Below are 288,358 nucleotides of genomic sequence, written 5' to 3'. Positions count from 1 at the left end.
CATGCATTATTAACTGCAAACCCGACGCGAAAGTACTTACCCCCGTCAGGCAAACTAGACCGAAGAAGTATGATCGTCTTGGTCTTATTGTTAGCGGGAGACATCCATCTGAATCCGGGCCCGGTGCAGACAAGAAGCCAGTCCTGCAGGCTCGAGCAGCTAGCATCACAATTAGCATCAGAACTAGCATCTCTTCCGCTGCAACAACAACTACGCGACGACAACAGAGACCGTGGAGACAGCGGAGACCAAGGAATAAACGGAGACTTCGAGATTCCCCCGGGGACGCCTCGGCAGACAGACACGCATGAGGCAGTGACGAGAGGAAGAGAACCGAGATCCGAGGGAACAAATATCCGCCATGTTGTTAGCCACCCTGCTAGCATATCAACGGCTAAAGCTACAACGGAGCCTCCCTCCCCACACCACCACCACGACAAGCCGGTTGCTGTAACGGACAAAGACAAATATCTGCAAGCTGACGACATTGTGCATTTAAGCAACAAAAATGGACTACATATTTTTCATCTGAACACTAACAGCCTGAGACACAAACTGGCTGAACTCAGGCAGCTATTCATGAACGGTAAGGCAAGCATATTATGCTTTTCTGAGACCAAATTGGACAATTCCATTACAGATTCAGAGATTGAAATTGAAGATTATCTTGTAGTGAGAAGGGACAGGAACGTGAATGGAGGTGGTGTCTGCATGTACATACATAAAGACACCAATTTCAAAAACCGTACTGACCTGCATCATGAAAATATTGAATCTGTGTGGGTTGAAATTCTTTTTGACAATGCTAAATCTGTAATAGTCGGGACAATCTAGAGACCACCGGAACAGAGTGACTTTTATGATACATTAGATGGGTGTTTGGCTGATGTGGGGGATGTAGAGACAATTATTATTGGAGACTCAGTGTGAGGAAAAGTTTTTAGAGAGTACTTGTCCATGGACAAGTGAGTTTGGAAATGTACTTGTCCGAATACATTTTTCACTTGTCCATATCTATACTTTGTGCATGCATTGCTGCACCTATTTTAAATATGATTACATATCAACATAAAGCACACAAGAATCTAGGTTACTGTAGGAAACATTTTATTGTTTATTTGTTCATATTGTTCACAGTGTCTGGTTTCTGAACTTCTACCATCAAGGCACATCAAATGAATGACAGATATAAAATAATAAGATAAAACAACTAAGTACTAACAATATAATGTTTTCTCCTCTGTGGGACTAGTAGACATGCTAGCAGAAAGGTATGGCTTCAGGCTCAGGGTGGTTGTTCACTGCAGCTGTCTCCCGAACTGTGGGGCAGCACTCCAGTGGTTCTCCTCACACCGAGCTATGGGGCAACAGGCACAGGTAAGTTGCTGTTCACTGCAGCAGGCTTTGGGGGCAGCTTTGACATACCTCTTGGTCTTAGCAGATGTTTTCCATTTCTGGATGGCTGGCTCTGGGTCAAACTCTGCCACTGTGGTGGTGATGTGGCTGACCCTCATGAGTGACCCCAGAGTTTCATTGGTCATCTGGGATTTTCTGGATGTTTTTATGAGGTTCATGAGGGAAAATCCACGCTCCACGGCAGCAGAGGAGGGAGAAAGGGTGACCATCATGTACACCAGAACCAGGACGTCCTTCACATCTGGGTGGTTCTCAGTGAGAAGGTCACTTATGACCTCCTTGGCGGGCTGCCTCTGCCTGTACTTCAGTCTGGCCTTGAGAGCTGGCCACTGTCTAGGGATGTTGGTTACCTCCTCCTCACTGAGAACGGACTCGAAGTGGGTCACCATGTTCATAACCTGAACATCACCATATGTAGCTAGTTGTGCGTCTGATCTTGGGACGTTCCTGGGGTCAAGAACATGGAAATCACTGAAAGGGGTATCCTTCAGGAAGGAAAATCTCTTCTCTAGGAACTTCACACAATTCTCCAAGAAGGAATTCTTCACTGTTTCTGGAATACCTGTTCCTTTCAGTGAAGTGATGTGTCCATTGCTCTTACTGTCAAACTTGCCATCCTTGCAGGTTGCCATGTAGGCAGTGTAGACATCACCTCTATTATGCTTAAGGCCTTCCAACTTGATCCTGGCCTCACACAACTTTACATCAACATCATAAATGAACAGATCATTACTCTGGAATGCCAGACTCACGTTGGCCAACACTTCCAAGACATCTACCATAAAGTGGAGCCCATCAACAAACTTTGCAGACTTCAGTACCTTCAAGTACCCCACACACTTAGCTCCTTCGTCTGTTTTTCTGTTTGAAGCCTCTTCCATGTGTAGGATGACGGAGTTGTAATTTTTTATTACAGCCTTGTATGCCCGGAGTCTTGACGCCATCCACCTAGTGCCACAGGGTGCTGAGAAATAGACAGGATCCTCGTCTATAACGGCTGATATGGCGTTCACCTCCCTCCTACGTTTACCAGATCCATAGTAGAATCTGTAGATGGGGTCCACTCCTTTCTCTACGATGTCAATGAAGTCAGTGGCTTTGGTGGCATCTAGGAGCGACAGCTCCAGCTTATGTGGAGCACACCAAATCGAAATGAGCACATGCCCCAACAATTCCCGCAACTTCACAATAACTCCTCCCTTGGCACCTTGGTTAACGCTGGCACCATCAAATGTGCAGCCTATTATTTTTCTTCTTTATGTCTCCATCTGTTAGGTCGACATGATGTAGTGCCTCGAGGAGAGCTGCCAGAACACCATTAGCATCAGCTGACTTTACAGCCATGATGTCAATGAACTCTGTCGCTGGAAGTCCATCTTTGACATACCTGAAGATAGAAAATAAATAAAGTACATCAATAAAGTGCAATAACATTTTTTTAAATGATTATCTTATATAAACCTTCCCACACCAGTGTTGCCTTCACCTTTTTTTAAGACTAAGAACACTAAAAAGCAACTTCACCTTCATTCGCTTTAAACAATTTATGTATATACTTTACCTGTTAAAAACTTTTAAGTTAACTGAAAATTTAAACTAATAAAATTCATCAATAAAATGATTGTGAATTAATTACTCATAAACAAAAGGCCCTTTTGGAGATAAAATGTAACTTAAATAAGACTTACAAAAGAATTCAAAATAATAATTACCTAACATATACATTCTCCTGTTCTGTCACAGATATATCCGTGGATCCATCTCCCATCAGAGCGAAGAATCTTGAAGCCTTGAGGTCTTCAGAAACTCTGTCCTTCTCGACTTCGGCAATGGCCTGCACAAATGCCTTGCACCCCTTATCGTTCCGGTACTGTGTAGGCATTTTAATGCCATTCTTCTCTTGAAGTTCGATGAGGCCCTCAAATGAACGGAAAGGCAACTTTTGTTTGGCGACATAAAACGCAGTGTTGAACATGGGTTTCAGTTGGTCGTCCATATTTTCTGCCTGCTTCTTGAGAGCCACAAACATTGGCCCTGTGCCTTTCTCTGTGACCTCTTTCCTTTGAATGCAGAGAAGGTGATATTTGCTGGATTCGTGTGACTGAAGTGTCTCAATGCGTTTTGACCCTGTGACACCCTCGTACAGTTTACTGCTGTGGTCAGCAATGGATGGATATTCTCTGCAGACCTCACAGAACATGATGTCGTCCACACATCTTACCCATGGAAACTGGGTTTTCCAAGTCTCAATGAATGTTCTTTTCCTCTTGGGTGTCAGGGCGATGTCACTCTTGGCCTTTTTAGATGGACCAGCCATTGGTGAGATAACGGAACATGGCCTTTTAGCAGAGACTTTCTCGTGACTGGGGGGGCTATCGTTCTGCTCACACTCTGGGACTTTCTGAGGGCTCGTTTCAGCATGTTCAGGCTGTTGTTCAGACTCCTGTTCTTGCAGACAAATTATAGATTTTTGTCAACATGAATGTTAGGTACTCGTAGACTCCCCACAAACCTTTCTGCATTTTTTGGGGTTTTTTTCTGAAATAATTTGATATGCCCCTTTCAAGCCCCTTGGTACATAAAGAGCCCCTTTCAATCCCCCCCTTTTAAAAGAAAAAAGTATTTTACATAGGTCTACCCCTTTTTTATTATTATTTTTATTAATTTCTTATTTAATAGTTTTTCATTATTTTTATTTTTATCTTCGATTTTATTTTTGATTTGATGAACCTGTGTGAATCTGTGCTGTCCTGTTTTTCACCCTTACCCTGTTGCCTACTGAATTTCCCCACAGGGATTGTAAATCGCTTTGGATAAAAGTGTCAGCTAAATGCAATGTATTGTAATGGATTAATAAAAGTCCCCTTTCAAGCACTTAATCCACTATTTTCGGACATAATTTATTTCAATTATTTTCCTTGTTAATGTAACACACCATTTTACAACTGTGAGAATGATGTGTACAAACCTTCTTAGAAAAGAAAGAAATCTTTTGTTGCCCTCTTGGGGCCACTAGAACCTTCTTCTTCGCCATCGTATTTCATTTTCACACAGTTTTACGACACGACGTAAGTGAGTAAAAAAACGTAAAGCGGTTGCAAACAACAACGGCGGACACGGACAATTTGCGAATGAGTTATGCCTTTTGTAAGCTGAATTTATCAATAATTTGTCAATAAATAGCGGCGAAAAATGTCACTTGTCCATTGGACAAGTCAATTTAAAAATCTACTTGTCCAATGTTGTGAATAACCCGTCCCGGACGGTGGGACGTGCACTTTTTCGCACACTGAGACTGGAACACGGATATGCAACGTAAAGACACGTCCGTCTTCGAGTCCTTCAGTAGGATTTGTGATCTGCACGGCTTCAGCCAGCTAATCACCCAACCCACCCGGGTATGTGAAACAACACAAACTACCATTGATCTCATTCTGACCTCTGACAAGTCCAGGATCTCCAGTAAAGGGGTTATAGCATGCGGGTTAAGTGATCATTATATGATATTCTGTACCCGCAAAAAGCTAAAACAAAGGGCCGGCTCTCACAAAACAGTCATATCTAGAGACCTCAAAAACTACTCTAGCGAGGCCTTTAACCTAGAACTGGAGAGCCTGGACTGGTCAGATGAGCTCGGTGGTACACAAGTTGAAGAAACATGGCTTGGTTTCAAAAACAAATTCTCTGCAATACTCAATGATTTGGCCCCCCTAAGAACAACCAGGGTAAAAAATCGCGCTGAGCCGTGGATGGATGCACTCCGGCATACTGACCGCCATGAAAACCAGAGACAAAAAATGCTCTGAGTTTCATAAAAGTCAGTCAATGCTTTCCAAAAGCACGAGCAGTGAACTCCAGGCCCACGTGACTGAACTCAAAATTGAAAGAAACAGACTAAGAAATGACGTAAGCTCCATGATCAAAACTGCCAAAAAGAATTTCATCAATGTCAAAACTGAGGAAAACAAAAATAAACCCTGTGAACTTTGGAAATTACTCAATAACCAGCTTGGCTGCAGTAAAAAACTCAAAACGAGATTTTCTAACTTAAACATAAAGACAGATAACAGGCTCATCACAGACAAACTGGATGTGGCCAAGTACTTGAACATTTTTTTCACAAACATAGCCACAACTCTTGTAAATAAATTACCCTCCCACTCAGGGCTTTTTGGAGTAGATCACATCATGACCTACTACAAAAACCTAGGGGTACGCAAAGATGATTTCAGTCTAGCAAGGGTAACAACAGCAGAGGTACTCATTAAACTGAGCGCCCTCCAACCTAACAAGGCCACTGGCCACGACAATATCCCCTCCAAATTCCTCAGAGACACAGCAACCGCCATCTCACCAGTCATAGCTCACATAATTAACCTCTCCATAAAACAGGGAACAGTACCCAAAGACTTCAAAATTGCAAGAGTAACCCCCCTGCACAAAAAGGGCAGCAAATTGGACCCAGGCAACTACCGCCCTGTTTCTATACTTACCTCCATCTCGAAAGTCATGGAAAAAATAGTATATGAACAGGTCGAAAAGTACCTTGCGGAAAAGAAACTAATCTATGAATTTCAATCTGGCTTTAGAACATCCCACTCCACTGACACATGCCTTCTTTATTTGAGCGACCACATCAAACAAGAGGTGGACGAGGGCAAGTACTGCGGCATGGTGATGCTGGACCTACAAAAGGCTTTCGACACTGTCAATCACCCCATTCTGATTGACAAGCTAAAAGCAATTGGTTTTGATAAACTATCGGTGAGCTGGATGCAATCCTACCTGGAGGGGAGAGAACAGATGGTGGAGGTAAACGGTACTCTGTCCCCCCCCCCTCCCAGTGAGCTGTGGTGTTCCACAAGGAAGCATATTAGGTCCGTTACTGTTCCTAATTTATGTAAATGACATGTCATCAGCATGTGACTGCAACTTGTTCCTGTTCGCGGACGACTCAGCCCTGCTGGTCTCTGACAGGAACAGGTTGCAGGTTGAAAAAACCCTCAGCTCCGAGCTCGGCAGAATCTGCACCTGGCTCGCCGATAATAAATTATCATTACACCTGGGTAAAACAGAGTCCATTCTCTTCGGTTCGAAACATAATCTCAGCAAATCCGACGACTTCTCAGTTGCAGTGGGCGACATTATTGTCACAAGTAAGAAGGAAATTACATACCTAGGATCTATTCTTGAGGCAAACCTCTCCTGTGACAAAATGGCATCCAATGTAATAAAAAAAGTCAATCAAAGAACTAGATTCCTATACCGGATCTCCTCTCTGTAAACAAAAAACACCCTGAAGACTCTGGCAGGAGCACTCATTCAGGGTACTATGACCATGCTTGCACGTCATGGTACCATAGCACCTCCAAGGCGCTAAAAATAAACTTCAAACATCGCAAAATAAACTGGTCAGACTACTGCTTGACCTTTCATCTAGAACCCACCTCCCACTTTCATAAATGTAAGGACTACAAATGGCTATAAACATTCTGGGCTGGTTGGAGTAAACAGGGTTGTATTGCTCTGTGGGGGAGGTGTAGGTATGCAGGCCTTGAGACCTTTTGTTGGAAAGTGAGCCTGTTTGGTTTCCTGCTGCGTTTCCTGCTGCGTTGCGTCTCCCAATGAGATGACCTGAAAAGATGACCAGCTGACCTAACACCAAACCCCTCCTTCTTACTCTGGTATATATCCGGAGGATCCCTGGCGTTCGGCCTCTTCTTCACATGCTGCCCTCGGGTGAAAGTAGCTCTGCAGTATGCGGACCAGGGCAGGAGTAAGCCGGCATTACTCCTTAAGCATTACAATATAACTGTAATATATCATGTTGTATTGTAATGATTGTATTGCATTGTCATATTGCCATTAAAGTAGATTAACTGTTACTTTGTAGATATGGATTCCTTCCTGTATTATAACCAGCTTCATAGGAACGCGCGGAGATTTGAAAAGCGGACCAGATATCCCTCCAAATCCCCAACACCACTTTGACAACCTAGGATGGCTTAGAGTAGACGACAGAGTACAGCTACTTGCAATGGGCCTGGTCTACAAGATCCACTACACCTCTATGGTACCCATGTACATGTCAAAATTCTTCCCAAAGGTCAAGGAATACCATGATCATAACACCAGAGGGAGCTCCACAAATCATGTGAAACCCAGATTTGGCACAAAAAAGGGGGAATACACGTTTCGCAATTATGCCACATCAAGGTGGAACGCTCTTCCCACAACTGTAAAGGAAAGTAAAACTATACTTACCTTCAAAACCTCTCTTAAAGAGCACCTTCGGGGGAGAGCATTGCAAAACTGGCCCCGGTAATGGTACAAATCTCAACCTGTCGTTCAATGGACAGCTTCCCCCCCCCCCCATCTATGTATATACTCGCATTTTAGACTCTGTTACTAACTGTATATCTGTAGACTTGGTATGTCTTAAATGTCCGGTTAGGATGTATTAGAACGAAATCTAAAATGAAAATTGTAAATAAGCCATCTGTATGTCAAATATGTCTTATATGTCTTAAATGATATGATGAATTGGAAATGGGGGACCCTGATGTAAACAAGACGAAAGTCTTTCTCTGGTCTGCATCCCCTTAACAATTGTATGTTTTGAGCTGTACTGTACTGTACCCAATATACAAGCTGTTAATACACTTTTCAATCAATCAATCAAACGTCGGTACGCAAATGCGCTTTGTGACACAAGTGACGGTACGCATTTCAGAGAGATTACGCACATAACCTGCCTACCAGTTATGTGCACCCCTGTACTACAGCAAAAGTATTCTCCGTCGGGACTTCCTGCAACAACACCACGCCGTTATCAAAGATGTTCTATTGAGAAGACGATCACTACGTGATAAAAGTTTTCAAAACCGTGGCTACTGAAATCAATCTTACTAACTGCTGTCTGTGCAATTTACTCCGCGCGAGTTGGCAGACTTTATTTTGCTTACTTTAACATCATTTTTCATGGTGGGGCTTGTGGTGACACGTTATTGGACATAATTCACCTTGCTTATTGTGTTGCCACACGGACCCTTTAGTGGGGAACACCTGTAGCTTTAGCTGCCATTCCTGCTAGCTCATCAGGCAGAGCAGTGCATGTGTTAACCTCTCTGAAAGTAATGGATAATAAAGATTGGAACTCCATTCTTAATACACCGCCTCCGACTCTCTTTTCACGGCACTACACTGGTGACCCTGACTTTTCCGAGAAAGTTTCCGGAAAATTAACGAACATGGCTGAGCGCGATGTTTTCATAAAGCTGCCGGAATTCTGGGAGCACGCCGCGGAGGCACATTTCGCCTGCCGACAGGTCCGTGACGGGGACCTAAAATACTACCATGTGGTAGCAGCGCTGGGGAGCTCCACGTCGTCCAGGTTGGTGGGATTCATCGCAGCCCCCCCACATCATGGCAAATATGAGGCGATTAAGGCCCTTCTCCTTAAGACATTTAGCTTATCTGCTAAGGAGAGGGCCCCCCAGATACTTGACATTCAAGGCCTAGGAGACAGCAAGCCATCCCAGCTAATGGAGAAAATGCTAAATCTGCTAGGGGGGGAAGATCCCCGGATTTTATTCACGGAGATTTTCCTGCGTCACTTGCCTCCCCGGGTACAGACGGCGCTGGCCAACACGCCTGTCACGGAGCCCCGTGCTTTGGCTGAGGAAGCGGATCGTTTTTTCCTGGCTACGCAACAGCCCGGGGCAGAGACGTTAGCCGCGACGCTCAGCGGCCCACCGGCAGTCAAGAAAGCGTGGCGGAGGCCGGACACGGCTGTGGCGAGCCGGCGTGGAGACGCCGGAGAGTGCGTTTACCACGCACGTTTCGGGACAAGGGCGAAGAGATGCATCGCTCCGTGCAGCTACAAACCCCCGGGAAACGGAGGGGCCGGCGCTCAGTAGTGGCTCTGAGCGTCGGTGGCACGTGCAGGCTCCTCTTCGTCAGCGACAGCGTTTCGGGGAGCCTGTTTCTGTGTGACACGGGCGCTCAACGGAGCGTAGTTCCAGCGTCGGGGGGCACGGACCGCGATTGACGACGGCTAACGGCAGTCCCATTCGCACGTACGGCGTGAGGCCTATGTGTTTGTGCATCGGAGGACAGCGTTTCAGCTGGGATTTTGTGACAGCGGACATTTCTTTTCCCCTCCTCGGAGCGGATTTTTTGTGTGCTCATGGACTCTTAGTGGACGTTAAGAATAGGCGTTTGGTTGATGCCTTAAAGTTTTCTTCCCTCGTGTGCACACTTGGCAGCGCAGCGTACGACGGGCTGTCAGGCTCGCTGTCAGGTGCAGACACGTTTCTCAGACTGTTGGCCGAGTTTCCAGACCTGTCGCTACCCACCTTCTCTGCGCTTACCACTAAGCATGGCGTGGAACACCACGTCACTACCGGGGGGCCTCCTGTCTACGCCAGGGCCCGGCGGTTGAACCCTTCTAAGCTGGCTGTAGCGAGGGCGGAGTTCGCAACCATGGTGCGCCTAGGCATTATCTGCCGCTCCGACAGTCCTTGGGCTTCCCCCCTGCACGTCGTTCCCAAATCGAACGGCGGGTTCCGCCAGTGCGGGGATTACCGCCGACTCAACGACGCCACTATGCCTGACCGCTATCCGGTGCCGCACATTCAATACTTTTCGGCGCATCTGGCCGGTACGGGGGTGTTTTCCAAGGTGGACCTGGTGCGTGGATACCACCAGGTGCCCATGCACCCCCTGGACATTCCCAAGACAGCAGTGATAACGCCTTTTGGACTTTTTGAGTTCCTGCGGATGCCTTTTGGACTCAAGAATGCCGCTCAGACGTTCCAGCGCCTGATGGATTCGGTGCTGCGGGACCTGCCGTTTGTGTTTGTTTACCTCGACGACATACTCGTCGCCAGCGATTCAGTGCAGGAGCACCTGTCCCACCTCCGAGCCCTTTTCACATGGCTCAACGAACACGGATTAATCATCAATCCTGCAAAGTGCCAGTTCGGGGTGTCGGACATCGATTTCCTGGGGCACCGCGTCACCAAGGGCGGTGCGACACCTCTGCCAGCGAAGGTGGAGGCTGTTGCGGCGTTTCCTCGCCCGGTCGCTCCGTGAGTTTCTGGGGATGGTGACTTTCTACCACCGTTTCATCGCCCGGGCCGCACACATCATGCGGCCGCTGTATGAAGTGTTGAAAGGCAAGACCCCCGTCCAGGAGATCGACTGGACAGCAGAGGCGGACGGCGCTTTTGCTGAGGTCAAGACCGCGTTGGCTCAGGCGGCTTTGCTGGCACACCCATCATCTACGGCTCCCATCTCCATCACCACGGACGCGTCAGACTACGCGGTCGGCACAGTGCACGAGCAGTGGGTGGAGGGTGCTTGGCAGCCGCTCGCCTTTTTCAGCCGCCAGCTGATGCCTAGAGAACGCAAATACAGCGCCTTTGACCGGGAGCTCCTCGGACTTTATTTGGCCGTGCGGCACTTCCGTTTCATGCTGGAAGGCCGTGAATTTACGGCGTTTGTCGACCACAAGCCGCTCACCTTCGCCATGTCAAAAGTGGCGGAGCCTTGGTCGGCACGTCAGCAGCGGCAGCTGTCCTACATATCGGAGTTCACTACGGACATTAAGCACGTGGCTGGCAAGTCGAACCTGGTTGCTGATTGCCTCTCCAGGGTCGTCATCGGTGCCGTCCAGTTAGGCCTGGACTATACTCGCATGGCGGCAGACCAGGTCACAGATCCCGGCGTCCAGGCCCTGAAGGTGGAGAGCGCGGGGCTGCGCTTGGAGGACGTGGTGTTCGGCGACGCGGGCATTACTCTCCTGTGTGACGTCTCTACGGGCCTGGCGCGGCCTGTCGTCCCTGCCAGCTGGAGGCGTCCTGTGTTCGAGGCTGTGCACGGCCTGTCCCACCCCGGCGTTAAACCTTCGGTGCGTTTGGTAGCGGCGAAGTTCGTTTGGCAAGGACTGAAAAGGGACGTGAGGACTTGGGCCAGGGAGTGCGTGGCTTGTCAACGCGCTAAGGTGCACCGCCACACGAAGGCCCCGTTGGAGCGTTTCCTGGTGCCTGAGAGGAGGTTTGATCACGTCAACATTGACCTGTTTGGTCCATTGCCTTCCTCTCAGGGGTTTTCCTACCTCCTCACCATGGTGGACAGAACGACCCGTTGGCCGGAGGCGGTTCCGCTCGTTTCGACATCACCCGCAGACATTGCCCGGGCCTTTATTGCAACGTGGGTGTGTCGTTTTGGCACCCCGTCAGACATTTCCTCAGACAGGGGCTCTCAGTTCACGTCCGAGCTCTGGAACGCTGTGGCAGGCGGTTTGGGGGTTAAGCTGCACAGGACTACCGCTTACCACCCTCAGGCTAACGGCCTCTGCGAGCGCTTTCATCGCTCCATGAAGGCGGCCCTCAAGGCCGGCCTTACGGACGGTAACTGGGTCGACAAGCTGCCCTGGGTGATGCTGGGCCTGAGGACCGCACCTAAGGAAGATCTGCAGTGTTCTACAGCGGAGATGGTCTACGGTCAGCCGCTGAGAGTTCCGGGGGATTTCCTCCCAAATGCATCGGCTCCCTGGTCGGCGTCGGCCCAGCGGGCTTTCCTGCGTGACGCCGCTGAGGCCTTTGCTCCGATCCCTACTACTCAGCACGGTACTCAGGTGTCCCAGGTTCCCGCAGAGCTCCGCTCGGCGGAGCACGTGTTCATCCGGCACGATGCGCACAGAGGCCCCCTGCAGCCCCCTTATGATGGGCCTTTCCAGGTCTTGGAGCACGGGGACAAGCACCTGGTGGTCGACCTGGGTGGTAAGGCCGAGCACGTCTCGGTGGACCGGGTGAAGGCTGCTCACCTGGACTTGGACCAGCCTGTGGTGCTGGCTCGACCTCCGCGACGGGGCCGCCCCCCGGCCTCGTCCCCTGTCATGGATTTAAGACCTGTTGTTCCGGTCCCTCACCTTCCGGGGGCCGCACAGGCGGGAGTCACTTTTCCGACTCCCGTGCTCAGGAGTCGTGGGGGTCGGCGTGTCGTTCCTCCCCGCCATGCTGATTTTGTTTATGTGTGAATTATGGGGGGGCTTGTGTGGTGACACGTTATTGGACATAATTCACCTTGCTTATTGTGTTGCCACACGGACCCTTTAGTGGGGAACACCTGTAGCTTTAGCTGCCATTCCTGCTAGCTCATCAGGCAGAGCAGTGCATGTGTTAACCTCTCTGAAAGTAATGGATAATAAAGATTGGAACTCCATTCTTAATACACCGCCTCCGACTCTCTTTTCACGGCACTACAGGCTAAGCCATTTCTGGTGTAGCCTACCCCAGCCATACCCTGGCGCTGCCACTGGTGGCACGTATGGGGCGGGCCATTCTGCACATGCGTTAAATATTTTAACGCAATTAATTCAAAAAATTAATTACCGCCGTTAACGCGATAATTTTGACAGCACTAATATATATATATTAGGGCCGGGACTCGATTAAAAAAATTAATCTAATTAATTAGAGGCTTTGTAATTAATGAATCGAAATTAATCGCATTTGTAATCACATATAAATATTTGACCTGAGAACAGTGAGAAGCAATTTTTTTCACATGGATTTTAGTATACCATTAGGCGCATTCACACCGCAGTACTTTTCCCACAAAGGTTCATGAGAACTTAGTTCATGAGAACTCTTTGAACCTGGGGGTGGATTAGGCAAATGAAGCCGCTGACGTCACTTCTTCTTCTTCTGCATTGGATTTACTGGCAGGCAGCAAACCACTTCACGTCGTATACTGCCGCCCAAAGTCCCCGGCCGGAAGTCCCCGGAGTTGGGGACTGGCTTCAGTAGAAGCTGCTGGGAGTCCCAGCAGCCTTCCGAGTAAATCGCCAGAACGCCGACACCTCCTCATCTCCACCGCTCCCATGTTTTATTTTGTGTTGCCATAAGTTAGTCTCTCTGCGTTTCTGCGCTGGGCTAATGCTAATGCGAGGATAATAAAATGGCGGCTTCACAAAACTTTTTGGGAGTTTTACGGGGCGTGGTTTGCAATCCGCCCAGCCAATCAGAAATATAGCTCTTTTCTCACAAGAGAGCCGTACGAAAGTCCCTGCTCTCTAGCAGCTCTCTGCTCTCTAGCAGGGACTTTCGTGGGGGTAAAAAGGTTCTCATGAACTAATTTTAGTACCGTATCTTTTTGGTGTGAACGCGATAAAAGAGGCTAACGTCCACGCTAGCTTCCACGCTAGCTGCTATATGTTTTGCATTGAGGTGATACTTGAGGCTTGATGTGCTGCGGTGATATGCGAATTCCTTTTTGCATAATTTGCACACAACCGTGCTCTTATCGACGCTTCCATCCGTCCGTTTTTTAAAACAACATTTCCCACTGTTGTTCACTGTGGTTTGTTGTTGTCTGACGTCATGAACGTTAGTTGGTGCTCCAGTATAATCCAGTGCTGGAATTGGGCCGGTACTCACCGGTACGCAGTACCGGCACTTCTGGTTCTGACCCATGGAGTACCGGCACTTCTTGCTCAGTACCGGCATGCTGGCGGTACTCCGGTACTCATGCACCGTGCCAGTACTCAACACTCTCCCGCCGTTCTTATTATACATCCATATATATATATACAGCCGCCCGGTACTCAGTAGATGCGTCATGAGGTGCAGAACCGCTGGAGTTTCACAGCGGCTGTCAGCTGTTTACTCCTGTCATTCAAACAGAACGTGCTGGAGAGGGGGCGGGGCTTATCTTCTCCATGTAAATACTGTGGTGGAAACGACTATGTCAAAATTAACCCATTTGACCGTGATTTAATAGTAATACACGTTTCAAAATAATAATAATAATAATAATGCCGAAGTAACAACATACTGAAAACTGTTAGTAAAACCATGTTTTAATGCTTTACAATTGACATACCTAGATGCACGTGTGTTGTGTTTATGCAGTGCAACTCCCACCCAGTGGGTGGCTATGTAGAGTGATAGAACAGAGCAGGCACGCCCCCGAGAGAAGGAAAGCAAGTCACGTCACAAATGAGCATTTATAAAATGTTAGCGTGGATTAATAAAAGTGCAAAAAGACAGCGGTTGTCGCCGGAAGAAACTTCAAATACAGAGAATGCTGTGCCTGTGTTGGAAATTGTGTCTGATGGGGAGCTTTCTTTGGTTGATCCTCCTGCTCCAAGTTCTAGTGCATTAGCATTAGCACTAGCTCCGCCGCCTCCTCCAGAGCCTCTAATGTTAGCTGCTGCTGGCGCAACTGCCACCACCAACACCGGGCAAAGCGATGCACCTGACTGCTGTACAACGGACCAGGTGCAATATTTTTTGCAAGACCAATGCATGGCTCCTTCTTAAAGATAAGAAGCTAGGATGTCGGATATGCAGAGATGTCAAATCTTTGGGAATACACACTGGACAAGGACTGAAACTGTCAACTGAATGGGGTGAGTGTGCAGTGTCTCATTTCGGTGTTGACAAGGGCAAACAACAAGCTAGCCTGAGAAAAAAAATCAAAGAACATAAAGAATCACAAGCCCATGTAAAAGCTGCTGACATCCTTACATCTGCTTCACGTGAAACTATTCAACATCAAGTGCAGTCTATGCATAAATCTGAATTAGACACCACTATCAGAGTTTTTCGAACGGCATATAAAATTGGCAAACATAGCCGGCCATTCACAGACATGCCAATTGATTTGAATGTACAGAAACTGAATGGGCTGAACGTGGGCAGGGTTTTGCACTCCAATAAAACCTGTGGCGAAATCATCGACCACATAGCTCATGAGCTGAAGAAAAAAATGGCAAAAGACATTACAGAAAACCAAAGAAAACTCTGTGTTTTGGTCGATGAATCTACCACTATTAGTGGTAAAACGGTGCTTGTTGTGTGTCTACGCTCAGCATTAGCTGATGCTGAGCCCGAAACGTTTTTTTGGGAGCTGATCGAGTTGGATGGAACAACGGCTGATGACATCACAAAGGCGTTAATGGAGTGTCTTGGAAGAGATTTTAACGAGGACTTTTTAGGTCAGTGTTTCGTTTCTTTTGCATGTGATGGGGCTTCAGTCATGCTAGGGAAGAGAACAGGCGTTGCTACCCAGTTGTGTAGTAAATTCTCAAGCCTGTTTGTGTGGCACTGCTCCAATCATCGTCTAGAGCTGGCAGTTGGGGATGTGGTCAAGGAGGTCTCAGGGCTCAATCATTTCCAGATCTTTTTTGACAAACTCTATTCCTTGTTCCATGCCTCCCCCAAAAATCAGAGGCAGTTAGCGCAGTGTGCGCAAGCAGTCGGACAGCGTCTCCTGGTGATAGGGCGCATTTTGTCCATCCGCTGGGTGGCTTCAAGTGAAAGGAGCGTCAGAGCAGTCTGGGAAAACTACCGAGTGCTTCATGATCACTTCACAAATGCTGCAAACGACACGAGCAGAGATTCCAGAGACAGAGCAAAGTACAAGGGCCTGGATGATGTGCTCACATCTGCAACGTTTGTCAGCAATCTGGGACTGATGTACGATGCGCTCACAGAGCTCAGCGACCTCTCTCGGCAACTCCAAAAAGAGAGATGACACTGCCTACAGCAGATAGGCTCTTAACTCGAGAAATACGAGTTTTTGAATCCATGGTCACCATGCCTGGCCCACACATGACTACAGTTCATACAGCTCTAGCTGAGAAGTCCTTCAAGGGTGTTGCCCTGCGTGAGAATGGCAGGCTTGTACAGATTCATGCAGGTCAGTTTTTCCGCAGTATGGTAGAGAATCTGAGACACAGAATGACTTCCACAACCTCCTCTCATGTCAGCACAAGAGAAATCCCATTACATGGCCGGGAGGCCCGGGACAATCAGCTAATCCAGGACATGAAAGTTATCCATCCTGGAAGTTGGCCTGAAGAGGAGTTAGACGTACAGTATGGGGACGTAGAGGTGCTACGTTTGTGCGAAGTGCTGAAAGTGGACAGAAGAGAGACTGTTCAGGGCTTTCGCGAATACAAGGAAACCAGGGCATCCCGTACACCTGCTGCCATGGAGCCTCTACTGAAAGCAGTCCGAACCATCGCTGTCTTCACTAGTGAGTGTGAGCGGGCATTCAGCTGCATGAACGATATCCTTACTGCAAAAAGGAATGCTCTCTCTGTCAGCCGACTGTCCAGCCTGGTTTTCATTAAATGTAATGGACCATCACTAACCAATCCGGAACAGTATGTGAGGTCCTGGCTGGCAAAGGGAAGGAGAAGTACTGATGAAAGAGCCTGTCCAGCTCCAGCCCCTGATACTGATGTCCCCAAGGCCTTCTGGAGCCTTTTCTAACAATGTGAAGTATATTGCAAAGCAGCTCACCCAGTGAGAAGACTTTTGGCATAATGTGCCAATTTGTACAGATCCTGGAGATAGAAGGACTTCAGACCAACCAGGGAGTTATCTGATCAGCTTGGTGTTCAATGTAACTCTTTACCATGGCTCAGACTTTGTTACTTGCAGTTACAGTTTCTCATTTTAGATTGTGCAAATTTTGCATTTGTTTTTACATGTTCTTTGTTCATGCTCTTTATCATTTTTCTGAGTTGGAAAGTTAGATTGCATCATAGTTTACTTTATACATATTTGTATTCTTCAGTGGTGAAGTATATTGCAAAGCAGCTCAGCCATGTGAGAAGACTTTTGGCACTTTTTCGTTTTTCGTTTTCTGAGTTGGAAAGTTAGATTGCATTCAAAATGTACAGAAATACTTAATTTTGTTAAAGCTTTTTATAAAAAATGCTTCTGACCAGAGCTTTGTTTCCTTGTCATTAATGTTGAACACCACCAGAGGGGCTCTCACCTGAAAGGTCTCTGCTTCATGTGTCTTCAGCAGAAGATCTAGACTTTGATTGCTATATTTTCAGTTAATATTGACCTTACTGTTTAGCCATATCCGCTGCCTATCATAAAAAATGTTAAGTACAGTGAACCTTTCTAAAATATACAGTAGTAAAGAGACAAACCCACCAGCATTATAGTAGCCGAATTCTTGTTTGTGGGCTGTATATATAAAATTGACTTGAAAAAGTTGCTGATTTTAGAGTACTGGCACCTTTTTCATTCCAATTCAAGCACTGGTATAATCGGTACGCCTGAAACTCATCCAGTGAGAAACGTTCCGCGGTGCAAAAATAAGTGCGATTAAAATGCGTTAATTTTTTTAACGCGTTAATTTTTGTGTAATTAATTAATCTTAATTAACGCGTTAAAGTCCCGGCCCTAATATATATATATATACTTATTATAATAATGATTGCACTGTCATTTATATATACAGTGCAATCATTCTTTCATGCTAAATTAAGCTCTGTTGCTTGGATATCACTAGATCCTGTTACAGCGTAATATAAGTACATAACGATTGATGTTTACATTAGCATAATTACTAGCTAGCCGCTAGCTGCTAACTGCCGCCTCGTTAATATAAAATCCATCATAATAACAAATCATTACCATGCTGTCATGAACGTGCGGTGCTGTTACGTGTACGCAAATTGACGTGCTTGATGTGAACGAGCATTTTGGTTAAAGTTGCACATGCGCTATGAGCGCACATACGGGTACTTCTCAGTTATGCTGGGTAATCTGTGACGTTTCACTCTCTCAAAAGTTGGGCCATTTTATCATCATTCGCCAATGAGCAACTCTCATAAGAATGAATGAGGCCCCGCCTCCCACGCTGTATCCAGTTCTTATTATACATCCATGGTCTGCAGGCAGGCTCCCATGGCCGAATCTGGCTTCCCTTGGTGAAAAAAAATGGAGGGATTGACCAATCAGATGAGGCTCACGTGATGCCCCTGCCAACCTGTGATTGGTCAGGGCCATGCCAAGGGAAGCCAGAGGCAGCTGGCTTCCCTTGCCTCACAATCCAATCAAATCGCATCAACTTAGTGTTGCAGTGACGCGCCCTAAAATCCGGAAGTAAGCTGCTCTCGGTTTCCCTCGACAAAAAAGCAATGGGATTTCTCCATAGGATTTAGGAAAATAGCTCGAAATAAGGTCAGTGGAAAACGAACCTGTTAGATAAATGCAAGTTTTGTTCAGTCGGATAATATCCACATGTCTACCCTACTTTTATAGTTTTCGAATCATAAATCTAATCGATAGAAGATAGATAGCGTCATTGCACCACTCTCACCGCCGTTAGAAAGTAGCAAGCAACTGAAGCAAGTGCAATTATGGAGGGTGGAGATTTGGAGTATTTCATCAAAAATAATTGTACTAAACTTCCGCTACAGTAGCAACAACAAATACAATCTGATGACGCCAATGCCCAAACTGGAGCTGTGTACAGCGAGGAAAAAAGGAGCGAATCGGACATAAAACGTTAAAGGTCTCCTGATTTAGTTTGTGAATGAATGCTTATTAGAGTTTCGGCTGGAGAGTGTCGGTTAGATAACGGGCGTGTGTAAGTCCTGCATCTGTATGATACAAATGTGTGTAAAATGATACCGGGTGCTGTAATCACTCATCTGGTTACGTTATTACATTGACCACCACACCCCTGACCCAAAAGAAAGGACGTATTATTGGCTTCCCCTAATTTTTTCCCCACGCCACGCTACTGGTCTCTTCAACTACTGACTCCAATTTTTTAGCAAGGTCGGCTTTTGTTGTCTTTCTCATGCTTCCATCATCATAAAACAAAGAGGGGGGGACAGCAGCAAGTTCATGAGACATCACAGTCTCCATGGATACCTCTCTTTGCTTGGATACAGCAAGTAATCTTCGAAAGAGCATATCTGAGTCCATGTGAACCTTTCTAGTACTGACTCCACCTGATGTTTTCATGTCTTTGAAGGTTGCACACTGTTTTCTTTTCTCAGGATCCCAGAAGCTCTTAGTTTTTTTTTGGATTTTGCCAGGCGTTGTTCAATAAAGATGGCATTCTGCTCAGCACCATCTTGGAGGAAACTTGACAGCTCTTTTGCAACGTTCTCAGATGCAACCTGACCACTTGCAATATTGATCAGTTCCTCAGGGATACTATCAAGGTCAAAGGGGTTCTGCTTCTGCTCCACAGCTTCCATTATCTTTTGTATGTCTCCCTCATCTCTGTCCATTCTAGAGGCTCCATGTTCTTTGTGTGCTTTTGGGCCCTTTGCATCAGTGTCACAAAGGTATTTCATGGCATCCACGTATGCTGTGGTCACATGCCTTGTCATCAACCATCTTGTGAGAGCTGCCTTTCGCAATGTGAAGCCAACAACTCCACCCTGACTCTTGCCTTCTCGGTTAATGGTTTGCTCCAGTGCCTGATCAATCGCCACACAGTTGAAGCTATGATCCTCTGACCGGCGGACAACAAATCCGCCTTCTTGCATGAATGTGTATGCTTCTGGTTGTTCATGTTCAAGAGCTTTAATTTCTGCAACGTAGACCGGCATGTACTTGGCATAATTGGTTCTTCCAGCAGCTCTGAACCAAGGGATGACTTCACGCATGCTATTCAGGTGAAGTTGAAAGTCTGCTTCACGTTCTGAACGAAGGATCCTTAGCAACAGATCAGCACCCTTGAGGAACATTAACCAATATCCAAAAGTTGCTGATTGCTTAGCCCCTTCAACTATGAAAGTCTGGATAATGTTCTGGATCCCAGTAAGTTCCGTCTCCACCTCACCGATAAGCTGTTGAGCAGTGGCCTTGTCATTACCATGAAATGCATACCGTACATCTCGTAGGAGTTGCTCTTGTGCTCCAGTTATTGCACATTTGCCTTTCTTTTCAAGCCATGATTGCATGGCTTTCCAGAAGAGCCTGAACAGAGCCTCAGAGGCTAGCTTTATGCTCCTTATTCCTCTTGCCAGCTGCTTCCCCTGAAGCAACTGTCGGGCTGTGCCCTCTGCATACACGTCTGACTCAGTGAGTATGTCAAACAGTCCGCCATCACCATAGAGCTTTCCAATGCTTGCAAGGTAAGCCATTGTGATATGCATACCTCCTAGTCTCATTGTGATCTTCCCTTTTAAGAGCTCTGGTTTGTTCCACAATATCTGTTGCGCTTTGCTATAAATTGCAAGGTCTGCAGTCACAAGCACATGGTGTTGTCCCAGTTCTTCAGCTAGCTGTACAAGCTGTATCATAGCTGTATAGATGGTGGACAAATCTGAGGGCGATTCTCTTATGAAGGGCATGTATAGTACACTGGCTACTGGACAAGGTGTGTCTGATGTGAAGGCATTGAATGCAGACCACGCAGGAATATGCTGTTGATTCTCGCTCTGGTTTCCGGCCAGCTTCCATACCAGGTCTCTGCCTTCTGCTGCTTTGGAGACTGCTGTGTTTATGTGTAGTATCTAAGGTTTGGGAAGTTCGGGCGGTTCTGGTCGCTTTGGAGGTTTGATATATCTGTAACCAGAAATAATAAGATAAGCTTGTTATCATATGCATTAAATATCAACTCAGAACACTAAACCTCACCAAGTATTCATATTGAACACCCCCACCAATTAATTTCTACTGTGACTATACACATGAAAACAGAATGAATACAAATTCAAATAATCCAAACATATCTGTGAAGTTTCTCTCCATTCAAGTCAGCTGTGTTCAAGGTTGAGAGAGACCTCTCTGGGACTCGTGCTAGACATTCATATGCAGTGGAGACATGGCCTCTTCGGTACACAACAGATGCCATAGCATGAGTTGTTTGCTTCCCGTCCAGAGTATCCTCATTCTGATCAAAGTTATCGATGGCTGCATCAACAATTCCATGTTCAGTGACTCCAGTTGGGATGTAGACACCACTCTCTGTCCTTGATATCTGGTCTGCTGCCACAGATGTGAGGAACTGTCTAACCTCTGTATAGGAAACACAGTGCCCCATTGCACTGAGCTCATTGATGAGTGACTTACTGCCAAATTGATGATGAATCAAAATGGCATGTCCCAGTGTGATTGGCGTATGGATGTGACGGCACTGTGCAATGACATCATGGCAGATTGCAATGACACGCAGATTGTCCTTCAAAGCTGGTTCCTCATCACAGGTCTCGCAATTTCTGTGAGCATTTGAATCAACACACCAGTTCACAAAGTCATAAACATTGTTTGGTACATAGTTGCTGCAATGTAGACGTGATAGTCGATCACTGCTGACATGATTTATGGTCATGGTCAACCTGCTCCATGCTCTTTCTCAATATGTCTGCAGCTCTATGTAGTATTTGCCTGTCAGAGAGACCTTGACTTTGCTGTTGTGTCTCACAGTCTGCTGTAGAAGCTGTTGTCTCTTCTGGCCTGTCTTCGAGTTGTACAGCTCTCATTGCCAATCCCATGGGCACACTTTCAGAGCATACCAAATCAGACTTTCCAGCTCGTTCTACAAATACCAGCCTGTGCTTGTAATGCAGTAAGAGCTTTTCCTTCAGTTTCCAGGAGCTGTATTTAGTGTGTTGGACTGTCTCATCTTCTCATCTTCAATGTGAGCAGAGACACATATTGCCCTCTTGAAGGTCATCCTACGTGAAGAAGACACCTCCAACACCACGTTTGCCCCCGCCGACCTCAAAGACAGCGTCAACTCCACTCTGTATTTTATCGACGGCATGACATGGCCGGAGGTTTTGCGCGTGTACTGCGAGAGCGACCGGGAGTACCATCACGTTCTGCCCTATCAGGAAGTGGATGAGTATCCTTATGGTCCTCTTGAGAGTAAAATCAAGGTGTTGCAGTTTATATGCCTCAACCCCCAGACGGCCAGGCTTTATTTTTAGTTTGGGGTGTATAACTTTATATATCAATTTCACCACTTTTGCAGTAAAATATTTGTATACAACAATCCATTTCATGTATGGGAGGCCTTAGAGATGAGGAAAAAGTAAGTTGTGTTTTGTCCTAACTCCGGGAACGGTATCTCGAAAACTAAAGCCCTTTTTGGCTTGTTTGTCACAGGCCTATAAATGATGTAGGATCAGAACAGAATATGGACCCAACGACTGTCAAAAGTTAATTTTTAATATTGGTTGTCTCAATGAAAATATTGCCTTAGATATATTTATGGTTTTAGCTGAAATGTAAAGATAGAAAACCTATTGTGTGTAAGATAAGAACAAAATCTAATAGGCTATTAGTACATAAGGTAAAAACGTTATCACTTTAGACTTCAACCACAGATTTGACAAGTCCTCCATCCTTAGAGCCCAATGAGTGAAACCGCATTCAGTCACAAGAGGGTGCTGTTTGATCAAGAAGAGAAAATACGTTGAATTCACTGATCTCTCATACATGAGGACAAGTTGTGCTTCAGATAAACCAAAAGAATACATCAAAACACATGCATATTTAAATTATTAAAATACAAAACGGTTAACAAAATAATAAAATATATAATAATCAACTTGTTGTCCTGTTAAATTCTAAAGACTTTTTCTGTTTTTAAGTTATTATGGTCTGTCACTAAACAGCAATTCCATTTGTATGAACACAAGTGCTGGTTTTCATGTGTCTGCATCATGGATGATTTTTGTGCTTGAGAAAAAAAGCAACAAATTGAAAATATACTAAAACTAGCTGTTTTTAAGACTTTAAATTACTTCACTTTGGTATGACTACAAACTTGCTTTATAAATACGTATGCAAAATGAATTATTAACACATTTTATCAAACATTGTTTAATTGCTAGCTTTACTGTAGAAAAACAAAATCATATCTCTAATGTATTTCTTGCATGTTACATTTAGCATACTTCTGTTATAAAACGTTTGAAATATTGTGTTGTGCATCTATATAAACTGCACAGATGTAGTACTGCAGTTATACTCATAGAAGATTATTCATATTGACACAGCTATTATGGAAACATGTTTCTAAATCAAACACAGTCACATTTCTGTAATAATTTAATGAAAATATGTTAGACATCAAATATTTTAATTGTATTAGACATTTAAGCTTTTACTTTAAGGCAATTCCCTGATATTAAAAATATCAATCAAAAGCAAAGCAAAAAAGCACTAAACAAATGAAAATATAATATTTTTGCTAACTAAACAGATCGTCTTATCCAAGAATCGTGTACATTCATGGAAACTTATTTTGGTTTTCTGATAATGAACTTCATGGATAAATTCATTTAAAAATCAACAGTATGTGAAAATCCTTTGACATCATGGTCATGGGAATAGTGTTTGTAGTCGTCCCAGTTTATCTGCTGGAATTACCTGTAAATACAAAATAAAATCAACAGTTTGAAGTCACAGCTCAAACTGAAAATCACAATGCAATTTTACTGACAAAGTCTTAACTTTAAACAGATTAAAAATGACCAATAATAAATAAGATGGATGTGCCAAAACATTTATTTGGATCATGATATGAAAGCTAAATCAGAGAGATCAGTCTAGTGAAACATTTTTGTTCTGAATTTACAGCAAAATTGGTCAGGATATTTAAACTAATCTGAAATGTTAAGAGCTTTGTTATGAAAACTAAATAGTACTCATTAGTTATTAATGATACTTCATACTCGTATAAATTAAAACTGCCTTGTGAAAGAAGATTAATTATGTTCCCACAAAAACCACCATTTTGCTCCAACATGGTTCAGTCCCATGCCAGAAATCATTCCCTTTAACATAATGCTATCAGTGTAAACGGTTAACCTTTTTCTCACCTCAGTGTATTTTTTGCATTTTCTTATTGCCCTGCACCCTTTCCCAGACTGGCGATGTCTTTGTTCTCTAGGATCTCTGTCTTCTGCTCTGGTTGAAGCAACGTGTTAGACGCCATCGCTTTTGCGACCGCTTGGATTGGGATGGACATGGCCGTAGAACAGACGGCGGACACGGCACCGAAGAATTTCCTGGCCAGCCACTCAGCGGGCCGACTCTCCTGCCTGTCTACCAACAAAACCCTGTTGGAGAAAACAATAAAGGTATTGATGATTTAGGGATTCTATTGGCTTGGATCAGGCTATTGGTGACGACCACTTCATTCAGCAGATTTGACATTTAGATTTGTTCTCCATTGGGGCCATTAACAACATTGATTATTAATGACACAGTACAATCAAGCGGAGCTTGAAATGATCATTCATGCTTTCATATCATCCCGGCTGGATTATCATAACCCCATTTTCACGTCTTTCAGCAAGTCATCTCTGAAACGCCTACAAAAAGGTCCAGAAAGCTGCTGTTACCAGGTCCAGCAGTTCCAACTTTGAACACTTGGAGACATGGGTAATTAAGAGCAAAAGCCTAGGTTTTTTTGTGCTCAACGTCCTTTAAAATGATAAACTATCAGTAGCCATCAGATCACATAATCAATCCCCACATTCCAATGCATTTGGGTGCAATTGTCTGTAACGGATTAAGATAATGTTCACATGCATAATAACATTTGCTGCAGCAGAGGATGCATATTTTCAGGATGAGATCCTCAACTGTTTGACTATACTTCTGTTGTAATGTATGTACAAACTCCAATTACAATGAAGTTGGGACATTGTGTAACACATAAAAACAGAATACAATGCTTTTCAAATCCTTTGCAACATATATTCAATTGAATACACTAAACACTCATTTTGAATTTGATGCCTGCAACATGTTCCAAAAAAGCTGGGACAGGGGCAACAAAAGACTGGGAAAGTTGAAGAATGCTCAAAAAACACCTGTTTGGAACATTCCACAGGTGAACAGGTTCATTGGAAACAGGTGAGTTTAAAAACAGCTTTTTTGGAAATGGGGTTTTGTAAAATGTATACATGTATGTATCTTTTTGTTTGTTTGTGGAAAATGTGTCTCGTGGTGAATATGGAAGTTGGTCGAATAAAAGGATTTTAAAAAAATGTAATGAGACTACTCACCCTGGTCTGTAAATGGCAAATCTGTCAAAACCTAGCGCCTCGATTTCTGCCTCCACTTGTCCCTGGAAGAGAATCAATTTCATGTTAATCTTTTCGTGATTATTCAATTTCATTATTTATTGAAACACACAGGAAAGCCTTAGTAGAGAAAAAGAAAAACACTTCAGTATGTGGCTCGCAGAATAGAAAGGAAATAAAGTACCTTGACTTTGAGGTAGAGGAAGTTGCTGTTTTTATCCGCTCCTCTGGAGGACTCCAGGTGGAACTCAGCGCAGCCTCCTGCCTTGGCGAGCTCTGCTGATTTTAGAACATAGTCGTGGTCAACTCGGATGAATCCTTCCTGAAATAAAAGAGAGAATTAAGTGAATAAAATAAAATACAGTATTTTGACAACATTGACAGGTGCTGACACATCCTACCTGTAGCTAACAATTACAAATACATCTTTTTTTAATTAAAATCAGCAAAATATCTAATAAATTGACTTTATATTAATTGATAAGCTAATGTTGGCAGATATATTGGCCTAGGCACTGTTTCAGTCTTAACTACTGGAAATGGTTGCACATGGCAATGAGTCATCTCTACTGAGCAACAACACCTTAAAATCCTCAAATAAACTGTATTTTGTTGTTATTTTGTTATACAGTTATAACAGTTAATTGATTCACTAGTCTTGTTCTTGTGTCTGTCTGATACAATGTTACTTACAGTTCCTGCTTTTGCTTTGGTGGTTCCCAGGCAGCAGTAGCCGACATCATGGCCCTGGAATGACGCAGCATAATCCTCAAGCTTCTCAAAGTCCACCACTTCTTGGACCTGGAGGCAAAGAACAGAGTAAAACACATGTCAATCTCAACTTGATGAACCTCAGACAATTTGGAGTCACATAACATGAATCAAGCCACTAACCAGGTTTTCAATTGCTTTGTCTTCAAAGGTGAGCGTTCTCCTTCCGATCAGGGTGATCTTGGAGAAGATGTTGCGCCCAAGCAGATCTTGAAGCAACATCCTGCCCGTTTCCCCCGAGGCACCGAGGATGAAACAGCTTTTATTTTGCTGCCTGAAATTTTCTTCCAGAGTCTTGGTGTCCTCAGCCATGCTGTGTGCAAAAGCAGATATTTCTCTTAGCAGCATAAATGGGTGCAGGTTATGCTAAAAATTAAACGTAGTAGGCAATGTGTGCAAATGCTAACAATGCTGTGTAAACATTGTTTACTATCTTGGCTAAAGGGAATTTTTCACTATTATTCACGACAATAATAATGCAGTTAGGTAATTCGACTGCCATTGTAAATCATGTTAATAAAAGCCATCCTGTTGAAACAGAAGCTAGTTAGATGTTGGGACTTTCATATCATATCATGTCTATCCTAGAGTCGGTGGGGGCCCTAGGTAAACATTCACTGGGAACCCCTTGAACAAGCTTTTCATCACCGACAACACCCCCCGGAGCGGAGCAAGGTAACAAACCTTAAGATAAGAAGCAGCATTTTACGGCAGGCTATGTATGGAGCCGCCTTGAGGGGATTTCCTGACATGTCGTTGCAGTAAATTAAAGGGTGTTTCATGTTGTCGTTGCTGTGGACCTTCTTAATCTACCTTCATTGGGGGCCCCCTTCTGTTCCGGGGCCCCAAGCAGTTGCCTGCCTTGCCTGTTCGCAAGGTGCGCCCCTGTGTCTATGTTTGGGACCAAGAAAATGCGTTGGACTCACGTCTACCTTGGTAGACAACAGTAATATATTACACACGGGTGTATAGTGCAATGTATGCCGAATTCATGAGAAGATGCATATACTTCATAATCCAGTTCTATTTCTGTTTTACAATGCAGGCATGTTTGTACAACCAGAAAAATAAACTTGAATTGACGGATTGGTGAACGGGATTTGGCTTGACGTTGTGTCGATACTCGTGTTTACACAGGGAGTGACGTTCTTATGTTAAATAAAAACAAATTCACTTGTGGTTCACAGGTCTGGTATCAGAAATTAGCTGAATTCAAACAGTATTTATAGGCTATACGAATTTACCTTAAATTACGTTAAATGTATCTTGTGTTAGCAGCTACAGTAACACTCATGTGCCGAGCTGACCGAGAAACTAACAGAGCTTTCCGCTGTTCTTTACCTGTTGTATTTAACCGGATCAGGGTCGTCGAAATAATTGAAAAGCACTGCAATGAGAACAATTACGACAGTGAAGATCCCGGTCGCGTTTCCTAGGATGGAGTCCAGCAGTTTCATAACAGACATTTCCAGGAGCAATGGCTAAATTGCTGGGACACTTCCTGGTTGCTTCATGTTCACAGACGGTGCTCCCTCTGCTTCGTTGATAGGTTGAGGGGGGGAAACAGTAAAGATCGCCAAACTCAACGATTGACAGCTCGATGTACACCAATGCTGTTATTTGAATGTTTCATTTATTTGGTAGGATTTAGGATACGATAGTGAATCCAACGGAAAGGGACACAAGCTTGTAATTCATTCAACAAGCCTCGATGGTCATCCTCATGTACCACCATACACAGGAAGGAACAGCGCATGCGCGCTTGAAATATAAAATAATCACTACTTTCACAGTTTCTTACTAGAAAATACGTGTTCACCTGTTTTAGTGAATTGCTTACTATGTGTTAACCCTTAGTGAACTTAATTTATATCTAATGCATTAGAGGTGTTATACTAAACATCAATATCTCCCAAAAATAAATGAATGACAATTTTGTATGTGCGTAAACATAATTAATTTGTCTTTTATAATTTATTTAACTATAACTATTAGGAATAAGAAACAGATAGCTTCATGCTATTATTTTCCTGAGGAAAATATTTTTGTTTATTGTGGAAAGATATAAAAATAAAGCCCAACTAATTATTCCCCATCTCCACAACTCTTATTCAACTTACCCCAATAAAAAGTATTCACAGTTCAGACAGTTTAGCGTGTTGCACTTTTAATTAAAATACATGTTGCCAAGTAGAGGAAAGTGTATTCAGAGACTTCATTCAAATAATTGCCACGGTATAGAAATACTCTGTTACAGAACTCTCATTGGATCTTGCATTCTGCACTATGATCTGTAACATTTAATCACTGCAGAAAGCTTGGATCTTCTATTTGAAGGGAACCATTTAACTAAAGTTGTAAGACAAGAGATTCTTATTGCTAACATAAAACCCATACACCAGCTGTCAAACGTTTGTCCTCATCTATTTAGGTTGTTGTCATTTGTAATAACTCCATGAGACCTGACCCTGATAGACCAATGATTGATTTTAACAATAACCAGGTCAAAAAACTATCGTTTTGTATCTGAATATGTAGAAAAGTCATCCAGGATGGCAGCACCTGAGTGTAATTTGTTCAGAACAAAATCGAGACTGGACCCAAAAGAGAACCGAACCTTGACAAACGTATTTGCCTTTTGTCAGACCTTCAGGGGGTTTCATTAGCCAAAACCACTTTACAAAGAAAGCAAGTCCAGTCACATGCAATGAATTCATCAACACCCCATGTTTTTAACACCCCTGCCACTTGGAATACAAGGCATCGACCCAATCTAATAGAATATGATGGAGCCAGGGATGATCCTTTAAAGATGTCAGCAGTAAGAGACAGAAAGAAAAGAGGCTGAGGTTGAGAGAAGAGGTCTTAAACTGGCACTCTGCTGAAATGAAATGTCGCCTCTTTGTTCCTTAGCCGCGGGTGCTAATTGGGCCTACCGGCGGGGAGGAAAACTGCCGCTGGGCTCCTGTCTGTCACACCTGTTGAGTCATTGTCTCTCGCATTGATCAGACAGGAAGTTGGAGTAAGAAGGCTTATGCCTCAGTGGGTGCGTGGCAGAAACATGGTTCAATTTCCTTTCAGAGCTCCGCTGCCGGAGCTGGAAATACCAATGGTGGTCAGTGGTCAATTGCGGTTGACCATTGATTAGCCTGCACTAAAGGACATATGGATCCTGAAGAGTTGGTTTTCATTGGCGTTTCTACATTCTTACCTCACTCAATCACAATCCCTCCCGTATTTCTTCCGCATTGGATAATATGTTTGATGTCGCAGTCACTGCTGTTCTGCCACACTTCACCTGAAGGCCTATTCAGACAGGATTAGCTTTTAGAACAGTGGATGTGGAATAGCTCACACATTACACACCGCTATATATAAAAAACTAGAGCAAAGAAAACTCACGGGGTTGGGATATATAGTTTAATCTCAACTGTGAACCGGATCATCATGTTTTAGTCACAAAAAGGTTAAAAAAAGAATGTGTGAGGATATTAGGTTCAAAAACAATGTTGAATCTGAAATGATAGTAATAATAATGGGTTCCATTTGTAACGCACTTCATATTTGAACTCAAATCTCGTAAGCGCACAGTTCAATGCTATACATATAGCATGTATGGAATGACACATTCATGGTATATGTATCTATGTTGTAATTTGAAACAAACTAAACTGCCAAAAAGTCCTTAAATACTGTTGCTTTCAATAGTATTTTTTTATTGATTTTGAACCTCACTTTTCACATGGGTTTTACTTCAAAATGCCAATGGTATAGCAACTTTAACGTAAACTTAGCCGAGAAATATGAAAGCAAATGTCTGAACCGTGTTGCGTCCCCAAATACTTCGACTGGCCACAAACTTGGATTTTATAACATCTTTACACAAACTGCCGCCGTCTTAGATGTAAGTTTGTTCTTAATTGATGGCATTTAATTGAGCCCTAAGGCATTCAACACATTTTTTTAATCAAGATACATTGTGCGGCATAATATGTTTATATGATTAATTACATTTGTATTTCCTTGAAACACATGCAGAAATCTGTAAAGATGTACTGACACAAATGGGAGTTTAATTGTATTTCCTAATTATATACATGCATGCCTACATATACATAACACACACACACACACACACACACACACACACACACACACACACACACACACACACACACACACACACACACACACACACACACACACACACACACACACACACACAGTACACACACACGGCTTAAGGCTTAGGTTCCCGATTCCACAGACTCTGGAGTGTGATGCTAATGATGGATATTAATGGAGCCTGACAGCACAATCTGCTGCCCATTGTCTCCCAATAAACAGCTTTGCAGTCCACATGAGCCACAGAGGGGACGGGAGCTTTAAGCTGAGACAGTGAGAGCAGGAGACAGGCGGGGTGGAGGGTCAGACCTCAGGGGACAGCGCTGATCCTGAAGTGGGGATTAGCTCAATTAGAGAGGCACTGTCTGATCAAGATGCAGGGTTTCATGGTACATATGATGTATGTGTGTGTGTTATGAGAGGAGTATCCATTATTAGAGACGACTGTTGCCATTATGTGTCTACTGATGCAGCTGGTGTGAACAATAGTCAAGATGATGCCTTTAGCTTTCTGTGACCTTCTGCGGAGATATCCATTTATTGTCATACATATCAATGGTAATTAATCTCCAATGTGTTTTATCGTCCAATTGATAACAGATCTATGAATATTTCAGTGTGCCTTTAGCCAACTTGTTACAGGTCAGTTTTATCTGTATTTTTTATTTTATTTATTTTGCTCAGGGGCATTAATACAGTATTTGGTCACTAATATGATTTCATCTTAAAGTTTGAAGTATGTTAGAGACGATCCACGTTTGTTTTTAGATTTACAGTTTTTTAACAAGGTGTGCTTTAAAGTATGAGCTTAATTGAGCTTCGCTTAAGTGACGGAATTGCCCAGATATAGGTTACACAAAACTCATTGTTTCTCTTAAAATGTGAATTTTCTGTATAAAATTACACTGATTTTTCTTTTCTTGTATCAGTCACTGAAAAATGCATTTGTCCCCCCCTTTAAAAAGATACTCATTGCTGTAGATAACGATAAATAAGAACCCTTTTTCATGATCAGTTTAAAATGTTTTCTGTTGAAAGAAAGAGTCCTTGTAAAAAAACATTCAATAGAAACAACTAGATCAACTGAAAGGGTTTTGTTGCGATTTTAAATACTTACCATGACCTTTCAGATTACATTAAGCAGATTTTTTAACAATTTAAAAATACATACTATAAATGTATAATATTAGTAATATGTATGCAGATTTGTTCTTGGTTGTCCTTTTCGTACACATCACTGCACAATGTATAACCAACTTAAATGGCCTTCTTTAAATGTAAGAAGACACACGCATTGGCTTCAGTTGATATTTAAATGCATTTATCTTAACTATCCCCCTTATTTAAAGCAGTATTTTGTACCCTACTCACCAAATCATGAACTTAGACATTCTGTTCAGATTTATTTCTCTTTCCCCTCTGCAAAAAAATTGATTGGCAGAAGAGCGTTCATTTTCAAAGCCCCAACTGACTGGAATACTTTACCTGCTGCTATTAGATCTCTTGCATCATTGGGTATGTTTAAACATGCATTATCATCTCACTTTCAACTGGTCTGTACTTGTTATTAATGAAACTGATTTCTCGACTGTCTCTCAAATTGTAATGATTGTGTGCATTGCTTGAATTTTACTTAACACGTATGTGGTTTGTCTTGTGTGTCATGTTTTGCATTTTGTCTTTTTGTTTATGTATGTCTGTAAATTGTTGCTATTGTCGGGACCCCCTTGAAAACGAGATGGTGCATCTCAAGGGGTTTATCCCAATGAATAAAAATGTCTATATAATAGTTTGAAAGTATTTTTTGTCTCAATTTTAAGGAACCTCAGGGGAAAACGTAAAAGGAAATGAAAAGTGTGATGGGTTAAAAAGGCCATACCAGCTGCCAGATCCCCTGATCAGTGGGGAAAAAGCGGTACAATAAAGAGAGTCCACAGTGGGACAGAGGCTCAGAATCTTCCTCCGGGCGGGCTTTGTTGCGGGCTCAGACTGGAGGCTCAGACCTTCACAATATGTTTCGAGGCGCAGTATCAGTGGCGCTCAGAGGAGCTTTCCTGCTCAAAGAGCCGCAGCTAAGCAGCAATGAGACCTTCTTTCCCTCCTCTGAGGAACAATGGGCTCATTAAAGGAGCAAACAGATTATCACTGTTTTTCAATAGAGGCTCCTAAAAAGAGTCTGGGGGCCCCAACAGCTCCCAGCAGGTAGAGATAAGAAAACACTTGCACATCTGGCCAACCTGCTGCTAACTGCTACGTCTGTCAGTCTATCTCCCTAACTGCCTATTTCTATCTTTAATGTTATCAATCATTAGTATACAGTAACAATAAATGCTATGAATAGGAAGCCATGGACTTGACAGAAGTTTGTGAGGTGACATGAACAATTTACTTGTGGGGAATTCCAGTGACCAATCAAATCAAAGCATTAGGTTAATTGTGATTTTGTTGTTAATGAGATACAGATTCACCTTTTTTTAAAGTAAGAATTCAAGCTTCTATACATCACCTGACAGAAAATGAGGGAAGGAGAAAAAGAACAACGTTGCCTTGCCTGTGTCACAACATGTTTGAACAGTGCCAGGACAGAAGCCATTGTCATTCTGAGGGGGAAAAAAATCTGTTTTTTATTTTTTATCAAACCAGCTAAACAGTACAAAGCCTAAGGATACTTTCAGCTCCCGCAGAGATGTGTGTGTCCTTGCCAACTAATGTGTGAACACTATACTGTAGGCAGATGCCCTTTGTAGTTTAAACAGAGCCATGTGGACATCCCTGTCAGTGCTTGTGTCTTTTTATATCTGGCCCGCAACAGTATTTAAGCTGCATTTAGATAAGGTGTACTATGAGTAGTTTAACTTTGTACAAGGCTGATATTAACCAACATCATTTAATTGAATGTCATTTAAACAGACAAGTTTGTAGGCCATACCACTCAATGAAAATCACTGACGAAACTGTCTGTCTGTCAGCTTAGTGGCATGGGTGCTTGTGGTTGTTTGTGACAGAGCTGGAAAACAGGAAGGGCAGGATGAAGGAAGCAGAGAAAGAGTTGCAACTAGTAGCTTATTGAAACATGACACATCTGTTAGTCCGACTCACATCAGAGTGGAAGTTACCTGAATAAGAAACCTAAGATGCCCTCTCACCTTAGTGCACCTTTCTATTTCTTGTTAACTTGCCTCTAAAGTTGTATGAAAGAAAAATAGAGAAAACCCCTAAACTTAAGATAGTCCAAATACTTTCAAGATCACAAAATGGCGAGTAAAACCTTAAAAAAAAGGCATAGAAAAATGAGCTTCCAAACCATTTACATAAAATATGTTAAACAAAAGAACCACAAATAGCAGATTGAAGGTAATTCTGCGTAGACAAGACATTCTCTGAGAACTCTCGGACAATTTGCAGACCATCCAACCATCAGGTTTTTTTAGCAGTTCATGCTTTGTTTTCTGTCTGTTCTGTTGTAAATAACGCTTTTTCCTGCAAATGTGCCTTTTGTCTTAGCGACTGAAAGTGTTTTTCCCCTCAGACTTTGCTCTTCTACTGAGATGCAATCCCTTGTCTGTAATGGATGTGTATTGGCCTCATGAGTCCTTTTCATCAGCACGTCTTTGTTAATGTCAGTCAACTAATTGAGAGGAGATTCCTTTTCTCTTGTTGATGGAAGTCATGCTAACATTAGTCAGGGTTTACTAGACCAATATTATTTCATTGTTTGTTTTTTGATTTCACCCAAATATGATTTAACTGCAGAGTTAAAGACCACCAACGACTAATGACATGTCAATATTGATGATCATTTGTCACTAGTATTTCGTTTTTGCATATCATTTATCTCAATAGGTTGCACAAAAAGGACAGATTATCAGTTATGATGAGTTTCCCAGGAGAAAGTTAAACTTGAAACAGTTAGTTCTGTATGGTCTTGAATGGAGTAATAATAGAATACTACACCAAAGCCTCTTAGTGGATATTTGTGTTTGGCTTTGAGTTTTCACTATCAGATCTATTTGCTGTCTTAAATCTCCCCTTTGTGGCGGGACGGGTGAAGCTTAATGACTCCTTTGAACTGCCGACATCCACGGCGGAATGGCTTCGGGAATGTCAACCAACTAACCTTTAGTCTCTTTCCCACATCAAGCAAAAGTGTTGTCCACGTAATACCCATCTTTCAATTCCTGGCCACCACCGGCACCTACGTATATTCATTTTGTCCATCACTAATGCAAACATAGAGCAATTATCGTAATACATGGCAACAGCATAAAACTCATAGAATGGAAACCTGCAGTAGTTTTACTTTCTTGAAGATATCAAAGTCTTTGTTTCTATGAAATACAATATGGATACAATCTCATAATAACTGCTGTGATGATTCTATGTATGTTTATGGTTTGAGAATAGTTTCTGAGCTCATATGTTTTTGAACCCTGCACCGTTTGAATCCCCAAATATTGATATTTTGGAGACACGACTGACTGAAATATAAATAGAGGGAGATAGGGATGTGAGAGTATCTGTAGATTCTGTCATCAGGGTTATTAATTCCAAGCTTATCGTAAGATATTAAAGTGTGTAATTCATGTAACGTGTTGTCAGATATTAAGATTTGAAAGCTGTAATACTTACATCGCATAGCCTACATTTGCCAAATATTGTCCAATATATTATTATCAAATGCTTTACTATGTTTTGTTTGACCAGGGTAAAACTATACCACGAAACGTTTGGTGTTATTTTCATCGGCATGTCTTCCTGTTTTTGTTATCAAATGACAAAATGATATATGAACTGCTAACCGCTAGTCCAAGCTAATTACTTCTTGGTCTGATCAAGACGAATATTCAAATCATGGTTTTATATTCCAACTATAACAGATTAGTATATTAAACATTAATATTCTTCATTACACCTTAGATCTTGTTCAGTCATCCATGCTGATCAGTAATGATAACATTGTACTCACCTGTGATTTGTGAATGTTGTACCTTTGGTAAATAAAGAAACAGAAGAATACAAATGTCAAAACTAGCCGAAAGGCTTGTGCAATAAGACAAACAGGTTTTTAACAAACATCCTTCTAGCCGAACACATTTGGAAAAGAAAACTGAGCAAATGGTAAAATATCTTTCTGTTGAACTTGGATCTTTTTTATATGCTGTAATTGTACATAAACCGTTTTGCTGGGTTATGAGTGGAATAATTACATTTGGCTTGAATTCCAAGTCAAAGTTGGCCTCTTAAAGTTGTATCACATGATTATCAGGTATAGACTGTTATGGATTGTGGTAAATGTTGGCTTAGAGTGGATCGAAGGCCAAAACAAAGTCACACTCATATTTTTAAACTTTATGACAGCCAGTCTCAGTGTGATGCTGCTGGCTCTCCTCAGTTCCAATGTCTGAGCTTCTGGCTTCTTATAAACCAGCTTAGTTAGTCTCTTAGACGGGCCCTGATGTCCAGTGGCCTACAGGGAGAGTGAAAGAAGCAAGAAGGGAGATCATAACGGATCATAACGGACCCACCACAGCACAGAGACCTCCCTGCCGATGAGCAAACAGCACTACAAATGGCAGAGCCGGCAGGACAATCACTGTGTGAATGGAAGCTAATTAGCTGGAGTCTAATGCCAGTTTACTAACACCTGTATTAGCGTGCTCGCTCAGCGGGGAGTCAGGGCTGGCCAACAAGCGCTAATCCCTCATAAGCCTAAAGTACTCCTCCCAAGATCTGGTATTAGCATATTCTGCTTTAGCCAGCTGTTGCCAACCTCAACCTGCAGGATTGGAAAGTGATGTGTTGATGGAGAGGAGGACTTGTATTGGGTTACCTGTGAGATCCCATGTGAGTCAGGTAGTCAGGTTCCCCGTTTGAGAGCATAAAGACTTTTCCAATGACTTCCATACTCTTATTTTGGGAAATGTAAGGACTCAGAGTTGCCATTTTGGGAAGTTACATCATGTTGAGCAAGATTTCTTAAACTTGAAAACAATGATATCAAATCCAAAATATCCGTGAACAAGTTTCATGTTCCGAAACGTGTCCTCGATCCTTTCTTTTATTATTTCTCTCTCATCTCGTAAACCTACAACATTTTCCAGGCCCCTGGGAACCCCGCTATGTGTACGTGTTTACTTTCAGTCTCATTCCTTTGCTCTCCCATCCTCTCCCACTGCCTGGGTGGTGCTGTGATTACCCCGAAGCCGTGCACGCATCAAGGCAAGTGCGAGGCCGATGTGTGTGTGTAAGGGATTAGCAAGCTTTAGCATTAACATCGTGACTGGACTGGCTACATTCCCTCGCTCAGCTAATAATTTGAGGGGAGGAGAAAGCGGCTGGTCCATTAGCTCAGTCTGTTTGCTCAGGAGTTGGCCGACTCTGATCCCCTAATTTCTCTCACCGATTCCAAGAGGATCTCTGGCTTTTGTGACGGCGGGATGGGAAGATAAAAGATGGGACTGAGGGGCACGTTGATTCAGAGATCACCGTCCTTAGGACATTCTGAACACTTACGAAACTAATCAGTATGTGTAAACACAGCGAGACATGTTGAGGGCTAGCGGCTAAAAGGCCGGGGTCTCCGGGGTTGATTAGGAAGAGCTGTTGATGGACCACACTCGGCGTCTGCGCTCTGATCTGCAGTCCACATGCAGACAAACTGAGCAGATTGACTCATGTGTCGCTCTGTTCTGTCTGATTGTAGTTTAGAGAGACGCACATCTGTTGTGGTCTGTGGTGGACTGATACATTTGAACAGATAAATCAGTGTTTACCCCGTCTCAATAATCAACATTACAGGTATGATATGTTAAAGTAGTTTTCAAGAATGCAGGATTAGGAATAAAAAAGCTGTCGGAGAGAATATATTGCATTTGACTATTTCCTGCAGCACTGGATCCATGCAACTTTCCCCACATGTGTATCCATGAAGGTTTGCTATAGATGGATATCTGACTGACAACCAATAAAGGTTCAGTTGTTACAAAGAGAAATAAAATTCTTTACATGCACAGTAGTAACCTAAACTGGCAAATCTGTATATACATTCAGCAGGTCAGCATTAAGATTTCTCACCAATACCTAAATCATTTTGGGATGATGACTTTATAACCTGAATAGTTGGAGCTACAACATTAGGGCACAGGCTGTGTAGTAAGACAGACACAGTCTTTCCTTGAAGCACAAATGTGTAATTTTGTACAATCGTATTTTCAATACAACGATGCGTTGCTGCATGCTGAGCTTTTCATTTATTCCAAAAACAGCAATTACTGTATTTACCACTTTTAGTCTGTCTATTTCTATATATGTAAAAAGCTGATATAAACACATAAACAATAAGTCAGTGTTGTTGTTTACTTTTAAGAAATCAAATTACAGCAGAAAGCTGTCTGAATGCAGGCTCATGTTTTAACCGTCTACAGGGCGGAATATTTTTCTCCTTGTATGAGAACAAAAAAAAGAAATCAGGTTTATGGTCATATTCACATTTGTGTTATTGACATTAAGTAAAACTGACACTGTGGTTTTACCTTTAAAGACCGTATTGTATAATGGATGCTGTTTCCTGATCTGCATTATTATTATAATCTCTTCAATTGATCACTTCTACCAGGAAAGTACCAACAGTGCTTGAATTGAAAAACTGCACTGAAATGGCCTAAATATTTGAGTTTCTAATCCACAGCTTCAGTGACAACACACTCAACCGAGTTACAGGAAATGCCATCTTTACAGTTGTGTGAAAGGAGATATATGTTCATTATCTAATTCTAAAAGGTAAACATCTGTGCATGTTGTATACTCTCAATATTAATAGGACATGGCAATTGTTCAAGTGTGTGCATTTTCAAGATGTTTGGCAACATGAAATGTCCCACATAATAGGTTTTTGTGTGTAATATTAAAAGCATGTACAATGTTCAGATTGTGTCTATATCTGTCAGACTACTGATAATTAAACCAAAACTTGGAAGTTCATTTAATTTTAAAAGGGACATTTTTCACAAAAATATTTGCCTCATTCTCTGAACCAGAAATATCCTCTTTATTACCAATAACAGTTTTATTCATATTTTTATTCGGAGGTTTTTGCAATTTTCTTTTGTATGGCTGTTGACAGATGTTTCTGGTTTATGAAATGATACAAAAGTATCTAAAATGCACTCTGTAAAAAACATTTGACATTGAATAAATGCAAACATTATCCTGGCCCTAGATTTGTGTATTCAAATAAGCAAATATTTAAGAAGAGAAGGCCTCATTAGAATACTCAAACATATAATTGTAATGCTTTAATGTTTAAAAAAATCAACTGGGTAGGTTTTATGGTGATTAATATTAGTTAAAATGTTTACCCTCTTCACCCTTTTAAGAAGAGCTGAAATTAGATTTGTTGCCAATATCTCTATTGTGACAGAATGACAGGTTATCAGAAGTAGGTTCATTTTGAAACATGTGTTTACAGGCCCTGGCTCAATTTTAATTAGATACAACAAACAGGAACACTCAGAATATAAAACTGCGGTTTTCAGATTTCTTTTTTAACTGGACAAAATTGAATAAACTGAAAGTAAAATCAGTGTTGACACAGTGGGCTTGTATTTTAATAAGCCATCAATCATCAGATCCTAAGCTGCATCCTCTGGGGAAACTGCTCTGTCAGCACAATATGACTCAACACTGTCTTCATTTTAAGTGGACATCAGATCAGATGTCGCTTTCAATTCCCTGAAGCCACAACCTCTCATAATACCCCTCAAAGCCAATTAGGGGAAATAATGGCAGCTAACCTTCAATGGCTATGCACAGTAGTTACACATGCTACCCTGCTAGCCACTGTCAATGGGGACAGGGGCTAATGGGCAATCACAGGGGGGCTTATGTTGCAAATCAGCCCCGACCTGCGAGACTCTACTGGGGATTCCTGTCCAGTGCAGCCCCATTCTGGAGCTTATGATCCAGTAATGGGTGCTTTGGTGGAGATCTGAGAGAGGCTCACGGGAATAGGGTGTCAAAGTGGCCGAGGTTTCCTCAGGCTAAAAGGGGCTTTGATAGGCAAAGTAGGTCGGCTGAGAGAACATGGAGGAACAGGTCCCTGCTGATAGGAGGTGTCACTCCTAACTTGTACAGTAGCAGTTGACCCACAGCCTGAACACATGCACTTGGGACCCATTTTTCAGTTAGCAAGTTGTTTTTTTGTGTTAAATGAGAATAAGTCAATGAACATAATTTAACTTGCTCTTCTATACATTTGTACAAACTCAAAATTGACCAGTGCATTTTAAAGAAATAGGTTTTTTGACCGTACCTTTCCTTTTATTATTAACTCAATTGTTGTGAGAAGTGAATGAAAAGTGTGTGTGTGTGGTGTGTGTGTGTGTGTGTGTGTGTGTGTGTGTGTGTGTGTGTGTGTGTGTGTGTGTGTGTGTGTGTGTGTGTGTGGGTGTGTGTGTGTGTGTGTGTCATATTTTCTCTCTGGTCCATTCTTATTGCTGAAACATGATGGAAAGGTCATCCGCTGCCAAATTATCAGATCATCTGATTATGGTACTGATCTGAAAATCTAATATATTGCATTTTAAAATGAGTTTAAAAAGGACAACGGTGAATTCACACGGTGCATTTTCTTACACAAGCAAAACCAATTACAAAAAGCAATGCAAACTTGAAAAAGCCTATTATTTCTTCTATGTATTTATTATTTCATGGAGAAATCACATCGAGATCTCTTTTGCAGCCAACACACACTGACACATGACTCAAATGTTAAAGAACATCGGCAAACAAGTACTTTGAAAAGTCCTCAGTGCATCAAACTTTAACTTAGATAGTTAGGAAGTATTAAAAACAAATAGGTTCAGTAGCTATGAGGGACAAAAAGCTAACTTATTCCGATCTGGTTTTAAGGATATGAAATCTCTTAAGTAAAGACAAAGCTGGAAGCTAAGGCAAGAGTTTTCATGTCGCGCTTTCACTCCCTTGTGAGTAAAGATACAAGTTAAAAACAAGATGTACTATTTGTATGACTCCTACATAGACCTTTAGAGAAGTCACATGTGTCCCTCTGTCTCCACGGAGCACAATATTGACATGATTGAGAAATTGACCGTGATCATCTCTCATTGCTCATTATCGATCGGTATAATCCTATAAAGGGAACACTGCCCTGTCACTTGTGTAGCGAGTGTGTGTGTGAGAGGGGCATTTAGGCTGAGTTACGGGGGTTTATGCCGTCTGTTGGTCCTGTCAGTGGACGGGTGGGTGTATGGTGAAGAATGGTGAAGGCAGGTGGTGTGACTAAAGCAAGGACTGGACCGAATTGGGCGGATGCAGGCTTTAGCCGAGGGAGGAGGAGATGAGCCAGGGGTTTCAGCAGTCGCCGGGGCCGGTCCCAAGCCGCACCACACCCACCCAACTGTTCCTCTTTCAGCACCCTTCTGCCCGTTTCTGCCTCTCTCCTTCTCTCCCTCTCTCTCTGTCTCGCTTTATCTCTCTCCTCTCCTCCTCTTTTCTTTTCAGAATGCATTGTTAACAAAACGGTTTACAAACCCTGGCTGGTACATTATCCACGACCGCCTCCTGTGAGATTGATTTAAGCAAATGGATTCAGAAAGGGAGGGAGGGATGGAGAGGAGGAGGAGGAGGAGAGAGGGGGGGGTTGCATGGAAAGGATGGAAAAAGTGAAAAGAGGTGTGTTCCTGCAGCAGCTTTACAAAACCACCACATGGGCCGCGTTGAATATTCCTCTTTTCTCTTGCATTTTGAGAAGCCATACATTAAACGCTCATTATACAGCCTCTATGTGCCAGAGGAGGCCTGGTCTCTGTGAGGGCAGAGCGGCGCAGGATGCACTATGATCTCTCTCTGCATATGCATGCATGGAGCATCTTTAGAGGCTGACATGATATCATCATGACCGAGGGATTGGACTTTCATAAAGGGAAGGGAGGGTGTGTCTATTGCAAGGCTCATTTTTACGCTGTGAATCAGATTGCGTGTTATGTTTAATAAAGTTAACTTTTCGGGGGCAGCTGGCTTTTCTCCAGAAATAGGAGAAGGAGAATTTGACGAGTCAAAACGGCATTGGGGAGTTTCAGTAAATTGTTAAATGTTTTTAAAAGAGGAGCATAATGAAAGCAAAGCAGTTCAATGATAATAAGAGTTCCTTCTTTTTATTAAGTTTCACCATTTAAAAAGCTGAAAAGAGCAGAAGTTGGACCTCTACCGACTTTTGTTCACACACACTTTCAAAAAGGACACATTTCAGCTGTGGATGAATTTCTTTCACTTCACTTTTAACTTTTCATTTGACATTTTAACTATATCATTTCACTTTCAACTCAGCTTGCACAGTGCTCGTCTTTCTGCCACAATAAGATCTTTTTCTAGGCGTGTGTGTGTGGTGTGTGTGTGTGTGTGTGTGTGTGTGTGTGTGTGTGTGTGTGTGTGTGTGTGTGTGTGTGTGTGTGTGTGTGTGTGTGTGTGTGTGTGTGTGTATGTGTGTATGTGCGTGTGCGTGTGTGTGTGCAGGCGAGAGGGGGGGGCAAAGGTTGAACTGGGCATCCTATCATGATAAATCACTGGTTAATGAGGAGTCTATTGTGTTCCCACACATTGTGTCTCCCTCCTCTCCTGCTCCCCCCTTCTCCTCCTCCTCCCAGTGTCCCTTAGACCGCTACCTTTGGGTTGTTAAGCTGACACAGATAATGAACTGGCCGCTTTGAACTGTCCTCACAATATTGACTGGTTGCACACAGCAGATGTCTCCCTGGCAGAAAGCAACTGGTAAAAGCACATTAGGTTAACAAAGAGAGCTTTGCTTTGCAGGGGTGGGGACGGGAGAGGAGGTGGCAGTGGGGTCTGTGTGGGTGTGTTGTCGGGCGGGGGGGGACGGAGGGACGGGGGAGCAGAGGGCAAGCTTCAGAGTTGACAGATCTGGGGGATTATATCAAAACAACACATTTGTCGATTATATGAAGGAGAGAAGAGGCGACAAAGAGGGGACATGTTTTGAAAGAGAATATCTTCACTGGCTTGCGTCATGTTACCAAAGTGCTTTGCATGATAATCCTTTGAAACTTGGTGTAAACAGTTCATTTCCAAGTGTAAACTGCAACACAAAAAAGTACTTTTAAAAAGTTAAATTAAATCCGGCAACTATTGATTTGCATTTGCAGCAACAGCAAGGGTGTTTGAATGTGTTCTTCAAGTATACCCAAAAGCATATTGTCTCTGAACATTATTGGATGCAGAAAGTTTTATATGTTATCTTTTTTTCCAAAGTGGCCATTGACTTTCATTCATTTCACATCTGTCATTTTGAAGTCCGTGCAATTTTTGTCGAAGTTACACGGTCACTCAATAGAGACTCGGATCTTTTATTTTTTCTATTTAAATTCTAAATTCATTAATAAATGATATTTTCTTTGGAGATTTGCACAGTGTTTTAAGAGTTTTCCCATTGATGTTGATGTCTTATAAACAGACATATAAATAATACAGATACATAAATAAATGGATGCCATGAAGGTTAAAATGGCAGTTAATTATGATGCAAAACATGCAAACCCACTCGCATACTCCTTCAACAATTCAGATAACAATCTGAATCATAGTTTGGCACCAATGAGTTCATTCATTTCGTCCGTAGATAACAAAATGATTAACTTCGTTTTCAGTCTGCCTCTCGTTATTGTTGTTCAGTGAAAGCAGCGCGGCCTGTGAGCCGACTGGTTTCTTTCTGGCAGTGGGACGGGTGTCTAATGGGTCAATAATAAGCCGTGACTAACCGTCTCCCTGAGGAGCAGCTTGGCCAGACACACACTCTCAGAAAGCAGCAGAAAGGTATGAGCCACCAACACTGATTACCATATAATTGCAGCTATTGTATTTGACATGGAGAATTAGTAGCCCGCTAGGTGGCTAACTGGCCTTTTATTCAGCTCCGGACCGGAGAAGAAAATCACACCCAGCAACAGACAGCAACACAACTCATACTGGATGGAATATGCATATATGTGCACATCATTATTTGTGTGGAAACGGTATAAACCCTGCATTGTATCCTCAAATCTCCAATTGTTTTGTTTTTTTCACAAACAAAGATTTTCTTTTGAATATATCAGGTTTTTTAGCTAGTCAGATATATATATATATATCTTAACCCGGAAGATGAAGATAATAATTTTCAGCTGCTAGAAGAGTATTGAATTATTCAACAAAATAATTGTTTTTGCAGTTGTCCCATGACAGTAGTAAAGTTTCGGTAACTGTAATCGAATAAATGAAATGAATATTTTCTCAGCTTCTTGAAAGACTGACTCAGGCCTTTGTAACCTCTCACACACCTGTTTCTGTTGAGTCACTAGAAATGCAGAGAAAACCTCCCTCGGCTCCGTTTTAACCAGTTCAAGGATCAGTGTTCATACACATTGGATAATCTGCTGTGGCCTATTCAAATTCCTCCTTTCCGCTTTGAAAATTACACACGCCGCCAGTTGTGAAGTTGTGAGCTTTTCCCACAAGAAACCACGTCCTCAGACAGAACAATTTGATTTGGTGCTTGGCATACGAGTCAAGAGGGTTAACAAGACCCACCGCCATGGAGTCCCTTCACCCCACGTGTGGCTAAACGATCACTTCCCTGCGCGCCTCACATCGCAAAACAAACCTCTTTTCATGATCACTTTCCACTCTTTCTCTTTCTTGCCTGACTGGGTCTTTTTAAACTGAGAGGGAGAAGGGAGAGAGTCAGGGAGAGAATTTATTTCCCTCTTAAAGGTTTTGTGTGAGGACGGCTGAGTGAGCGTCCATTATAGAAAAGGCCCAGACCACCACTGGATGACCCTGCTAAGAGCGACAAAACCCAATTGGTCACGGCCGCCAGCAGCTAATGGGCCAGAGAGGAATAGCCCTGGGTGGGTAATGACTGTATTCTCTGCTTTATTTCTACGCCCTCTTGGTGCCCTCGTACCCCCCCACCTCACCCCAGTGGCCACCAGCCCTGTTACCTCCTCGTACCCCTGCACCCAACCCATGCGCCCCACCGGCCTTCTCTTCTGGTGTCATTTACACTAACACACACATCTACACAATGTTGTTGGTCACAGTGCCTGTCTGTGTGTTGCACTTGGCAACAGATGCTGCAGACAGATCCGTCAGAGGGAATCAGAGGACCATATGTTTGGATGAGTCATGGTCCTCCTGCCTTTCCCACACAGTTTAGCTGGATGGAGGAGTCTCTATCCAAGGGACATTTGGACTTTTACTACACTGAGTCTGTGCTAAGCAACCGACCTAACTGGTTTATTTGTCGTAAAACGCCAAATATTTTTAGGGTTCCACCAGCAATCCTTAAAAAAATGACATGAAACAAAGGTCCAAGGGTTGGAATTTAACAATATCGCAACAAAAGCTTCCAATAAGTATTTATTTGAAAACTGCTTTGACTGAATATGTGATGTAGTCCGGCAGTATAGACTGTGAGTCTTTTTGAATTGTCATGAATTTCTCAATTCTACAAACATGTTTTTTTTTGTAAAACATTTTTTTTAAATAAACGGTCGAGAGAAAGCATATTCTGGAAAATGGGGCAACAGCTCCAATGATGTCCTGGTAAACCAAGTAGCAAAAACAAATGACTAATTTCTCTCTCTGAATGCTATTTGTGTATTGTAAGTGGATCACATTGTTCTTAAGTCAGACTTTAGCGACTTTGCATCCATTCCTGTAATTAACATTCATAAATGAGACACAGTAACTGCAAACCCCAAAAAGGACTCTGAACAGGAACTTGGCCAAAAGATACTTATCTGAACGTCCCTTATTGAAAATATTTACTGATCTGTTTATGCCGCGTAGAAAAGAGAGCCCTGGTTGGAAGAGATAGTCGCTTGTTTGTGAGAGTGATGTTGAGGATAAGACTCTTATTGGCAGCTCGGCCTGGGATGCTGTGTGGTGGTAATGGCGGAGAGGTTGGCAGCAGATAGAAGGGGTTGACGGAGAAGAGAGATGGGGGTGGTGGTGGGCAGGTCACACTGGCTCTATTCAGGGCCTAAGACAACACCACACAGAATGATAGACTCCTCAGGATTGTTTGTCCCTCACGGGCCATTCTCTCCCCTGTCTCCCTCAATGGCACTCTTAGCCGCACATGAGAGGCTCTCACAGGTACCAGTGTGTGTGTGTGTGTGTGTGTGTGTGTGTGTGTGTGTGTGTGTGTGTGTGTGTGTGTGTGTGTGTGTGTGTGTGTGTGTGTGTGTGTGTGTGTGCGTGTGTGTGTGTGTGTGTGTGTGTGTGTGTGTGTGTGTTTGAAGGGTGGAGCGGGGTGGTGGAGGTGGGGTTGTATTTTAGAGATAAAGCCTCCTAGTCCTATGGTTGATTGCCCCGCTATAGAGACTCACTCAGTGGTTCTGAAAGGCTCCCTCAGACACCAGTGAATAAACTCTTACTCTTACGCTTCCATACATCACCCTACGCCTCCCCTCCACCCTCCTCCTCTGGCAGATCCACCCCCTCCACTTTCTCACTTTGAATTTTCTGGGGATTTGAGCACAACCCCTCAAACCCTCCTCCCTTCCAAAAAGTCTCCACACTTCTCCGGAAAAAAAATCCTTCGCCTTTCTCTCGACCTTTTCATGCTTACAAACGTTCATGACTCACAAAATGGACAGTCAACATTTCCATATTGCCCATTGTCCAACCCAACGTTGCTATTTGGATATTCATGACAAATTTAAACAACATTAGGATTCATTTATCTCTGAATGCTTTTTAGAGCTTTGGAGGATCTTTAGACATGAGTATCAGTCATCGTGGTATTTTGTTAGCTTCCTCTGCATCTTGCCTTTGTATTCTTTACTGACTGCTAACTCACATTGTGCACTCCTTCTTTAAAGTTGGTCAGCTGATCAGGTAAAACAGTGGCAGGAAACAGAAGTGCTGCCCTCTGTCAGTCATCTTCCTTCTGTCAGCCACATGAATGACATGAATGCTGAAATGGCGACGTTATCCAGGCAAGCTAACCATTAGCCTGCATATCTAAAGGCCCTAGTTAGCACTGTCAAGGATCCTGTCAGCAGTTTCCTGACTGCAGGAAGAATCCATCTGACAGAACAGGAAGAGCTGACAAATTCATCCTGATTGATCAGACAATGGAAGTTACTAAATAGACATACTAAGTTACCAAGTACTGTAGGAACACAGTTTTGATGCACTTGTGCTTAACTTTGCATTTTGGGAGACTGTCCACTTCCCTCTATCTCAGCGGATAGTATTAAGCCTGAATGGGATGGATCTATTTGGTAGTTCATTTGCAGATTTAGACTTTTTACTGAACATGGTTCAACTTGTATTACTGTTGCCAGGAATACATCAAGGTAGATATTCTGGAAACCCTACCATGAACAACATTGTTTGTCTGTGCCTTCAAAAGCACATTGGTAGAAATAAAAAAGTAATACGTTTCTCCTTCAGACATGACAACATTAAAGAGATTGTCCAGATGTGTCCGCACATAATGGATTGGTTTAAGCGATGGGAAAATATGTTTGATATGACAAATGTTTGGTTGGGTTTCGATACAAACATGTCTTTCATAGCAAGTTTCATAGCAAGAGATCATTGTTTTGGTTCAAATTACTTACTCAAAAAATCTCAATTTCCTACGGGTTTTATCGTTTAACTTAATTGGATGGATTTTTTGAACTGACTGATTTTCATGAAAGACAACTTTCGAATGAATCAACTAGATAAGGGCATGAATCCCTCATCCAAGAGGAGAACAAACATCCCCAACATGTAAATATGAAGAATGGAGACTTTTACTTTGTAAAACTTTCCGAGCAGAAGCATTTCTCGAACGGTAGATCTTGTTCTGATGCCTGAATGCCTTTAACTAATGTACTTTGTTATACAGCTACATTAATTATTTTTGGCATAGTGGTATTGTACAATTGTCTTTTACAACTACAGCAAAACCACTTTCAGGGATAATGGATACAATAAATACAGAGGAAAATAGTGATCTGCAGAATAAACAGAGGAAAGAGCATAACGGATATTTTGAATGCAGCTCAGCTCCCATGTGGCTTTCTCTCATCAGTGTTCTACTGTGCAGTGAAGATGAACAGAGAGTCAATGCGCCCTCAAAGACCTGGGCGGTGAGACTTTCCACACAGCGGTTTGATTGACACTGTCTGTCGCAGGCAATGAACTCCACTCTGGCACCCTTTTTTTTGCTCTTCTTTCACTCACGGGTTACGTTTAAGGGACATTTTTACAGTTATTCATTAATTACAATTTGTTTAACAGTTAATTAGCCTTCCTCTTTTCCAACAGTGACACTATACAAACTCGCATTTCCATTCTTAAACCCCTGACTTCCCAGTCACTGTCATACATTTACATTTTCTAACCTCTATATGTAAAGCCAAGTGGCAAGAGGAGCTGAATGTTGCCTCCTTATGTTGCAGCCTGGTTTAAGCCATTCAAATTCAGCCTCAGTGTGGAGGTGCAGGGCTTTGCATATTCCTCAGTCCTGGGGGACCTTAGCACAGGCAGGCCCACCTTTGTCTGCACCTCAGCCTGTGGACCTCGGGGAGTTCTTTGCTCTGATCAGGCCTCCATTTAAACAAGTGAAACAAAAACAGCATTTAGAGCAACCAGGTTTCCATCCATCAGAGATTCGTTTCCAAGCTGTTGCCCTTCTGCTCATGGTCCGATTGTAAATGCTAATTCCTCAAATCTTTACATTATTTCCTCCCAATCTGCATATTCAAAAGAAAATCTTCAAGTTTACTTGCTTTCGTAGAATTCTGCATGGCTTATTTGAAAAGGTAAAGAAGTTGCTCTGTTCTCTTCATTGAGGAAAAATAGGCTGACTTATTCTCTTTTTTTCTCCATCTGTTATTTTCTTTTTTAATGACACATTGAGGGACTTCAAAATCTTCTTCGACAATAGATCTAATATAGGCTACCCTCCAGCCCTCTCCATCACCTCTGTTTCAATCATCTCATGCACTTGTGAGGAACCATGGCTTTAAATTAGTCTGCTTAGAAACAGAGAAGTGCCTTAATTAAAACTTCACCATCTCTCCAAATCCCCCTCTCCACTGTGTCCTTCTCTTCTCATCCTCTTTCCTCCGCCGCAGCCGCGTCTCATCCAGCAGACAGAAGGGAGCCATCGTTGACTTGCACTCCAAGGCCTTCACTTGTTCGACGTCCACAATAGAAACTCCCTGTTAGATACAATGACCTTGCAAATTAAAGGAATGACTGTCCAAATTAAATCAAGCAGGGCAGCCCCATGCAGGCAGTGTGAGCTTATTCTGCTCTCTGTCCAGCCCCCCTCATTCCAACCCTTCAGTCTTTCTCATAAGCAAGAGGTGAGCAGAGAGATTGAATGGAGGTTTTCTTTGCCGTCCTCCTTGAGATGCTACTTCTTGCTAATTAACTGGTGCTCTTTGTCATCTCCTCTGTGAGTATGAAGGACCTCGGGGAAATTGAATAGAGCTTTCTCAACTGGCAACCCTTGCCCAACTGTCTCTTGCTCTCATGCACTAGTCATTCTACTCTCTTTGTCAGATGTTGCAATAGCGGATTAATTGATGGTGCTTTCAATAATTAGTTTTTGGGTGCCATTGAAGCCATTATCGTCGCCAACTTTCGCATTTTTCAAGGGAAAATGGCTGATTGTGATCGACACTTTTGTGCTTGCCGGTCATTAAAAATGAATTTTCGTATGAAAGAGGAGTAAAAACATTAACATCAAAGTGTGTGTCTTTGTTTGTGTCTGAGTGTGTGCATGTGTGTGTAGTTGCTTTGCATGTGAATGCAGCCATGATCCCTGGACTCAGGAGACAGCCTATCACGGCCTGTCATCTCTAATCCTCGAAACATTGTCCCAGTTCAATGAATGGTGTAAAATTGGAACATATGTGTCATTATTCTTTAAATGTTTCATTATACCGGGATCCCCTTTTTGTCATCTTATCCTAACCTTCTTTCACACACCATTCCAATGAAGCTGCAAACATAACCACATAACAGTTTTTGCCATTGTCTTTACATTTTAGAATTGTCAGTTTCCCAGATAGCGTGAAAGCTTGCAGATTAACTTCGAGGAGATGCATGAGTAAAGCTATGTGTCTGCCAGTAACAACAAATGGTAGCTATCATTTCCCATGCGTCTGTAGGATTCTTGGAGATTGTCGGAGAGATCTAGCCAGGCAGCGCTGGTTGGACACACGTCGTAAAGCTAATAGGGTTGGACTCCCAGACTGTGACAGTGAGATTTGCTTCTCCCTTGATCAATTTGTCTCCGCTTGTCCCACTGTATCTGCCTCAGTGTAAGAGTGTAAAGATCTATCAAACCATAGACACAAAGGGGAAAACTATGTGAACATTTTAAGGAGAACCATGGCCATGGATAATAGCTGGAATCACACTCAATGTCCCATGAAAACTAGCAAATAAAACCAGTGGAACCAAAGACTCTGTGTGTGGCGCAGCAAACAATAGGTCACTCAAGTTTTCTCATCTATCATATTAAAAAAAACAGAAGGCAAGATGTAAGAACAGGTTGAGCTCCTTCCATCCTTACTCTGGCTCATATCTTACCACATGAAAGGAGAATGTCTCTTCTCCAAGCTTTACCGCAAGTGATTTTCTGAAGCCAAGTGAAAGTTTCAAATTCCTTGTCGTCTTTGGAGTGGACTCTCTCTTAGGCCATTGTGCTCTCCTTGACCTTAAGTGTCTTATCATTTGGTCCTGCGGAGCAGAGGTCACGCTGCAATAGGTGACCCTTCCCCCTGCTAGCTCCATTCGGCTTTTGTACGAGTACAAGAGGTCTCTAGGAAGACTGTCTAGCTAAAGATAATATACAAAGTACTCTGCAGTAGATCCCAATAAGGCTATGAATGATCTGGAATGGAAGATGAATAGAAAAGCTGAAAAATAATTAGATTCAGAGCAAGCTATACAGACTGTAACAGTCTTCTATAAAGTTTATTTATGCTTTAAGAAAAGAGATGTGTTGTTTCTGGTGGACTGGATTAACTCAACATCCTGGTCATTAGTTCATCATGAGAGGCCAACTGCCATCACGGTGTCTTTGTTCGCTCAGATGATAGTCAAGAGAAAGAAACATAAAAGTACTCTTGCATTTTATGTCTCTGATCTGGAAAAACGGTGTCATTTCTCACTCTTTAATCTGAAACGGCTCTGAGCTCAACATGGCTGCTAAACCTGAGGAGAGAGTAGGCGTGAAGCAGAAGAAGAAAGGGGAAATGGACTGCAGAAGATGCTGAAAAGGATAGATGAGTGATGGTTTGTAGAACTGACAAGCAGAAAAGGGGAGTTAGAGACCTGGTGGTGCGGAGGTCACCTTACCTAGGGCCTATAGGATCCCCCATAATGCAATGATGGGATCAATTACAGGCCCACTGGGAATGAGAACTAGCACAGGCCAATGGCTCCCAATGGCTGAATGTGACTTTGAGATGCAAGACTTTGACTGCTCCAGGATCAGACCTGGGGGGTCTGCTATGTGGTAAATCAGTCAGACCACATTACTGCTGTGTTTTTCACCAAATGCCCTGACCGTCCTGATCATCATGCCTCACAGATTTTCAACGGGGTAAATCGACCATCTGATGGTCCACATCCGGGTCGAAGAGAACTGCAGCGGCCCTGTGAGCTTCAGCTGCTGGCACAAAGCAAGCGACCTCAAACTGAGGAGTCCCAAACCATGTAGCTGATGTCATGGCTTTGTCAAGGGAGGTTTGATTTACCGTCATCGGGTTTGAAATATTGACTGTACACCATAGTTGGTAAGTGGGAGGGCACTTTGAGAGCGCAGACCTCTGCCAAGGCCGTTTTCCTGAGTAACAGATAATGCTTGTAGCTCCCTTACGATTTGGATCAACTCAACAATTTAATGAGTTCTTCAATGAAAACAAGATAAACCCTTCATCAAGTTTCCTGAACATCAGACCAGTAGTTTTTCCATAATTCTGAAGAAAAACACCAACAAACAAGCAAACCGAACCACCATTACCTTGTTTGCAGAGGTAATTACTATCCACCATAGAATAGGAGGGATGAAACCCTCTTTAATGGTCACATGCAGAGCACACAGCACACACAGTGACATTTGGCCTCGGCATTTAACGCATTCTAGTACCAGGAGTCTAGCACTAGGAGCAGTGGGCAGCTATTGTACAGCGCCCGGGGAGCAATTGGAGTGGGGGGGGGCAAGGGGGTTGTCCGGTGCCTTGCTCAAGGACACCACGGCAGGGCCTAGGAGGTGACCTGGGACCTCTCCAAGTAGCAGTCCACACTCCATATTTAGGTCTGTTCTGGGACTTGAACCGGCGACCCTACGGCTCACAGTCCAAGCCCCTACTGACTTAGCCACTGCCGGACAGTTGCATCAACCCCTGCATTTTATGTGACAAAAAAAGCAATCTGACAAGATGACATTAGCAAAATAAAGCGATTTAAGTCTTGTCCCGACAAAATGACATAATAGTGTTATTGTGGTGAGAATATTAACCAACCTCAAATAAAAGCAAAGATTCAGCACTGTAATGTTCAAATTACATTTCCTGGAGGACACGGACAAAATACATCAACATGTGTTGTTGTCTTAGTTTCTGAATGCACTGTTCAAAATTATAAAAGTAATTGAGCTTGTGAATCTAAAGAGGGTTCATACATTTAGTTTTGAAGAACGTTGTAATGCATCAATTGTTTCACGTCTTGGAGGATTCATTTATTCCTTTCAATGCAATCCAAGAACCTCAGCTCAGGTGTGACAAATGGCACTGGTACAGAATCTGAAAAAACTCCTCATATTGACTGTCCTTGAAACTTTTCAAATGAAATTGCAGAATATGAAGATCAGCAGTTTTTTTCTTTGCTCATGTTCATTCATGACAACATAAACACTGAACTCTTGCACCCGGCTCTGTCTTTTTTTTCTTAAACGTGAAAGAAGATATGTGAAAAAAGCTAAATGTTCTGTCTGTCGTTTTGTTGTTGATCTTCGATTAATCATGAGAGGCCAAGTGCAGGAACCGTGTCCAGCCTTGTTTATGCAGGGTTTAGCTAGGTCCCTTTCAAATACACACACACAGTAGCACACACATCTACACACACACACAGTAGCACACACATCTACACACACACAACAACACACACCACACACACAACACACACACACACACACACACACACACACACACACACACACACACACACACACACACACACACACACACACACACACACACACACACACACACACACACACACACAGTGGGCACATGCAACACACACTTGTTCAGCAGGAGCTGCAGCAGCACTGAAAAGATCACTGGTTTCCTCCTGTTATGCAAATGCATCAAAACGCTTGAGTGAGAATTATATATGAATCCAATGAGGCTTTTTTTCTCTTTTAGAAATGCTTAGCCACAAGTACTGAGAGCCCTCAATGGCAAGCGTCCGCTTCACTCCCTGGCCATGCGTATTATTCAGCTTGACGAGACGCAAACTGACATAAGCACCCAGGCTCACTTTCACCCACTGGCAATCCGATTATATGGCCAACACGGCATCAATGCTGCAGGGCCAACAGGCAGTGAAGTCCGTCAAGCATCCCCTCCTCCACCCAAGCCCCTTCTTTCCCCATTCATACCTTCTTCTTCTTCTTCAACTACTCTGCACAGCTACCCCTCCCGCGTACATACACACTTCTTCAAGCTTCCAGCCCCAGTAAACAACAAACCTCCTGGCCAGTCTTCAAATAGCAAACTTTAGACAAACTTTTTGCAAAGATTAAGGATTGTGAAGTAACAATTTGTAACTGCTCCTCCTTGTTACGGATGTATTTTCCACTTAGCATGAATAAAAGAGGCAGTATTTTCTAATTTCACTCAAACTCTTGTGGTGCACATACAAAAATCCTGCAAACAAGCATTTTATTCCAGTTTTTCCTCTGTCCAAAGCGTGTCCTTGCCGGCTTTGCAGCCCTGCAGAGCACAAAGACAGTATTAGGCAGCTGCATGTGGTGGCCTACTGAACTCTGTCTAGTGCCTGTTCATTCCTTAATACTCAGATATTAGCGGCTATATCTATATCAAACAAGTGCTGTAGGTCGGTCCGACCAGGAGAATCACCACTAGTGTCACCACGGGACTCCTAAGCTAAACCGGTATTGACAACCACGCAGCCTGGCCTTCTTTTCCGTGCTGCGCGGTGACGCTTGGGTCCTCAGACAGGGCACCCGTTGAAGCAATGGGTGTTTACATGACGCTACCCGAAAGACTGCCAGGTGCTCGGGGGGAGGTTGGAGTGGAGGCTCCTCTTGCAAATCGGCGTGCATCCGTGAAACTAATGTAGAGATGAGATTAAACTCGCAGAGAGATACATTTGCAATTGATTAACGCTGAGCCACTGTGACGAATTGTATATACTATTGAGGGAGTGTGTGCAAGTCTTTGTGTGTGTGTCTTTGTGTGTGTGTGTGTGTGTGTGTGTGTGTGTGTGTGTGTATGTATGTGTGTGTGTGTGTGTCTTAAATAATTGTTAAAGCTAAATAGGTTGGTTTTTACTTACACATCTGATTCAAGTATTTTTGAGCACCAGATATGCTTTTGTCACAAACCCAAATTAAATATTTAGATTTTGAATAAGTTCTAATTATTTCAGGTAGAGTATAATGAGTCAGTGGAGGATAATTCACCTGCCAACCTGCCCCTTTCAAAACAAGGCTTTAGAGGACTACGGTGTTTCCTCTGCACCCCTCTGTTTTGTCTGGTATTAATGAGCAATTAACTTTGCATACAAGGTCACAGACAATGGTATTGGTTGTCAGATTATGCTAATGCTGTTGGCTGTGGCTGCACTGAATGAGGAGAGGGAATCCCTGTGAATAGAGAGGGTTGTGGCTTTTCTCCGAGATGAGAAAATGATATGCAAACTGTACCAACATGCACTTTAAGAGGATTAGGACACCACTCGACATCCATACTGACAACTGCTAATAAATGAACAGCAAAAAGGGGAGGCAAGTGTCCCGATCTATACAAGAAAGAGCAGTTCTGCTTTAAAATGTTTTCTACATTTTGAAGTTGAACTTGTGTTGTTAAAGTTAAGACAGATTCTAAAAATGTAAATGTAAAATGCATGTTTTTCATGTTTTGACTTGATGGGTTGTAGACGTGGGAGGCTAAGATGAGATCAAAAATGATGACAAAAGCACAACTGAAAGAATTCATTGTGGGGTGAAGCAGAAGAAAGAAAGAGCCTGGGGTGAAACTAAGAAGTTGAACTATCATGGCCAAGAGAGGGGGAACAGGTGCAGCCAGAGTTCATACAGAGCGCTTTGTGCAGTGATATGGCTTCAGTCCATTTGGGGAAGAGGGAGGGGCCCATGTTTAATACAAAGTTAATATCGATGTAATGCTTGTCACTGCTCTTCTGAATCTTTTGGCATTGCTAATTCGCTCAGTGTTGAGCAGAGCCCTTACACCGCCTGCGCCAGATGCTGCAGGAACCTTTAGTGCTGCCGGCACCAGAGGTGAAGCCGCGGCCAAAACGCTCCGAGTGGGAGCCACTGCTGAGGTGAAGACCGGTCACAAACTGAATCCACTAAAATAGATGTTTGGTTAACTCCACATGGCGAGAGCAAAGATGCATGATAAGAACTGTGACATTTCCATGCATGATGGACTCAAGTTTAATAAATGGTAAATGCAACCCCTCAAAGCGGGAGACTAATTGTTGGCCATGATGTTAGAAGCAATTTGGGATAGGACTCTTGCCCAGGGACACATCAACATGGTTACTGTAAAGCCAGCCCATATACAATGTGCATGGTTTCGGAAGTATTTACGAAGAATCCCCTCCAGTCAAAACTCTTATGTAAAATGTCTGACTTTGATTTAACTGATAGTACATGGGCCAAGATTGTTGGCATACAGGTGTTTTCACATTCCTCTATTGAAGGGAGAGATTACTACAAAATTAGATTCAAAAGTCCCCATGCAACTAGATTAGATAGCCAATAGCTGTCAAAAATGCAAATTACGTAAGTCTTGCACAACACACAACACTGGCATAGGAACCGAAAACCTCCAGCTAAGCTAACTAAGCTATTTCATTAGCAAACTAAACTTTGATAGCAAACATGGTTGAGTGTGCACTTTTTTAGATACACTCCCTGGAGCTTTCTTTTACATCCGCAAAAAAGTCCCACTAGATATGATTGTGTGTTACACAAACACTAATGTCAGCCATTGCAAGTATACAAGCTAACAAGCTAATAAACAAAACAAATAAAATATATCTAACTACACTTACCATTCTGATGACCTTAGGGGAATTCATCCACAAAAAACACACTGGACGCTGCACTAGGTCAGAAACCAGAGGAGACTGTGAAGTCCACCATAGACGGACCACTTTTGGACAAAATGTCCTCTCCATTAAAGGCAGCTCATTGTGGAATCGCCTGAGATACGGGATTGTCCCACTCTCAATAGTTTTAAAGGACAACTTAACGAATGGTTGAGAAACAAACAGACGTGTAATCACCGCTAAATGCACTTGTATACAGAGGTATCTCCTCTTGCACTTTATGTAGCACTTTTATCTTATCTTGCACTTTATATACCATAGCTGCTACATTGTACTGCCATGTGGTAAATGCTTGTATGCTGCTCATGCTCTTTCTGCATATCATGTATTTATTTTTGCTATGTATATAAATGTCATGTTCTTGTATGTTGTATGTGACGGGACTGCGGATGGAAATGAGCTTAAAGCTCAAATCCGGCTCATTTACGCTTGTAAGCATTGTTTTGTTTTAAAGTGTTCATCGATGTGCACTGTCCCGGTTCAAATAAACGATTAAATTAAATGAAAAATGTATTCTGTTTTCTATTTTGATGCACAACTGACTCCTCATCTGAATCAAACACATATGGCTGAATCTGTCCCACGTTTCCCCCAAAGAAAATAAAACAAATATCAAAAATGTCCCTGTGAAGCTCCACCACTCTCGCGACCGCCATGTTGCACAGGTAACCGCGCGCGAGCAGTGGTGGGCGGGGCGAAAGAAGGTGTGCTCCAAGCTTCAATTCTTTTTTTTATTTGTATTTGTATGTCTGAAAACCATGTCAAACTAAATATTAACCTTGGGAGAGTATTATAACATACTTTAAATACACTTAACATGTTTCGGCGGGGGGGGGGATACAATAATACAATGGAAACATTAATGAATTAGCTTACAAGAAGGTCTTAGGCCTATACACTCAACATTTTTATTTTACATTGTGGACAAACTGTATATATAATAAGCAACATTAAGTATAGCAAAGTAGAAGGGCTCCTCTCTGAATGTTTTAGTTGTTGTTGTTGTTGTTATTTGTTCCATGTTGTACAGGCTTTACAAGCAGTATTTTAATATAGCTATAAACTAAAGAAATTAGGTTCAGAAAGTTAAGTAGCCTAAGTATAGGCCTGTACATTTATATAGAATAAAAAAACGTCTGACACAATTACAGTATAATATATGTATATCTGCATTACCGCATCCTACATAGAAGACTCTAGATATTATTATGTAAACTGACTCACATCACATGAGATATTATGAGTTTGGAAATTCAAATTAGATTGCTTGCTGCTCATTTGGCAAGTAGGCTATGTAGTGCAACAGAAAATGGTTAAATGTGTCAGGACTCAGGAGGGATGTGTTAAGTGAAATAAATGGTTGAATTAACCAAACCCTGATGGAGTTGGAGAGGACTGAATGGCTGCAGGCCTGAGATGGATGGACTGGTGACCGCTGTCATACACGAGGCTGCAACCAGTCAGCACAATCTGTTCATCCCCGGTTGAGTGAAAGGATAGGGAGTTCCCGTTCCTCGGTGCGTCCACGTCACCGATAAATAATGAGGGAATAATAAACAGTTAACCACCTGTCGGACCCGCGGCACAATGGGACGGCCCATAGAGAGCCTCTCATGCATGAGTAACATATTTACTCAGCCCCTTTCACTTAACGAAGCAGAAAGAGACCCAAAACAATGGTTAAGTTCATCTATTTGGTAAACTCGCATTGCCCTGTTGAAAAAGGACAACAATCCAAAAATATTTGGATATAATGTACAATATGTTGTCTATATTGTAGCCTACATTGTGTAGAACATACTTGAAATATATATATATATATATATATTTTATTATATATATAGCCTACCTATATAATATGAATTCATTTAGGAATTTGTGTTTAAAATGCAAGCTACTGGTAATCCCTAATAATTGGATAAAATGTCATTCTTCTTGTATAGGGATACCATAAGAGATCAAATCAGTAATCCCATATGGGGATAGGCCTATCATAAGTGACCATAAACATATTGGTGTTAGTATGAATATTAATAAAACGTTGAATATTGGAATATAATCATGATCCGATAAAATAGTTAAATGTGAAGCAAGACACCACCAACTTTTGAATGATAATGATATTAATAATAATAATTAGCATTGAATATAGTTTTCGATAGGCTATGTGATGATGGGCTACAAAATACTACAAATTATACCATAATGCCATAGCCTATATTTTAAAATGGGTGAATCCAATGATGATTATGATAAAGTGACGAGACTTTAGTGGTTGCTAACAAGGGGGACGGGCTGTTTTTGGTGGTAATATTTTAGAGATGTGCTTTTAATGGCCTTAATTCAGCCGCAGCCAGCTGTTTTTACTCGGCCTGGTAAAGGAGCGGGGACGTGGCAAGCTTGCAAAGCTCGTAGAAATTAGTCTCGGTCAGCCTGAGCAGCCTATGTTTTCTGCTAACCATCTGCTATACGGCTCACAAAAGGAGGATTTCGGAAAGCCAAGTAAAGGAATACGGGCTCATAAAAAAGCTTTGAAGGTCTCGTTACTCAGTGGAGGTGTAGCTAGTGACGGAGCGCTGTGTTAACGCCTGTTTGCGCGTCCTGCGCCCATAAAGCAGACGCACCTCTGATAAGCGTCGACCATCTCCAAAGGATCATTTCACGGAGGCGTTCCCTTTTAATTAGCGGATTGTGGCCACTTTATATTAGATTGATGTCGAACCACTTATCGTTATTTGAGCTGATCCCAAATGATGCAAACTGGCTGGGTGCTTAGCTTAAGACTGACATCTCCCTGTGTGAATACAACTGATGGTGGAAAGTGGATAAACCGTGTGCCTTTAATCAATTATTTAAACATAAGTAAAAGTGTACTTACACACATTTAAAATGAAAAATAAGTGTTTCTTTAGATTTGTTTTATCAACTGGTATTTAAAACACATTTAAATGGCTCAAATACAAATATACAAACAAATATCATAACTTATTTGATTTGGAAGCCTATACGAGCAGCCAATAATAACTACACACACATATATACAAATATATATATAAATCCTTAATTTATAATATAGGGATATTGTGGTGTTTTTTCGTTAAGTGGAAAAAGAGCATAAAATGAAAATATGATAAAGTATATACTTGTATTTATTTTAGTTAAAAGAACAAGCTTGTTGACCGTATTTAAAAAATATTAACCCAAAACCTTTGTTAAAGGGCAACAAAATACATACAAAGTAAAAAACATTTAAATAAAAATATTAGGCCCTAAATTATAATTTTTCGTTTCTTAAATTAATGTTTATCTAAATCAAACTTTTGTTTGATTGTGTTTCTTTTTTAAATGTGGTTTCTAACTGGCGTTTTTTCCCCTCTGGGTCTGCAATGCATTTCGCCTGATTGCTTTGCTTTAACGGGTTTTCAGGGCAAAGCTGACAGAACACGACTATCAGGCTCCAAGTCGCTTTAATAAGAGTTTTATATGGGGTCTCAGTGTCCGCTCATATGAATGCATTTTAAATCAAATCACAGATGCACTTTTATTCAGCCGGTTAAAATAGCAGAACAAAACCGTCTTTAGAAATAAAGCTTTTTCTATTCCTCTGGGCTTTTTCTGAAGCGGGGAGAGAAAGGCCGAGGGGCGCCTCCTCCGCAGCTGAGGGTGACAGTTAGTTCATGGTTAACAGGATCAGGAGCGCACGGCTCAGGCCGCACACTTCTCCTGCACTGAGCTGCGGCTCTGCGCACTGAATGAAGCCCATGCAAAAAGAGTGATATTTAACACATCTGTTAAAGCGTTTTGATAGCAGAAATCCGTTTAAGACATTATTCCATGACGAGGGCCAGATTGAGTGTTGAGAATCCTATGAAACCCTAAACCTGATTTACATCTGAGATGCTGCGCAGCGTCTGCAACTGTAGCCTAGATAATGTAGATTTAACAATGCAGTTAAATCGCTTATTCTATTAATAGTATTACATTGTTTAAAGCGTACTCTTAGCAGCCTAGGTGTGTATTCCTGCTGCACTGAAAAAAGGAATAAAAGAATAATTTAACATTTTAACGAGGAGGCTATATTTTTGATATCCTGCACAACAGAAAGAGAGCCTGAATGGACAATAATAAAGTATCCTCTTTATACTCATTAAAAGTCCCCATATAATGACTGGATCTGTAAAGATTGCTCTTTAATTAGGCAGCTTGCCTCTGCCAAACAAAACAAATTGAAAGGAAAGTGGTCAACATGCAAAATTGATGACTGAGCCTCTTTTGTGGGGGGGGGGGGACTTTGTGTGTTGCTTGCTTATGAAGTCTAATGCAATCATAAATTGCGTCCCTGGGCCAATCAGCGGGCCGGGGGATGCGGCATGAAAGCGACCCATGTGGAGGACTTTGTTGAGCCCCATTGTTGAGGCTGTCAGCCCTGAGCAGAGGGCCGGGGGGGGGGGGGGGGGAGGCTATAAAACTCCTCTCCCCAGAGTGAGGAACCAGAGGAGTTAGCAGCCATTCACACGACTGATTCTCTCCCAGCTGACCTAAGGAGTATCTCTGATTCCACCCAGTGATTTTTTAAACCGGGACCATGATGATCCCAAGCGTCCTCGCGCCTCCAGCCTTCTACCCGGGTCTGTACCGGCCGGCTCTGCCGCTGCACCACGCGCTGCCCTCCGGCTTCCCCACCCACTCCAGCTTTCTAGTGGAGGACCTGTTGCGGATAAGCCGCCCCACAGCCTTCGTTAACCGGACTGTCCCGTCAATGTGCGCCTCCCTGCCCACAGCCACCACCACCCTGTCCTTCAGCAGCGCGCATGCAGAGCGCGCATTGGCCACGACCGCGTTGACGCGCGAATCGTGCTCGCCGAAAATGTCGAGTAGCAAGGACCCAACTTTTCTCAAGTTTGGCGTGAGCGCCATCCTCGCACCTTCACCAAAGACAGGTGAGAACCCAGACTTCCTGCTTTCAGTTCGTATTGATGTGTTTAACTTTTGGATGGATTTCTGTCATTCAGGAATGATTGTGTAACATGTGTGACGTTCCTCCACAGTGTCCTCACATCCTGCATTCCACAGCCAGCACTCCAAGAGCTTCCCCTTCCCCTACTTTGATGGGACATTTCACCCCATATTCAGGACTCCTTATTTACCAGGTAGGCACAACTTTTACGACCCATCCCTTTTCAGCCTTCGGGAATCTGTCTGAGCTAATTGCATTTAGATGTAAAACACTCTGGCACCCTGTCAAATATTTTTTTACCAGAGAAGAAGAAATCACTGTCTTATTAATGGGGACCGTTGGCCTCTGCCAGGACCCTGCACCCACCCCCTAATTAACCAATTATCCCAAATCGTCACGCTCTAAATTTGAGGCGGGGTGGCGAGTTAGAGTCCCCCCTGCTTCCCATTGGGGGCGTTTTGGCATTTCCCTAGCCCCGCGTTTTCCCACAGAGCCCGGGAGGCCACCGGGCCGCTGTTGCGGGCAACAATGCCTTCAGCACCATGACCAATTTGGTCAGCTCCCACCGGCCGAACCACCCACACACCCCGGAGAGTGACTTTTACCAGGGGGGCCAAAGGCGTGAAACAGTCATGCACTAATTTCCCTATTAGGCGCTATTGACTGTGTTCAATATTCTCACAAGACCACATAGCGCGTCGTTGTTCCTGATTCTGCTGCGGCCACAGGGCATACTGTCAGGGAGACGTCCAGTTAGCAGCGTGCACACAGGAACAGTGTCTCGCACCGTGGGAGTTAAAGTAAAGTTTCTAACTGCATCTGTAATGTCCCAGCCGGGGAAGGTCTGTCCCTGCAGGCCCATAGGATAGGTTACCACTGACCTCCATCCTCTCTGTCTCAGTGCCCTAAACGTTTATTCTCCATGCGGGCCAATCAACGAGTTGAGATAAAGAATAATCTCTTAGAAAAGTCTATAAAGTCGCTAGTCCGTGCTTTCATTCAGGCACATCATAATGGTGATGGAGTCTTTTCATGGGCTCAGCTGAATGCCCCAACAATACAACTCCAGCGTCCTGAATAGCTTTTCGTGTTCATTTAATGAAAATTATTTGAAGGCAAGGAAGAGAAAAAAAAACCCCGCCATTCCCCCCGGGCATCAGTATTCTGGTATGCAGTTGTGTTTAGTTTGAAAGTGTAAATCTCCTTTTGTTGCGATAATATATGGCCTTCGCCGCCTGTCCCGAGTCTTTTCTGCGTTAGTTCATTACTACACAATTACCGTTCACGGTTTATTAACTCCTCTATCCGCCCTCACAGGGTTCCTTAAAGGATATGCTACCTCTTTACCATACCAATGCGGTTGGGGTCCGGCCAATGTGCTAATTAGTCACCTCGTGCCATTTCACTCAAAACGGAGACGTATTGCATAGTTCCAAAGAAAAAAAAAAAAACTTCCAATAATAACCAGTTGAGAAGTATAGCTTTAAGGGACATACTTTTTTTATTTAGATGCCTGAGATTTTGAGTTTAGATTTAAAAGGGTAATTTGAGGCAGAAAAGTGTTTTTTTTCTTCTTTTTTCTGCGAACTTTTTTCTCTCTAAGATGTTGCAAATATATATATATTTTTCTAACATATTTTATTGTCTTTGTTTGTATTGCAGTATCTTCATCCGTTATTCCCATTCCCGGGACCTTTTCGTGGCCCCTGGCCGCCAGAGGTAAACCCCGGAGGGGAATGCTGAGGAGGGCGGTCTTCTCCGATGTGCAGCGCAAAGCTTTGGAGAAAATGTTCCAGAAACAGAAATACATCAGCAAGCCGGACAGGAAGAAGCTGGCATCGAAGCTGGGCCTGAAAGACTCACAGGTAAACATCACAAATGTCCAACATCTCGTGCGTAATTTCCACGTAAAGACGCTGTTGTGTGATCCACTGCACCTGACGCAGAACTCTTTAACTCACAATCTCCTCCTCATCCACAGGTGAAAATCTGGTTCCAGAACCGGCGTATGAAATGGAGGAACTCCAAGGAGAGAGAGCTGCTGTCCTCCGGGGGCTGTCGCGAGCAGACCCTGCCCACCAAAGCCAACCCGCACCCGGACCTTAGTGATGTGGGCAAGAAGTCCTCTGCCGAGGAAGATGAAGAAGAAGAGTTTGCAAGAGAGAGAACGATTGCAGGGTCCAGCATCTCCTCTCCATCTTTTTCCAGCAAGCACTCGGACTTCTCAATGTCAGACGACGAAGAAATAACAGTATCTTAATTTATTTTAAATATAGAGAATATAACCCCTGTTTTGTTTTCATATGAGACTGTGACCACATCTGTAAGAAGCTGCCGGCCTTGAAGGGGACCCCATAAATGTCATTGTTAAAAAAACAAAAAACACTGGTGTTTGTTGCTTCAGGTGCAGGATCCACTTCTTAGACACAATTTGCTGTTTTGCACAGCTTTGTTCAATTGTACAGTATTTTGTACAATTTTGTATGGACATTTTATGCCAAGAACATTGAGTTCCTTTTATCTTGACCTTGAATAGAGTTGTTTATTAAAAATGTAGCTATTTCGTTAATAATTTATATGAATTTGTTTAATAAGTATGTTGTATTATGTGCTGTATATATGTTTATTTCACACGTTTTGTACAAATACCAAATAAAATTGTGAACATTTCAAAGTCAAGACTATGTGTGTATGTATTTTTATTAAAAAACCGTTTGACAACATTCAATCATAAATAATCATTACTTTTATTAAATCACAATAACTTAAGACTAGTACAGTGAGCCCTGGACAGACCAGCGATGACAAACGGCATCTATCTGCTCTGGTGTAAAGACACTGTACACAAAATACTCCTTTTCAAGTACTGTAACAAATCAGCTAGAAAAAAGTCATCAAAATGCTGCGAGATAATCATCTATTTACAAACTTATGTTACATATAAAAAAATGTACATAGCAAAGAAGGCTAAACATTCATTGAGTTTGTGAGTAATAAACTGACAGACTGGTCAAATGCTTGGACAACATCCACACTCCTCAGGCTCTACTGAAGACAGACAGAGAATCTCTTTGTGCTTACAAGGACCATAACAGAGTGTGTCTAAAGCTACACAGACACACCCGCACAAGAACATGGGACACAAATCTGAAAAAATCCTCACAAATATAGTTCCATGCTGTATGTCTCAGCAGTGCTGAAAAAGTAGGGATCTAGCGCATCAGATTTGGGCTTCCATTGGGAGTTCAGAATGAGTGTTGCATAGGATCTGTGACAAAAACACTGAACGCGATGGAAGCCGCGCTACACGACGTGACCCCGGATTTAATCGTATGCCTGCCCTTCCCAGAAGGCAGTCAGGGGGGTTTAAAGCAAATAAAAAGGACAATATTCTTTATATTCTAAGCCACATGGCAAACTGTTTTAACATTACCATCCAACCACAAGTACCTTTATACTTCAGATTAATTATATCACTATAAACAAAGCAGCATACACTAGTTTTCACTTAATTAGTTCAACATGTTTGTCAGTTTTATCATCACAAATCACATAAAACAGACTGCACAGTCAAAGGATGGGGATGAGGTATAAAATCAACAGGTCTTAAACGTCCCTTCCCCAAACAACCTGCAACACGTTCTGATTTGGAGCACCATAACACATCTATATATTTTTTCTTTCTCGCTAGTGGTCCAAATATTTACACCAGCTTCACAGCACTGGGTCACACATGCATACGACTTCTTTTGAAACCCAAAGTACTGCCTCTCATTCACGCCTTAATCGCATGGCATCGGTGTCTGATATGATGAGAGGTCGAGGAGAGTCGACTCGGAGCCCTGTGAGTTTACAGCCATTTAGACAAATAAAGGATCGGCTAATGCTCGTAGTCTGTTAGAAAAGAGTAAGGCATTGTTTGTTAGGATTCAGTCCAGCACCAAGAAAAGAGACTTTGTGCTACAGCAGCCTGTTTGAGCCAATGTGCATGGAGATCTCAGAGGATTATAAGGTGATCCAAGCAAGGACTTATAGTAGAGATATTGTTTGTGAAGTTACACAGAAAGATACAAAACAGATCGAAACGGGTCAATCTAACCATGGTGAATTTTATTTTCCCAATTAGTGCCCTTACCTCCTGAAAGTCTTGTAAAGGGAATTTATAAATTAGATCTTGTCCTTGACTTTAAATGTCGGAGTTAGTAGTATTTTAGTGTTTAGGCCAAATAAAATGATGCATTTAATATGTATGTTGTTCTGCACTATTTCAAAGGCACTGCTTTCTGGTAGAACAACAGTGTCTCGGCTATCAGGCTGAACATCAGAATTAGAATACCTTTACTAGTCCCACAGAGGGGACATTTGCAACATGCGAACAAACCAAAGGATTGTGGTGAGTATTGTTGATTAAATTGTCTGAGCTTGTCTTTTTAATTTTGAAGATGTTTCCACATTCTTCGCTCTGGTGGTGAAGCAGTATTTGCAAAACGTCCTTGTCACGTTGTTTGTATCATCATAAAAACACATAATTTAAGTCCACACAGGCCTTTGTAGATTTAACTCAAAAACCTTCAGATGTACCTGTAATTAGTGTTCTCTAATAGCCTTTCATCTTATCTTAATGGGCTATTACTATTTATTTAAACTCAAATGTGGCTGTGATAAATGAAGGATGTAATTAAATATCTCTCTGAGTGAGGACTAACATTCACTTTGCCTCGATTTATCCTCCAACTATAACACAGTCATAGAGGAAGAGGAGGAAGCTGCTGGCTGTTCCTCCATCCCAGCGGGCCTCCTCTGTGTTCTCAGCAGCTGGTCGCTCAGAAACAAGGGTCTGTGTCGCCCCCATCAGGCCGCGGAGGAGCACTGCGGCTGGGCAGCGTCTCCGCCTGAAGACCTGCTGCTGTGGCTCAGAGAGGGTTAAAGGACTCCTGATGGCTGATGACGGTGATGATGACGCCTCACAAACAGTGGCAGGCTGTGTGCTTTTTATTCTGTCTTTCTGAAGTAGATCTCAGGCTCCTGACAGAGGAGCCCCGGGCCACAGCGGTGAAACAAATACAAATACAAATAACAGCGCAGTGCAGCAGGAATGTTCATTGCCCGTTTTCTGAAATGCAAACCTTTTTCTTCTCTTCTTTTCTAATTGGGTTACCTGCACCCAAATTAAGGTGGCTGGATTTCTGCGGCATGAAATTAGATATATACGTTTTCACAGTTCTTATAAAAAAGTTCCTCCTGAAAGCCAGTGTTGCATCACAAGGTGGACTCCAGCGACGTGTCCAGGATGTCGTCCTGGTGGCTGTTGCTGTTGGAGTCGCTGTCGTAGCTCTGCGGGCTCGATGACGTCGCCGCCTCCTTCAGACGCATCAGCATGTTCATCTGTGGACAGAAACACAGCTTTACAACTCAGTTCCCTTAAAGAAATACATTCAAGGTCCAAATGCTAGCTTTAGATCTCTGTAGCGAGCCAGGAACAGTAAAGTTTCACATTGTAACTTCTTATGTAATTTATAAAAAGAACACAGTGTGTTCTTCATGTCTGTTTCTGCTCACCAGGGGGTCTGCGTCGCTGTCGCTCTGCGGCGGCTCCTTCCGGACCCCTTCTCTCGGGGCAGAGTATCCATCGAAGCCCACGTCCTCTGGGCGGAGCTGCAGCAGCGGGGGCCAATCAGCCGGGGTGGACGAAGCTAACCAGGGGTAGCTGTCAATCACAAACACAGCCGGGTCCTCCCACGCTGCCCTGCGGCCGTACAGCTACGGAGAGACACGCAATGTTACATTAAACATACTGGTCTGTCATAATAGATGGCACAGTGAAGTATGTGATTGAAAAATGGTGATAGTACATTATAAAAAATTAATGGTATAGTATGTCATAAAATATAATAAAATAAATAAAATATTTCTGTAACATATCATACAAAATTACAGTATAGTATATCATCAAGACATTTCATAAAATAGTCACAGTGTAAAGTATGTCCTTAAACTGTCATATAATGTCAAATGGATTTGTATCAGATTCCTGCTAGTTCTTTTTCAAACTTGCTTTGCTCACAGTGCAGAACCATGCATTCACTTTTATTTAGCCTTGCTGATAACTAATGGTTATTTCTAAATACAAATGTTAAGTGTTTGAGGTGGAGATTAAATGCAGCCGACTTTACAGTTTCTGATCTGAGCGTGTTAGGAAAGCGTTTACTGAACTCAGCCTTTGAGCTCTCTTCCCTTCTACTCTGCTCCGGTTATTAGCTGCTGCATAATTCAATCAGATGCTAATTACATGCAGATTAAGAGAACAAATTAAATCCATTTAACTTTGATGAACATAAATCTGTCCTCTGAGAGGGCAAATCTGAACGTTTGTATCCATCTCAGACTCATTACACTTCCATTGTATTCATTTGTATTCGTTAGACATGCCTGCCGGTTGTCAAATAAAGTCTGTTTAGTAATTATTTTTGCTGTAAAATTATTCTGTAATTTTCCATGTGTGTCTGTGTGTATTAGTGTGTGTGTGTGTGTGTGTGTTACCTGCAGTCCCTCTCGTACGGCCTCCAGCATGTACGGGATGATGGAGTAGTTCCAGAGGTCAGTGAACCAAACCCTCGATCCCTCCACGTCCATGGGACAGGACAGGAAGAGACGAGGTCCTGCACGCCGCGGGGCAGAGAGTTAAGACACTAATGTTTTCACACATTGATATTATTTGAAAGGCTCTCCTGTGAATTGTGCATCTTCCTCTTACCGATGGTGACGTCAGAGGAGCTGTGCGTCTCTAGGAAGCGGTTCAGGTGGTGCCACACCCGCGGGATCCAGTCGATGATCCTCACCAGCTCCATGTTGCGCGTCCGGCTGCCGATCTCCGTCTCGATCAGCTTCCGCCTCAGGAAGCGGCCGAGGAAGCCTTTCACCGGCTCCACGTGGTTAGCGCACAGCACCCACCTGATCAGACACATGTGTATCATGAAGGACAGTTTCCACCACGTTGAAATGTATTTTAAGAAAATGTCCAATATCCAGCTGCTCTTTAGGTGCCGGGTATCATCATCAGTTTACCTGAAGTTGTGGTGAAGCTGCAGGTTGGGGGCGGAGGATGTAGCCTGGCTCATGGTGCCAATAATGTAGGGGCTGAAAAGATAGAAAATCAGAGGTTACATGAGTCCATTGCATATGCACATTAAAATAAATAGTAATTAAGTGACTTTTAAGACCTTTTTAATAACTCTTTAAGAGAAGAAATACTACTACTGCAAAAAAAAAATAAACAAACTAACCCAAACGATTTTATTGGTAAAATAAAATCTAAAAATAACCCCTCCCCATCTACATTGTAAGACATTTTTACTTTTAATATCAAAAACAACATTTAGGATGGTTCAGGACTTTTTAAGGATCAGCATCTTTTCAGCCCTTTCTCAGCAGTTGATTAATGGTTGTGTATCCAAATGTTGCTGCTGAATGTGAGTGTGAGTGTGCGTATGTGTGTGTGTGTGTGTGTGTGTGTGTGTGTGTGTGTGTGTGTGTGTGTGTGTGTGTGTGTGTGTGTGAACTGACCAGTGCTGGAAGTTGCAGTTGAAGACTCCGTTGAAGATCTCTCCCAGTGAGCTGACGTGGTGCAGGTTGTCCAGGATGACCACCAGAGGGCCTTCCGCACCCCCCACACCGCTGCACTGCTCGGCCAAACCAGACAGGTACTGACGCAGCTCCTGAAGAATGGATGTTTCAATACAAGAGTCCAGGGAAAAAACCAAAACCCTTTGTGGCTGACAAATCCAAATACTCTCTCCAAAACATAGCTGTGCTCTATTTGCCATAAAGATGCAAGCACAGAGAATACTGAATGTGCATTTACCTTGCTGGACTTGTGGTCCACGTTGAAAGTGACGACAGCGTGCGGGGTCAGGGGTCGGCCCTCCAGCAGCAGCAGGTGTCGAGACAGCTGATTGGCCAGGTAGGTCTTCCCTGTTCCGCTGGGGCCCGATAGGATGACGCGCCGGTGCTCCTTCAGCAGGGAGACGTATCGCTGCAGCATGGGCTTCGGGATCAGAGTGTCGAACACCAGCGAGTCCACACCCTCACTCCTCACACCTGCAACAAAATATATTAAAACATTTTTTATTCAATTTCATTTTCTCTTCTTACTGCAGTCTTTTATTTGTATTCAAATGTGTATCCCCACCTGGGATAAATAAAGTATTTTGTTAACTATGTCTCTGTAAGAAGTTTTCATACGGGAAAGCAGAGAATAATATTTTGGGCTATATGAGGTGCTGGTACCTCTGAGCTGGATGTTGATGGTGTTGCTGTCCCCCACCAGGTATCCGCAGGGCAGCAGCTCGGGGGTGTGTGCAGCGCGGGCCAGGCTGGGCCGGTGGATCTCTCCGATGTTGTACCCCTCCACGCTGTCAGAGCTCAGGCCCAGCTGGCTCAACGGGTCCACATGGGTGATGTACTCCTGGAGGACAAAAAGTTTCCAAAGAGGACAAACCTTGAAATGTTTTTGCTGAACATAAACATATTTCAGAATGTAATTAAGAAAGAAAGATGCTTTTAAACAACTCAACAGGAACCCTGACAAGAAGTAAAAGACCTAAAAGTGTTTCAAACACTGTCTACTCTGGTTTGATATTGCTTTTATCCCTGTGTTATTCCTTATGTTTACCTTGAAAAGCCGTCGGACCACTCCATCCAGGACGTCCCACTTGGTTTTACCACTCACACCGATGCAGCCGATCAGAAAATGGCGAAGCGGGCCCTCCTGCGATACAAAGGCATGTTTGGTTTTAGATGCGTAAAAATCCTTCAGGTACAATAATAATCCTACCCAACAACAAGTCGTTTTCTCACCTGCTCGTCCAGGCTGACCACCATCTTCACGTGCCGCCCCTCCTTCCTCGACCCCCCCTCTCCGCAGGTGTCGTCCAGCAGCATGTCTGACAGGAAGCAGAGCAAAGTTAGACAAGGTTGGGACATTTTCAATGGAAAAGGCAAGTGTTCATCTGTGATTTGAAACACTCAAATGTTATCCATCTACGGAATCCCGTCACTGCAAAAAGACACTACACTAACAGATTTTCAAAAAACATTCAAGTTTAATTTGACTTGATGTCCCATGTGTTATCCTTGACATGGGCTTGAGGAATCGTCAGTATCTCAGATTGATGTAGCAGGAGTGTTACCCAGGCTGGTGGACTCGCTGGTGGTGAGGTTGAGGCTGTGCTGGGGGAGGCCCGGCCCCCCTCCCTGGGCCTGGCTATGTTTGTGAGAGGGAGGGGAGGAAGAGATGGAGGCCTGGGAGCCCATTCTGCTGCCCTTATTCTCCACCTTCAGACGGTCATTCTCCACCTTCAGCTTCTCGATCTGCAGCTGCACACACACACACACACACACACACACACACACACACACACACACACACACACACACACACACACACACACACACACACACACACACACACACACACACACACACACACACACACACACACACACACACACACACACACACACACACACACACACACACACACACACACACACACACACACACACACACACACACACACACACACACACACACACAGGAAATTGTAATAAATTCTGAACTTAGTATAACACCAATTTATGTTAATTTAAGTCAGTTTAGTGGTTAAACGTGTTATTTCCAATTTCTGGAAATGACACGTTAATAAAATCAAACTCTAACCGTGGGCACTGTCAAAATAAACACAAACAATTTAGTGGGTTGCAAACTAAGAGAAGCAAATGAGCTTTTACTTTTACATTGCACATTAATACTTTAGAGGGAGACTCTAAAGTGAAGAATAGTAATTGCTGCAACATGACTGTTCAGCAATGACTTTGTGTGCTCTGTGATTCAGTTCTGATTAATCCTTTAATGGGAAGTTCCTTAACTAATAGTTTTTATATCTGTATGTGTGCAGACCTGCATGCGGTTCATGGCCTCTCGGAGCTGGTCCAGCTGATGTGCGGAGCTGAGAGCCTCCAGGCGGATATCCGTCAGCTTCATCTCCTTCTCCCTGAGCTCGCTGCGCAGCTGCATCACCGTCTCTGCCTCGCTGTCCAAACACTCCGACAATCTGTGCACACACACATAAACAAACGCAGGATACCATGTTTAGTGTCAAGAGATATTGTGATTTAAGAAGAATTTTAAAGTTGTTCACGGACATGACTTCATGTATAAGCCCAGTATGTCTACATACAGCGAGTTGGAGTGTGTGTTCCTGAGCATGTGGCCGGAGGCTGTGCTGCCGTTGCGGGGCAGCTTGGGGGAGGAGGGCAGCGACGAGTCCGTCATCTCCTCGATGTCGGAGTGGGAAGAGGCCGACTTGGGAGATTTCTTCTTGCTGAACGCTTGTTTGAAGGAGCTTCGAAGCTGCAGGAAGAAAACAGAGGAGAACAGAGAAACAGTGAGCAGGGGAGGGTCACACACACACACCCAGAAACACACTGCAGTGAGGAAGAGGAGGATTGTGCTGGGGAGAGTGGAGGAAAAAAGCTGTGAAAAAGGAAGTGAGTCACAGGGAGAAAAGGAATTATGGGTAGACTGTCTTATCACTTGAGCTACAGCTCTATGCAAAGGTGGAGCATTGTTTTTTTTTGTCAATTAAAACTTTTTAACTATAATTGTTTGGAATATTGTGAAACTGATAAAACCAGGTTAAATAAACTGGATACAAAATTGGATATAAGTTGAATTTTTGTCTGAGTCAATAAGAAATATTAATTTAGAATAAGGACATATTTAAAAAATGTTCAGCATGATTAATTAATTTAGTTATTTGCTGGCTTTTTTTAATTTGTGCTAAGCGGACAAGTCTTTGATTTTTTTGTGACATCTTTAAACATCTTTGTAGCTTTACTGACAGGCTCTCAACATTATGTCACATCAAAACCCTGTTTCTGGCAGTGTTAAACTATTTTCTGATTAATATGTCCTTTCAAAAGCTGGCTCAAGTTTCATAAGAGCAGTTTTCAGGGAGGAGCAGTGTTGGGGAGGAGAGGACAGGCACTACGTTGGCAGCAGAGGACAGGAGGAAACAGGAAAAGAGGTTAGTAACCTAGAGAGAGTGCGGGGGTTACGCAGCTCAGATTTCACACAGCGTACCATTCTTACCTCATAGACCTGCCACATGAAGCGAAGCAAAGGAAGACAGAGACAAAACAGCACGTGTTCATATGGGTGTGTTAATGCGTTATGGAGGGACAGAGATTTTAATTTGACCTGTAGGCAGCTGCACGGAGACGCTACTTCACCACCACCGTGACACAGGGTCTTTCATGATCCATTATATACTCTAAAACATACACTGCCCCTATACACTCCACACCATACTCTGCACCTGTATGGAGCCTCCTGTGGGGTCTCCTCCACAGACTGACAGCTGGAGGCACATCCACACACAGGAGGGGTGTTTAATATCACTGTGACCTAAAGCAGGAAACTCTACACGGCTCCTAACAGCTACCACAATGCACGGCAACATCAGGATCAGATAGAGACCACAGGCGGTTAACACAACATTGCTTCAGTCTACGGGGATGACAGAGAGGGAAAAGAAAGTGGCATACGTCTTCATCGCCATCCCTGATTTGTCCTCCGGTGCACAAAAGAGTCTTTCCACAACAAAAAGGAAAAGTTTGTGAGTATGTTAAATGTATTTAGTATGATCAAGAATGAGCTGACACTAGAGCTAGACACTAGTAGGGTTGCCAACTTCCAGAAATGGAGAAACACCACACAGATTTTCGGGCGGATTTAGTTACTTTTTTTTGTTACTTTATTTCGGTTTTAGGGTTAGGGTCAGGTTAGGGTTATGTTATTTAATTCTTTTGGGGGAGCCAGCCCCTAGGGTTCGAAAATGTTTTTGGGGGTCAAACCCCCCAAAACCCTCAAAATGCATAGAAAACTATGCATACCTATAACACAATACAAACACAATGGTCTTACACCTGCATTAGGCTACTACATCACATTGTACATAAGCATGTTCAAATCGGATAGGTGGGCACTAGGGACATCTGGGCACCTCGATGTACAATTGGCTATTTTGTCCAAAATGTTAAAAAATAAATATTTGAAAAATGGTATTAAGTAATGCAAAGTATACATGATGTGAACATGCACGGTACATCATTATTAGACTTAATGTTATCCTTCAACCAACCATTTTCCCATCAATCAGCACACACACACACACACACACACACACACACACACACACACACACACACACACACACAACACACACACACACACACACACAACACACACAGCACACACCACACACACACACACACACACACACACACCACACACACACACACACACACACACACACACACACACACCACACACACACACACACACACCACACACACACAACACACACACACACACACACACACACACCACACACACACACACACACACACACACAAGACCCGAGACAGATCCACTCACGGGCTTTACCCAACTGTGTTTTTCTTCCCACTGTTTGTTGTAAGACACAAGTCTTTTCTTTTTAGAAGGGCCAGGGCCCAGAACCACATCCTCTCTCTCTTCTCCTCTTTCATTATCACCTCCTCCACCGGCAGCGCTCATTTTCCAACACGACTGAACAGGCTGACATGCCACACAAACAATGATGCCGCGACCGCGGCCCACCGGAGAAAATCTCACACACACACTGAAGATTATTATCATCTGATATTTAAGAAGTGTGTTACATTTGAAATGGCAGAAAGTCTTGTTGCAAATTCCAGATAGATATTAAAAGAGGTCCCTTGGGTTTCTCTGGTGGTTATCAATAGTAGCAGTTAAGTGAATACTGTTCAAACAATACCTGTGTTTGTGTTTTATATTGATTTCTCTGTTTTATCCTTTCATAAATGTAAGGACTAAAAATGGCTATAAACATTCTGGGCTGGTTGGAGTAAACAGGGTTTTATTGCTCTGTGGGGGAGGTGTAGGTATGCAGGACAGGGGGGCTAGGTGGATGAGAGTATATTCTGCTTAAGATCTCTAGCATGTCATGTTTCAGGGAAGTCTACATGTCTTGAATAGTATATGTGTGGGTTTAATTAATAAGCAGTCTGTGTAACCAGAAGTTGGAGATATGAGGGATGAAATCTTTGTGTTATCTTTGTGAGAGAAATGTATGTGCGTTCATTTCAGAACTCCTAAAGGAGCAGGAGAATTGAGTCACACACAATTAGAGAGACAATGGTCCTTCTCATTCTGGGTGAGCTGATTATGGGTGAATGGAAGTTCAGAGATGGCCTGGGGCTATGGAGACAGTTAGGCGTTGTTGGTGAGCTGGTCCTGAGGATGCCATGAGATGATGACTGTTACATTTCCAACAAGTATGGCTTTCATAAAGAAACACATGACTTAGGTGATAAGATGTGTTTTGTTGCAAAGTGAGCCTGTTTGGTTTTCTGCTGGCTAGCGCTGAGTCACTGTGATACAGCATATTTTGCGTCTCCCAATGAGATGACCTGAAAAGATGACCAGCTGACCTAACCCCTCCTTCTTATTATGGTATATCTCCTGTTGAGCCCTGGAGTTCGGCCTGTCTTCCCATGCTGTCAAGGACCGAAAGGATCTCCGCAGCACGCGAACCAGGGCAGGAGTGGGCCGGCATATCCTTACATTACAATATAATTGTAGTATATTATATTGTATTGTAATGTATTATATTGCATTAAATTATTACCTTTGATAATTAAAACAGATTATTGTTTCAACTGGTATCTGGGTGTTCTCTGATTTCCTTCCTGTTATGATTTTAAGCAGGACTCGTCAAAACGACACGCGGAGCAGAGTGGGGTTGTAAAAACCTCAAAACTCCTACAACACGTGCAAGCATTGTGCCTGCCCTGTCAACTGAGCGGTCCTAGTGCCCTTCGCATACAGCACACAAACACACAGGCACGCAGCCAGACACACTGCATTGCGCGCAAACAGAAAAATATTTTTTACGTTTCCCTTTACACCGGAGTCCGGGACAAACAAAGTCCCGTACGGGACACGCCCCTTTTGGCTCAAATACGGGGCGTCCCGGCTAATACGGGACGGTTGGCAACCCTAGATACTAGCCAGTAAACATTGATTTGGTCATTTGCAGGTCTAGAGGACAGTATTACAACTACATTTAGTCAATTGTAAATGATGTTTTTTGACCTGCAAATCACCAGATCAATCACTACATTTTATTCAACAGGACTGTATTTAAATCCGTAGTGTATTCACCTTATCCCCAGAGAAAGCTCCCTAAATAGATAGATGGATAAATGTGAGAACAAGTGGCACAGACACACATCAAATTACACAAAGAGACAAAACCACCGTGAGTCCAGCAGGTTGCTTATTAGTAGCTAATCACACACAGAAAGCTATTCGATTTTTAAGGTGACGTTTTTTTTATTCCCAGCATCTTACCCAGTTCTTCTTGTTCTTCTTCTTGTTTATTGCGTCTGTGTCCAGGTTGGAGCCCACGCTGGAGTGGCTGGTGGCGCTGGCTACGCTGCTGACGCTGTCCGAGGAGTGCTGCCTCCTGATGCGGAGGTCCGGCTGCTGCTGCTGATGCTGCTGGGGGGAGCCGCCGGTACCGCCCGCTGAGGAGGCACAGGGGGGGGATGTGTGTTTGTCAAATATTAGGAAATGAAAAATGTATTTGATTAACTTTCAAATATCAACTAGTCAGAGTTGTCCCCTTCTGATATGAGGTTTTCTTGGACTACAGAAAACAGGCTGTGTGCCTTTCTCCTGCAGGGGAACATATAAACACTGTCTTAAGCTCAAAACTACAGCAAGTTATTGATGAATTGGGAACCTTGACACATTTACATTAAGTATGTGACCATCTATGTTTCATGTTTCCTGTAGATATTGAATTGCTCTTTTTACTGCAATCTTAGTGTACAGCTTTATTATTATGCTGCTGTGTTGATTGAATTTGTGTAACTCTGGCACAACAATTTCCTTCGGGATAAATAAAGTAGGCCTATTATCTTATCTTATTAAAATGTCTGTTTAGCAATACAATATTGTTGTTGTTGCTGCTGCTGCTTTTGGTTCAGAGAGAATGTGGGATATTCTTTGTGAAATGTTCCCTATAACCAGGGGTGCACATAACTGGTACGCAGGTACACATGCGCGGCAAACATCTGAATTGCGTAACGTCACTTGTGTCACTACGCGCCTTTGCGTACCTCAAAACATCTAAACAAAACACATATTTCGTCTACACGTGTTTCTTGTCAACAGTCAATGGAGTAAACTACGAGACATGTAAAAAAAACAAAGACATTAAGCAGCTACGTTGCCGTTTCGCTCCCTGCAAAAACTCTTCGGACTTTCTATGACTGACTGAACTGGAGCTGGCCGAGCCGCGCAGGACATAACCCACGGACCTGTGAAGCTTACAGGAGGCAGAGGCTTAGATCACCGGACAACAGAGTTGGTCGCCGTGTGCACAGGCAGGGTTAACGTCGGTATGAACAACAGAATTGTGCCAAAACTCCTCCAACTGGCTGCAGTGGGAGACTCCCCTGAGCACACTCTGTGCCCCGCGCATACACTGGATAACTGCGCAAAATCAGCTGATCACAACGTTCACGCTCTGTGGTCAAGCTGCTGCAGTTTTATTTACAATAATTCAAAATATTACTCAAGTCAAATTAGAAAAGTATTATCATCAAAATATAGTTAAAGTACCAAAAGTAAAAGTAGTCATTGTGCAGATTGGTCCATTTCAGAATAATATATATGATATGTTTTGTAATGATTGATCATTAAAGTGTTCTCAAAGCTGGTAAAGGTGCAGCTACTTTTACAAATTAGATCAAAGTCAAGTAAAGTACAAATATCTCAAAATTGTACTTAAGTAGAGTACTTGAAGAAGTGTACTTCGTAACTTCCCACATCTGAAATCAGATATGACTTCAAGTCATGTGATAATTTCTTAGTATTTGATCCTTTAACTTGGCCTCAGGAAATGCTAGGACTTCACAGTTTTGGAAAAAGCAGATCGGAGGCTTAAAAAGAGACAGGGAGGTGCATCTTCATCATCTTCATCATCTAGCATGCAAGAAGTGTAAATAGAGGACAGTGAAGGAGACACTGAGGAGGACCACGCTTCGTGTGGGGTGAGTACCAAACGCTGTCTCCTGGTACTCTGAGTTACTCACTCAAAAAGTGATGTGCACCCCTGCCTATAATGGCCTTTCTCATAGACCTGTCACAAAAGTGCACAAGGATATTTTGAGCACATTCTGAAGAGTAATATAATAAAGAAAACATCAAATATAAATGTCTTCACATTTCCATAAACAATGTCTAAAATAAGATCCCTTTTTGGCGCAGTGTCTCCGTACCTGTCCTGTCCCCTCTGTGTGTGAGTTCAGGTGTGTTGATGACTCCGTTGATGGCGGCCTGAGCCACAGCATTCTGTTTCTTCAGCAGCTCGATGGTCTTCTTCAACTCGTTCAGCTCAGAGTCCTATGCAGAGGAGATAGCAAGAGGATGAAAGCAACATCTCCGTGACTTTAAATGTGCACCATGATAAGTGTAAAGCCCAGTCTGTTATGAAAGAAGAGGAGCTGTGTTTACCTTCTGCTCTGCTGTTAAGGTGAGACTCTTCAGTCTGATGGTCATATTCCCAAGACTCTGTTCAAACGCTGCCACCAGGTGAGCCTGCAGGAGGAACAAAACCAAATATAAACCAGGTTAATGTTTGACATTCGTGAAAAGCTCACATGTACCCAACACTCAATGTTCAATAATATAGAATTCCCAACTCGAATATATACAACAGCATACGGTTTATTCAAAAACACAATTCCTCTAATCCCAGAACTTAATCAGCTGTCCAAAAAAGAATCCGTCAGGCACACTTCAGCCAAATATAACATTACTATCTCTGATATTTGGCTGACAAACACTGACACTTCTGACTTTAAAAGACAGAATTAAAACAATCAAAACAAATTGGTCTCCAAAAGTCTTTGTCTGATGAAGGTATATGAAAGGAAAGAAGACGTCTCCACTGAGCTGCGATAACCAGCAGAGACTTTGAGTTCAGAAAATCTGACTTAACAGTCGACATACAGCATCAGAAGAAAAAGTGAGAGCTGTCAACATAAAAGCTACAACCTGGGGCTAAAACCCCAAATATGACGTCAGTTTAAACTAAATGAAAACATAACCATTTACAAATAGTTGTGAAAAAATAATAGCCCCCTATGATAAATGATTATCCCCTGTGGGACCGCTTTGGACAGTTTCCCACACTACCAACCCTGACATCATCTTAACCATAATCAGTCATTGGAGAGAGACCTATTCATTCATGCTCATGATGACATAGTCATCTTTTGGTAAACCACTATTCACTACAGTTTCATTATCTGCCCTAACTTGATTTGGCATATTTCTGGCTCACATAGTGTGCAGGTAGTGTTAGAATGAATTGCCTTCGTGACAAAACCATACAAAAAAAACTGAAAGACTTTGTGGTGAGTACAAACAAGCAGATTCAAAGGGAATGTACATGATAAATAATTACTCTCACACTAATAATACATTATTTTGCGTGCTACATTGCTTTGGTTGTTAAAAACAAACACGGAACATAGGGGTGAATGAGTTCATCCATTAGTATATTGTAATAGGCTTTAGAGGAATATGAACGATGAGCTGCTGCCTGCAGAGAGTGTGTGAGTAGAGTATTGACTGATGTGTGTTTAAAGACTTCTTGCTGCAGAGGATGCTCTTAGATTCAGGGCCTCGGGGCTTTGAGGCGTGTTCAGATCATTCATCATCCGTCTGAGGCCCGCGTGTAATCAAATATTTGAACAGATAAAGCTCCTCCCTCGCATCTCATGACCCCCCACTGCTAACCCTTCTGTCTGTGTTTTTCTTTCAACACCACGCCTTCATGTATCCAGGCGTCGTTAGCTGTAAATCTTCTGTCAGCATCTGCCACTGTCCCTCCGCAGTGTGCTGAGACTTGACTCGACTGTAATCTAACACCTTCCCTCCATATCTCTAATCCACGGTTTAACCACCAGCGTGCTCAGGTGGAGATTACAAGCAGAGCGTGGTGAGACTTGTGCAACACAGAAGGTAGGGTGGCAGGAGGGATCGTGTCTGGAGACGCTTTAAGAGATGTTCTGATGGTTCTGCCAGATGTGAAAGTACAGCTTCTGGGAGTAAAGTGCTCGGCTGTGTTTGGGAATTGTTTGGGTGCTGGAGAGAGATAGAGTGTCACCATTCACAGGTTGTTTTTTCAGCCTGCTTCATATTTTCTGAAATTATTAAAATAAATAAATAATATCATTTTCATTTGCGACATAACGTTGAAATGTATACTTCTAACAGATTCCTTTTCATAGATAAAAACAGAGCATTATTTTAATGATCATTTTTTTTCATTTTGTATTTCATAGCTTCATAAAAAGGCAACCTTGTATGACAACTTTTATGACAATTTTGATCGACACAATTATTTAAAATGTAATATAAACCTCAACGATAAAGTGATATCAAATAATATAAAACCACATATTTTGGGCAAATTTCACAGCTTTTGTATATTTGGTTGATTAAATTAATTGCACGGTAAACACTGGAAGGAACCAATGTTCATTTAACTTTTTTAGGAGTGTCTGTGTGTGTGTGTGTGTGTGTGTGTCACTCACGTTGGCGCTGAGCTGCGTCGTCAGGGCGGAAACCTTATCCTGGGAGGCGTCCAGCTCCCGACGCAATTTGCGGATCTGAGAACACAAAACAAGCAAGACTTCAAAAAACACGAGACAAAAGCATCCATACCTGTTCCATAAGAACATGCAACGCCAAATGCACACATACACATGCATCCAGACACACAATGAAAGAAAAAACTGTGGCAACAAATGAGGGAGGCTCCAAGATTGAATCTCTGATTATGTTCAGGTTAAGAGATGAAACATAAAGGATCGTAGATGAATGCAGGAGCACATACAGGTGTAGGAACAAGAGCCTGTTCCAGGGTCAGTCACAATACAGTTACACGTGTAACTAGATACACATGTGAAGACGCCCCCATGTTCCAACAAGTCCTGCCACTGCACATAGAAAATGAAAGAGCTGAGGAAACATGCGATAGAAGTGAGGGGGGCGGGCTGAAGCTTACCTCCGACTGAGACTTCTCCTCATTCTGTAAAAACAAACATCAGAAGAAAGAAAATCATTAGAGGAGGTACTGATGGAATTGTGACATGCTTTAATGAAAAGGAAGAGCAGTTGAAGCTGCCGCAGGTCAGACCGCACCGCGCACATGTCCTGACTCCTCTGTGATTTATTAGCTACATGGAGACCAGCTGTATAAACCGTGGAGGAGATTGTCTGGTGTAATGTGTCTGGAAAGCAGAGATATCCTCCTGAAGGCATTTCACTCATGTGTGTGTGTGTGTGTGTGTGTGTGTGTGTGTGTGTGGGTGTGTGTGTGTGTGTGTGTGTGTGTGTGTGTGTGTGTGTGTGTGTGTGTGTGTGTGTGTGTGTGTGTGTGTGTGTGTGTGTGTGTGAGTTTGTGAGAGAGAATCCCATTGTCTGCATACGCTGCACGCAGAACAATAGAAAGAAAAACAGGTAGCCAAACGCATACGGAGTGAGAGCAGGCAAAACAAACGCTCACACGAACACAACACACCCTGCTGATGAAAACAGAGAAACATACAACACCCACATTTACATATAAACAAGCTGCAACGGGCGCTAAAACGCCATCTGGAAGTGTTTTTCTCGTAATCTAACTGGAGGTGTTTTTACAGCTTTTCTTTATAGTGTGTGGTCAGTTTGTTGGTTTCATTTAAACACACAAATCAGTTTATTTGGAGCTCACGTTATATGTCAGTTTAACGCTTTTAATGTTGCTATTTTAAAATGTCTTACTGTGGTGCCATCCAGTGTTTGTGTCAATGATTGTCTGCATAACACCAAAGACATTGGTACTGTTTGTTTGTTAATTAGCAGGATATATATTCTTAAAGTTGTCTAAATGATTTCAACCAAACTTGGAGAAATGTGTCAAGTGTTAAGATTTTGCTAAACTAAATGATAAAGGAGTTTTCTTAAGGATTTTAAAAATCCTGCATTTGCATCACAACATATGGGGCACATGTATCCCACTATATTTGTCCACTTAATGCATTCTGTAGAAAGGTCCCTTGACATTTGTGTCACAATAAAATAACCAGTTAATAAAACGTTTTTAGCTGAATCTATAATCACCATTTTAAGGCTTGTGGAAGCGCTGAATGGAGCGACTGTGAAAGATGCAATGAAGCAGCTCATCTGATGATAAATGATTTTACCTGTGGCTCCACCAACCACGTAAACAGGTTTAATCAGCCTGATGTGTCTGTGCATGGATTGCTGTGTGTAAAATACATGGCGTAGTACTGCACACCCAAACAGAGCTGTCAATCACACACACAGGACAAGTTGATCCTAGATACACAGAGCAGCCTGTCTGTCTTGGAAACGCAGACATAACACAGAGATCTCACTCTGATGCAAAAGCCTGGACCGGACTTTACAAATACAAAACAATCCAGTGAGTTATCAACATGAAGAACACATGGGATTTACAAAGAAAACAAACAGAGGAATTAGAGGTAAAGTAAAAAAATCAAAACAAATTAAATAATTAGATTGGCTTTTAAGATATAAGGGTTTTTAAAGCACATGAATCCACAGCCTCAGTCACACCTTTTACCTTAGTTTATGGATAAAGAAACAGAAACATGGGATTATATCTTCCATGTAATTTAATGTTTTCACTACAGCCGTTTCTTACTCCAACAGAGCAAAAATAAATATCAGAATGAGGTATTCTAAAATCGCCCTCCTTCCTACCGTTAGTTGCCAGGGCGTGACGGTGCCCGTCAGGGATAACGTCGCCATCATATTTGCGTCCACCCTCTCCCCCCCTTCTTACTTAAAAAATGTGACTCTCTGGCTCAAAGGAGCAGCCAGTCCCGGGGAGAGATTCAAAGTCTGAGAGTGTTTCTGCTACACCTGCCGAGGTGAGTAGCCCGGCCCACAGAAGGGGGGGGGGGGCCTATGCTGTTAACACCGGGCTCTGATTAGCTACTGTGTGTACATGTGGGCTGTCCCAAGTGTTTGAGTCAGATATCTGGTTGGATTAGAGTGTAAATGTGTAACAGCTTACTTGCCAGCTCAAATACTCAATATTTCATAATTCCATAGGCAAACACAGAAACAGGTTGCACTGGACTCTTCATGAACTGTGGGGACATCAGAAGCGATGTGATTTTGCTTTGCTTTCTCAAACAAGGCGGTTCAATCATTTTACAGATCTGTGTTTATTTTTATTTCTCTCTTGTTTGCCTTTTTCAGTGCTATTTGACAATAACAGTTTTTGCTAAAGAAGGAGATTGTTAGATGTTGAGAACTAGGGCATGATATGAAGCAAAGATTTTGCTCGGAATTGAACCGGGGACCTTGTGGTCAGATGGGAAGTGCCCTGAGAAACAAACACAATGGAACCCTCCAAATGCGGTATTGAAGGGTTGTGACTTTAACATTTCCGGAGCGGGATATTTAAAGTGGAAAAATAAACTTAGCAGACCTCACTATGGGACAAACACTACCCAAAAAGTAATGTTATCTAAAATAAAAACTTCTAAACATGATCAGCATTGAAGGTATACATTGCACAAGGATTCAAAAATAATTCACACAAGACTGATTAACTTAAAATGGACCTGTTGTGTACTCACTGTAGAGTAAATGGAGGAAGTGCTGGAGACCAGAGACAGGGATGATCCATGAACTATAGAGACAAAAACCACAAGCAAAAGTGGGGATTAGAAAGTACATCTATACACACAACAGCACCATGATTATCATCAACCCCCCCCACACAAACCACCCACTCCGCTCCAATCCTTCCCAGCCAACACATATCCTCTCAGTGTTTCCACTTCCCACCTCCTTTCTGAACGTAATGACTGCAGCTCTGCGCTCATAAAGATAAAAGCCCCACACGTTACAGTCGGACTGTGGCACAGCTAACGACAGCCTGAGCATTACTCTGTTAATGACTCATTCACTAATCACACATCAGAGGCCGGGACACAGCGCAGCACTGTTTCCTGCCTGGGAGCAGATCAGAAAGGATCAGCAGCGGCGTGATGTCACCAACCACACGGAGAGTCCGGGCTGATCCCAGCCGATGTATTCATTCATTCACCTCACACATTGGTTTGCTCACTTTTATCTTAACATTGGTCTAGACAGCTGTGTGCTGGGAGCCACATGAAAAGGGGAATATTTATTTAGGTTCACTTCTCTCTGGTTTTAACTTTACTCAACGATTGTTTGAGACTTTTGACAGAAAATAAAGGAAAAGTATTCTGAAAATGATGAATGTTTCTTCTTATTTCATTTGTTTCCAATGGCATTTCCTTGGCCATGTTTCTATGACATGAGGATAGCTGCTCTTCTTTGTTATATATGACAGTAAACTGAATGTTATTGGGTTTTAGATTGTTGGTCAAATACATGTCAAGAGGTTTTTGTCAACAAAAAGATCCTAAAGATTTCAGAAAATAATATGCTGTTTTTTTAAAGTGACTCACATTTCTTCCTGGGTAGTTTGGACAATACTCATTATGGTATTGTATTGCAAAAATGTTTTTCTGGGATCTTGTGAGATGTTATCATCAAACTGGTACAAACACGTTTGCCAGTCATGTTTTCATCAAACATGCTTTGGTGCTTTTTGGAATTATAGGGTAATTGTTTTATTATTTGTGGAAATGTCCTAGTCTTGCTTTTTTCTGACAAACATTTGATCTCTAAATTGTTCTGATTTCCAGGTTGTGCTGGTACATGTTTACTTGTTGAGTTACAACAGCAACATGACAATTGTACATAATTGATTTGTTATTATTATTGAAAAAAATATACAGATTTGGTTTCCATCTGCGATTATGTAAATATTACTATTTGTTGCACACAATTGTTCCACAGTAAGGAAATAGGAACATAAAGTTATTGCTAAATACAAACACCATACATCTCAGTTTGATCATCTATCTCTATGGGATAAGAACATCCCCTGTAAATATTGTAAAACATGGTTTCTACAGACTTAAGGGGAAGGTGAGCATATATAAAGGGGAGTGGGAGGGTGCGGGCGGAGGGGATGAAGTGACAGGCCTGACAAAGTGTTGGTGGATGATGTGACTTCTGTCCGGTCAATCTAACAACGGTTGTGTAACTCTACCCCTTAGAAACATACACATATACACACAAACTGCAGACCAACACACATTAAACAAAGAGAGAAAGTTGTGTTGTGTGTCATCACATCTCTCTCACTGTGATCCCTGTAATTACCTCCTCCTCTGAAAGGGAACAGAGTCACGGAGCTGGAAAAAGAGTTAGATATGCTTGTAGGGGGCGCAGTAATAATACGTCTGCGTGTCTGTGTTATTGTGCATGTACACATTAGGTGTTGCTACCTGTGCTTTTATCTAATAGCTTCACAATATCAGGTGAGGCTCAGGCGTGTCTTTTAAAGATGAGTACAATAGATGAGTGACAGCCCATATACATGATTACACAAAACAGTGACCCTCCATACACGTAATGCTTTATTTAAAGGAACATCTAGACATACAAACTCAACAGTGAGGAATAATTGATGTTGAATGCCTTTCTTGGTTATAACTAAACTTGTTGTCAACCACAGTTTATGCAGAGAATATAGAAACGTTTAAATATTATTCTGGGAGCTTTTAAGTTGGTCCCTGGATTTACCATGTTCTTAAAAAACATGCAAACAGCTGACCTCCTGAGGCACATTTATAAAACCAGTGTCACAGGATTTGCTCTTCAACTCTTTGACCGTCTGTAATGTTGCTCTTCCCTCAGTTTTTATTCATATCCCTTAAATCTGCAGGACACGATACGTCTTCGGTTAGTCTGTGTATGTTTAACTGCACTTATGTATTAACTACATTTCCCAAAAATAATCTATTGACAACCTTGAAAGAAAGTACACTTTTGTGATTGACCTGTTTATCACAGTTGTGTTATTATGATTTATTTCCCAATAATTGTAAAGAAAGTCTTGTAATAATAATAATAATAATAATGGGTTTAATTTATAACGCACTTCATATCTGAGTTCAGAACCCGAAGTGCAAAATTACTTGGTGTTAATTGTATACATTGTCATTTATTGTGGATATTGCATTTTATTTAAATACAAGTCCTGCAACGTCAGCTGTTTAACATTATTTAGGGTGTCAGGCTGTATTCTTCTATTGACAATATGTTGTTTGTACACAATAATACAACTTACCCCCCCCCCCACACCTAATCATAGTGTGCAACAGTGCTGTGTTTCTATAGGCCAGAGGATTGAGCAGACGGCAGCGGAGCACCCTCTCCTGAGCGGGGAGTCTGCCTGCTTCTGAGAAAACCACGGCAGGGTACTTTTCGCAATAACCAAGCTTACTAAAACAAAGCAGCAGCAAAGCTGATTATGGATTTCTAAAGGGATTAGGAGCGGTTGTAATCCGTCCTAATGTTCTCCAAACAAATGGAATAAGTATTATTTTGGCACAGGGATGTGGAATAAAGCAGGGGAGGCTTCAGAGTCATAGAGAGACAGGGGTATGCAGGTATTGGTAAATAATTACACTGTAATCACGATTTACATCAAGAATCTGAGGGCCAGGTCCAGGACTCAGAGTCAGTGAATATTCAATTCACTTGTCTTATATTAATCCATCCTTTGCTCGTCTCCTCTTACCTTCCTCGAAGCCGTCCCTGAAGGAGCCCGATCTGCTCATGGTACGCGTCTTCTCGTCAAGAGACATGCACGAGTTCCTCAGGCGGTTATCGCTGCTGGGGTCAAAGGAGACTTCATGATTGGTCAGGCTGTTGTTGCGCAGACTGGCGAGGTTTATCTGAGCTGCTGAGGTGGGGCTGGATGCTGTGAGAATGAAATGTGAAATTATTTATATGTTTATTTTTTTCAATATTTACACATTTTACTTGTTGATTATTCTATAAAATGTCAGAAGTGTGTGAAAAACGGAATTTCCAATATTCCAAGGTAACATCTTGGAAACTCCTGATTTTGTCTGACCAAAGCCAAAAGATATTCAGTTTAAGGCAGTATGAAACAGAAACAAAACAAAAACCCTCACATTTAAAGATGCTAAATCGAGAGAATGTTTGCTTTATTAATGTCTTATGTCATTAATCGATCAATTTTCTGTGGATCTACTGATAATATTCCATATAATGATAAGCCAAGCTGTAAAAAAAATGCCACCTGCTAATTGTCAACCTCTTGATGGCAATGCAGTTTGAATAAACACTGAGTTTAGAAATTGTTTCCTAGCTTTACATTTTCTCTGCTAACGGAGAAGAAGTGAACTTTGTGTGATCGAAGTGAAAACACAAGGAGTGCTGGGTTTGGATGGAGTGTGTGTGGCGTACCGAGCTGTCCGAAGTTGAAGCGAGTGCCGGAGGGGGAGGTGAGGCTGGAGCTGGGGGAGAACGGGGAGTTGCCGACTGATTCCTGCAGCCCGCTGGTGGAGTGGGAGCGCAGCCAATCACGGGCCTCCTCGTGGCTTCGCAGCTGCGTGGATGGGCCATACCTACAGGAAGTTAAAGACAAGGTTGAAGTGGAAGCGAGGACACAACACAGAACAAGTGCAGTGTGGATTTTTGTGTTCTGACAGGACAAGATGATTCAGATTTGTCAGTCTTTTTGCAATCAGTGAGGTGGATTTTCTTCTCTTAAAACAGACTGATTAGTAGCCGGGATCTAACATGATGAATCAGGACACCGACACAAGGAATTACAACAGTGGGAACATTGATTGATTCTCATTTGTGAGCAACACAAACTGGGGAAAAAAGCAGAAAGGAAGCCAAAGAAATATTTGAGCCACCAAATCAGGCTCGCTACAACACAACACAGTGACAGCTCTGTACCACCACAAAGTGACATGCCTCGTCACAGAAGCACAACACAACAACAACATGTGCCAAGTGCCAAACAAAAACATCAAAAGCATTTTTTTAAAGCATGAGCACAATCCCAGAAGAGTGAATGTATACGCAGAAAAATACAATCTTAAGACAGAAGACAATTTGGTGAACCAGTGTGTGACAGCACAACATTTCCAGCGGGAAGTGAGGTCAGTACCTGAGTCCTTTCTTAGGCAGAGTGTTTCTACCACAGTGTGTCCCGCTGTGGGAGAGAAACACTTCAGAGGAGGAATGCAAAGGAGACAAGGAAACATGTGGCTGTATCTCTCAATAACTAACTAAAGTCATATTTTTTTTGGAAATCTTTCTTATCCACATTATACATCCCAACATGTACACTGCAAAAAAATCTCAACCTTGCCAATTCTTGAAATAAAGCATACTAAGGAAGATGGATACACTGACATAAAGAGAAGTTACCACAGACAATTCTGAAACAGTTACATTTGAATTTTGTGTTAATATTTTTATATGCTTTTTCAAAAAATAAGAAATTCCTTAAGATTGAGATTTTTGCCGTGTAAAATCAATAACATCCTATTCTCATGCTATTGGTTAAATCTGCTCATACAAACGCTACCACAAGGTGGCAGTATGTGAACACGGAGCACTAAACAAAAACAGCGAAGCTGCCAGCATCCACACAAACAACCTCACATTTACTGTGTCATTAATCCCCATTCATACAGGAGCTAGAGGTCCTAAAAATAACCACAAACTACCACACAGAGCATAAAAGAAAGAATACACATAAAACACAAGCAGCTACCACACACAGCGTCTCTCTGAGCTTCTGTGGGATGCTCTCTGTGTGGCAGCAGGTGGTGGTTTAGTAGGAACCTCCACAGCTGTCTCACCAGAAGCCTAACACTGCACACAGGTACATTTACCTGTCCTGCCTCCGAGGGAGCGTGTTTCGGCTGAATAAAGGGCTAGCGGAGGGGGAGGACAGGGGGCTGATGGAAGACAGGGAGGAAAACGCACAACACACAGAGAAAGAGAGTTTTAGAGAATAAAGTCAACTGCGAGACTCTTCACCAATGAAGCTAATAAGAAAACTCAGAGAGCAGGGTGAAGTCATAGCCTCAAAGCTTAAACTGCAGATGCTATTAAGTTTCCTCTGAGGCATTCCTGTCACATTACACAGGCAACCTGTCAGGATGGAATCTGCTACAATGACCATAATTACTGTGTAATCGTCTGAGGATGCCACGGGATTTTGTTTCTCAGCTCGAGCGTGGACAGAACGGCTAACAAGAAGAGACACCTCGCCACGACGGATGCTTTGTGCATCATCTCCACTCTGGATTCTTTAAAAGGGACTTCATGTCTGAACTGGGCAGGATTTTAACATGGTCAGCGACTATAGACTTGTTTAGATCCTTCAGTGACAGTATTAATGTCAACATTTAAAAAAAGTCCTTTACAAGTAAAGGTTGTGCATTCAATAAGTATGAAAAGTGAAATAACTCATTATGCAGATTGACCATTTTCATAGCGTTACATTATACATAGAGTAAATACTTGTACTGGATTATCATTTGTACAGATGCATGCAACATGATAGCTCATGACCAACTATTTCTTTTTTAAATAAAGTATTACATATTAAAAACAGTTTAGCTGGATTGAAAACCATTTTTTTTTATCCTGCGAGTTCAATTACATCATGAACTCTGAAATGCAATGAAATAGGAGAAACACTATTTAACCTTTGAGAAAGAAATGAAGCATTCAATGTTTTACATTAATTATAAAGTTGAACGCAAGAAAAGGCAGCTTTGCTCAGTTAAACAAACCAACATGATTTACTGTCACAATCTTACTGGGTCTGGCTAACTTATAGTGGCTAATGTTGCTAAGAGAGTGTATGTAGGAAATCTTGAAACAACCTCAAATGTGGTATTGGACAAAAACAAAATGTTACACTGAAGATCAGATGACAGAGTTTACATTTGATGTTGTTTCCAGGAAAAGGAAAACAAGGAAAGAAAAGAATAACCCCAAAATGCCCCTTTCTTGTATCCTCACCTCTCAGACATGGCGGTCTTGACGCTGCTGGTGCGGCCCAGCGCGGACAGCGTGTCCTCCCTGTGGGTCCCGTGGCTGGCGCTGCCCAGGCTCATGTCGATAGACTCGCTGCTGGTGTGCATGCTGCTGACGGAGGGGTATCCCATGCTACTGGCCCCCCCGTGTCCCCCCAGCGTGCTCTCCCTGCTCTGGGCGGAGGAGCTGCTGAAGGTGGTGCCCCACGTTAGGCTGTTTGAGGGGCCGGTGGAGGAGTAAACTGAGCCAGGGCTGGAGGCCTGTGTAGAGGCAGAAGGGATGTTAAAGTGTTTAGAAATCAGTGGCCTTCTGTGTATTATAGTGTTGTAAAAATGTGTCAATAATATCTATAATAATATATAATTTATTTAAGTAATTAATTAAGTCAGGCAAAAAGGCTTTTAGATTGGCTTGTTTTCTCCGGTAATTGTTTTATTGGATGGCCTATTTAGTACTTAAACCTTTGAACCTATACTGTTTGTAAAAACATAACTTGTACTTAAAAAGTAGTGAGTCATTTAATGACTGAGACATGATCTGATACATTTCTGAATCATGTGAGAAGGTGATGGTGACTTCATGACTGAGCATGCTTATATTTTGCTGCTCTGCTGCAATATGTAGCTTTCAGTCATTGAAGCAAGTTCCTACACACATTAGTGGTGGAGGAATTCAGTGGGTTTGTGCTATTGGTCAGGTGAAAACAAAATCACCTCTAATCTCAAAGGTATAGTCATGTAGTCTAATCATAAAAACACACATAACTTTCCAGTTTGACAGTTTGCTCATAAACCGTATAGCTAACTTGGGACATTAGCTCTTAAAACACATACTTGTGTGATATATAACACCTTCCAAAGTTAGCAACTATTAGGCACAGTGGTTCTTCGAGCTAAATGCTAACATTAAAAGCTATCATTCAGCTGTTTAGCAGGTTATGTTTACCATGTTTATGATATTAGCTAAGTGTGTTATTTAGCTAATTAGCACTCAACAGAAAGTATTTAAGTTTAAATTGAAAGTCATACAGTCGGAAGAAAAGCATTAAAGGAAGTAGACATTAGCTTAAAGTTAATACAACTTTAATGCAGAGCAGGTACTGGAATATATGTTAGGTACTCTTAACAGTCCTGCTGTCTTTTTAGAGCTTTGTTGGTTGAAACAGCAGAGGCACCAAACAGGACTGAGATTAGTGAGGGGAGCAAAAAAAGTAAAGCTGTGAGGCGACAGCTAAACAATGAGCCGAAACTAACTTTTAACTCTCTATCCAGCCTGAAGGGGGATGCATATTCAGTATCTTTAGGTTTGAAATAATTTACTATAACAAGTTTAAAGAATGAATCAAGTCATTACGAACCTTCACGAGAACGATATGATATATTTACAAACTTTCATGGCAATGCCTCCAATAGCTGGTGAGATATTGCAGTACTGAAAAAGTGGTGGACCACTAGCATGGCTACAAATTACTCAAAAGCAGCTCTAAAATAAACTAAAAAGAAAAAAGGCTTTCCCTCTGCTTATGGTTAGTAATGGATGGGGGGCAGTTGGAAAATCTGTATACGGCTGAAAATAGCAGCGTCACTAATGAATAAGTAGCTGCCCCCGTGACTCAGTGTTAGAGATAAACAAGGCTACTTCAGTTGTTTTAAAAGGAGCCATACTTGGCTTAAAAGACTTATAAAACTTGAATTGAAAGTACACCTTTTCCATATTGTGTAATCTGAAGCTTTAATAGAACAATAGCGGTCACTCAGTTGAGTGTTGGTTGGTTACCAAGGAGAGTCACAGCCAGTAATCCTCCAGAGCTCATGGATGATTTTCTTATTTACACTCTCACGATTCACAGAGTGAGTTGACAGACAGAACGGTATTTGTTGATATGTTCTCACTCACCTGCTCGCTGCCCAGCGTCCCCATCCCTATCCCATGCAGTCTGCCTCCAAACATGGGGCTGCTGGTCTCGCTGTCCACGCCTCCCAGCCCTCCGTCGGGGGACTCCAGCACCGTGCCCACGTGGTTCATGGTGGCGTGGGGGTTGGAGATAACAGTGGAGTTCTTCATGTTTTCAGTCGTGGTGACCGGAGACTTGTTGCTGGGCTTCGCACCAAACAATCTGTGGGAAATAAGGGAGCGTTAGAAAACTACTAAAAGAACAGAAATAAGGCAAATTATCTCATTTCCTAATCAAATGATCAATTACTTGAGGAATCTTTATAGAGAACGATGCTTTCAGTGACCTTAAAAAATATGAACTTATGAAGTAAGTTGTTTAACTAGTGTCTCCATCTATATGTTTCACATTCTGTACATAATAACAACTTTTAACACTTCATTATTATTCATTGCTTTTAAATAACTACGTTTGCAGGAATTGAAGTAGCTTGAAGCCTTTATCCTGTGTACATGTTATTTTAAAACTGATGCTGCTGCAAGTAGAAAGGTCATGGGGTAATATAAATCATCAGGATTTGTCCTCCAGGGGATTATGAATATTAACAGCAAATTAAACAACACATTTAACATAATTATTCATGGCTGTTCTGGATCAAAGAAGCAGGCTGGCTGATTTCCATCCTTAAGGACCTGAAGCTCACAGGACAAAAACACATGTTACACACACACACAACTCTCTCCTGGTTCTCCGCTAATCCTGGGTTAGAGTTAAATGGCAGGCTGCGATGACTGGAGCCGCGGTGGGCAATAATGTCAGCACACAGCCTCTTTGAAAAGTTATCACTCCCTCACATTAATGAGGGCAGAGCGCTGAGGTAAGACTCAGCTCCCATTACCCAGCACCACACCCTCCCTTCTCCACCCTCCCCCTGCACCACCAAGGCTGAGGCTTGGCAGCAGATCAGCACAGCTCAAAGCCTTTCACAATGGCCTGATTTTACCTCGATGAGCCTGTGTGTGTGTGTGTGTGTGTGTGTGTGTGTGTGTGTGTGTGTGTGTGTGTGTGTGTGTGTGTGTGAGAAACAGGCCCACACGTGTAATTCTTACTCACCCCTGTTTATCATCTACTGTGACTGCATTATTACTTATTGTAATGGTCTTCTCTTTGTGTGTTTGAGTGTGTGCTGTATGAAGGTGCATTCAAGCTGATACAAGAGAAGAACCCACTCATTATGGCTCATCAGTCTGTCGTCATTATGTCTGCGGGGTCACTGACAATACCAATGATGTTCTGTTATGCTCACCTGCGCAGTGTAGGTGAGGAAACCTGCTGTCTTCCTGTCAGAGGAACAGTCGCTGCTCCTCCACTCTGCATCACGACTCCGCTCCTCAGGTTGTCAATCTCCGACACGCCCTTCTCCCGGTCCGTCTGATTGGCCAGCAGGCCTCCTGTGCCGTTGGCCTTTGTCAGGCCCATTGAGTTTTTCCCATGAGTCGTAACTGACAGCACGGCGGCCTCAATGCTGCTTGTGGAGGAGCGGTTTCCGTTGCGCGCTGTGGCTCCAGAGCGGCTGGGTCTCGGCAGGCTTCGGTACTGAAGTGTAGAGCGGGCACTCATGGGGAGGAAACCGTCGTCGTGGTGACCCAACACAGACCCGCCATCGTGCCCACCGACCTTCAACCCTCCTGCGAGTGAGCGTGCTCCAGATTTGGGCATCTTCCCAAGGGTAGCCGAGCCACTTGTGATGGTGGCGCCGCTGGCAGTAACGATGGTTACCATCCCGTGGCCCTGCTTCTTGAAGCCGAAGGTGCTGGTAGGGGTGCGCGAGGTGTGGGCATGTGTGTGGGAGTGGGGGTCTGAAACAGTGTGTGTGAGGGCGTTTGACGTGGACGTGCGGCTGGTGGGGATGGATTGTTTCTTTGCCTCATCGCCGCTGCTGCGCCCTGCGTCTGAGGGCGAGCGGTGTAGGCCGTTGGGACGAGGAGAGAGGCGACCCTTTTCTGACACCTTCACGTCATCTGTCTTTGCTGCAAACAGAACGAGACATTAGAGGGGCGTGTGGGTGCTACTTCTTGATTTCACACCAACTCTGAGATAACTCTAAGACACCTAAAGTAAATTGAAAGTTGAAATGTTTATTTACTCTATTCTATAATGTATTCATTTCTATTGATATATACTATAATGGATGTCTGTGTTACCTGAACTGTGGGTCTTGAGGCCACCCGAGCTTGTGGAGCCTGTGCTACTGTTGCTTTTAGTCCGGGGGGACGTCACCCCCACCTGAGTGCTCATGCCTCTCCTCCAGGAGCCTGTGTGAGACACAGAGGGGGTCTTCCTCCCCGAGCTGCCCTTGTCCGACTCGTCTGAGATGTCGGACGGGTTCCGGCGGCTCCACTTGGAGCCCGGCTCCATCCTGACCCCGCTGTCTGACCCGCCGTCTGGCCTCTTCACCTCGTCTCCTGACCAGGCCGGGTGCACCGCTGTGGAGGCAGAGTGCTTCTCTGCATCTGTCACAGGCTGGGAACACACACACACGTCAGATTTATTACTGCTGAAGAAAGCGTCTTTTATGAGACACTGCCAAGTGCCTCTAAAAAGCACTCCATTTTATGACCACAGCCATCATGCTGTGTAATCCTGCCAGCATCCACACCACCATCACCTGAGCAGTTAGTCAGGAAGCTGTTTGACCGCAGCACGGCCCGGGCACAGTTGTCCACTTTACTTTGAAATGTGACAAATGCAATATTCTTGAACTAAGAGCCATGGCTTTAGCCCTTCGGAAGAGGTTTGAAGTCATAAAACAAGACAAGAAAGTGCAAGTCTTTCAGGTCTTTCAATGGTTAGCGTAAGTGAGATGACATTTGATACTTTCTTTTAAAATTCAGGGTTATCTTTAGTGTTTTTTAAGGTGGACCAAATCCTTCAAAGGAACAGACTAATAAAGCAGCTTGTATTGTGCCATCTTACATTTGTTGTACCTTGATCAGAGACTCAACCTGCTAAAGATTGAGGCTTTATTATTGTTACTTAAGGTCTCGAGTCTCACAGCAGAGACTTCCACTTGAGTCTATTTCTCAAAGTCTCATCTAATAAATCTGATTTACAATGTCCGATCATTACCCAGAATATCACAATTTATTTGTTTTTGTTTAAAATCTAAAACATACTGAAGTCTAGATAGTGCTGAACTAGAATTTTATATTAGCCAGTTCCCCATCGCCTTTATTTCGCTAACAGTAATTTACAGCTGTTTATTGTCTATTCTGCACTTGCCAAGGCAACACTACAAAAATGCAGTTCGCTGCTTCGCTCACAGAATTTGAAACAGACTTAATGAACCTGCACTGTGTAAGGCTGCTTTACTAAGAGAAAGGCACCTTTGTGCACTCCTTTGTTTTTCTTCAGCACCTCAACCTTTGCAGCCGTAACGGACACACGTCACGTGATGAGCGGCTCAACATCAGCCACGACACTGAGTGTGCCGATACACGGGAGTCAGCTGACAATATTATCGTCTGAGCGATCACTTTCCTGAAGCATAGCAGCTCTTAATCAGTGTTTAATGACTTGAGGCCAGAGTCAACATCAGCATTAGCTTTGTGAGTCCACAGCTGTACTCTCTCATTCTTCTCTGAATGCAGAGGAATGCTGAGAAAGGCTGGCTTTAGGCCAAGTGGAAATATTCGGTTGCATCAGTTTACCACTTAAAAAATCTAGTTTATGTTTCTTCCAGACAATATCGCAATGTGGTAGGAAATTAGGCTACTGAACTAATGTGGATGTTTCATTAAAATCCTTTTAGAGACCTTATGTGGAATTTACTGCACTGGAAAACTCACGCTGTCTTCAAATTAAACTCGAGGTCATACAGGGAACTTATACATCATGTTTCATTTTCAATGGTGGAATCTTTTTTGCAGCTTAATGTATGGGTCCATAGGATTCAACAATTCAAATGCCTTCGTAGAGCACAGCTTTTGAACTTTATAAAAAAACGTCCAAAAAGTTGCTAATAAACAGAGCATTTCTCAAAGGTACTGAAATAAACCATTAATGTAGAAGTGCAGAACCGATTCTAAGACCGTAAACCAGCAGAATAAATCTGAGAATAATGCATTTTTTCCATCTACATGGAAACTCTACCCTTGATATCTCTAACAGTCCTGACAGAAGAGATGAACAACTTTTATCTGATGGAATTTCATCAATGAATGATTTTGCTATCCCAGCCTGTGGCGCAATCATTAAAAAAAAGTTGTATATTCGTCTTTAATATGGCTGTGTGTGAGAGATTGTGTGTGAAGTCTTACCTTGGTGTTGAGGCCCTTGCGTTTCGCAGCGGGTGTGTTTGCGTAGGAGGAGATGGAGGAGCTGGTGTTGATGTCATCTGTGTCGATGTTGTCGCTGATGCCACTGCTCACCGAGCTGCTGTCATCCCAGCTGGACACGGAGAGAGAAAGAAGTTCACTTTATACTCCATAAACAATACATCTTTCACAGTGGAACGGATGGGGTCAATTTAGCAGAAAGCAGAGAAACACGTGTTGTTCCCCTTTGAAGAGACAGACATTAAATAACTGAGCAGACAGTCAGCAGAGACACAGCAGTGTGGTGTGATGCTTGTTATACCATTAACACAACACTATACAGTCAGATGACCTGAAGTCAGATTTAAGAGTTTGCAGATTAATCAAAAAAGTTGTTAGATTTATCCCTTTTTTCATTATTAAATGTACAGTAAATGTGTGGTTGTTTCATAGTGATCTTGGCTTTGAATGGAAACTGAATAAGTCTACATGTGAAAACAATATTATGTAAACAGTTTAGTACTTTATTAAACAGGAGAGAAATTGTGATGATTTCAGTTTTTCATAAATGCATGCCTTTGTTTGGAAAGAAAAGAATACAGAGTCAAATGGAAATTAAAATAAATGTCAAAGATGGATCCGGCTTCTCAGACTGCCTGGAGATTCCCTTTCCTTTATTCTCCGTCTGTACTGACTTCAGCTAGGGTACAAACATGCACACACACCAACAGGCTGAATGGGGTTGTCTATCATATGAACAAAGGCTTGTTGGAGGGGTGACATCACAGCAGTGCGTCTCTGTGTGAGCGTGTGTGTGTCTGAGTTGTTCAAACAAACCCATCTGAACAGAGCAAACACGCTGGAAGTTAATGCTGGAAATGTGTTAATACGTGTGTGTGTGTGTGTGTGTGTGTGTGTGTGTGTGTGTGTGTGTGTGTGTGTGTGTGTGTGTGTGCATCCGCCAGGAGTCTGTGGGGGACAGGAAGCTTGGCCAGTTGGCAAACATCAGTCTGAAAGGACCAGAGGGAGGCTGATGGCCATAGCCAATGCAGGGTTGGCTGAACCACACACACACACACACACACACACACACACACACACACACACACACACACACACACACACACACACACACACACACACACACACACACACACACACACACACACACACACACACCACACACAACACACACACACACACACACACACACACACACACACACACACACCACACACACACACACACACACACACACACACACACACACACACACACACACACACACACACACACACACACACACACACACACACACACACACACACACACACGGCTGGTGTTGTCAGACTGTATTTTCACAGTCTCCGAGGGTCCACTAATGATACATAACAACTGTAAATAAAGTCTTTGTAATAAAACTGGGAAATAATAATCATCGACGATGACACACAAATAAATGCACACACACTCTCATGTATCACACCAACTAGGACTGCGATTACATATTACTTTTATCATTGATACAGTTGTTTGATTTTAATAAAACCAGATTACCCAAACAATACTTTTTTTCAACCCTAGCTTGAGTTAGTTGTAAACATGTCTTTCTACTAAATGAGGTTTTAATAAGGCAGCCAAACAAAGACTCTCTGCCTAGTATAAAACTAGAACATTTCCCTTAAAACAGGTTTGATACCAAACAGTTGTTTATACTTTAAAAAAGCACTGAAGTTCACTACCCAGCGCTTCATATGACAGTGCCATTCATCATTTTGTCAGGTATCATTTTTAGATGGGCAAAAAATAAAGTCAAAGCTGTGTTGTTGAGCAGCCAACTTGGAAGCCCTGCTTGCTTCCCACCAACACGTAAACACAACATCATAATTATAGCTTTCAGAAAAAGAACTAAACAAAAAACAAAGAATCGCAAATGGCTGAAAACCAAGATTCAGATGACCTTTGAATTCAATCAACTGCTCCAAGTACATGCTGTGTTTTGAACAATCTTGCTAACAACCTGAAAAACAGGGGGGGAAACATGACTTCCTTTTGGATATACTGGCATTATAAATCAAAGAGCAGCAGAGCGGAGAGTTTCAGAGTTGAAAGCATCCGTGGAGCAGACAGAGAGAGGTGCTGAGAGATTCAGAGTGACCACAAGCGTCTCAGCTCATCCATACAGCCACATGGGGAAAGTCCCACACACACACACACAAGATATATGGACAACCATGCAGAAACAGACATGGATACAAACTAACAAAAATCTCAGATCTTCCCGAACACAGAATAATGAAAACGTATAAGTAGAAAGTTCACACACACACACACACACACACACACACACACACACACACACACACACACACACACACACACACAACAACAGCACACACACACACACACACACACACACACACACACACACACACACACACACACACACACACACACACACACACACACACACACAGCACCACACACACACACACACACACACACACACACACACACACACACACACACACACACACACACCACACACACACACACACACACACACACCACACACACCACACACACACCAAACACCACACACACACCACACACCCTACCTGGTCAGTGCCTCTGGGTTGCCGTGGGAAACCAGGGCTCTGCGGGTAAATGCGAAGCTGTACCGAGAGCTTCATGACTTCATGCCGCTGAGAGTTCACACAGCCAAATGTCTCCCCCACTCCCTCTCTCTCCTTCTCTCTAAGCTCCTTCTATGTCCTCTCACCCTGGCAGGGTTCCTAGATTGAGCTCCTTGTCGCTGGTTGCACTGATGGTTCATCCCTCGGGCACTGTTGGTCTCTCTCTGGGACTAACAGAGAGAGAACTGGGGGGGGGTGAGAGAGGGAAGGAGTTGCCCTGCCGTTGGTAACATGAGCCTCCCCCGGGACTGTTAACCACTTCACTGCTGCAGCCACGCCACTAATAGAGCACACAAACACACCCCAAGCCCTAAATAAGCCACTTCAGCCCAACAGGAATCAAACGGCAACACAAGTCATAGCCACATGATCACAGACAGACTGAAGGACAATCCTCGTCCCGACGTTGCCCTCCTGTGTGATTCCCAGCGATGGTTTGTGAGTCTGTGTGTGCAAGACTGCAATTTCCCAGACAGATCCACCCTGACTGACTGACAAGCCAGTGCTAATTAGAGATCAGGCTAAGCGGCGTGGCCCAGCCCACAGCCTTTTGCTTGGCAAAGCAACCCGCCAGTTAACCACCGCCGAGCCCTTTACAGCCAATCAGAGTGGACGGAAACTACTGGCTGGCGGTGCCAAACACAAACTGACGGCTAAAGACCATCGATTTGAGAGGAAGAGGTGAAGGGCTTCTTACTGTCAGGCTCACTTCACCCAATAAAACCTCTTACAGTACCTAGTCATTGGGATCCCTTTTAGGACGTTTGCCTTCGCCATAATGCAAAAGGGTTGAATGGGATTTGTTTCTTTGTTTTTGAGTGGTGGAAAGCAGTTGGATTTTGGGTGAACTGACCCTTTAAATCAGCTGGGCAGTTAAAACGTTCTGAGCAAACAGAGACTCACTTCTATCACTCACCAAAGAGAGTGAAAGGCTTGTAAAGCAGTCAGAGAGGACAGTAGTGGAGAAGGAAAAGTGACCCAAATCAAGACATTCCAGAGACGAACCTCGCCTCTTGCCGGGTCCCGATAGGGAGCTTTCTGCTTTCCCAAAGGGGTCAAAGGTCAGGGGTCAAACCTCCAAAGAGAAGAGCAAAGTTGGGGGAGGCATACGGGACCAATAGAGGGGGTAGAAAAGGCTTTCCATGTGGATCGGCCAATAGCAGTGTCTATAAGTGTCCTGAGAAAAAAGGCCATGGTTGTGTTTGTTTAACTTTTCTTGTGCACGTCTCTTGGGACTGCGGTCGGTCGGTGTCTTGTGCACGTCTCTTGGGACTGCGGTCGGTCGGTGTCTTGTGCACGTCTCTTGGGACTGCGGTCGGTCGGTGTCTTGTGCACGTCTCTTGGGACTTGCGGTTGGTCGGTGGGTTGGTTGTCCCGGCAGTACTGTAACCCCCCCCCCCCCCTCCTGAAAAACCCATCCAACGCTGGCACAGGCACACAGGATCTGCGCCGCAGAAATATACACACAGACGTGCGGCCACAACAGGGCTGTGAAGCAGAAGTAAGGGGATTTCCTGTGTCTGAGGGGCGACTACTGGTCCTCCCACTGCAGATAGATCAAATAATCCCACATCTCTGAATCTTTCCACATAAAGAGACAGACAGGCCGAAAGACAGAAAGACAGGCAAACAGAACACTTAGACTTATCTGACTGTACAGCCCCCAGGGTTAGGTGGGAGGGGTCCCAGATGACAGGTGAGGTGTGTGTATGCCGTAGAGACACAACACATCAGGACTGAGGAGCTGTTGTTGTGACTTTATCCAAACTTTATCAGCATGATCAGGAACATGCAAAACATGTTTTTCCTATGGCTATACATATTTGGTTTGCATAATGGCATGTAAAGTGAAAAACACGTTTCTAATGAGGCTAGGCCCTGATACGACATTATTATTATTTATCTGTTCTCAGTGGAATCATATCAATTATTTTAGCTTTATATCGTTTGAAACATTAAGATTGATCACATCAGCATGTGTACTTTGCCTTAGGGTTCAGAAAACTGCTTTGATATATGCAAGCTGTTGGTTATTTAGATTTTAAGATAGGATCACAGGCGTCTTTATTACCTGTACTGGATGAATTATTTCCATCAAGTGTTCATTTTCCACAACAGAATATAGGAAAATGTAGACGCTAGCACTTGGAATTATTTTCGCTAGAGTAACAACTCAAATCTTACTACATTAAGGGTTCATGTTACTTTTAAAAAAGACAATAGAAAGAAAGAAGTGGACACAGTGTGAGGATGAGGTATGCGGTGAAGGGGCCGCTGGGACTGGACCTGACACATAGCAGACTAGACAGAGGGGCTGTGTGGTTTGAAAATGACACAGCTGTCCCTGCAAGCAAGAGAAATGACAGAACTGGACAGGACTGGACCACACACTCAGGAATGTCCCCCCCCCCCCCTCTCTCATTCTTTCTCTTTTCTCTTTCCCCTCTGTCTGGTCCCATTGTCTCCCGTCTATCTGCATTCAGAGACTTTATCAAAGCATTGAGATTCCACCGACTGCCTCTCTTTCACACACGTTTCCTCTGACTCGACTCTTTCTCCCTCTGTTTGATGTGTAAACAAACACTCCCTTAGATTCGACGGAGTGACCCGGATCCACGGTTTGGAAAAACTCTTCACACATGTGACACGCATCGCTGGACCCTGAACTGCATGAACACAGGCACGCGACTCCACCATGCTGCATCTGGTCACGCAACGGAAAGCTATGTTTAAAGGGCTGCCGAGACAAACATGTGGAATTTCTCACATGTGCGCAGACACACTACTTAAACACACTCTGCACACAAACCAGCCCATTGTCGCCTGAGTGATAGAATGAAACACAAGGATGTGACTCCTGACTCTACACCTGCATCATGAGATCTCTGGGCGCAAAATAATAAAATGGTAGCCATTATAATAAGGTGCATGTAAAATATAAAGACACACTTTGCCCAGAATTTGTCCTCTTTTGCTCAACTGGTTTGACATTTTCAGATAACAGACGAGGAATCACTTTGAGAAAATAAGAGTTTCTTTCTCTTGATGTTTTTCCCTCATTGCCCTTTGGTTCTGTTTATTCACAGATGCCCTGAGTTGCCATCCACACAGTCCATAAATGTGCATTATATTAAACTTTATATTTGTCGATGTTAAAATAACCAGTAATGAAAATAATAGGAAACTCTTTAACATTATAAAACTGCATGATTTTAAGTATGGAAACAAAAAAAAAACCACGACTGATTTCAAATTATTAATAACAAATGTGATTTAAGGTGAATTTTAGCTCTTTTTTTTTCCCACCACAAACATAGTTCAAACCTAGACAATTAATTCAACTCCAATAAGCAAATACAGAATAGTTATATGACTTTCCCAACCTTGAAACCACTTGAAATGAGACTGAAAAGGTTTTAAACGGAAATTTGAAACAGTCCCAAGTGAATGATACCACTTGTGGCTGACAGCACATAATCTTACCAATATGTCGGTTCTGTAGCCTGTTACCCTCTCTTGCATGCAGACCTTTGTCCCCTAGCTTTTCCTGCAGCCGAAACGTGGATAATCAACTTCATCCAGTGACTTTAAAGCTGCAACCTGCAACGAAGCTGCTTGACTCCCAGATTTCCCACCCTTAACTAACCTCACAGAAAATATCAGTCAGGGGAAGTATGGAGGATTACAACTTACCTGTGCTGAGGACTTCACAAACCACGCACTGACTGGAGATGAATTAAAGTCCACCATGCTCTTCTTTCTTCATCTACTGTTTACTCCTGGGGGCCTGGTTTAGATTCCAGACTGGACCAGACGTTAGGCCTCTAAACTCTGTGTTTCCCTTAAAACAAAAAACTGCGCTCTGTGGCTACTACATATACTTTGCAATCAAGACGTCCTGGTTTCTGAATCCTGCCCGCAAAAACCATGTCAAGCTTTTTTCTTTCCGTTGGTCATTATTTCATCTCACTGATTCAAACTGAGAAACACAGCAAACACACTGGAGAAAAAGAGGGTAACACAAACAAGCTTAAACAAATACAGAGCAGTGAGTACAAAGATCAGCAGAGAGCTGTGGATGTTGATCATTCAGTGTTCGGCCAAAGAAAGAAAATGTGTGGGAGAAAAACCCTTATTTACCTGAGAGAGAGCCCCACCCTCATTAGTGTGTGTGTGTGTGTTTTCCCTAGGGTGAGGCAGGTGTGATTGTTGAAAGCCCAGAGGACGGGAAGATGGTCTACATACAGTATCCATGGTAACTGAAACATCATTTCTCCTATCCTGTCTCGGTTTCTTTCTTCTCATTAAAACCCTCTAAGTTTTCATCGATTCTTTCTCCTTTTCTCTCCACGGGAATCATGATTGTTTTCCATGCCAAAAATGTACATGGGATGCACATTTAGTGTATACTTGGTTACACTAAAAACTAAATATACATTTTTACCAACAAAAAAGTCAAAAAAAAAACAAATCTCCCGGTGCAGTTAGATTATTCCAATCTTGTACCATCCAACACAAATGAATTTATTTACAAAATGTTTAAGAAGTGTTCTTAATCAAGACTCCCTCAAGCTATATATCCTCAGGACATCATTTGATTCCATACACAGTTACTGAAGGAGCTTGCCAACTCTCAATCCTTTTTTAATATAGCGAGCCCTTCGCTCTGTTAACAAACCAATTGCAAACTAACCCCTATTTGTGAAAAAGTGAATAGAGAATGGCTAAATAAAAATGTATGTGGCAAAGTTCTATACATTTTGCCATTTTGGACTTTCTAGCTCGCTGTTCTGTCAAGTTGTCTGACAGAACACGATTTGAGCCCCCAGTATTAATCTATTGAGCATTGCAATTCCTTTGATATTAAATCATATTTTTAAAACTTAAAGAGCCCTGCCCTTAAGGCTGAGTATTCCACATGCAGAAAAATCCTGTTGATTTATATTGAAAACAACATTTTTACCCCCACAAAAGACTTCACTATGTGAGAGTGTGTGGGAGCATCCGTTAACTCTGGAACACATTTGACCTTATATCTTAAAACTGCTGCAGACTGTGGGTCAGACTGCTCCAGTGTGCCCCAGAACGCCTCTTCATTAGAAAAACACACACACACACACACACACACACACACACACACACACACACACACACACACACACACACACACACACACACACACACACACACACACACACATCACACACACACACACACACACACACACACATCACACACACACACACACACACACACACACACACACACACACACACACACACACACACACACACACACACACACACACACACACACACACACACACACACAGCTTTCAGTATGAAAACATGTCTGGGGGGGCTTTACAGTATTTAGTATTCTAGGGGAGTCAAAGGCTGTGTGAGAGTCTGGATATGTGTGGAGAAGTATTTGTTGCATAAAACGTAAGTGTAGAAAATAAAAGGGAGAGCAGACAAAGGAGAGGTTTGGCTGTTGGAAATCTCAGACCAAATGTTAAGCACATTCTCTTCTCAGTGAGAGTGATGTTGAAGTATGTTTAGACCAGGGGTGGGGAACCTTTTTCCTCTCAAGGGCCATTTCAATTTTTTCAACATCCTCCGAGGGCTGTACAAATTATTGACCTCTGCTTAAAAATCACAGCACTTTCTTTCATGCTGTGCAAAGAAAAAGCAACCTCTTAATCCAGATATCTTGCCATGACTCGCGTATGCATGCACGTGCACGGTTGTGGCATGACCACCAAACAGAAAGATATGGACACAAGTTGTGTGCAAATGTATTTAGTTTCCTGTCCATGTGGACATGATTTAAGTGTGGGGGGGGGGGGGCCTAACCTCCTCTAGGGGGGTCCGGGGGCATGCTCCCCCGGGAAGATTTTTTTTAAATATTGAAGTTGAAAGCATCAATCTGGTGCACTTTGAGAGCAACATTAAGAGATCTTTGGAAACATCTCTCAACACCCAGATGAAACAGAACTGTAAGCATATTTACTTTTTCTTTATGGATATTTTACAAATCACTCCCCTTTCAAACTGTATTCTTGTTTATTAATAACAACTTTTTTTTACTGTAATATAGTATTTTATACCTGTTTACTTTATTCTCTTATTTTTGTATAACTATGATGATCATATAAAGATGTGCCTTTACCTCACTGGTTGGAGAAAAAGCTTCTTATATTCGTTAGCATAGCTAGCTAACAAGATGCTAATAGCAACAAAGTTATTGACTGTATGATCAGTATGACAGATGAACAGATCGTCACTGGGCTTACAACTAAAGACACAGCCACGCAAAAACTGCAGCATGTGTACGGACCATAGACTGTATATGGTACGGACCCTATGGTACGGACTTATGAGTAGGCCTACTGCAATTTTTTGAAGTCCCGGAGCCGCGTTCTGGTGCTCTCCGTCAGCACTGCACCCCTGTCAGACGAGACATATACCACGTGATGACACGTTAGGCTCGTGTTGTGTTCAAGGACCATGACCGTTGCCAGGAAAAACAGGCACTCGCTTGTTTAATTATTTTGCGGTCTAGATTTCTTTAATTTTTTTCTTTTTTGCGTGTGTTTAGAAATTACCTCGAGGGCCATACCAAATGGTCTCGCGGGCCGTATACGGCCCGGGGGCCGGAGGTTCCCCACCCCTGGTTTAGACCAAATCCTGAGATCTACTGTGTCAGTTTGCATCACTTCTAATCACCAACAGCACACTGTTAGCTCCTTTAGAACTGGAGTTCATTTTTAATATGAGAGGCTTTCTTAAACCAACCTGTGCTACAAATCCCTATGTCGTACAGTGTCGAGTTTGATATCACCGAGAGACAATTTCAGTCCTGTTGTCTCCAGCCCATTACTACCAAGCTATAAGCAGTGTTTGTTTAATTTTAAAAGGATACAATTTTCTCATTAAACAGGGAAATACATTTAAGATTTCAGATAACCTAGTTTACAATGAATCCAGAGTTATTATTATATGTGTATTTGATAAAAAAAAACGAGTGACATGTTAACCCTTTAAAAGGTCTCAGGACTATAGGGCTACTCTGGAATTTGATTTATTTTTTGGTCCATTTCTTACGTGTTGCAATCATTATAGAAAAACATCAGGAGAAAATCAGGCAAACTGCACTGTCTGACAACCACAGATGGTTCAGGTTGAATCATCATTTTCTCTGGTGCCACTGGTCTCGGTAACCCAACACTGACTCAACCCGCTCCCCTCTGCCATCATTAACCACACACTGCTGTGGAGCCGAGAGAACCAACACACACCAGACTGGCACCCGCACGCTGTGGGGTTAGTGTTGCAGCGAATTCTTGAAACAGCAGCTGTGATCAGCACTGACAGGTTGATGTTGTCTCCAGGCAGGAAAGGACTGGGTAAAACGACTGGAGGGTGGGGGGTAAAAGTGCAGATGAAGCCGTGTTCCTATCATTATCATACAAATAGACTCCTGGTTCTTAGGGGAACAAGATCGCTGGCTCATGAAATGACAGGAACATGGGGAGGTGAGTGCTTATTATTACTGCTGAAGCCGGGGGCAAACCACAACATTCACTCTGTTTACCTAGGGGAGCAGGTGGAGGGGTAGCAGAGAGACAGACAGGTTGAGGGTGAGACAGGTGGACTGCCAGGTGTTGTTGGTAGCTGGGGAGAAGAAGCTCCCTATTCCTGCTTTTGAGGCCTTCAGGGAACCGGCTCAAGTTCAGACAGGAGAGGTAACATTTTGTGGCTCGGGGCATGTGTGTGTTACAGCAGGTTGCCTCTAATATATATGTGTGTGTGTGTGTGTGTGTGTGTGTGTGTGTGTGTGGTGTGTGTGTGTGTGTGTGTGTGTGTGTGTGTGTGTGTGTGTGTGTGTGTGTGTGTGTGTGTGTGTGTGTGTGTGTGTGTGTGTGTGTGTGTGATCTAAACAACCCAAAGCTCTGTTGCAGGTGGGATTAGAGCCCAGCTGAGAGAAACTGGAAGTCATCGAAGTGTGTTTGAAGTTTTATCGTAATGCCATCCACAAAATGGGGGCAGACAAAATAATCGGAACATGTGTCATAATAATGTAAACAATTAAGGAAGTCAAGTTAAGGTTTAAATAATGATGGTTGTAGTAATTTCTTGTTGAAGCAATTTCAAGAGTGAATTTACTGATAATACATTTTAACCAGGAAAGTTGATTTCAGTAAAATAACTCAGTTTGAGTTTATTCCAAGCTATAAGACTGTAAAAAGTGGTATTGTACAAATTCTGCAAAGTTATCACTGTAGAATTACACAATTCACATTACAAAGTTATTTATCAATATTTGGGTTTGCATTGTTGTCGAATGACGTCACATTGCGGTAAAAGTTGACAGATTCTTCTGCCAGAGCATCATTGAAATAATTAGACTGGGTTATTATATGCTGAGCTAATAGACTTAAATGACTACTCTTTAAAAGGCCTAAAACCACAAAGGCAAGGCAAGGCAAGTTTACTCAGGTGTATTTGTACAGTGCCTTTGAAAAACACCAAGGCAACTTAAAGTGAAATCTACAATTAAAAGATATTGAGAAGGTGATTGAAGGGTATTAGAATGATTGTCAGCGGTCTGATTGTTTAACAGGAACCTGCTGATGAAGGTGTATCTGTCAGCAGAACAACAGTGTCCTGATGTTTATACTGTAAGTAGCATCACATGATGCCTGTAGAACGGCAGTTTAGTATTTCAGTGCTGCTCCGTGTGTCTGTCTTTGGCATACTCTGGGTTCATGAAATTCATTATTTCTGCTTTTTTTTGCTCTTTGATATGTAGAAGCGATAACTTCATGTCCAGGTGCTTTTTGCCAGAACACTTGATAACGATGGGAATTGGCCTTTACCTGACATGACCCTTCTTTGTAACAGTTATTGTACTTGTAAATTCAAGTACTTTTTTATCAAGCACTGATTTGGTCACCTTAAGCTGGTGTGTTCATTATCTCCGCCATGGAGACCATTGCATTTTTGAAGCCTATCACAGGGCAGATGTACTAATTATGTTTCACTTTTGTGAAACATAAAGATATGGCATTTTTGTTGTATTAATTTGGTGTAATAATTTGTTCGTGACAGGAAAATCTAAGAGAAAACACTCTCAAAACGGGATTACAAGTCAGAGACAGCTTTCAACTTGTTTTTTAAACACTGAGTAATAAAATACAACATATCTTCTCAACAACAAATTAGGAAGAACACCTCCCAAATTGAGGAATTGGACAAGGAGCACATGAATGCCCCCTTGACGTTTGCTCACTAAGAGCACCAATTTAGTTGTTTTAGTAATCTCTTTGGTTTGTATTTTGCCATGCATCACATACATGTTCATCCCCATGTTCAAGTATCCGTTCTCCCAACCTTTTCTTATAACGTCCTAATAATTTATAGGATGTAGATAAAGCATTTGCACACGTGTACAATATTAGTAGGAACCTTTATCACCATACCATCTTCTTTTTTGTAAGCATCAGCCTAAAACTCACTGATTTATGTGTTGCTCTCCTTTTTTCTTTTGTCACATTATCATTTGGGGAAGAGAAATTATATCTTCAATGCCTCAGAAAGAGAGGAAAAAGGGGGGTCTCTCCAACACTCACCGCTACAGCGGTTTCACACCCCAGAGACATCTCCTTTGTCTGCTTTAACAAAGAGAATTCAAATCTGAAGACAGGCGGTTATAGATTGCTTCCTCTTTCTCCTGCCACAAAGATAAATGATAGGGATAAGCATGCTCACACGCTCACACGTTCACACACACACATGTTCACACACACACACACACACACACACACACACACACACACACACACACACACACACACACACACACACACACACACACACACACACACACACACACACACACACACACACACACACACACACACACACACACACACACACACCACACACACACACACACACACACACACACACACACACACACACACACACACACACACACACACATCCTATCTACTTTGCCTCGCAGGCCCTATTGTCCAGTGTGATTTGCATACATTTGACAGTTGGTAAAACTAGTTTTTGCACTTCCTACAGCAGGGGTGGGGAACCTCCGGCCCCTGGGCCGTATACGGCCCGCGAGACCATTTGGTACGGCCCTCGAGGTAATTTCTAAACACACGCAAAAAAGAAAAAAATTAAAGAAATCTAGACCGCAAAATAATTAAACAAGCGAGTGCCTGTTTTTCCTGGCAACGGTCATGGTCCTTGAACACAACACGAGCCTAACGTGTCATCACGTGGTATATGTCTCGTCTGACAGGGGTGCAGTGCTGACGGAGAGCACCAGAACGCGGCTCCGGGACTTCAAAAAATTGCAGTAGGCCTACTCATAAGTCCGTACCATAGGGTCCGTACCATATACAGTCTATGGTCCGTACACATGCTGCAGTTTTTGCGTGGCTGTGTCTTTAGTTGTAAGCCCAGTGACGATCTGTTCATCTGTCATACTGATCATACAGTCAATAACTTTGTTGCTATTAGCATCTTGTTAGCTAGCTATGCTAACGAATATAAGAAGCTTTTTCTCCAACCAGTGCGGTAAAGGCACATCTTTACATGATCATTATAGTTATCAAAAAACAAGAGAATAAAGTAAACAGGTATAAAATACTATATGACAGTAAAAAAAGTTGTTATTAATAAACAAGAATACAGTTTGAAAGGAGAGTGATTTGTAAAATATCCATAAAGAAAAAGTAAATCTGCTTACAGTTCTGTTTCATCTGGGTGTTGAGAGATGTATCCATAGACCTCCTAATGTTGCTCTCAAAGTACACCAGATTGATGCTTTCAACTTCAATATTTAAAAAAAAATCTTCGTTATGCCCCCCCCACTTAAATCATGTTCACATGGATAGGAAACTAAATACATTTGCACACAACTTGTGTCCATATCTTTCTGTTTGGTGGTCATGCCACAACCGTGCACGTGCATGCATACGCGAGTCATGGCAAGATATCTGGATTAAGAGGTTGCTTTTTCTTTGCACAGCATGAAAGAAAGTGCTGTGATTTTTAAGCAGAGGTCAATAATTTATACGGCCCTCGGAGGATGTTGAAAAAATTGAAATGGCCCTTGAGAGGAAAAAGGTTCCCCACCCCTGTCCTACAGGAACTGCAAATCAGCAGCAAAGATCAGTTAAAGCTGTCTCCAACTCAGCTGATGAGATGATATGTACATTAATTAGTTTCTTGTTATCTGCTGTTCAATGCTTTATTTTCCTTTTTCCAGCCGTCACGCTCCTCATTAGTGCAGCTCTGGTCAGATCTGAAGGCTTTTAGCGTGAAAGCCTAACGGTTTAAGGAACGCTCCTAACTGTGAACCTCAACCCTTTGAAGCTCATGACCTCTTCATACAGGGGTCACAAGGTTTTTGCCCTAATGCCACGGTGACACCAAACACCTTTCCCCCACTTCACCACCGGCTCTGCATCACAAACCAGAGGACGTAAAAAAGGTATTTAAACCACAACAGGTTTATAGATGGCTCACACACCCAGTGAGCAAATACAGGCTGCACACACCTCTGGGCTCAGATCTTCTCCTGTGACGTTTACAAAGCACTAAATGTTGGAAACACATGCAGGGAAAAGGTGCTAACCCTCCTCCACCTGCCTAAAGTGCACCCTTAACCCCCCTCTCATGGGGTAAATTAGCCTCATCTTTTACAACAGAAACCAGTCACCCTTCTTTACCCTCTAGCTTGTTATGCTAATGATTTGTATTTGCCGCTTCCTCTGCTCCTAATTAATCCCAAATTAAAAGCAGTAAGCACATTTATCAGACATTCCTTCAGGGGGGAGGAGGTGTGTTAGGGAGCAGGGGAGTCACCTTATCCCTTCTTCATTTTAAAACTCCTTCCTTGCACTTCTCTCTAATCTTATGAAAGAAATAATGAAAGGAAGCTGATTGAAGATCATGGAAGAGAAAATGGGAAGTTTCTGAAGAAGCATAACCTCTGCCTACATGGTCAATTAAACCTTACAGAGAGAGTTGAAAGCACAAAATCAAACGGAAAAATAGAGAAATCCCCTTACTTCTATCATTGTTGAGTGTCTTTCACTTGCTACACTCTGTAATCATACAAAAGCAAAAGGAACCCTGCGTGGTTAGGAAAGGTAGAAAGGAGGTGAGAGAGGAAAAGTGAGGAGGGGGACAGTGTGTGTTAAGCCCCACCTAAGGGCTCGGAGAGTTTATTGTGAAGGAATGAGTGTGTGTGCATGCGGGGTAAAAGGCAGTGAGAGGGCAAAGGTCAAAAGTCTGGGGGACAGGAAATTAGCCACACCTGAGGATTTAAGGAAAAGGCCGCTTGAAGCACTTAAGAGAACACACCAGCATGTCTGTCTGGACTAGCAGAGAAGACTATAAAGCTTTTCTTTTAAATGTCAAACATTGATAGTCCTAAAACACACAGCTGGTTTATTTATTTAAAAAAAATGGAAGATACTGATGATAGGAGGATAGAAATGAATGATTCCTTTGTTGTAATGTGTTCTTCAATCCAACATCCATCCATTCTACAGTCCATCTTCATATCCAGCGTATTCCCTCCCCCTACTCTCTTTCCTCCCCCAATCCCTGTCTTGCAACATGGCGGGGCTGCGCTTGGCCTTCATCCATTTCCATCTGTCAATTAGCCAGGAACTAAATCCCTCTCCATCTCTGCGACAGGACAAAGACGGCGGCATTGCACCGACTCCCTCACGCTGACATGGGATGCTGTGGAAAGTCCAATGGATACGCATGTACTCAATCTACTCACTTTACTACATGCTGTGTCCAATTGATCCTGATATCACCAGCAGGAACACATGTGTCTCACTGCTCTTCAACATTAAGGCTGTCAGGAGTTAATTGTACTAAACAAAGCTCAGTTATAACACGTCATGTGTATACGTACTGAGCAAAACCCCTACAATAAGAAATCATATTAGGCAATATATGGTGTTTAACCTGTTTCTATTTTTCCCATTTGTTTTTAGACAATCCCAAACTGAAGCAATGAACACAAGATGCTGCATTTTTTTTGTTTTAGATCCATATTATTATTAATATTATTATATTTATATTTATATTATATTATTTGAACATTATTCAAATCTGTAAGCTTTTTTAATGCCATGCATCAACACCATTGTAAAGCCCCCAGAGAGTACATTTCACTGTTCAAAGCTATTTCAACCAAGGCCGGGGACAAAAAATAATGGTCTGACTGGACCAGGAATCTAAAGAGGAAGCAATACAACCAACAGAAATGCCTTCAGATTCATTGGTTCATTGAATGTGTTTGCCCAAACTCTCACACTGGTTTTAACTGAACAAACACTTGGAGATCAGCATGTTTAATATAATATCTGATGGCATGAAAGGAAATGTAGGTAATCAGAAGATAATAATGAAGATTCCCAAGCTCACCTGTTTACCTGATGCATTACAAATGTCAGAAACGCCAATGTGTGCATGTTTGTGTTCCGCATTGCAAAATGCAATAGCAAATGTGAATCAATTGGAATAAGTAGAGGAAGGTGCTTACACTAGATAGGAAAATAACTCCTGAAATGAACTGAACATAGGGACCAAAGTGTCAAATAATCACTGGGTGTTTGAGACTCACCTGTCGGCATCTCCCTGTCCTGACGACGTGTTTCGATGCAGTGTCTCTCTGACGGCGGCCATGCTGTCGGGCAGACGGTTCAGGCGCCGCGTGTACATACCCAAACCTCCGTCAGTCATGTAGCTGCAGAACACAAGAAAGCACGTTAGATATCATCAACACATCGCAGTTCTAAGTCTCAGAATGAAAGGGCTCAGAGAGGATGATTAGACGTTATGCAGAACCACTTTTTGTCAAAGCATTGGGTTAACACTCTTATTTTCTCAGAGCTGCTTTTGTTGCATGAAGATCAGGAGGAGACGCAGTCGCCTTGCTGTTAATCAAGGCCAAACGGTTGGCAGTTAGTTTCCACACACACACTGAAGACTAACACATTTCTCTCATGTGACCGGTGGTAAGCAACAGAGGTCCGTAAAAGAAGGGGGAGCCCAGTAGACGGAGGATGATCTTTTTTCCCACAAAGAGGATATTGCATTCATCAAAGACTCCATCACCAACTCTGTGCTGGGGTATTATGATTGACTGTGTAGCTGAACATTCAAAGAGGCTAAAAAAATACACTTTACATGTCCGTGCAGTCCACAGTTAGTAGGCCATTCACTTAATTTCATATCGGAACATTTCATTTGAATGGTCTTGATTTATTGGTTGTTGGAGGCTGACCGTTAGCAGCAGTTACAGTTTGACGCTGAGGCCCCGAACACTTATACAAACATTCCCATTCAAACTAAAACAACACCAACTAATCCCCCAAATATTTACCCGTGGAGGAGATTCCCAATGGAACTAAATATTGACTCATTTGACCCAGGTGCAATTCAATGAAATGTTTGCTGATTTTAAAGTTGAGGCTGTTGAAATGGTGAATGCTTTCTGTGTGGGACTGTGATGACTCGTCGTAAAAAAAATAAGCAGCAGCAAGAGTTCGAAACCACTGAAACACTTTGTGTGTTATCTCTGTGAAAATCTAAGCATGAGGCAACCAAGCACACACACAAAACACATCTACATGTATATACAGTATACACAGAGTACAGTGTATCCTAAAGACAGATCTCCTTTGTGTAGCCTTTCAAACTGAATCAGCCTCTGAGCTGCCAGTCAGAAACGCAACGGAGATCAAGCAGAGAGTGTTCAGAAGCTGGACAAACTGTAGACTTTATGATTCCTACATCTGCATCTATGATTATAAATGAATCATTTGTAACGTTGCAATCATTTTGGGTTGTTTATTTGTCCACCTGAGGGCACAACAAGCTAAAAAGGCGGCTGGTTGTTTAATTTCTTCACCAGATAGTTTTTCATTTGATCTGTCAGTGGGTTTTTCAACACAGCTACAGGAGGTGGATGACACCTGAGTCTTCTCCCTGGAGAGCCAGAACAATGAGCTAAAGGAGGCTAAACATTTTCTAGAGCTGAGGGAGGAGAACTGTGCTGATATAAAACAGATATATAGCAGAATGGTTCTGATTTGTTGTACCGAACAGCATGTGAATTTTGTTTTGGCAGCAGATGTTCTACTTTCTTACCCAATCATGAATGCTGTGGAAAAGCTGTGGCTACTCTCTCAGGTCATCTGGTGACCGTCTGCTAATCATTACCCATTCCAAACAGGGAGATTGGGCATTTTGTTTGCATGCACCAAAAAGCTAGACGAAACAAGACATTTCTGACTTCCACTTTATTTACATTCACTAATAACCTCCCTGGTCGTCAGTAATTGCAAACATTGTTTCCGTCATTTATAATTTTGTGTTAATTAGTTATGCTGTTTTTTTTTTTTAATGATTTTGGATATATGGTGGTAAGACGAGAAAAATATTAAGATGCATTATGTTACAGAGTTGTAATCATAAATCCCATAAAAGTTAATCAAATGACAAACCAATACGTTTTAAGGAATCACCCAATCGATCAGACCGATAAAGGAATGAAGAAGTCACTTCCTTGGCTTATTTGAAAGTTGTTTTGAGTAGATCATCACAATAAGAGAGACAATGAAGTCAGATGAAGAATGGTAGGCTTTGAGGATCCACTCTGGGGGGGGTTAGCTGTCCTTTAAGGGAAGCATCCATCACCCAAAAGCAAAGTCACCTTGAAGATGGCCGGGCAGTCGCTCACACATATTAATCCGTCACACTAATGAGTGACCGAGGCACCCTGTCCTCCCGTTTCAGATGACTGTTAACCTGTAACCTCCTGCAGCAGGACAAACGTGTTCAAACAAGACACTTTATGAGCTGAAACTGAGCAGCCAGGGAGAGTTTTTACAGCCATGTTGCTAACAGAAGCAAAAGTTATCTTGGGTTGAATTAAGCTGCAAAGATATTGGACTGTGGTACTGACAAGAGGAAATTCACAAAACGCCCGGGATAGAACAAAAACAAACTATCTCCTCTTTAGCATCTGATTTGATCGTGTAAAACACTGTGACGTACCTTTCTGCCCTGAACATGGTAACACAGTTGGTCCAAAGGAAAATAAACAAGTCCAGGTGAGGGTTGATCCTCGCTGATACAAATCTCCGAAGCAAAGGTGTCCGTTATCAACCGTCTGGCTACTATCTGTTATCAGGTCTGAACCTGTGCTGCTGTGTGAATAATATCAGCAGGTGAGAGCGTGTTGGATCATGGTGGTATCAGAAGAAGTGATCTGCAAACTCCCCACGTATAGATTATGTGTCAATGTGCGTGAGTGTGTGTCGCTCTGTGGGAGCTCAGTGTCGGTATGCAGCCTCTCTCCTGCGCTCCACATGCTTTTACCTCCTGGCTGGAGGTTGGGTCTGTCTGCGAAAGGTGGAGGAGGGAAGGGAGGGGGGGGTGGGGGGGGGGGGGATCGGGAAACATACCCCGAGCTGAGGAGGTGGAGGGGGGTCTTGTCTCGAAGGGCCGGAGAAGCCGAAAGGAAAAACAGAGGAGGGGGTTGGAGGCTGAAGCCGATGTAGATACTAAACGTGGTGTCATCAGTCATGCTGTCTCTGTTGCAGGACTCAGAGATTACTAAATGAATTACTACTCAAGACGGATAGATGAGCTCAGCCTTCAGTTGATTATAGATGTCTAAATATTGTTTCTTGCCCATTCATCTCTCAGAAGGTGCTTTTTGTGTTATTAAATAATCACTTTATAAATAGGGAGAAATTAGCAACATTTCCAGAGTTGTGGCACAAATACAATTCTGCTCACTTTCATATTTTTAAGGTGAGAGCATACATAAAAAAAAGAGAGATGTATCTCAAAACTTGGACAAATAAAACAGATCTGCCCACAAAAATGTAGTTTTCTTGTGATCTGATCCTTTAGTTGACATTTAACTGGAGGAATCCATTAGAGTGTGGGGCTGTTTTGAAATGGCAGCTCCTCCTCTTTCAGTGAACGTTTGGAAGAACCAGTTAGTGGATCCCAACAGGCCTGTGATGGAGTTAACGGCTAGACGGCCTGAGGATGTGGAGAATGGTGGGGGGAGGACATCAGTCTGTGTCTGTTTCACATGGTTACCCATTGTGACTGGCTTTTAAAACGATTTAATACATTTTATAGACTAAATAATGTATTATTCAATTAAAAAATGAAAGCGTGATCAGAATAATAATCTATAATTGCAGCTTGATCACTATCAGATCATCAACAGGATCTTTCTTTAAATCTTCACAGGTCCGACCAAGCCTGGATATCACGTTTTTTTTAGGATGAGTAAATTTGCTGTGCTCTCCCGCTCACATCACTCACCTGTCCAGGTGTGGCTGTGGCTCAGCCTTTGTCAGCCGAGCCACAGATTCAGATATATCAAGTACTTCAAGAGCACTTGGCTGCCTCCACTTGAACAGCTGCCTGAGGGCTGTGAATCACAGGGAGCCCATGGGGGCCAGAGGAAGTTATTCTCTCTCCAGTTGTTATCTCCTGGCTTCCCTGAGCTTTTGCATTCATTTGAACTACAATTATTCCCTGCAGCCAGACCCCGGTCTCCTCGCTTGGCTGTAAGAATGCCAGGCGAGTTGGCACCTTTTTATATCTCTATAAGATGATCATGATGACAGCGAAGGTTTAAATTGCACAGTGTGAGGGCCGAGGTATGCAGGGAGCCTGTTACAACATGGACACTTGCTTTGAGTGAGCAAATAAACAGGTTATCAGCATTACAGAGTCTGCAGACAGAGAGATGGGATACTTGTGTGATCTGATCTGTACAGAATAATGTTGCTTTTGCTACTGAGGATCAACAGGAAAACACTAGCGCCCTCTTCTGGCAAGCTCATACAACTCACAAAAATGTCCTGTGTGTTTCATGTGACCAACATGTTCTATTTGTATTGTTTCTTGTTGAACAAGCAACCGTCTATCTGTTGTGAATGATCGGAAAGAATGTTATGATCAACCATTAGTTTATGTTAGTAGAGTTGAAGATTCTCTCTTTTTTTCTCACTCGCCTATGCCAAAGCAATAGGTCTAGATAACGATCATGCTTATTAGAAATATATATATTGATCCTTTTGTTCCGACCACAAGATCTGAAAGCATTGGAAAATATTATGAAAGCCCAAGGGGACATCTCCGATTGTCCTACTGTACGTCACCAAGTCAAAAATACAAAACGCATTCCATTTATAACGATAAACGCTGTGAGAAGCAGATCCTCACATGGGAGAAGATGGACCCTGCCTATAATTGGCAATTAAAAACAAACTAAAATGATGATTTAAAAACTGTCTACAGGATTAAAAAAGTCTGTAATCCACTCACCCGCTGGCGACATCGTCAGTGCGTGCCGCGTTCTTGGTCAGCACGTCTCCATCGCTCATGTACCCAGTGACGTCCACGGCGATGCTGTCCAGGTCCGTGTCCTCTCCGGCTCTGTCCCCGAGCTCCACGCTGTGAATGGCCCCTCCCCTTCCTGCCAGCTGCCGCCTGAGGTTTCCTGGGTAAAGGTAGCGTCCTCCCTGGCTCCCAGCCACCCGGCCGCCACCGTAACTGTTCCCCAAAGAAGGGGCGTCGCCCGCCTGCAGACGAGGGCTTGACTGGCCCAGGCGCCATGACGACAGAGAGGGACGGGAAGAAGTGATGCTGAGGATGCTCCGACTCCCTGCTCCGTTGTTGTTGCTGACGGCGCTGCCCCCTCCGCTGCTGCTGCTGCTGCTGATGTCTGTGGTGACGCTGCCGTCAAAGGTGGTTTCCAAGGTGCTGAGAGGAAACAAATGGAGGTTCAATCTCAGATCTACATGTAAACAAAAGGGAAGCCCCATGACATGTATTTAAGGGGGCATTTTCATTTATTCGGATGAGTTTATTTTCCAACATCGTTCATTTTCAGTTGTAGAAAAAGCCATGACACTGCTAAGAGAATAAACTGAGCCGACTAAGAGGCACACAAAATGTTTCAAGCTGATTTAAGGACATCAATCGATGGCTTTTGACTCCACGGTGTCTCTAAAAAAAATATATATCTTGGCTAAAGGCCTATTTGTCCACCCAATTACACATTCATCTGTTAAAAGATAGACAAACAGTCAAACTAGTAGTGGCAAGCTGAAGAATAATCCTAGGTAGATAGATGAATAGAATGTGAGAGGGTTAAGTAAAGATAAGAGCTCCTTTGACAGCGTCTAAAACAGGAAATCAGGGCATTACATCGGAGCCTAAACTAAATGGAGAAAGCTGGGTCAGCAGTGAGACGCCAGGCCAGAGCAGGTCAGAAGTCAGTGGGAGGGAACGTGATTAGAGCTAAACCTGAATCAAAGGCGACATGAAAGACATGCCCTGCGATCAAAGCGCAACATCCCTCAAAAGGAGGATGAGACAGCAACAAAAAAGAAAGGCCGAGGTAATACCTGTAAACCTAGACAGACACAGTCTGCTGACCACGAGGCAGTTCTCCCTGACTCAAATCCCCAGCAGTTATCCTGAGTTGCCCCGCTTACCACTCAGCCGTGGCAGCCGTTGTAAGGCGCTACACTTTGATGATCCCCAAACAGAGGGGTTTTTGTTTTCCACCACAACACATTTGATATACTTCTCTTTGAGCAGTGCTGAAGTAGCAATGTGAACATAAAATGAATTTAAGACCTAAAAAATACAGAATAATAGCAATTTTATTGTCACATTCTTGACAAATGATCCAGCATAATGATATAGATATTTCTGTTACCTTAAATGTTCTGTTTATATTCTGAGACAGTGGGATGGATGCTTGGAAAATGAAAGTTAAAAATACATCTTTACCTGTGTGAGACCTGAGTTCCTCGTAAGCTGGACATGGTCTCCTCCAGGTTTTGCCGCAGGTCGGCGATGTTCTTGACTGTACGCAACCGTCTCGTCTCTGGGTCTTCACCTGAGTGGGGCAACATAGGAAAAGAGTTTAGGGATATTTACCAGCACAACAAGCCAAACACAGACCCTTCACCGTCAGCGATCACACACCTGAAAGGTCCTCGATGGACAGCTGGCTGCTCTTGGTGAAGGAAACGTCTCCTCCTCTTCCTCCTGAGCCGCTCTCAGTGTCCTCCGTATCCAAGCCGTCTGTTTGCGATCTGGGAAAAACAATAGGTCGACAGATCAGAAGGGGGGTGTCATTGATTCTGAATTATTGTGCCTTTAGTGGGAAACTAATTATTAGGCAAATTGTCACAAAAGAGGGATAAACCTGATTAGGAATGTTTCAAGTCTTGTGACCAGAGTCCAAAATGAACGCCTGCTTAGCCCCGAATGCCGGTTGTCTTTGAAGGATAAATCGATACAGTTCCCCCGCTGCACTGGCTGGTGCATTTAGAGACGATGACGTTTGAATGCCTTGGTTATTCCCAGCCTTTGGTCTTTGCCTGATCCCAGACTTTGTCCCTGTCGACTAATGCGCACTCTGAGTGTTAGCCACTCAAAACCAAGGACTGCCTCTTACTCTGCTCCACAATAAAACGCTTGTAAAGTTTTCTAGTTGAGACTTGAAGTTATATTATTGCACTGACATTTTTCCTTGCAGGAAATTAAAACAGGTTGATTTATTTGTAGTTTACCAGTCCTTGACAAGGGAGGGAAAAAGCAATGATTGATTTTGCATTTCTTATTTTCCGTCAAACATACTCTTTCTGACGGGCGGAGGTGACATAATCCTGCTGGTAATGGTACCTGACAGGTAAACAGCAACAGGAAAAATACTGAGGATGGGAGTGCTGTGTAAAGGTGGGTCAGTTAGCTACAGGTCAGGATGTACAGAGGGAGAAAGGGCAGTGGGGCAGGAAGTGTCATGAGGCTAATGAGCGGCTGTGGGGAGAATCTGTGGAGAACCAGAGGGACCGGCTTCCTTATCACACTGGGACCGGGACCAGAGGTCAGAGGCACACAACATCCACACATATTTGCCAAGATACAAGTGCACACACATGCAGACAATACACTATGCGTACACACAGAGGAACAGACACAGATGTGGCATTCCTAGTTAACAGTTCACAGATGGTAACATTCAGTCTTTGTTATTTAAGATGCTAACAGAGAATAAAATGTCAGATATTTGATGACTTCTCGCACTCGGACTTGTATGATCCTAGATACAGGGTTATACACAAATATTGTGGTTATTTACAAGCTTGGAAAGGCAAGAACAGCTTATCCAGAACTGTTACCACATATACGACTGAACAAATATACACCAGTAAATATTTGCCAACTTCAAATAGTCCCTGAAGAATTCAACCTAACCACTTCTGGAAAATGTGCAGCGTGTAGGATGTGCAATGTGCAACAGTTTATGACTTTGTTTTATCAGTGAAGCTTGATCTCACTGTTGTGTCCAGCTATTTATAGTATGTATCAATAAAGTTATACCAAGGGGCACAAACTAAAGGTGAGCAGGGTAAAAACATACCTAATATATACAACTGTTACATTTCCCTATATGAGGTTCTACCATTAGGACCATCTTTGGGGAATATTATGTCTACATATGCAAATGCATGGGCTTTATCTAAAGCTAACTTATGGTTGGTTAAGGATAATTCGACAAACGAAAACAGTGTGTAAAATTAAGAGCTAAATGGGGACTAGTTTGAAAGAAATCATGCTATAAAAAGTGAAATCTCAATTTTAAATGTTTTGCAATAAAAACGATGGTGTGCGTCTCTAAGCATAACGCATGAAAGACGACCACCCATTTAAGGTTTTCCTACAATAAACATTTTATAGTCATAAATACATGTGACAGAACCAGAGATATCATATTTACTGTTATTTCTCCTTGTCTGCTAACCTCACATTCCACTACCACAGAATTGGCTAATTGTCCATGTTTTCTTGAGTCCCAATACACAATGTTTATCAGATTTTCCACAACAGGCTTAATACAAGTTTTTCACACGCAGTAGCCTTACCCAAAGCATGTAAATAGATATGTAACATAGGTGGTGTTTCCCTTTAACGTTACTCATCACCCTCTCCTGCTCTAGGATCCTTCAAAAATATATATCTTTTAAGGTTAGAGATGCATGAACACTTGTGATTTATCTTATTTTGTACTAATATCTGTATGGAACCAATGTCAGTGTGCCTTCTCACCTGTACATGAAAGGTGCGACGGTGGCCGTGTTGGGGTGGCTGTGGTGCTGTTGAGTCTGAGGTAGCTGCACGCTGATGGTGTTGCTGGCTGTGCTCTGTGTGGAGCCTCCCCCCGCCCCAGAGGAGGCGCAGGCCTTCCCCTCTGTGGAGGCCAGGCTGGAGGTAGAGCTGGAGTGTCTGCTGTCCCTGTCCAGGGGCCCTCGGTGCATGGCGAGGCCCCCTCCTAACCGCATGCTCCGGGGCCTCTCCCCCGCCTCCTTCACTGAGGAGGCTTTCCCCCCGACTCCCGGGGCTTTGCCTCCTGGCTTTGGTATTCCGCTGTGTGCAGGGGTGGAACTTTCCTTTTTGGACACTTTACCCCCCTTGGGTATGAAGCTGGTGATTTTAGAGGTCCTTTTGTTTGAGCCGTCTGTGTCTGCAGTTACAGGTGCTGCTTCCTCCTTAAGCTCGTCTCCCCTGAGCTCCGTCCTGTCGGGGGCTGAGATGTGTTTCCCCACCTCCTTCCCCTTCTCCTTCTCCTTCCCTTTGTCTTTGTCCTTCTCTGTGCTTTTGACAGAGCTCTTCTTGGCAGTCAGAGCTCTGCTGAAAGTGCGCTGGGCGATGCCCCTCAGGGCCATTTTGGGGCTGCTGGCGGTTGTGGAGACAGTTGGAGCTGCTGATGGAGCTGCTCCGTAGGCCGTCCCGTTGCTGGTCCCGTTCATTCCTGGCCGGACGTTGCCATCGACTTCCTCCAGGGGGTCGGTGTTGGAGCCGGTTTCTGACCTCTCCAACTGCGCCGCTGCTCCATTGGAGGAGGAGGCGGAGGATTTGGAGCTTCCTTTACTGTTGAAAAGCTTTAGCTTCTCCAGCATTGACTTCTGAGCGACAACTTTAGGAGGAGCATCGGCCTTACAGGAGGAGTCCTTGTCCTGTTTGGCAGACTGCATGGCAGATGCGGCGGTGCTGATGGAGGATGAAGAATTGGAGATGTGCTTGGAGCTCACTGACTTGCTCCTCCAGGGTTTGCTATTGCTGTTGGGCTGGGGAATGGCCGTGGAGGAGGACGACGACGAGGAAGAAGATGGGGGAGGAATCTGGGCGGAGGTAGCAGCGGGGATGCTGGTTGAGGAGCTGATGGTCACTGCAGATGACGGAGCATGCTCAGTCATAACCGAAGGCTGTGAGGTCATGCCCTCTGAGGAGTCTGCAGCAAAAAAGAGAGGTTTCATTAACAATGAGATATGAAGGTAAAGATGGAGAGGAAAATCTAGCCCAGGGGGAGAGAAGGGAAACCAGATGCTGAGTCTTCTCTGACCCCACACACGGTGGCCTTATAAGGGCCTGGAGGTGGCCTGCCTGATGCAGCCAAACCTGCCATTACTTTCCTTCGGGCTGGCCACCAAAACTGTTAAAAACCCCTTAGCACTAACAATGAGAGAAGCCTATCACAAACTGTTTATAAAAACAATGAGGAGCAGACTCAAGTGCTTTAAAGTCTTTCCAAGCAGGCCGAGTCGAGGAGCGGTGCTGCTGCACTTATAAGGCTTGGACTTATATGGAGTGCTTTTGGTCAGCTTCCCTCTGCTTTACAAAGAACCACTGTGTGAAAACATGGACTCAGTCCTGTGTCAAATAGATTCATAAACGGTATAAAAACACAGGCTAACATGGACATGAACAGAAAGCCTTTTTTTGCAGTGTAAACATGCTCCTGTAAAACTTTGTTACGATTTTTCACCTAAAAATAAGTTACCTGGCTCGGCAGCATCTCAACTAGCACACTTACCAAGAGCTGAAGAGTGAGCGTAGACCTGGATCCCTGGTGTAAGTCTCTGCTCTTACTGAGACGCTAGAGTGTGCTGAGAGCTGCTGAGGTTGTCTGTGTGTGTGTGTGTGTGTGTGTGTGTGTGTGTGTGTGTGTGTGTGTGTGTGTGTGTGTGTGTGTGTGTGTGTGTGTGTGTGTGTGTGTGTGTGTGTGTGTGTGTGTGTGTGTGTGTGTGTGTGTGTGTGTGTGTGTGTGTGTGTGTGTGTGTGTGTGCAGGGTGGTGCAGCACTGAGTTCAGACCAGTAACATTTGAATATTCAAACACCAATGGCCAGTGAGAGAGACAGACTGTGCAGGGAGCACTGGGGGGAATACATCATATTTTCCGTTGCAACATACCCCCACACACACAGTCTTTTATGTATTCCAGGTCACTGCTGTGGAGTTGTGCCTAGGCCTCGGTAATCATCTTAGACTTATGGGAGTTTATGTTTAAAACACTGCATAATTGTGTGCTTTATTGACACGAGACAAAACACATTTCCAACTTGTTTCCAATACTGTATGTTTCACCTTGACTATTTACTTTTACATGTATACGTTCCCAGTGATGTTGATTGAATTAATTTTAATAGTAAAAGTTGATTTGGAAAGGATAACAAATTATCTTACTTTATTGGATAGTGTTACAAATAAAAACAAGACATTTGCTGCTTAACCATATATACAAATACTAAATATGGATCTTTCCCTGTGATTTGTCTGGGGACAATTTATTTTTTTAAATGTCATTTAGCCTTTAATAATAATAAATGCAATGCACATATTACTCTCACAGTGCTCATTTGGTTATGAGTAAAGTTTCCTTTAATGTATGCCAGCAACATTAACTACATATTCATATGTTTCCATGTGATCTCATTAAGTCAAAAATGTAAGCATATTATTAAACACTCATCCTGCTTGTTTACCCATTTTTCATCTGGCTCTCCATTTTATTTCACTTTTACTGCACCTTTCATGTCCTAATTGGAAATAGGCACTCGTTGCCGCCTCTCTTTTTCTCCACCTGTTTAGCATTTAGTGTGAGCAGCCTGAAACAATGCAGCTATTAGGAAGTGATTAGAGCCCAATTAGCCGTGCTAGCAGTTAGCAATCGAAAAAGTGGGTCAGGTTGCTAATAGCTGGCGTCCTATTGGAGGAGGCTGAATGAGCAGGGGAACCTGCTGTGGGACTGGCCCTGCAGGTTTGGGATAAGTGCAGCTTTGATATGGCCCAGCAGGATGGTCAGTGCTGTCCATGAATGGGGTCAGCTTGGATTTTCGGGCCAGAAAGGAACAGAGGAAGAAAGGCAGGACATGGAGAGGCCCCTGGACACTGGGGACAGCTGCTCGTTGTCAGGACCGGACCCAGTGACCGGGGCTGACACGCTCCGGTTAGGTTGGTAAGTGAGAAGGAAAGTAGCCAAACTTCAATGTATGGGGTCAGAAGTCAGACTCCAGAGGTGGACTTGGACACTGTTGCGTCATAAACCTAAGCAAACATTCCAGGCAAAGATCAAAACATAAGTCTGTTTTAAAGAAAAAAATATATACTAACATCAAATTCAAGTGTGGTTACACTTTTCTGCCAAAACGTTGGGTAGATTTCATTAAGGGAAAAAACTGCATGCATATTTAGTCAAGTACAGCCGTGTGCTTCGTCAAGCTACAACAAGTTCCTGTTCAATAACATAATAAATACACAGCGTTTTTTAGTGTTGGTGTCTATTTTCTGGTTTGTTATGAATTAAGTGTAGGTCATTGTGTTGTATCACGTTATGTTTGGTGAACATAAAATATACAGAGAATTACAATTTATGACCATAAACAGGTAGATACAGATCTGGTACAAAAATCTCTAGTAAATATACTGATCACAAATTCTCAACAAAACGGCTGCGTTTCAAGAAACCATCTTTTAATTATCTGCACAAAATACACTTGAGGAAACACTTTTCCCTTAAAAATAAACACAGAAGAGTCTAAACATGCCCACAGAATGGGTGACTGACCTAATGACCCACCCAGTGCAGCCTTGGGCGAGCCCCTGGAACTGAACCGCACATTCAGAGCGCTGGGTGAGCGATGTGCTTGAGGAAACATGTTGAAAGAATTTCAGTGTTTACGACTCAACCTGCTCAATTATAGCAGTCATTAGAGAATAAAATCAAGAGCAGAAAATGACAGCAGTGGAGCGCCAAAAGGAAAAAGGACAACAGACCACCACTGCATTTCCTGTCTGCCATTAAAAAACCTGTCTCACTCTCTTGGAGCCTACTGATACCATCAAGGCATTTTAGGAAATTAGTGGAAGTGCATCCAAGGCTCTTTTCATGGATGGCCACACTCACGTGTCTGTGCGTGCGCTCTTTGTGTTAATGCCTGTCTTCAGCCGAGGAAAACCGTGTAATTCCACACAAGTGTCAACAATCCTTTGAGTGTGTGTGTGTGTGTGTGTGTGTGTGTGTGTGTGTGTGTGTGTGTGTGTGTGTGTGTGTGTGTGTGTGTGTGTGTGTGTGTGTGTGTGTGTGTGTACATGTCCGTGCATGCATGTAAAGTTTAAGAGAGAAGGGGATGTTTGTTCTGCTCTGCGACTTCAAACGCTTTCACCAGCAGGACTGGTGACCACAGCAGATATACTGCAGTGTGACCAATCGCACACATTGAGTTTAGCAGTAAATGCATTAGAAGTAGCGTCCGCTGACACTATTTAGACATCACAAGCCCTCAAACCCATCTCATGGTCACACTGGTCACAGGACTTCTAAGTCAGTTAGCGACAACATTGCTGACCTGAGAGTGCTCTTGTTTTTAAGTTACAGTTCACAGAAGATTTAAAGGTGAGAGCAATGTAAGAACACCATTTGATTGGCTTTGTTTCATTTCATCATATCTACATGGACAATTCGTTTTGGAATCTTCAAATGATATCGGAATACCGACTAATATCCGACTGGAACACAGTTTGAGGCTGCAGGTATTTGCTTACTCATCACGTTCTGATTTCAGAAGCCTGCGCTCTCTCGCTCACTCTCCCTCCTCAGTCATTGTGCTCCAAAAAGTGAGAGGGACAGCCGGTCTTTTGTGTGGCCACTGAAACTTTTAAAAGTTTCTCCACATGAATACACTCAAACAGTGACGCTACAGCTCATCAGAAGCCTATTCATTCAGCCAGGGCACCGGCCATACACACACAGAAATACATCAGAGACATGCACAACACACAAATACAGAACCACAGGTGCCCCTGCTCTCTCGGCCTCTCTGCTCCGTGTCACTCGGTGAACACCCAGATGCTGTCACCTTGTGTTAGCACAGCACTGCAGAGGAGACTCAGGTCCTCTGCCTCACTGTACAGCCGTGCAGCAACCATTCTGGTGTCAGAGCCATTGACACAGACCTGGTTTCACAATAGAAGCTGCAGGTGCCTCTAACCATCTAAACCTGCAGCAACAGCGTGCACAACAAGCATGGACACTAGATGTGTAGCACCAAGGTACAAACATGCACTTTTGAGGCAGAAACTACATTTTAATGACCTCTTGAAGAAACAAGTTTGACACCAATAGAGCAAGACACAAGCTAGTTAGTTTACCAATAATCCCTAAACCCCTTTACTCTTATAAATTAAGTTACTCACATAAAGGTTCAGGACAACTGACTTGACATCTTACAGCAAAACAACCTCCCTGCTCTCTGTAGCATCACAATGCACATATTTCTTAGAACTGCAACAACAAACCAGTAAAAGTGACAACATCTGCTACCATACTTTCAAAGTTTCAATGCCAACCCAAAGTTCTACATCTGAAACGTTATACTGTAGTCCTAGCTCTAAGCGATCTACAGAGCAAGCTGACAAACCTCATAGGTGCTGCAGACGTCCAGGAGGAAGAAGGAAAGAAGGAGAGGACAGGAGGAGATAGACAGGAGAGGAGGGAAGAGTTCCAAACCATGGCCAGCCATCCAGAGAGTGCAGGAGGGAGAGGAGGAGGAGGGTATGGCAGGGGGAGGGGCTTGGCAGCATGTTAACAACATGGCCAAAGAGGGGGGTTGACAATTGGATTCTCATAGTCCTGCTGCCAATGGCCTGCTGATCCCAAAACATATACACAAACACTTTCTGCAAGCCAGAATGGTTCTTATTCTATTTTTTAACTATGTACTTTAGATCTGATTTCTAGATGAGCTTTGATCCATTTTGGGGAAACCTTGCTGACCACATGGTGATAATTTCAATTGATACTTCAAACACTAATCCTACTGCAAACACTTCCTTTTCTTCTAAAGAGCACTTCTTTGGGGGAAATTCACCGAATCAATTTAAAGCCTGGACTTTGAGATCCCCCCTCTTATGTATGTGCTTTACATTTGAAACTACAGCCATTTAGCTTAGTTTAGCACAAAGTCATCTCAAGGTGACCAACCTTAGGAGGTTGCTGACCGAGCGAAGAAATAGTCCGCCACATAACCTTCTTTTAAAATCACCTGTAAACTTTGGTTTTTGCAAGGAATAAACAGAAAATAAATAACTTGTTTCCAGTTTATATGCTAGGTTTAGTGGCTAGCACACAGAGATGAGAGTCTAATTTCCCAACTTAAATTGGTCTGGAAAGCATACTTCTCAAAATGTCGTACTGTTCCTTTAACCCTACCACTGTCCCACTTAGCAAAACAAATAAATAAACAGTCCAAAACGAGACACTCTGCAATGGAAACCTCACATCAGAGTAAGTGCTTCCCAGTGCTTCTGATAGTGTTGGTCCCAGTTAATTTGTCACTTTAAACACTGACAACAGATTTTCTCTCTAATACACACGGGCATGCACACTGACACAAACACACACACAGTTGTCTCTCTCGCTCTCTGGGCGGTCAGAATTCCCTGTCTAATGCAGGGTAATGAGTTTAGACTGCGAACACTAACAGTCTATATAAAGCCTTGGCCCGCTGAGTTGTGACGGAAGCTGTTTCAACACAGCTCTCACTAAATATACTGCCAAACACACTCGCAAGTTTGTTTGCTGGAGAACTCAAACAGTGAGCAGCACAAGCTGAACTGGGTCAGGGGATGGGATTAAACATGTGAGAGTACATTTCTGTCTACAAATGAAAATAAAACTTTCATGGCTGAATCATCACCGTGAAAAATGAACAACTGGTTCACTTATTAAAAGTCAAAAGTACAAGTCTCCTGGGTGGTGTAGAAGAATACCAAACTGAATGGAAAACGCAACCTTTCTCAGGATCAAAGTTCAAGAAGGAACAATACTGCTAGATTGTTTGATTGAAACAAACAGGCAGAGGGCAGTGCCTATCCAAAAAAGTAAATAGAAGACAATAGACAGAAACATTCATTGATCCTCCCGAGTAAAGCACAAAGAATACAATGAAACCGGGAAGAATCTTTTACATTGTTCATTGTTTGTTTATCTTCAGAAAGAAAGAGAATGTTCACCTGACCTTACTTACTGTAAAGAACAGTCCTGAGGCTGCAGTCAGAGAGTGCGTTTACTTCAACATCCAACAACTGAATGTTTGTTATAGAAAGTGAGGATAAACAATCTCTCCTATATCATGATTTTCTGCTCATGTACAGGTTGTTGATTTCCCTTGAAAAGAGACAGTTGTTTCAGAGCAGCACTGCATGCTGGGGGCTACTCATAATTATCTGGCATGGTCTCTAATACTTTTTCTGGGTCTCCAAGCAACAGAGTAAACTTGCAATTTCACCTACGATAACAAAAATCCCCCAGAGGATTACATCCATAATTCACCATACACTTTTCCTAAACACTGCAAACATAAACATTTGAAGAGCTGCTAAGTTTCAATTCGTAAAGGGCATCTCAGTTAAATTATTAAGTTACTTCAACTCTCAAGTGTGTGTGTGTGTGTGTTTGTTTGTGCGTGAGGCCTACCTTTGTTCAGGTTGGCTTTGGTCTTGTCGCTGAAGCCCTGGCTGCGTCTGTTCCCAGCAGCACTGACCGAGCCTCTGGTGGGGATGTCACCGCCAGCAGTGGACACCCGCGCTGAGGGGCCAGGAAGTCTAACGGAGAGAGAGAGAGGGAAGTGGCGGAAATAAAAAGGAAGGAAGAAAGAACATATTCAACATATAAAGCCTTCATCCTACACGCATTGAAGGAACACATTAATGCAGGTTTACAACACATTCTGCTGGAACACATCCAGCTTTCTAAACTCAAACAGGAGGGATCACTTAGTGAGGGCTGAGAGAACAGGGAGCATGCAGATTTATTACAGCAAGAGCTTTATGTGGCAGGAAAGAGCAGCACTAGGTTGTTTTTTCATGTTACCGTATAGCTAATCGGTCACAACATGTACAACACGATGCTAGCATCTGATCACTGATGAGAAATGGCATAAAGAGAGACATTTTCTGTCTAGTCTAGACCAATGATACACACAACTTATTTAATATGTATGATCTTTTTAAAAGGATATGAGCCTGCCAAATATGATGGACAGATTGTATCATCCCACATAAGCATCACTCTGGCATTGTGATCGATATTGTTTTTTACCTTGTGACCTCAATCGAAGCAAAAGAAAGTTGACTGAATTCACTACAAACTTTTGACGTTCTTTATTGATTTCCGAGGTTAGGAGTTCTCTTGCCCTTTTGTTGGTCTGCAAGGTTGGGTATACTTCTAATCGATACCTTAACTAACCAATCAGTCATCCTGCTGTTTAGGTTTTTGCTGACTTTCTTCATGCTTTACACTACCCTTAAGATACATCGGGCTCTTCCTCATGTATTTGGATAGGTAATAAGATACATGTAAACTCAGCTATGCTTGCAGCTCTGTTTGCACCTACAGTCATCTAATGGAGAGGGATGAGCTCTCAGCAGTGTGACGTCTTAGTGTGTGTGTGTGTGTGTGTGTGTGTGTGTGTGTGTGTGTGTGTGTGTGTGTGTGTGTGTGTGTGTGTGTGTGTGTGTGTGTGTGTGTGTGTGTGTGTGTGTGTGTGTGTGTGACAGGCTGACAGAGTGCAGGTCCCAGTGAGGTGTGAGCTCAACAGCCTCGGATCACATGTCCTGCTCCTTTATTTCCCACATGGCTTACACAGGATATACTGGCCATGGATAAGCCTTGGTGACATTTTTGACACCTTGATTTCATATAGTAAGTCGTTCCCGTTTGTCTTCGGTTAGGTCTGTGAGCCGAGCTGTAATCTGACCAGTCCGCGGCACACACACCGCTAATGAAATGCTAATTCACAGGCAGTGATATGATCATCATCATCATCCTGGGACTGTGAGGCGGATGCTGATAAGCAGATTACAGCGCTCTCTCTCTCTCAGCTCTTGTATACATTATAGAAAGTCTAATTTCCAGCATGCCATTCACTTTGGCGGGCCTTTATTCATCTGGCCATTGATGGATAATAGGTATTACCACATTATTTACTCAACAGCAGCCTAAGATCATTTGGCTTTCAGTTATGGCAGGGCAAGTCAGTGTGCTGCCTTCCCCTTTGGACTGGCTGTGTGGAGAAGAGAGATTCTACATTTTAAAAAATGTACATCAAAATGTAAAAATAGGATGCAATGCCCCAAAGCTAATATGGCTGTATTCATTCTTAAAAATAAAATACAGGCCAAATACATTTTAGGGGCAAAACAATTGTTTTTAAAATGCAGTTACATTTGAAGAAATATGTTAACTTCTTTGTCTGGGTCTTTATAAAAGAACGTGTTAGAAGGTTTTTTTTTCAAGTGGATATCAACAGGAGCATCTCAACTCTTCCCCTTGTAGTTAAGCATGATGGACAGAGGGTGGGGCTGTTACATTGCTTTTGGAAGGAGCTGGTGTGGGGCAGGTGCAATGCATACTGAATTTGGGATGGGCACAGCATGCAAAACCACATCCTGAATCCAATTTCAAGGTGCATCATCACACAATACATTATTGCATGCTTAAATAATATTCAAATGTGAACGCACAAGGACTCTAGAGCATCACAGTTAACGCAAACGGCAGCTACATTTGAACAACGCATATTATAGACTCACATTCCAGCCACTACTGTGTTAATTATTAATGTCACATTATACGGGGGATGTGCTTGTCGGGGGAACCTGCACACACACATACACACACCATTACTTAAGGGTTATCTAAAGGTCTTTCACAGCCCATTTAGCAGGCTTGCCAAATGAGGCGCGCTGCCAGACAGACAGGGGACAGGGCTGTCCGAAGATGGAGCCTGGAGCTTTAGTTTCTATTTGCTAAACACTAGCACTCATGCATATTTGATAGTGCTTGTAGTAGAGGTTGCCCTTAATCTCAGACAAAGAAAAACAACATGAAACTCTTTATAGTACAAAAGAACGGCTATCTTTGATTAGGGGCAATCTCTACCTTCCTATTTCAAGGAAGGGGGCGGGACTAGGGGAGGAGCACGAAAAACAGAAAGGCAGAAGACGCTGACCTAGAGGTCTTTTTCTGACCAAGGGAAAACTTGAGCAGTTTAGAGCCATCCCTAGAGGAGGAGAAAAGAGAAGAGAGATATGGAAGAGGACAGAGACAGAGAGGTCAGGTTTACAGTTATAAATGACACGAGGCGTGAACAGGAAGATAGAGGTGACATCATGATGGAATAGAACAGCAGAAACAGCAGGAAAAGTGACAGACATAAACACCTTCACCCAGTCTCAAGGTTACGGCTCCTATATTTCCTCACCTGGACTGCATCTCGGCCTGTGCTGCTTTCTGGGCTGCGAGGGCAGCAGTCCCATGCGTAGAGTGGCTGAGCTGGGCCGGGGCGCTGCTCTGCTGGCTCAGGGGGGGGTGGGCGCCCTGGGGCTGGGCGGTGGGGGGATAGGAGGGCTGCGGGTTCTGCCTCTGGGCCTGCTGCTGCTGCTGTTTGTAGCGGGACAAGCTGAAGAAGAGGCCGAGGATGGCTTTCAGATTACCATTCCGAATCTCTGTGGGTCAGGCAGAAGGATAATGTGGATTAGTAACAAAGTAAAAGGAAGGACAAGTGAAGAAGAGAAAAGTCAATAGATGAAACGTGAGGATGAGAAAATAATTTGACACTTGAAGCATGATGGACTATTCTTAGATAACAAACTGTTCTTGTTGCAATGCATTGTTCAGCATCAACCTGAATATTATTTGCTATTATTTGCTGTCAAACAATATGTGAGATACATTGGAGAGGTATAGCCATTACTAATGGCTATACCTCTCCAATGTATCTAGTTTTACTGCAAAAGAAAGGTCTCCATAGAGCAGTGGTTCCCAACCTGGGGGGGGGGGGGGGCGCCAAAGATCGCAGGGGGGCGCCAGGCCTCAGATGATTTGAGGCCAAATATCATCTTTAGACATTTTTTTTTTTTTTCATATAATTGTAAGGCAATACATGATTGCCACTAACAGCCTTGTCTCTACATTACAATGACATATACAAAATAATTGCTTAATTAATTTTAATAAAAATTCAAGTTAGTATTAAAGGCAGAAAAAGACAAATGTATAATTCTTTCTATAGAAATGTTTCTTCTGCCCGTAAAGTGTCCAAACCGGGCTTGTCTGGATAAGCGCATTTTTAAAACATAGTCATTGTCCATGCCGGTTTCAGTTGGATTATTTGTCACAGTTGCTCCGATCAGATCTGTCTCCTCCATTTTGTAGATATTTACGACTTTTGAATCCAACAAAATACTTCACATTCATCCAGTTTGTGACAGTAGTTGTAGCATTTTTGAGACTTTTAAACTTTAATTACCACTGTTGCCCCCCCCCCCCCCCCCCCCCGTGTGTGTGTGTGAGGGGGGGGGGCGCAACTTCCAACAGGAGTCATTTGGGAGGGCTCTTGGGAAAAAAGGTTGGGAACCCCTGCCATAGAGAACTTGGAGATCACTGAACCAAGGACTGACCCATTGCCCGGATGATGTCATTATTATTACTAGTAATCAATTTGATGTAAACCCCCAATACAATAATTGTTTGCAGCAGGCTACATTTAAATACTGCATTAGGCACCGAGGTGTATGGTACATTAGTTCTATATGTGCTCTAATCAGCGCCTGCTGAGCCCTCATGTGTTGTGTACTGTCTGGCATTAATGTAGTGTGTCCAGGCAAACGAGCTTGCCAATAAAAATGCATTCATGTTTTAAGTTGCCATTTATCTTTTGTTTCCATAGCAGGAAGGGCATTTGTTTATTAGCCCAGGTTGGTGTCTGACTGTTCTTCCGGTGAAAGTCCTGCTTACCCTCTGAAGACAGACCCTGGATGTTGACTCCTTTGGCTGCCAGGAAACTGAGGCAGGCATCGATGTTCTCAATCTGGACAGAGAGACACAGCTGTAAGACACGGCACCCTGCACATTTCCATTCAAATTTGCATATTGGTATAATGTGAGTAAGCGTGCTGGTCTATCGTCTGCACGCTTCTCCTGAGAGCGTAATGGCAACTACAAGTCTGCTTTTAAAGGAAAGCTGACGGCACAAAATATTCTAATGCATTTACATTTTCAAAAAAGATGTGCTGAAAATTAAATACAGATCAATACATGTTTCAATATCGAGTAATTTATTATTATTTTAATAATACAAAATGCTTGATCTGCATGAAAATGCACATAACAGACAATCGTGATTGACGGATAGTTGCCATAGTTTGTGGAGAATGTATAATTCTCGGTTAGGAATATTTGTAAAAGGATGAGCTGAAGTGAGTCAGACTTATGACAAATGAAATGTATCATGTTGTTGTAACAGATTCAGAAGATGTCTCAAATAGTTGGCAGCTATAGCCTGTTACAAATGGTATGTGATATATGTTATGAGATGTGTAGAGAAATACGTTTTTTTTTATCAAACTAAATCAACATTTGTTAACTAGTTTTCAAGAAATCAGACTGTGGAACAAACAATGATACCCAAAACATACCCTTTCTGACAGACATAAACTGACATGCCACTGCTGGAGAGGTGTATGAAAGTGTTACACTGTAGTGACTGACTATTCATATTGTGTTTTGGAAAGCTCAAAATGCAATATTGACCACATGGTGACATATTCAAAACACAGGCAGTTTTATCAGCAGTGCAGCAAGAGAGGCAAACCATCAATACCGACACAGTTGCTATGACAGCAGCCTTGGCAACCTGAGCCCAGACTGCTGAGCTGTCACTGCAGTGCGAGAGGATTTGATAGGCAGACAGGCCTTGTTTAGAGCCCATGTGAACTTTTATACAGCGAGTGTGCACACAAAGTATAGCACATAAAACAAGTAATCAGGCAGAGTCACTGCAGATTAATGATGGTGCGATCAAAGTTTACCAACTGTTGTTTCCAATGAGCAAACACAGCAGGTACAGCGCAAAATATATCAATATGGCACTGCCATGTCTTTAAATGTTAGCTGGTGCTCTTGGCAAGTCAATTTACTGAAGAATTGACTGCGAAATTGATTTTAAAGCATTTTACAATATGCACAAAGGTTAAAGAGGTGTTAAATCTCGTTTAGCATGACATTTATTACCAGTGAGAGTGGGTTTATAACACACAGAGGCCAATCTACCTCCATGTAATATACTTACAACACACCTGTTGTGAAAGTACAATATAATCTCCCAGCCAAGGGAGTACAGATATAGAACAGTGATACTGCAGGTAAACTTAAATATATATGAACTGTGTGCTTTGTCAATGAGGCTGGGTGTGGGCTGCAACCGGGAGGGTCCCGCTCACTTAAGATTAATGACATGATTACACTTAATATGCACCGACTAAATATAGCCTGACCTACAGCTCCCTCTGTAGTATCCGACTGTGAGGTGAGCAGCGGAAGTAAAAAGCTCCTTCACATCCCCTCTATTCAAATACGGGATACATCGAATATCCATACTGATGATAAACATACTTTTATTCATTTCAATTGACTTCCACAGACTAGCATGTCACAGTTAGTAACATCGACAACCATAACACACAGAGCTGTCACAATATCAGATTTTCACTGCACGATTATCACAGCCAAAAAACTCTACTAACTATTGCCACATTGATATAAAACCTGTAAGAAAGAAAAATAATATTCTGCTATCGGTCAAATGTATCTTTAACTTTGTTATTGTGGGTTTTGGTTATTTCTTGGCAAATGAATTAAACTTGCACTAAGAGAATAGAGAGTCGAAGAGGGAGTGTAAAATCATAACTGTAGAAGGGTATAAGAAAGAACATACATCTATTATTAACACCCTGTACCACTATATAATAAGACTGCAGTTACTATTGGTTACAGCTAACATATCTTTATCAGCATCAATCTGCTCCACGTATTACTATTAGCAGTGGTGGAAAGTATTACCATTTAATGATACTTTATACCTTTACTTGAGGTGAAACTCGTGCTTTTTACTCCACTACATTTATTTTAACACTCAAAGTTACCAGTTACTTTGTACACATGATTACACTTATATGCTGATATGGTTTGATGCAGTAAGCTACACATTTATATTCCTCCCCTAGTATTTGACCAACCACAATACAAAAATGCTCTTAGATATATAAAAATAGGATAATATTATAACCATCATAATTAAATACTGTGAAGATAACAATTCTGCATAACAAGGACGTGTACTTTTCATACTTGAACTACATTTAGGCGACATTACTTTTGTAATCTATATTGTTCTGAACACGGATCATTGAGCTGCATGAGTACTTTTACTTTTTGTACTTCAAGTATATTTTCATGTTAATATTTTTTTATATTTAGGTAGAATTTAGAAATTACAACTTATACTTGTAATGGAGTATTTTAAGACCATAGTATTTGTACATTTACAGGATCTGAGCACTTCTTCCAACACTGCAATTAGTTACACTCACAACCACAATAAAACCGACCAACTACCACAACTCTATTATCCACATTTACGACTCAAATGCTGTTACTTCTATCCATTACCACAACACGAACACATAGCGCAGGGATCACCAACTACATTTGTCCAAGGGCCAAAATGTATCCAATAGACACAATCGCGGGCCAGTGATTTTGATATAGTCCACAATGCTTGCTAGTGGAGCACGCTCAGGTACTGCAGCGGACCTTTAATTTATTATCTGAAATGATGTAATAACTTTTAAAACTTGTTCCAGTCACTTGCCCCATGCATTCAGCAGCAGCAGGCCATTCACTTTGATTTGATAGTTATGAAATGTCATAATTTCGACAATAAAGAAATGCTACATAAACGTTATCTTGCACATTTTATCTAACCATCTCCGTTTCTAACTTCAATATATTTTAAAAGAGATCTCTCTCTCACTGCGTGCGGGGGCGGGGCCTCAGACAAGCTGCACCTCTCTCTCGCTCACAGACATGCTGCAGCGCTGTGCAGTGTGCACACAGTTCTGCCGGTAATGAATATTACATTTTGTGAGGAAACTTTTCCACCAATAATTCCAATAAGTATTCCAAAATGTATTCACTTCAGGTTTACGAAAGTAACTGTAATCAGATTACTCGTTTTTGAAATGTAACGCCAGCTGAATACAGTTAGCCTACTTGATTTTTATATTCTGCGTAACGCCGTTACATGTATTCCGTTACAACCAGTCTATGGTTACAACCCAACCCTGCTTCTAGGCTACTGTCCCGCAGCTCCTGCCTCTGTTGGACTCCGTCGCAGCGAGGCTACTGTTGCGGAGCGCACAAAGCAGACTCTTCACAACGAAGGGTCACTTCTTCTTGAAGGCAGGGAAGGTTTCGCAGTACGCAGTCTACTGTCCCGCAGCTGCTGCCTCTCTGTTGGACTCCGGTACTGCACCTTACTCACGACGTTCTAAAAAATAAAAATGGGTGGGAGGCGAACGCAGTAACCACTCAGCCAACGCCACAGTCACCCCCGTCGTGCGGGCCGGATGAGAATGTCTGGCGGGCCGGATGTGGCCCGCGGGCCGCCAGTTGGTGGTCACTGGGCTACACCCTTTACCATATCAATAATGGTTGTACTGTATATTATGTTGCTAACCAGTTGCTAATCCACCATCTCATCCCTAAATTCTGTCATACTGCAGTTTCATCAACACCCTGAACCACCATTACCACTTCTTGTATTTGCCTAATGTTGCTTAGTTACTACGTGTTGCATTATCTATGGGGGTTACTATTGTACCACATTGTTATTAATCAATACAATCCCGATTACTTCTCCTCCTGGTTTAAACTCAATGTCTCTCTGAGTTAGTGTGTGAAGAGAATTGTGCGTATTTAGCTGATACCGCAGTGCTGGCCCTGCTGTCATTTCCGTGACCTCTGACCCCAGAAACAGCTGTGAGAGGGGCTGACATATGCTGCCCTTGGAGGTGATGCAGCAGAAAACATAGTAACAGTAGGAATGCAAACCATCGTCCTCTCTGAATACCACAGACTCTTTAAAAATAAACCTCGCCGAAATACCCCACTAACCCCATCGGCATACCCAGAGACTCTCTGAAATACCACAGGCTTAAACTTTATTTAAGAGACTGAACCGCTCCCCAACTGTGCCAAATTCCCCGGTAAAGTTAGAGTGTAAATAGCAGCAGAAAATACACATCATTAAGATCCCCCATCACAAATGCCAGGCCCATCCTGCTGAGATGCTCCCAAGCCTCTCCGGGGGTATCCATACTGAAACGTCCCGCTATTTAAAATCTGCAGAGCCTAGAGAAGCCAGATTAACTATATCAGGAGACGAATCCCTTCATCTACAATGGGATCATAAATAAGTCCTCCCTTGATTATTCTTTCATTGCTGTGTACCAGTGATCAGTCTGTGATGTTCAATACCTTCCATAGCATTTATTAAAGGTCACATTTCTGTAGGGAGTCAGTCTGGACTGTAGATTTCAAATGCTTTACAATTAATTGCGACATCCCCAGTATGAATCCAAATCAGACCTTTAATGTATGTCAACCCCTTATATCCATTCGTTTCATGTCACTTCTAAATGCTAAAAGGCCAACACCGCCATTGTTATACTTATCAAGCCATACCTGATCAACAGAAAATGTATTAACGATCATACAGCAAATTGGCTTGATATTCTACAAAGTCATTAACAAGTAAAAATGAGAATGATTTGCCATTTAAATGTCTTAAATGCAAGTATATTATTTCTTACTAACTAAAAAGATGCTAGTTAAACATGTCAGTTTGGGTCCCAGTATTATGTGATGGGCTTGTTAGCATTATTTACAACATATCTTTGGATTTATCTTTAAGCCCTTAGTCATTACGTCTAAGCTAATTATTGAAACAACACTTACTAATAAACTGATACAAATAATCAACAATGATAGAGATTGTCAGTCGCAGAGTTACTGAACATAACCCAGAAGATTTTGTTTCTAATGTCCCATTTTTGGACTCATTCGTCTTCTGTTCTCCACAAACTTAATCAAAAGGCTGATGTATAACTGAAAACATACTCAAGTTATGTTATACAATATGCTCAAAACGACCCACTCTAGCACACACACATGCAGTAAAAACTACCAAATCAAGATAACACTAAAGACGATATCATTCTCTGCTCAAACCCTTCTGATAATCAGAACAAAAATACATCTAAAGAATCCCGGAGAGAAACCCTCAACACACCCTCTGAATCGCTGAAAGACACCGCCGGCAGCGCCTACCTGCCTGGCTGAGAGATGTGTTCCTGCAGTGTGACGCTCCGCCCGGCCTCACACCTCCACCCAGGCCACCTTCACCTCCTGCTCTGCTCCGGCAGCGGCTCGGAGGTGGCCAGACGACAGCCCTCTGAACAAACACTTCTCCCCAGCACAGGGATGCTAACGTTGAGTGTGTGTGTGAGAGACGGAGAGGCAGGGGGAGGGAGTGTGTGTGAGAGTGTGACGTGTCTGAAGCAGGATTTGACTGTTAGGTTCTTTTGAAGGCTGATACTGAAGCCGGTATTGATGAACCAAAGTTGTGGATCCTAAGCAAATTATTGTATACATTAAATTACACAAACATTTAGCTTGATAGACTGACAAAGCCCCAGAGGCAGCATTAGGAGAATCAAGGGAAGGAAAGTCTCAACATAAACCAAAACAAGGTTTTCTGTGGTAGGTCAAAAACTCTGAATTTGACTGTAAGTGTTAAGCCGTTTTTGAACCACACCAACACAAATGTTCAATACGCACCGGGACTCATATGCCTTTAAATGGTATTACTGGTTTATACCTTGCAATTTTCACATGACGACAGCAGCTACATAGCCGAAAGCGCTCGAGCATTTGTCTGTCTGACTGTTGGATTCTGATCCTGTAACATGTCAGTGAGACAGCGTGTTGTCAGTATGTGTTCATGTGTGTGTATGACAGTGCGGTTATATCGGTACCTGCCCACACATAGTTTTGCCGTCAGGAGGTTTCACACATTACAGCTCCCAGCTCACCTGCTAAACTTTGACATCTGCCTCAATAATTCTCTGTCTTGACTTTAAAAAATGTATGCAGAGGTTTTAACACCTCAGGGAAGTGTTGGCTTTCACAGCTTATTGATAAAAAGTGAGGCAGCAGCTACAGTATGAGGCACACATCGTGATGCAAAGTCACACACTTCACGTCAGGCAGCATTTTCAGTCTTTTGCTTCTGGAAATGGTTATAGACTTGCTGTTGTGCTTATTCATGTCTGTAATCACACTGTGCTCTCCCATTTAATTAAGCATATTTAAAAATGTGTCTTTTTGTTATCTTCTCATAAGATTTATTATCACTTTTAAGCTGTTGATTCCTCATTACCCTCAGGCTGACACTATCTGCGTTAACAAATACAAACAAAAAAGTCCTCTGGCTACATCAACATGTCCCTGCTGTACTGTGAGCAGAATAATTAAAGCATAGCTGATTTAATTAGTTGTTTTCATGTTTCAAGTTTTAGGTTTCTGGATTACTGTCTTGTATATCTTACAGACTCTTGTGTGATATCATCAATGATTGGACTTACTGTTGTCGCAACACGTGCATTAACTTATGCAACACAGTATGTCTGTGGGTTTACAAGGGCGGATAAAAACAAAAACGTTTTTGTGCAACATGTGATTATAGTCTAGTGAAAAAAATGAAGACATGCTTCACAGCGGTAGCTTCTGTTGCAGGGCTGTTTTATTAGTTCATGAGTGTTTGTGATATTTTGTCCACCTAATGTATGTCTTTCTTGCCCGAGGGTACAGCAGCCTTAATGAGGAAAACAAACGTCTTGTACTGTATGTGCAAATAAAAGTCTGCGCCCTCCGACATTAAGATTGAGGGTTTGGTATATTTGGTTGCTTAGAAACAGTTACTGTGATTGCTCTGTTGTTTGCAGTTGGTCATGTGATCACTGAGCTGACCAGCTGACACAGTTGGGGACTTTTCTCTTTGACACATACACACAGAAAAGTACCACTCCCTCTGATCAAACATTTACCAGACCGCTGAATAATTAATAAATGATTGTCCCGCTTACCTGCATTAATCTCCTCATCTACAAAACCACTAAAATGATTCTGCATCGAAGAAGCAACCGTGTTCAAACCGGTCTGAAGCTGTGTCTCTAAAACGACTACTTAACGAAACTAAAAAGATTGAATACTGAGTTTCAATCGGGTTGAAACTGTGTGGCACAGCGCCAAAAGGTGAAAGAACATAATGAACTGTAAAGGAAAGCTCTATTGTCAGGCCAGTTCAACACACAAACACGAAATAAGAGAAGATAGAGCCTGACATGAAGTGAAAGAGCTGTTTGCTTATTTATAATCCACTGTGGCTAATGATGATTTCTTAAGCCTGTTTTTCATCAAGCCCATTACACACCTGGTCCTGCTGGTTTCTACCTGTGTGGCGATCTATCAATCCAGCACATTCACCTCACCACTTTTTCTTTGCAACAGCAGTAGAAACATTGGAAAATAAACCAATCCAGCAAACAAAATATGAATAGAGCAATAAGTGAGCTTGAATAAGTATATCTCTTTCTTCCTCAATATCCATAAGTGTAGTACGGTATAGCCTAAAGCAGGGGTGTCAAACTCAAATACACAGTGGGCCAAAATAAAAAAAATGGGTACTAGTCGAGGGCCGGACTGGTTCAATGTTTATTGCAAAACTTATTGAAATGAACTTATTGCACATTAAACCTGGAACTAACAAAGCTTAAATGATATAAAAACAACATTAAATAATCAGTTGCATTCATTTCTTATGGCTCTATCTGCAGCTTTTCCTCAGTCATTTCGTATGATTACATTTTTCCACAGGCCAACAACAGCTTCAAAAAAACAATTTCCCTCAAAGAAAAAACCAAACATGCCCTGTTGTCGTGAGAGAAAAAGTGCAAAAGAAAACATCCATTGAAACTCAGTTTGCTGCTCTGTGATGCTAGTTCAAGCAGATACTTGGCATCTCATCGTGGATACAAGTTCATCAATGTTTGGGGAAATCCTCAGGATTGAGTGAAGGTGTGCGTGCAATATACCGGCGGGCCAGATCTAATAGTAATTAGAAATTATCCTGCGGGCCGAAACTAAATCCACCACGGGCCTGATTTGGCCCCCAAGCCTTGAGTTTGACACATGTGGCCTAAAGCATGGCTTATTCATGAATATGTACATATATGCAGTATGTGTACATCACAAGTGTCCAAAATGTAATCTGGGCTAAATGCGATGGTGAGTACCTTTCAAATCAACATACATGAACCTAACATAACATTTTGTCTTTAACTTTTTGAAGTTACATGTGCCTTCAATCCTCATGCAATGGAGGTATATCATTTGTGGTGATGACAGTGTTGGTAAATCCAATTAAAAGAAAAATCAACTTTTGAGGGAATAGGTTCCTGGCACAATATGTGCCAATAGCTTTGGATAATGAACTAGTCACTGTACATTCTACTCAAAGATGGTCCATCGTGTCTGAAGTAAATTAATTACATGAATCTCTCACCAGAATGTTAAAAGCCCTGAATGAAATGAGAGTGATGAAATGTTTGGCTGATAAATCCATTCCTTGTTTAGCTTTGTTTTATTTCCCAGCTCGTAGCAGGTGAAATCTAGTCAATTCCAGAAGCTGTAGCTTTAAGATGGGATGCTTGGATGAGACACCGTGTGTGTTTGTCTGTGTGCCTTGTTGTGTGCGTGGCATCCTGTGTGGTTTAACAGCTCAGTGTCAGATCAACACCCTCGCTCTGGTCTCTACCAACACTCGCACAGACACACAAACAAACACAGAGGCCGACTGGGTGGCAGAGGAACGACCCGACGACCGGGGTCCGTTTAACGACGATGTGACAGTTGTAAAAACAGCTTCTCTTTCAGGCTTAGATAGCCAGCATGCTAATCAGCTAGCGTGAGAGCGAGGTGAGAGTGCTACAGTTTATTCCACTGACGGGCTTATTACCATGTTTATTCGTTTAGAGAAGGAGGTTAAGTTAAGTGGCGGTAATTGGCAGCAGCTTTGGAAGCTTTTTGGGTTTCAATGCAATGAAATCAAGTGCAGTATAAGTGGGCTCTCATACTCCTCCACCCTAGCTGCCAAGTAAACTCTCAGGACCTGTGTGTGTGTGTTTGTGTTGACATTACAACAACACACACAGCAGACATTTGCATAATGACTGCGGTTGCACCTGCCCTTCGCACTGCTTGAGTGCGTCAGAGTTTGCTTTAAAGCTGACAAACCTTCAGAGATTATACGCAGTGATCCAAAAATACTCACACACACACACGGCAACATCTGAGTTTATCCAAGCAAAAAGAAAAGCAGATTTGACAGCCACTCAATTGCTTGAATGCAGACTTTTAAAATGTTTTTGTTTCTGTCTTGACTGACACACCAACTATAAACACTGGGAACACAATCACAGACAGAGATGATATATTTAGACCCACTTTGATTTGTCTCAGAGGTATCCTACAATTTTCCTGTCTTTAAAATAAAGCTGCTGTGTTTGCAGATGACAGCAGGCGGGATGTGAGAGAGGGTTCACAGGATGTTCATTATGGCACAACAAAACCACAGAGACGCCCCGACCACTGAGACCAAAGAGTGCAAAACGCTCAATTACATGACGACTGGGGGGCACAATCAGCACTAATGGGAGAGGCCTAATTGATAGTGAGTGGGACAGGAAGTTGAGAGGGAGCTATTTTCAAATGTGACTTACTGCATGAATCTCTATAGTGAATTTGAATCTAACTCAGGTTTTCTGGTATCACAAAGCTTGCTACTGACCAATTAACTCACTGGAAAGGCTGAGCCATCACAAACAAAGGATCCTGATATGGACAAATGTGCTGAATTAACAATAAAGTGACAAGAAATTAGGAGCGATATATAATAGTATAGGTCAGTAGTATCAGATTCCGACTTTCTGGGACAGTTTTAGACCCTTAAAAATAACAATGGCAATAAAAAACTGCATTTCAATCGAGCCAATTTTCCTTTATTCCTATTAATATAAGACTGTTGTCTTTTAACAGAAAGATTAACCACATTCTGTTTATTAGCTCCCTTTAAGTTATATATTTGAATAAACCATATGAAGTATTAGCTAATGTTCTCCTCCTCTCTTCTCTGCTTGGAAGAAACAGTCTAGTGCTTAACTATGTATACTATTCTATTAATAACCTGCGAAAAAAGCTAAACATATGCACTCTACAAACCACCTATAGTATTTGATAATTCCTCTATTTATTGTTTAGTCTTGGCCTTATTTTCTTAACCATTTAAGGTTTTGGTTTTGCTATAACCAAATGTTTCCATGGATATCTTATATCCCAATAAGTACTTCAATTATGTTTCTGATGATGCACTTTAGCATTTCAAAACGCTAGCTCTTTCATGTTAATGCACTGGTAGCCAGACGGGAAAACACAGAGTTAACCGGCCCAGTTTATAACCAGCTTTATGATACCAGTCATCCTGGATCACCAATGTTATGCTAATATATTATCACCTATCTCTACTGACTGCCAGACTTGGTGCTTTGTAGTAGCCACTCCAGCTCTATATGGATAGTATGTTGGATTTTAGATCTTGGCTGATGTACTTTTCAGTAGCTCAGTAAGACATAATTAAATCCACATCACAATTTAATAAGTGGCAGAACAAAGAGACATACCAACATCAAAACATTAAGAAATACAGTAATATGTTTCTATCTCTGCAATGAAGGGGAAATGATCAGCTGTGCTTCCACCTCCTCCTCAGTTGTTAACTGTGTGTGTGTGTGTGTGTGTGTGTGTGTGTGTGTGTGTGTGTGTGTGTGTGTGTGTGTGTGTGTGTGTGTGTGTGTGTGTGTGGTGTGTGTGTGTGTGTGTGTGTGTGTGTGTGTGTGTGTTTCTCTCTCTCTCTCTGGTGCTTTGGGAGGCTTCAGTAGTCTGGCTGGAGGCCAAAAATAGCCCCCTCAGCTGGCACATTGGCCCAATTTACGACCCTTCACATTCAGGGGAGGGCAGCCCTGCCCTGGGCTCATTTCCCACAGAGAACACAAAACTGTAAAAAAATACCTGAATGCCACCAGCAGCGTTACAAAGGGAATCCCACTTAGATATTTGCCTAAATGTCTGAGGACAGAACCCCATCATACCTGGCTGTAAACATCCTCTCTGTCACCAGCGCTGATGCTCCCTGCCTCCTTTCACTCCTGGAGATGAGAGGAAAGCTCTCTCCTTTGCAAGTGTAATAAGATGAGGCAAAACTGGCCCCGAAGCCAAAGCCTGCGTCTCTTTCAACTGAGAGCCAACTGCCAGAAGTCTGAGCCAGAGGTTTCACGGACGGCAGCCCGCAAGACCACAAAAGTAAAAATAAATGGACTAACTATTCACCGGTGGCTTTAGCACAGCGGCTCCCAGCGAGAGCCACATGGGCCGGTGAGATGGGACATCAAAGACGTGTTAACACACAGAAAGTCACACAGAGGTACATTTCACAACTTTCTGCCAAAACATTAAAAAAAGGTCACTTACCATCTGAGTCCGGCTCTTGGGACAGCCATTGATATCGCCAATCTTCTCATTGGCTGAGGAGAGACAGAGGAGGCAGAGACAGAGATAGAAGAAAGGGAGAATGAAAACAGTTTTCAGGCGTTGATTTAATCCTCTCTTTATTTCCAGTGGAAATCCCTGAGTGTGTGTACCAGACAGTTACTGGCTGAGTGAGGAGAGCAGAGGTGTTCCTTTCCCTCCCGCAGAGACATGAAACACTATCTGGTCACAGCAAATGGGAACAGGGCCACTGGGGGCCCGACCGAGATGTGTGCTGTGCTGCTTCCTTTCAGAGGGGGGCGTGTGCGTGTGCGTGTGCGTGTTGTCAGGGATTCCTCCCATCTATTAGAGGCCCAGCCCACAGCAGCTGAGACACCATCATCAGCTCACAGCTGACAACTGTGCCAGCAGCACAGTGGGGCCCACAGTGCAGCTCCTCCTCAGGACCTGTACTGCACCACCTTACTCCTGGGGAAAATACTCCTGTTTGTGTCTGGTGAATAAATATGGGTCTTTTAATGTGTTCTGCTGACACTGGACTCAATGGACACTCACAACCAGGCTTTGGCAGTGGTTCTAAAACTACTTGGATTGTGACCCCTTTGAACTAAGCTACAGCTCTGGAATAAATTAAGAGACCACTGTAGCATTATCAGTTTCTCTGGTTTAATTTTGTATAGGTTTGTGTTTTAGGAGAATGTTGTAGTTTTATTCTATAAACTACTGACAACATGTCTCTGTTGGAATTCAACAGATACTGGAATGGAATGGCTGCCATACATGTAGAGATTGAGATTTAAGGGGTTTCTTAAATGTTCCGTTGATCATGTTGATTTATATTAATCATTTATTTAGGTTTAATAATGGTTGAAGGCGTAGGATATAAAAACAATACAGTCAAAAGATCTTTAAAAAACTTTTCGTTGGAAAATTACAGGCCAGAAACACTGGTCATTGCCATTACTATATTTGTAAAATCAAATGTCCTACAAATATAAATGTGTAAATACATAACATGATCATTAATTAAACAATACTGATGTTGAGAATATTTGTCTGCTTCCTGATGAATTGCACATTGTCCCAAGGGATAGCTCCTGTGTGATTTTGAGACACAAATGATGCCAACATAAATGTTAAACACAATAACAATAACATGTTGGCTGGTTGACTAATGCAAAGCCAGCAGCCACACCATATAAAGGCTTCTTTGAAAAGATAGAAAAAGTATCCCAATCTTAAATATCTTTAAAGGTCACAAATCTGATCGGTTCCCTCAAGGAGGGCTCAACAAACTGCACTGATCTCCTTGATCTGAAGGTGTTCCTTTTCCAAAGTCCTGACCTTGGATGTAAGTTGGTCCAATAGCTACTGTGGTGCCATATCCGGTCCCAGTATGGCTTTTCCACAGCAGCAGCCAGCTCCTGTTTCACCGGCGCTTATGTGGTGTGAGCTTTTCTCCGAATGGAGAGGAGGCAGCAGGAGGAACAGGGGAATGGATGCCTCTGGCTTGTGTTGTTTTCAATTAAGAGCAGGGCAGGAGCAGCGATGATCAGCTGTCCAAGAGTACAGTATATACTCAGTGTTTCCCCTACCATTGTCTTGGAGGGGCGCTGCGCCCCGCCAACGGAGCCCCGCGCCCCCCCTGAAATGCAAGGTGTTTTAAAAAAAGAAACAATTATAATTTTTTATTTTTTATTAATTGTTTTTTCAATATGTATATATAGCACCAAATTGCAACTAATCTGATATATCTACTGTCACTTTTCACATTGAACATGTGCTCTTTTATTAAATAAACTAAACACTTTCATTTTAAGTTGTGAGTTTAGTGTTTTTGACCCTAAGAAACACTGATGCATTAATCAGCCCCCCGCTCAGGACAGGCAGCACCCCCCCAAAGCAGTAAACCTAGGGGAAACACTGTATACTGTATGTAAGCTTGATATTGTGAGAATACAACAAGTACTGAATGGAGGGGATGATGTTGTGACACTTTCGGACACCGGGAACTTTTTTTTAGTTCATTAGTTCATTTTCTAGAAATACAGAAACATTTGACAGGTACTCAGGAAGTGTACTTTCATTTAAACTTATGAAACTGAATTACAGTTTTAATGAAGTCTCTTCTCAGGAGGAAGAACTGTTTTGAGGTGAAAGAAGAATCAGGGTCACTGTAAAAAGGCCTCTATAAAGTTAAAAAATAACCACAACTAAATCTACTTTTAGTTTGTGGGTCTAGTCACTGGGAGTATTTAGAGCCTGTATTCCACTACAACAAGCTCGGTTACTCTAAAGCAGGGGTGTCGAATCAAGGCCCGCGACTTCATTCGATGTGGCCCGCAAGAGCTTGCAAAGAATATAATACGTTTATTATTGGTTACATCGCCCACAATGCATCTCATTTTGTAATGTGGCCTGCGATTACATTTAGTTTGACAAAGACAACCTCCATGTGTGCAGGATTGACTGTTAGTGTTGTTAAAGAATAATCTGAATTATTTAAGTTTCCATCATGAGGATAAAAAGCTGGAGCCAGTATGAACGTTGCGGTATGAGAAAGAGAGGCTGTCAAGCTTCATTCAACTCTCCAAATAGAATCACATGCAACAGCTACAGTATGACAGTGAGATTTCTCTCTGTGCACCATGAAGCCATACAGGGCATAGGAAGTAGAAATGTGGGTCAGAGTGAAGGGTTAGAGCTGAGAGCAGACAGTCAGTGACATGCTGAGTAACCGGTCAGCTGGTGTCAGGATGCTTCAGCCTCAAAGCTGTCGGCACATGAAATGACAGGCTGAGGACGGCCAGACAAAATGACAGGACCGATGATGAGACAGACGAGGGTCAAAAAGACGGAGGAACAGCCCACTATTACAACCAAACCAGGTCATCCTAGTTCACATGAGTCTTTAAAAACACAAGGATGTAACAATGATAATGATTTTATTTGGTTTTGAGAAATGTGATTAATATGTGTGAACAAATAAGAGAGGAACTGTGATTAATACGTATACGGGAAACACCTTACAGGTTACTAAATGTGCTTTTTTAGGTATACTTTCATGGGCTTCATGGGGCAGTTTTGTCTTGTTCTTATATTTAGAAATGATGTCCTGTTTGCAGTTGTTTTCTTCTCACACATTAATGTTAGGCGAAGTGAGTTTTTCTTTGCTTAATTTAATAGATAACAACATTTTGGGAGCTAAAGAAAATTCTACTTCCTCTACTTCAAACCTGAAAAATATTGATTTGAGTGTTTTGTCCAAACTTTATCAATGCTGGATGAAAGTAAAATATTGAATGGTGCAGGATGAAATGTACTCTTGACATGATTCAAACTGACATTATTACATCATATAATACATAATAAAGTGATTCACCTTGCTGGTTATTGGATGGTGATGCCCCTTGTTTTGGAAGAGATTAAGCTATTTGTTTGGTTAAGGTCAGTCAAAGCTCTAAAAGTAGCTGACAGCATGTTTGACTTTTTTCTTTAGCAAGCACGTGATCGGAGCTTATTTTCCTTTTTGCAGATTGTGCGATCAGAAGTGTGTTTTCCTTACCTACGACCTGGATGATCTCAGCCAGCAGCACTCCATCTGCGACGTCTGTTTGCAGGTCCTTGATCAGACGCTTGTTTCCTGACTTGGCAAGGTAGTGGTTGGCCCAGTCCGTGTAGATCTGCGTTGAGACACAAACACAACCACGCCGTTCAGTTATCAGCCAACAAACATAAAATCCAGTCCAAAATCGGGGGCGACCCTGTCAGCTCATCCACGTGTTTCAAACTCCATAAACACTTGAAAACTACAAAAGGTATAAATGGTTGAAGCAAGTTTACGACTCTAATAAAATAACAACATGGTTGAATGGGAGCAGAGTAGCCCTCTTTCTTTTGTTGGGGCTCCGATCTGGCATATATCCGCGTGGTATTCAAATTGGGGCCATTGTGCTCAGCCAGGGCATTCATCTCGCAGCCACGGCGGCTGTTTTCAATGGGCCATGCTGACATCACTCTCTGGGGACAGAAAAGACCCTTCACTGCCTGGGGGGAGGAGAGGCGGGGGGGCAGAGCAAGCATCTGAATAATCTGAATAGCTGCCTTGATAATTAGTCGCCAAACTCTCTCTTTTTTACTCTCTCTCCTCAAGAGAAGTGAGTCTCTATTTCTGGTGAGCTAAAAATAAGAGGCATAGAAAAGTTGATGTCAAGTTGCACAGAACATTATTCCTAATAAAAAGTTGTTTATTTTTGAGAAACTGAATTTTTTTGGCACAATAAAAGCATTGGTGTACCGTCCTGATTTGCAATACTGTCAGGCTTGTCTGTAAATGGCATAGTCTGTTAAACAGGAGTAACTTCAGAACACTTCCCCCCCCCCAGGGATCTGAAACATGTCTGACAGCTCGGCTATATTAAGACATCTCTCTCTCTACAGTAGGTCTTACTCTGGGTTTCACACAAACCCAAAAGCTGTGTTGCCAGTCAGGTGAAAAAGATGACAGAGAAGAGACACTCAAGTATGTTTCAAGGCAAGGCAAGGCAAGTTTATTTATATAGCACTTTTCTGTACGCGACAATTGAAAGTGCTTTACAAAACAAATTAAAAGACTTTTTAGGAATAAATACAGTAAAAACACATTATATATGTTTCAGATTATTTCTGTTCTGTAGTAGTCTACTGCTTCAAATGTTCAAGCTAAATGTCACCCTTTTTACAAGCATTGAACCATCTGTATTGGGGGAATGTATCGCTTCTACCGTCTACAGCAGTGGTCAGGCCTCGGGACCCACTTTTTACTTGGTCAATACATCGCGACCCAACATTTTGAAGCACTGAAATCTATTCAACAAAAAATCGTGTTGTAATATATACGCTTTTCAGCATACAATATTAATTCAAGTGAAGTACAGTGCATATATCCCTTATATCCCTTCACAGAACTAAAGTATGCTTTTAAAAAAGGTTTAATGAGATGATGGAATCAAAGCTGAACTATATAAAAAGGCACACATGCTTTTTAGAAAGGAGATTTTTAGATTTACTAACATAAACTATGCATTCTGCTACACTCTGAGAAGAAAATAAATAAATGTATTACTACCCGACATATTAATAATATTTTATGCCATTGTTTGTTTTTTACTTTGTTCTGACATCTTGTTGCGAGAAGAGTAAAGAGGAGATAGTCTGTGTGACTTACTTCAAATTGTGGGTAAGGGTAGATAGCTCCCATTGTTCTGTGACCTGTCAATCATCAAACCGGGGGTCATATTTCATTATGTGTTCATTTTTATCTGAAGTTGTACCCATGGATGTATAAAGAAGAGTTCTCCCGCAAAGTTATTCTCCGTGGGGACTTCCGGCAACAATCTTGATTCTGATTGGCCAGAAGACTTGAAAAAAACATCAGAAAATATATTTTATTGAGAAGATGATCACTACGTGACAGAAGTTTTCAAAACCGTTTATGGTCCGTGGTACTTCCAGTCCAACGCCGACTGCATGCACAGCATTAGAAAATCGGACCTTCAAAATAAAAGTTAGATTTTTTCGCAAAAAAAGAAAGAAAATTCCAAAAAAAATCCCAATTTTTTTTTCTTCACTCACACATCCGCGACCCACTCGAAACGGGTCCGTGACCCACTTTTGGGTCGCGACCCACCAGTTGAGAACCACTGGTCTCCAGTACCTCCTGGGTCTGAAAAATGTAAGAGCCTTAAATCTGCATTATTTCTAAAAGCTAAAGCACTGGTTGTCACTAAATCTTTTACCTCCATTCATATTTCACTGACGAGTTTAATCAAATCAAATCAAGTTTTATTTATATAGCACATTTATAAACGATTTTTGGTCTCAATGACTAGTTTGAAGTCTAACACAATACAGCATGTTCTACATGTTTTAGATAATGTGCCCATTTAGAGTACAATAGACAATAAAGCAGCACATGCTTTAGGGCGGAGCTTCTTTTGATTGATAGGTCACTGCCACAAAATGTTGTCCAGTTTACAATATTAACCCTTTTAGATTGTGTTTTCAATTCATGAGAGTTAAATCTAGTAGAAAAAAAAACACAGAGGGTTTCAAATCAAATTCCACAGTCCAGACGGTGGCATCAAGGAGACTTATTGTATACAGTTGATGATAGTGATGCATTCGTATGGTGGAAATATTCAGCAGCAGAGTTAAACGGAACAGTACAATCTGTTTGAATTTAAAACGTCTAATTCTAAGATTATTGCCCATTAAGGCTGAAACATAACTACATTATTTACTTACAATATAAATAAGGTTGAGGGTGGGGGAAAAATCATGATTATTGACCTGCTGCATACAGAGCACATTTTAAATCAGGTTATCAGGTTGCAAATACACTTTATACCTAATTACTCTTAAGAACCTGGTTTCAAGAGTGCATATAAACTTACTGGGAAATTCGAGAGCACTGGTTATTACTGAATGAGTGCACGGCATTGTTAAGGTCAAACCTTAGCACAAACTTGGACACACTGCGTGCATGGAGAGGTGTGTGACACGGCCGTGACCCCTTGTTTCTTTGTGTTTGCACTGTAAACAGACCCGGAACTTTTCTGCCATGCTACTCATCGGATGAATCACTGCTTTCATGATGGCTTACAACAGGTGTGCGCACTTCAAAGCCGCACGCACACATATGTACTCCTCTGTACACACAAGCTTAAATGCAAAAGGTTTATGAGAGTACACGACCACACATTAGACTCAAAGAGCCTCGGAGCGATGTTTAAATCGCACTGGCTGCATACCAAAACATAAATGAACAGTTATAAAAATCCTCTTGAGTGAGACGTAGGGCTTAAAGGCCTTCAAGCAACAGGATTAGGATCGATTCACACTCCTAGTTGGTCACAGAGAAGAAGGTGCTGAAGTGCTGTGTTCAGGGCCTTTTGTGTGTATTCTTTCTTTGAAGTAGTTTCGGCAGGTAAATTGAGGGGTTGGAGTGTAATTAAAATCAAGGTGAAATGGGTAGATGTCAGTCAGAGATAGACACCAGAGGGGGGCGAACAGCCTGAGGTCATGCAGGGGGGGGGGGCAATTTTAGGTTGTAAATGGAATAAGGAAAAAGGGGAAGTGGGCAAGTCACAACAGAATTAAACTTTTCAAAACACATTTTGTGTATCTGGAAGGAGACACATTTTCTCAGGACTTGGTTGAGACTTGAACAGATATAAAAGGAAAGTGAACATTGGTTTTTCTAATGGCAAGTTTACCAGAAGCTCACCACTGTTACTTCTTGATGTGTCTTCTTGAAGGCAACTGTTAGCGACCACGTTAGCCACAGCAGCTGTATAAGGCCTAATGTGTCAGAGCTGTGTGTCGAGTTCTTCTGCCCTCTTGTCTTTCCAAAAACATAAATGATCGAACAGCCAACCTTAATCTATCCTTATTTAACTTGATTTGTTTATAATAATAATATAACAAAAATGTAAATGGGGCAAACTCAAGCCACAGGAAGAAGCCTCATAAGTGAAAAAAAAATGAATGTGACTATAACTAATGTTACCATCCCCAATGATACATAACACCGACGTCCATTCAACTGTAAACACAAGTGCAACAATATCTTTCCAATCTCTGTAAATCAAGGACCTTGGCGATTAGTTAAACCTAAAAAAAAGACACCATGCATTAATCCGAATCATGTGTGCTTAAGCGCACCTTTATTAAAGCTTCTGTGATCTGAAAATTGCTTGCAAGGCCACAGAAAGAGAGAAGGATAAGGTGCAGGCTGATGAGAAGCAGGCTGATCTGAGAGGCGTTTTAATAAGCTGCATGGTTAGTGAAGAGGAGCTTTGACTCAATATCTATCAGACAATAATTAGGTGACAATAACTCCAGCCTCTACAACACAGGGAGGCACTGATTAATCAATATTCTAATGATGTGACCATTAAAATAATTGAGTGGAGGGTGGTGTTCAGATCAACTAGTCAATGTATTATCCCACAACACAGTGCATGATAAGTAGAAAGGGGCCAAATGAAACACGTATGGAGCACCAAGTATCAAAGCGTGTCAAATATCACAAGTTCACATTGAACAAAATGTCGGATTCAATCATAGCTTATTCTGCGATTATACGTTTCCTTATATATTACAGGACTCATTGCTAAGTCTAGATTGTTTTTTCTCTATGCTCAAATCTTCAATGGCTGCCTGTGTAAAGGCAACTGTTTGAAATGCCACAACGGCCTAAAGTTGGCTAATTTTGATAAATGGAAAAGATATCTTTCAGGTAGCTAGCAAAAGTGTTCCTGTCTGATGGCGGCCGGCTGTTGCCTGTATCTCGCTGAATATGTTTCGGAAAGATGGCGATTCCACCATTGAAACGGGCAACATTTCCTCTGTGATGTATGCTGCAACAAGCCTGTTTATCTCTGCCATGCAACTATGCCATTTTACTCCGTCTCCTTTTCCATGAACCTGCGAGTGTAGCGCAAGCGAAAAGGGTCGTTTGATTTATTTGACTGTCCTCCCATTGCAAATAGTTGAAGAGCTTATAGTAACTCAAGTCACAAAATCATTTTGCGCTTAGTAACTGTAATGTATTTACTGCTGAACTAACAGTAACCGGTGAAATACTGCTTTACAGACAAATGCAATCCCATTACTGTAACGTGGTACTTTGTGGTGCGTTTCCCCGACTACTGCTCAAAATACAAAATTGAAGTACCAAAGTACCAGGTCTGAGGACTGGATTGCCGTTCCTCTCTGTCTAATAGTAAGCCCTCAACCACAACCTGTCAAGAGTGTTTCCTGCATTTGCCTCAATGTATTCTGAGATTGGTTTCAGTCACTGATTGATTACCCGTAACAGTGCCTTACAGAATGCCAAAATCCCCTATCAACAACTCGGATGTTCAAAAGATACATTTTCGAGGAGGGAAAATCCCTCCATTACCAGAAACTCCCAGAAACTCCCAGTAATCCCTCTCCTCTCCTCTCCTCTCAGGATTTAGGGTCTTTTTTAGGAGCTGTAAATTCATGTCAGGGACATTACTGTCACCAGAGAAAGAAACATGACACTGACTCATTCACACTGTCAGGGCCTTATGGAAAATGTCAGTTGTGGCCGATCTGGTCTATTGACCTCCATACTGTGTAATTTATTACCTTCACAAACTAAATCTGGGAATTTTTTGTTTTAACAAAGACTAATAATAGTGTGGTCTGAAAGTATTTGAACATTTGCACAATTTCTATATGTTCAGAACTCCAAGACATTTGAAATGAAAGCATGACAATAAGATAAAAAGCAGATGCTGTTCACACCCATCAAAATAAACTAATAAAGAATAGCCTGCATAACCACTCTGACCCCGTCACATGTTACAGTACAGAAAATAACATCATGACTTTCCACTGAACTCAGATTAGCAACTACCGAAAACGAAGACTTGTAAACAACCAACCATGCTCTGTCACTAATGTATGAAAGCATGTGTCCATGTGCATGTTTCACATAATCACATCCAATTTAAACCTTCTGAAATGATACAGAGTCAGCTCTTCAAAGCGTGTGACAAGCAGCGATGAGTCACCGGTTCAGACAGCTGCGTCTTTTTCTCTCGCACAATAACACACAAATCTGCCTCACATCCAGCATCCCCGCTGCCTCTGCTTGCTGAGTCACCGAGCTGGTGTGCGATGCCTACAGAAGGGAATGACGCATAGAGGCCATCCCCGCAGAGCTGGGTCAGCTGGGCGGGGGGAGGCAGAGGGCAGCAAGGGCATCACACTGAGAGAGTGTCCTTGACTTTCTGTTTTTGGCCCGATGGCTCAACTGCAGAGTCGTGAGTTAAGTCACGATGTACCATGATGAAGGAGGAGGAGGAGGGAAGCAGATGTGGTTTTGTGTTTCTTGTGGCCATGTTTGTATGAGTAACTTTCACTGTGTCTCGCAGGTTTTACTTCACTCTTTCATCTCTGAAGTTGTTTGCACTGACACTTACTTGTTCAATGCTTGCTAAGCAAACACTGCTGTGATGTTGGCATGGACGTACACAAGGGAGTTGTTGGTGGAAATTGAAAATGCCCTTTAGGTTTTAGAATCCCTTCACTCTGTAAATATTGCCCTTTTATAAAAAGATGGTAAAATGTAAGAATGCTTGCTTAACTTCATCACAATTGAGTCTGTTTGGAATACAATTAAGACTATGAGATCCTAGAGGAACTGAAAGTATTTGCAACCTGATGACCACTTAAGCAGTGAATGTAGGTGAATTAATTAAAATTACAAAAACATAAATGAATAACATAAATGATAATGGGGTGCATTTAAAATTCACCCCGCGGGTTTTGAAAGTGTTTCATAACTTAGAGAATGACTTTGTCTCAACCTCTCGACCATTAAATCTTCCCTCTGAACTTCAAGAATGAAAATCACAAACCAAGCAGCAACACGTTTTAACATGACAAGAGTAACACACTACACCTCAGGTCCGTCCATTGAAGCACAGTTCTCACATTACGTTGACGACACACAGCCTTCCAGAAACAATTATGTTGATAACTTCAGGACTATTAGCCGCATTACTTTCAGGGTTCAGTAGGCAACCTGAAAAGCGCTGCACTTAACACGCCATTATGAACTAATCTGCCGACATGAGCTAGAACTATAAAGGGAACACAGCAGGACCTGAGCCGCTATCTCTCACGAGAAACATTCAGGACCTAAAACAGCTCTCGTTATAACTCAGGTAATGGCACTGAACCGAGTGCTGAGTCTTCAGAAGACACGCTCTGATGGCAGTGCTTTCTTCTACCATTCCAAGGGGATATCTACTTTTGAACAAAGTGTAGAGCCACGTCCGCTGACCATGTTTCATTCATCCAGGACTTTATGAGACCAAATCCTAACAGAAGGCTTTCTTTAATGTGTTGAAAGTCACAGTGTCTTTCACTGTGACTTTCTCTCTTTTTGAGGGCTTCTAAAATAAATCCCGGCTGCTCCTGGAGATCTGGCTAACCCTGACGTTTCTATTTCAGGCTGACCCAGCTTCCTCTTTAGTCTCTTTCTCTCATAACACCCCCCTCAGTTCAAATCTGTGGTGGACACAGACACTTTCATCTCCACTGTGATTGGTTTACTTCATGTTTTGTCCAATGACTTCAGGGATGCTTCAAAACCAAGTACTGCAAAGGAAAACCCTAATGAAGACACCCTGACAGTTGATGAACACTTACAAAGCGAAATACGTGTTCCCCTCTCTTCCTCATTAGTTTCTTACCAATTTGAATTTCTTGCAGGAGAAGCGGCTGTAGCTCCTGGCTGGCACCCTGAGGCCTCCATACTCATCCATGAAGGCCGGTCACCTTTTAAAAAGAGCGCTAACCAGGCAAAGCAAACAACTAGACATCCACAAACTTCCAGCAGACCCGAGACGAGAGGGCAAATATAGCCAGGCTGTTTGATGACTTCTCCTCATCTCACATGTCTGGTACAGCTCTGTGTGTCTGTCTGGCTTGTTGACTGTATGAACAGGGCATGCTTTTCTCCTCTCTATAAGTACCTCTCTCACCCCCCTTCACACTGAAGCTTCAGACACTCTGACACTTCTGAACTCCTCTTTCCCTCTCTGGGTGTCATCCACTCTGAGTCAGACACCCTGACTGAATCCCTCTTCTTTATACTGGTAGAAAGATAAACCACCCACACAAAAATGCTTTGTTTTCGGGCACTTGAGTAAAGATCCCTTAAATGTCCTCCACATATCTGTATAGTTGTAACTAAGCATGTGAAGCAGATACAGAACGTATGTCATCATGGTATGATTCAGAAAATGTTCAGCCATCATCATAGTGCTTAAAGAGAAATCAACTTCTACGGCAATAAAGACCATTAGTCATTTCTCAGATGTAGGAATGATATAATGTATAGCTGCTTGGTCAGTGATGATTCACACACACTCCTAACTATTACATTGAATGTTTCTGTTCATTCTTGCCTGTCCTGCTCTACAGTGAAAGATACTGCTCGACGAAAACAGATTTGATCAGCAATATTGTCGATTTGCTAGGTAACACAGCCAAATTAATAATCTCAATAAAGCTATCTCAACATTATATGTGGTCATCAAGGCAACTTCAAAGGAAGTTAAGTCGCCTCCTGTAATGGAGACAGGTGGTGTAAATGTGATGGATGTCTCTACTTGATGTGACAGAGTTCCCTACGGTGACTGACAGAACACTTCAGTGTCTTCTTCCTCTGATACACCTGGTGCTGTACATTACAGGGCGCACACTGACATGAAACATAGGTCAACATGGGAGGTCTCAGATCTCCTCCCAAAGGGTTGTACTACTGTTTGAATCCAGCCATTGTTCAATGTCTTGAGCTGTTTTAACTTAAACAGGCAGAGTAATGTGCTGAGCTGACATCAGCACTGCCTCCATATTAATACACAGTCATAAACTCACACCTAAAAGCTGCCCAGTGCAACCACACACTTCCCCTGCTGGCCTCAGAGCAGCTCCAGAGAAAGAAAAACGTATACACTGTAACACACTGGTGGAGTTGCTCAAGGACACACATCTGTGCTTCTGTGCTAAAACTTCAGAAATATGAAAGCAGGTGTGGTAACTATTCACAACTCCACCACACTTTTTCCCCCTGCCGCCTAAAGCTGGACTCTGACAAGCAGTGCCGTACAGATTACCTTTAAGGTAATGGAAATACAAAATGCTTTTATTGAGGGGGTTAAGAACATTTACTTTGGTTGAGAGATCATAATAAAGTAGAACTTGAGCAAATCAAAGAGGCATGTAGAAAACAAAAAGCATAATGGTGTCTCATTGGTGCTCAGACATAATGCTGCTTAAATAAATGTTTAAAAAGAGTAACACAAACAACGGCTAACAAGGCCTGCAATAATCCTCTTTCATGAAGGCATGCTTGCCAAACTTTAACACACACAGCAGCCAAGTATACAAAGGGCTTGTAACAAAGGATTTGGATGATTAAAAAAATATTTTTGTGTTAAAAAAAGAAGGACTTTAGCTATTGGTGTAATGCCAATTCTTCATGCATTGCCTCCCCACTGTGTTATATCTCATAGTCAGCGCTTGATCTTTTCCTCAGATTTCTTATGCAAAACAAATACTTTGAAACCTCTATTATCTCAGCCATGTTTAAGGCTTGTCCCCCAGGTGAAGGGTGACCCCTTTATCTACACACTACTGTTAAGTGCAGTCAACTTTGGCGAAACATATTCTTGTCGGAGACCCCTCCTGCTGCCTGAGTCATCGATAAAGGCTCTCTGCAGGCGGAGGGCGACATGTGGCGACACATCCCCTCTGACCCAGTCAGTGCCTGCTAGCAGATGGCTGGTGGGAAAATGATGGATACACTTGCTCAACGATCTAACAGAAGGGAGGAGAGGGAGTGGAGGAGAGATGCAGGTGAAAGTCTCCCACGTATAGTCCATGTTACTTTCTGTTTCACACCTAACATTAAGAGTGACCAGAGACACACCCAGCTTAAATAAGTCAACACTGGGCGAGGGGAATTGTTGTCTGCTTGGCTCTCAGTGAACACTAGCAGACACAGACAGATGGCTTCTGGGAAATCAGGGTCCCTGGTCCGTATGATATGACAGAGGACTGCAGTCTGCTCTGCCAGCTGCTGTGATGCTTTATACAGGACACAATGACTCCAGCAGCCCTGTGCTTAACACTGACACTCACTGTGCTTGACCACAAGGTGCTGGTTGCATGTTATCCTGCCTCTCTTCTAATATTTCCAACATAAATGTCTGATAGGTACTGATATCAATTTAGTTTGATTCTAAAGTCAATATGGAATTTTATATTTAGGGCTGCTATTGTTTAAACCACAACTTTCTATTTAGTTTGCTGCATGATGCAAGACAAACTAAAGACAATGGAGGACTGCTTCATTCAGGTTCAGTGAGATAAGACAAGAAATATGAAATAAAGAAAATATACCAAGAAAGATTCATCTTATGATTTTTAAGAATTGTAAAATATTGAACAGTTGAGCAAAACGGAGCCCAGTGAGTCAAACCACCTTGGTGTAGTTTAGTGAAAACACAAGCAGATCTTGTGACAACCATATCTACAAATGATATTATGTTACGTCCCTGTAGTGACGATCAGATGTCAGTGTCTGTCCCGTTGGTAAGGGACAGGAAGACACAGGGAATAAACATAAACTGAGACATAGGAAGATAGGGGTGATTGAAAAAACTGAAAAAGTGACAGTGTGAGAAAGTCATGCAGACATCTGCCTTCGCCCCTACTCTCCCTTCTCCATCACCACTGACTGCATCTGGAGTTTCTTCTTCTCAGATCCAAGCACGATGCACCATGCATGTTTTTTTTAGTCTGTGGGTCCCCTGGCAGCTCCTTCACCCCCCTCCGCTCCCTGTTGTACTCACACGGGACTCTCAAGTGGCTTTTGCCCACAGAAAGCTGTAGCAGGCCGCTCAAAACGAGCCCTCATGTATCTGCTTGCTCTCTGTCTGACACTTGAAAGACATGTGGCTTTGTGAGGCATAGAGGCCACACCATGTACATGGTAGACAAAAATGAATTGGCAAGATCTCCGCAGTTTGGGAAACAGAGTCGACTCATCCATCAGAAAGCCAAGCGACGAAGTGGGCTTGTGAGGTCATCTGTACATGGGATACATAAACTGGTTAGGAAATAACTGCTGGTGGGTGGATAACATCTACCCTCACATCGCAAGAGTTTGCCCTGCAGCCAATACAAAAGTTTCAAGAAGGCTTGTGTACACCATTTACCCTCACCATCCGACAATGCCAAAATATTCAGAAGTTAATCCAAACTATGATACTATTGAATAATGAATATAGGGACTTTAACCCCTGTAAATTGGTGCTTTGGCTGCTGCAGTGGAAATGGCACAGCAGTGTTTTGAACAAATCCTGAGACATGCACATGATGCACATGAGGGCACAGCAGCCTAGCAAGTGTTGTTAAAGAGGGCTTAGCTTGTTAGTAGGACTGTATGAATGAGCAAACCATGTGCAATGACAGAACTGATATCTCTGCAGAGACAGCTGCCTCCTGGTCCTTAAGCAACACATCCTCAATCTGCAGTTGTGGTATGGTAGCACTAAAGGCCTGCACACTATAATGTGACTTCAGTTCAGGGGCCTCATTTATAACGCCGTGCGTAGGATTCACGTGGGAAGGTTGCTTACATAGTAGAAATCCGAAAAATAGGTCCATACATTTTCCGCCACTTCCTGATTCACCAAACATTGCGCACCGGCGAGGAAAGTGCGTACAGCACTTCCTACGCCGGTTTCCCTTTATAAATCACAACCGACTCGAAATGCGGTGCAGCTTTTGCGGGCTTCACGTAACGCCCATATTTACCTATAAATAGTCAAAGAAACGCCCATTCATTCATTCATTTTGACTGACTTTATGAAGAAGATCGCAGGAAATGACGACAGAACGGCTAAAAAAGACATCTCACACCGTGTCAGATTTTGGTTATTTTGGGGAGGTCGAGATAAATCATATTGTTTGGTGGATACAGTTTGAACAGAGTAGCAGCATGGAGGTCAGATCGTCACCAAAATAAATAAATAAGTGGTCCGAAAAAGGTTAATGACAAAAACAATACACATCCTTCCTCAGGCAGTGTGTTTGTACCGGGGACAGGAGACACCCCCTTGATGAGAAACTGTAAGAAGTGAACGGGGAATCCCCCCGGTGTGGAGTCATGACGACTGGATCTGAATTATTTGTTTGTATTAGTATTTGGTGGTTTGTGTCCCAGCTGTCGATCAGCTGTGCGCAGCATCTCCACTGCAGCCTGTGCATCTCACACCCCCCCCCCCCCCCCCAGCAACCCTATATCCACCAGTTAAAGGAAATACAACTAATGTGTTGTGTTATATTAGCTGTACAATGTACCACATATGGTGTTCTTAGTTTCCATACCTCCTGTGTTTTACGAGCGACTTATCAAGTCTTGGCAAACGGCATAAAACACGATTAAACATGATAGTATATAAAACCATGCTCGTATCTACAACCTATAGAAATGCAACACGGCGTCAGTTTAGACGTAATTCTGTCCTCCTGCTTACCGCATCATTTATGAGAAAACATTTCATAACATTAACACAACATATTCGAGGTGGTTTTAAATAACATATCCGTATTTATTTATTTCTCCAAGTTATGTTTTTGTGTGCACTGAGGAGTCGCAAACAGGCGTTTGTTTAATCATTTTAAGATTGGCTTTAATCAATGTTTGAAAATGAATTCTTCATATATGATAAATGAGAGGTAACATTTTATTTATGGTATTATTTCCACACATTTCTCTCCATTCTTCCTTCTGCCAACGCGGTGTCGCAGTTTCTCGTCTCTCCCGTTTTTGTGCTTAGTGCGTACGCATTGGTTAGAGTTTGCGTGGAGGACCGCACGTTTTCCCGTCAAGTTAGTATTTTATAAATCGCAAACTTTGCGTAGAAACTGGCGTACGCCATTTTTTGAGCGTATATCGCTTAAAAATAAAGCGATAAATGAGGCCCCAGAGCTTCAAAACTCAACAACATCAATGCTTTTGGAGGTGACTCAACTGTGTTTGAAAAGGCTTTTATTAACCTTTTTATTGCATGACCTCCCATTGAATATTTCAAATAAATATGTCATCCATTTGGCCGGTTTCAAGTAAACTAAGGCTAATGTGCATTACCCGGCAGTGGCTCAGTCAGTAGGGGCTTGCACTGGGGGCTGTAGGGTTGCCGGTTCAAGTCCCCGACCAGACCTATATATGGAGTGTGGACTGCTACTTGGAGAGGTCCCAGTTCACCTCCTGCCCTTGAGCAAGGCACCGGACACCCCCCTCCCACTCCCATTGCTCCTGGGCGCTGTACAATAGCTGCCCACTGCTCCTAGTACTAGGATGGGTTAAAAGCAGAGAACACATTTCACTGTGTGTGCTCTGCATGTGTGACCATTAAAAGAGGGTTTCATCCCTCCCAATTATAATTATAATGACCTGTGAAATCCCGGGTTCAACTAAAACTCACAATATTGACTGCATGTTAACTTTGAGCATTTGTTTTGTATTCATTGATTTTATTTTCATTTGTTTATATTTTAGAGTGTACTTATTGTGTCTTTTTACATTGTTTTGTACGGGAATGATAGTGGCAACACATTTTATCCTCGTCTTTGACATTTTACAGCACGGTTTACATTTTACAAAACCAAATATAAATGTTTACTAAGAGATTCCCAAACTCTAGGCTGAATAGGAGTGGTAAAATCCCACTTTCAGCTTTGATGATCCCGCTTGGGGGTTTGAGGTAAACCTTTACAAACAGAAACATTTTGCTCAGTGCATAATGAGCCGTTGCATACATGATGTGGCAAGTGAGAGTCTGTGAAGGCTACACACAGTATTACACATAGAGTACCACAATGAATCACATGACAACTTCTATTTAATACCTTAACTAAAAAAACAATTACGGTCCGTTCAGTTTTTTCCTCCTGTGAGAATAGAGGCATGTATATGATCAGTATTAAACTCATGAATCATGCATTATGATTTAAGCTGCACAGGTCATATGGTGACATGAGGACCATGACAATAAAATAATCAATAAAGCTGTATTAGAACAGAGAGGGTCACGGACATCGACTACACTTCATAATAAAAAAGAAGGTCATTTTAATTTCTAGGAGTGTGTGCACATGTTCAAGTGTGCCTGTCTGTAATCCCTTACACACACACACACACACACACACACACACACACACACACACACACACACACACACACACACACACACACACACACACACACACACACACACACACACACACACACACACACACACACACACACACACACACACACACACACACACACACACATCACACACACACACACACACACCACACACACACACACACACACACACACACACACACACACACACACACACACACACACACACACACACACACACACACACACACACACACACACACACACACACACACACACAGTGGCCCACCGGCATCCCGTCAGTCATGCTGTGTGGAGGTTAGCGGTGTGTAATTAAACTAGCCTTCTTATCGGCTCATCTCTGGACTCTGGTAATAACCTCTGCTTCCATCTCCCCTTCCTCTGTGGGCTCGGCAGATCCAGATAAGGACCATGGCAGAAAGAAAGGGAGCGACCGGGAGAAGAAGGAAGATATGAAAGAAAATAGATAGAGTGCCATTCGCCTGGGCTGTGTGTAAACTCAACAGGGTGCTGATTATATAAACGGATTTTAATTACATCTTCTGCTTCCTACTTTTATCAAACATATAGACCATTACAAACATCCTACTTTTCTCATTTGTTTGCACCACATGACCTATCTGCACCTGACCAGACCTGTTTTTATCACAGTGTCCCAGACCCTGTTGACTATTTACCATCTCTGTGGCATTGTACGTATAACTGACCAAACAGCAGGCAACAAAGCAGGACAAAAGACCGTTCTTTTCTCATAAATGCTTGAAAGAGATTGCATTCACACATGGCTGTTTTGCAAAACTCTATTTTAAGTTTCCATGCGGACATCAAAGTGGAGCTGGTGTCAGGTAAGGGGAAAACTGGGATACACGCCTTCAGCACTTTCCTATGATATAAAAATGGCCGTCACTAATCCATTGCGTGCCTGCAATCCAACACCACGGCTACTGTAAGGCTTTGGGCTGATGAGACAAGCCTTTTCTTTGATATATAAACCCACAGTGGATTAAAAAAATCTAAGAGAGAGAGACATGTCCTGAAGCTGCAGCGCCAGGGAAGAAAGGCAGGATAAAGTTGTGAACACTGCATAGATAAAAGGACTGTCAACAACAGTAACAAGCTGATGGTGCTGTGATTTTATATGCAGGGAAATGCAGTACATTCTTTAACTGCTCCCCTGGTGTTTGACCTTTGTGATGACCTGGAAGTGTGCAGCCTACCAGTTTCATGGTGAAATTGTTCTGATCCCAGCGGCAAAACATCAAACTCATATTCCTCTCTGCAGCCTTCTTCTTCAGAGACACCTGCCTCACACTGAAGAGGAGTGTTGGCAGACTGGCCAGGCCCAAAGATTTGCCATCAGAACCACTGGACGCCACAGAGCTGCTTCAAAACAATCCTCAGAATAAACCAGAAAGGAGGTTGCAGGTTTTTAGAAAGATGTCCTGAGCGAAAGCACCATGTATATCCAGAGGAAATAGAGGAGCTGCTGCCTGTTCGAGCCCCAGCAGGTCTCTGTAAGCCTGGGGGGGTAGAGCTGAGTGCCTGCAGCTTCTCTCCTCCCACTCTGGGACACGGAGGAGGGAAAAATAAACGCAGGAGACGAAAGGCAAGAGGAATTCCACGGCCTCTGCTGCCGCTATCAGAGCCGGCCAAACCAAACGCACCAAAGGAGGAGGAGGAGTGGACCCCACCACTTCCCCTCCTCCCCTGCCCACGGCAACACATTGTGCTTTTCAACGGACCATCGGTCATTTGCAGAGGAGAAATAAAGAGAAAGGGACAGACCTCTTAACCTTCTTACACCCTTCCCCCGATGAGTTTACCCCCTTCATGACAAAAAAGGCATGATCAGTGCACCCTTGATAACAGTAGACTGAATAGTGGGAAAGACTTTAGAGCCAAACCACGCAGAAGTCAACGCTAACCGTCACTTTTTCTTATTTATTATTTCTTTAACCAGCTCCTCTGCTGTCTGTTCAAAAAAGCCAAGTTTGACTTTTCCCGAGCAGAGACGGAGCGGTCAGGTCTCTGATCAGCCGGCACCCACATCACATCGCAGCAGCTGCATGTGTGTATTTATGTTCATGTGTACAAAATTCACGTATGTGTGTGTAAGAGAGTCCAAAGCACAGGCTGCCCTCCGTTTGAGCCAGCTCCAACCCCCTGTGCACACACACCCCACCACTGACCACAAATTACAAGCCGAATTTGAATTTTGGGAAAGGCCCAAGATTTACAATAAGTTCCCACAGTAGGGGGATGCATGATCACTTCCAGCAGGCTGCACCAAAAAGGCTTTAAGCTTCAAGAAAGAACAATAATACTACAGCCATGTAGACAGTAGAAAGTAATGAGCTATGATGTTTTCACAGGAATACATGTCTGTTTTGTTACTACACTGTCAAGCACTAAAGCACCCAGCGACATAAAGCTGGTTCCTGAACGTTTTTACACTTATCTTCTCGTGGGAAATTATGCATTTTATTAAGAAATATAAACATACCTTAGACATTCAAAGTGTTTAACTGTAAATGGATTTTACCTGCATTTCACAGACTGGAAAGTCCTCTTTGCATTGCATGTTTATTTTTCAAATACGTTTTGTGTTGCTGTTTGCAGTGTGCTTCAGTTGCAAAGTTGGTAATCCAGCGACAATACTAACGACAGACCAACCAAAAATGAAAAAAATATCACTTTATCTACAGAGTACTCTTAGATGAGGACGTCACGTTGAAACCTACACGTATTGATAGAAGCAGTAAGAGGCTACAGGTGCATAGAGAGGCGAAGTCCCTCCCCTTCCGGTGGACCCCCATGGGACCTTATTTTGGAAAAATTATGTATTGAAGTCAATGGAGAGAGAAAGATTATATTTGTATCCCGTTTCAATTGCGACACGAATTACACCTATGATGTTTGTCAATTTAAAAGATAATTTTGCAAGTCAACATTTTTTAAATGTGTCGTAAAACTGTGAAGTAACACTTTTTTTGTGTGAAACGCTCAATGAACTACATCTCTGGTCTTGCACACGTCACCAACACCAAGTCTGCCGTCATGTTGGCACATTTCACCTCTTTCTTTCAGAATGAGGCGAAAAGTATTAAAAGAGGTGAAAATCACTCCAAGTCTGGGCACGTTGAGAACTGTACATACACACAAGGGGAGTTAGTCGGTTCCGTAAGAGCCAGCACGCGGGACCGGGATTCTGGGATTTGTAGTCTTTCTAGTTGCGTATTTTTCATAGTCTTATATTTCAACAGTTTTAAGACAAACTGTGACTTTTTTTTACATGGAAATGATTCTTTAAGATTGACAAACATCATATGTGTAATTCATGGCACAATTAAAACGGGATTGAATGATAATCTTTCTCTCTCCATTGACTTCAATACATAATTTTTCCGAAATAAGGTCCCATGGGGCGGAAGTAGAAGGGCGGGACTTCGCCTCTCTATTGTCTTTGTGAGCTAACAGTTGAGCATGTTAGCATGCTAACTTTTGCTAATGGGCATTAAATAAAGTACAGCCTAGGATGATGGGAGTACCTTTGGTCTTGCAGGTTCACATGATGATGATTGACTGGACAATATCATTGCTGAACAAAAAGTTGTTTAAACATTTAACCAAATAATCCCTGGCTGTGGTGCTTTAAGAAAAGTCTAAGGAATCATCAAAGTCAGTGGAATTCAGTCACTGAGGACCATGAGTCTCAGAATAATAGGTCAAGGTGACCCATCTTGTAGTTGGACCCATCAACATTGCCATCCCTAGAGCCAAACATAACTGAACAATGCAAAGTGGATTTTGCAGGACATCATGCAGAGATAATAATAATAATAATAATAATGCATTACATTTTTTATTAGAGCGCTTTTACAGGTGCTCAAAGCGCTTTACAAGTACACATTACACATATTAGACATGTAAGAGTCATTACTGCGGACATTACCCACAGGAGCAAATGCAGGTAAAGTGTCTTGCCCAAGGACACAACGGCCTGACGCAGTGGCGGCCGAGGTGGGATTCAAACTGGAGTTCACCAACGCCCCTTGATCTGATGACCAACGCTCTAACCACTGCGCCAAAACCGTCCCAAAGATATAACTTGGACCGCACATGCAGTAATTTCTCTAGACTGTACAGTACATCCCAAAGCTTTACCCACCACAAAAAGAAACCCATCTACAGCCTACCACACCACAGAAACATTGGTCCCCCATTGTCCCTAACCAGCATTGATTTAATGACATCCAGGCTCAACAAGAAGAGAATATGTCAGCATTTAGTTCTTGTGTTTAACAGTTTTAGCTCAGGCCTTCAACAAGCTCATTAAGTGCAGTCGCAGTGAATGGGCTGAGTACGGTTCTTTTCACAGTCCCAGATAAACCTCAGTGTGTCAGGGACAATGGGGGGGATAACCCCACCAAGCAGAGCCCTTTGTTTTGGGGGACCCCCACCTCACAGCTCTCGAGGCTGGAGAGGAAGATTGGGGTGATGCTGGGGGGGTTGGGATGTCCCTGCTGCCTGGCTGTTCCATTCTGGGTGAGGGGTGGGGGGGCGTGGGACATATGGACTCGCTGGGGGTAAAGAGACAGGAACAAAAGCTAGTGGACAGGGGTCTACTGGAGGTAATGGTAGACTGATCACTTTATTTGTCCTTTTATTGACTTCTTCTTTTTTAAGTCACTTATATCTACCTTTACATAATGGGGTACGGAAGCAAATTCATGTCAAAAGTTGGCACATACATAGGACGTTGTGCTTATATTGAACAATATAAGACCAAATAATTTCATACATGTATTAAACTAGATTTGCAAATCTGTTTTTACTTCCGAAATGGTGTTTGTATCAAATAACCCAGTAGCGTAATAGCAAATATTGTATTTACTGAAAAGAAGGTTGTCAGGTTTCTAGACAGATACCATCTAATAAAGGGCCTTACAGTAAATGTATTATTGACTTTTTTTTTAATGTTATTTGTATTGCGAGGTCCTGAATATAATGTTCAAATAAACATGCAATTTGTCCTGTGAAAAGGATAAAAAAAAGTTATTTAAGACATCTTTAATTAAACTGGGACGCCATGACAACAAAAGATGTTATAGCATTGACAAAGAATCATGTAATCCCTAAATTAAGTTTAAACCATTAAAAGATGAAAATAAAGTTCATGTTTAAATGTGTTTTGATGATACATATTCATTCTTAATGCAATTGGTCGAGATGTCTTGTTTATTACTCATCCTCTTCGCACCCTGTATGCATGAGTGTCCATGTGTGAGTTGATCCGGTGTGTTTGGTATAACTGAGAAGCGTCTTGACTGGCAGATTTACAGCCCCATTTTCTGAAATCAACACTTATCAGGGAAGCTTAAAGACTGCATGTGTGAACTGAGCGAGTGCAGTCATGCAGAACAACACATTGTAATTGCATCCAGGTTGTAATCAGAGGAATAAAAAAACGCCGGAAGCGACAGGAGAGCACAGTTAAATGTAGAGATATGAAAACCCACTCAGAAAGCTGACGGAGAGCCAAGAAATATTTCAGAGCTGTATTCATGTCTGCTTACACTAAAATCAAACTCAGAGCACAGCTGAGAACCACAGCTGGAAGCACAGTATGAACCATTAAACTGCATGGTACCATATTATGGTATTTTATAGTAGTATGCTTGACATCTAGCGATAAAAACCCTATACAGTGAAATGCACATCTTTAGTAGGTATTGAAGGTGAAACTAATTCAGAAAGATATTTTGGGTTATCATTTCAACAAATTGTGTCTTTTAAAAAATTGGGTTGGATGGAATATTAAAACAGATGGTTTACAACCTGTGTCAGTGTATTCATTTGGACTTACAAAACCATTTTAGGTTTCATTTGAGCGGGTCAAATAATGTGATGGTGATCAGATGGTGAACAGTATTTACAGTATGGACACTGTTGCACCCAATCAGATGTTAATCACAGTTTACGACTTGGATGCCATTTTAAGCTTCTGATTTTTCCAGCTTTGTACATCAAAAAATCCTCTTTATTTAGCGTACAAGATTATTCTTAGATGTGTTTGAATCAAAGCCTGATCAGCAGCTCTCTGCTGTCTCCACAGAGGTCATGAAGTTATCCAACCTGCCTCTCGGTCCTTGTTGACCCTGGGCACGGCCTCTGGGGAGGGTGATTTCAGCCCCGCTGACCTCTACCTCCTGCACTCTCTTCCTTTTTTTCCCACACTGCCTTCTGTCTACAGACATAGATGGAGCTGATTGCGTTAGTCTAACCGCCTCTGCAGCACAGTTTCCCCAGGGGGCGCCACTCACAATGACCCGTCTGTCTGCCACCAATTGGCTCCCCTGTGACAACTAGCGCAAGGGAAGCAGAGAAAGTGAGGAGAGGAGGCACCTTGGGGGGAGATCAATGGATGGAGGTTGACTCAGGAGAAGCAGATGCCCCGGGCTTAATTAATATGGTTATGTCCTCAGCCATGACCTCACACAGGAAGGCGCGGGGACAACCGCACAGGAAGTGGAATCTGATCGAGACGCATTAGGCAGAGATGAGATCATTACAACTGGAGCCAACTGCCATATGATCATGTATATCCTAAAAGAAAACTCGGGCTCCAAGGAGTTTATGTAAAAACTGGGGAAAACCCTAGATGTTTTTTTGTCACAAGACGAAATTGAAGACAATAGGATGAACCCAAAAGGTGAACATGAAACTATAACATCTCTTTGATTCACTCTAGCGCCAGGATGATTGATTGAAAGAAAGATGAATTGTGTAAGTGTTTCCTGACATCAAACTAAACTTAACCCTGAATCTCGAAATTAAATATCTCTCCAAACTGCATATATCAACTCTTGAAAGAGATATTCTTGGAAAAGGTGCAATGTGATCGTTTATTTAGAAACATTTAACCTTTAAGATAAGTAGTATTGTTATCTACATAATCACAGGAAGATACATTACCTTCACACATTAAGATCTCTGTTACACATCTAAGCTTTCCCCATGCTCATTTTAGGGTACACACACGTGTGTATAATTCTTCTATTGCTTCTACTGTGAAATGTTTCCATGCTAGAATGTTCAAGAAGTGCTATGTTTATTTATATATTCTCATACTGCCTGTGCTGCACCCTCTGTCTGAAACCAGAGCCTAGTCTGCTGTGATTGGTTAGCCGATAGGATCTGTACTTAAACAAATATTTTGGCAATTTAAAAACAGGTAAAAAGCCAGTGTGCTAAATTTGAATAGCAACACAGGTCCCATACAGATGGACATGTCCTTCCACTCCAATAACTAAAACAGCCACCAACGCAACAAATGTGAATACATCATGAAATATGTATTCAAAATCCAAATGTAACCATTTTAAATATACCATCCTGCAGTAAAGTTGGACCCCAACATGGTTCAACATCTGTAAGGTGCCATTTATGCCATCTCACAGTGAACAGCTGCTCAGGTGGCTCAGGGAAGCAGCCTCCTCTTCAGCCTCAGACTTCAGGCTGCTGCTGTTATCTCTGCATCCGAGCGCATTCTGCCTGTGTTCTCTGAGAGAGGCGTGTTGTCGCTCTTATCAACAGCAACACGGGCTTCCTCCTGCCTGATGCTGATTGTAACACCTGCGTGGTTGCTGCTGGGGGACATCTCTTATCTCCAAAGTGTCAGCTTTCAGGAACTAAGGGAAACCGTTTTGATTTTGGTGTGTGACAATAAAGCACTTTGACACTTTCTGGTGGCCTTCTGAATTGGAGAATAGGCTTTTCCATGACAACTGTGTCATAAACAACCACAAGCTGATAAACTGCATACATTGAATCCACGTCGAGTATCACTCACAAGACCCAACAAGATGTGTCCCTGCTGCACCCTTTGTCAGTACTCGTGTAGTCTGTTAAATCTCGGTCATTCCTTTGAACAATGAACTCCCCAACAATAAATCAGTAAAACATCCATTCATCCTGCCTTTAACTTGCATCTCCTCCTGAGGAGACATATGTGTATGTGTGGCCCTTTGTCTTGGTAATAAAAGAAAGCAGCAATATAGTCCCCCACCCAATCTGTCCTCCTCTGGGTGGGCAGCAGGGCATTAGCAATGTATTGCAGCTCTGTGGTGCTCTGCCTTTCACTCTCACCTGCTGGGACAGTCTTCAGGACACTCAGGCTGGATGTTACAGCCATAAAAGAAAGTCATTATTGCCTCTCACAGGATGCTGGGGAGGAGGGGAGAGGCTCAAGACACGAGAGAGAGCTCTTCTCAGGGTCTTCAGGTCAAGTGAGACAGATATTAAAGGCTAGTGCTGACATTTGAAGACTGAAGATGCTGATATTAAATATTTCATTATTAAGTTATTAATAATAACGTTTTTATTAATGTCTTGTTTTGTCCCACCAACATATCAAAAGCCTCTACATCTTTAATGTATGATATACAAATTAGAATAGCAACACGTCCAGTTATAAAAGTGTTATATTTAAAAAAATTATATATTTTAAAATTGACTGAATGTTTCAACAACATTTTGGATAACCAGTCAACAAAATGAAATGTCATTCCTGGTTTTCCTCTTCGGTTTTAACTAAATGTATTTATCAAGGCATATGTTTAATCTCCATCCTCCATCGCCACTGATCCATAGTTTGCAATTTAGGGTCATTTAATTAGCTCTGAATCCATCATAATGTAATGAGTTCACACATAACCTGAGTAGTGTGGGTTCACGGTCAAACCAATTCCTGGAATGAAATTACTCCCAATTTAAATAATTCTAATTATCAAATAAATCTCGAGCAATGGAGGAAGTTGAATAAATGGAACTCTGCATCAGTGATGCATCGATCGCACAGTAGTGATCGGGGCTGTCTAAACTGTGGATCCTGGTTGGTTTACAACATGATCATTTAAGTAAATATTAGCGGAGTTGGCCTACGAGCCTCTCCACCGGTCCCACTATTCTTTAATGAGATTGGGATTCAGCTCTGAGGCCTGGATGAGCTTTCACAATGAGTCGAATAAAGCCAGTCTTTACACAGAGAATGATTTAAGCCTTTATTTGGCAAGATGCTTATTAAGATAGGAGCTCCTTATCACACCAGCACCCGGACACATCTCTCCCTGTGGCTGCATGTGTTCTCATATTTGATTGCAAGGCAAGGCAAGTTTATTTATATAGCATTTTTCAACACAAGGCAATTCAAAGTGCTTTACAAAAAATGAAAGACATTAAGAAAATGGCATTTAAAATCAGTCATTAAAAAGAAAAGCTAATAAAATAAACATTAAAAGAAAAAGTACATGGATAAAAGTTACAGTGCAGTCTAAGATATGAATAGTTCAATTAAAAGCAGCGACAAAAAGAAAAGTCTTCAGCCTGGATTTGAAAGTAGTCAGAGTTGTAGCGGACCTGCAGGTTTCTGGGAGTTTGTTCCAGATATTTGGAGCATAATAACTGAATGCTGCTTTACCATGTTTAGTTCTGACTCTGGGGACAGAAAGCTGACCAGTCCCTGAAGACCTGAGAGATCTGGATGGTTCATAATTTAGCAGGAGGTCAGAAATGTATTTTGGGCCTAAACCATTCAGTGCTTTATAAACCAGCAGCAGTATTTTTAAATCTATTCTTTGACACACAGGAAGCCAGTGTAGCGACTCCATACTCCCGTTTGTGTTCACGACTTACTGTATAAAGGCATCTGCATGCTCCACATAGCATTCTGCTTTGAATGTGGCTTACAGAGATTCTCCATTCAATGAGCTGGCAACAATGAGGTATTGGATTTCAAACAGGGAAGAAAGAAAGAAAAAGAATAATCGCAAAAATAGAGAAGACGATCGATGATAAAACGCAAGCATTACAGATCAATAGAAAATCAGAGACCGTGGCCTTGAATTACTTGAACGAACACACAACACACACACACACACAACACACACACACACAACCACACACACACACACACACAACACACACACACACACACACACACACACACACACACACACACACACACACACACACACACACACACACACACAACACACACACACACACCACACACACACCACCACACACACACACACACACACACACAGCACACACACACACACACACCACACACACACACACACCACACACACACACACACACACACACACACACACACACACACACACACACAGTGATTTTGAATGGAATTAGGTGTAGAGAAAACACATAAACACTAGAGGGCAGCAAAGTATGTGTTCAAAGCTTTGCTCTGTCTTTTTATAATGACAGTGTGGCAAAAGGTTAAAGGTCAGAGCAGCACCTCATTTCATGTGGTGTCCCACATCAGACAGAAAGACACCCACACACGCCAGCGCATGGCTTCAAATACCATTCACACATTTCCAGACTATCACCTTCACATAAAATTCAGCAGTGTGCCAGACTTCACACACGCACATGCACAAACACAAGGCTAAGTGTACGCAGTTAACATGGCCTGGATGTTTCCCTCTGCCTCCTGCTGCTCTCGTTGCAATATATATGAACCCTTTGTGACAGGTGTACATAACTTGTGTGTGTGTTTAGTGACAACTGGGTCGTCCAGCTTTGTGAAGAAGAGGAGCTTCCTGACATGAATCCACTAATCCTATAAGATTAGGGCAAACATGTGCTGTTGGAAGTTATCCGTGTCACAGTTAATGTATTTTGTGTTTAAGTTTCTTGGTACACACTGATCCTCAACCTCACCTTGTTTACCTCTGTTACAGCATGTCCTACATTTCCCAGAACGCCCAAGAAACATCCCTTGATTTGTCTATGGTTTCTATACCCATTTATAAATATACCTCTTTTCTTCACCTTTCTTGGATTTAGATTTAGAGCTCAAGAGACCACTGTGATTCATTAAAGGTCAAATGAAGATAAAGAGTACCAGAGATAGTGCAACAGAGAGGATAACTGTTCCTAGTAGAGAAATGAGTCAGACCTCAACCCACTCCTATGACTGTACTGGATTCAGAACTATTTGTTGCCACTGTGGGTGCTGAAATCTGTCTCTTCGCCTCTCCTTATGATGGATTTTCTCCCTATATGATAGTTGAAATTGGTGCAACATTTTAGCTCCAGATTGTTTTAAGTGAAATGACTATTCCTGATGATCAGACTTCTCTCCACACTGTGTCTCCTAAGCCATGAAAGAAACATAAAGCAGGCTCCCTCTATCTGTCAGTAAATCCACCACTGACCCACACTGACAGAGATGCAGCGCGGAGGCTTTCAGCGTCATCGCCAGCAAATCCTTCCTCCAGTTCACTCAGTCCCCGGAGTGATCCCAGCAGACACAGTCCAGAAATGAGGACGATAAAACTGAGCTATGAGGCAACTAACACTCCTGTGCTGTATTGTAGGGATACACTGTAATGGACTATTAGAGAATCTGTCTTTTTCCAATCTGAGGAGCTTATTGGTGCAAAACTATGTGGATAGACACCATTTGTTATATATGTTTGTATGTTGGTCGTGAAAGCTTCCTTTTAAGCAAAGAGGGAATTTGTTTCTCCCTTGTCTTCAACTCTTGAAATGTGCTATTATATAACAAATGTGTAATCATTATTATATTGTTTACAATATAACTAATGCCTGGTGTAATGCAGATGTAGTTTTAAACTGTACATTAGATTTAATGTGGCTGACGCTTTTATCAAAAGTGCAAAAGGCAAACAAATGCAAATTCTTAACAACAAAGAAAGTGCAGATATATTCACTTCAAGAAAGTCAAACCATTGGAAGTGCTGATGAATTAGTTACAAGGCCTACATTTTTCAAAAGTGACTGTACAAAAGCAAGGTCTCTTTTTGCAGCAGCAGGTGGACAACAGAAAGCCTCTGACTGCCACACTCTGAACATTACATATCCCCCTTTTTTTCTTACAAAAAAGTGAAATATCACATTTTATCTAGCCCAAGTTCATTGATATTTGTCACTTTATCATCAATCCTCATATGTGCAAAACATTTTGGAGTAACTACTGCCTGATAACATGAGATGACCAACATCATGTCTGTCCTGTTGTCAACAAAAAACGATTTGCCACGAAAGACTAAATGGCATTTGTAAGGTGATTCTCTTGCAAAAACATTCCACACACACACACACACACACACACACACACACACACACACACACACACACACACACACACACACACACACACACACACACACACACACACACACACACACACACACACACACACACACACACACACACACCACACACACACACACACACACACACACACACACACACACACACACACACACACACACACACACACACACACACACAGTGAGCAGTGATGGAATTCAGTACATGTCTGCAGTTTTCACATCACTGCCGCTGGCCAGGAAGGTCAAGGGTTAACCCAGCCAAGGGTGAAGAAGACGGCTGCATCATCAGCACCACAGGGGCAGAGAGAGAGAGAGAGAGGGGCAAGAGAGAGAGAGAGAGAGAGAGAGAGAGAGAGAGAGAGGGAGGGAGAGAGAGAGAGAGAGAGAGAGAAGAGAGAGAGAGAGAGAGAGAGAGAGAGAGAGAGAGAGAAGGAGAGAAGGAGAGAATTTCATGGAAGTAGGTCAGTGAGACCGTGATTGGCCACTAAACAAATGCCACCGGCAGCGGCAGCGCTGGGCTACTGAATTATCTCCTCACACGGTCATGATCATCATCCTCATCATCATCATCTCACCAGAACCCTAAACAACGGAGTGCTGGATGCCTCAGTGCCTCCAAGTCACACTTACTGTAAGGATGGGTTGCCAAGCATGCACACGCTGGTTCTGTAACACACAAACACACACAGACAGCTCGTCCCCTCACTGCCTTACATGGCGTTGAGAGCGACCCCTCTCATGCTGCTGCTGTTTGTGTGGGGTTGCTAAGAGCCAATATTTCATACAAACACAGCAAACAGCCACCCTGATATCCTGCTACCAGCCATCCTGGACAACAGAGGCACAGCATGCGCTTTCTTATACCAGGAAATAGCTGTAAATGGCATAGTGTTTCTGTTATGCCAAACTGCAAACTGAAATTCCCTGTATTGATTTACAATGAAACTATCCCTCAAAGAGCCACCATGACAGGACGCACAGGAAAATATAAACATACATTGACACAATATGAAGTGACTGCCATCTGATATCGACAGAGAGATACTAAATGTTTTCACATGTCGAGAGAATCAGAAATATGGATTTTCTTCATCATTCAACAAAATTGACTAAAACAACATTTACATCACAATAGGGCGGAAAGAGGCTTACATTGAGAATATCATTTTCTTATTAGTGAACATTGAATGTTATTGAAAGAATATACACTAGATTTATGCCAAACTCTGTAAAGACTATTTAGGGAGACAGGACCTTGGAGAAAATAAATCATAATTCAGCAAGGTGTTCTAAATCTCAAATCTGCTTCAAAAAGGCTGCACAGATTTCTCTCCTACTCTAACTAGTTTAAGCAGGCAGTGATGCTACATGCATTAAGTACTGTTCTCTGTAATGATTGCGTGTTCTTAGATTAACAGTCTAACCAAGTAACATTGGATTAAAGTGGAAAACCACCGAGCAGTAGAGGGTGGAGGTGATCGTTTAACATCCTGACCTGAGTGTCTTCTCCATCCTCAAACCCTCGTGTGATGCTCCTCGGGGGTCCTGCGCCCACCTGCTGGCCCCTGGAGGGGATGTGGGTCTTATGTGGTGCCGAGGTCAGACCTATCGCTGAGGGCCTGCTGTGGGTCTGGGGGATAGGCAGGGCGCTGTGCACCGGTTTGGGTTTGGGTAGTCCTGACTTCATCTTTGATGCCACCAGGATGGCTGGCATCTTCTCCCGGACCACCTGACCACCACGCGCTCCCCACCCCCTCTCACACCCAGTTGGAAATTACTGGCTACAAGTCAGCAAGACTCCTCGTTAACTCACATATGGTCCAGCTACTTCTGTGAAGGTGTTACCAGATTGAAGGGACACGTGTGCAGTTTGCACCTGATCTGGTTGAAGTACTGTGTGCAATTTGTCCGGGTCTTTGCTGCTCCTGCTGGATCTCAGCAGGGGGCTGAGCTGAGCTCCCCAATGTGCAGTGGGGGGCTTTAAACCCACTGGTTCCACCTGTTTCCTGGAATCAAGTAGCTTCAGCTCATAATTTCTTGTTGAAAATACCAAATCCTCCACAAACTGTTCTTTCAAAAAATTGTGGCGCGATGGAAACGATGAATTCCACTCTGCAAAGTCCAGGAGAAAAAATCTAAAATCTCACTTCACACTTGGAGGATTCCCCAGTTGCCTGGTGGCAGAGCGAGGTTTCCCTTACATCTATTTCCAGATCTGAGTGAGAGTCAGCGATTGGCAAAAAGGATCCTACAGGATGCACAGCAGCTCCTCTCCCACAGAGCCCGCTTAATTACACCATCGCTTCAGGATGACGGTAGAAAAAACCCAGCTCCGTCGAGGAGAGCAGAGAAAAGGAGGAGATGGAGAGAAAGAAAGAGAAGCAGCAGTGACAGAGCGACCGCTCACTTCAGTGACTGCTCAGCCTACAACACGCTGCACTCTGCCGCCTCTCTCCCTCTCCTCTGAGTCGTGGTTAGCAGCAGGTGTGGCTTAGATCAGCACCGACATATGTGGAGGGAAGCTCAGCACATTTACTCAGCATGTTCCTCCAGCCTGCCTACCTATTTCTCTGTGTTACTTCCTTTTAATACAAACACTTTGTAATCTCATCTTGAGTTTAAAGGGTTGTCAGTTCAGTGAGTTCAGTGAGTTTGAGGGTCAACTGAAGGAAGGACTTTGGCCTGAATCCCATGACCCAGACATGAGACACAATTAACTATGTTATTTCCATAAAAAGTAACAAATCATAACAGCTGCTATGAGATTCATTTTCTGTGACAAATATAACTACTTTATATTTTGTTTTTTAATGTTGTAGTCTGTTGTTGGGTCGATTTGTTTTACTCTAAACTTTAAGAAGAAATGCTATGGCAATTCAGTACTGAAATTCATATTCCTCCGAGGATAAAGCTAACAGGCTCTGGTGATCTCCTGGATCTCCGAACTGGAGATCAAAAAGAGACCCTTATACTTGCTGGATTAATTGGATTGGCAAAAAAATGTATCTTGACAACTTTGGTGATCCCTTTACTTTTTCTCCATAGCTAGCTTGAGGTTGATGCTTACTTTATTTATGCCAGTTTCATTGGTGCTACTATTAGGTCATCATTTGCTCCTAATATATGTCATATGTAATTATTATGTTCTAAACTTTGGTTTATAATTCCAGCAATATTTATTCTCATCAGCCTCAGCCAACAGGTGTTTTCAAGTTGTTCACCCTCATAGTCTAAAGCAGCCACATACAAACCAATGACTATGGACCATTGAAATGCACTAATTTCACCATCAGAAATGTTACTAAGTTGTACATTACTGAAACACCTATAGAGTGCCACAGTGACGCGTCGTAAAACCCGGAAGTAAGTTAGCATTTTACCACTTCCGGTTCCTTCGACAAAACAATACAATTTCTCCATAGGATTTTGGAAAATAGCTCAAAATAAGATCTGTGGTCCTACTTTTATAATTTTCGAATCATAAATCTAATCGATAGATTTATGATCGATAGATTTATTTATGATCATAAATCTAATCGATAGATTTATGCTTAAACAATTATAAAAGTAGGGTAGACATGTGGATATTATCCGGCTGAACAAAACGTGATCCGTCTCTTAAATGTTTGTCAACCACAGACCTTATTTCCAGCTATTTTCCAAAATCCTATGGAGAAATTGCATTGCTTTTTTGTCGAAGGAAGCGGAAGGAGTTTACTTCCGGGTTTTAGGACGCGTCACTGTGGCACTCTATTGCTACATATATCAGTGATCGGAGTAGGGCTGCAATGCATTGCATATTTTGTTAATTAAATGTTTAAACCAGGTCGTGCTTCAAGTGCAACAGAAGCTGACATGTTGTATTAATAGACTATCCTCTCTGTATTCTATCCCTCTTCTGACTCTTTTAAGCTTTCACTTTTTAAATACGAGGACGGCCAATTAGTGGACGATGTCAGATCAGCCTGACTCCCAGCAGGCTTAGTGACGGCTGCCAAGATGTTGACTCAAATCCTGCTGCAGAACCAAAGAAAAAAAGACCGGATAAGGAAGGGATTGCATTTTCTACTCTTCCTTCTTCTCTTTAGGGAAGAATTGACATGCAGTTTTGAATTAAAGTCAAGATTTTTGAACATGTAATTAAGGACGCTAAATGACGTATTGATTATCCATATTCTGGCAACAAATGTCAATCAGTACTTAAATCACCAAAGTTAGTATGATACTTCTTAAAGGAAACGTGAAGATCTGTATTAAATTCCATCCCTAAGCACTTACAGTAGAAGAGTAATATTGTAGTGTTGGGATATTACACTGCAGAAACTCAAATCTGTTTAAAGATGTTAAAGTTAAAAAGACTGGGCTAAAGATGCAACCTCTGTGGACTATGATCCCCTGTAACAAAATGTTGTAGCAATGAAATCCAAGTCTTAAAATCTCCATTTACCATGTCATTTACTCTGAAATGATTGCTTCCTTGAAATGAGAGAGAAAGTTAAACACTGTAGCTGCCTCCCACAATCCAAACCAAACAAATGACCAGAGATGACCAGCATTACAGACATGAGAACGGGTGATTCACTAACAACTGTAAAGCACTTTCCAGTATGCAAGTTCAATGTGAAAAGGTCAACTCAGTTCATCATGCAGCTAACCAGAGGAGATTGAGTTAGAGACGGAGAAATGATCTAATCCAGGAGAGGATGTATTTAGTATGTTAATCTTAATACTGTTACATTCATCCAAAATTATGTAAATACTTATATCTGATTATATGATTTAGTGGTATGTGTGTGTGTGTGTGTGTGTGTGTGTGTGTGTGTGTGTGTGTGTGTGTGTGTGTGTGTGTGTGTGTGTGTGTGTGTGTGTGTGTGTGTGTGTGTGTGTGTGTGTGTGTGTGTGTGTGTGTGTGTGTGTGTGTGTGTGTGTGTGTGTGTGTGTGTGTAGAGTCATGTGATGCTGAGGGTCTAAATATTTGCAGCAGTTTATGTGACTATAGATTTGTAAATCCAGCTTTATTTTAAAATCAATGTTGAGTAAGGCTGTGATTTAAACAATGCTTATGAATTATTGAAGACTTGCAATATCCAGCCAGTCTAGCAGTGCCTGGTGGATTACACGTTTTTTCTGACCAATTTCTCAAATTATGAATTTTTGTTGGTCAGTCGGACTACCAAAAATGTCCCCACTCTTTTCGAGAGGCTGTTTGTGTGTGTGAACGTGTGGTGCATTCACATACTGTTTGGAGCTTTTGCACTTGTGTATTTGCGGCCTCAAGCACTCAAGGTAAATTAACAGTATTCTGCAGATCTCAGTAATTATGACGTCATCTTGGAAATATAATTGATTTAATGTCTATTCTGGTTAATTACATTATGATAATAACTAACTGCAGGCCACATATATTTCATCCCAACATACTGACTAATTTGTAACTGGTGTTGTGAAAAGCCTACCTGAAAATACACCCATATCCGGACATCCAAACACGCTGACTGGAACATATGGAAAATACATTAATTCCACCCCCCTAGCCTCAGATGTCAATCTGTCATTTTGAAAAAAATGGAAAGAAGAAAAACATACAGATCACAGCATAACATAACAAGGGAAACTTCCATTATTTTCCTACTATCCTCTGTGATGGAAAGTGTGTCCCAGACCCTCGCAGATCACAGCGCAGCAGGAACAAAAACAGTCACATGTGATTTATGTAGCAACCTTTGAAGATACCTGATGACAGTCCAGTGCAGTCTAATAATAGAGCTGCTTTGGCTGTAAATGGGCGGTAATAACTAGGACACCCACTGCCTGCTTTGCTGTGTGTTTATACTGCATTTCTTCTAAGAATAATAAACATTTGTGTGGGGTAGATGGTGGTTGTTTGCTGTGAACTCTGCAGCGACGAATGTCAATATATGAACTGCATAGTACTGAATTATCAATATCTTGGTATAGTGGGACAAGATTCTTTATATTAAAAAAAAATGCAAGTCGGAGCGTGTTGCTTTAGGTGTAAAGGAAGTTTAGCTTAATGAATGTATCCTTGTTTTTTAAGGCTTATCAGATGCCAAAACACAGCAAAGACTTTCACTATAGAGACAGGATATAACAGTTCTGGAAAGTTACTGGATAACCCTCAAAATCATTCTACCCTCAGTCTTGGTCATAGCCATGTAAGCAGTAGAAACACGCTTTTCTTGCATTTGCCAATATGAGTAACCGTACATTTTGTTGCAGCAAAAGTTGGTTCAAGTTGAACTTTATATGCATGCATTTCATTCTTTGCCACCAAGCCTGCTGTGCCAACACAATAGTCTAAATGAATGAGAAGCATTTCCCCAACTGTATTGTACTATTGCCCATCTGAACATAGTTCATAGTTATAATTATTTCCACTAAGGCAATCCTACACTACTACTGGGATATGAAACCTCTTATTATGCAGTGCTCTTAAATTAAATCCTTGTTTTTATGCCTTGCCACAGATCTGTAGCTCAAAGACTTAAATCAAAGATTAGGAAACTAAATCTGGTTTATTAACCATTTAATAATAACATATTAGATTCTTTTTTAAATCAATTTTCAATATGAAACGTGATGGCAGGGGGCAGAGGAGCAGAGTACATGAAGCCCAGCAGGGCACTGGCATGGTTTAAATCCTGTTAAGCCCCGAGCCTGTTTTTCAGGTCTCGAAAATGACGAAAATGACATTCCCAGAACAAATTACCATATCTTCCCTTCTAAAAGGGTTAAATTCATAATCTTTTTTCTCAAAGCAATGTTACACCTGTGAGTTGGATGTAGAAGTGTCAGAATCAATATACTGTAGATGTTTTCAATTTAAAGTAAATTCAGATTGAAACCACCCTTGAATGATGGGATGGTAGACTAATAGCTTTAGGAATCCAAACTACAACATATAATAAGTACCCTGTATCAAGATTGATGCAAAACAAGTGAAATTTGACCTTTTTAGAGAGATTTAGCAAAAAGAAAACCACTTCTGGGGTCATTTGGGTGGATTTCACCTATCTCTGGCCTCCCTTGCTCGATTTTGCTGATTGACATCTCTTTCTAACCGTCAGAGCCAATGGAATCGAGGGGAACTCCCACATACTCCTTATTTGGTAATGTGTGTGTGTGAGACTGACACATAACCAAAACCGGAAGCTGCAATAACTCTGGTGGCTACCATTAGCAGGTAACTTGTACTCTCCGATTTTTACATAAAAATTGAATTATGGATTATAAATTAAAAGAAATATTCCACACAAACATTATCAACCTATGGATTAACCGATTCAGCCGCGTTGTTTTTGGGTTTTAATGCCATTGAAACATACTTGCCAACCCTTCCGATTTTCGCAGGAGACTCCCGATTTCATTGCCCTCTCCCGGTTTCCTCCCGGGGTCATATTTCTCCCGCATTTCTCCCGATTTCTGACAAAATCAGATTTACTCAGGACTGTTTCCACTCGGACTTTAATACAGCTACACCATTGTTTGGTTTCCATGGTAGCACGTCTCTTTAGTAGCGCGCAACTGAAAGTCTGAGAGGGTGAGGGAGATAGTCACAGAAAACTGAACAAGAATCGACAACTTTACCCTCTCTGCTCACTCCTTTCCTGTAAAATACAGGTCCAGCCCACACATATGCTCCATCAAGGATGGTGCTACAGGCAGCAAGGCAGTGCACTTACAACTACAATGCATGTTAATGTTGATCTAATACAGCTCCGGCGATCCACTAGCACCCCCCCCCCGTGGTGGCTTTGGAAATTCTCCCGATTTCTGCATTGAACAAGTCTTTTGATCAGATTGACAGCTACGGTGAGACGATCTCCCGTAAAAGCTACGTAAAAGGTACGTGTTGTGCTGTCTGAGTTTGCTTCCCCTGTCGCGAGTTCGAATCACTCAGTGATGATATATATATACCTAAATAATCTGTGGAACCTCAGCTTTAATCGGATATCTTGTATGTGCAGCAACGATAAGTAATAAGGGTACTTTTATCTTGAGTTCTGTGCCAAAGTGCGTTAGCATTTTTCGCTCAGGAGTCATTTAGATGCTTCTTACGAGACTTGTGTTTTGTTTTGGTAAAAAATTGTGTGTATCGTCAGTTAGCTGAGATTCTTCCCGTTAATCTGGTATAACACATTAATAGGTTCTTAAATATTAAGATCCCCTGAGACACAGTGTCGTGAAAAAAAAAAGATTGTCCTTCCTCCTTATCTTCCAACCATTTGGACGCAAACTTGCATTTCCCCAAAACGATGTTGTTTAACAACCGGCGTAAACGGACCTTCGCGCGCTATCAAGCAGTGAGCGTGCGATGTCCTGTTCAGATGACGTCAAATCCAACGGGATGCCATAAATAAACTACACCGAATCACACTACACACCTACGCCATGATGACATTCAGGCAGACTGTAGAATACAACCTCTTTGGGCAATTTATATACTTATTGAAAACAAGCTACAAAATGTAATACCTTGGAAAATGCAGTTTAATACTTTTTAATAGCCTTAATTTTCGCTAAATTGATTTATCAACTTTTAATACTTTTTAAGACCCCGCGGGCCCCCTGTGTAAAGCAGCAGATCAGAGTTGAAGCAGCAAGTTGGTATTTAAACTGTGATTGGGGAATAATTTAGCTGTAGTTAGTCTCCAAACTGTGGCACTATCTGTATCTGACAGCTTTTTATTAAACCATTATTTCCAGATCTAACAAATCAATTATCAAATGGTCAATGGTGAATTCAATGTAACTATTACTCAGATGAATGATGTCAAAAACTACAAAAAAGTTACACCCAAGTTGTTTTAAACCATGTCATGCTGACAAGCTGATGCAGCAATTGCACTGATTTTCAGAAATATATACCGGCTTTACACTTGACATTTCTAACATTTCATGTCTTTAATGACAATCAACTAATCCTGAATTCTAAATATAACTCTAAAACCAAGACTTTTACAATAAAAATGGTCTCCTGAAGAGCTGACAAAAATGTCCTAACATTCCTACAGTGTCAATTCTCAAGGTCGACAACTGAAATCGGTCCTCACAAAGATAAAGATATCAGAACAGACACACACATGCAGATCTCGACAAAAATAGAAAGCACAAAAAAAGAAACTAAACCTTTGTAGCGTGAACCATATAAAAGACAATGGACTGAAATCACCAGAATCACATGCACACACACACAGAGTATATATACACACACACACCTCGGGGCTGTGCTGACTTCTCCCTGGATTTCTTATCTGTCACCCCAGGGAGACTGTTGTTTGGGTGCAGCTGTTTCCTCTGTCTCACATTTACTGTGTGTGTGTGAGTGTGTGTGTGTGTGTGTGTGTGTGGTGTGTGTGTGTGTGTGTGTGTGTGTGTGTGTGTGTGTGTGTGGTGTGTGTGTGTGTGTGTGTGTGTGTGTGTGTGTGTATTGACATGCGGAGAGAATCTGCCCATGTGATCTCAAGCCCTACTTTAGATATGAAAGATATACATTTTTTCCCCTTAAACTGGGTTTTCTCTGGAAGTGTTTCCTTGTAGATGTGAGGGTCTAAGGACAGAGGGTGTCGTTTTTTCTCATACTGATATTCTGAACAATCTGTGCTGTTGTATTTGCTGAAAAGTGTCTCTACTGTAGGCTATTTTTATTATATGTACAGCACTTTGGCTCGACAAAAAATCGTTTATAAATGTGCTATATAAATAAAACTTGATTTGATTTGATTTGAAAAAGGGAATTTTGGCCTGAGGTGGAAACAATGAAACAGAAACACATTAAACTGTCTCCTCTGTCACTTCTTATTGAAGTCTGCATAGTTAACCAGCAATGATCAAGCTTCAATAGGCTTACGTTTGAATAGCTCATTTAACACTTATTAGCGAAAGGTTTTTTTTTTCCTCGAGCAGTAATTACACAACAGTTTAGCCTCTTCTCTTTTTCTTGTAACATTTAAAAAATGAAGGCTTCTGTTACTTGTGTGCCTCTCTTACTAGACAAAGGAGACAGTGTAATATTACATGAATGGATGAGGGTGAAGGAGAGGACACCAAATGTCCAAGAGCATTATTCAGAGCATCGATGGGAAGAAATGCTCCAAAGCCTAAATTTAAGGTTCATTTGTCAATATTAGCTGTTGTGACCTCCTTTATGCTTTCTAGTGTTCAAGAAAACCTGCTGAGAAGAGAATATGTGGCCTCTATATCCAAACCTCAGCAAGTGACATTCAACTACATCACAATCCTTAATGGGGAAAGAGAATAATCAATATGAGAGAGATTAAGAAAATGGCATCACGTAACAGAGCTGTAATAAACCAGTCAGTGTTATGTGAGCCCCGGGGCTGAAATAGCAATTACCCACAACTTCTGTTACACAAAAGCACCTACCGCTTTTTTCTTAGTGACAAAATATGACAGAAAAGGGTGACAGTCAAGAACACATTTGGGTTGAGAAAACATTGAGGAATAGAAGAAGTTATAGGAAACAGAAATAGAAGAGCTGACAGGACACTGACATATAGATGGTCAGTCATTCTAGTCTGCAAACGCATGTACAACACAAAGTGTAAATGTCATGTGTGTTTTTGATATCCCTTTAAGGTAATCATCCATTGGAAAACATTGAGAACATCTGGGCAGTAGTTGTATCAAATATAAAGAGGATCAGAGTTTCCATCAAATGTATTATTATGCAAATATATATTTACATAAGCATCTGTCAAACTGGTCCATCATTGAATTCTCTCTTTATAACATACAAATGGTAAAACGTTTTGTTATTATATAGATGCTATGTACAAAAGCCGAATGCCATACAAATGTAATTGTTGCTCACAACCAAAGTTTGCATTTCAGTCATGTAAATAGTCTTTGCTGTCCTCAAATAACCTATGGAATGATTTCATAGAAAAGAGACTATTCCAGATGTTCAGCCTTTTTTCCCCACCAACTTTTTACCTCATTAGCATTTTCTTACTCTGTGATATTTCAGCTTTCTCTCGATTTTCTGATGCCCTGTTTTTTGTTTCAGATTTTTCAACTTTTAAGCAGGTTGGCTTTAGTCAGACAAAACTGAATGTACGTGCATATAAATACCCTCCTTTGCTCTGACATATTCCTCCCAGATCTGTGTATCCACATGAAAATACACAGCTAATTATGCAGTCCATACATCCACACTGATCCCTATCCAAAAAAGCTATCTAGAGCACATTTAAACAACTAATGGCTCATTAGTGTGGCGGTTTGGATGCAGGGATGAAGATGAAAAATACAGCAGAAAAACATTTCCCCTATCTCAGGCATCCACATCTACACAAGCTTTAAGCCCGGTCATGCAGTGCAGACAGAGTATCATTAATAGAATGTTGGTTGATGCACGCAACCAGAATGCATTTGAAATGCTAGATAAAGTAGACTGCCACAAATAAATAAAAACATAAAAGATAAAAGAGCATAAGCAGTTATTTTTGATGTGTTTCCGGGACCTAAACATTTAAAAATGTATTTACAGAGAGGTTGGGGTGACTGAAGGAAACTGCGATGATGGCAGACTTGAAGCATGCGCTAAAGAGAGCAGAGATCATGGATTAGTGAATCGCTGAGATAAAAAATGCTAATAGGATTCACCAAACAATGTGCTGGATATTTCGTGCAGGTTTATCGAGGTGATTGTAAGCACTTATGCATTATTCATAGGACGCTACAAAACAGCCAGTATTGTATGTGGCATGAATTCTCATCAGTGTAGAAATAAGATGCTCTCAAGCTTGTCTCTATTATTAGAAGTGTGATTTGTGTGTGTATACATATCTGACCGTTGCATCATTTCAGGCTTACTTCAGGTATTGTTGGAAGAAATCTTCGGTCATGCATGGAACTGGACAAATGATTAGATTTTTCTGTCAGCCAAATTCAACCAGACCCTTAATACAGCATCAGATTGAGTTGTTGCAGATGTAGAATTAAAGACAGTGAACGGCTCCAACACACAGTGTGAGCTGCACTGTTTAAAAGGGCAGTAACATTTAAAGATATTCCACCCAAAATTCTGACTAATATCAAACACTCATTGCATGTAAGCGTGAAAAGGGCCTGTATAAAAGTTGAAAGGGAACAGCAGCTTGGATTCATTTCTGTTCAAATGGATCCAAATGGTAAGAGTTTCTCACGGTGGAAAAAAGGTATCAATATCTGAAGCGAGTCCTGCAGCGCATTCCAAGTCTCCACCTTCCACTAATATATTCAGTATGTTGGAAACAGAAGTGAGCCACTGACAACAAAGCAAATATCATACATGAATTATCCTGCTGTGTGAAAGAGGATGTCAAATAGATCAAAAACATGTAGAATTAACAAACTTAAAAAAAAAATTGTACATTTCAGTTAAAAAATGTTGTGACTCATAGCTCTTCTCTTTCAGGAGCAGGGCGATACTAGATAAAACATGTATCCATATAGCGAAGAGTTTTGGGTGGAGGCATGGGTTGTTAAAGCCTGCAACTATCCTTTGTTTTTAGTTTTCTATTAAGTCAATGTCAAACCTCAACCGTAGCAGAATTAGATCGGGAAATACTTTTGGAAGATATTTAAAAAACTGAAAACTATTTTGTTGTTTAGTTTGAAGGACTTGTTGAGTATTTCTCATCTGGCGAGTTCAAACTGGACAACCTTGAAATGATAAAGTAAGAAATATTTCTCAAATGCAAAACATTCTCAACATTGTTGCTCACCACACATTCTTGAAAATAGTCAGCCCTTATAACACAGCACAATGTAGAAACACTGTTACATTGTGTGTGATATAACAGCACAGTGGAAAGTCAAGGTCAGGAAAGACAATGAGAATAGAAAAGAGAAGCTGTTGTATACAGTAGCTTGGATTTTTAACCTGACCTACAGTAGGTGTTTAACTTACTTTATCATTGGTATATTATACATATATAAAGTCTCATTTTCTAATTCTAGAAAACCTGTACCAAAATGTAGCGCAGTCTTCTTTAAACTGAACTCAGGAACACCCTAAAAGCCCCCTGTGGCTGCGTATACTACCCACCATGCACTGTACACACGCTGATGCGCACAGATGGATGCGTCAATGTTTAAGCACAGAGTATGCACACACATTTCTCTCACCGTGCTCAAACCTCCATCTGGCCCACATATGTGAGCCTCTGCCGAGAGACCCAGTGTTTGACAGAAAGTCACACTCAGCTGAATCTGAAACCAGATCGCTGCAAAGGAAACAACACGGGACTGAGAAACAAAACAAACAAACAAAAGCACTTCTTACCTGCAACAAGAAGGTCACAGCAACACGTAGGACGGACGAATGGGGAGCAGGAGAAAAGAGGAGAAGAATACATGTTAGTTATGGGCCAATGTACATTTTTTACATGCACTTTTAAATTTTGAATCTGTTATATCCATTCATTTTAGCCCTCATATAACATTGCATTTCATGAAAAAAATGCAGTCATAATTCCAATACAGGAATGGATAAAAAAAATATATGTTATCGACTCGTTCCCATACCTCTGTAAAACCTCTAATGCGCTTAATGATGAAGTATATGCAAGTCATAAAAAAAATATATATATATAACGTAAAAAAATTGCAAAATGATTATGAGGAATGCCTGATGTTGCAGAATCGCACACTTTGACATAGCGGAAAACAACACGCTGAAATAAACAAGTCAATTTGAATCCAAGTTGGAAGCAAACTTGAGAAAGTGCATCAGGAAACTGAGAGGTGTGATTGGCCCTGGACCAGCGGAAATCATTGGGGTGCCACCCTTAATGTTTATGATCTGTTTCTGCCTACGGGGTGCCAAGGCTAAATGTGCTGCCAAGTGCTGCCCACCCAGCTTAGCCCCATTTACTCACAGCTTCCATTTGATAGGGAATGATGTTTGCACGGTGATGTAAAGCCAATAAAACTTTAAACAGGCCAATTCAAACTAAATGTGAAGTGCACGCACACCTGTTTAACAAGGGGGAAACTTGTGATGCATTCACACAGATGTTTAGCGACGACTAAGATGATACAGCGTAGGACACACACGATTCTCTAGAAAGGATCCTCAAAGGCAAACAGGAAATTAATAGCATCACAAACAACAAATAAGAGTCCTTCTGTAGGCATATTGGTTAGGGAGGGAGGAAATCAAGACGAAGGCCTCATTTCCTGCCTTAAGGCTTTGATGGAAACTCAAGGGTTGTAAGCGGAATTTTATGAAATGTTGTAAAAACGCAACAAAAAGAAAACCTTCTGCGTTTTAATGCAGAACTTTTAAATGTTCAAAGCCAAACAGCTTGGGAAGAGGAAACACATTGACTCCGAGCCACAAAATGGAACGGCAATTAAAGGCTCTAATTTGGCAGAGGTTGGCAGGGATGTTTCTAATAGACGGGCTGCACCACAAGCTGGTGGATAAAATAAAGAGCACAAGCCTGCATAGGCACTACGGACCTATGGAGAAAACTAAAACGTGGTTTGCATGTGCAAGGTTGGGCACATGTTTCCAAGAATGGGCTGTTTGTAGTGAGCTTAATGGAATGGACTAACACAAAAGCTAACAGCAGCTTTATCATTTAAGCACTACTATTCTGGGCAGCTAATTGGCCGAACTCTAATGACGGAAGATGCCAGCGGTAATCCACCAGAACAAAATGTAAAAGGTCCACACCGTCCTCGCTCACCGCTCAACATGAGCACATCTGGCTGTGATGATTCTGACTCCACACATTATTTCTCCATCCTCCTTACACTGGTGCACTGCAGGGAAAACTGCTTCAACAGAATCGAATTTCATGGATGGAAGAAATAAAGAGAACACATTCTTGTATAGTGTTGAGTGAAAAAGATTTTACTTTCAGAATAAAATACCTTCTCTGAAGAAAGCAACAGGTGCCAAAACACTGGTTCATAAAACTGAAGATAAAAAGATTTATAAGTGCTACGGTGGGATTTTATTTAACTCCTACAAAATTAGCGTCCTTTCTTATGTTTTATTTAAAACTTACTTCTAAATCTTTACCAGCTGGAAGGCCATATATACAGATGCAACAAGAAACATTTATTTTCTTTCAGTTTTCCAACTCTTAATTTAACAAAATAAGATTTTTACTATAGGTAATGTTTCGAATGCAATGACTCACTCTTGGGGAAAACATCTATTGCATGACACTGAACTCTAAGAAACTGGTACAAACATACTATACAGATGTTTGTTTTTTTATTACTTGGTTTAACTGCCTTACAGTATATTGTAAATAGTACAATTATGTATATTTTTCTTTTTATATGTTCTTCAAACACATTTATTGTGATTTCATTTTAGTTCAGTTTTTACCTGGAAGGTCCAAATGTTCAACTCTCACACCAGTATAATATAGAATTACTTTCCTTAATTTGCAAATCATCCAAACAAGATTATAAAAATGTAATTATCTAAATACAGAAATGCATTTTGAATCAAAGCTTCTATCATTCACATTTAAATCCTAATGTCCTTGACTACCCGTTCAACCAAAGGTATTAGCTCTTTTGCTGTTGAGTTATAGTGCTTGTCCTGCAGCAGGTGCCACTTTAAATGCACCTCTACTGTTTCTGACAGTGGCAATCTGGAGATCAGATTAGAAGTTGTGTTCTTTATCAGTACGCAATCCTTTAAAGAGCTTAGTGAGAGGGCCCGGTCTGCCTCCGACAGCCTGCCGGGTCAGGAAGGCACCGCTCCACGTCGCCCACTCTCTGCTAATCCTGTTTTCTGCAGAGTATTAATGCCAACCTAGATCCAAACACTCAGCCTAACATACAGTAACACGGGGTGAGGAAAGGGAAACGGAAACATAAAGGACGAGTGTGTTTATCCTTGTGATGACAAGTCAGTCAGAGCTGGTTGATGTCGCCAGGGAAAAGGAAGTTTGGGGCTCTCTGCTGGAACTGCTACCCCCGCGACCCGACCACGGATAAGCGGGAGAAGATGGATGGATGGATGGATGACAACAAGGGGCATGGATTGGGCAGGACTCGCCAAAGAGAAGCGCTGAAGGCCGTAGAGAAGCAACGTTTTCTTTGTATACTGACAGTCTAAAATGCACATTCATCGAATTCGGAATTCTGAACATTCAGAGAATGCAGAAGGTTGAAAAACATGTTCAAGGTTTGCTGCTTTTACTGAGAAAAACGCCATTGAATTAACTTGTTCTCCCTTTTTATTTTGTCAACAGCAAAGTAAATGGCATACATGGACAGAGAGGTGAATGGACAAAATATAATGTATGAATAATTAATAATTTCACTGAAGTATTTCGTTTCTTGTATTGATCTGCCAGCAGCTGCGTGGATTTTGTCAACTTGTAAATAGTGGACACATTTACATCCAAGTTGAACAGCAATGGATGTATCTGACTTGGCACTTAGTGATACATCCATAGAACATTGTTCAGTATACTTTACTGGATATAATGTAAGTTATATACAAAGGTTTTCACAGGCTGCGTAGTACTCAACATGACTAGTATACCGTTCACAAAGTCTAAAATCCTTGTAGTCCCTTTAAAGCCCACTAGTCCTGGGTGCTTAACATAGCAAAGCTAGCAAAACGGTTACAACTTGTAAAAGAGGCTTTGCTGGGTGTTTCCGTTTGGTTGACATCTGATGGTGGATATCCTTGGATTGCCTTTACCCTCAGCGGATTTACTCACAGTAAAGTGACTGTGACAGATAAAAGAGGCCATGCCTGCACCTTCTCATCACTGCACAGCAAGCTGACAGTGGACACGCATTGAAACGGAGATAGACATGGAGAGTCAGTGGCAGATACAAAAGAGAAGGACAAAGAATTTCAGGAAAGAAACATGCAGGTGCCAACCCGATAAAGACAACCTTTCCAAGTAGCCATGAAATGATACCGCAAGATGGCTAAAGGCTAAGTGCCTCAACAAACGGAGGGAAAGAGGAAGGAGCTGGACGGAGGGATGCTTTTAGGGGAAAAGAAGCAAAGATAGAGGGAACGAGGAAACGACCACAAATAGTGGTTTGGATCTTGCTGGTTTGCACTGGGAGCCACAGAGGCCTGAAGCGTCCTTTCCAAGCATAAACCATGTCAGATCACATCAGCGTCGCTGCTGGCTCCTTCCCCTCCCTACACACTAACAGACTAGTACACACTCGTGCAAACACCAAACAAACTACATAGAAGTCTGTGCACAAACACACACAAACCTTATGTCCATCATGAGACACTTTCCTCAACTTATCATGCATCCCCTGTGGTCCAATTTCACAGCAAACACTAAGAGAAGCCACACACACAGACACACAGCCCATACCGGCGTTAAGCATCGATATGAGGAGGTGAGCGCGTTTCGTGGCTGAATCGTTTGTTTGGTGATGAGAGCGGCAGATCGCTCCCCGAGGATTTCGCCGCAAATGCTCTCGGTTACTGTCCTGTCATCGCTTTCTACTCCTCCGTCTCCTGCTCCCTCCATCACCATCATGGGTGACCCAGTTCAGCGCACTGTCTTCCTATCTCCCTCTCGTTCTCTATTAACTAGGGCTTAACTTTCCCAAGGAGGAGCACATAAGCACCAGCCTGCCTGAGGATGACTGCGGTACAATAAGACCATTATGTTTTAAAGTTGAACCAATGTTCTTACAAACTGCTCTGAGGATTTGGATTTCCAATCTGTGATGGTGTCAAATGCTGCAATAGAAATAGAAATCACAGGAAAATCGACATTTTATTGAGAGCTCGACATGTCAGCATTTCAGAAAATGCTACATCACCAGCGGGCCTTTGCTGGTTGTCGTCCCCGCTTTCCCCCCATTCCTGTCTTCTGTACCATCTAAGAAAAGGCAAAAAGACCCAAAAATAACTTCAAATGTTAACTTCAAGTCAGCAGTGAACCAAAGACCATTATGATTTATTTATTTTGGACTAACATTACAATTTTCTAACCATACTTTTTTCTTTATGTTGATTAACAAAAACATGTTTCCTACCAGGTGTAGCCATTTGTGATGCTGCAAATAAGTTGTAAGTGAAAGTAATCATTAAGACTCATAGCTAATACCATAAAATGCTCAGTTAAAAAAGTCAAAGCTGATGGCCACACACTGACAAGGCGTATTATTAGATATGATGCAAATGCACCATGCTAGAATTAAGGACACCGCTCTATCCATAGAATCCCCTCTTTTGCTGCGCAATCAGTTAAACAGCACAGGCAGCTGCATATCAGTATTCAGAGCAGCCTGCTTTAGTTTAATTCAATTCATTAACTCCGACTAGCCGCAGTGATGCAAAACTTTTGATGAGCACTATAACAGTTTAGATGAAACAGTATAAGAGCAGCTCACTGTCAAGCGCCTCTCTGCGGTCTGGGACCATCCACCCTCCACTGGTAGTCGCCCTGAGGCAGCATTCAGAATCTATTCAGCTGGCGTCCGCTGGCAGCAGCAGAGGAGCGTGCAGGGATTTTAAATGAACCCTCGCTCGCTTCTCTGCAGCCTGAATGAATTTATTTGGACAATAACATTTCTCTATCTCAATACTAGGCTGAATCACGTGGGCCAATAATAGATTGGTTCATTCACCGGAGGGGAAGCTGGAGACACGCTTCCTTTATTTTCCTTGTTGAGCAGCACTCTCTGGAATAATTGGTTTCATTGGAGAAGAGGAAAGTATTCCTAAAGGGCTTGATGAGGGAGGAGGGAATCGGAGTGTAGATTTTCCTGAGAGATGACTCACCATGTTTACTGTGCAAGCTCTGGAAAGTTATGGTTATTATAAGTGAAAAGATTGGTTATTTAACAAATAGAGGGGGGAAGTGACTCCTTATGAATAAAATAAACATTCAAATCGTCAAGTATTTCCAACCTGGAAACTGTGGGTTTGGAAAGCAGCTTTGTATTCATATTGGCCTCCCATGTCAACTTGTGGCCGTGCAATGAACTGGCAACCTGTACAGGGAGTATCTCTGCCCAGTGGGATTACGCATGAGGAGAAAACGAAAGAATGAATGTCAGCTTCAATGTGGTCAGCTTATACTCCGCAATTACCTGAGAGGTTGACCGGCTCAACAGAAGCCACACACAGTGGATCATTGTGTCGATGTGTGGCTCCACCGGAACACAGCGTTATGAAAGTTATTATTTACATTGCCCTAAGGGGGGCAGGCACCCGGTGGCAGGAGAACCAGAGTGACAGCAGATAATCCAGGGGAAAAAGCCATAACACGTATATATTGGATCATAAAGTATGGATGCTTTCACAGGGATCCCGTTTCATCCTTGCTCCATACTAACCCCACCAAAAGCCCAGGATATTACTGGCAGCCGAACGGGGTCATCTTTGTGTCTTCGCCCTAAAGCCAAGTGATGGTGACATCCCCCTGACCCCGGCTACTGCTGAGCTCTGGACTTTATATCTCTCCAGGGAGATGAAGGGGACAGAAGGAATGACCTCACATATACACAGAAGCTGAATTAGGGCTTTAATATGAGGCACATCGAAGGCTCTCCTGGGGACGCTTTGTTGTAAAGAAACCAGTCTAAACAGGTTATCTTTTTCCATCAATGGTAAATGTCAAGTTATGGCGTCAATCCATAAGAATAAAAGATCCTCAGCTTCTTTTTTATAGCTTCCATTTTACCCCTACATTTAACAATTATACACAGAGAATGCTATTTGAGAAGAGAAAGGGGGATCAACTGCTGAGTTTAAGTATATCATTGATCATCCCGCTATGTTGATTGGATAGGAACGGTACTATTACAGTATTTTCACAGTTAATACTTATTTTCGATGAATGTTGTACATAATAAGCAGGTGTAAGGTCATTTTGATTCCATAAAACGCAACATTACACTGAGGGAACTTTTTATGGCATAAAGCATACATTTTGGGGTAAATACAGTGTCATTCAATAATCAGTGATGTTGGTAATAGCCCTAACCTCCCTCCTGAGGAATTCTTGAAAGGCATTCTGGGAAATGTAGGGAATCCCTGAGAAGTTGTAAGCAGACTAAATAAAAAGGTTATAACATCCTCACAAAATAAAAGATACATCCATTCCAGGAGGAAGCTGGGGGGGGTCGGGGCTCACCAGGAGACTCCCTTTCATATTAAGCAGGTTTGATGGCTGACTCTGGAGTGGGTCCCAGAATGCTGCTGGCTACATCTCAGCTCTACCTCTGCTCCGCTGGCACCGCTCCACTGGACTGTCCAGACGCAAAGAGCTGTGCAATAGACGGTAAGAGCTGACAGCGAAAGGCGCAAACCAGAGGCGGCGGCTCACTAAATGCTTTCCAAAGTGCTCATAGTTGCTTTTAATCAATTCTATTCCCAAGAGATGATCAGTTGTTGGAAGCTTGGCAACCAATGTATGCTTTCAATGCTCAAAAGGCTTTATAAGTGTCAGAGATAACCACAGAGCATACTGTAGCAAAGCTAGCTTGCATTTGTATTGAATGGTTTATCTGTAAATACTGCACTTTAGCATAGCTGGCTCTCAAATGTATTCAATGGTTTATCAGTAGATACCGCAGGACACTCCAAAGGATAGATACAGATCATGCCTTACATTTTGCAGCAGGAGTGGTTTAACAACAACAACAACCACCTTCTTCTTACACGAGATTAGATACAGAGAAGTTTATGAGAGTTCATGGAAATTCTTGATGTCCTTGACAGATGGTCTCTCATTACCTTCTCTTCAATATCTGCTCCCATGACTCCAAACCTGAGGGTCGAATTCAACAGGCATTTCTGATTCAAAACAGTTTTGAAAATGAAATTAGAGTTAGTTTGAAACATGCAAATCAAATTAAAGGAGCTCCTTGATGAAGATGTCACGATGTTCCCATGCGGCTGTCGGGAAAACGGGTACATGATCATAACAGCTGAGAGGCGTGACTCGTATCAGATTTAATCAGCACGGCTCCCCTCCTCCTCCTCCTGAGATCTTCCTCTCCAACCGGGCCTCATGGAGCAGGACAAGTAATTACTGTGATCAACATACAGACTATCTGACGCAATGTAGCCATCGGTATGCAGCTCCATCACGCAGGAGGTGATACGTATTCTGTCTCTGGGAGGCTCCCAAGGGATGGTGCAATGGCCGACAATGCAGATGGTTAAAGAGTCATCTGCTTGTCCTTCCAATGAGGCTGAGAAACAATGCATTTCCACAAAGAGTGTGTAGTCCATCACTCTGTACTTGAGACCAACTATATCTTCTAGTTTCTCTCTTTTTCTTTCTGTCTACCAGTGTCTGATGAGGCCATTCATCCTTCTCTCTGCGGGCCCTGTGTGTGATAAGTGTCAAGGAGGGGGGGGCATTTCCGCCTCAGGCTGATTGAGCTTTCCCTTAGAGAAACTGTTGAACCTGAACAGGAAAACCAATCAAACTAAGAATTGGTCTAGGTGGAATAGGACCATTTTCTCTGCCACCAATCTTCAATATACAGCCGCCCCGGGAGAGGCCTTTATCTTGTGGAAAGTATGACTGAACACGCAGAATGCAAAGGTACAAACAGATACAGTCAATGTGATGGCATGTGTGTTAATCCACACCAAATGTAATATCATTTAATAGCGCTTTGGAAACAGTTCACTCTTACGAATTTCACCTGTTCTTTAGTGTTATCTACTGGACCTTCGTACCACTTCAGGCCTCTTAAACCTGAACCTCATATGAAACAATCTGAAGGGTGAGCAACATATGTGACCTTAAAATGGTGACAAGCCAATACATGTGGGGGGAAAGCATCAGGTGCGATGAGTTAGTAGAGATGTCAAGCTGTGCTGTTTCTTTTTTGATGTTGATAATGTTATCAGATAAATCAGCATACAGAGCTAGATTGAGTAACGAGATCCACCCTCAATGAGAATGTGATTGAAATAATCATCTAGGAACGTAATTAGGAGGAACGTGAGCATGCAGCCATAACTGTCAACTAATTACTGTACATTTATCTGTGAACTACACGCTCAATAGATGCTCAATCTGCCATGTGAAAAGCAAATATCATTATGACTGGTCCATCACAGTAATGGACGGCTGTGTCACCATTTGGCAATTTGTCTGGTTTGTTGGGTTGATTACAAACAGAGAAAGGTGTCAGAGTTGAGAGGAGGATGCATGTCTCCCAGAATGCTGCTGCCATAAACATAAAATATGATACTGGCTTGAATCTGTGGCGCCCTTCAAAAATGTCTCAACAAGGAAATAAAGCTGACAGATGGCTTAAACTGTGCTGCAATGCTCTATTGAAGCCCTGCTCAATATTACTTCCATAGTGTTTCCTCCGATTAAAGACCAAGGCCAGTGTCCACAAAGGGGTGCGTTTCATAAAGCCAGCAAACAGTGCTGAAAGCGACAGTCGTTTCTATATGTGCTCAAGATTCATAATGCAAACACACCCACCGTTACTGTTCAATCGTCTTTGTCTGCTGTTTCCATGGCAACCTGCCGCCTCACTCTACAGCATATCGATGAATCGAGCTGAGAAGCGTAGAAAATAGTAGGGAGAGCTATTTCTGCTCATTAGGCGCTCAGTGTGGCAGCAACTGACAGAAGCTGCTCAGAGCACTAACATCCTGTCACACATGGAGACAGGCTGAAGCAGAGACCAGTCCTGACCGCAGGTCCTACAGCCATTATGCTGAAACACACTGTAATTCAACTAGATGGCATTACTTCATATAAACTGAACTTGAACAGATGCTGTTTACATTTTTATCACACTGGAGATAAACACTAATACATATACATATGTTAGGATAGAAAGTGCACTAGCACATCTTTCCAAGCATTTCCATATTAACTACGGCTATATTTATAAGTGTACAGAAAACATAAGCCTTAATGAGGGGCTATGTGAAATAAAAATGTGCTTGAGCATGACTGCTAGCAGCAATAATGTGTTCTTGTGGGGCTTTATAATAAAACAGTGTTTCTGTTGAGGTCCTTTATTGCGCAATAGGATCAAAGTCATCAGGAGGAATCCTCTAAAATGCCACAGCCACGAGTGTGTTTCATTTTGTATTGATTTAAGGGAATACCTATTTGCAGATAAAGGCAACTGCAGTACTACAATATAAAGTGTATTACACTGCTATACAGCTGGATCGTACATAACATGATCAATTACTTCTTTTTTAATATATACATATATTTACATTTCACCTCTTAAGAATTAATGAGAATGTTAATGAGCTCTTCATCTGATACAACTAAAAGGCAGGTTTGAGCTCAGGGATTGCACTCGGTTAGGTTTTATTCTCCTCTCAAAAAGCAAAAACAGCTCAGACAACCCAACAACATACTGTACACATGGCCACACAGACACATGCCAGCGAGAAGGAAAAGGAGTGGCTGTCATGTTTTTATTAGTGCCTGAGTGACGCACGTGCTGGCCATGTTGTGGTTGGAGGTGCTGCAGCTGTTGCCAAACTAGGGGTTCGGGGACCACCAAGGATCCCCGAGTGGGGTCCTCTACAAAATTAAGGATAATATTATTTCACTATTACATTTCCAGGCTGTGTTTTAAGTAAAAAGGGGAGGAATGGGGTGAAATGCTAACAAAAGATTATACTCTTCTAGACTGATGTCGTGCTGCTCCTTTTCTTCATTCCCGGCCAGTTGAAAACAACTTGAGTCACTCACACAATCATGTTGATGTTATACTGTACATCAACACAAATGTCATGTTGAACTTACATAATAAACAAGAAGTGGACTACAAACGTCATAAAACATTAGGTGAACTTGTACTCATACATACTTATTAGGATGCCAAGGACCTTTTTATGCTGCAAAATATTTTTTAACATAAGAAAAGTACAATTCTTAAATAAAGAATGTACACTCCATGAATGATTCCTCCTCTTCCAGAAATATCAGATTTATTATAATTATTATTATTATTATTATTATCAAGGCTGCAATGATTAGAACTATAACGTTGTCATCAAGTCCTCCGACCAGATGAGAAAAACATGTTATTGGTCCAAAATAACCTGAACAACCAGAAACAATATTCATAAGAGCAGTGTCTGATCAAGTGCAGTTCTGGTTAAGTGAAAGCAATTAAGACTTCTTGTTTAAGATAAGATAACAATCTTGGTCAAAGTTAATAGAAACCTACAGGGAATGTTGTTAGCGACACAAACCACAATCTATTCCAATGTAGCTGTAAAACACAAATCATAATTATTCCTGAAAAATGAGCTATATAATATAAAATAAATCCATGCAATCTCAAAATAGAATGGATACAATAAGATTTGTTCTCATTCATTTATAGATCGAAGTTATGTTGATATCAGAATGATTCATCATAATGCAATCACACAAAATGTAATGTTTCTAACTGTGTTATTTTGTTGTGGTAGCTCTGATTAAGGTCAGCAGTGCAGAGCGGAACACTTGGTGAGGTCAAAGAGGAAGGTTAAGTTAAGGACATGCTGAGAGAAAAAACATGTATATTAAAGAGCCCATATAATGCTTTCCCTGTAGTGTGTTATTTAGGTTGTTGTGCATGTAAATGGTCTGCAAAGTCCCCCCCCCCCCCCGCCTGAAACACCTTGATTGTAGTCCTTTGTTTGCTTCTGTTACAGTGACATCACCTTGTAACACTCGCTTTTCTACTGGCTAGCGCTCCAACACGTTGTACCTAATAGGAAAGAGGCGGGACATCTCTAAGCGGTTGATCAATCACAAACGAGCCGGCAAGCTAACCAATCAGAGCAGACTTGGCTCTGGTTTCAAACAGAGGGTGAAAAGAGAGTAATATCAGTATGAGAATATAAAATACCTTTTTGACCTATACAAAAGGTAAACATGTCACAGTCGAGGCACAAAATGTAAAAAACATAATGTGTCCTCTTTAAAGCAAAGGGATGAAGCTTCAGGCTTGAGAAGAAATGAAATGCCTCCGGAGATCACCATAATCTCCTCTGCTTCCTCTAGTGTTACACTGGATCTCACTGGCTGATCCCAGCGACAGCACTTCACTGAGTCTCATAGGAGCTGTGGACTAATGCATTAAATGATCTGGAGAGAGCTACACTGATCCTTGGTGGTTATCACTCGTAGCAGTTAGTCATAGTCTATTTCCTTTTATTGGAAGTCAATTACTACTTTATCAACGTTTTGTTTTATTCATCATACACCAGGGAGCCATTTCTCCACAGCTGGCACTGTACATGTGAGACAATGGTTGGTGGTGCAGGCGCTCTGAGGCAGAGAAAGAGACAAACCTGGCAACATGCCATGGCCTCACACTGGTGTAGAACACACACACACACACACACACATACAGTACACACCTATTCAACGTCAATACGTGCAGCAAGGTTCCAGACAGTGATTTATTTATATTGGGCCAGTGACGCAAGATAGAGTCCTAATTTCCATGCAAAACGTCCCCAAAACCTCGAGTGGAAGCTTGTGAGGTGGGAGGGAGGGAAGCCACATAAAGGGAATCAACCAGCGTCACAACTTTGGTTCCACTTGGGTTATTTTCCATTTGAACCATGTTGCTAAACATCTGGCGTTTAACACCCCTCTTACTCCTCTGCCACCTCCTTCTCCTCCAATTAGCCTGCTCCATACTCCACAATGTCACTGACAGCATCCCTTCCAACGAGGTGCATGATGTTCTCGTTTCTCCTTCACCGCTCAGCCTGACCTGCTTACTGAGTTTCAGCTGTTGGAGGGAAGTCTTAACCCAGTTACTCCAAGTAGGTTTCCATCAATGTGCATGTGTACTTTAAAGGCTGTGGATGCTTTGCAGACTGTAGTGGATGACATACTGTGAAGATATTCAGATTGATGTATACTACAGTAACTTATTACCAGGCTGAAAAGTAACTCCCAGCCCTCTGTGGTTAATAGTTATGTTTTCGGCTTGGTTTGTTTGTCTGTTTGTTTCGCAGTGAGATTACTGAAAAACTATAGTCTGACTTTCATGAGCCTTGAAAATAATGATTAAATTAAAAGCTGTTACGAGCATTAATTAACATTGTGTTGTTGTAACAGTCAAAAACATAACTAGAAGATACGTCCCCAGCTGACCCAGAAAGCGACGCAGGTTCTGGTCCAGGCTCTCGTCATCTCACGCCTAGACTACTGCAACTCCCTCCTGGCTGGTCTACCTGCATGTGCCATCCGACCTCTGCAGCTCATCCAGAATGCAGCGGCTCGTCTGGTCTTCAACCTTCCTAAATGTTCCCACACCACTCCGCTCCTATGCTCGGTTCACTGGCGTCCGGTAACTGCTAGAATCCACTTCAAGACACTGGTACTTGCGTACCATGCTGCGAATGGATCTGGCCCTTCCTACATCCAGGACATGGTTAAACCGTACACCCCAGCGCGTGCACTACGCTCTGCATCAGCCAAACGACTCGCTGCACCCTCGCTGCGAGGGGGACCCAAGTTCCCATCGGCAAAAACACGTGGGTTTGCTATCCTGGCTCCAAGATGGTGGAATGAGCTCCCCATTGACATCAGGACAGCAGATAGCTTGCACATCTTCCGGCGCAAACTGAAAACTCATCTCTTTCGACTCCACTTCGAGCGATAGAACTATTAACGAAGCACTTTTATACTAATAAAGGACTGGCTTATCTAAAGCCAGTTGAGTAGCACTTGAAATGTTTGGCTCTATGAAACCTGATGTACTTATATGATTCTGTTTTCTTCAAGGTTGTGTCTTCCTGGTCGAATGTACTTATTGTAAGTCGCTTTGGATAAAAGCGTCAGCTAAATGCAATGTAATAACTAACAACGATCAAATATAAGAAAACAGCATATTCTCACAGCGCCGAACCTGGAACCAATTAGGGCAATTTTCTCTTAACAAATAACTTACAAAATTGATTATGTAGCCTTTATTTAACCAGGTGAAGCGTGATTATGATTAAATACCTGTTATTATTTTTTTTAAGAATTGACTTATCGATGAAATAACTTTTCATTTAGGCAATACATTCTCTCAGGGCAGAAGGTGCAAGGATTTCAATGGTTGATAAATATACAAAAAGAAAAAGACGTGGTGCTCCAAATCCAAATTGTATACTTTAAACTGAGGGATTTGCTTCAATACAGTGCTGGCAGATTTCAGTTTGAATCATGTTTGATACATTTCATTTGAACTATTCCTCATCCTCTCAAGTAAAAGAACATCATTTTTAGATAGCAACTCTTTCTACTGCCGAACGTTATCAAATCAGAGTTCACCGACAGTCAGCTCGAGGAGTTCAGCTGCTTACATAACCAACTATGGAAGACAGAGTGGCAATACTTCCAGGGACCGGAACCAGGGGCCGTGCCCTCGGCGGGGGCCCCGGGCCTGCATTCTTTCCCGGGCTGGCACCACTCAGCGCCTCCTGCCAGGAAAGCTTCACTCACGGATAACAAGGTGTATAAATAGACCTGCGGGTAATGAGGCATCAGAGGTGAGAGGCGCAGAGCAGACAAGACAGGCATGACAAGAGGACATCGAGTATCATGTGTAAAGTCAAGCCAAGTAAAATGAGCCACTCATCACGCTCTTGACGAAATATCTAACAAAACAAAGAGAACAGACTATTCTGTATTGCTTATTCGAGCCATAAAAGCAGCGGCATTGCTTGGCTTGGCCTCTGCTGCAGAACACACAGCTATGCAGTGACTGAAGGACTTATTTGGTTGTTCTACTACAAGTCAGAGTTGCCAATAAAAGCTAAATACAAAGTCCGGAGTTAACACTCCTGAAAACTGTTGCAGCCCGAGAGGCTGAGCGCAAATAAGCTGTAACAGTGAGAAAGAGAAAGAGAGAAAGAGTGGACACAACCTGTCAGCGCATTACCTGTTGATTTAGAGGCAGCAGTGTTTGGGAGAGAGTGGGCTGCTGGATAAACACAGTGCTGTGTGAGTGTGCACTCCAAGGGTCTAAGGGACCACCAGCAAAGACCAACACAACACACACTCAAAAGATTGAAAAGAAGAACGAGCGGGTAAGGAATGACAAAGAAATACATCTGACAGTTTTACGAGGTGAGAGACTAAAATGTTGACACATTGAAGGCTAAAGGAAGAAAGGTACAGAATTTAGATTAAGATGGATATAAAATATTAAAGAAGGATGTGGCATACCACAAGGTTACCATCAAACTGAGGACAGAAGCACTGAAGCACTGATGGAGTGAATGTGGGCAACCTGAATATAACATTCAGCAAATGCTTTTCTACTGTCTATATTAATGTTTAGTAAACTCTGCATTAGACATCTTTTTGTATTCTAGAAGTACAAATATGTGAACAGCTATGCATTTTTATCCATCTTTGAGTGAATACAATTTAATTTCAGGACCGAGGTATCATCCCCAAAAGGACATTGAGAGGTCCATGGGCGTCTTGCACTAAATATGACTTTGCATCAGCGACGCACCAGAATTTGTGCCGTCCCACAGCAAGATAAAAGGCAGTTTTATTATAGACTGCAGCAGCTACACTCCCACACAGCACATACTCACAGCCTCTGAGAGGCCTTCTGAGTTTGAGCCCATGAAGCTGCTGGCACTAAGTTGTCAGTAATGGTGACAGCAGAGCATCAAATGAGCCCACAGCTGACTGGTGGACATGACTGCCAGGCCATGCCCAGCTAACACAGGGAGACAGGATATGTTGGAGTCCAGGGTATCTGTGCACTTTATAGAGCTGTAAAAATTGCTTTTTAGGAAACAGAAAAACTTCACTATAAACTGAAACATAGAAATCTCTGGTATATTCTTCAGTACAAGAATTTCAACTTTATTTACAGTATAGGTATAAAAATAACATAATAATGTTTTTAGGTAATTAGGTATTTATATATTTGTTTAGGTTTGGACAAAATGTAAGGTACACATCAGTTTTAAAAGATCGATGATATGGATTGGCCATGTTGAAGGCCTTCATGTCTCAATTTGCAAAATATCTTCAGATTAGGTAGTGTTGTTCCACAGAGAAACATTCTTATCAGTCTTACAAGGAATGGTAGAAAGAACGCAGTCTTATCAGTCAAACAGGGTGGAGATACTACTAAGCCACTTACTGACAATTACAGGGATGGATTCTCACACACACACACACACCTTTAAAACCATCTTGAACTCCTTGGCAAACCTCAAACAGTCTTTGAACACAGATTTGAACATTTGAAGATGCAGAGTAAAAAGTGCAGAGATGTTCTCCTTAAAGCCACGTTACCTGAGATTAAGCCGACCCAGACACAAATACAGTACAAACACACACACACCTTAATCTGTTTATCGTTGCCTTAAGCTATTTGGACACCAAACTGTCTGTGACAGTCAAGATTAATCGTGAGACCATGGCTTCTAATCTGTATTATGTCTGCGTCTCACGTGTAGTTTGCTTACATGTGATGATATAATAGCAATGCAAAAGAAAAGAGGAAATGTGTTGAGGATACATTCTGAACAAATACCCCCTTACAACTTTAACATTTTTTGATCTGTCTTCAATAATTTGACATGTTTCAGGTTGTAACAGCAGGATGGAGGATTTCAAACTGGGAGGGACTTCTTTGGAGTGCATCATGTCAGAAGAGGACTACTGTCCCAAATACCAGCCCAGGCATCTCAAAACAATGCTTTTCAAAAGAAAGGTGGCTTTACTAAAGCCAGAGATAATATTGGATTGTCTCAAATGGAGATTTTGCTTCAAAAGAAGAAATTGCTGTTTTATGGGATTTATTTCTAACTGAGAAAATGTAATTTATGAAATGTAAAAAAGACTTTGTAAAATGTACGTCTGCTGTGTTTAATGAAAGAGGAACATTTACTGTGAAGGTGAGCACAGTGAAAACTCAACGAGGTTAAAGCAGCAACAGAAATGGAGCACAGTGGCCTCCAGTGGTCAAGATAAAACTAGTGCACGTGTCTCACACAAAGTAAAAACTGTATCTAACTTTAAATAAGTACAAAAACATAAACACACTGATTATATATAGTATTATGTTAATAAAAGGTATACCTAAACACAGGAGACAAATTATAGTGATGAAATAATGCATAGAACGTCAACCTAGTTTAAAACCTCCATTTCATCCAGAATAAAGCTAAACCACATTGTGTAAACACAGGTTGTGTCCCACTTAAGGAACATGAACTGAGCTCTTCCTCTTCCTCAGCCTGTTTTACTCCCTCGGGGTGATCCGTGTAGCGGGAAAGCTGCAGTCCAAAACAAACGTCCCCCTGCAGACAGTCAATATTGAAGTCTGCTCCAAACACTGTCTATTGTTTGAAGCTCTGCAGCGCTGTAATATTAAAGTGTGGGTCTTCCACTTCACATTCAAATTAACAGCTTCCAATAATAGTATGTGTGAAAAGGTGGAGATTGATCGTGCACTCTCTTTTTTATCAACTTGTCAAACTCTTCTCAGTCACTACATTTCACAGGATGCAAGTCAACAGTCTCTCCAAACACAAAAGCTTATCAGGGTTTCAAGTTGCAAAAACCAAAATGTATTAAAATGTGGAAGCTGGTAGCGCTAATACTGAGCGACAGCTATGAACGCATTGATTTAAATCACACTAAAACACACCTTTTAGCAGATATTGCCCAGGGTGCTACTTTAATTCAATTAACTCTTATCTTAGCAAGTCCATAATCATGTATCTTCTTTTTCACCGGGGAAACGCCCTGGAATCTCTGTGCCATCCCAAATGTTGTATACAAATCAGCCTTGGAGGGTAATAGAATAGAACGTCCTCATTTGCATAAATCTCCCCTTAATTAAGACATTAAACATGATCTCCTGCTATAGAGACTCCTACATTTGCACACAGCAGACGCAGCACACGCACAGATTCAAAATCCCCCCAGAGTATGGGCCTTTAATACGATTAAAGGCTGCCTGAAGACATCCCTGCATGGTGTGATTTCACACTCATTGTTTTTGCACACAAAAAGGATTAGCCGCCACGGCGTCGGCTCATCTGTCACAGTCTCAGAACATTCAGCAGCTCAGAGCTCTGAAACATCCACAGCCCAACAGTACGTGGGTATGATACTATTAAATGATCCTTATTTAAAAAGGAAAATCCCTACCTTAAGATATACTTAAAATGTTAGATATCAGCAATTTGTTGATGCCTTTCAGGAATTATTCAAACACAATTTACCTAAACTTGCTTTATGTTAGTCTTCTTCAATAAATACTTAACACAATTCCCCAGACTGGTTGCTGCATATCAGCAGTATTAGAAGTGAATGTGAACATAAAGAAAACTACAAATTGCAAAAGTGCGCCCCCGGTAGTAGGAGGATTTCCCCTTAATTTAAGACGCTCTTATTCAATGCAACAACACTGTGTAATTCAGACAGTCGAAGGCTCAAGGCAACTCTGTTACTTGTTTTCTCGCTGAGTAAAGTCCACTGGCTTGGTCTGATAGAAGGCAGATAATTTACCTCCAAGTCTCCTGGAGTCCCGGACTGTTTAAGCCAAACTACTTGCAGTTCACAATGTTAAAGGTTGTTCCTGTCATAAACCATTGTTGAAACGTACCCTAACAACAAAGATCTTATCAGGTCTACTGAATAAACAGGCCATTTACATTTTTACTTTTTACTTATTCATTCTGAGACAATTACAATATATAGTTTTGGGACCTTTGGAGGATTTGCTTCTAAGGAAATTCTGGTGACATTTTAACATCTAAAAAAAAGGAAACACTAACCTAATTCTTAAAATAAAATAATCCTTTCACCTGGCCTAAATGCCTACAGGCTGCGCTGAGCAAAAGCCACCACTAGGTGGGAGCAGATAGACTGGTAACTGAGTGGACGTCAAAAGGACCACAGATGGGACGGGGATGGAATGTGTGTTGTATGTACCAAATCTTAACATGTCACAAACACGTTATCCCAGACAATCAGTATATAAACTAAGAGAAGAGCTCCAGACTAAGTCCCATGCATAGGATGTTGTTAGGTTGTAGAATAACACTGATTGATAGGCAGAAAAAAACCCTGAAGGATACATGTATTTTTGTTAATCTACAAAGCATCACCAGGTCACATGAAGAAATGGTTTGTAGTCAAAAGGATAAATAATGTAACAAGAAGGGAGGGTCTCCAACCCACACCCACTCCCAAGACAGCAGCATCTCTGCTTCAACAGCAGAGTATGCAGGGGGAGGAAAGGGTACTCAAAACTGAACCATACACAAACACAGAGAGACACACACACACAAGGTGAAGTGTCCTGTTCTTTGTAGTGGAGTGGGGCAGCAGAGAGAGGGGCAGCAGAGAGAGGGGCAACTCTTTAAAAAAAAGAAGAAGATAACATAGCTCCATCCATTAGGAGGTCTGTGGGAAATACAACTAATGAAAAGGGCTTCCAGAGGAGAGTTGTTCAAGCAGCCTATTACCTCATTCTAAAACACACACAATCACACACAGCCCCACCATGGCCCCCGCTGCCTCTCATGTCAGTGTTCGCACATAGAAAGCGTTTCCTCCTGCAAGACAGAGCCAATTAAAGAGCCCCGGTGATGTTTTAGTACCGGTACGCTTTGATAAGCAAGAGACGAGACACAGAGAGAGAGGGGGAGACAGGGAGAAAGAGAGGAAGAGATATAAGGGGAAATTCAAGGTAGTCTTGGAAACCTGAAGGGAAGACATGGGGGTTTCTGGGAGCTCTAAACCTCGAGTGACTCTTTTTACACCCTAGTTAGCCTCATGTTTTACAATGCTTATGTTGGGGTTACGCTATAGAGCCATTTTGTGCATGTGAAGTGTCTCAAACAAATATAATCCTCCTGGTTGTTTTGGCATCTCCTGTGATTACTGGTGGTAATGATGAGTGCATTTAAATAGCGAATGTTCCAGGGTTATGGGCCGCGAGCTTCGACCACAGGGGGAGCAGAAAACAGACAGAGAAATGTGTAACTCATGTACCTTGTGTTAATAGTACAGCCAAACAAATAGTGGGCAGAAGGATTCATTTCAAACAAAGTGCCAAATGTTTTAAAATGATCCCTGGATCTATGCATTCAAGTATGGTTGACTAGGTGAGCTAGCAACACCATCAACTAGACTTTAAGAAAAGGGCAAGTACAGAATGCAAACAGCACATTGAATGGATAATACTAGACACATGCTGGGCCAAATATATATCAAAAATGGGATTTGGTATATTATTAAAACAAAACTAAGTCATAACATAATCTTTAAAGGCTAACTTATACATCCGGTGGCTTCTAGCTCTACAAAGCCACACAGGTGGTTGGTCTGAGGAATGATGGCAGAAAGGGCGAGTACAGAGGGGTTAAATGTTCAGGCTACAGTACAACAAGTTAACTGACCGCTGCTGTCTTACCTCTGCGAATAAAGAAGGTATATGAGGTGTGGGCTAATGAGAACATTACTGGCCTCCTGGTGCCTCGGGCTAGCAGAGCGACACAGGTACATGGGCACATCGACGGGGATAATTAAGCTTTATTGCACCTCAGGAGCAGGGACCAATGTGTGGCCAAATTATTGTTTAATGATTTAAGGTTTTACTGCCTTTTCTGCGGCTGTCTGGCCTGCTGCATCCCTCTCTACCTCTTGTATTGTCTCTTCATTTGAGTTTTCCTTTGCTTATTCCCATTCTTCTCTTATGACTCCACCTCTACTCAGACATCTTCCCTCCATCCTTGTTTTCTTTCAATCCATTTCTTCTTCCTTTTTTTTTTTTCCATCTCTCTTCTGTGAGTTTATCCAACCTGGGCCTGTCTGTATTTCTGTTACGCACATTTTCTTTTAATGAGAGATTATGCTTTGGTTGTTTTATTATGTTTTTGTTGTCAAGTCATTTAAATGTTACTTTCAAATGTTTCTTACACTGGTTACTCTGGATAAAACAAAGGTGAAGAAAACAAAGGTTGCTTTAAGTATGTGTATAGTTGAACTGATAGTTGAATTTCAGCGACTGGGATAGCTACCACTTTTTGGCAAAAAAAGGGGTTATTGGACCAAGAATAAATAGAAACTCACTCCTAGAACTGAGCTTAAAATTCATCTTTGTTCATTCATGTAAGAAGTGTTGAAAAGTTGTAAATGTATATGCTAGTCTTTCCTGCTGCAACTTTATATATATGATACGTATTAACACAAGCATGAACTCAAAAAGGCACCAGATTAACATTTAGTTTCCTGCCATTATCTAATCCATCTCAACAGGATCTACAGAGGCAGTACGTTTTGGTCTGAACATCCAGGGCCAGAGTCTGGCTGTATTTTTTGCTGTGTGGTTGCCATGGTTGTTGGTTTTTTCCCCCCTTCCCATTCATGACAACCCAGTCTCGCCACTACATAAAGCACCTGAGCATCTAATGTGAACCTGCTGGCTGGAACTGTTGACATGCTCTCTGCAGACGCCTCCCTCCTTCCCCATATGTCTGCTGTCTCCGACGGCTCAGTGACAGCTCCATACCAGTGGTGAACCACACACACATACACACGCACGCACACACACACACACACATCTGTGACACCAGATATTCAGATTCACACTGAGGCACAATGCCAGGATTGTCCCCTCACATCCAGTGAAATACACCAAGGTAAACACATGTATTTTATAATTTACCTGCAGGTAAGTAATGCCTGTTTATTAAGGTGTAGGGGGGACGACTTATTAAATTGAAACGTATGTCTACACAGTAATGTTGCTGTCACGGCATAGTGTATATAATTAGAGATTGTAACATTTGCTATTCGAGCTGTGCATTAAGCATTTTAAGACAAGGGAGTGATGGCACAATGGTGCAAAAAAGTCACCAAATACACTCATTTTCCCATAAGCTTCAAAGTTGGCTGTAAAGAAAATGCCCATTGAAACTTCTTTTAGCATAATCCCTTCAGGTTGTGTTCATCCAGAGGCAAATTATTTTTGACTTAATATGTTTTATACAGTCCACAATTAAAGTCAAGTATTCTGAGTGGGTTTGACTTTCATTGACTGAACACGAAATGATGCACATGACTGGACTAACTCGACTGGCACTCCAAACCCTCGAATCGTCACTCCCTGGCTCCGATTGCCAAATACATTTTGCTCGGAGGAAGCCAAAGAGTCAGTTACAGCAAAAGCCCATCTTATCCAGCTGAAACAAACAGACTGGCTCTGTACTGCTCCTCAACAAAGCCTTCATAAGGAGTGGCTCGTTGGAGAGGAATCAGAGTTTGATCCTTTGAGCCTCGAACCAAAGCTCCCTCCAATTCCTCTTATTTTTCAATGCTTTCCAACCTTCTTTTAACCTCCATCAATCCTTTCATCCCTACATCATCTTCGCCTCCACTCCTTTGCACCCATCTCCTCTCTTATCCCTCCTTTTGTTCCAGCCATCTCTTTCTGTTCCTCTACTGTACATGGCTGCAACACTCTGGCCTTCATGAATAATTCATCATGCAGACAGGAAGAAATGAAGGCATCGCCAACAAAAGACACACAGGATGGACACGTAGCACACAACTGAAATACATCCACATTCACAAAACATCTACATCTAAGAGAGAATGAGATCATTGAACACACTGTATGCCAGCTGTAGTGCCAACGCCTGAGGTTCAATTGAGATAACAACAAATGTGTGAATGCTTCTTCTCCGTTCCATTTCCTTCCTTCGGTTCTATTATCTATTTACTTTCAAACCAGTCTGTATACTCTGTTCCTCCACATTTCCCTTCTTCCCACCAATGTTTACTTGCTGCTTCCCTATTCCCTCCTGTCTCTGCAGCCGTCTCTATATGCCAGTGAGGATTTCCCTGGTAGCATCCCCTCCATCCCAAATGGGATTACATGATATTCCCACTGCCAATCTTTCTGCTTCCACCTCCCATTCTCCCCTCCGGGAAATACCAGCACATCCACAAGAAGAATGATCCAGTGACTGGTGTAAGAAGAACTTAATCACATTTGACCAAAACATGGCTTCTTTTCACTTTCAAATGGAGCTGGGGTTGCGTTTTACTTCAAGACAGCGAGCACAAAAGCAAAAGCCACCTTCCTGATTTTGTTCCATTGATCCTATCCAGTAGATGTTGTCATGCATTGTACCAGAAGTGACAGAGGATCCCATTCTTCCCCTGAACGGTCCAACGATTCCTCCAGATACAATTCCATTCCTCCAGCTGACAGGGCGGCCCGCTCCGACTCCTCTTCCTCTTCCTCGCTCCCGGCCTGTTGACAGCCAGCCGGCCTTTAATGCACACAATTGATTCGGTGGCCTTTCTTAGGAGCTAATAAATGGAGGAACCTCCACCCTGAGTCTGTGACCTCAGTTGGATGACTCTGCCTTGCCAGATAACAGGGAGCAGAGGGAGGGACAGCGGTTCAGAGGTTTGGTGGAGAATGAGACAGAAGTGCAGGAAATAAGGGCAGAGAGTGACGAGGGAGAAAAAGACACGAAACCTACATGTTCCTCTTTCTACAGCCAGAACCTTGGAGATACTCCGGCCTAGTTTATGATTAATACATGTGTGGAGTTTGTACAAGCACATGCGTGTGTAATGATGTGGACATAATGAGGACGGATGAGGTCACTCTGGCAGTTGTGGCGGTGCACCTGTAGGGGCCGCGGCAGGCTATGAGAGGGGAAATGATGTATGGGGGCTGGGGGTGGTGTTCAGTTGCTCAGTGCTATAGTGCTTTGCAGCCCAGAATAAAAACAGTCACCATCATCACCATTATCACAGTCATCATCATCCACCATCCATCATAACCTGCATCGCCCTCATCACCATCTATCACCCGTGTCGGCAGGAGCAGTGTAACTGGATGGGAAAATATAGGCGGAGTAAATTGGATCTGTTATGTCTTTTCTCTCTGTGGAAACAGAAGTGAAACCGCCACTTCACAAACATTGTCATCTCAAAGCGGTAAACTCCTAATATTTTTGGTAGCCAGCTTTTTTGCTTGGAGCTTATGTTGTTCCGTTTTTGTTTAGATGTTTCCAAATATCATCTGCCAGTTATGCTGCCTTCAAAACTGAATTTGTAAGTCATATTTGTATTAAATAGTATGAGTAGTTTTCGGAGGATATTATAAGACCCATGTTCCTCAAAAAAACAGTTTTGCTCTCTCAGTCTCATTCGAATAAACCTCCAGCTGCACCATGCACCAAAACACTATCAAGAGATATTTTCTGAAAAATAACAAACCTGCATACCACAAAAATAAGGTCCTTAAAAAAACAAGATGGCAAAGAGCATTGCAGTCGTTCTGGAGCCTCTCCTTACTACGTCCTTCAATTGGTCATTATTTTCTGTTGGTTTTAATCACAAGGAAAATATACATTCATTTGAACCAGAAGATTTTTTGATTGACCTGAACGACCCTAAAAATCAACTAATCTGCTGAAATACAGTCATCTGCATCTTGAGATAATCCTATTGGCTGTAAAAGTATGTTACTGCGAAGGTTGGAGCAACGACTGCCGTTTCACATCAACTTTAACCTTCACATAAACATAAACGCACATCCACTTGAGCTGCTCCTTGAATCAACATCAAGTTCAATGTTTGCCTTGTCCATGTGTGTGCCATCTATTGGAATATTCTACATCTTGAGTCAGTGACTCATCAGATGTACGTCAGTGCAACCAAACAGCCTCTGACATTATGCAACATTAACGTCACGGTGACAGAGCAGCACCGTCTCAGGGGGAACCAATCGCTACAGACAAGCCTTGATGCCGATGCGTCAGCAGGGAAACGGGCCAGCAGGAGCATCAGTGAGGGGTCACCCCGACAGGTACACAGGTAGGTAAAATATTTAACATACTGTACAAGGTCAAGCAAATGTGTACAACGCCGGAAATGTGCTTGCTCATCCAGGTCAATTTCTGCAGTGTAAGCTGCTTTGCAGACAAGCTGCAATTTCCAAATGGCAAAAAAAACTTTTGCGGACTTTTGCTATCCCCAAACTTCCCCCAAAGGAGATGAAAGTGATGATGTAAGCAGTCTTCAAAATGCTATCCTTCACCTGTGAGCTTCTTTTGGAACAGTGACAGCCGCCGTTCGATTGTGTCACTTATCATTTTGTAGGAGGTGAGGTGTCGTCAAATCCCTGACAATCTAAAGCTCTAGGAGGAAGAAGGTCGTGAGAAATCAGATGGCTAAACTAAGACTGGATGCTGTATATTCCTCGAAGACGCCAGTCCAAAGGCAGTGAGTGGAGCACAGTCACAGCAGACAGGGACGTGTGGAAGTGTACTGCTCAGAGCAGAAATGGGTTGTGACAGTAGATTTAACTTGGTATTTCCTCTGATTTCCCTTAAGCCCTCCCTGGACACATTCTATGGTAATCGCATTGTAGAGTAAACACTGTGCTGTTTTCATCATGTTTTAAAGCTGAGCATAGCATAAAGCAGGAATATTGAGCAGCAACGATGATCTGCAGTTCTTCTGTATATTCTGCAAAGGAACGCCTCCAGTTTTATTTGCACACGAAAGGCCTGTCTCACCCTGGTGCACTGACACCGCGAGTGTTTCCTTCACATATCATTAAACGAGAAAACTTGTGATTCAGTTACATCCAACTCATGTCTGCCGATATCACATTTTGCAAGAATATGGGCCATATTTTGTCAAACTAATTTGAACATGGATGAACATGATACATGGAGAATGCTGCAGGAAGTTTAATGGCCAATTTAAAAACTTTTCTTCACCATCATTGTTGGAATCCATTGTAACTGAATCAATTTAAAGCAAACAAATCTGTCTATAAAGTAAATTGGTGACTTTTTGCAGCACGGTGCAGCCTTCCTTGACACATCAGTGTTTCCCACAGATATGAAATATACTTGGGCGGGTGGTGGCAAGGGGGGGGGGGGGGTGCGCGAAAAAAAAAAAAAAGTTTTAACAACATTATTTATTGACTTTTCATTCCGGTATAATCATTTTGCGCAAAGATGGCACTGTTTGTCAGAGCACTTCATCCTTCTGGGATTTCATGAAGAACAGCTCCAACGCCTGTGTGTATGGGAATGCCTCTGGTGCTGGTCCATTAACTGCCAGTGTTTCCCACAGATCTGAAATATACTTTGGGGGGTGGTGGTAGCGGGGGGGGGGGTTGAGGTGACGTGCAACAACATTAACCTTTCTGTTGGTCGCTTGTTAGCAGACCCTTCACGCGATGGCAGAGCGAACAGGTACAGGCAGGGTCCATAATGATAGCCCTATAGTTTAAATCTACTACCCACACATGAACATATGGAAATGGGTTACTATTTAAAAAAATAAATGTATTTATTAATGTATTTAGGAACCTATCCATGTGATTTTTAGTGGGGGTCGACCTCAAATCCTCTAGGGGGGTCCAGGGGCATGCCCCCCCGGTAAGATTTTATTTTTTATTTTGGAGTTAAATGCATCATTCTGGTGCATTTTGAGGGGAAAATAAAGAGACTAGATCTATGGAAACACCTATATTTAACAGAACTGTATACATTTCAATAATCATAAAATCAAGGCCATAACCAATAACATACCATTTCCAATATGAAAAAAACACTGAAACTTGTTTATTAATTTAGTTTTGGTTCATTTATAGTTGTGAGTGTGTCTGTGCTCCTGACTCCCTCCTCTCCCCCCTCTCCTCTTTGAGGCAGCAGCAAAGACTAGTTTTCTCTCAACAAGTTTTAAAAGTGTATCTTACCTTTTTTCACCTAGTTAACTTTATGTTTGATTTATGATCTGTATGACAGTGGCCATGTTGGCAGGCCACATCATGTGGACAGCCAGTCACCCTGTGTGAGGCAGGCCACTTAACAGGCCAGAAGGAGGCGAGATCAGAGCAAGGGAGCGAGGGATCATTGTCTACAAGTTAATCGATCGCAGATGGCGTCGTGGTCACGGACGAATAAAAAAAATATATATTTTAAAAAAAACTTATAAAAAAAAAAACTAAATGGGTCGCGAAATATACTTGGGCGGCCGTTAATATACCTGGGCGGCCCGCCCAAGTATAGTCTATGTGTGGGAAACCCTGCACATCATTTCTAAAAATAGATATAAGCTTCACATTAGTTGTGACATCAAGAGACGATTCACATGTTTGAATGGCACAACTTCATTTCATTGGAGCTGTCGGGACTACGGTTTACTTAGTAAATGCTAGATAACACTTACTTACCAATGTTACAGGAAGGGATAGTAACAAGCTAGATTGTAGCAACTAACTTAGTTGAATAGAATTTACAAAACAAAAATGACAATGACATCTAAACCGCAGAATCCACCCCGAGTATAGAACATTCTGTTATTCATAATACCCTATATTTTAAAGAATCTTATATAATTTCTTTATTGAAAATCTATACCCAGTTGTAGTTAGGGATGCTCCGATCGATCGGCCGATATTCACTCTAGTGTGATCGGTGCTCTCTATAAAGGCCGATCAGGAGAGCCGATCAGATGACGTAAAATACATGACTTTTCTCTGTGCTCGGCAAAACAAGCTCGCCAAAATGACTTCACCAGTCTGGCAGTTTCTTAAAGGTCCCATGTCATGCTTTTCCGGTTATTACCCGTCCCCTTGTGTGTTATGTAGCTTTTTATGCATGTAAACGGTCTGCAGAGTCACAAACCCTCAAAGTACACCCTGTAGCGGGTAAAACTCTAACACAGAAAAGTAATGCAGCTCACACTGGCTGCTCCTCGAGCCTCAAAGGGCGGAGCAGCGAACCCCGCAACGTCCCGCCAACACGGCTCCCAGACCCCACGCAGCATTCTCATCTGTTTGTCATTACTGGTGTCATTTTATGGTTGCTAACGCCATTGTAACACATAATCACTGATGTTCCGCTGTAACGGTGGTGGACTCATCAGAACAGAGTGGGCGAGCTGACCAATCAGAGCACAGTGGGCTCATAGGGAGGGGGGGGGGGGGGGGGGCAGGAGCTCCAACAAGCCGTTTAGGACAGAGAGTGAATACACATACTTTACAGAGATGCTGTATGAGAAACCAATGTGAGTTTGGAACATTGAACAATGTAAATATATTCTAGTAGACCTCAACAATGGAATTATGATCAGTAGAAATTGCCATGACATGGGACCTTTAAGGTGTCCGAAAAAGACAATAAAAGCGGTATGCAACGTGTGTGAAGCAGAAAGAGAGAGATCAGGATCACCTGCTGCTGAGGGAGACACGCAGCTCAACCGTATCACAGCTCCGCCCGCTGTGACGGACTGGTGAGCAAAACACACCTCAAGTTAGACCTAACACACTTAGCTATTTTATCTACCTCTGGAACAAGCTAAATTAGTTATAAATAGGTTCACTGTCGGGACTTGGGTCACTCATTACTGGATCAGCGAGCTGCATGAGATACTGACAGGCTGTCAGGAGAGAGAGGGAGAGAGGAAAAGAGAGCGCTTCCACTCATTTCTCCCGTGTTATTATCCAACGTTAATGTAAACTTGAATAATGTACTTCATTTGAATGTAAGAATTATGTTTTTTGTTGTTTGTGGAAGTGCATCATTTATTGAAAAATGTATCTGAACGTTTCGATCCGTTACGATTATAAACTGAAGCAATATAAAAATGAGCCCCATTAACTGAGTTTTATACCTCAGCATATATTACCGGTCATAGTCCGGTAATTACCAGCCAACGGAAACTCTGCTACACAATTCACAATACAACACTTTAAATGGAAGATCCCCATAGCCCCCACCCACCCTGTGATCGGATCGGTATCGGCTGATTCCGATTCCGGTGATCGGCCCCAAAAACCCTGATCGGAGCATCCCTAGTTGTAGTAGTCAATGCTTCACATCAAACGACACTGTTCCAGTTTATTTGCGTCAACTAACCCTCTGTCCATACTTGGATGTCCTTTCCAGTAAGCTTTTCTCAGAAGCTTTATCATAGTTTTACCACATCTAAACAAAACACAAGATGCACTTTGATGGTGCCCCAACACATTCAAATGGATATAAGTGAAATAAAATTGGCAGTAAAGATGCAGACGGCACTACAGCAGGGACAGAGCATGTGCACTGATGGAGCTTTTATGGAGCAGGGGCCACAGTGACAACAGCACTAACAGCCCCATAATGTAGCGATTAGCCTCAAATGGGATGAGATGTGGTGGCGCTCTGGCAGCACCCTGGTGACAGCACTGCTCTCTGGGGAGCAGGGAGCCTGTCAGAGGGGGGCTCCATCACTGATGCTGCAGGGCTGGAGCTACCAGGGCCTTCAGGCCAGGAGCATCCACCCCCGACACCTCCCCTCTGAGGAGATATAAATCACTTGCTGGTGACAGCTTCAGCGTGGAGAGGAGTCACCTTGGGTGGAGCCGATGGCTTCTACTCTGGAAGACATTCACTCTCTAATGAGTCTTTTTTTCTTCCCTTATCGCCATTTATTCTCACATTCACACACTGAATGGCTATAGCATGCAGAGAGCTCTGAACTCAGCAGCTGTCTCCCTTCCTAGTGAGGGGTCCTTCTCGGTGATTACAGTGGCGTGTCACTATATGGTAGCCACGTATCGCCCCAAGAAGACAGCCATTACTGCTGCTGCTGCTGCTGCTGCTCCACCTCTCGTATCTCTGAGAGCTGCGTGGGAACATCATAGAACAAATGGCAGATAATGGGGCTGAAAGAACATACAAGGACAAAAATAAAAGCTGCATGTGTATGTGGAGAAAAGGGGGGTAGGGTAACCACATCCCGCTGAAGGCTCTCATCCCTGTCAGACAGCTTGTGTACAGTCTGATGCGCCCCGTAACAGCCTCTGTCACACACCAGTAAGAACTTTGGCTTCAGAGAGTCTGTCATCTTCCTCACTACCCTCCTCCCACTGCTGGGACACACACATTTATGTTTACAGGGAAGAAGGAACTTGTCATGTGTTGTGTTTTTGAGGTCATGGTACACTGGTTGTATTTCTATCAGAGCAGGAGATGTGCACTTTGACACCGGTCGGGGATTGACAGGAATTTGTATTAAATGTATTCAATTTCCTCTTCTGGCATTAATGTTCCTTTTTGGAGAAATTGTAATAAAAGATTAAAAAAGCTACAGTATATGAACATATATTCTATTATAGGAGATCATGGTATTGTCTCAGGTATACATTGTAGTGTCATATCACGCAGGGAATGTGTGAAATGTACATAATTAAAATATGTTCCTATTTTTTCTTCAAATATACTACCATTTAAATAACTGCTTTCTTTAAAGCAACAGCATTATTATTTATATTTATGCAACAACTTATTTGAGGTCACACGTCTACTGCCCTTGGCTCCAAACCTTCACTGCATGTTTTCAGATCAACAATATTTGGAGCTTACCGAGAATCCTTGGGCTTTTACAGATCTATCTGTGGTTGCCAACAGTAGAAATCAGGAAATATTTGACAAATCAATGAATAAAGTATTGAGAGGGTACTTTGTGTCTCTTCATATTTTAATTGCAGGCATTCTGTGAACTTTAAAGGCTTTTGTCCCCTGTGCCCCCATTAATGTATGACTGTGGCTGTCTGAAGATGCCTCGGTCCAGACCTTTACATCCGCCCAATCCACTTTATGTCTGGCATGAAGATATGAACCAACGGTTTCTCGGTTGAAAATGCAGACAACCCTTCTGCATATTTATTGTCATATTTTGTAAAAAGCTGTCATCACTGCAGACATGTCTGGCATTTGAATATGCAAACTGTCAAGATGTTACATTTTCATTCCTTGTGTGTCTTTGTTTGAGAGACGCAGAGAAAAACGATTCTTCCTGAGGCTATTTCAGAATGAGGTCTGTGTGGTGATTAAACTGTAGCATTAAAAAATAATAATACATTTAACCTTCCAAATGGCAAAGACAATGCCTGTACAATTGGGATTATATGTGATTATTTTCCTCCACGACTCTGTATTAGTTTAAGCCATATCTGCTGACTTTAGTTGTGTACTATGTGTAGTAAATCATTGGGATATACATTCTGAAATCCTCTGTATATCAACAAACTAGAGCTAGAATGAATTTTGTAACATGTTATCGGTAAGCTTTCAGAAGAGCAAATGCCTCCAAAATCTCTACATGACATGAATGTCAAACTTGGTTTCTCTTCCTTACTGCAAACGATAAATGATTGTACTAAGATAACTAGCAACATGAATCTTCAAACAACATCCATCCAGGTTCAATAACACGCAGCCCAGAGAAGCATGATGCATGTGAAGAGATCAACATAGAGAGTAGGTGCTGATTCGTGCAAATATCACAACTTCAAGGCTTTATCATCTACAGGGATTTTTGACAGGTTTCTCACATGATCAGCATATGTGTGTACTGTGTTTAATTCAAATGCAGACACGTCGTTATTTCAGACAAGAATGTGTTACTCAAGGTGAAAATTGAGGCAGGGGGAAGCTAGATTACTGTAGAACATTGAAGTATAGCAACAGAATACAGTGCATTGTTTCTTTGTGTTTCTTAACTGTACACGAGACATTTTGTCACTTGCACACTAGCTGGTGAAGTTTGGCAACACAGTGACACTGGATTTTGAAGCTAATAATAGAAAAAATCAAAGATTTGACTTTGATATCTGCAACAAGATTATTGCATTCCATCAACAACAAAAAATTGGAATCTAGTCAAAAAATATCTGTTGGCTATTGATCTAGGATTGCATGATAATGTTGTCTGGGGATCTATTTTAGTTATTTGTGAAAGGCCTGATGGTGTCAACCTATTTATAGCACTCAGTCCCATTTCAGTGATCTAAAACTAAGTCTGGGTTCTTCATAGACACAAACAGATCACAGGAAGATGATAGCTATACACAGCAGTACATTGTGTATCCAATGGCAGGCGTTCCTTCAATTAGTTAAAATAAATCCCATTTGGATACTTGCTGTAAAATATTGGTTTATCAGCCCCTTTTTGACAGTGTGCAAAGTGTGCACTGTGTCTGAGATGCAATAAAACATTATTATCCCCGTGTGTGTCTTATGTGCATATGTGCTTGTGCTACATTATTGTAGCTCTTGCGCCCTTGCACAATCTAATTACTTTAGATTAAACTGCAGGCTCTTCCTTGTCAGAACATGTTTTTATTATCACTGTAGCACCTCCTCTGTACTGCAGCACAGTTTGTGTCAGAGGAGGATCCTGCTGGGCATTACTGTGAACCAATTGGCTCAACATCTGTGGTCCAGCAGACAACGAAAAACAAAGCACCATTTTACAAGCTAATGCATCTGTAGCTTGGGATTCAGCTTGCAATGGTGGACGGTTGGAAGTTTTACACCATTTTATCATTCATTCAGATCAAAGTCTGCTTATCAACCTCAAATCACTCTGAATCCCCATATCAAATGCATTAAAGTTTAGCTTTGAATAATGGCTAAGTACAAGAAGTTATAAAAGACTTAATTACACTCAAATAATTACACTAAAAGAAGGGAACTTTCGTCAGATTTGCGGTTTAGCTTAACTGAAGGATTTCCACATTGATGTTGGATAGTGGACTTGAATTAACTGGATTCAGGACTGACCCATATATAAATACGTAACCCCATACTTCTTCTTTTACTTTAATACCTAACATGTTGTTTAAGTCCATCCATCTTCTACCCGCTTATCCGAGGGCCCCAAACGTTCCTTTCCCTGGCCACATAGCAGCTCTGACTGGGGGGATTCCAAGGCTCAGAATGATGAATCAAAACATCAGAACATGTTCGATCAAGGCATCACACACATGTTTACATATGTATGAACGTTAAACATCAGCATCCCTCCATTTTCTCTATGTGTTCAAACATAGATCAATTGGATGACACAGAATAACAGGCATGAAAGTATTATTCATTTATAAGCTACATGAATGCCTAAGCAGCTTTTCAGTTCACTGCAACAATAACAAGGTCTGTGATCTGTTTTCCCACCTCTGTTCATGCAGGGTGGCTTAGAGGGATAAATCCCAATTTCACCCTTTCATGATGAGGCACGCTGTGGCACGCAAACACAGCCACACACTCTGCTCCAGATCGCTGCGGGTTAACAATACCACACACAAACTGCAATCAGCCATTATGCTCCTCCCTACTGTTAAAACCCATGAAAACACAATAACTTTCAATTCTGAAGGCTTCCCGCTATGAAAACAATACAAATAGTAATAAGATAGCACAACATTCCCTATGTTTTATTGCTGGATATCCATAAGATTTGATGTCTTATGCAGAGAACGGTTTTCTGTGAAAGAGTACGCAACTAATCTATATTATGCACAAAATTAAACTTACTTTTATATATATGTATCTCTTTTTCAAGGAATAAATTGGCACACAAAACAATCTGAAACCTATTTGAGTTACTGTAAATGGGCCTTTGGGCTAGAGTCTCCATCTGAATTGTGAAGCACCTCCTGGGGATTTACTGTATGTGTGGATAATTAATGAGTGGATTTGAGTCCACTTCTGTGTAAATTGTTATACCATAAATTACAGGACTAGATAGTGGGGTAAACAAATCTAAAAGCCTATTAATAAAATACACAGAAGACAAAGCACACTATACCACACTCACAAATACAAAATGAAAGCCTGAGTTACCATAGAGACGGGGCACTCTCTGGACATATTGAGGATTTCTTTTTCTGAAAGCCTCCCTGGCAGTGTTATTCCCTCTCCACCCTGGGAGCACAGACACACACTGTCACACTGCAGGAGCCGGAGACACCTCAGCACACAGCCTAACAACCGTGAGGAGAAATCACATTCGCTGCTACTTTCCATGATGCTAATGATCGACTTTAAGCAGAGCGCCCAGCATCTATGGCAGCGATGTCATTACAGGGTTACAGAGGCTGGTCGGCATGGAAGTGTCCACAGCCCTTACAGGCAGTTTCCTCCACAGGTCTCTGAGGGTTACGGTGGCAGAGTGGGAGCTAGCATAGTGGCACACATGTGTCACAGTTCTGTAATTGGTAGGTACACTGGGTAAACACTAGAGCTCCGACTGTAAACAGCAGCTCCAGGGCAGCTACAGTCAACAGACTCTACGGGGGCCTGACAGCAGGGACACTTGGATATTTTAAAAGAAAACCCTGCTTTTTTCCCCCCATCCAAGTCTCAGCTTGCAGTTTTGGCCATCATTCATATGAGCTAAATGTACCTGCTTCATTCCCAACATGTCCAGATATTCAACATAGCTTTATAAAAACATTCCATGCAGTAATCATTATCACAAGTAGTGAGTCAGGCCAGGTTCATGCCAAGCCTCTTTACGATATTTAGATGGACTTATTCTTATATAGTGACCCAAAATCCGGCAGTGGCTCAGTCAGTAGGGGCTTGGACTGGGAGCCGTAGGGTCGCTGATTCAAGTCCCGACCAGACCTAAATATGGAGTGTGGACTGTTATTTGGAGAGGTCCTAGTTCACCTCCTGGGCCCTGCTGTGGTGCCCTTGAGCAAGGCACCGGACAACCCCAACTCCCCCACTCCCATTGCTTCCCGGGCGCTGTACAATAGCTGCCCACTGCTCCTGGTACTAGGATGGGTTAAATGCAGAGGTCAAATGTCACTTTGACCTCTTTAATGGTCACACATACATGCACACAGCACACAGCTGTGTGCATGTATGTGTGACCATTAAAGAGGGTTTCTTTCCTCCAGTTCTATCTATCTGAAATGACTAAATATCAAAAAAACTTATTTTGCAAGAAATTGTAGTGGAGTTAAACAAGTTACACTCAACTGTAAAAGAGAATTGTGATTGTTTCATGAAATCCCTGAACACTTGTCCCACAAATGCATGGGGTACAAAGTTCATCCACACCCAGAGACAAACATGCTCATTAGTTTAACATGATCTTTGGTTGTAATTGCAGCAGTAAAATGTGAACATCTGGATTGCATTTCTGTCAGCATTCACAGAAGTCTAGACATGAAGAAGAACCCTTTAAATGAAATCTGAATATGGTCTGTAAGTAACATCATTGCTTCCTGTCATGCCTGGTCCTGCATTAGCAATCTCCATAAAGTCATGGATGGTTTTCAGTATTAAAGTAGTTACAGTAGCGTTTTAGTAGCCTCCTACCTTTGAATATGTGAACATGTGACATATGAGTGATACATAGCCTCGAGGAAACTGCTGCCTGAGAAGTATTTCAAGGTGTGTTGAGATGTGAAACTTAAAGTAAATATAGCTCGTTCAATTAGTTTGGAAAACTTGCAGAATGTGTAAAGTATTGCACCAGTTGACCATTGCTGGTGAAAAATGGCAAAGATTGTTTTAATTTGTGAAAAAAGGAAAGATGATGCACGTAAAGTGTAACGGTAACTGTATCCAAAGAACCAAGCAAGAGGGGAAGCATGAGAGACATGAGGAGGAAGAAAGATAAAAGCAAAGTGATGGATGATGGGTGGATGGTGGGAGCAGCAGTGTCAAGACTCCTCATTCCAGGAAGTGAAATCAGTTTCCTCCTGGTTTCCCTGAGGCTGTTCCACATGAGAGCTGCAGCTCCCCGCCGCCTGCATCCAGAGAGCGGAGGACGGCCGAGCCGAAGAAGCCTGTGACATTTGATGGGGCGAGCATGAGAGAGAAAGGGTACATAGAGACAGCAAAGAATAGACATGCCGTCCATTATTTCATGTGCACAGTACAAAGAACAATTTCCTCTCAGCAACGAATAAGTTGAGGTTACACGAGGAAGCACAAGGATGGCTGAATGTCAGGAAGAGCGCGGGTAAAGAAATGGAAAGTGGAAACGAGGTGAGATAAAAGAACGCCAATCCCTTCAGTGAAAAGATCAAATATGACTTATAGAGGACATGAGAGAGATGATGAAATTGGGCATTGAAGGAAAATCTAAAGTCGCACAGAGACAAAGGGAAGGCAGACGGAATTAATGTGAGTGCCGGTACCCATTTGTAAAGTATTTAACTCACCTGAGAATTTCCGTGCGACCCCCACTTTCACTTTATCGACTCTCCCCCTCTATCCTCAGATACACTCATCATGTTGCACACTTTCACCTTTGAAGTTTCCTTGCATGCTGAATCTCTAAGCATTGCCAGAGGTCCCAGCAAGGCAACCAGGACGTGGAGAATGGGACAGGAAAGGAGTCTGGGAGGGGGGACTGATTTATATTCAAGATCACACAGACACTGCACCTCAAGCAAAGCTCAAAGTGAGGAGAAATCCCCACAAAAACCAATCAAGAGGACTGGCAGGGGGGGGGGGGGGGGGCAAACGGCACATCCCGCTGATCTTGGCTGATATGGGACATGTTCTAAGCATGCCTGTTTGTGCCAGCATCTGCTGAAATGTAAAAATCAAACACAAACACACACCCTCCAGCCTGAGAGGGTGGGATGAGTCGGTTTGGGACACGGGGGAGAGATTAAACCTCTTCCAGGCACAGGTATATAGCTCTCTCTAATAAAATTAGCTTTGGTGTTGGAACAGAGGTCCCTCATCCCCCTGACTGCTGTGATTTCCAATAGGCCCAGCTACATTAGTGTGAATTCCAGAGGTCCAGTGGCCAATCAGCAGAGAATCTGTTTCATTGTTTTCTGTGGCTGCAGTGGATATAAATGCATAGCCACATTCCAGAAAACACTATCCCTGACCTTTATCAGTGAGTCAGTTATTATCAATGTTCAAACATTGATCTCTTTTTTGAAACCAAGTCTACCTTCTTTCTTAGATTCAATGTATGCACTGGAACTTGTCAAATCTATGAGTTTATACATTTGCAAGTAAAATAATCTATGAGCTGTCAGAGGAAAATCTCATTTTGCCTTGTTTGCATGAAATGCCATGAATTCTAGACTACAGCTGACACATTTTGTCAAATAGGATTCGATTCAACAAAAAGTAATCAAATGAATTCATTTAGAAAAATGTAATTTCCTTAAGTAAAAATTCAAACATTATTTGGTTTTGACTTGAGAGGTGAAGATTTGAGGCGAACTTATTTTTTCCCCCAATGTTTTCTGATGGTTGGATAAAACAAGCAATTTCAATAATGTGCATCACGTTCAGATCTGTGAAATATGAATGCTGTTTTTTCTGATTTCTTTTATGTGTATGTACCAAAGTGCTTCCCTTCCATCACTTCATCTCAGTTTTCTCTTCCTCTTCTGTGTTTGAGTTAACTTGAAACAAGCTATATAAATAAAATGTCCTTGCCTCTCTCCCTCTCTCTTTATTGGAAGTGACAGTACAGTGGAGGCATCAGCGTCACATAAAAAGGCAGCGAGGTGTGGAGATCAAGGTGATCTCTACCTTGCTTTTTTCCCCTTTTCTGAATTATGCATTTATTCCATTCCCACTTCTTCCTTCTTTCATTTCCTTCCCATTTCCCCCTCTTTAGCCATGGGGGAGAATTACGGTCGTTACAACGCCCAGATGATGTCCGGACGTGGCCATTAAGGTCGGACACAAAGAAATTAGTTTTCTCTTTCGCTTTAGCTCTGACTCAGTCTCTCTGTGCTGTTTGAAAAGAAAGAAGAAGACAAAGCCTTCAAAGACTGTCCATCGCTTTAGCTTCTCACTTGCTCTTTCACATGACAGTGACTCGCCCACCCCTGGGATTTGCTCTGTTCCCACGGGTGATAGTGCTTCCCTGGGACACATCATTAAATCTGTGTGGGGCAAAAGGAGCACACACACACACACACACACACACACACACACACACACACACACACACACACACACACACACACACACACACACACACACACACACACACACACACACACACACACACACACACACACACACACACACACACACACACACACACACACACACACACACACACACCACACCACACACACACACACACACACAACACACACCACACACACACACACACACACACCACACACACACACACACACACACACACACACACACACACCACACCACACACACACACACCACACACCACACACACACACACACACACACACACACACACCACACACACACACACACCACACACACACACACACACACACACACACACACACACACACCACACACACACACCACCACACACACACCACACACACCACACACACACACACACACACACACACACCACACACACACACACACACACACACACACACACACACACACACACACACACACACACACACACTACACACACACACACACACACACACACACACACACACACACACACACACACACACACACACACACACACACACACACACACACACACACACACACACACACACACACACACACACACACACCCTTTTTTTACCAATCCAAAAGACCGCCCAGATTAGCTCTTGTTAGACAACAACGAGGTGGCCAAATTCTTAAATCCCATCAAAAAGACAGAGGCTGTCAGTTATACTCAGGGAATAAAAGCTTCCCTGGAGTGAAACGAATCCCTTTGAGCTCATACAGTAGCTTCAAACACACACAGCTGCCACTGAAGTGACAGACAACCAGCTAAGATGAAGACAAATACAATGCAAAATGCTTACCAAACTCCAGCCTTTGTGGGAGCAAGTGTAGAGAGGAGATTATAGAATGCACCGTGCAGCGCCCTGCTGGTCTAATCAGTGACCTCACTGTTTACATTCAAAACGTTACAGCCGACCTATCAGCAGCAGACACTCATTTGAACTTGGACCTTAAAATCTGGATTGCTCATGTCTGTTTCCTGTTAGGCTGTCAATTTGTACAGTGACAGCAGTTGAATATTAACAAGGATGATGACAGAGGTTGTATAGGATATGTCATCATGCAATACAAAGCGATATGGCAGCAGAAGGAAAGTAAAACCAAATGATAAGCTGCTGTGCCGAATCAGCACACTGACAATGATTCAAGTTTACCTGTAAAGCCAGTCAGAAAAACACTATTCTCTTCAATTTAACTTGCTTTCTGAGCGGGGGACAAAAATGATTAGCTTGTTTTTCAATGCTGCTCCCAACTGGAATTGTCATTATCCCAGTTACCAGATGAAAGTTTTGATTTAAAAAAAAATGTTTTTATACGGGTGACATGTTAAATGTGCCTGTTTGGCAATTTGAACATAATGATCATGGATAACACTTGTGACTTTAAAGAAGGCCATAAGCTTAAATGCGTTAGTCTAACAATACATTTGAAGAGTTTTCCCCTTCTCTATGCACCTAGGAGATGAAGTAGTACTGGAAATCCCAACACAATTCTACAAGTTTAAAATATTTCCATACGCCATCCTCTGCTTTAACTAAACCGGCTCCCTGGTGTATCTCGCATCAGTTCAACACTCTCTGGTACTGAGCTCCAGGGAAAACAGATGAACCTTTCCACCTGGAAGCAAAGGTCAAACCTACATTCTGTCATGACTAGAGTGATCCTCTATCTCTGGACACTTGGCTGCCACCATCACTCAAGAGGGCCCTGATTTCGCTCATTATGGTTAAGGTCATTATGTTTCTTTTTGTTCTGGCCCTATGGTTGTGGAAGTAACTCCTAATGGAAAACCGTCACCAACCTCAAAGAATGGCCATGAAGCAACATTTGTAATTATAGTAAAATATTAAAACTGAGGTTGTTGATAAAAAGTGTGTTTTAATACTCGGTGAAAATAATAAGCACATTTAACAGCCAGCATGTGTTATGGTTTCCTAAGATTCCTGTTCCTTTTTCAGCCTCTTCCACCTTTGATGTGTTATGTAGATTTCAAAGAGACAAGCGTATCCCGTTAGACTCCGTCAAGATTCAAATGAGAAAACAAGCAATGTTATTTTATCTACATTTTGCCCAGATACACACTGTAAACTGCCAACAGCTGTTTATCCTGTGTTTGTGTTGAAGTTCAGATTATAGCTTCAAAACAAAACCTAGTATCTCTACACTGATGAAGCATCTGGGGACAAAATCATTTTTATTCTCACAGAGAGACTGAGCAGTCTGTGGTTCATGAAGACTGAAACGAGGAACAAACCTGAGGTGTATTACGCTAAAGATAATTAAAGACATGCTCGGTCTTATTTAATATTGATGTCTGATCATTAAGGGATCACAGGCTTAACATGATATTGCCCATCTACCTCTTTCTTTCCTCTGCTGCTGTCACTCTGACACACATGTACTGTTGCATACACCTGAACACCTCCCACTACAGACACACAACAGCATATGTTCTAAATTAGGCCTTTGGTGGTTAATTAGGACTCTGGTGCATTCACTGTAGGGGCTGTGATGTGGCATTTGGGTGGGGGTGGGGTGACAAAAGAGCTCGCTGGAGACATCATTAACAACTAATTGATTTCATTAGCGCACACATTTCCCCCAAATAAGATCAGACTGAACCATTTATATCAGTGTGCAGATTACTGATGGGGAATAAATGGCACATTTTATAGCATGGGGTGGGGATAATGGATATGGATATGGCCCAAGATATGATGTTTAACAAAGGAAGAGGGATTCACTGCTCTGTTCTCCTCCCTCCTTAGTTCTCCGTCTATCCACAGCTCTGTTCCCTCTGAATTACAGCCTAATTGAATTAGAGCTGCGTGATTAGAGTCTGCATGGCACAGCGACAGTCCCTAGTCTTCATCATCCGTGCTACTGTGAGGCCTTGGTGGATTGGAAGGGAGGGGTGGGGGAGAAACTGAAACAGTGCAGGGCGTAGAAGTGGGTGCTTCACAAAACGATGTTCCAGAATAGCATGATGAGAATCAACAAGAGTAGAGCAAGGAAACTGATTGCAAGGACACGACAGCCTTCCATGTTAAACTGAAACGTCCCACCAGAGTGAAAAATAAGAGCATGGCGAAACAGTGACGAGAAGACGATGCACATTTCAGTCATTTTGTAAGATATGAGAGTAGCTGTAAGCGTAATGACCAGCACTGTGATTTATTAGCCTGTTGGAATCCATCCTAAAGCAGGCAGCAGATGAACAGGGGCTGTAGAAGCTCTGGTTCCCGCTGGCCTCGGTGTGAATAGAAGAAACGACCTTGGACACGTAAATCTCTGGGGAACTTTCATTAGCGTACGACAAAGCCACAAAGAGCCATCACACAGCCTCTAAATGCTTTAGAGTTGGCCTTCAGGCAGCGCTGCTGTGGTCATTCACACATTCAAGGCACCCTGGCTGGGAGGCGGTGCACAAGTCGCTCCCCTTAATTGAGCATCTCTCTTCAGAAAACGAGTAGCATGCTAACAGTCTGGCCTCTCACGGTTAGCGCTAATTAGCCAAGTTCCTGAGGTGGTTTCACATCCAGCATTTATCTGAGGCCTGCCAATAATGTGCACCCGCTTTCCACTGTGCCTTCGCACAGTTCATCGGCGATGGGAACCCAAAGTAATAACAGCTGTCAAATGTGCGTTACCCCGGCAACCATTTCTCTGGCAACTAGGGAAGCAACCGCTCCGAAAAACGGTGGGAGTTATTGAGCAGAATAAAACAACAAACACCGGATGGTTAAAAAGGGGAAAAAATAGACAAGAGTAAGAAGTTCAACAGAGAATGCAAATATGTGAAGTAAAAAAACACAGCTTTTCTGAGTACAAAGAACTGCTTCTCCTACACAGACTACAGCGGAGGGAATAGTACCAGCAATCACAGCTGTTTGGGGGGATAAGAGCTCAGCACCTAACAGGTGAAAAACAAAACAATTTATCATAGCTGGTATTTTTGAGCCTATTGTCGACACAACACGAAAACAGTCAGAAAATAGACAAGTTTGTTTTTTTTAAATAACAAAAGGTTAGCAAAAGTGATTTGGAAGAGAAAACTAATGGCCCAAACTGATTGTTGTAAAACATTGGTCACAATTTACAGATGCCTTCCTGGTTCTTGAACGCTTGACATTGTTGAGTACTAAACACAGAATCTGAGCTCTCTTGCCTCAAAAATAAGTTTCAATAATCGGGCTAAAAGATCTTCTTGTAAAAATACAAACAAGATATTAGTAACATCTTAATTATGCCACAAAAAGACTCAGGAGATGAGTCAGCATAATTCCTATACATTAATCCAATCCTGACATTCAGGAGCAGCTCGACTCTCTCCAAGTGTGAGGTCAGACTCATGAACAGGTTGCCGCCCCTTGGCAAGCCAGAAAGTTGTACACAATACTTGTGATCAAACTTGCTTTTGATCAAATAATTGTGCAGTAGCTGTGCAGAATAAGTATTTAAAGATCATCGGATCTCCAGCTGTTGTTACTTAGCAGCACAGCTGCCTCTCACAGCTAACTCACCCCGGGGCTCTCACACACACCAAGACAAACATTGTGCTTCAAATATTATTTTTCAGTGTTGACAGAACACGGCTTGGCACATAAAAAAAAGTGCATTCATTCATAACTGCACACTCAGGAACTGCAACATAAGCACCCGTTCTGTCATATGAAAGAAAAATGGACAGAACCATGTATCTCTTGAGAACATTTCAAAGAAGATCGATGTTAAGAACATTTCCTCTTTCACGATTGTTTTCCCCAAGTTTGTTGTTTTCGGTGGAAATGTCTCATGTTGAATATAGCTGGAAATATCATCAACGTTGGTTTGAACTGATAATAAAAAGGTAAGTCATCTCGTCCAGTGGAGATGAACCCAGGGTTTTTAGCTGAAATATATACAGTCAAACTGAACCATGATTCAGTTGGGCTGGCAGAACATATCCATCTTCCTGTCCACTGCCAATCCATTCCATATTCTTTATCTCAGTGTGGGGTTGTTAAATGGGCATATCCCACCCTATCTTGTCTCCAGCCACGAGCTGTCACCTCCATGTAATAAGGCGTTCTCTAACAGGCGGAGTAATGAGAGCGCTGCCTGGGCTGGGGGGCCGGTCGCCATTAAAGCTCTTCAGGCCACTGCTTCACCATTAGCCATTCTCACAGTCGGCAGCTCGGCCCCTTTCAACCATGCTGTAGTTTCACACAGGCTGCTCTCACATTTAAAAACATGCACTAAAAAATGGAAAAAGGAAAAGTCTCTGGAGACGATCCCCAAGGAGAACGTTGGTAGGGGGAAACTATAAACCCACACTTCTCAATTACGAATAGCCCCCTTAAATTAAGACACATTTTTTAAGTTAAAAAATATATATATGGAGGATAATGCTATTTTAGCTTGCTTAAATCATATAGACATAGGTAAGAATTTGAGCTATGCAAAGATTGAATCAGCACTTAAGTTTCTCTCAGAATTGTCAACATAACGAACAGAAAAGCTAAAAATTAAGAACTACCAGCCGTTTTAGTAAGAGAATGTGAGCAGGGTTTCCTAACCCTGTTTGTCACCCCAGCCCCCTTCACACCAAATGGGGCCTTATTCCCCCCTGGCAGATCGGGAACAAATATTTTATTAACTGCAATGCTATTTGTTGTCTCTCTCTCTGCTGTTGGGGCGTCCCCTGTAGGCAGGGCGGAGAGAAAGTGCATTTAAATAGTAAACTTAAGTCTGCTTACTTGTTGCTCCTGCTCATCGCTCCTGCTACATAACCTGCTCTATTTCAACAATATAAGGCTTAAAAAGAATAAGGCTGAAATTAAACAGTGGGGTTTTGTTGGGAGATGCAGTGATTTAAACCAAGGAAGAATGGAAGAGCTAGGAGTAAGGAAAAGTCCGCTAGCTGCTAGGCTAATGTATGCAGTGTAAAATGCCATAGGCTTGCGCTAATGCTAGCTTCAACCCCCAATCATAAGTTTATGACTAATTCATATACCATAAAAAGCATGTTCAATGAGGACATTCTCATAGGTTAACTCTTTGATGTCCAAAACATTTAAGAACTATGCTGAGACAGAGAAATAACTCATTACAGAAGCCATCATTTATCTGCCAGGAGCATCATTACAAATTAAACCTGTCCTCCTCACTGTGTAATTTCACCCACTCTTGAGTCAAAGCATGACTGTGACCTCTGATACTAAAAGTTTAATAGGTTTTGGCACATGGGGTATCTGCCTCCTTTTCAATTTGATGGTTTCCAATTGTGTGCTGAATGCTGATTGAATGAGTGGGACTCATGTACAACTCACACAGCAATGATGATTTTGACCTTGTATAACCTTTCTGACTCAGGTGACACTTCACGCAGGCTTATTGTGCATCAACTGGATTCTGATTACCTGATTGATGAATATACATCAGCTCTGATTTCACAGAAAAAGCTTGAAAGAACATAGGAAGCCTTGTTATTATTTTTGGTTTATTTATTTATAAGGTTATGTAGCATTGATCTCGCACTAGAGCAATTCTCCTTCCACTGAGGAGTATGATAGGTGAGGTAGCTCAACCTGGGGGTCTGAGACTCCCTGTAATGAGCACACCTTTTTAAAATGCTAACACTACAGTAAGGCTTTATTCAAATTAATAATATCTTCATCCACTAAAGCAGCCTTCCCGCAATCAGCCGGTTTTTTTCCTCAAGAGATCAGTACAGCCAGACTAGGCATACGCGCTACCTGTGTATTAACCAATATTTCTCAGTCAAAGTTTTAGTGGATATAACTGTGGAATGGAAACAATATTTGGCCATATGAGCTCTTAACCTTCATTGGCTTTGAAAATGCATCTTCATTGCAAGACTTTGAAGCAAACACAAAATGTCATTCAAAATAATCCAGCAACATCTCAACATCTCACTGTCTCTCCACAGAACATTATTGTTAAAGATGACCTGTATCTGTCCTAAAAGACTAATATAGAATCATGACACCAACCGTTTTTAAGCGCCATTAATTATGAGTTTTTCTTATAAGTGTTGTCATTTTTCACATCAGATGTAGTATAAGTATAATAGTGGATCCTGAGTCGTGGCTGTAACTGTCGCTGATGTCTGGCCTGATGCTCACCTTACTTCTTTAATGGCACCCAAAGGATTGCTGACATCCACCTGGATCCATCTTTATCTTCTTCTTATAGACACATGCATTTTCAAGCATTTGGACTACCTATGTTGTAAATGTATTATCTTTTTAATGTACACACGACGTCTATTGCACGTCTGTCTGTCCTGGGAGCGGGATCCCTCCTCTGTTGCTCTCCCTGAGGTTCTTCCTCTTTCCCCATTAACTGTTGGGTTTCTTTTTAAGTTTTCCCTTGTCTGATGTGAGGGTCCAAGGACAGAGAGTGTCATATTCATATTCTGTAAAAACTGTAAAGTCCACTGAGACAAATGTAAGATTTGTGATATTGGGCTATATAAATACACTTTGATTGATTGATATTAGCATTTGTATGCAAGTGGCAGAATTTGACAGATCTTTTAACACTATTCACACAACATAAAGGCAAAAAATAATGCTTTAACGACCTGGATAGTAAGCATGCTTCAAGTTTCAGATTTTACATTTCTATTCATAACTGACAAGAGCTGAATGTTAAAGTCCCAGCCACTCAGTAACCAGCCTCTTCAGCAGGCGTTTCCCCATCAGTCCGACTGACGGCTCTGTATGTCCCAGCTGCTGCACTGTCACACACACACACACACACACTATCAGTAACTCTGCAGGCTGCTAATCACCTGTGTCATTTGAATGGAACTTTATGGAGCTCACACATACACATCGCCTAATAACTGTGCAGTAGTCGAGCCAACCAGCACACACTGCCAAATGTCTCTGCTACAACTGGCAGCAAACCTCCCTGGTGCCAAGCAATCAAACATCACCTCAGCCAAGAGATAGACAGCTGCCAAGTCACATCCCTGTGCTCAAGTGACAACACCTTTGTTTGACACAAATCCCATGCCAGCTTTGACCACTAAAAGCTAACCAGGCCTTAGAGAACTCTAGCATTGTCACATATTTTACATACATGTACAGTTATCGATGACATTCAATTTACTCGTGATTTGTTTCCATGCTGAGATTTGAAATTGTGTTGTAGAATTAACAATGAATGAGCTACCCACAATACAACTCATGCATAGCAGCTACACTTTCTCCTCATCGTTCCTCTGTCAGTCAGAGCTCCACAGGGGACAAAAAAACTACTTATGTGAATGTCTCTGCAAGCAAGTCTCTATCTATCAAGCCCCATCTCCTGGCTTCAAACTCTCTATTCCTGCAAGGGGAAAGTCTTTGGATCTTCAGACAAATGCATTCTGACCAGAAAGAAAGCACTTTACACCAAAGAAATATTCCATTATAATCTAAATGACAATAAAAAACTCAAATAAGAAAATGTAATAAATGTTAAAGAAAATAGAAAGATTGAGGGTGTGAACCTCATCTGAAGCATTAACATCACTAACAGCAATCAAGTCTGCAGGGCACCTAAATAAACGTTTTAATATGTAGCATTGCTCGCATGTGGCACCTGTATTACTTTGAAGCCAATATACTTTCTTTCAACACACTATCAGGTGCCCTGGCATGAAAATGAAATAGTATTCTACAGAAAGATGGTAGCCTTTACGGTAAACTGTATATGGCAGAATCATTGGAACAGTGACATCCTCAGAAGTCATTAACTTCTTTGTGTTCGGCCACTCAAGCTCCCCTCCTGACGTTACATTCAGAATATTAAATGGTGGAGAAAAGAGGATGGCGAGGCAAATGTCATGGAACAACAGAACCCCCTGAGCAGTACATGTGACATTTTAAAAAGACAGTACAAAAATGACTGTGTATTACGTAGAGCTGATCACAAACATCTACTCTGACGCTTGGCTCTGATGAAGGGGGAAGCATTCATGAAACATACAGACGGACCTTAATGTGATGTTTTGATTCATTGGTTATTTTTAGCCCAACCGGAATAACAGAGAACGTTTTTCCCGTAACTAGATCCCTACTCCACCACAAGCTGTGTTTCTGGCTTCGAAAAGACCCATATTAATTAAGTAAGTGATTAAGAAAGTTTATCTAGCAGTGTTAAGTGTTAGTGTCTTTGTCAAGCAGATGTGATAATGTGTGTGTGATTTAACAGTTATTTTTATGATAATGGCCAGCCTGCAGGACACTATCCACAGCTTGTAAAAACAAAATGAGCACAAACACAAATATCAATTTCCTGTGGTCTAAGCCTTCCACCTTGTTATCTGTGCCAGGGTAAATGATAAACCTGCCATTTAAAATGTATGAATGCATTATGCAACACACAGCAGCGCTCGTATCAAACCTCCTGGTGGATGCACCCCTGGGGCCAAGTGATTGGCATTCATGGGCCAAGTTACGGCCTCACACTCCATTACCAGTCTCATTACAGGAGGAGAGGCCAGAGGTCTCAACGAGGCCGCCTCTCCTCTGCATTTAATCCGGGCAGGAGTGTGAATGCAGGGTGAGGAGGACAGGCCAGGTGCTCAGTTTCAGACTCGGGCCAGCAAGTGCCAGATTACAGCAGTAATCCCATGTTTGTCTGACACAAGCACTGATCCCTTAATCCAGACTGCTGCTGCCTTGCCATCTTCAGCCAGCTAGCCAGCCAGCTAGCCTGCCAGCTGCCCCCCCCACCACCCTCAACACCCATAAAACTCACACACCCTGGGATGCAGTCACCAGCTGTTGGGCTCAGCTGTGTCACAATGCTGGGTAGCACAGTTTGTGTGTGTGTGTGTGTGTGTGTGTGTGTGTGTGGGGGGGGGGGGGGGTAAATAAATGCATAGATACATACACAGATGGTCTAAATGAGAGTACTCAACACAGAATATGACATTACCATCAAAACACACTCACAGAGCTGAGGTTTCCTGAATATTAAGCCAGAGCAAGGCAGAATGTATACAAAGGAAAACAAAGACTGAACCTCGGCTTCTCTGAAACTACAGCAGGGAACTCATCTACTGTATTTACTGTACGTCAGAGAGCAATGTTTGCTCTGCTCTCTGTGTGGGCTGGGGGGGAGGAGAGGGGAGCAGAGGAGGAAGTAGTGGAAACCTTGAGCATGTCATGTTAGAAAATATTCAGCAAGAGCTGTCCTGCACATTCCTAAGCTTTTCTGTATACATTTTGAATAGATGAAACTACTCCACAGTATAGCAGCCTAAAGTTAAAGCATGCTCCACCTCAGCCAGCTGTATACTGCTGCTTACATCTGAAGGTAATATCAATAATATATTCATTTAATAATGCAATGCAACACTTAAGGGAAAATACTGCTCACAGCCCTGACTTATGACTGTTTACTGCCATTTTGACTTACTTTTAGTTGAATAGTAGGAATTTATTATAGAAGTATTTCAGGGGATTTGGACTAATAATTGAGTCCAAAACAATATTATTGATAATTGCCCATGTCATAGTCTCCTAGAAGTTCCAAATATATTCAGGTTAAAGTTGGAATCAAATTTTAAAAAAATACGAGAAGCTGGAAGTATGTAATGGAAAGGAACTTCTGCTTTTACATTTACTTAAATGACAAACAAAATAGTTGCCGAATCATTTTATTTCTGTTTTCAGTTGTAGTATTCTGACTTTCAGGGGTTGCTACTTTGACTTCAAAAAACAGACTTCTTTCATCAATGGAGAGTGCACAAATGCCTATCAAGAAGATATTTACATACTTCATCAGTGAAATTGTCTCGCAACCTTCAATAGTAGCATTTTTGGAAGGGAATCATGGGATTGGGGAGGAATGTACACCAGTGGGGAGTGAGCCCGGTGAAGCTGGCGGCAGTTAGCAGGCTGTAAACTGGCTCTGCTGGAGACGTGCGCAGCCAGCAGCAGCAGCAGGAAATCCTTTGTAGTTCCCCCCAGGTATGAAAAGAACCTGTATCTGATTCCAGTGGATCGCACTGAGCAGCTTTCAGCATCTGGGCGGCATGTGTGAGTGTCCTGGTGGATCTAAAGGTCCATGAAGACAATTTCCCAGCCCTCACCAGCTTCATATCATAGCCAACAAATCATAAATCTCTACATGCATGTCTTTGTTCTTTCATATTTCTAGGAACAAAGATGGATCTGGGCTCCAACCAGCAAATCAAAAACACCGTGACATATTCAAACACTGACCAACTCAAATTGTGGACTTTGCGCACTGTCTCAAGAAACCCACATTAATGTTTAACTTCTTGACTTAGATAAAGTTACACCAATCCGTGACATTGACAGTGATATTTTAAATCACTTCTTAAAACTCACTATTTTATTAAAGCTTTTAACTAATGATGACACCACTCTGTTTTACTCGACATCCATGTGTTATTAGTTTTACTTTCTTATATGCATTAGTGCTGCTATTGTTGAAATGCTGTATATTTTATTGGGTGGGATTGGGGAATTTTTACCGCATTCTTTGTTGCCGCCTGAACGGCTGTTCCTTAATCCATGTAAAGCACTTTGTGACGTTGTTTTGAAAAGCGCTGTATAAATAAAGTTATTGTTATTATTATCACTTGGATTGGGCATGTGTGTGCCACTTTAAAAACCAGTCTGAGCTTCAGCTTCAAAGTAGACCACATTTTACAGAGATTATAAAGTGTATAGTTTTGACTAAAATTGTTTTGTTTAACATTAAATTAAAGTATGAAGTATAGCACTGCAGTTGTACTTCCCACATTCAATACATGTGCCGCTACAACACCCCAGAGGAACTCCCCCCTCTGTGCCTGTGCTCTTTCCATGCTGTCTCATCAAACAGGTCATTTAAAAACAGCCTCCACGGGTCAGTGATTTGAGCTGATGGTATACACACACACTATGTAGGTGGCCCCCAAAGTGTGTAACACCACAGCTTTCCATTTAGTAAGCAGACATAGAAAACAGGCACAAAATAATGTCTGCGGTTAGCAGCAGAGGTGACTTGGTGCCAGTGTGGAATTACAGCTGAAAACCTGTGTGCAGGAGAAACTGGACCGTTGTTATTCTCTTGTGGTGCGGGGAAAACACTGAGCAGCAGGGATAACAACACTCCATTATGGTATGGGAGGTTTCATTAAAGCAAAGCCTTTCATATTGAAATGACTTGCCATAAAACACTGCAACCCTTTTACTTTTGGAGTAAAAGCCTCCATGCTAAGTGGATGGAAGTTATCCCTCTCTCTGCAGAGATCCATTTTTCCATTCAGCAGCGACCGACAGCAAGGCGAACTTATTACCAACATGTTGCTAAAAATGAAAATGTGCTCTCAAACGATTCGCATGGTGGAAATGTTCTTTTATCCAAAAATAAAGTTTCGGCTAAAATTAACCCAAGGTGATGTGTGTCAATCTGTTATTCTGTCAGGTTCCAGATGCTCATCCCGCCTACTCCTCTCCTTCAAAACACCGCTCCTCTGTGGATAGGAGGTTATGAGCAGCCTCTGATCCTCACACTGGCCCTGCAGCCAAAGATCTGATCAGCACTGCACTGAGGGTGAGTGAGTGTGCACCGGGTGCTGAGCAGTAAACACCTCCAGCTTTGTACAGTATGTGTGTTATTATGGGTTGTCCCCATTAACAGCAGCAGTATTTTGTTTATAAGCAGTGAGGGAGTATGTGCAGAAGGATGTGTGCTGAGGCTTTATCAGCATCACAAACCTGCAAGGTGTAAGTGTCTGACACCAGACCTTTTCCGGTTACATCTGAAAAACAGTAGCACTTGAACTGAGTATTGTTTTTGAAATCACCTTGAACACATGTCATTTTCACATGTAGACATCAATTTCTGTGTAACTTTAATTAATTGGGTGCGCGGGTGAGTTATCAGATCAAACAAGCAAAAGCTGACTGCTGTTTAAGGCCCTCCCCCATGGCATCATTTTTTCTGTTCGTCCGGGTTCCCTCCCTCCTCTCTTAACCATCGGAGCCTCATAATGGCCCCCCACCAGGGACAGTTTATTTTGCACCCGATACAGGATCATACAGAGAGGATCGCCCCCCGTGTTCATATCCCCATCACCTCCTCGGAAATCCTCATCCACCCCTCTGGCCTGACTGTTCGCGTCCCTCTGGGGGATGCTCACCTGTCACCATTAATGAGGGATCCCGCGCTCTGGAGAAAGGGGGAGTGGGAGGGCTGTGAGGTACAGAAAGGGGGAGGGGAGCTGGCGATGGGATGCGAGGCCCTGACAGCCCCTTCCCTGTGATGGATGACGGATGGGATATTAAGAAAGCCAGAAGCGGAGTGATTTATGTTGGGAATATCGCACCGTCGGGCTCTTGTAAAGACTTACCGATGCACTCTTAACTATAAAATCTTCCTTAGATGCACACGCTTCTCTGAGGAGAGCTGCAGGCGTTAAAATAAATAGAACCTGCAGAGTAATACGCGCCTGTTGATTTAAATCCCATTGATAAATCCCACAAAGGTGCAGTGCACAGTAAGTACAGGGGAGGAACATTGTTTAATATGCAGAGATGACCCGGCTGTTCTCTTCGGTTTCAGCTCGTAGAGTGTGATAAGATGAGATGATAATGACATTTATCTGAGGCTGCAGCTGGAAAATCGATGTTCTTACTCACTGAGACTCAACATTTCTTATTTCTAATATCTAATGATTTAAGACATGGCTATTGCATTTCACAGGAATTTGTTGTTTTTGTGGACTAACAGTAAAATCATATTGTTAAGCGTCAATTGATTGTACATGTATCTTCCTGTAGGAACGAGTTTCCCTCCTGTACTAAATGAAAACAAAAATGAGTAAGTGCGCAGAAAGAATTATGGAGAAAAATGCTGTTTACTAAAAAGTGTACTACAAGTGTCTGTCACCCACCATTCCTTGTTTCGCTTGTTAAGGCTGTGAAAGAAAATATGCCGGCATGTCTGCGGGCATATGGTGCTTGTAAGCCGCTTCCAATTTAAAATGACTGTTGCGAGTTGCAATTATTCTCCCCGTGTACAATTATTTTTTTGTTTGTCTTTGCAGTAAGGTCAGGAGTGTTTTGCATATTCCCAGCTCCAGTGAGTATGAGAACAGGAACCTAAGTTATCATACTACTCACTGGAGTATGAGAACTAGTAGTAATGCATCGCAGGCAGCGTGAGTCTCACTCCCAGATTATTGAAGACGTGCAGAGCCATACCCTGAGGTGTACCACCTGCTAGAAGACCCCCCACCACCAGCCACAAACCTCACACAAACTCGCACACCCAGAAAGTGCTCAAGGGCACACAACAGCAGCCAAATGCGGAGGACACAGTTTGACTTAAAGCTGGGTCCCACACAATGAAGCCCTGAGGAGAGCTTTAACAGCGCATCACGACAGAGAGACGCATATAAACACACACACACACACACACACACACACACACACACACACAGCAGCCTCTGTCTGGATCCACCGTTGTGTTTACCGATTCAGCTGGAGATTAAATGTGTCCATGTGTCAGTGATGGAAAACTAACCATTAACTAGATAGGAGAAAGGGTTGTCAGACAGAGGTTAAAGAGAGACAGAGATGACAAACAGACCCAGAAAGCAATTTGACTAGTCTAAATTATAATAATTCAAGATATCTAGAATTGCATACTGGCTAAAAGGAATGCACACAATTCAAGATATTTCCAAATAGATACAACTTACGACAATGCCAAGTTATAATTTATTTATAATGACAGAACCCCCTTAAAAGATATTCACAACTCATTAATGACATGTCCACCCTATCTTTTAAATCACATTTCAACTATTCAAAATTCTAATTTTAGATAATTGCAATATGACAAGGAGTTGTATGGAGGGTCTAATTAAAGATATCTATAATTCAATCCTGCCTATATATAAGTAAGTAATGCAAATATTTCCATGTAAATTAACTACTTAAGAAACAAAATAATCTAATTTAGGGTATATACACATTATAATTGACTAGTCCTAATTTAAATCAAATATATTTTAATTCAGCACATTGAAAGGTATCTTGACTATAATATTACAAGTAAAAATGAAATTATAGATTTATGAACCTGGAGTAATGATTAGTAAAAACTAAAAAATCGCGAATTGTAGCTATGGCTAGTCAAGATTTGTTTAAAGGTGTAGATAGGGATACTGGATACCTCCTGTCATTGTCCCTGCACTACAGCTACTATGAGAATAAGCTCAGAAATGCATTTAATCACAGTTAAATGGCCGGTGACCTGCCCGGGCGGCCTGACATTCACACAGGAAATCTGACATGTTATCGTCTCTTCGCATTAGCCTTGCACTTTATCAAAACACTGCTGCAACCTGCGAGAGGGCATGGAGGTTGATCTCCTCTGCTCTCTAAACACACCCTCCATTATTCTGCAACACCCCTTCTCTTTTTTTCTCAAAGGTCAGGGCGGCAGTATAAGGTGATTGGTCTCCATTTTAAATTGCTCTCTTTGTCCCCTTTTCTCTATAGAGTGGCGAAGTCCCTCCCCTTCCGGTGGACCTTCATGGGACCTTATTTCGGAAAAATTATGTATTGAAGTCAATGGAGAGAGAAAGATTATCTTTCGATCCCGTTTGAATTGTGCCACGAATTACACATATGATGTTTGTCAATTTAAAAGATAATTTTGCAAGTCAAAAAAATAAAAATGTGTCGTAAAACTGTGAAGTAACACTTTTGTGTGAAACGCTCAATGAACTACAACTCTGGTCTCGCAGACTCTCACAACAACACACGTCACCAAGATGGCGATCACTACTGTCTTGTCAAAAAAGTGATTAGTAGTGACTACCCTCACTATCAACACGTCGAGAAGAATATCATGCAAAGCTGCCTGCCTGCCTTCCTTTGATTCTCTCTGAACTGCCTGATCTTTTTAATGTTTAATGTCAACCATTTGTGCAGATAGCATGAAGTAGAACAGATCGCCGGTGCTAATGTAGTGTTAGCATTTCTCCCCCGGGATTAAATGGTGTATTATAGAATGATCACACCGGTGTGACAGTACTCTTCAAAGGGTTCACGAAATATGACTACTACTCTTACTGTTTAACATTTTGGGTTACTTGATGTTACTTCATGTTAAGGCTAATAAAAATTACACGGCTGTAATGCTAACTAACGTGCTTGCTACTAGCTAGGTAGCTAACTTGATCCAGCCACTCCTGGTCCTTTCATCAGACGGGAAGCGAAAGAACGAGCAAGACCCATTGCTGGTATGATAACAACCTGGTACTAAGCACACAGGCATCTTGTTAAAGTTATCTTATCTTAGCTATCTCTTATATTTAGCGTAGGAAAACAATTGTGACATCACTTACGCGACTCTGGGATTTGTAGTCTTTCTAGTTGCGTATTTTTCATAGTCTTATATTTCAACAGTTTTACGACAAACTGTGATTTTTTTGACACGGAAATTATTTTTTAAGATTGACAAACATCATATGTGTAATTCGTGGCACAATTTAAACGGGATCGAAAGATAAGTTTTCTCTCTCCATTGACTTAAAGGTGGGGTAGGTAAGTTTCAGAAACCGGCTCGAGTGCACTAAAATTTGAAAGTACACAGCCGAAAGAATCCGCCCCTTCCTTACAGAGCACCTCCTCCAACACACATGAACGCGCACATGACGTCAGCAGACTGGTGAAAGTGGCCGCCTGTTGCTGGCGAGTCATTGTAGTACTGCTGCAATGCACGCCCAATGACGGCACAAGATACATTTGTGCGTGGAAGGCTGACAGACAGGTCGGCAATCCAATCCGTTTAGCCGTCATTGGGCACAATTGGTTGTACTTTTTACAGTATTACGGCTTCCACAGATGACATTTTTGTATGGATTTGTTGTCAAAGCACTTAAGATATTCATTGCTATCGGGATGTTAAGAGCATTCCATGGAATATAACAAAAAGTGTATCTCGAGCCGGTTTCTCAAACTTACCTACCCCACCTTTAAATACATAATTTTTCCGAAATAAGGTCCCATGGACCGGAAGTAGATGGGCGTGACTTCGCCACTCTATAAAGAGGCGAAGTCCCTCCCCTTCCGGTGGGACTCATGGGACCTTATTTCGGAAAAAGTATGCTGAAATGCGTAGTGCATGGTCCGAGAAGGTCAGAGAAGGACAAACAAATCAACGTAACACTGTAATATTACAGATCAACAAAACAGATACGATTCTCATTTATTCATTTTATATACATTTTATTTATATAATTAAAACGATTTTTTGTTTGTTTTATCTGAGTGTTCCAGGGTATTCTCTGAATACCTTGAAGGCCCTGACGGTTCACCACTGGTATTTAGTCATGATTTCCACAAGACAAAACCTAAAGACACTTCTTATTCCTGTGATGTGGAGGAAAACACAGGTCCGATAATGAAGCATTACGCCATGTTTGGCTAAATCGACTTAAAGCAACCACAGACAAGAAGCTGCAAAAACAAAGACTCTTTTTTCCTTATTCAGGCATTCTTTATCTAAAACTAACAGATTGAATTTGTCTTTGATGCACCTGCAGAACCTTATTGTTGTGTGACCAATTACTCAATTCCTCCAGACCCTCTGCGTTCCAGCCTGATACAGAAACACAATGCTATCACCTGCCCTCTGTCGAACAACACACACACAAAGAGTTCATATAATAAATATATCATGGAGCAGCAGGCAGGCAGGCTGGCAGAACGTGAGTGAGGGCTGAGGTTCTTTTTTTACGATGCTTGTTTTATTATTTATAAAGAGGATGTGGTTTCCAGGATGCCGGGCACGTTGCTGGCTGGAGTCCCAGCTCCATTCATTCACTCCCTGATACACACACATGCACACATTGCTACTGAAAGTGTTTCTGCAGGGAAATGTCTGAGCAGCAGGTCCAGTTTCCTACATGAGGAAGGACTGCAGCAGACTGTTCGTAGTGATGCAACACCGTGAAGCTTGAAAGGACTTTTGCCAAAGTGCCTAAGGTGTCGGTCATAAAATAGACCGTTAAAAGAAACTCCAAATCAATGCTGTGCCTCTTCCACAGCGGTGATAAAGCTTGGGTTCAATAGCTCATGTCACCACATTATGGGGCCTAACACAGACGCAGGCCTCTACGTTTTAATATTTTATTAGTCTCATCCGCTATCTCCACCAATCAGTCGATATTCTGACAGAGAGCAGAGGCTGTGACAGAGCCTGGCGTCGATCATTTTGACAGTCTTGGTCAGGAAAGAGTAATCCAACAGATGCTAAGCGAGTATGACTAAGAAATAAATCCCCTCTACCTGCAGCATGCAGCTTTTTGTTGCCAATTTTCTTACAATTGCTTCTACTGAACACGGATTACATCAACTTCCCATGGGGCAGTTGTATAGAAATTAGATGAGAAACCAAGGCCTCCACAATGGTTTGTTCCTTTATCATTTATTTTTCAATAAAAGCTTTTGTTTTGTTCTTTTATCAAATATCATATCAACCTCTGACCCTACTGGCATTTGTGTCTGCTTTAAGTATCTCGCAACGCATTCCACTTGAAGGTCATGAATGTCAGACCTTTCCAGATGGAAATCACAAATAAAAATAACCTAAATCAGCCATTTACCAAATATCTATAAATCTCAGTTCCATCGCAGGGAGCACTAAAAAGTAGATCAGGAAAATATATCAACAAAGAAAGACATACAATCCTCAAATGACAAAAGCATGCTGTCACACACACACTACAGTAGGGTTTTGTCTTGTGAATTTCAATATGTGTACATTTCCCAGTTATTGGATAAGCCTGTTCAGCTGCAGGCATCTGGCAGATGAGGCTGAGCAGGAGTGGGAGGACGCGGAAGCAAAACCTTTGCAGGTGAGCAGAACGAGGGACAAAAGAGACAAAAGGAAGACCGAGAGAAAAAGTAAAGCGCAAATAACAGGATACAGCTCTCGGTTAAAAGATCCCTTCACTTGCTACAAAGCTGTAAAATGTACTACGCGTCAAGATGCTGACGGCTGAAACGTTATCGGAAAACTGCCACATTTATGACCAATACAACACTTATTTTATTTAGATAGGAGCTGTATCCTACTTCTCTTCTGCCATCAAGGAAATAGCACAGGACCGGATGCAGAGAGACTGAACCAAACAGTCGTCCTCTTGCCAGTAGTGAGAGGACGGCTGTGTGCTCTTTCCACTGACACAAGGAGTATAACAATCAATTGACACAGAACATCAATTTTTCACATAAATGGGGCCAACTGCGTATGGTAATTAAATATTGGCTGTTGGTAATTCACTGTTATCTGTATCCAATGTAAGAGAAGCTCTTCAGTGAACACAACTTCATTATTGTGATTTTTTTTACTGTTGATTAATAGAGTTATGTTGTGGTTTCAAATGATATTTCACAGAATTGGAGATTGATAATAACTTCAAATTGATTCTTGTTTGTTTTGTCAGACCAAAATTCCTAGGGCATTCATTTTTACTATGGTAATACACTGAAAAAAACAATCAACTTCCGATTCATTTGTCGTCAATCCGGGTATTTAACAAATGGACTAATGTTGTCGGGTGAACAACAAAAAATGGTGCTGGCTTCCCAAATGTAATTCATTTGACTTTTAGTTCAAGTCTACTTCAAGTACCCTTTAAATAACCGGTACTTCCTATTAACAGACATCACCACCTTTATTAACAAGGTCCTGCCCAGAGGGAAGCATAGCACTAAGTCAGCAGGCAGAAGGGGGTGTTTGTATGCAGACAAATAAATGAAATACATGTTTTCTCTCACCAAAGATTGCTTAGAAGCTGTCTGTAGCAGCAGTCCGTGTTCAGAGTATTGATCGTATTTACCCCAACTCCCCTCTTCTCATTACCTGAGCGTGCAGGATGTAGAAGTCACTTTAATATTTTGCCCATGTACACCACCAGTCTAGTTTCCCCTGCGGTGAGGAGTAGATTGCGTGATAAACAGCACGTCTCGAGCACAGCGATCAATAGGAGTTAACTAGAGAAAACCTCTGTGGCTACAATGCAATAGAAGGAAACTTGGTCAAATAAAGTTAGTTTGTTATTAAGTGTTCTTTATGAAACTAGAAGTGCTTCCTTTCTCTTATTCTCACCAGCTCTGAGCATTGTTTTCTCCTAAAAAGTTTTAATTTTCATGATTTTTTCATTCTTCTTTTGTAGCTCAGGAAAATTATATTGGGGTAAACTCTCAGGAAACCAAAAGCCTAAAACAATCCAGCATCTTAACTATAGGTTGGTTTAATAACAGAGCTGCTTTTACTGGGTTATACAAGGAAGTCGGGGTTTTTTGTATCCTGAAACCAACAACCATATTTCCTGCATTTCAATACATACAAACACTTTGTGATGTATTGGTCATCATGCCAGAAGAAGGAAAGGATCTTGTGGCTTACATTTGAACACTGTCCGTTAACCTGCCTTAGCATTGATGTTTGAATCTATTGTCTCTTTAACATACAAATTATGACCTGTGAAATTAAGGTATCATTAAATGATTTATTTGAATAAAGAAGTCAAAGTAGTAGACCATGGTGTCTTTAAAGTAAACAAGTCTGACAAATCCTATCAGTTATGGAAGCTTCTGAGAGTCAAATCAATACTCCCAAAAAACAGACCACACTGCCAATTATGCATGTTTCTGTAGGAATAAGCTAACATCCGAAAGTGAAGAGCATATACATTTTTATTAACTCAATATGTTGGAGCACAGTGAGATTTTAGAGAGTAAAATAATTAATGTAAAAAGAAAGTAAGAGGGGGGATTTGGTTTTTGGAAAGAAACGTCTAATAGCTAAGTGATTTCAAAAGAACTGAAATCCTGACTTTCCTTTCACAAATCTGAACATTCAGCAGAATTATTCCAGAAATGGCATGACCACAGGCAAACTGTAGATGCCTTATAGAGCAACAACAGAATGCAAAATGAGAGATAGGAAATACAATTTCAATATATTTATGGTCAAAATGCGGCTCACGTATACACTTGAATTTGTTCTGAATCTATTAAGTCGTTTCTCCAAACAACACTATCAACATTTAGATCTTCTTCCAGGTCCAGCTCCCCCCTCTTTGGAGAATCAGAGTGGGATGGCATTAAGAGTGCGTTGATATTCTGCAGAGGTTGCAGTGTCTGGGTCACCACATTTACCCAGGGGGGGAGGAAAGACAACATAAAGGGTTGAGAAGAAAGGAGAGGAAAGAAAGTGAGATAGAAATGTGTGTTAGGGTTAACACAGTGAGTCCACTGTGTATTCAGGAGTGTGACTGTTTCATTTTCTGGGCTCTCCAGTGTATTCTCTGACTCAGAACAAAGCCGAGAGATTCTGTGCAGTTTCAGGTCCTTCACTATAGTCAGAGATAGTAGAGGATGAATGGAGACCTTTGAAGGACTTCTCTCAGTGTGGAGACAAGGACGGAGGTTTGGTCCACTGTGGCCTCCCTTCCTCCTTCACAGCGACACATGCAGCCGCAGAGCCACTTCACAGACAAGCACACCACTTTTGTGAAGCGCTAAAAACTTCACAAGTGCACGGTAAAAACATTTAGGAAGAAATAAATGGATGGGATCTGCCCAATGCAAACTCCCAAAGATTCCACATAAGACTGCTGTTTAAATGTGTGTTACATTAGAGAAAATAACTATGCCTAGGAAGTACACATGTTGCATGTTACAGTGTCCCATAGATCAGTGATTCTCAAACTTTTTTCAATAATGTACCCCCTTTGAAAAAAAAATGCAGCCAAGTACCCCCTGATCAGCGCAAAAACAATTTGTTAGGGAAGAAATGCCTACATAAAGAGGTACAGTACGGCGCTGCACCATCAGTCTGATTTATTAATACAACAACCTTGTAACTGAGAAACACTTAAATGCTACATTTCAAATGTTTACAATCCATCACTACATTCATGGCAAACCAATTTTAACATCATGCCATAACACTAAGACGACATTAGTTGCATTGAACTGATCTTTTTAATAAGTTGTACTTACATAGTGAGAAACATGGGCTTGTGCTTCACTGAGGATCTTTGTCATTCTCAGTGACAGGAAGGCCACTGCAGTTATTACACTTCACGTTTTGAAATATGTGTAACTGTTAATATAAAACCCACACTGCTCAAACTTTTTTTTTTTTTTTTTTTCATTATCATAAAATAAATCTCACGTACCCCCTGCAGTACTCCAACGTACCCCTAGGGGTCCGCGTACCCCCATTTGAGAACCAATGAATTAGAGCATCTTTAGAAAGATAATCATACAAGATTGTTTATCTTAATGTCTCAATTCTGAAACAGAAGCAAGTTTGTCCAGTTACATCATGCAAAAAGCCTCCTATACGACACCAAGATGGTCAGGCACTTCATTTAGTACTTCCTTTGTTTGCAGAACGGTGACATTTGGTTTCAAATGTTTATTGCATTATTGTTATTGTGCATTTAAATGTGCGTTTAGCTAATAGATTGAACTGTGCATTCAGATTTACTAAGAGGCAGGCTGTTTCTTCCTGCTGAGCTGGAGCTTGTTTACATATTAAGTGCTGACTGGTCAGTTGATTTTGCTGCATTAATCTGTAAAAAATAATAACCGTGCAGCTCTGCTTACTGGTGCATCTGCAAACTGTAAATACTGACATTACTCGATTCCTGATTGCCGTGCCACTTTGCACCTTCTAAGCCAGCATGGCCAGGATGGCTGGTTCATATTGACGTTAATACCTCAGCCAGGTGTCCGCTATCTCCTGCTAGCATGCCGCGAGCAGTCTGCGACATGAGCCAGAAGAACTGGGAGGGGTTGTCTGGGAGGGTTGTGCGTGTGTGTGTTTGAAGGGGGTTGTTTTTGAAAAACATTATGCTATTACAGCCCGAGTAAATCAGCACAGTGGGGTGAGGGGCCTGGAGTGTTTCGTTCACAGTGAGGGGCTCGCAGGAAATCAATGGGAGAGGGAAAGCCCTTCAGAAACCCAAACGGCCTCCGGCGAAAGAGAGACAACGACATGGAGGGGAAAAAATAAAACATAAAAGAGGGGAAATTAGCAAAAAAGGGAAGATAATAGGGAGATGGGAGAAGAGGTATGGAGGTGGGAGAAGAGGTATGGAGGTGGGAAGGTTAAGGTAGATCTCTTTTCCACCGGGAAGACAGTAGTGACATGATGGATGGGCTGGGATGACCAAAAAGTATCCATATGAATACACACACAAAATAATATGAGCCAAATATAGACAGCGTTGCTCGGATACAAAACCCTGCAGCATTATCTGCGAGCATTACCAGGAGCTGACTCATGGATTCTGAAAGTGAATGAATGAATACAAAAATAAAATGTTAACCCAAAGGATGACTATTTTACCATTCTGGTGTATCTCAGCTCTAATGAACGAGCCTGATTATATTCCACTTCATCCATCCATGGATCAATGTTCTGCCACTTATCTGGGTCTGGGTCTCAGATGCAGTGGGCAGAGCAGAGTAGCCCTGACATCCCTCTCCCTAGCCACATCCTCAGGCTCTTCCTGGGGACCCTGAGGTGTTTCCACACCAGATGAGTGTTCTGGGTTGGCCCCCAGGTCTCCTCCCAGTTGGAAGTATGCAAAATACCTTATTTTGAAACGTGGTTTACAGCTTAATAGTCAGCTGTTGTGCGTAATACATACATTTGAATGGATTGTGGATTGTTTGTACATTTAAAGTAATGTAATTTCCACCATATGGAAATTACAAAAAACCTGGCTGTGTTGTGGAGATGAGAAAAAAAGTAGCCCACCTGAGCACAATAGATTATTTAAATATCCATTTACTTGTAAAAGGTGTGGCTGGATATCACCAAGATCCATGTTTAAACATTTAAATACAAGGCTCAATGAGAAGAAAGAAATGCGCGAGAAAAACATACAACAGACGTAACTAGGGGGGGAAAAAGCATTTGCCAATGATGTATGTTTTTCTTCTTGATTCCATATCAATGAAAATATCTCTTAAGAAATAGAATAATCTTTCTTACTCTGCTAGTTTTTATTGCAATACCCAAAATGTTATTGACTAATAGCGGATATTCTTGATGCCCACACTACTCAATTTAGAATTATTTGGCCCGGTATAATTTTCTAATCTACGTTTTTAGATATGGTATTGCTGATAAACTGACATTCAGTTGAAAAAGGATGAAAGCAGAACCTTTTGGGCAGAGGTGCAATGGAATTTCTCCTTTATCTGGAAACCTATTTTTGTACTGCTTCCCTTTCAACCTTTTTCCACCTTGAACCAACTAGTGCTCACAAACATCTTTACTCAGCGTGAGTCCCTGGCGTCTCTTTTTGAATCACGGCGCAAGGTACTGTTACAAGAAATGCTTGATGGTGCACATCTGCATCAGGTATGCAAAATGTCCAGACAATATCCAAGCCACCTGTTTTCACATAAAACCTGAGTGGCGAGGATGGGGATGAAAATTCAAGATGAACGTTTTTATCGATTTCATCTGCTAAGGATTCTTCAATCATAAAATAGGGTGGAAATGGGGAAATGAAATATGTGATGGATATGAAAGAGGAGAAAGGTTGGAGGTACACGACAAAGACATCAATAATATGAAGTGGAGCAGTCAAGTAGAAAGGTATCCTACAGTTACACATTAAAATACTACTCACCAACACTTTTTCATGTATTACCAGAAAACCAATTCTGGGTGAAACGCACCAGTTGCTTTCAATGTGCAGCACCTTACTGGCTTTCAGTGATGCATTCATGTGGCGAGAAGAGGCAACATTGCTTTAAAGGTGACACAATGACTGCAAACAGTGCAGGTAATATTAAAAGACGCAAAACAACTGCTCAAACATGTATGAAACAAAAGTAAAAATATGCATCACAAATTATACAGGCAGTGTCAGAGTGAGCGAGAAAAGAAAAAAATACCATGTTGCAGAAAATGCTTATTACATTTTCTCACAGAATGAAGCGGTATCTCCAATTGTACAGTATCAGTACTGTTACCACACAAAACGAACAATAACAAGGTCCAAATTGTGCTTTCAGGAATAAAAAAGCTAGAATCTAAAATGTGGTATATAGGAAAATGGGCTTATAGATGTGTAACCAGTTACAATAAGGAAGTGGTTCTCAAGGCCCAATCCTCATCAGTAGTCCTGCGCTTAAGGCCTAGGGCAGGGGTGGCCAACCCGCGGCTCTCGAGCCGCATGCGGCTCTTTGCCTAGTTTCATGCGGCTCTTCAGTTCATATCGAATTGTATATGTGTGAGTTTGGGGGAGAGACACTGACTCCTGACTAGTGTTGCACGGTGTACCGATACTTGAAAGGTACCGCGATACCCTGCCGTTAAAAATGTTACGATTCCTCCGTTTCATTAGTATCGGTACTTTAAGAATGACGGGGGAAAGTACTCCGGTGAGAAAGCGCCGTTTTAATAAGAGCCGTGTGTGTTCAGCGCTCTGCTTCCACTCCCTGCACTGCAGCCGTGCCTGCAGTCCCTCCCTCTCAAGCACGCTCTAAGTCCCGCCCCTCTCAAGCACGCTCTAAGTCCCTCCCCTCTCTCGTGCACGCGCTAGCTGCCAGAGCATGTGAGAAAACGAGAAGCATGGCTGCAAGTGGGAGTGCAACTGCCGCTGCGCCTCGGCTTGTTGACAAAAAAGACGCCAGAAGCGAAATTTGGAAGTATTTGAGCTATATCTCTGACAGTGAGGGCAAGCCTACGGACACCACGAGGCCTGTCTGTAAGAAATGTATTAATTTTATTTAATAGGAAATCTTGTCATTTATTTAATTTATTGTTCTCATTGTTTAAAAGTTTGTGTTATGGTTATGGTTCTGGTGTGAAATAAAGCACAATAATTACATTTAAGACTGTTTTTTAAGAAAAGTATCGAAAAATAATCGGAATCGCAATTCTTGACTTGGTATCGAAACCAAAATGTTGGTATCGTGACAACACTAGCTACTCCTGACAGTTAAACCTGATATTTAGTAGGTCTGTTAAGTATTAACGTAATTTGGCCGGTCAAAGTTGTTTGGGCTCGGATAAAATCGCTCCGTTACTTTCGTCCCGTGTTACTTTCGTCCCGGCTCTCCCTACGTGTGTATGTGTGGTGTCAGGTGTCAGTATGAGAGGATGACAGCAAGTCTAATTTTGATGTGGCCCAAGAGCCAATCACAATAATACCTGCGATGCAGTGAACCAATCACCTTTGAGGGGGGGAAACCTATCGTTGATTAAACACTATCCAGTGTTTCCCCTACCATTGTTTTGGAGGGGCGCTGCGCCCCGCCAACGGAGCCCCGCGCCCCCCCTGAAATTCAAGGTGTTTAAAAAATATATATAATTTTTTTTTTTAAATATATATATAGCACCAAATTGCAAATAATCTATAACTACTGTCACTTTTCACATTGAACATGTGCTCTTTTATTAAATAAACTAAACGCTTTCATTTTAAGTTGTGAATTTAGTGTTTTTGACCCTAAGAAACCCTGATGCATTAATCAATAACAATAATCCACAGCTCCTCTCTCTGCTCCAGAGGATTTAAAAAATATATATCCCAATGCCACAAAATGCATCAGTGACGTGGTTGAAATCTTGTCTCCAGAAAACAAAAAAACGGAAACAAGCGGTATCAGTGCCTGTGTGTTTGATGTGGCTCTTTGTAACATAGAAAAAATGTGGCTCTTAACCTCTGACTGGTTGGCCACCCCTGGCCTAGGGATATTATTATTAACTCAAGACAAACACATGTGAATGCACCTAAGCACACACAAAAACAGATTTCCATGAGTTCATAAGGTATTCCCTGAGCTGAGTAAATGAGTTAAAGTGCAGTGAAGCAGAAATCAATTGGAACAAGCACGATTCATGCCTTTTCCATCCCAGACTCTATATACCTCACCTCCACTTATTTACATATCCATGCATTCATTTATCTTTGGTGAGGCCTTGCAGGCAACTGGAGTGGAATTCCAAAAAGCTCATTAATATTCAGAGACGCTGGTTTCACATTCAATTACAGCACAATGGATTTAAGAAAAAAACAGTTCCCAGAGGTAATATTACACAGGCTACGTGAAGGCAGAAAGCCGACCTGTATGTCCGTCTCAGGGAGAGTCATTATATGGCAGCGGGGGCCGAGAGGCTCTTACATCCACAATCTATACCAGCTGATTTCACTGATTAGCTTATTCTCACTTGGCTGAAGGAGAAATCAAAGTCTTTTGTGTTTAGTTGGAGAGGAAATCATCAGACTCTCAACCCTCCTTCCTGTTCTAGCTCCATACTGGAGAAACTCAGACATAAAGAGTTTGTGTACGTGCGCAGTTTTCTTGTACACCTTGACCAGCAAAAATTGAATTTTCACAACATTTTGATTCTGAAGTCAAGTTGTCAAATAGACACATCACTTTGTAAATATTGTGTAGACCTTCAATACACAGAATTATTTGCAACATAATGATAATAGAGATTCAGATGCCAATAAAATCATTGCTCTTGTGGTTGCTGTAGTGACACTATGACCATCGGACAAGTTCAGCAATAAATGGTTGCATCTTGTACCTGCCTACAAAAACTAAACCTGTACAGTCAGGTTAATGACCCTGTGTGGCTCGAGTGTCTATTTAAACTCATAGCACACAACTATAGAATAAATGAAAAGTTAAAAGCTACAATTGTTATTTTTAGACATGCACAGCTGAGAGATTCAGTGACATGGTTGTTGCTAAAGCCATGCCATTATAGCTTCAAATATTGCTGATGACACAATGAACTGCAGCAGTATGTATCTGCATGCAACAGAGCTGACCTCAGGTCAATGGTGTTCGAGCTCTTATGGAGCCACTTTTAGGGGGAAATTAGAGACACTTGGACCAAGCCTCTCATGTTGAATTTGGTTCAAGAGGTATTTTGAAGTATATAAGTGTGGTAATTTAGCTTTTGGTTCTTTACTCTTCCTCTCATACCTCTACTTCAGTTTCTCAAAATCCATCCATCCATCCATCTTCTCCCGCTTATCCGTGGTCGGGTCGCGGGGGTAGCAGTTCCAGCAGAGAGCCCCAAACTTCCTTTTCCCTGGCGACGTCAACTAGCTCTGACTGGGGGATCCCAAGGCGCTCCCAGGCCAGCGAAGAGATATAATCCCTCCACCTGGTCCTAGGTCTACCCCTTGGTCTCTTCCCAGCTGGACGTGCCTGGACCACCTCCCTAGGGAGGAGCCCAGGTGGCATCCTAACTAGGTGCCCGAACCACCTCAACTGGCTCCTTTCGACGCGAAGGAGGAGCGGCTCAACTCCGAGTCCCTCCCTGATGACCGAACTTCTCACCTTATCCCTAAGGGAGACACCAGCCACCCTGCGGAGAAAACCCATCTCGGCCGCTTGTACCCGCGATCTCGTTCTTTCGGTCATGACCCATCCTTCATGACCATAGGTTTTCATTCTCAAAATCCATGTATGTTATATTAATATGGACATCTTTGATAAAGCCTATTCCTGGGCAGAAGTGTGAATGACAAACAGCAAGAGGGAGCGAGATGCTAGTCTGTCGAATGGTAGAACAAGTTGTAACCTGACCTGAGTTGAATTCCAAGGCCAATTTCGCCAATTGATAGTGCTAGTGTTGAATTCAAGCTTTATCTTTACCGGTTTCAAAGACTCAGCTTTGTTTGACTGAGAGAGTAATTCAAGGTCTTTGGGGTTGAAATGACGTCTCTCTTGCTACGGCTTGGCCTGGGATTGCATCATCAGGGGGAGATTTGTGTTGAGTACAGCCGCCCCGCAGCTATAATTCCCATGATTAGTGTCAAATGAAATGGTGCACACTGCAGGCTTCTCATGGTCAGAAAGATAAAATATATGCAGTTCAACATTGGTGAGGACGAGGATTATGTGTTGATGACCCACAATTCTGCTGACCTTTACCCTCAGGGGTCCAGATGACAGAAATGCTGATGTGTTGTGTGTTTATGTGTGACAGACTGCGCTGAGGTAGGTGTTTCTCGCAGTCTCATTGGATGTCTGTCTGATAGCTTTAACAGCTTTACATCTCACAATCTTGACAGGTAAGCATCTGTCAGATTCAGGGACAAAAACCTGTAAGCGTGCATACAAATGTTTATATGGTATGCATATCTTTATGGAGGGACTTGATCGTGGGACTGTAGCAGTCAAATCAAATCAAGTTTTATTTATATAGCACAGCACATTTCTAAACGATTTTTGGTCGAGCCAAAGTGCTGTACATAAAATAAAAATAGCCTACAGTAGTGAAAGGTTTGCTACAGGTCTGATGAATAATCCAACTTTAAGTTTGTGTCCAACTGTGTGGGCAATCTGATACAATTGACAGGAATGAGAAATAATGTATCAGTTTTAAAAGATACATTTTATACCTTATATTATATTCAAAAGCCTTTTTGGTGAAACATGAGAACTTCAAGCTTATTCAAGACTATTCAATACCTGCAGATGCCGCTGTGATAAGGGAGACTAACTTGTGACACACATAATTGAGTAACCTTGGTCATCTCTGATTCAAGATGGTTATACATCTGCTGAAACTGGAAGTAACAGCATGCCAATAACCCCTAAGCTCATGATCAAAGAGGAGAAGAGGAAAACACAGGATCGATAAACTTCCAGAAGGAGAACAACATATAGTGAAAAGTGTCTGAGAGGAGCCACTGTGATCTGTAGAGGAGGTGGGGGTGTAGAGAGGGTGATGGATCCTCACTTGGGGAGGTGACAGAGGCAGCGAGGGAGGAAGAGAAAAAGAGAGAGAGGTGTCTCGGGATGGAGGAGTAATCTTCGCGCTCGCTGATTAACGCTTCTCCTTGCCTCATACATCATCAGCAGGCGACAGCACCTCTGGACTCCAGTCGATATCATCTGAGTTCCATGGCCATTTTTCTTCCTTCAAGTATCTCATACATACGTTACAAAAGCATCCCGGTATAAGGGAATGGAACAACACAAGGGAGGCCCATTTGTCTCTAGTGCAAAGCAATGTTAAACCACTTTTTATTTGGCCAGGATCACAACATGGCAAATTAATCCAGTCTGCTGGTTTGGTACTTCCACCATAACAAGATCAATTTTTAAGTCGGTTCCTTGTTAGAAAAATAAAAAGCGTTCAACCACTTTCTCCAATAAGAGAATTTATCGCGGGGCATAAAACCAGGACTACCAAAAGTAAAACAAATGGGGCAGAGAGACTGATCTATCCAGGTCTCATTTGAAATGCCTGTTAAGCCTTCACCTAGAAAGCCCTTGTAAAATGAGGACAAGTTTCTGTGAGGAAACGGTTACTGGAGTTTGCTCTCCTGAGTCCTGACACACTTCTAGCAGTCAACAAACAAAAGACTTTGAGATGTTCTTTCTGTGACCGACACCTTTGTCCAGACTAGCATCTTGGTGGGTTGATTAGATAAGAGATGCAACGCTTGAATTATCATGGTCAAAGCCCACAAACCAGCAGTCATTAATCATGTCAAAGCAAACCAGAAAATGCTTGGCAGTCAAAACCAATTGAGCCCCAGTCATTGTAATTTAAGGACAATGGATTCATCTTCATTTTGTTACGCTTACAGAGCATGAAGAACTCCTGGCTTCCAGATGTCGAGATCATCCTCCTCGTAAACATGAATTTTAGATGTTTTCATGTTTCAAGTCAAGCATATCTACAGCTCTGGAGACAATTAAGAGACCACTGCAACATTATCAGTTTCTCTGGTTTTACTATTTATAGGTGTGTGTTTGAGTAAAGTTAATGTTTTTTATTGTTATTCTATAAACTACTGACAACATTTCTCTGCGTTGGAATTCGACAGACACTGGAATGGAATGGCTGCCATACATGTAGAGATTGAGATTCAAGAAAAATGATGATCAGAATCTTGGGCTGTAAAATCTGTACAACGTAAAACATCCTCTAATAATTGTACTGTCGATTTTTAAAGGGAAAATAACATACAAAAACCGAGAAAATCGAAGCAGAGTGGGGGCTTACTCTTGCAGACTGAATAGACTTGTTTTCTTCTTTGTCGATGATATCAACATTTTCCTAAACGGCTTGAAAAATTGAGCTTTCTCATCAAAATGCGTCTGTTCTGCACCGGTTTTTAATTTAAGAACCAGCTATTTTCAAACATTTGCACAACCTTTTCACTGGTGATTCAACCAGGATCATTTCATGCCCATGTAAACATTAAAAGGGCTCCCACTCTAGGTCACCTATCATTGTCTATGCAGAAAATGTGTGGGACTTTTACCGCCAGAAAAAACTCCTTTCAATTTGTAATTCCATGTGTGGCGCATGTAGAGTTTACAGTAAATGGAGGTAAAGGAGAAGTGCAGAGTATCAGAACAGAAATACTGTATAAAACCAAAAACTACAAAGATATAAAGAAATGAAGAAGAGAAGTAGACTATCATTAAACAACCAGTGTTTTCTGTAACTGGTTTTAAATAAGAGATTGCCAACTGTGTCAAAGCTCTACTGGAGAAGGACTTGGTGGATAAACGGTTTCTAAAAACACTGAGTGAGTGTCAATGTGCCCTCGGAGTGAACTGTGGAGCTAAACTGTCATTTGTATTCTGCTCACAGTAGCACCTTTACAGCCGCAATTTAACAAATGGTCTCAGCAGCTCATTCCTTTTAAAGAATAGTGAGGACCAAAAGGTAATATTGCAAAAACACTTGTATTCACACATCACATTTCCATTGGTCTACATGTATAGCTCTGGAGGTGCTGTATTTCACACTGCATTTCAATGGGCTATTTCCCATGCTCCACTATAGGACTGTTATCACCCATCGCCCAACAGTGAGATATGGTGCAGGCTTTATTGTATTTCAATGGAGCTGAGTGTTTCTCGGCTCCGGCGTAGTGTTATCTCAGGCAGCTTATGGTGATCCTTCACTAGGACTTACTCCTCTCATCAATTTTGCCCGTCGCTCTGCTGAACCTTGCGCAATTCATTGGCTGGCAGTTGGGGCCGCCTCATTGGAAGTGAGCTCTGATTGGCCCAACTGTGTTCTTCATTAGAGAAGACGTGGACAGCGGGCTGACCCTTGAAGGTTCCAGAACATGTTGTGATAAATGGGCTTTTTCTTTTATGTCACATCAACCGATCATATACTGTACAAATGCATGCACACACAGAAGCTCGTACATGCATACATGCATATAAACATACACACAAACAGTTAAAGCAAAGTCCTCTGCTGTGAATACTGCATCATTTAAAAACTGCAGAAATAGCTGCCTGCAGGCTTGGGTCCTATATCCAAGTTAACCTTTAATCAAAAGTGCTTACAGTAGTCTAAATTAAGATATGCAACAACCAAACAGCCTCATTTTCATTCTGGATGAGGCAACATTTTTGGCAGGTGCGGAGCCCAGGCTGACCTTGATTTAAGGATCCAAACAGAAACACAATCTGTGGGTACTCAGTAGGTACCCCATGAATCTCTGCAACTTAAAAATTATTCCTGTGTGCTTCTGCAGTTATGATAGAAACAAATATGCTTATGTGGTTTAACACGGAAAATAAGCTTAGCCTAATTGGCCAAGTTAAAAATAATCTGCACCTTCGCAGCTAGAAAAATGTAATTTCTAGGCTGAGACGATACAAAATGACCCACAGAGAATAATGTCACACGTGACATATGATCTGTTGGTGTGTCAATAACAGCACAAGGTGTAATCTCTGAAGCAATAATAGGTCCACAGTTAGCAATGGTTTGGTTTCCTGTGATATCATGTCGTATCTTGAATTCAAAGAGATACCAAAAACCTAATACAGCTAGACATTCAAACAAATCAATTTGAGCTGTTAAGACCATCCTTACTTTACGGCCTAACACAACAACCTGTGTCAACTTGAAATATAAATTGAGCCTCCATCATAAACAACCGTTATACCTCACAGTGATGGATGTAAGCCTCCACTTTGAACTGAAAGATTTCCAGAGTGAGAGACAGAGGGAGAGAAAGTGAGGGACGTAGAGAGAGACTGATTGTGTTTTGTTACAGAGTTACCAGCAGGATTCAGCTCTGCAGTTAAAACCACTGAGGCAGAGCAGATGTTGGAGAGGAAGCAGCTGGAATAGAAGGGCAGAAGATTTAAGGAAGGCCTTTTCTGAGAGTCATCTATAACACTGCACCAACACAGATGCACATAAAACAATCCAATTAGTACAATATGGTACCTTTTCTCCAGCTTCTAATGCAGATAGACTCTGTGATAAGCCAATTGTTTAATAATACATACTTATCAAAAACTGCTTATGCAAATTGGATTATTTTAGATGGAGGCAATATATTAGCTTGTAGTAAAAGAAGATGGACACATGAGGCACGGTAAATGAAGAGTGGAAAATTATATTATTTATTAAAATCAGCAGGGATGTTGCTTTTTCTGTTCAATGGAACACACACACACACACCATTTTTGTACACATTCCAAGGCTGTATGTTCCACACTTCTGCTGTCGAACTACTCAACCATTTCAAACACACACATCTCCAAAACATGCTGCTTTTATGTGTCGGAGTGTGCGTCTTATCTGCTGCTCAACACTGCATCAAGGTACCGGCTCCTCTTCCTCCGAGGCACACACTATCACTCTGTTATCACTGCAGCTACAGGGGGTCTCCTTAGTGAAAAACCCTCACTTTCTCGCTGCTTCAGCCAACTGGCACCGCCTCCTGCAGCACCCCTTCCCCTCACCACTACATTCTGCAATCTCCACAGTTCAGCGAGCCAGGGAGGGCCGGTGTAAGAGCGTTAAGAGCTGTGTGCCAATAGCCGAAACAGCTGGAAGCAGAAGCTCAATGGGAGGGAGAACACAGGCAGTAAATTAACCCCCTGAACCAGACAACTCAAATAGCATTAAACCTGCTGGAGATGGTGGAAGAGTGGGCAGAAAAACACAGAAAAACATTCACTGTTAACGCAATCAGGGTAACGGAGCAGTCCTGTAATCACCTCGACCCACATTCCCAGCCTCGGATTTTCGAGTAATCCTTTTCCCCCCAGCGAAGGAGACAAGAGAGATGGGGAGACAAGAGAGATGGGGAGACAAGAGAGATGGGGAGACAAGGCGCCCAACAGCCAATAAATTAACATGTTTTGACATGCCGTATTCCTGTGTGTTTTGGATTGATCTTGTTTGAGGAGGAGCTGCTAATGTGTTCGTCTCTGCCTGACAGCTCAGAGCTGTAGATGGCTGTGCATGAGAACAGAGAAGCTTTATATAGGGAAGTAGTTCATACAAATGAATTCGATTTAAGGTGGAGACATGCTTGAGATTCATATTTGACTATGTTGCAAATATGTTTTGTTTGTGGTGGTCACAGCTTTAAATACTACACTTAAAAATGACAAAGCAGTATCATCTCTTCCCAGAAACAAAGTCCCTTTCACTTAATCCACAAATATTGCTTTCACACACAATGCAGTGCATGTCTGAGATAAACTGCTCAGCCATTGTATGTGAATCCGTTCAGCCTTTTGGTTACTGTCCACTCTCACTGCCCTTTTTGCTACTTTTCACGAAAACAAACGTACACCTTCACTTGATCTTCATTTCAAATGTCAGCCTTTTAGGGTGCCAACGAGTGGGGATTGTTTTTGTGGAACAACCAAGCAACCTTTAAAGCTGCTGGTAACAGCTATAAAAATTGAATTGGGGTGATCAGAGCCTTTTGGTGTCAGCCTGTTCTGTACATTAAGTGATTGTTGTCTTTTTAAGATGGTGGAGAAAAGAGTTTGCTCTGCCCATTTTGACACCTGTATATATGCACCTGCAGACCTCCATATCTGATCTTCTGAAATACTTATTCCACTTTCAGACTGATCAAATGTCTGAGCACATCCACACCCCTGCTAAGACAGAGTGGAAAACTGAGCGAGACGACAGTTACGAGCGACCACATTGAAAAAGAAAGACAGGAGAACTGATTGTTTTTCCAGAAGCTGTCACTCATTGGTTTCCAGCCGCAGTTTGGGCAGGCAATTCAGGACGCATCTTCTCAAAAGATTAAATATTTTCAACTTTTGTCACCTCTGGCACAGGCACATAAAATCACAGTGCTGCTCTGCCCCAACTCAACACGAGTGCCACATGAGTCGCAGTCTCTAACAAACTAACAGGACAAAGAGTTAAAAAGGCATTTCTCCTGAGTGAAGCATCTCAGTGTGAACTGGCATTAAGGGCCCTGAGGTTGACTCCTATTACAAAGACAGATTGGTGCAGACAGACCTGGAGAAGAAAACTGTCAATAGGCAGACAGACAGGGAGTCTATTCCCCTCTCTCTTCCTGGATAAATATTTGATCAGCGGAACTCTGATGGGTATTGATTAGAGCCTGTATCCGCTCCTTATCGATCCCTACTGACTGTGATCACTGTTTAGATGAACACACTCACACTCCTGGTACCTCTGAATGTCAAATCAGAATGAAAGGTTAAAGGCTTAAAGCATCTTCCTTGACTAAAGTGTTTTCTAATGAGATGATTGTAAGGTTGTTCAAAGAGCAGTTCTGTAAAGCACTGACAACATAGATAAAGGAAAAGATGTGTTTCAGGGTGTGTGTTTGTGTACCACAAATGCCCTGTGGTGTATATAAGTAGCCACTATCGGGTTACAGTGCTTTCCCACTCTTGGGCTATTACACTCCCCCTCAGAGTACTATTAACGGCTGAGATTACATTACTGAGACGTCCTTGGGCTCAATGTCGGGTGACCCCTGCTGTAGTGCTGTAGCACCTCTGCCTTCAAAAATGATGGGAACTACCACCCTAACACACAGATGTGTGTGTGTGTGTGTGCGTGTGCGTGTGCGTGTGTGTGTGTGACTGTGTGTATGTGGGGCTTTGAATGGGAAACACTTTTTGTCTTGTTTGCCACTTTAATCCGATCATACCACTATAATAACATTGTGATGCAAGGTGAAACACATAATCTGACCTGACACGACAGTAAAAATCAAATAAAGCCTGAAACGGCTCCACAGTGACACTCAGCTTTTAAACGAAAAAAAGCAATGTGTTAAAAAAGGCAAGGAAGGGACTGCATTGATGTTGGTACAACTGGCCGGCTCTGTTGTGATTGGTCAACGACTAACAATTTAACCTTCGCCTATCACATGTGTTGGAGCGCTAGCCAACAGAAGCACAAGTGTTACTTAGTGTTAGGGATGTCCCGATCACCTTTTTTTGCTCCCGCTCCGATTCCGATCATTTGATTTTGACAATCTGCCGATACCGATTTTTCCCGATCCGATCTGTATGCAATGTATTAAGAGAAAAAAAAGGTAACAGATAACGGCTGGTCATCCAACGCGATGAATTCAGCTATCTTGGCTGTTATTTGTTTGGCCTTTTCACCGTTCTGGGGCAGTTTCTCTTTCCTTTTAAAAGTCTCTGAAAGTGTCGGTTGTTTCAGTGCCGTTACCTGAGTGGCCGCTGTGTACTCGTCGTGTTGTTGTTGGTGTTGGTTTCTCAGGTGGCGTATTAGATTGGTCGTGTTGAACGTAGCTCTGTTCTTTCCACCACGCGGAACCTCCTTCTTGCAAACATTGCATCTGGCTGTTACACTGCCTTCACTTTCGATTTTATAATACTTCCAAACTCCTGACATTTTCTCTGTCCCGACTCCCGAGTCACCAGCTGAACGTAGCCTCTCGTTAGCTTACTGCTACTATTAGACACTGCGCCCACTCTGTTGCCAGATTTGAGAGAAATAAGCAACCAGGTCTGAAAACAAGCCCAAAAGAAGCAACACATACATGATGTTGTGTCATTTTAAACCTAAACTTTTTTCTCCCGATTCCGATCTTTTGAAAATCACGTGATCGGCTCCGATCCCCGATCACGTGATCGGATCGGGACATCTCTACTTAGTGTTACTTAGTCTTAGGGTTTTTGTGGCTCTTTTCCCCGTTTCACTTTGTTGTTTGTGGATTTGCAACATTTAAAAAATATATACGTTTTAGAAACGCAAAGAAATGCCCCATCTGCTGATGTACGGATTTAACTCCAAGTCTCTGGGGTTACCCTGTGTGGATTGGAGCCAGTGATGTATCCTTCCCCTGCAACACCTCAAACACAATGTTATAACATGCATCCTGTCACCATTCATCCCTACCGAACCCCTACATGACCCAATCATTTCCAATAATCCTGGTTTCAGTTCTGATCTGTCAAAAGCATGACTCTCCACAATAGCTCATCACCTCAGGTCCCCTAAACAAATGAATATCAATACCCCATCTAAAATACTGACAATTCACAGTTTTGCAGGTCATTGCAACAATTTAATTATGCCACGGCAACCAGCCAATCCATGCGTGAATCAATCAGAGGAAACCGCATCATATATGATTTCATTTGATTATACTGATTGGTTCTGACAGAGGGGAATATGCCCAGACGAGGAGGGTACAATTAAAGGTAATTTAATTCCCAGGATGCGTTTACGTTCTGCTGTCATTACCGGCAAATCTGCTTTCAGATCCTCCGGGCAATATTCAATCCTACGCAAGAACCTTCAGGCAACCATCAGACACAGAGTGATCCCGCCTACAGTTTGATTTATTTAGACCAAACCTTATTAAAAAAATAACTTTAAAATTTACTTTGCATCATTTTTTCTTTTTATGTCACATATGTCCCTAAATACAAGCAAATATGGGGCAGTAGCATAGCAATTGACAGAATGACCACCGTTTTCTCTACATTGTTCAACAGGCTTTTCTTGTATGTATACTTGCTTGTGTTGTTCTGAACAAAGACAGCAATCTGTGTAGAACACTAATTTCAGTTTAACCTGTAACTGGATGCTCAATTTACACACAGATATACTGAGCCGACTACTAAACACTAATGTCAGATTCGGTAGCGTAGCATACTGCCATCAAGGCAACACATTAATGTTATAAACTGGCATTGATGAATGTGTTATTGTACTGAATTGTAATATACAAAATAGTTAAGTTAAGTAGGTGGCCCTTCATTAAAGTGTGGAACCCTACATTATTTTATATATTTGGCACTTGCACAAAACTCCATTTCAGCAGCTCATTAATTTGACAAACTGCTCCTGTCGTGCAGGATGGACTTTATCTTCTTCAGTGTTAATGCCAATTAAGAACAAATAAGACTGAAAGTGGGAGCCAATTGAGCATTGGAAGTCAACATCCATCCAATTATACCAATTCATCTATACTTTTTCTTGTAAATGGTTCGAATTGCATTAACATTCCTCACTCCAAAGTAATGGACACAATGTATCCCCTATCAAGCAAGAGAAATGCTGCCATTTCAATGGCTAGGTAAAGGCCAGTAATCTATGGTGTTATTATTTAAGCGCACACTTCATTATATTGTAAATGAGAGTAATAGAGTCATTGTCCTTGTATAAATCAAGTGCTTTGATGTCTGTCTCAACACATCTTAGAGATGGCTTGGGAGAACCAGGTGCGGGTGATCAAGTGTCCTTTTCTGGGTCCTTGATTCCAGGCAGGAGGCCACAGTCTGGGCTCAGCAGCTGTGTATACACCGTACCTGGATCAATAACAGCAGAGAGCCTGTATTGATTATGTTTGTAAGTGATACTAGAAAGGGGGAGGAGGAGGGAGGGTGGTGGTCTGGAACAGGGATACAGCCTTGTGGTGACCCTGGTAAGCTGGTGTGTGTGTGTGTGCTTGTGCGTGTTGCTATAGGGTGTACCTATTCTTTCACATGCCCTGGTCTGTCAGAGGGCAGAATGTTTAAAATGTGTGGCCAGATATGTGGTATTATTCAATAAAGGTTGACCCCTGGATTCCAAGGCTTCCATATGTCCCCCCTGTGTCCTGGACTGACCCTTGCAACTGCCTTGTCTCACTTCACCTAAAACAGGACCTTCGACTAATTAGCATCACAAGTTAACAACCCACACCAGTTTTGACATTCTGGATTATCTGCACTGTGTCTTGAGAGTTGTTAACGATTGTGAGCCGCATACATCACGATGCAAGATTGAGGCCAGAATGAAGCACTGATGGTCTCATCTGTCAAGCTGTTGATCAATGATGGGATGATCCATGAAAAGGAAGCAACGAGGATCATCTTACAAAATCTTAAACCTGTGGGCTCAAAGACCAACCCCCTAAAAGGTTCTTTGATTATTTATGTTTTATACTCAACATGTTTGTTACATTGGATTAGTGTTGTCACGATACCAACATTTTGGTTTAGATACCAAGTCAAGAATTGCGATTCCGATTATTTTTCTATACTTTTCTTAAAAAAGTAAATGTAATTATTGTGCTTTATTTCACACCAGAACCATAACACAAACTTTTAAACAATGAGAACAATAAATTAAATAAATTACTAGAATTTGTATTAAATACAATTAAGCATCATCTATAAACAACTTTTTTGTTTTCCGCTTCTAGCGTCTTTTTTGTCAACAAGCCGAGGCGCAGCGGCAGTTGCACTCCCACTTCCAGCCATGCTTCTCGCTTTCTCACATGCTCTGGCAGCTAGAGCGTGGCCGCGTGCACGAGAGAGGGGAGGGACTTAGAGCGTGTTTGAGAGGGGCGGGACTGCAGGCACGGCTGCAGTGCAGGGAGTGGAAGCAGAGCGCTGAACACACACGGCTCTTATTAAACGGCGCTTTCTCACCGGAGTACTTTTCCCCGTTATTCTTAAAGTACCGATACTAATGAAACGGAGGAATCGTACCGTTTTTAACGGCAGGGTATCGCGGTACCTTTCAAGTATCGGTACACCGTGCAACACTACATTGGATTTTTGAAACAGTTCACATTGTAGGTACTAGGGTGTCCATTATAAATAAGATGTGAGGATATGTAGGTAATGTTGGACTTATTCAACCCAAAGAATGCACGAAATACACTAATGTCAAAGTTCCTAAAACTATTTAACATCGATCCATTTGTACAAAAACAAAAAAATATATGTTTCACTTAGAAACCATTTAAAATAATAGCTCTAATTATATGACATGTAATGTGCATTATGCTCGAAAAAGAAGACATGGAACCCTTATTTCTTGATTTCTTTAGGGTTTGTTGATCAACTTCTTGGATATTTATTCCTTCTAAGCATTCAGTGCATTTAACTTGATGCAAAAAAAACTAAAGCAAAATATGTGTACCATCTGTATTTAAAATATAACCAGCAATATGGGGATTTATTCACAAACGGCCTGAGCCCGAATAATGTGCAACAGTTGCAAAATGTAATCAATTGAAATCCTTTTTTGGTAGATATTAGATGGAATAGGGCCTAAATACTTGAAAACACACAATGTTAACAATAAAATACAACAAATGTTGATCATACATTTTCTTGTACCATAGACATAATGAACTACCGAGGACCCCCTTCCTTTCCAAATAGACCCCTGACCTGCCTGTCATCCCAGCTGCCCTTTATTAACATTGATTTTGTCTTTGCTATAGACAGAGTCACATGAAAAACATCTGTTCTAACGCCAGGATTAGTGCCCTCCCAGGAATTAAATAGCTCAATTACTGAAGCCCCATGTCTGCAGCACTGCCCTACAAAGAAGTGCTGAGGCAGCACCCAGCAGCCTTCAGGGGGACCTAACATGGTCCCCTGGGGACAGAAACTCCATTTCCTCAACACATCCTGGCCCACTGTGATACAAATATGATATCTCTTTAGTATCCCCACAAATGAGCCACTACTCGTACAACTGAATACAAACACTGTCAGGGTGCAACAGCCTGACACAAAACAACACTCACCATTTGCAAATCAGCTGGTTGCCTAAAGAATGAATAATCCAGCACTACACATCTCAAGCAGCTGAAAATGGATCCAAATATCAAACTGTTTAAGAGATACGGTTATCTAAAATTAAACAAGCAAGCATCATTCCACGAGTACAGAAACAAGCAGCCATAATTAGTTCCTTCCCACCTGCATAGGGTAGAAGTTAGGGCTGCTCGATTATGGCAAAAATCATAATCTGGATTATTTGGGTCAATAATTGATATCACGATTATTAAATGTGATTATTCATTGACTTTGAAAACATCCATTTATTGGAGAAAAAAAATGTGAACAGTATGTTTTGAACAGTTGATTACCCTGAACTTTAAGTATAATTCAACTGAAAAAAAAAAAGTCATAATAATAATAAAAAAATAATGGTTTTATTTCGATTATGTTGTTTTTGTAATCGCTGCAAGCCATAATCGTAATCGCGATTAAAATGTGATTAATTGAGCAGCCCTAGTAGAAGGTATTTATTCTTCAGATCAACACCACTGACTCGTTTGCACATTTCCTGGAGAGTGCAATAAGATGCAGAAGCAACAGTGGAGTCTGAGAAGGTGGAGAGAGGCTGGGGGAAGGTATTGGAGACAGGAAATCATTGTCTGATTCATCACTTCATGTTCAGCGGGTAACCCACTGAGATGAAAACTGGTTGAAAATGTGGTGGGGAAAAATGTGCCATGAATTAAAACACAGGACTTTTTAATTCAGAAAGATAAAAGAACAATTGAGGTCTAATCCCCCATGGGATCGCAAATAAATCATCTCACAAATCATCTCATGGAAGCTACATACCAACACAGGGACTACAAAGGAATGGCTTAGAATTCTGAAAGACAAATCCAATTAACACTTGCGAGTACATATCGTATCTGTGTATACCTTCGGACTCTAAGGTCGCATTCACACCTAATGGTCCGCTTCATTCGTGCGCAGACGCAAGTTTGTTACATAGTTTCATTTTTCAGAAGGTTTGGATTGCGTTCACACAGGCAAACCTTACACTTGGTCTGATATGAAACAGATATTAAAAACATGGCCACAGAAAAAATAAATTATGAAAGTAAATACATTTTTGAGCAACACCTAGAAGAAAAACACAATTTCCCTTCTGGAAAAAACAGGCCCCACGTCCCCTCGGAACCATTGTTCAACCTCACAGTGCCAATTGTGTTTCTCATAGCCTGCAGGCAAACACCGTCCAGGAATACTTCAATGAACAACACACATGGCAGAAATCTCTATTTCTTCTAACAAAGGGGGCTGATAGAAGAAGCTTGTCCATGCTCCCTCTCATCCACTTTCCTTTTGTCCACAGCCTTCTCCTACAAGTCCTCTCCAAGTGTGTGCTTTTATGCGTGTGTGTGTGTGTGTGACAGCTACAGATGAAATACAGCACCTTTTTTACTCTTCATCCCTCCTTATCACTTGCAAAATTCCTGATGTGTAAAATTAAATTCCAGGGCAAGGGATTGAAGATACACAAGGTAGAGAAGCTGGGGCAACCACTCTTAAACACACGCCCAAACCCTCTCCATCCTATCTATCCCAGTCTTTCTAGGACAACGGCCAAAGTGGACTCTCATTAAGCCAATGAAGCAAAAACAGCTCACCTCCAGTATAATAGATGCCAGTCTGAGGGAGATGGTGTTCACACCCAATCAGTAACACACCGCTAGAATCTTACCTTCCTGTTTATAACTATTCCAGTCACATGCATGTACATTCTGAGCCTAAAGCTATGTGAACAGGTGCTGCACAATGATTGTATATGTTTTTATGAGCTTGAAGTGAAAAGAAAGCATATCTAATAATATGAAATATATCCACTGGCAAGAACCCATACAAAATAACTGCTAAGAGGGAAAATAATTCAACAGTAAAAGTGATAGCAGAGTTTATGTCTGATAGGAGGTAGAAAGCATTACATTTCAACTCTCCCCAGATATGAGAAATGCTGGTTTTCAGCTGTAATTACAAATTCATTATTCACTCAAATTAAACCAAACACTGTTCCAAATTCAGAGCAACATGCTGGATTGATTAATGATAACAAATGGGTTTGTGTTTCTCTATGTGAATATTGATATAATGGCCGAATCAGAGAGGAAATCCCATCGCCACAGGAGTGAGCTGAAGCACCTGTTCTTCAGCTGAGCACCTCCCCTGAACCGGACTGAACCGGATCCTGCCCACTGACCCCCCAGACAGGGATTACAAAGTTGTGCGAGTCAGGACAGCCGGACAATCACACACCCAGCTGGGTGTGAAACTGACAACAGAATGTCATCGGCAATATAGACTCGAGCTGTCACACATATACAAAAATATACCCCTACTGAAAATATGGTTCTTTATCTTTGTTAGATGATTTAAGCTGAGGTCATGCTGAAGTTTTTCGAGAAATGTATATGTCATTGCAATTGGTGACTTCTTACTTTGCAAAGATTAAGCTATTTTTCTTTTCATATCAGCTTATGTGGTGTGAAGTCATAATTCTTTATGTAAATATCTTTCATTTCCTTAACTATGACACCATCTGTTTGGTACAAACTAAATTGAACCACATCAAAATCCTGTAATTTGTCCGACAAAAGACCAAAAATGATCCTAAAATTCAGATTGAAGGAAAAATATTTCGTTCCAGGGTCATAAAGGATTTCCTTCCTGACACGAAGCTGAGCAGGCATTTGGTATGTAAGGGGTCCATGTTTCAGGGGGCCCATCTAGCCAATCACATGCCCCCATAGCCAAAGTCCAGTCCATCCCACCAGCCCCTGCCACCTGTCCTTCATCCTCCCTGAAGGCGCGAGGAGAGGGTGAAGACCAGATGGCTCTTGAGGGCCAAGCAGCATCCTGAGTGCAGCATCCTCCCCACCCCCAACATCAGAGCTATGCCTGATCCCACCTCCACTGACTGACCCCTCCTCCCTTTCCCCAATCCAAACCCCTGAGCCCCAGTGCTCGTCAGTGCTGCATGAGTGGGTAAACACAGTCCTTCACCAAAACAAATCCCTGGTCTCTCCTCTGCAGCTGCCTGGATTTTCAGAAAAGCTTAGCCGGTCCCTAGAAGAGCCTACTTGCAAAACACAAATCATGATATTAAGATTTTCACTATCACAAAGTGCAAGAACCTGCTTCTGATTCTTTATTGGTTAACTGAAACTCTCTTGAAAAGGGAAATGGTTTATGTCTGCTTCAGCTACAGTGTACCTGAGCTAAATCAGATATTAAGAGCGAGGCTCTATGAACACCAAAGATGGTAATCGCTTATCACAGGGATTCAGTCAGGGGCTGGAGAGGAGCAACTGTTAAGGGGGATAAAGTCTGCAATAGGTTGTAAATAATCTCACAAGGTTGCTCATTTGTCATTACAATGTCCTATCTCTCTGATATTACATCCAATTAGTTTCAGTTACCAGCGGTGCAGGGCGGCTGGCACGTGCAATCAATCAAACTGTCAATGACAAAATCCCCCCTCCAGTCACTCATCTTCTAGGAAACAGATCAACATAACAGATGATTTTGGGGCGGGAAACACCAGGTCTAATGATTGTCTCAGCGTGGGCTTATAATCCAGCATTAGTTTTCTCTGAGAGCAAAGGGATGGGACATTATTCAAATCAATTCTGCAACAAATGATCATGGCAAGTGGTCAAAAAGGTACTATTTGTTAGCTTGTTTAAGAGAATACAGTAAAGCGGGCACCGACTGCAGCAATCTTGAGTGCTGGTTAGCACAGATGTTGTAGTCCTAATGAACAGGTTGGCAGCCTAGGGAGGGCACGGCCACAATGACCTCTACCATATGTTTGGCTAAATGGAGGGGAGTCTGTATTAAAAAAAAAAAGGAAATACTTTTCTATTTTTACGAGCACAATAGTTATTTGATACAACTGAGATAGATATACGTTTCAGCATTAAGAGATTGTCTGAAAAAGAATGATCTATATCACTGCCCCGATCTTTTTCTTGGCTGAAAGATTGCCTTAGACAAATATGTTTTGTTCAAATAACACCTTTTAGAAGACACGCTGGGAAAGTCCACGGCCCACCTATGCCAGAGCTAGGAGCCCACCGAAGGCAGCAGCCCACCAACGGCAACAGCCCACCAACGGCAGCAGCCCACCAACGGCAGCAGCCCACCAACGGCAGCGGCCCACCGGGAAAAGTCCCGAATCTCCCGATGGTCAATCCGAGCCTGCTCACACACACAACTGATACCAAAATCATTTACAGACATATGTAAAAATCTCTCATACACACATGTGAAACGCTCTCACACACACACACACAACAGCGTTGCAGTCGGGAAGAAAAGCAATGTGGAGCGCAGAGGCGGCTGGTGGAAAATATTTTGGGTGGGGCTATGGAAATGGTGACCAAACCATACTAGGGGGGTCCGGGGGGATCCTCCCCTGGAAGAACATTTTGAGAAATGACCCCTTAAATGATGACTTCTGGTGATGTTAGAGAGGGGGGGGGGGGGGGGGGGAAATTGAGGCTTAAAAATATGAGATAATCCATAATCTTCAGTGACGTTAGCTATGAATCTTCCAAAACTTCCAAATACCTTGTCCTGGACATAGTTTCTACAGTATAAACTGTGCAACAGTACAGTAGGCCCACACAAACTACAGAACACTGGTGCTTTGGGAACACTGAAATGATTTAATTCCCATTTAAAATCAGGAGACTGAATACGATCATTATATATGAGAGAGAATGTGTGAGTGTGTGAGTGAGTGAGTGAGTGAGTGAGTGAGTGAGTGAGTGAGTGTGTGTGTGTCAGTGTTGCACGGTGTACCGATACTTGAAAGGTACCGCGATACCCTGCCGTTAAAAACGGTACGATTCCTCCGTTTCATTAGTATCGGTACTTTAAGAATGACGGGGGAAAGTACTCCGGTGAGAAAGCGCCGTTTTAATAAGAGCCGTGTGTGTTCAGCGCTCTGCTTCCACTCCCTGCACTGCAGCCGTGCCTGCAGTCCCGCCCCTCTCAAGCACGTTCTAAGTCCCTCCCCTCTCTCGTGCACGCGGCCATGCGCTAGCTGCCAGAGCATGTGAGAAAACGAGAAGCATGGCTGCAAGTGGGAGTGCAGCTGCCGCTGCGCCTCGGCTTGTTGACAAAAAAGACGCCAGAAGCGAAATGTGGAAGTATTTGAGCGATATCTCTGACAGTGAGGGCAAGCCTACGGACACCACGAGGCCTGTCTGTGAGAAATGTTTTAGATCCCTGCAAACCAAGGGAGCCAACACATCAGACTTGACTAAGCACCCCGCCGACCGGAATCCAGAGCTGTTTAAAGAATTTAAAGACGGACAAGTTAGCGAATGTGATAGATAACATAATTACATCATGCTCAATCCCATGCCCTCAGATCTAAGTCAAACAAGTGTAATTTATTTTGTGACAAACGAACGTTTTCGTAGTTTGACGAGGCAATTAATGGCAATGATAACTGTCTAATATGGCTATCTTTTTAGCTAACTTACCAATGTGGCTAACATCTGCAATATACATTTTGTCAATAATTATTTATATTACTGTACATGTTAATAAAATATAAAACAAATTATATTTTATAAAACAAAAAAGTTTTATTTTATTTAATGTGAATTCTTGTCATTTATTTTGTTTATTGTTCTCATTGTTTAAAAGTTTGTGTTATGGTTATGGTTCTGGTGTGAAATAAAGCACAATAATTACATTTAAGACTGTTTCCCTTTTTTTAAGAAAAGTATCGAAAAAGAATCGGAATCGCAATTCTTGACTTGGTATTGTGACAACACTAGTGTGTGTGTGAGTGTGTGAGTGTGTGAGTGAGTGAGTGAGTGAGTGAGTGTGTGTGTGTGTGCGTGCGCCCTCTCCCGGTTTCCTCCCGTGGTCATATCTCTCCCGCATTTCTCGCGATTTCTGACTAAATCAGATTTACTCACGACTGTTTCCACTCGGACTTTAATACAGCTACACCATTGTTTGGTTTCCATTAGGGATGCTCCGATCGCCAATGTCGGGGCCGATCGCCGATCGCCGGAATCAGTATCGGCCGATACCGATCGCCGATCCGATCGAGTGGGCGGGGCCTAAATGGAAGATTTAAACATCACTTTAAATCTTCCATTTAAAGTGATGTTTAAACTCAGTTAATGGGGCTCATTCACTGGAGCTTCCACAAACAACAATCAACTTAATTATTACATTCAAATGATGTACATTATTCAAGTTTACATTCACTTTGGATAATAACACGGGAGAAATGAGCGGAAGCGCTCTCTTTTCCTCTCTCCCTCCCCCCCCCCCCTCTCTCTCTCTCCTGACAGCCTGTCAGTATCTCATGCAGCTCACTGATCTAGTAATGAGTGACCCGACAGTGAAGAATAAATATATTTATAATAACTAGTTTAGCTTGTTCCAGAGGTAGATAAAATAGCTAAGTGTGTTAGGTCTAACTCTTGTGTGTTTCGTCCCGCTTACCGGTCCGGCGGGCGGAGCTGCAGGATTTCTGCTTCACACACGTTGCATTCCGCTATTTTACTGTCTTTTTCGGACACCTTAAAATAATGCCAGACCGGTGAAGCCATTTTGGAGAGCTTGTTTTGCCGCACACAGAGAAAAGTGTCATGTATTTTACGTCATGCGATCGGCATGTTTAGAGAGCACCGATCGATCGGTAGAGAGTGAGTATCGGCCGATATCGATCGGTGACCGATCGATCGGAGCATCCCTAGTTTCCATGGTAGTGCGTAGCAGCGCGCGCAACTCAAAGTCTGAGAGGGTGAGGAGTCACAGAAAACTTAACAAGAATCGACAACTCGACCCTCTGCTCAATCTTTTCCTGTAAAATACAGGTCCAGCCCACACATATGCTCCATGGTGCTACAGGCATTGCCCTTACAACTACAAAAGCATGTAAATGTTAATCTGCAGCTCCGGCGATCCACTAGCACCTGGAGTCTCCACCTGCAGACGCAGCCATCCTCATCAACTACTGACTGTAGCGTCACCTTTGATACGAGTCCAAACAACTCAGACTGCATCGGGCGCTGAAATTGCCGCCCTGTAACCATCAGATCTGACGACGCTGATTGGCTGAAATTATGTTTCGGCAGCATAGTTTACAGATAGCAACAGACAGCAATGTGTTGGCTGCTGCTGCTCTGGCTGAGGGCTCCTTTCTACCGCCCAGACGAGAGAGGGTAATGATACACGCTGCGTGTATCCAGGCAGGAAACATGTGACTTATCAGTAACTTTCTCGTTTTAAAATTGTTTTACAATGTCTAAAGTTACTGATAAGTCTGAATACGATCATTATATTATTGTAGATTGTACATTTTACTGATACCAACTATATAATTTTTTATTTTTTTTTAATCATTTAATGACAATCAAACATGTGGGAAGAGGGGGGTCGGCGCCCCTAGCGCCCCTATGGGCCGGCCGCCACTGGTGGAGCGGCACCTCTCCACTTCTTAAGGAGTTTAACCGTGACACTTTTCGAAATCCCGTTTGTGTCCCCCCACTTTACAAATAGGCCTATGTTTTAGTGGTGCACGATAATTATCGGCCCGATAATTAGCGGTCCGATATTAGGAATTATGACGTCATCCCGATAAACCCGATAAAAGTATTAATAGCCCCGATAATATACAATATATTTTTTGGGTAAAAAAAAGAAAAAAATACTGCGTTGTGGGTGGATTGGGATGAGGGGCGCTTGTTTTTCCCTCGGCTCCTCCCGTTTTGCCAGTACTGTGGTATTAGTGCATGGGTCGGCAACAGGCGGCCCGCGGGCCATTGTTGACCCGCCAGCAATACTATTTGGCCCGTAATTTTGAGAATCAAAAATAAAATATTATTTTGATTTTTTTACAACATAGGACCGACAGCCGCACATCAGGGTTTCCGTTAGCCGGTAATTACCGGTTTTTATCTGGTAAAATTCATTAAAAACCGGTAAATTAAAAACCTGCTGGTCAAAATGTCTGGTAATAATTAGGGATGCTCCGATCGATCCAGTCATTATCGGCTGATATTCACTCTTAATAGTTTGATCGGTGCTCTCTATAAAGGCCGATCAGAAGAGCTGGATCTGCTCGATATGGACATAAACGTGAGTGAAGTATAACCGGACCTGAGAGAGAGATCAGATCAGCTGCTGCATAATCACCTGAAGCCCCGCCCACTGTTTAGCGCGCTGCATGAGAAACTGACTGGCTGTCAGGAGAGAGAGGGAGGGAGAGGGGAAAAGAGAGGATCCGTTTCTCCCGTGTTATTATCCAAAGTTATTGTAAACTTTTGTATAATGTAGCCTACTTCATCTACTATAAGTAGTTTGTTTGAATGTAATAATTATGTTGTTTGTGGAATCATTTATTGAAAAATGAATCTGAACTTTTCGATCTGTAACGATTATAAACTGAAGCGATATAAAAATTACTCCCATTAACTGAGTTTTAAACATCAGTATATCCGGTCATAGTCCGGTAATTACCTGCTAACGGAAACTTTGCTACAACATTCTTATTATTATTATTGAAACATGACCGGTAAGTTTTAAATTTGTCCGGTAAAATAAATTCTGTCCCGACATATCCGCTTACATTCATAATGTCAGCGGAGGGAGGGGAAGCGGCGCTGTGGAAGAGCAGAGTGGCGAGGGAGAGCTGTCATCTTCCCTTTACAAGCTTCAAACATGTATTTATCGTGTGATTTTGGAAATAAAAGTTTCATATTCTGAAAGCCAAGACTTTGTTTATTTAAAATCAAACAAAACACCCGAACCCTGAAAAACAATTTTTTTACGCAAATCCACGTTTATTTTGAAATGAGCCGTTGCGACTTCCGATTGATTTCGATAGAGCGGGTCACATATGGCAAATGTGTGGTTGTGGGGAACCAGGTCAATTAAAGTACTTATTTAACTATTAAATACATTGAGTTTGAGTAAAATACTTGGCTACTGATTAATTTAGGTTATAATATATTAAATTGCAAAGCAAAACTGCTGTAATTGATTTATTTTGTCCTTTGGTATTTTTTAAAGGTTTTCAACCTGAAAGAATCCTAATGTGTCCTTGAAAAGTTGAAATAAAGAAAAGGAAAAAGGATTCCAGTTGCCCCTCAAGCCTCTCAAATGGGCAAACGCTCAAATAAATGCCAAAAACCCAGAGAACTTGACAATACTTATCAGAATAAAAGTATGTTAAATAACACTGCTACCTAGTTAGTAACTCTACTTTACTCAGTGGAGGCTCGTCCATTGAGGAAAGGGAGGACCATCCTCCCTAAAATTTCAGAGAAAAATTAACTTTGAAGAGAACAATAAATACACCTCAATTTAAAAAGATAAGTCTGTTAAAATACAGATAATAGCCCTGGCTTTGGGACTGAAATGGGGCTAGAGAGGACGAGCCTCTCTTTGGGCGGGTCTAGCCAGACAGGCTCTGGATTGGGCGCCTATATCATCAGTGAACCAATCAGCGGATCTGACTGCGCATCAGAGTCTTGATGGGGAGGCTATCAGCGATAGAGTTTTTTCTGAACCGGGGAATAGGGGCGCTGCGCCCTCTTACCAAAATCAATTCCTTGAATTAGGCTTTGATTATGTTCTGGCCCGCCATCTTGTGGCTCAGCAAAAAATTGGCCCAAGGCCAAACTTACTTGCCTACCCCTGTATTAGTGGTTTAGGAAGAGGGGAGTTTTTCACAAATCCAGCGCTCCCTAACTCATGCCTAGCTGTGATGTAAATGGTGTGCGGCCGTGAAGCCAGGACAGTAAACAAACATGTCGTTGGTAGTATGGGACTATTTCAAAGTTTCAGAGTTAGATAGTTTGCTTGCTATTTGTATTAACAAATGCAATGCAGAAGTTCCACGAGGAGGGAAAAAGGCAACGAGCTATAATACTTCCAACCTGATTAGTCACCTGAAACATCGCCATCGCTACGATGGTGTGTTAAAAGCGTAGGAAGACGCCTGTGCTGCTAAACTAGCGGTGAATCCAAAGCCAGCTGCAAAGGCACCGGGGCTTTTACCTATCGACGAGGCTTTTGAAAAAGGCAAGAAGTTTGCCAGAGACGACCCCAGGGTTAGTTTTGTTCATAGTAGTAATGCTCATGTCATTTGCTCAGTACTAGTCTTTTTTTTACCACCAGGTGTGCAAAAACTACAGGTACATTTCATATATATATATATTATATTATTATCGGTTATCGGTATCGGTCTTGAGAAGCAGGAAGTTATCGGTATTGGTTTCAAAAAACCAATATCGTGCATCCCTACTATGTTTATTTATTTATTTTAACGCAAGCAGTCATCGCCACGGAGGAGCACACAGCCTCTGTGAGCGAGCGAGCGAGCGAGCGAGAGAGAGAGAGAGAGAGAGAGAGAGAGAGAGAGAGAGAGAGAGAGAGAGAGAGAGAGAGAGAGAGAGAGAGAGAGAGAGAGCACACCTATATCTATTTAATTTAGCCTAGTTGTAAAAAATAAAGTAATAAATCATTCCAATGTGTACTCTAGGACAGTAAAAAAAAAAAACAGTTTAAAAGGGGAGTGATTAGTAAAATATGCATAAATAAAAAGTTAGAATGCTAACTAGGTAACATACGATAAGAATAAACAAGTTTAAATGATTTGTTATTGGTTGTGATCATATTCTAAAGATGTTAAAAAAAAATGAAAAGTATACAGCTCTTTCATGAGTGTTGAGAGCTGTATCCAAAGACATTTTACATTGGTGCATCCCGAGTAGAGACGCTGCGACTTTGCAGTGGAAGAAGCCAGTGAAGGTGGTTAAGCATAAGGATGCCTCCTTTACGCTTCCCTGTGGAGATCTTCCACTCTGGTCCAACAGAGGGGGGGGGGTCCCAGCCAAATGTTGCTGCTAGAGGGATAACGTATCCAAATGGAGTCCCCCAGGAGGAGCCAAAGGAAGAAGCAAAGGAAATGGGTGACTGGGCTACTGCCTAGGCTAAGCCTGCTGCCAACTGGGGGTATTGCCCCTCTCTCATTAACACCATTGAGCAAGGCACTTAACCCAACAGCTCCAGTGGGAGCTGCTCAGGGGCCGGCCGATCAGACTGTGGTTGTGCTGGAGATCTTCCAGGTGTGAACGTGATCAGGGAGTTCCTAACTTCCTAACAAAGCAAACATTTATCCAAGTTAAACTCCCCCCTGGATTTCATTTGTATGTGACGTGCACGTGTTGATTCAATAAACAATTAAAATTAAACAAACAAAGCTCTTTTTCAGTACAAGTTTGAAAAGCCAGTGACCCATCATGTCTCATCTGACCATTCCACGGTTGGAAGTCTCTAGAGCCTGGCAGCCAAGTGAAGGAAAGCCGAATGAACTGTATCCAGAGGTCCAGGATTAAGTCCATTTTGTGAAGGAAACAAACAAAGCCATGCAGGATTTTCCACTCAAGTGTGCTAATTATGAAGCTGTTAGAGAATGACTGCAGCAGAGCAGTCAGCGGCACACGTTCCCACTGTAAACACCTCATTATCCTACAGAACCCCAACCAAGCATATCGGACGCTTCTTAATGAGCAGTCAGAATTGACGAGAGAAAATAAATACATAATTTCCAATGGTTCTGATTGAGCAATTAGTGTCATATTCCCTTTCATCTTCAAAGGGCTGAATCAATAATAGAGACCTGACAGAATGCTCTCCCTCACCTTGAGAATGCCCTTCGTCATCTCCAGCAGACACTATTGGGAAGAGGGTTGAGATCTGCTTTCAAACTCAGTCTTTATTTATATTTTCAGTCATGCTCGATTGGCTGTTTGAGTTCTTTGCATTTTCTCAGCATTACAAAGACTTGTTTAAGTTCTGACAGTGTGGATAATCAAATATTGTGAGCACTGCTTACTCAAAAAACACATATGTAGCTTTAAAGCTTTAAACACTGTCTGCCCTGGGTTTGACATTGGTGTTGTAAATCTGTACTGTAGCCACAACAACTCAGTGTGAGGTCAGGATATAAATCAAACAGCAGCTCAATCAAAAAAGAATTCAGTGTTTCATTAGTGTGTGCTAAAAGAAACATGCTGTATGGGAGGCAGGGATATGCCAATGTCCAACATGCTGTTCAGGCACCGGTAATCAAAGATCAGCTCACAGATCCTTTTATTGGACTGAGCTCCAGTACGTTCAGCATGCCTGTCTAGTCCTGGAGGTCACAGGCTTTTTACATTTCCAACATAGTTATACGTGGGCTCACAGAAACCTGTGATTTAGAGAAGGCAAAATGCATTAATCAAAAACTATGAACATGATAGTTCTATTGTCATGAAATACAATCTTTTAGCAAACTCAAAAGGCAACCTCTTTTAAAATGTACAACATTCTGTTCTTGAGGTTAACACGAATACCCTACTGTAATGTTGAAAGGAGAAAAGGTCTTGAATCCTGCCTGTTTGTTCTTCTACTTAGATTTTGAATGTGATTACATTTAAAGTCATAAGATTGTTTTTTCATTATGATTCCAAAAAAGTCCTTTCCATCCAGTATACTGTAACTCTTTAGAACCAAATGGTCAAATCGTTCAACTTCTGACGCTGTTATTCCATGGATGCAGAAGTGATACCATCCGTCACAAAAAAGAAAATACCCCTCCTCCTCAGTTTAATGATTTATTGTGTGTTGGTGAAGGCTTCGAACGCGTTCTGAAAAGGTTACATCCCATGTGATACTCATCTTTAAATACGAGCTAAAAGAAGGTACATAGTGGGCATCCTTTATCTGTTCTTGTCTCCGGCTGGACAATTCATAACACTGAAGATCCAATCTCATGGAATCCTAGTTCAATGAATATCAAATGACTACAAATTGGCAGATTTCTGGACGGCGGAGAGGTTGCAGTTCAGCTCCATCAAACACTCAGCCGACATTCACCGCAATACAATACATTTCTGATGATCCTCAAATGATCTCGGCTTTCCCACGTAGGTCCATGATTGTTACTCAATGAACATTCATATATAGAACTGGCGACATGTGAGGAGTGCATCTACAAAGGGAACAAAATCCAATTACGTCCTACTGCGGCGACTATCACATAGGATCTTGAACTCACGCAGCCAAGGTAACTGTCGGGGGACACTGAACCTTGCTGCATGGATGCCTGAGGTAATTCTCTAACAATAGAAGACCCGTGTGTCCACATTACTGGCTCAGTGCTTCCAATTTATTTAAGTCGTCTGATGTCCATTAAGATGGAAGGTGGGTGTGTGAGTGTTGGCTCTGTCTGGCACAACCTCTCATCCCCAGAGTGCGGCGAGCGTCTGGCCTCATCTGGTCTCCGATGGATGAACGCCACCACGTTTGCAGGTGCAACTCAGGACTCTAATGAAATCGAGACATGTCACCACTGATAACTCTTCGAGCATGCAAAGGGCAACAACTCCCTTCACAAACTGTATCAGGCCTGGTTACCGTAGAAGTAATGCAGAACCAAAAAATAAAGTTGTGGGTGGGATTTCATAAATATTGAGTTTAATGCCGAATTCTGAATTCAAACACAAGGCATAAATCCTTAAAGTAATTTGCTGCTCAGTGTGTCACTTAGTGTTGAGAGAGAGAGAGCAGCTCTACAGTCTGGAGAATTGGAAAACAGCAGCTGGGGCTTTGGCCACATCAATTCATATTCATGTTCAACGTCATCCCAAGTGACTAATTCAACACACCTGATCAAATCAATTATTTACGGGAGGAGGAGGATAGGGAAGAAAAAAAAGAAACGAGAAAAAGGAATCAAGCTTATTACAAAATCTGATCCCTGGCATGCCTACAGTATAGCAAAGGGAGTAAAGTCCAATAAATCCCCAAAACATCTCAAAACAGAACCAGACTTAGTAACTAAAGTTCAACATGCATGCTGTGACCTTGTATGCCATCAGTTGTCCAAACTACAGCTGAGCTAGAGCCCTGACCTTATGAACCCAGAGGATTTGAGGATCCCCATGTTTTGCTGCCTTAGCTTTAAAATTCACAGTAAACAGAGCAATTCATGTAGCATGGAAGTTACATAGTAATCAGCGTTAGCGGGTGAACTAGCGTGCACTGAAGGCGTCAAGAGGAAATACATTCCGCCTCTGAATTCAAATGAAGACTAATGTGCTCTCAATCAGAGACATTTATTAAGGCTGTTCAATGTTCCTCTGGGTGTGTCTCAGTGTGTAGAAACCTTGTATTTCCCAAGTGTGCTCATTCAGAACTACTGCAAAAGAGGACGCCAGGTTTATGAATGTACCTGAAGGGTTCACTCTCCCAAAGAGCTGCCAGTTTGTATCCAATGTACAACCATTTGTTCCTTCATCTGAAGTCAAACCATGAACACAAATCTGGGGAACAAGAGCAATGAAGTTTGCATAGAATAAAAGCACTACATCAACATCATGTGGAAAATGCAGAGTTAAGCTCAAACAGGGAAAATGAGTCACGGTATCAAGTACTCCATCAATCTCAACACAGACTGCTGAAGTAATTCTACACAACCACAAAGCATCAAAGAAGACTTCACAGATGCCTTAATGCTTTCTCTGATTCTCTGACTATGAATCGATACAATCGATACATCCTTTGACACCAGGGTTGGTTTTCCTAATGAAGGTCAGACTAGGTCACAATGCAATGTCATCCAAGACTTTGAGAAATTATAAAGTGAAAAGGTGCTTTTCTTTTTGCAATGAGACAAATAGTGTTGATCTTTTCTTGTGGACCATTTAGTCAGGATATGTTTTAAAAACATCAGAAACATATTTATATGTACCAGGAAAGATTATTTCAATATCCGCTTTGAAATCAAGTTAAGTAGAATTAGTTTTGTTTTACCGATTGATATCCAATGCACCAACCTATCCATCTTCACCGGTCAACGTTCAAAAACTTTTCATCTGAAAAATGCTTGTCCACTTGCTCAGCCTCACCAGAGTGGTAGCAATCCCACAGCAGTGAGCAGACAGGTAGATTTGGGGGGAAAAATAGGATCATTCACTTACCCTTTTCTGGTCCTCCAAGCCGTGCTGCACAGGTTTCCTCCTCTGGTGCTGTGGTGGACTAGCCTCTGCTCCTGCCTCCATCTTCCCATAAGTGAGTGACTGTTAAGGCTCTCCACACAGATAAAATATCCAACTTGAACAACGGGCAACCTGCTCAAAGTATTCAAGTCCCTTTCCCAGTTGGTTCCCAGTTGTCGCCAATCCAGAAAAATAGGAAAAACTGTCTGTCCATCAACTTTGCTTCCTTAAAAAAAGGACACCCAATCTCTGGGAGGATCCAGCCTCAGCTACACTCCTGCTCTCAGTCATATTGTTCCTTGATGGTTTCTCTTTCTTGGTCCCGAGGGGCTGGCCTGATGGTGCATCAGGCCAGAGAACCAGAACCGGAGATAACCAGAATGGATCTCTCTCCCAAAACCATCACTGCTGCCGTAGAGACCTGATCTTGTTGGAGGATGTGATCATCATGAATGTCTCCTGCCCGAGATTGGATCTGTCTGCCACTGGGGGAGAAAGTGTGTGCAGGTTTCAGTTTCAATGCAGCAAAAATAGTTCAGTTTTCCAGCAGATGCATACTACCAATACAGAAAAAAGCAGAACGAATGCCCAGAGAAGGCAGATTTGTAAAAGCTGGTGTAACTCAAAGGTCAATTGTTGTATCCTGACAGCAAACAGGTGCGTTTGTTGAGGGAAAAAACAGAGGTTCATTGAAGCATTGGTGTCAAAGAGACAAATTCAGTTTCATACAGACATCCCACATGCAGGCAAAGAGACTACACTCTATGAACCAACTCTCATAAACATATTTTCATTATTTTAAAGTTCCTCCTGACTTGCAAAGAAGGTCTGTCCAAATGCTGTGAGGTACAAGTTGAATTTATTGCGTGTAGGAAATAGTTCCTTCGTGGCAGTAGCCTAATGACGAACTGACCGCCAGCTAATAGCTGCAGGTGTGCACCGTGACAAATATCTAACGCTAATCACTAGCTAACTTTTTGCGTGGTCACAAACTTGCTATCTGTTACGCAATTGTACATTGTATCAAACACGGCTCCTCGACATGCATTTGACGACAGACAAACATTAACTGGAGTTATAACCTGGGGAAATATTGCTTGCCGAAGGTTTCAGCTACTGCAGCATCCCTTCCCTACAGCAGAGTCTGCGAGCCCTCATAGGCTGCTGCGCTGAGCTTTATGGAAACTCTGTTGTCTAAATTAAAGAACAACACATAAACTGCGAGGAGAAATGCCCATTATAGAGGAGTATCTGTGGTGAGAAAATGATGCTCACCCCGTACTTCTCTGTTCCTCACCTTCCCGGTGGAGATGGTCCCTGCCTCGTGCACAGTGCTGTCCGTTCCTCTGGCTGCGAGCAGCGGAGCAGCCAGCTGCTGCATTCAGGCGCTGTCGGAAAAATCATGTTGTCACTTGCATTACAATGGTTTCTCCTATGCACCCCTTTTTGTGACTTGTGTTGTTTTTGTTTTAAGTTTTCACTTTGTGGTCTCTTTTAATGAGGCTATTTTAGAGCTTTGTATTTTGTAAAGCACTTTGTGCCGTATTTGAAACGACCTGCAAAAAAAACGTTGTTAATATAGGATGTAGGCTACCTGTACATGATCTGTAACTTCTAAGGCAGAGGAATAAAGCATATAAATGTAAACCTCCTTCAATAAGATATGGGAAAATCCAATATATATTGTTTTATATCCATCTGTATACAGTGCAGTATAGTAAATTATAAAACAAGAAAGAACGGATTAACATAAGGCGCAAAAAAACAATAAAAAAAAGCTGTACAGAATAAGATACAATATCAGGTACAAACCATAGACTGTATAGGTACAAACATGTAATGCTTTAGAAAATATATTAGTGCAATAATTGAAAAACCAAAATAGGCTTTGGTTGATATAAAAAGGAATATATTGTGACAATGTAAACAGCTGTGCAATAAACAACAGTAAAAGTGCATTTAAGATATTATTGTTATTCTAAACTGATTCTTTAACCAACATAAATATTCCTTGGCCCAAGCCAGATGTGTTGGCCATTGTGATACATTAAACATTTATTTGTCTGCCATTACGCATACAGACTAGGTTCATTTCTATTTTTTGTGTATCTCTTTTTTATCAAAACCCAACAAAACGCTGTTCTCACCCAGTCGGAGTGGGTAGTATAATTTACGAGGAGAATCTGAAGGCAACATCAGGGTCCCACTCGCTCTCGCTCTCTCCGTAACATTACGTCACTGGCTTCTTCAGACTCTCCCAGCATCCTTGAAGGAGCCTGTCGGTTTCCATGGCGACTCCTCACCGTCAGGAGGGATCTACCGTCATCTTCTGGCTAAAAGACACATTTCACTTTTAAACAAGCCACTACAGCACTTAAAATCAATTAAAATTGGATTATTCATCAAGGCTCAGTTAATTCACACTGAGATCCAATTAAGCCGTAACATGCTTTGATTCATTTTTGTTCAATCATTTAACATTCATTTCATTTGATTGATTGTTTAATTGGAAGCAGTCTGTCTCTGCAAAAACAGCATGGGGAAATTAGATGTATTTAGAGCTGAAAACAATTAATTGATTGACAGAAAATAACAATTGCAAACTACATTTATAATTAAATCGTTTCAGTATTTTCTTTGATTAAAGATGCAATATATGGGCTTGTTCCAGCTCTTTCAGGGACCCTTTTTAAAGCATTGTGGAGCCTTTACTGCCACAGTGAACACATAAGAGATGTGGATGTTTCATTGTGCCCACACTGAGACCCTTTAACAACCAGCATTTATAGCCTACAAAGGGTTATCATCTTCAATAACAGGCCACATTACTAGTGTAATGGACAAAAATCATTGGCATGCAGTTCTGTATACATTTGTAGGAACCTCGGGCAGGGTTGTTGCTTTCTTTGCTTATTCAACTTTAAATAAGCACCCCTCCATTTTCTCATACTATTATTGTATTGCTACAAAAATGTTTCCTGCAAACAGCCATTCATCTTTACAGATATTAAGTCTATAAGTAATCTAATCGAACCCGACTTTACTGCAAACAGAAATTCAAGGCTCTAAACTAAATTGTAATTGTTGGGTTATTGCAACTAAAATGACTTTTGATAAAATATGCATGTATAAATCAACATGGCTTTTTTAAGCAGAACAAATAAAGTAATGCGTTTAAATGTTTCCTTAAATAAAACACGATTTTCTGATCTACTGCTAAACGATGAACCATCCAGATCTTTCAGGTCTTCTGGGATGTGTCTGCTTTCTGTCCCCAGAGTCAGAACCAAACATGGTGAAGCAACATTCAGTTATTATGCTCCAAATATCTTGAACAAACTACCTGTTTTATGGAGATCATTGATAGACATGCACCCCTGCGTACATTTAGAGTAAAGGGACGTGACAATCCTTGGTTTTCTGCTGAACTGTCCAGTCTCCTGCATGAAAGAAACAAGGCCTGGGCAAAGGCTAGGCAATCAGGCTCAGAGGTAGAATGGCTGCGTTTTAGGCAGCTAAGGAATAGCTTCACTTCACATGTCAAAAGTGCTAAGTCGAAGTACTATTTGTCAGTTACCACAGAAAACCTAAATAATCCTAGGAAATTTTGGAAAGCCATACAATCGATATCCACCGGTGAGATCCGTAATGAGCTACCTCCTTGCCTTACCACAGCATCTGGCTCTATATCGGACAGGGCCACCATGTTAAATTGCTTTAATAAGCATTTTGTGTCCTGCGGTTCTATGTTTGATTCTGTCACTAACTCTGCTGCTGTGAACACCCCAATCCGTGACTCTGAACAATGTGGTCTGGAAAACCCTTTCAGCTTTACTCCTTTTACTGTCAATGTTGTTCATGAAGCCTTATCTAAGTTAGATCCTAAGATACCGGCTGGCCCGGACAACGTAGAACTTTTCTTTTTAAAGATAGCTGCAGATTTTATTGCTCTTCCTCTTACTACTCTTTTTAACCTCTCCCTCAGCACAAATGCAATTCCAAAAGTATGGAAGTCAGCTTATGTCTTGCCTTTACTATTTTAAATAACTATAGGCCAATCTCTAAATTATCAGTTCTGGCGAAGGTGCTCGAATGCCTAGTGAGTGAACAAGTAAAGGAGTTTTTATGTACAAATGACATCCTGTCTAAACATCAGTCAGGCTTCAGAAAGCAACATAGCACCATCACTGCGACAACAATGAAAGTGGTGAATGACATTGCGAGTATTTTAGATAATAAGCAGAGTTGTGCAGCTCTATTTATTGACCTTTCCAAAGCGTTTGATACCGTCGATCATCGCATCTTAAAGCAGAGGCTACTCAGTATTGGCATATCCAGCCATGCAGTGGGGTGGTTTGTGAACTCTCTGAAAGGTCCCAATGTGTTCACTTTGATGGGCTCACTTCTGAGTGGTTGAACATTGCTAATGGTGTTCCCCAAGGTTCTGTTTTAGGTCCACTTTTATTCTCCATAATATATCAACAGTTTAGGTGAAAATGTGGATGAAGCTACTTTACATTTCTATACGGATGATACCGTGATGTATTGTGCAGGTCCCTCCATTAAGGAGACTGGTATTAAATTACAGGCTATTTTTAACAGCCTCTAGGTTTTGTAGTCAAGACCTGCTTTTTCAAAATACGACTATTGGCTAAGACCAAGTTGTTTTTATCTTTTAAAGACCTAGAAAGGGTTATTAACGCCTTTGTTACCACGAGACTGGATTACTGCAATGCTCTGTATATGGGTATGGACCAGGCCTCAATTAGACGTCTCCAGCTAGTTCAGAATACAGCTGCTCGTCTTCTCACTGGCCATAAAAAGCGTGACCATATCACCCCAATTCTGGCTTCATTGCACTGGCTTCCAGTTCGGTTCAGAATAGATTTCAAACTCCTTTTATTTGTTTTTAAAGCCCTAAATGGGCTGGCTCCTGCCTATATAGCCAAACTCCTCCATCGCTACACCCCAGGCAGAGCCTTAAGGTCGGCTGATCAGCTGCTGTTGATAGTGCCTAAGACCAGACTTAAAACCCGAGGGCACCGAGCTTTTGCAGCGGCTGGCCCTAGGCTCTGGAATACTTTGCCCCTCCATGTGAGGTCGGCCCAGACCCTGGGGGTTTTTAAATCAACACTTAAAACTCACTTTTTCTCTCTGGCTTTTGTTTAATTATCTATTTATTCATTTAGTTCTTTATTTTAATATTTATAACATAACATAGGATTTCATAAAGTATTTTTAAAATAGTTTATACATTATTCGAATATAGGAATAGTAGATAGGATTACTTAAAATATAGTACCTTACATTTCATATTTTTTCCCTTTTTAGACCCTTGCGGTTTATTCTTAAAAACCCTTACCCTCCCCCCATTTTCCCTCTTCTGGTCTATGGCCTTGTAAAGGGTAACGAGGTACAGAGTCGCTTAGATACGCGGAGGAGTGCATCTGACGAAGAGATAGGTTGTTGTGCTCCCTATCTCTGTTTCTTATCCTATATCTAATGGCGCATTTCCACTGCAGCGGGTAGCCCCGTTTAAGCGTCCTTAACCGTCCTCAAGCGGCCAGGCCAGTTTTTGGTGGCCTTTCCATATAGCCTAGTACCGGCTAGCGGGTACTTTTTCCCTCTTTTTCCGGCCCCATAAAATCGTGGTTCTATCAGACCAGGGCCAGGGCTGAACTAGTGACGTCAACACTCTCGACTGCTGATTGGTCAGAGAGAATCGTCACAAGATCGCGCGCGAGTTCATCCCTAGCGTCGCATATATATTTAGAAGCAAGCTTGCAGCATTTTTATAAACAGTATTTTGTAAACGGATGAGCTACAAAAATGGCTACGTCTAATAAGAAAAGCACACCGTGGTCGACCGAGGAGGTGACGACGTTCCTACATCTCATTGGGGATGATCAAAGCCAGCGGGAGCGCGACGGAACAACTCGAAATGTGAACAAAAACAAAGCCGATCGCCCCGCCTACACTGCGTTGCTACCCCAGGTCCTAAACTGTAATGGAAATGCGCCACGGCCTTGGCCGGCCAGCGAGGCAGCCCGAGGCCTGAGCGAGGACGCTTAGGGACGCTTAAACGGGGCTACCCCGTTGCAGTGGAAATGCGCCATAATAGAACTGCTCGGGTCTTGATAGATTGAGTGGGGAAGTTCATGAGATCTTTCTAGAGGGTTATCAAGAATAACTTTTATCCAATGACCTTTTCCCTCTCTGTCTGTGTATTCTCTTGTTCCGATTAACCCAGCCAAATCTTTTTTCTTGTTTTGTATCTATATCTACGCCGGGATCCGGAGTCGAGGCTGATCCTCTTGCTGTAGTCCTGTGTCTTGGATCCTCTATCCTGAGTTCTGGATTAAGTCGTGGACTTCGGGTCGTGGCTGAACCTGTCTCTGTGGTCCTGCCTTGGGTCTCGTCATGCTGCTTCCCTGATGGCTTCCACAGGATTGTAGCTGACATCCTCGTGGATTCATCTTCTTATTACAGACATGCATTTCCTAACATTCGGTCTATATGCTGTAAAATGTATTATCTCTTCGATGTACACACGGCATCTATTGCACGTCTGTCCGTCCTGGGAGAGGGATCCCTCCTCTGTTGCTCTCCCTGAGGTTTCTCCCATGGAACATGTTTTTCCCGTTAAACTGTGGGTTTTCTCTGGAAGTGTTTCCTTGTACGATGTGAGGGTCTAAGGATAGAGGGTGTCGTTTTTCTCATACTGATATTCTGAACAATCTGTGCTGTTGTATTTGCTGTAAAGTGCCTCTACAGGCTATTTTTATTATATGTACAGCACTTTGGCTCGACCAAAAATCGTTTATAAATTTGCTATATAAATAAAACTTGATTCAGACTCAGCTCGCTGAGCTTAAGCTTCTTTTAAATGTTGAGAAAACCAAGGTAATGCTTTTTTCAAAAGCAAAAAAGACTCCAGAGACTGCTTTGGATATTGTTACTATGCAAAGACAAGTAGAAGTGGTTACCTGTTATAAATACCTAGGTATCTGGCTTGAGGATTGTCTTACTTTTAAACTTCATGTCAATAACCTGCTTAAAAAGCTGAGGGTTAGACTAGGTTTCTTTTTCAGAAACAAGTCCTGTTTCTCACTTGAGGCCAGGAAAAGGCTAGTCACTGTGACCTTTTTACCTGTGCTGGACTATGGTGATTTGATCTATATGAATGCACCTGCCCATTGATGCCGCCTATCACAGCGCACTGAGATTTGTCACAAATTGTAAAGCACTTACACATCACTGTACCCTGTATGCCAAGGCAGGTTTGCCTTCACTAACTGTACGGAGGCTCAGTCATTGGTTCATGTTTATCTATAAAGCCATGTTGGGTAAACTACCAACTTATATATGCTCTTTGATCTCACAGAGAGTGGCAAGTAGCTATTGCCTGAGATCCCAGGATGTGTTTTTATTACATGTGCCAAGTGCTAGGACTGTGTTAGGTATAAGCTTGTATGTGTGCTGCTCCTCTAGCTTGGAACACTATGCAAACAAAATTGAAACTGAGCATTTTGGTTCCCTTGCATCATTTTAAAGCTCGGATAGATGAAATGTTATTAGATATCTGTCATTGTGAATAGGTTGCTAATGTATACCCCTGTAATTATGTTGTATTGATGTCCTTTTTGTTTTCTGTTGTTTTTATGTGTAACCAATGTGCTGCAGGTCTCCCTTGAAAAAGAGATTGTTGATCTCAATGGGATTTTCACCTGGTTAAATAAAGGCTACAAACAAACAGAAACCTGCAGGTCCGCTGCAACTCTCACTACTTTTAAATCCAGGCTGAAGACTTTTTTGCCGCTGCTTTTAATTGATATATTCATATCTTAAACTGCACTGTAACTTTTATTCATGTACCTGTGTTATTCGTGTTTTATTATCTTTGCTTTTAAATTAGTGTTTTGCCATTTTATTATATGTTTCTGCTGCACTGTTTCTTAATGCTCTTAATGTCTTTCATTTTTGTTAAACACTTTGAATTGCCTTGTGTTGAAAGGTGGTATAAATAAACTTGCATTGCCTTGCCTTAATCTTCCACAGCCGTCACGTGTTGACAGAGAGCAC

The 288,358-nt window shown here is 42.2% G+C and overlaps 4 protein-coding genes across 9 annotated transcripts; 1 reads left to right on the top strand and 3 right to left on the bottom strand.

Moving 5' to 3' along the window:
- Positions 1–2,643: 2,643 nt before the first annotated feature.
- LOC117549294 (zinc finger protein 862-like) lies at positions 2,644–3,779 on the bottom strand. The gene is made up of 2 exons (XM_034221063.1): positions 3,129–3,779; positions 2,644–2,803 (listed from the first exon to the last, which is right to left on the bottom strand). Exons 1-2 carry the CDS (start codon positions 3,731–3,733, stop codon positions 2,644–2,646), a joined length of 765 nt encoding a protein of 254 aa, XP_034076954.1. The 5' UTR covers positions 3,734–3,779.
- Positions 3,780–23,017: 19,238 nt separating this feature from the next.
- htatip2 (HIV-1 Tat interactive protein 2) lies at positions 23,018–27,743 on the bottom strand. Its single transcript, XM_034220960.1, has 7 exons — positions 27,359–27,743; positions 26,141–26,330; positions 25,940–26,047; positions 25,431–25,568; positions 25,229–25,290; positions 24,035–24,274; positions 23,018–23,582 (listed from the first exon to the last, which is right to left on the bottom strand). Exons 1-6 carry the CDS (start codon positions 27,481–27,483, stop codon positions 24,058–24,060), a joined length of 840 nt encoding a protein of 279 aa, XP_034076851.1. The 5' UTR covers positions 27,484–27,743; the 3' UTR covers positions 23,018–23,582; positions 24,035–24,057.
- Positions 27,744–60,070: 32,327 nt separating this feature from the next.
- On the top strand, positions 60,071–63,200 carry dbx1a (developing brain homeobox 1a). Its single transcript, XM_034221345.1, has 4 exons — positions 60,071–60,504; positions 60,613–60,714; positions 62,184–62,386; positions 62,503–63,200. Exons 1-4 carry the CDS (start codon positions 60,150–60,152, stop codon positions 62,779–62,781), a joined length of 939 nt encoding a protein of 312 aa, XP_034077236.1. The 5' UTR covers positions 60,071–60,149; the 3' UTR covers positions 62,782–63,200.
- A 44-nt stretch (positions 63,201–63,244) lies between these two features.
- nav2a (neuron navigator 2a) lies at positions 63,245–281,638 on the bottom strand. 6 transcript variants are annotated; one of them, XM_034221341.1, is made up of 42 exons: positions 281,552–281,638; positions 280,259–280,761; positions 147,175–147,292; positions 143,592–143,644; positions 131,844–131,916; positions 130,309–130,552; positions 130,057–130,107; positions 127,521–127,648; positions 119,815–120,997; positions 117,688–117,797; positions 117,490–117,598; positions 116,014–116,451; positions 111,275–111,397; positions 94,905–95,034; positions 92,790–93,108; positions 91,892–92,615; positions 90,588–90,807; positions 88,677–88,951; positions 87,536–87,601; positions 86,803–86,847; positions 86,088–86,248; positions 85,393–85,575; positions 82,346–82,398; positions 79,735–79,758; positions 79,262–79,336; positions 77,172–77,255; positions 76,937–77,060; positions 75,000–75,175; positions 71,673–71,681; positions 70,759–70,931; positions 70,479–70,632; positions 69,710–69,896; positions 69,378–69,463; positions 69,193–69,288; positions 68,808–68,985; positions 68,383–68,618; positions 68,085–68,236; positions 67,587–67,658; positions 67,276–67,472; positions 67,062–67,180; positions 66,081–66,281; positions 63,245–65,906 (listed from the first exon to the last, which is right to left on the bottom strand). In XM_034221341.1, the coding sequence occupies exons 2-42, from the start codon at positions 280,337–280,339 to the stop codon at positions 65,781–65,783; spliced, it is 7,356 nt and encodes a 2,451-aa protein (XP_034077232.1). In that variant the 5' UTR covers positions 280,340–280,761; positions 281,552–281,638; the 3' UTR covers positions 63,245–65,780. The 6 variants fall into 6 exon arrangements, with proteins under 6 accessions (XP_034077232.1, XP_034077230.1, XP_034077231.1 ...); XM_034221339.1 differs by lacking the exons at positions 280,259–280,761; positions 281,552–281,638 and adding an exon at positions 175,087–175,320; XM_034221340.1 differs by lacking the exons at positions 71,673–71,681; positions 280,259–280,761; positions 281,552–281,638 and adding an exon at positions 175,087–175,320.
- Between the last annotated feature and the right edge of the window lie 6,720 nt (positions 281,639–288,358).

Source organism: Gymnodraco acuticeps, unplaced genomic scaffold (genome assembly GCF_902827175.1).
Source record: "Gymnodraco acuticeps unplaced genomic scaffold, fGymAcu1.1, whole genome shotgun sequence".
In the NCBI taxonomy this organism is placed as follows: Eukaryota; Metazoa; Chordata; class Actinopteri; order Perciformes; family Bathydraconidae; genus Gymnodraco; species Gymnodraco acuticeps.
Note: the sequence above shows the minus strand (reverse complement) of the source record. Positions and strands in the feature narration are given on the sequence as shown.

Bases quoted from the DNA above. Each gene is read 5' to 3' on its own strand.
- LOC117549294 (XM_034221063.1), bottom strand. From the start codon at position 3,733: ATGGCTGGTCCATCTAAAAAGGCCAAGAGTGACATCGCCCTGACACCC. The intron at 2,804-3,128 runs GTAATTATTATT...TTCTATCTTCAG, and splicing joins CAGGAGAATGTATATGTTAG to GTATGTCAAAGATGGACTTC.
- htatip2 (XM_034220960.1), bottom strand. From the start codon at position 27,483: ATGTCTGTTATGAAACTGCTGGACTCCATCCTAGGAAACGCGACCGGG. The intron at 26,048-26,140 runs GTTAGTGGCTTG...CTTTGCCTCCAG, and splicing joins ACAAAGCAATTGAAAACCTG to GTCCAAGAAGTGGTGGACTT. The intron at 24,275-25,228 runs GTGAGTAGTCTC...TTTCTCCAACAG, and splicing joins TTTGCCATTTACAGACCAGG to GGTTTTGTTGGTAGACAGGC.
- dbx1a (XM_034221345.1), top strand. From the start codon at position 60,150: ATGATGATCCCAAGCGTCCTCGCGCCTCCAGCCTTCTACCCGGGTCTG. The intron at 60,505-60,612 runs GTGAGAACCCAG...GTTCCTCCACAG, and splicing joins CGCACCTTCACCAAAGACAG to TGTCCTCACATCCTGCATTC. The intron at 62,387-62,502 runs GTAAACATCACA...CCTCATCCACAG, and splicing joins TGGGCCTGAAAGACTCACAG to GTGAAAATCTGGTTCCAGAA.
- nav2a (XM_034221339.1), bottom strand. From the start codon at position 175,305: ATGCCAGCCATCCTGGTGGCATCAAAGATGAAGTCAGGACTACCCAAA. The intron at 92,616-92,789 runs GTAACACAGACA...TTCTGTTTGCAG, and splicing joins CCTCAAGACCCACAGTTCAG to CAAAGACAGATGACGTGAAG. The intron at 67,181-67,275 runs GTAAGAGGAAGA...CGCGGCGTGCAG, and splicing joins CTCCTCTGACGTCACCATCG to GACCTCGTCTCTTCCTGTCC.